The 225801-nt window shown below is 42.5% G+C and overlaps 7 protein-coding genes and 1 non-coding gene across 14 annotated transcripts in view; 3 read left to right on the top strand and 5 right to left on the bottom strand.

Moving 5' to 3' along the window:
• Positions 1–468: 468 nt before the first annotated feature.
• Positions 469–18996, bottom strand: SEC62 (SEC62 homolog, preprotein translocation factor). Of its 3 annotated transcripts, XM_030496468.1 has the most exons (9): positions 18900–18951; positions 18090–18276; positions 10627–10735; positions 10132–10237; positions 7902–8106; positions 6351–6443; positions 3674–3734; positions 2653–2772; positions 469–2059 (listed from the first exon to the last, which is right to left on the bottom strand). In XM_030496468.1, exons 3-9 carry the CDS (start codon positions 10655–10657, stop codon positions 1590–1592), a joined length of 1086 nt encoding a protein of 361 aa, XP_030352328.1. In that variant the 5' UTR covers positions 10658–10735; positions 18090–18276; positions 18900–18951; the 3' UTR covers positions 469–1589. The 3 variants fall into 3 exon arrangements, with proteins under 3 accessions (XP_030352328.1, XP_030352324.1, XP_030352325.1); XM_030496464.1 differs by lacking the exon at positions 18090–18276 and having other exon boundaries at positions 18900–18996; XM_030496465.1 differs by lacking the exon at positions 18900–18951 and having other exon boundaries at positions 18090–18847.
• On the top strand, positions 18715–67354 carry LRRC31 (leucine rich repeat containing 31). Its single transcript, XM_030496462.1, has 13 exons — positions 18715–19496; positions 20758–21108; positions 22964–23093; positions 53485–54029; positions 55701–55958; positions 57215–57364; positions 57805–57972; positions 60446–60613; positions 61490–61657; positions 62419–62586; positions 63251–63418; positions 64564–64731; positions 66635–67354. The coding sequence occupies exons 4-13, from the start codon at positions 53948–53950 to the stop codon at positions 66952–66954; spliced, it is 1818 nt and encodes a 605-aa protein (XP_030352322.1). The 5' UTR covers positions 18715–19496; positions 20758–21108; positions 22964–23093; positions 53485–53947; the 3' UTR covers positions 66955–67354.
• Positions 28052–36784, bottom strand: SAMD7 (sterile alpha motif domain containing 7). Its single transcript, XM_030496463.1, has 8 exons — positions 36682–36784; positions 35850–35976; positions 35568–35704; positions 34385–34463; positions 31356–32035; positions 30221–30342; positions 29340–29450; positions 28052–28413 (listed from the first exon to the last, which is right to left on the bottom strand). Exons 1-8 carry the CDS (start codon positions 36782–36784, stop codon positions 28141–28143), a joined length of 1632 nt encoding a protein of 543 aa, XP_030352323.1. The 3' UTR covers positions 28052–28140.
• Positions 67355–71491: 4137 nt separating the features above from the next.
• LRRIQ4 (leucine rich repeats and IQ motif containing 4) lies at positions 71492–75939 on the bottom strand. Its single transcript, XM_030496215.1, is given in 10 exon segments — positions 71492–71958; positions 71961–72106; positions 72219–72255; positions 72795–72957; positions 74078–74256; positions 74259–74448; positions 74451–74552; positions 74555–74690; positions 74692–74905; positions 75735–75939. Coding segments are annotated over 10 exon segments (1458 nt in total). The 3' UTR covers positions 71492–71872.
• A 988-nt stretch (positions 75940–76927) lies between these two features.
• On the top strand, positions 76928–87065 carry LRRC34 (leucine rich repeat containing 34). 2 transcript variants are annotated; one of them, XM_030494940.1, is made up of 10 exons: positions 76934–77338; positions 78231–78355; positions 78525–78589; positions 79381–79464; positions 81057–81185; positions 82585–82680; positions 84563–84717; positions 84811–84966; positions 86385–86511; positions 86784–87065. In XM_030494940.1, the coding sequence occupies exons 1-10, from the start codon at positions 77160–77162 to the stop codon at positions 86985–86987; spliced, it is 1320 nt and encodes a 439-aa protein (XP_030350800.1). In that variant the 5' UTR covers positions 76934–77159; the 3' UTR covers positions 86988–87065. The 2 variants fall into 2 exon arrangements, with proteins under 2 accessions (XP_030350801.1, XP_030350800.1); XM_030494941.1 differs by lacking the exon at positions 84811–84966 and having other exon boundaries at positions 76928–77338.
• Positions 87066–90581: 3516 nt separating this feature from the next.
• MYNN (myoneurin) lies at positions 90582–103761 on the bottom strand. Of its 4 annotated transcripts, XR_003992661.1 has the most exons (9): positions 103526–103761; positions 102531–102812; positions 99790–100592; positions 97782–97941; positions 97023–97201; positions 96669–96752; positions 96162–96248; positions 95982–96063; positions 94384–94447 (listed from the first exon to the last, which is right to left on the bottom strand). XR_003992661.1 is itself a non-coding variant. In XM_030494936.1 (8 exons), the coding sequence occupies exons 2-8, from the start codon at positions 102794–102796 to the stop codon at positions 94179–94181; spliced, it is 1848 nt and encodes a 615-aa protein (XP_030350796.1). In that variant the 5' UTR covers positions 102797–102812; positions 103526–103761; the 3' UTR covers positions 90582–94178. The 4 variants fall into 4 exon arrangements, 3 of the variants coding, with proteins under 3 accessions (XP_030350796.1, XP_030350797.1, XP_030350799.1); XM_030494936.1 differs by lacking the exon at positions 95982–96063 and having other exon boundaries at positions 90582–94447; XM_030494937.1 differs by lacking the exons at positions 95982–96063; positions 103526–103761 and adding an exon at positions 103435–103452 and having other exon boundaries at positions 90582–94447.
• Positions 103762–104122: 361 nt separating this feature from the next.
• TRNAF-AAA lies at positions 104123–104195 on the bottom strand. Its single transcript has one exon. It is a non-coding gene; the product is annotated as a tRNA-Phe (tRNA).
• A 25878-nt stretch (positions 104196–130073) lies between these two features.
• LOC115611687 (histone-lysine N-methyltransferase MECOM-like) overlaps positions 130074–225801 on the top strand; it is a 154079-nt gene continuing 58351 nt past the window's right edge. Inside the window, exon 1 of the mRNA XM_030494984.1 lies at positions 130074–130233. Within this exon, the coding sequence (XP_030350844.1) occupies positions 130197–130233 (37 nt within the window). The 5' untranslated portion in view covers positions 130074–130196. The remainder of the gene's footprint in view (positions 130234–225801) is intronic.

The raw sequence follows: 225801 nt of genomic DNA, 5'->3' as shown, positions 1-225801 counted from the left end.
GTGATACCACACAAGTATCCAGGAGTCAATCCATTAAGGTAACAGGTCCTTTAATTTTTTGCTATATTAATAAAAAAGTGATCAAATTTATCTCTTTCCTCATGGAGTAAATATTTAAGAAGCAAATACACCAGATCCATGAATTATCGACGCACCCACTATGATGTTTATCTTTGCATAATCTGAAAAAATTAGTATCTTCATCCAAAATGCCGATGCTGGAAGGAAGGGGAACCAATTTAGGGCAGAGGAAAACAGTTCTCCAAGTCAGTCATTAAAATGCCAGGCTTACCCTCATCTTGTCTGAGCAGCTTCGGGAGGCGATCCAATCTATAGTTACTCTTGGAGTCCCCTGGAGGAATGATGCCAAGTCTTCGCTTCCTCAGTGCTTAGTTAACCTGAACATACATCCTCCAAACATCCAGCAGAAAGGGACGCGCAAGAGAAACCGCACAAACTACTCCAAAATATTTATAAACAAATTATTAATGTTCACTTCATATTAGCTTTGAGTTACCTGTGTTTCTGAACAGAGGAATACTCTGCTGCCTCTTCAGTTTAAAAAGTATTCCGGTTCCAGAATAGAGCAAGTTTAACATTAAGGCATACATACAGCTATGTTGTTTGCTTTCATTTAATAAAGATCAATTTACTCATACTCAAATACATGGAATGTTGGCACAAAACTAAAGCTCTTGTGGAACAGCTACCAATCATACACAAATATTCTGTGAGGTCCTCGTGACTTGCATTTCTCCGATAGATACACCACAAAATGGCTTTAATAATACAAACTGAATGCTGGATCAAATCTCTAAATAATAAGTAGCAGTTAAAGTAAATGGTTTGCTTTATTTGTAAATTATGTACAGAATACATTTATTTATTTTTTAATTATGATGGAGCAGGAGAAGGAAAACAAGCCAGGATCTCCAAACCTGGAGAGTTCCTTCACCTGCTGGAGATGACATCTTTCTGTGAACCAGATGTACAAAACCAGTTTGGATTTCCTCAGTTGCTGGCATGCAGTCTGGAGAAAGAGAGAGCACTGCAGCTGAATTCAGCACTACCAGCTTCTACATTTTCAGCCAAATACTTCTACTAAAACTAGTTTTCTCAGGAAAGTTCTCACAATCTTTTGAAAACAAAATCAAGAAGGATATCAAGAAAGCTGTGGGCTAAGATGGGCTTTACCTAACTAGAGATCAAATAGCTAGGAATAATCGAAGATTTGGTCATTCAACTTTTACCTGTTTTACAAAAGCAAGTTTGAGAAGCTAAACTAATCGACCAGTTATGCAAGTACCAGAAAAGTGTTTCTCAGTATGTTTGAGGACAATCTGGGCAATCTATCAATCAATAGAAAACTTGTCAGATTGATAAAACTTCTGTAAATGGATATTAATGATTAACATAGTACCAAATAATCAAGTTAATGGTTAAAAAAATGAAGGAACTAGATATAAAACTGTTTGGTAACATGTATATTTCAGCAAACAAAGACGCTACTGTATGGTCTATGTTTTGGTGATCAGCCAACAAAGAAAATCCAACCATTTGCACATACTTAGTCCCCAAACCACAGTGAGTTATGATTTTTCATGTGAAGGCCTACTTTCGGTCTCTTCCTCCTCTTCCTCCTCTTCACAATCCCCTTCATCTGTTTGCTGTTCCAGTTCCTCTTTTGTGATCATTTCAAAGTCGTTTCCATTTCCACTACTGTGCTGGGACCTGTCATCTTCACGCCTGTCACTGTCAGTGTCTGAATGCCGCTCTCCTCCAGAGCCGTCTGTTCCCGAGTTCCTCGGTCCTTCTGTTTTCCCATCGTCTTCTTCCTTCTTCTCACTGTCTGATTTCTCCTCACTGTCGTATTTTTGCTGCTTTTTGGATTCTGATTTTTCCTCTTTCTTTAAGTCTGCTTTTGGTCCTTTGTATTCATGTGTGTACAGAGGCCTGAAGGAGTCGATGAAGCCCACATCCGCTGTAAGGTTTGGCAGGAACCAGAAGTGATGCCTTCCTCCAGTGATGAGCCAGATGATCAGGAAAAGGATGCAGCGAGCTGTATATAAAAGAAGGGAAACGTTGGGGTTTATTACAAACAAACACAATACACAGCTGTGGTGCAAGAGATGTGCACTACAGGCTGACGCCCACCCCAAGCCACGGACAGGGGTGACCTTAGGAGGAAATCTCTTATTGTGCAACAGCACTGTGGCATCAGTTGTTCTTACCGTGTCTCCCCCACCCCCTTAATTATGAACCTTATCCATGATTTAGCTTTTAATCCCCTCTGCTACAGAGATACAAGCCGAAGAAAGCTTTAAAATCCTGGTTACATCATTTCCACCGCTGAGTATGTTCTTATGTACAGCTCTTGGGTTTGTTCTGCCCTTTTTTAGGTTTTGTTTTTTTATTTTAAGGAGGCAGTACACAGATCTCCACTCTACAGGAACCAAGCAGGTGACAAGCTTGCTTGCTTGCTTTCTGTGGCACAACTCTGACACCCAGCGGCCAGGAGGGAAATCCATAGCAAGGAATCGGTCTGACTAGCTCATCGCCTGTTTCGGACCACGTCCAAGTGGTAGGCTCTGTCTCCCTTGTCTCCGCCCTTTCAGACTTCACCTGCTGACAGTGAGGATGACCAACACTTACCAACGGCAAGAAGAAGAATACTGGCGACGAAACAGCCTGCGCCTACACTGAGGTAATAAACACCAACACGCATTTCCGCTGGCCAGAGCGGGAACAGGGTTGCAGCTATAACAGCAATCACTAAATAGAAAGATAAGAAGAAAAGCATGAGAAGGGCGATTATTTTTTTCATAGTATGTGTACAAAGGTACTAGGCTTACTATTTATTCAAGGTATGGGCTTAGCATAGTATGAGCTACTGACAATAGCCGGAAACTTGCCTACACTCACTGGTTTTTGTACTGGGTAGAGAGACGTTGCATTCAGCAACTCTAAGTCACTCTGCTTAGCCAATAGGGCAAAAGGAGCCCCTCTGAGGAGTGGGCACAAATAAGAAGGGGAGCAAGGAGCTGACTATAACCAGTGCAGCAGGAAAGGGATGCAGGGAGCTGGGTGGAGGTTGTGGTGGCCTCAAGGACCAGTCAAAGCCCACAAGGGATGACATGGGTTCTCGGGAGAGGTGGTTCTTCCACACAGAGGAAGCTGGCAGGAACAGGTCAGGGGGGCTAGACCGGCAGGACACTGAACTGTTAGCTCACTGTCATCAGTGAGCTTAACATCAGCAGTTAACATCAATACTAATTTAGATGAAAAAGAATAAAATTAGGTGATTTGGCTTATCCTACACAAGTTTTAGGGTCAGAAAGGTATCACTCATAGCTTAAAATCATCCCTTTAGCATTTTTCACATTTTTATATAATGCACATTGCCTATTGGACCACTTACTCGTTAGCTTAAAGCAATGCAAATAACCAGCATGCACATCCGTGCAAGATCAGACACTTGTTAAACCATATTTCAGCTTTTACTTTTTACCATGTGCAGCCCTTCAAAATTCATGTAATAGGACCAATATCACATGACACCGAGACTGAAGAGCAAAACTTTGTCTGGGAAAAGATGAACTTCCCCAAGGAGAGATGGGCCTGGGATACTATGCCTACATTTACGATGCCCTCACCAATACCTGCTCTTACTTACCAAGTACAAGTCCCATGGCAAAAGTTTTAAAGTGAACGGGGTCATAGATCCACACATACACCTACAACAGAAATAATCTGGTTTACACTTGGAAAACAAGCTCTGATAAATGATTTCATTTGTTGCCTCATCCAAACACTTACTGCCATGCTGTCGTACTTGGTGCTGAACAGAGGCCCTGCAATCAGTACTGTGTCAGAGCAGAGGAGCAGGGCAGGGGCCCCTGCATCCTAGGAAGGGTTATACTTTGACCAGGATGTGAAACAGGTTTCTGCCAGCAGAAGAGGCGCAAAAGGAGACAGACAGACAAGGGGCTACCTGCCTATGTGCCCGCAGCATTGCCTGAGCTGTGCTGGTTATAACAGGAGCCTCATGGCAGGAAGCCAAAGGCAGGGCAAGGCAGAGCTGGGCAGAGTGTTGGCCGTACTGGAGGCTTCCCATTGGAGGGGAAGAAGGGCAGGAGTTTCTATACTGTGCAAGTGGAAAGCTCAGCCTGGATCTCTCAAAGAATTACTTCATGAAAGAAGTCGTACCCGTATAACTTACAGGTGACATAAAATCCTGGGGAAAACAATCAGACAGAAAAACTGATGGGGAAATGAAAAATTCAGAAATATCACTGAATCAAGGTTTGGTTTCATCTTTCTTTATTCATTAATGTTGTTCAGTGTGAAGTCAAAAAAACTTTTCTGCAAACATAAAACAGAATCATAGAATGGTTTGAGTTGGAAGGGACCTTAAAGATCATCTAGTTCCAACCCCCTGCCACAGCAGGGTCTCACGAGAGCAGAGCAAAGGGGCAGAATCACCTCCCTTGACCTGCTGGCCATGCTCCTTCTAGCTTTGAAGAGATTTCCTTAAGAGGAAAAAAAACAGACTGAAGGTATGGAACAAAGCGACCAGCTGAAACGCCCAATTCAGCTCAAGTCCCATTTGATGGCCTCAGGTAAGTATAATTGCACCCTCTGTTCCACAGCCCACTGTTATCTACATGTCTGCAGTTGCAACACTCAGTACGAAATGTTTGTGCTAGAACTGTGGGCCTGTCTGAATCAGATTTGCTCACCCTTGTTAAAAAAACCCACCAACTTCTTGGTAAAGTGCAGGATCTTCTGAACTAGAAAAACAGGGTGGTTTTTTTTCCTACCAAACTAAACAGTTTGAATCTCAGCTATTAACTATGAAAAGAAGCTGCTAGTCACTAGAAACCAGCAACCCCCACAGCAATGTGTTAACATGAACTAGCAGGAGGATACCTTAGAGGCAGTAATACAGTTTTTCAGTGTGACACGACAAGTATTTAATATTCTACTTCTCACAGGGTGTGAGAGTTAACTATATGCAAGTGTAGCTCTGCTTCTAGTCAGCTGTTCCGTGAGCCCAAACAAACTGCAGCCCCTGACTGGTGACCGGCAGTAAGACAGTGTGTAATAACGTTCAGTGTTCATAAAGTGCAAAATAAGGAAGAAAAGGGAAAAAACAGCTCACCGTACATACACAGGTATTGGCTCAAAATTAGCTCCTATTTTAAAAAAAACTCTTGAGAGTTGCAGTTCTTCAACAATGTCAGGTCATTAATAAACAAAAAGGTAAATGATGTTAAGACAAGGAGTAAATACTGTTGTACTGCAAACGCAGTGCTGCACCCTCACTTTGAATGCCACTCACCATCACAGTTACTCCATGTAAAAGACAACAGTGAGGATCAGAGGGAGGTGTGATTCTGTACGCGGTGGGCTGACATAGAACAAGGCTGGCAGTAAAAGAACTGACTGAGAAGAGCAAAATAAAGATACATAGAGGAAGTACATTTTCAGCACAAATTGTTTATTTAGAGTTCACTGCTGTGTACGTTTTATAACCGTGGTATGCAAGAATCTTCAGGGAAATTCCAGGACAGCGGCACACAGCATCAACACAGAGCACAGTGTAATTTTGCTGAAGACTTACCGCTTATCCCAAACATTAAAAGCACAAAAATTACTCTCTGCATTACAGAGCTGTTAAAGAATTAAGTTCTCTATCTTCCAGGAAAGCAAAGTATGCAGAAGCATTGAGACCACAGTTCCAGCAGTAAAGCCAGGATGAGAACCAAGGAATGCCCAAGGGTCACCCATCTGCTCACATCAGAGTCAGGCAGCCTCTGGGTGGCAGGAATGTTTTTATTTCCCCTCCTGTGACTGAACACCATGCTTCAAAAGGTCTGTCTCTTGTTTAGAAATATTTCAGCAGGACAACGGCCACAGGATAACGTGGGTTGGAAGGTACCTGAGGAGGCCTCCAGCCTGGCCTGCTGTTCAGAGCAGGGTCCACTGCAAGGCCTGCCCAGCTCACTCAGGGTTTTACCGGGTCCGCTCTGGAACGCTGCTGACCACGGAGGCTGCAGAACTGCTCTGGGCAGCCTGTTCCAGCACCCCACTACACCCCGAGGACAAACACTGCACCTCATGGCCACATGCAACACAGTTTCTTTTCGATTTTTTAAGCTACTCGTCTACATTTATCTCCCTCTGACTTCCTTGCAAATATCTAAAAACCTGTGTTTCAAGATCAGCTATCATACTGCCGTTAATTCGTCTTTCTACATGTCAAGAGTTTGCTGAAATCCAGTAAATTAACCTATTATCGGACAATAGTACATTGACACTAAAAGCGAGGAAGTACCCATAAATCTTACCTCATTGCCATCCAAGAAAACTTGGTCTTCATGCGGCTCAAGTTTAAATTTCCTTTTAGTTTCCTTTTTCTTGGGTGTTCCTGGGGTCTCATCCTGAGGACAAGCACAAAATTGAAGTTAAATTGTTAGGAAAGAGAAATCTTATTTTTAGTTAGTGTCTAAGGACTAGACTATGACTTCAGGATTACATTATGCCTTCAAATGCATAGCAAAGCTCCCCAGATAGTAACAGGAAATCTGCACAAAGATCAGGGGACACCACTTCATAATCCCTAACTTTATTAGGATTATTTGTGCTGTATTTACCACAAGGGCATCCTTTCAGAATTGGTTTCTGCCTGATTTATCTCCTAAGTCTCTTTCTGGATCTTGTGCTTCCTCCTCCCTGTCTCCTGCTTCCTTCTCTTTGCTTATTTCTTTGCTTGAAATTAACTTTCTAATTTTTGTCCTGTGGTGGTGTTCAAGTTACTACTCATTGTCTTATATAATCCACTATCAGCTCACTAAATAATGACTTGTTGAAAAATGAACATTGCACTTAATAACATAACTCTCCAGATGACAGGCCATTGCCGGGGTTCATAACTTGCAGCAGCATCATGTTAAAATACCTCACAAGTTAGGTAATGTTATACTGGCTTCTGTGTTTAGACTGCCGGCGATATTGTTTTGTTTGTAATTCTTTTATTAGCCACCTAGCTTTCTTCTGAGGTCCAGATCTTGGTACATGTCGACTATAGCTGTCGCTAAATATGCCCTTATTTCAGTGAGGAGTGTCTGAATGGCAATAAATAACTTTTGAGCGCTTTTGAGCACTATCCTACTAACTCTCACTGGATTCACACCGCTGTATATAGAAGAAAAACAAACACATCCCCATATCAAGTTTCTCCTGCAGATTCCTAACATTTTAATTTAGGAATTCTGTTCTGCTAATAAAATAAATCAGGAATGAAAACAAGAAAAACCACATGAAAATTTATATCATAATGACAGTTTGAACTTTAAAGGAAGTAAATCAGAAGTCTGTGAAAACTAGGCGTTACACAGGTTAGTAACGGAGCTGTCCCACACAAACCTGGACCCCTAGCACAGAGCTATGTACGAGCACCACGTATCAAACACTACATTCCAAACATTCTTATTGCCAAACACTGCAAACTCGGTTTTGTTTCAGGTGTGCAGCTGCACTGCTTTCAGATGTCCAGTCTCACACCTGTGTGTTATTCTATGCTAGAAAGCATCGCTGCCTGCTGCAGCGAAGAGAAGTAGATTTTGATTAAGTCAGCCCACACTGGAAGATGATGAGGTAAAAAAAGGCCCAGCTGAAGCCTGTTTTTTGATGTAGATCAAAATCAGAGCAAGTCTAAAGTAAAAACCAAAACCAAACCAACCACAAACGCAGTGTATTTTAGAGATGGAAACAGGCAAAAAAAAAGAAAAGCTACGTCACATTTTAGAACAACCAACTATACTTCAAGCCCATGTAATCTCACCAGCGACTATATTCCCTGTCACAGGTTTCTATATCCCTTGACAGACAGTACTTACTTTCTTACACTCCTCTTTTTCACCATCCTTCTTCTTTTCTTTCTCCTTCTTATTTTTGTCATCTTTGCCACTTTCCTTCTTGCTCTTTTTCTCCTCTTCTTTCCCAATCTCAGCCTTTCCTTTTTCCTTTTCTTTCTTTGTATCCTTGTCAGGTTTCATCTTCATCACTTTTAATGCTCGATGAAAGAACTGTTTTTTCAGGAGTCTTAAAATGAAAAAAGTTAAATGATACATTTAAGTATGGCTGTGTGATAATGATGTTTTCTCAATTGTGTTATTAGATACCATTCTAGAGTATCTAATATAATCATGAATAACATGACTGAAAGACAGAGGTCACCATCATCTGCTCTGTTTACAACTAAATACACAAAATCTAACTATCCTGGGTCTCACCTCCTACTTCGCTTTTTTGTTCATCTGTTCAAAACTGGGTAAACCTCACACTTTTCTGTGGCAACATTTCGCATAGTTATGAATGAATCTGCAAGATGCAAGACTGTGAAGCCCACCAGGTCAATTTAATTATCTTTCCCACTAATGCAACTTCATCCAATATTTATTTTCAGGTTCATGTCAGTGTATTTCACAGCAAAAATAAGGAAGTGCATGTATGGCTTATTGAGTTCCTTGGCAAGTGGTGCATGATGAATAAAATCACCCTGCTAAAACTGTGGTACATGTGCCAGCATTCCATTCACATCAGCGACAAACATACCTTAGAGCAAGTACACATATGGCCAGTGGGCTCCGGGAAATAGTATGTGCGAGTCTTAAGGTTGTCACCAGCAAATAACGTCCTTGAAAGGATCATAGCCAAATTCAGAATAGGAAGAGCTGTAGTACTACTCTGCACTGAGAGGAAGCAGTGGGGTGTGAAACCCAAGCACACATTTGCACCAAAATCCTGATCAGGTGCATCAAATTGACTTGATTTGTCCTTGCTTTCTTTCATCTCTTGCTGCAGACCAAACCCTTATGTCAGACTGCTGGTTAAACTGAGCAACTCGCTGAAGAGAGAAGTCATTCTACCAATTACACTTATGTGCATCCTGACTGTCAAGCAGAGCTGTTTCAGGTATGTAAAAAAAACTTCCTTCAGACAACTGTTGACATGGCTTCTCTTTCTAGCAACAGAAAATCGCTTGTTTGGGAGAAACTACTTTTCTTCACAGCTGGAAGTTTAGGGGCTCAGGTATTGAGCAGCCCATAGGACAGGTCTTGCCTGCAGGACAACTCTTTGATGTGTGGGAGCTACCTCTGCCTCTGATGGAATATAAAAAGATGGGACTGTGCAAGACCTACTGCTCCAAGCACACAGCCATAGTACAAGCATGGCAAACAGCCCAGTCCTGAAGCAGGACAGACCTTGCCATAACTAGTGATGTTCAGATTGCTTGCTGATTCCCAACTTGCTAACCCTCTAGAGAACTGCCAAAAAGAGCATTATTTCTGTAGCTTATTTGTGAGGAAAACCCCTCAAAAGACAATTTACTGAACTTAGATCAGTATGTAAGTGTACCAGGAGACCTTATGTACTTGAACAGTGTTATGAACTCAGTTGGTAACTTGTTTTAAATACACAACTGATCGATGCAACCGACACAGGATGAAGGAGCAGGATCTGCTATTTGTTCTTTTGTTTAATAGGACAGGTAAAACAAGCAAAAGCCATGACAAGAGAGTTAAGGTACTTGTTTTCAATATGAATAAGAGCCTAAGCAGCCTCTTACACTGAGGGGATTATTTTTGTACTAAGATACTCCTCCATCCCTTCCAAAAGGCAAAGCAAGTAGGCTGTGCTAATATTTAAAACTCTGAAAACAGCTTCAGTGAGTACACTAAGCAGCAGGGACATCTGACCATCTGAGAGGCATAATCTGAACCTCAGGGTCCGGCTTCTACCATGATGGCAGACCAGCTCCACGGGAAGGAGAGATTTGAGAGCTCTGACCCTACTAACTTAAAAGAACTATGAAATTTAGCAAAACTATGTTTTTCATCTTGCTGCCCCACATGCATAATGAAAGCATGAGAGAGTTTCAAGAACAAAGATGAAGAAACAACATTGTTTCAAACACAGTAATAAAAATGCAATCATCATTTTTACAAACAACCCCACATGTTTGAGAATGCAGAAAGTCTAAGTGCAACTGGTTCCTAAATAGCTAAGACAACAGCTTGACAACTATACTCATTAATAAACTTAATGAATGAGACTAGGCCATACCTGTTGCAGTAATCAACTACAGACTCTCGGGTTGTAAACAAAGCCTCTTCTCCTTTCTTTGCCTTTGCCCATTTAGAATCCAGGAGGCAATCCACAGCTTTTGAGGCTAGAGAGGAAAACAATTAAAAATGCATTAAAATTCACAACATTTATTTTAACATTTAGTCTACATTCCTTGAACCACACCAACCAGTCAGTTCTGGTGATGTTCCACATCCTCTCACTCCTTAAGGTACGACTAGCCACTATTCTAAATACATTACTCTTGAAAACTATGCATCTTTAAATCACAGGGTGAAAAGTTTATTGTGTTTACTTCAGGCTGATAAGATTAATTTTATGGCTATCTAATGCCAGGTAACTTTTCAAAACCAAACTGTAAGAGCAGAACTTATTAGATAAAGCACTAATAATAAAAACAAAACACACGCCCCCCTCCAAGTACAAGTACAAAGTTAGAAGAAACTTTCATTCTCCGGTTAAAAGTAACCCTACCAATAAAATAATCAACTCGGTGGCCCATCATGTTGGTGGATTTTGTTGGACAGTTGAAACGTAAGTATTTAGCAACAGCCTTCTCCTCTTTGAATGGCTCACCGACCTCCTACAATGGTAAAAGTCCAAAATTAATACAGTTTTAAACACATGGGAAAAATCACTCATTTGGGCTCAAAAATCAGATATTGCAAAGTCCTCATGGTTTTATGACAATATATAAATAATAAATAAAATGTAAAAGATGTAAAAATAAGTCAAGTCATTTCCGCCAAGAACTTCCTGTCTACATAGAGCAAAAATGCAGGAATTAAGTTAGGTAATCTGAAGGAAACACCTAGAAACTCCTTTAACAGCTGTGTAAAAAGAAGACTCAGAGAGGAGCTCAGAGGTAAGCACTGGGTACATGGAAAGCTGCTTAAGGCTTACAAGCTTGGATGAAAACAGTTGTGAAGCTGAGAACAAAAAACAACAGAGGGAGGAATGAGAATGTATGAAATGACAGCAACATAGGCATACTAACAGAATACAAAGCAGCTTGAATTTCAGGTGAAAGAGGAGAAAACCATGTTGAAAAGGAGCTGAAAGATTTGGCTAGAAAATTCAGTATCACTGCATGAACACAGAATGACTTGAACTTCAGAGTACCATCAAGGAGATTCTGCCAACCTAGAGACAACGAAGCACAGCAGGATGAAGTACACAAACGTCGAAACAGGCATTTTAAGAAAAGGGAGCCCTTAGTCTGCACACATTCATCAACTCTGCACATTTACCAACTTGCAGAGAGGTAGCAGAATTCAAGAACGTGTGAGGCAGAAGGACGGAGACGGACATCTTCAATAATGTAAAATTAAGACCTAATATCGGTAAGCAGGAAAGGAACATTCCTGCATCACAAAATCGTATCTGAAACAAGTGTTTGGCATGTTACACCAAGTCATGAAAACTTCCTCAAACTTCCTCTCCGTAAGACCTCTTTGAAGCAGAAAGGCTGAATTCTCCAAATCCCCCACTACTCGCAGATCAGTAACAGGGAGACACCAAGACATCTTCTCAAACTGGCAGTACCTTTTCTGTACCTATTCTTCTTGGGCTGGCCAAAGAAATAGATTACAGAAGCCACAAAACAGATTGGTGATTTACAGGAACACATGGAATCCGAAGTCTCTATTTAAAGACACAATGTTTCTAAAGGTCAATAAATATATACAACCTCCATCACCGCTTTTAAGATGTTAATGGCAGTAGCACAGGAAGCATGGTAAGTGGAAATGCAAGGTTAAATAGATGTTGTTACACCAGAATAAAAACTTTAGATGGTGAGAGTTGTTTATTTTCAACAATTTGCACACCTAACTTTCAAAATCAACTGGTTAATGAATCATCCTTCTAGAGATTGTTGCTTTCCTATCTGAGGACAATTTTAAAGAGAGTAATACAGACATAAGATATCCAAGAGACTCTGTAGTTTGTTAGTTCTGAGAATTTTTTAAAGTCTAAATTCTTTATTTCTATGCAGAAACATGCTCTCACACTCACTAGTTTGTTTCAAAAACACGTGCCCAAATTAAGTCGGATGATTTTAACAGTCCTCAGAGGGATTACATTAACTCCTCCTCCATGTTCAATCCCTTTTTAATTTTTAAAAACCTGTATAAAACATCAGATAACTCATAGAAAACTATTCGCTAACTGACTGCATGTATGCTCATAATACACACACTGTGGTCCGATGTCCCCTTCCATGGTACAGTTGTACCAGGAATTGGTATCACTGATGATGCTACCAAGTTTGGTACCAAACCAGATGTGGTCTAACAGCAACAGAAGAAGTCAAAATGGCTTAAATCCAGCAAATGATGTTAAGGTACAGTGGAGACTGATGACTACATACAGCAATTCTGTTTCAAAATAGTGCTTTTCAAGTATTTCCTACCAGGAAATTAAAGTTGGAACAACAATGCACAGGGCAAATGTTGTTCTTCATGGCACAGACAGTAAAACAATCAGAGAAGCTACAGATATTCACATAAACGTTAACTCCTCTGCTAGGCTTTTTTTTCTTCTTCTTCCTAAAATATTTATGATTCTGCTCAGTCACGAGCTGTGCTACAGAGGCAGTGGCTGGCACCAGGATTTTTTTACTTTGATTGTTCCTTACTATGTATTGCTTTGTCTTTTTCTGTGGGCTACTTTCATAACATCCCAAACAAAAACTCTGCCCTGTGAGAAAGACTGCCACAGTTTAGTTGAGCTTATTCTGAGAAAGTCTGCTCTGCAATTTAATCCCCATTTTTCATCCTGTTTTCATCCCTTTAATTTGCAGAGCCAGGTTTTTGTTAAAATATTAAAACAGACAACTGACAAAAATTAATAACTACATTTTATCGTAAGATGAAATCAACACAAGCACTGAAAACTTCAGTATCCTAAGCACAACTTTTTTAAGATGCAGCTCAACTGATCTTTATGTTCGGTTGTAAAACTAGCCAAAAGCCAGACACTTTAAGTCTCCTTATACATTTTGAAAAACATTATACAAATAAATCAAGGGGTAGTTCTCAACAAAATATAAAGTTTTACAACAGATCACATGGCCTTAAAAAGCATATGAAAACTTCCTGGTATTTAAAGTTTGCTTTTATAGGAAAACCAGAAAGATTCAAGAAACATCTCAGCAATATATTTCTGGAAGGTTGTAAAAAGTCTTCTCTGTTAAAACTCTGTTTTCCAGTAATAAAAAATAGGCTAGTGTCAAGCTTCCAAATACTTCTGCTCCAGATTTTGTTTTAGACCCTTGCATCTACTTCAATTTTGTATATCAAAAAATGCATGTTGTCACTAGACAGCATGTAAAAGTTAGAGATTTATGATCCCTGATAATTTACGAACTCTGGAAGAATGCCATTAAAAATAAAATCAAACCAAATTTCTTATTTATCTAGACAGAAGAACTCCATCTACAGGCAGGCAGGAAAAGCAGTGCTCAGCCTACCTCCTCAGTATGAATGCACTGGCATTTTCAAATTTTTAAGAATAATTCTCAAGCATTCCTATCAAAATTCTGCCCTATATGAGTTCATAAAATGACGCTGAGATTTTCAAACCCAGGGACCTTTCAGACCCACCGAAGTGAAAGGAAACCGCTAACCAAATGAATTTTTTACTATTATCTCCCAAATTCAAGTATAGCACAGTGCATTCGGAACTTCCTTCAATACACTCATGTAGTTCCCAGTTAATTCAAACTCCAGCTGCGACTGCAGCACCAAAGAAGCTTGTGTATGTTAAAAACAAAACCATCTGAACTGAGCTATTAAAATTAGTGTGCCTGTGAGCTGCCTTCTCCCTCTCGTCTCTACCTTAATATGACTTATTCAGGTTCTCTTACTCCTGGAATCACACAGTGGGTGTCAAAGGGCCAGAGCATATCTGTGGTTCAAAATTTCACTCTTCCACCTGCCCCGCGCCTGCATCACAGTTGCAAGGAGGCAGGTTAGACCCAAGCCAGGACGATTTCTTTCCACAACACTGTAATGGAAACAGGGTTTCTGGAAAACCAGAAGAGAGTAAATGATGACTACTACTAACACGACAAGTTATTTCATGTGCACACGAACACATTACAAGGATTTAGGCTCCTCTGTTTTAAACGGGTCATCAAAATTCTTTGATTTCAATAAAATTAGTATCTAGTTTATTTCGTTGCTCTTACATCTGAGAACTCTGATTTTCAGAACACCATCCCTCACAGAAGACTTCTGAAGCCCAATAGTTTATAGTTTTCAGATAAGGAAAAGAAGAAATTTAAGCACATTTGTCACGCACAGCCTGTTTTTCAAGCTGAGAAGCTACATCAAAAATGACACTATGTCAACCCATGTTCCATTTCTCACACCTCTCTGTATATTATCAGGACACTACAGCTGCATTAGCGTTATCTCCTCCGAAGATGGTCTGAATACATCAAAGCTTGGGCTGAATCACAGGATTATCTTTTTCGTTTCCCTGTTGACTCTCAGGACCGTAGAGCAGAGGATGTTCTGCAGCAGGGGAGTTAAGTACTCAACCTTTCTCATGAAACATTTATACTTTGCCTAAAAGAAATCAAGGCGCAATAGGACAGAGAAAAAGCTCACAAACCAGCATGACTCGATAGATCACTGGGTGGGAGTGAAAAAAACCCCATGCGTTAGGGTCTTAGGACTCCATCTGTGCTATCTTCAGTGACTAATACAGTCTGACTCCTGCACTGATGACCAGTACATGGATTGCCCCAGGTGTCTTAAAAGAGACAGTGGCAGAACCATGCAGAGAAACCAGTTCCTCTGGATTACCATGGCTGTGTCCTAGCCACAAGACATTAATCTTCTTTACAGAAAAAGATTAGTTTTTTCTTTTTTGTCCTACACATATCCTATAAAAATAGAAGTATTTGTTTTCCTCATTCTTTTTCAGCAATCACTAATTTTTTTTGAGCAAAAGCTGTTAACAGAGTTCTTAAACACATGTCAAAGGAGCTATGCACAGTATTTTCAAGCCAGAACACGCCAGCTTCCATCCTCTTCTAACCCTACAGGCCAGTTGTTTAGACTTCTCTTCCCACTTCCCAAAATGTAACTCAGATTTTTAAAACCCAGTGATTCCTGTTTTAATGACAAGCGGGTCTGCTACTTTTAATTCCTATTTTTCTGCATTTTCCCACCCTGAAATGTTTGTTTCTTCCTCCTTATCACCCAATACCACTCACTTTCAAAGAAGTTATTTAGCCATTCTCCTCTGCTATCATCCCACTCAGCTTTACTAGAATTTATGAGAAAATAAAGACAAACGGGCAAGGTGGATTAAGCTCTGCATTACTGGAAAACCACTGCATTGCCATTTCTGAGGATCCTTTCCATAGGCATTCACAAAAAACTGTAGCATAGGAAGCAGCAATGCAGCTGTTTCATTTTCCTTCCTGCAGAGACCAAACCAAGACATGACAGAACTGTAGGCTACAACCAATAATGCTATTTAGTAGATGTCCTTCATCGGGAGGCTCAAAGCTTGAATCCAGTGATTCGAGTGAGGAGGAAAAAAGAAATCAAGAAGGAAAGTACATGCTATCAATGGCAGGTATGCGGCATTGATGCCACCTCAGCCATCAATTTGCAGTGAGACATTGACCTAAGAACTGTTTTCTCTATTCAGAAGAGCAGTTTTTATATGCATTAACATTTCTAGAGTAGAGGACACAGCACTAAGGTGCTGTTCAAGTGCTATTAACTGCAACGCAAAGAGAAACAAAACCTCACCTGGGCAGAACAGAACTGTGCACAATGGAATCTGGCCAATGTAATTAAAACTTAATGCCTACTTAACAGTCAAACTGCAGACCTGCCAACCAAGTGCCACATGTTGCCCAGCTGAAAGCTTCTCAGAGGAAGCAACTGGGAAGATTTTTTCCTTAAGTATTTTGGGATACATATGGAATAATTTTTTTTCCAAGAAATGAAATGGCTTTGATCAGGTTATTGGAGTTAACAGGCATTCAAAGACATCTCCCATCGTTTGAGATGTATCTGTCTAAAGAAAAAATATTAAACTAGCCACTAGACAACATATGTTGTTTTCCTTTTAATAAGCCCTTTGTATACAGCAAGCATTCTTGATTTTTGGAAATTTGAATAATGTGGGAGCCCAGTGGCTTGAGCAAGCTGCACCCTACAGACCAGTCTCTTCTCACCACTGCATATCTGAGGTAATCTCCATGTCAGTTACAGTTAAATTACCGTCACTGTCAGAATGACACTTTGAAAACTTTACCTCTAAAATGTCTCTATTCAAACTTTTGAAGTTACAATTTCTGCAACTTCCATAACTTTCAGCTTGTGGCCAGACAAAGAGTCCAAGCTGTGTAATACAGATTGGGCAATGTGTCTTTCTATGAAAATGCAATCTATAAAACAAATCCTTCCTGTTATCGCTTCCAATGGAGAACACAGTAGGCTTGACACAACTCTGAACTATTTTACGGAGACTTTTTTTCACGTCTCATCTCACGTGCAGGTAGCTGATCTAACTACCATGATTCCTATCTTGACGGCAGACATAAAACCCCCTAAAAATTATTCATAACCCAGGTTCTGTACACATAGTATTTGGTATTGAACTCTATTACATCAGCCTCTTCCACAGCTAAACACATCGACTCCTCGTAAGAACCTTTCTCTTGTCAAATACAGCTGTACTCAGTGACAATTCAGATGTCAGACTTGCATACAGTATGATATTCTCTTTATTAAGCGGTACACATCACCCTAAAATAAGTACACACTTCCAAAGCACTTGCAACAACCACAAATACAAATCACACTTCATTTTAAAAGAAGAAACTTGCAGCATTACCCCGAAACATGATAATCAATACAGTAACTATGCCGATAAAGTTCAAAAAGTTTAAAAAAAAAAATCCCAACCAAAACAAACTACCAAGAAAAATACATGTTGTTTTATTCACCAACCAATTAAGAACACCACTTGGGCATTCAACATTCTTTGTTCACTGTCCTGTCTTTCCACTGTTGTTGACACACACAGGGAAACTACTAAGATGCAATACACATTTATCTGCCCAGTTATATCTCAAATTCAGGCCACAATCTTAAACCGTAAGTGTTAACACCCAGACATCAAATTAATTACTAACATCTGGGAAATACTTATACTGCTAACAGGATGGAAATTAAGTACGTGCTTAAGTGCCTGCAAGACCACTGCCTTGGGTATTGTACAAAACATTGAATTACGTTTAATTTGGGTTTGATGGATCCTTTATTGAGCTGGTTTTGTCTTTGGTAAGGGACAGTCTATGATGAGTATGAAAAGATACTAATTCTGTAATGTTTTATGGTAATTCATTGAATACCTGTTATTGATAAAGCTTGCTTAACCAGATTTTTATTAATTACCCTTTGCATTCCCCCTCCCCCAACCCTGGCTCCAGCAGTTTGAATTAAAGGGGAAAAAGGAACTATGATGTATGGGCACATCTCCGCTTTCTCAGGGGAAGGGAAATGATGAGAAAGGAGAGAGGGCAACCAAGCAGAAACATGACGTATGAAGTGTACATTGTTGAATGGCTTTATGATTTCTCTTGTGAATATTATCTCCACTTAACAGCAAATATATAAATCCCAAACAAACACTATGTAGCCCTAGTGTTAATAATATATAACAGTAACAGCCATGATAGTACCTGATGCTGTAACTGTCCAAAACATGCATCAGAAACTCTGTAAAACTCACTGTTAAAGTTCATATATTGAGAAGTCCAGACTTCCAGGTAAGTGAAAATACCTAAGCCGTCTTCATCTTGCCCTTAAGTGACACCACATAATTATCGCTACATTTTAACAGTCTATTTTTACATGCGGTTGTTTGTTTATGTTTTCTAAAAACAAATTTGTTTTCCTTACCAAATCATTTCCTGGCTGGGCACGTTTGTTTTTAAGATGCTTATACCATCTGCTCCATGCCTTTTTGCTTATGATCGCTGGAACAGGCAGGTGATGTGTCAGCTCTCGGCTAAGGTGGATGCTCGCCTATTTTGAGTGTTGTTATACCACACCAAGCTATTGTTCGACACTGGTAACGGGCGAGATCCTAAGTATAACAGGACCATTAAAAATAGGCAACAGCTCGACATCTCACCCGCTGGTCGTCGAGGAAGACGATGTACTTTTGAGGGCGCAGACCCTCTGAGGACAGGCCCGCCGGTAAGGGGGAGGCCGGGGCGGGCGCGGAGCCGTGCCGTGCCGTGCCGACCGCCCCTCAGCCTCCCGCCGCGCCGGGGCGGCAGTGCCTGCAGCACCCCCGAAACGCTCCTACGGGCGCTCCTCCGCCGCGCAGGGGCTCCAGCTTCCCTCAGTATTTATCAGGATTTATGAATTTGCTAGAAAATTCTGAGAAAAACCTGTCGCCCTGTGCCAGCCCCGGCGTCTACCGAGCGCCGGTGCGGCGTTCCCGGCGCCTGCGGGCTCCCGCTGCCCCGGCGGCGGGCGAGGCGAGGGTGCTTCCCCCACCGCCCGCCACCACCACCTCACAACGGCACGGCGCCGGGGCGGGGAGGCCGCGGAACGGCGAGGGAAGCCCCCCCTTGAGGGGCGGCCGGGCCGGCCGGCACAGCCCAGCCGGCGAGGCCGGGCCGCGCTGAGGACGGAGAGAGGGAGCTGCCGCCCAGGGAAGGGGCGCGGGCCGGGCAGGCAGGGAGGGAGAAGGCCGGCTACCTGGATCCGCTTCCTATGTCTCCGCCGCTCCGCCATGTTGTCCCCGTCTGCTCCGCCGATGACGTGAGCGAGCGCGGGAGGGAGCGGGGGGGGGGGCGGCCTCGCGAGAGGCGGCGGGAGCCGGCGGAGGGGCGGGAAGGGCGCGCGCCCTCGACGCCTCGGCAGGCACAGAAGAGAAGAAGGCGGCGGCGAAAGGGTGTCCGCGCTGCAGCGCGCTGTGCCGGCCCGCAGCGGCCCTGCGCTGGAGCTCCGCTGTGTGGGCTGCCCGGCTCAGAGGCATCGCTGCGGGCCGAGGGGTCGGGTTCCTTTCGGGCTGTCAGCACCCCTGAAGTAGTCTGGTTAATCAGAAGCTCCCCAGGGGGAGATGCTGCGTCTCCGGTGCCAGCGCCTCACCCTCACGTCTAAAGTTCAACTCCTAAATCGGCGTTGGCGCCTCTTGCCGCCCGGTTCCCTCGCAGGCAGCCGGGGCTGCGCGCTGGGGCCTACCCAAGGCGGGAGGCAGTGGTCCGGGCGCAGGATGGACAAGCTGGGGTGTCCGTCTGCGCTCAGAGGTGTCACTTGGGATCTGGAGAGCGAACCCATCCTGCGGGAATAAAGGTGCTCCAGCTCATTGGCAGTAAAAATCTATACGTTTAGTTTTGTTACTCCTAAATAGGAAGTTCGGCCTTAAAGATGCTTGATGCAGCAGGCCTTTGTTAATTTTGACCTGTTTAAACAGACTGGTTGCTCAGACCTCATATACTTACAGAATTAGATTCAGCAAGCAACCTATATACAGTGAAAAGGCCTCTTGTCAGAGGTTGCCCCACATGCTTCTGCTATGAGGTCACTGAAGTTAGCAAAGCATATAATCATTTATCCTGGCTCCATGTTTCCAAACCACACCCTGGCACTTTGGGATGGAAAAGTATGTGCAGTGCTGTATTGTCTTGTCAAGCCCTTTCAAATCTTCTTGTCCCTTCGTGTTCCTGTGATTTTGGAACCTCTCAGATTGAAAAGTAGGTAATTAAAAACATAGAATTGTTTCCAGCAGTATATTTGCCCCGAGTCACCGTGCCATTTTTTGTGGGTTTTTTTTTTCTGGTACGACATCTTTTCCTTTTGAATGTTTTCCTCTTGCTGTTGCTGGGCAGAAAATCTATGCAAGTTACAAATTAAGCTGACAGGCTGCAGAGCGAACGAACTACAAAAGTGTAATTCAAAAGAAAAAATTGCAGGTATAGGGAATTAAAGTTTTTATGGTAACAATAAAACAATGCCTTTTAAAAAGTAGGCAAGCTGCATTTATTAAAAAAAAACATTTTTAAGTTAGCAATCATTTTAACAGTGACTTCATGTACTTAACTTACAGTAACATAAAAGCACATCTGAAACGAGGCTGTCTTGTGGAAGATGTTTTAGCCATCTGTAACTTACAGCTTGCTAATAATACACAATGCCTGCAAGGAGGGTTTTAGCATGGTGCAGCTCAGAGCCCTCTCCTCTCCCTGCGCAGGCACAAGCTGAACTGAAGCTGTGAAACGCCTCCTGTTCTATGGGAGAGGCTGTTCTGAACCATGCTCTTATCTGCTCGCTGCCCTCCTTGTGAAGAGTGCAGCTGCCTCATGATGGGTCTCTTTGCAGATCATCATCCCTCATACCTCTACTTTCAGGCTCTTTTAAGGTCTTACTTTGCATATGCCTTCTATGTCTTAGCATCTACTGCAGATTTATAAACCCACCTTTAATGCTTAGCTCTTAATTTTGCTTTTTTTTTCTTAATTATTTATTTCTCTGCAGTAGATCAGACTGTTTGTTGCCAGAAAAGCACCTTGGATTTCTGCTTAATCTCCTTTTTCTTTTTCTTTTTTTTCCACAGAACTTTTAATTCATCTGAATTTGAGAAACATTAACTTGCATGAGTTCTTCCCAGGACAGCTGGGCATGCAGCAGCAGATCGGTGTGCAGCACAGGGAGCAAACTGATCATTTCCAGCAGATCTGTAAGAAAGGACCAAGGGATGTAAAGTGGGCCAGGGAATGTGCCCTCCAGTGCAAGGCATGGATGGTGAACTTCCTGCCACTATGGAGCACAGAGCCTATCAAGGCTGAATATTACATGGGACAGGTTTGTTTGCAGTCATTGATACAGCAGGAGAACAAGAGAGAAGCAAGTGGCTGAGTCTCAAGAAAGCCAGTGAAAGTGAAGGTTCAAACGGCTTGTATTAAAGGTCAGTGTCTATGTCAACTGTAGGACTGGCTGCAAAAAGAAGCATTTCAGAACCATGCAGGGAAGTCAGCCCCTTAAATACCAACTGCAATTTTGATTAGAGTAGGGTTTCAGAATCATGACCACTTACATTACTGTTGTGAAGGATATTGCATGCAAGTGGAGTGGTTTCCTTTTGCAACTGAAGCCAAACCAACGGCATTTCATTAGCCTCTTTTCCCTCCTCCCTCTCCTCTTTACCCCAAATGTGTGATCTAATATGGCAGTATGGATGCTGGATATTTAGTGCAAAAACCAGCTGGATACATTCATGGAACAAAAATGCATCATGAGCTGTTAAATATAAAATCATCTCTGGTTGTCTGTGAGATAGGTCCCTGGAAGTAGTCTGAAATGGCTGCTTTAGGTATCCTCTCTTGTCTTCTGAGGCAGGACACTGAGTTGGGTGGTGTTCTACTCTTTCTGGTACATATTTTCTTGTAGCCTTATATTCACTTATTCCTGACAAATTATTGTTCTACTGGTAATCTCATTGTTTTGGGCTCAGTGCCAGTCATCCTGGATCCGTAAGAGAGTGTTAATATGCACCAGAAGTGCAAGGCTATATACACATTTGCAATTGAATTACTGACAAGCATGTCACAAACTGTCTCTAGAGTCACACTGCCTTCTGCAATACAGGAATAGAAGTGACACCGGAAGTCTGAGCAAGTCTGTTCTGCTGAACAAACCTTTCATCTGCAAGAAGCTTAACCACTGGCTTCATGGTTAATCCTTCTGACTTTGGGGGAAGTGAGGGGAGAACACAAGTCAAAATTACCTGTTGACAGGCAGGAGGGAAGGCAGGCAGGCAGAAAGAAAAGCGCTTCCATAGAGGAATCCAAGGAAGTCAGACAAATTCCCCAGCAATACATTAGGAGCCATTTCCTAGATCATCTACAGATGGTAGCAGGCTCTGGAGTGACCACCCTTTTCATCCGGTCAGCTTCAGCACTGAATATAAGTTCAAAATATAAGGAATATGGGCCTTGTGCCATACAGCATCACAGGCTTTCAAGGCAGGTTCAGCTAAAATCCACCCACAAATACATTAGTCATAACTCAGAAGCACACTCCAGTGCAGACATATCCTGAGTCACTTCCACCTCAGAAGCTTATAAATATTTAGTTAGCCACTTAGCTTTTAATTTAGCAGAGTGACAAAGGTTCATTAGACAAGTCTCCAGAATTATCTTCTGCAAAGAAGCTTCTTAAGTACTTCCACTCTTGAAAGTTCTTTTCATTTCTATACAAGTCAGAATTATTTGATACATATAACTTAGAAAACCCATAGTTGAACTAAGAATAAATTTCTCCTGATTCTGGTCCTTCTGTAGTTAATTGCATCTATTTCAAATGTCAGCTTTGTTCATTGCAAGAATATATTTTCATTTTATCAATAACTGATGAACCCTAATAAGGACGTGCCTCTCCTGATGTGATCTTAAAGACCACTGTCAGCCTGCTGGTCTAGTGGACCATGCTGGAGTCAGTGGGGATGTACCTGGGCACATAAGAATGTTAAATAGGAAACACATCTGTACATTTTTTGGAAGAGCCAGCTGAGGTTTTGGGTAAAAAAAAAAAAAAAAAAAATGTCTAAAAAGCCTGGCTTGCTTGCTTGTATCTCAGTATTTTTTGGCAGTGGCAGGAGGGGAAGAGAAGAATGGTGATATTTAAGGATAGAGCAGTACGAAAAACAAATTGTTACTTTTTTATAAAATCATAAATTTGTTGTTATGACTACAAGTGTTTGAGTTAAAAATATTTGTTATATAAAAATGTGATCCTTGAGTTTACATCTCTCCAATTAACAGATTCAACCAGAAGCCAGTGGTTGCTTTACAGACCGTCTTTCAATGCAAGTTTACAAACTGCTGGAGTCCCATGAATCTCAGACTGAGCAGCACTCCTCTAACAGAGCTATTCGAACCCTGTAACAGAAAGGTAATGAGAAAACTAGGCTGGCTTGGTGCTTTCTCAGCAGTGCTGCTTCTGTTTGCTGTTTGGGTTGGTTGATTTTTATTGCAATAATTCACATATGCAGATGCTACATTTGTATGTTTTTAAATTTTGATAAAGCAAAACATCTATTCATGTCTTTGCTGTACTATAGGAAAAAATACTGTATTGTTCTCTATGCAACACAGACAATAGGTTTCTCTTTTCTATGGTCTAAGTAAAAGGCTTTGCATCCTCACCAACATGGAAATTGTTGGTTCAAGAAGAACACATGGATAGTAGCAGAACTATTGTCTGTCTGGAAGAATACAGACTTAGGTAAACTTGGCAGTGGGAGTAAGGAAAGGGCTGTGTAAAGGCCAAGTCAACAGAATAATTCTTGTGGCCTCAGTATAGGTGATAGTAGGAACAAAGCCTTCCCGAAGCAAGAAAAGAGCTTTGCACCTACAAAGGCAGAAAGTAACCTCCCCCCAAAAAAGTAAAACAAAACAAAACCAAGCTCTAACCAAACAAAAAAGGAGAGGTGAGGTTTTCTCTTACTATAGAATCATTGCCATATAGCTAGCTATAAAGCAGTAGAGCTATAGCTGTTTACTGCGAAGGGCTCAATCAAAACCAGGCACCACAGGTAGCAGAACCCTGATGAACACCTAGCCTCATAAAGCTGCCTTCTTATTTTCCAGTGAATGATAAAGGGCTTAGATAGGACGTTGATTATGCCTTTACCAGAGCAAGATACCAAAACAAGAGCCGTATCTAGTTTTAGGTGCTTTACTGTAAAATTTCCAGGGTTGGAGGTGACTCAGAACTCTACACAACCAATCAACATTGATTTATGGTGTTTGGAGAGTCTAAAATTTGAGAAGTTTCTCCTTAGTTTAAAAAACAGAGGTGATTTTTAAAAGTGGAGGGAGGTGACTGTTTTTTCTGTTTCATACTCAAAGGATAAATTAACATTCTGAAAACTATTTTGTGGAGGATTCGCAATTGTATAAGGTCTTAGAATGCTAAGTTTTGTAAAGCAGCTGGTGGCACGGATATGAGTCAGTTTTGAATACCATTGCCTTGTGGACCTAGCTGCTGGTTCTTGGTTTTGTGTGCTTGATTAGAATGGCTGCCTGACTTGGACCAGGTGGGAATTCTGCCTAACTGTTGTCTATTTATAGCGGTTTTTAAGAGGTTTTTCACCTGAGGAATTGAGCAGAGAATTATCTGTTCAGGTCTGTATGAATAAGTACTCCACATCATCGTCGTATGCAGCAATCACAAGGTCAGAAACACAGGTTGTGGTTGTGGAAGTTCAAGACGTTTCTTTCTTTTCAGGGCTTTCCTAATTTTGTGAATTGTAGTACAGAACCATTTTGTTATGTTTGCTGTATCTTTTTATTTATGTTGTCTTTAACCTTGGCCCTACTAAAAAAAAAGAAATCGAAGTCCCTGTTCCTAGGAGCCTACACATTTAATGTTGATACAAACAAAATCAGGTACTCCTACAGCATCTCATAAAAACATTCTCTTCTTCATTAACTGCATCACTATGACAGACTAATACAGCAATAGATACCAAGTGAAACATTTCTAATGGTGCCACATGTATTAAAATATATCATCTGCATCCTGTTGTGATTTTAGTGGCATTGTATAAAAAATGAATGCAGTGTTGTCACAGGCACAAGAAAGTCATCAAGCAGTACAGTTCTGCCAGCTCTCTTACGTACTTGTGCTTGCTGGCTACACCCCTTTGCAGCTGGAGTAAGCATTAAAAGTCAAAAAAGAACATGTAGCTGCTGAGAATCAGTAAGGCCTCCATGTTTACATATAAACATAATTCCTGAAAACACATTAAAATCTGAAAATACAGGTCTGTCTACTGATTCGATGTCTGGTTTCAATTTTTAACTTTTTTTTTTTCTCTCTGTAAAGTGTTTGTAGGAGAGGAAACATTCATTACCAGCGGCATTTCCGTCATTCCAAATAGAATTGATTGTGTCCGTTTAGGTAGATCGCTTTCCTTCCTCTTTCACTCTATGGCTGTATGTGGTCCAGGCCTCACTGCATTTTGGCTGCTCCAGCACACACACCCCACCAGTGCAGGAAGCTATGAACTCATTCTGTTTGCCATTTTGGGAAGAAGAGCCCAGCATGTGCGAAGGACCTGTTGTTTCGTTTGGGTTTTTTTTAATTGTAGAAGTAGTACCAGCATGCAAAGTTTGCATCCCAGCTTTCTCTGCTTTTGGCTTTGTTCATGTCTGAGCCATTTTCAAAAGTAGTCACATTCTTCAGGGAATTTCAAGTCAAGCTCCTCTGCTGTTACTTTAATAAAACAGGTTCAGTTTCTTCATCCTTGGTCTTAACAGACCACCTGTACATCAAGTGTGCTGCATTTCCCCTCGGAGGGGTAGCAGGTAACCTCTTGTAGCTTTGCAGCGACATCTCGTGGGCTATTTGACCTGGAAACCTGTCAGAAATGCTCTTCTAGGGTGAAGTCCTCATGTGGGTTAAGTCAAATATTTCATACAGTAAGGAGGTAGGATGCCATTTGAAAACCAGTTCATTGACTGTGTTTAATTAGGTAAGTGGCATTATCAACGTGATCGTCAATTGTACAAAAGAAAAAGAGTTAGAAATCGTTTCAGAGCCAAACAGAAAGCTGTCCCTATCTTTTTTTTTTTTTTACATTTTAACAAACAATTTTACTATATAAAAATATCTTCTTTTCCCCTCATGGTATGTGGACAATCTACATTTAGAAAACCCACAATAGTTAAATCTACTTTAGAAACTTTTTTTCTGGTGCAATTAATCCCAGATGTTCTGTATTAAAATCACAGGTAAAAGCATTTCAAACAGAATATGAGTTTTTACATTGACAATGTGTTTCATCCAAAATCCGAAACGTAAATATTTACATTACCAAATTCAACATAAAACTCTCCAAGCTGCCTTACTAAGTTTTAAAGCCATGAAAAGATGTAGAAAAGGTAATGAAGAGAACTGAGGTTAATACTTGCTGAACTTAATTGAGACAAAGTGAATAGCAAACTAATTGCCAGTCCAGGATTAATCTTGCTGTTGTACTTCTTTTAGACAGTCTATGGATTTATATTGAAACCTCCCAGCTTCAGGTTATAATTTTGCTGGTTTTGAAGACTATTGAGTATTCACTAAATAGTTCCTTATATGAAAAATACCCACAGATGATGCATAAAACATAATCCAAACTCTTGGGAAAGACTCCCATATTTCACCAGATCACAGATGTAAAGGTCAGCACTTCACTTAGGAAGGGATTACTTCAGTGTCTATCTGCAACTTTGGAGTATTTTGCTGTACAGCATCCCACACTTTTGCACTGGGCCTTACTGGATTTCATCAATTAACCCTGAAACTGTACACCCCAGTTACAGTATGTGGAGATAGATGCACAGAGCCCAAAACTGTCATAACTGGTGGCAGTGGCAGTTTTCAGTGGAAGCAGAATCAGGCTCTACTCTTACTACAGACAGACTTTGCTAGTTCAGAAAAGGAGTGCTATAGATATTGGCCCTTCTTCTGAAGGCTGCGAGGTTTGGACAGTATAGTAAGATGAGCATCTTAAGTTGCTGTTGCAAGGATCTAATCATATATTATCTAGTGCACAAATATACCAAAGACATAAAATCATTTGTCTCAGGCTAAAGTAAAAGAACAGGTGCTCAGTCTAAAATATGAGAGTACTCTCCCTCCTTGTATACTTAGACACTCCCCATCTAAACAGCAGAGTACCTCTTGGTTTTTAAGTGCTTGAGGCCACACAAACTAAAGTAAGGGGAGAGAATCTAAAGTAGCAATATACAGCAGAACCACAGTCTATCAACCCTCAATTTACAGAACTTAATTTTATCAAAAATATTTGTGTATCCTTTGGAGTAAAGAAGTGTTCTTGCAAAGAGAAGAGTGGAAGTATAATGACTTCCAAAGCCTAAGTGGAAGACCACTGTATGACCAAGCCCCTAAAGAGGGAACCAAGATAATTCACACAAGAATCACAATAAAATGCTGGGGATTTATCCCTAGCTAAAAACTGTATTTTGAGTTCTTGTTTGCTATGAGGTAATGAATCATCAGTAGCAGAAGTGAGGAGAAACCATATTTTTGCAGAGAAAAGGGAGCTTTCAGGCTAAAATTGATGGCCTCTTCCAAAATGAAGAACACTTGAGTGTTCCACCAAGTGAAGAGTTTTCCACGACTTGCTGACGTGAGCTGAGGGGAAGGGTGAGCTGTGGCAGTGCTTGGCAGGAACTGGATGGCTTTGAGCCTGCTGCCTGAAGGAACGTTACTGTCCCAGTGACTGGTCTTCATGGTGGAGTCTGCTGATGCTTCCTCCTAAACTCATCTCAGCGGTACGGTCACTCACAGAAAGTTCAAACCTCGGTGATAAGAATGCCTCAGAATAGTTAAAATTTCTGTTACACATGGTATTTTCTTGTCCAGGGTTTAATCCATGTTTCTTGTCTATACCCTTCCCAGGCACTTAGAAAGGCTTAGGTCTAGAATAGCAATGGAATTAACTCAAATTGCTGAGTCTAGGGTCTATTTCTCTGTATTTTGCAGGTAATTCCATACTCTCTCAATGAATTCCATATAAATTTCCTGTATAAATTTTGTTGAACAGGAGCAGCAGCAAGCTATATGTGGAAGCTGTAACTTTTCCTTGTAGTTTCTTAGCAGCCTGCAGGAACACACTGTAAGACAGCCAGTGCACTCTGAATCTGTGACAGATTCCAGTGATGACACTGGACTTCAATTAAAAACTAAGTGTACCTGTTAACTGTACTGGTTTCTTCTCAGTGTGTTGCACTTGAAAGTAGTTGCACCAACATGTAGTTGCATTTTGGTAATGCCTTTCAGATACCACACTTCCTCATGCTGCATTTGCAGCTTGCTTCATTCAGCCTCAGTCACACAGATTTCACACTGTAGCTATCTTCTCAAATGCTTTGTAACTAGAGGTTCCTGTGCTATTAAAAATACGTTATGTCCTGGACTTAGCTCAACTTTTCTGGAAAGTGATCATCTGGAAGTCAGCCTGAGATCCAGCTGTGTTGCATGTATTTTCCCTGCTTTCTGAAACGATCTGTTCCACTGCTTGTGAAGTTTCTGGGTCCTGAGAGCCCGGACTGTCCAGCGCATCTCCAGTGCTGTTACAGTGAAGAGGGGAGGTTATGTCAGGAGGCTGATCTGAGGGTTTGCCTGGAGCAGGTGGCAACGGCACGGGCAGAGGAAGATTCATCATGTAGAACACATTGCCCAGACGTTGAGAGACCTTTAGAGATAAAAGCCCAATTGCAGTAATCGCTTCTTGAGACAGTGTTAAAACCATTAAACATAAGGCTGACTTATGTAGCAATGCTAGGGACATGCAGGAGATAACCCGTCTCAAATGGTTATTAGTCATTAGCAAAAGTGAAAAAAAGAAAAAAAATCTCTTCCATTTTCCCTCTTTTGTGTTTTTCTAGGCCTAGGTTCTTGTGGAAGGATAATCTCGGCAATACTCAGCTTGGAAATGGCCCAGTGTGCTGGGCCCGGCAGCAAACTTCTGTTGCTCCCTCTGTGCTGTAGCACCCATGGGGCAGAGGGGAGGGAAACTGCCAGCCAGTAGTGGGGAAGGTGGTTTTAGTGAGAAGAGTGAGAAGGAGCAAGGAGTTAAGGAAAAGAACCGGGCAACAATAGAAACACACAGAGAGTTGATGGTATACTGGATGAAATTAAAAGCCAAAACCTTTAAATGCAGAGGGACAGCCTGTCCCTGAAACATGTATGATTATATTCCCAGAAGGGCTGTAGAAACCTCTACTTGGTATATTTTAAAAGTCAGGTTGGAACAAAAGCATATATGCGTCAGAGCACTTCTTACCTGCTGGGAAGGGGAAAATGGAGTGAAACTGAATTAGTCCATAAAAACCATCTTTTCCATTTCCAACCTCAGCCTAGTCTCCAGTGGTGGTGTATTCTGACTCTACTTCCAGTCTCTCAAGCTGGCAGTCCGAACCTCCCCTAATCCTGCATGCTGTTGTAACACACAGAGAAGCAAAAGCAAACTATGCTGGAGTGATTTTGCTTCTCCTAATATGGTGGTTACCTTATCAGTGAGAAAAAATGTGGTTAGTTTGGAGGAATTTCCTCCTGTTGGCTCCTGACTCTACCATATCTCTGTGACTTGCCATCCTGGCACACATTTAATGATCATACCTGAGAGCGGATTTTTAATGCTGGTCCAAGTTTTAATCCCATTGTATCCAGGAGATGTTCCTCTGTTAGCAGTGGGAGGGTTTCTCCATCAATAGCATGGTCTTTAAATATCTTATGAAATGATAAAACACATCATAGTGTGCTAAAACAGACTTCACTGGTTAGTTTTTATGCTTATTCCTGAGGCACAGGCAATAAAAGGAGGAAATAATAATTTTACTGTTTTGTCTTTGTATTTATCTCCTAGCTGCAGCATGAGGTCTCTTGTTCAGGCATGTGGATATCAGCAGGTTTGCCTGTAGCTTATCTACTTGTTCTTGGCAAGTGGGAACTTTGTAATGTTTCAATGTTACTTAGTTCTTTTTGTTTGTTGTTTTTTTGTGGGTTTTTGTGCAAGCAGCCTGCTACTGGTGAAAGGACAGTGTTGATCTTATTAAGGCTTTACTGGGAATATGCAAGATTTCAACCTCTGTGCTTGCATTTCTAATAATATTTCATTTTTCAAATGGAATGATGCCTGTAAGAACTCAGGGGTGGTGGGTGGGTTATACCAATATCCAAGAATGCGAAATTGCCCTAATCTGCATAAAAATTGTGCAGGGCATGTGGTGTGAAAAAATTAAGATACTTTTCTTATACTACTGTTTTGCTGCTGGTCCTCCTGGTATGTGTCATGACCAGTGAGTCCCAAGTGCGTGTAACCTCAAACCACGGACTGGCTTCCCCTGTAAGAAGTAACTTCATATGCTGAAGCACAATGAAAACTATTACGTTTGTAAGTTTGTGACAACCAGTTAACCTCTAGCATCTACATTTGTTTGATGAGCTTTAAATCTGGACTCTCCTAAAGACCTGAAAATGTGAAGAGTGTTTATAATCACCTGGGCATAATCTGAACAGCCTGGGAGGCTAATGATGAAGTTGTAAACATCATCAACAGTCCACTTGCGAATGTCTTCAGTGGAAGAAATGTCTTCTCCATTCAGGATCAGGCCATGTGCTCCTTTGTGGAGGGAACAAAAATGTTATGTTTCTGGAACTTTGCTGGCAAATCAATAGGAAACAATTGTTAACATGAGAATTTTTACACTTCTCCAGAATCCGATGCATTAACTGCGGCGTGTAGTGACAGATACAGTTTAGTTTACAGTTTAGTGGTGGACTTGGCAGTATTAGGTTTATGGTTGAACTCAACGATCTTAAAGGTCTTTTCCTAAGTGATTCTATGATTCTGTGTTTTTCAGTGATACAGTATGTCTTTGGTAGATCACTCTGGACAAACAGCTCAGCCTGTTCTCATTTTAGGTAATGCAAAGTTTTGCAAGGCACTGGCATATTTAACAAGAGCTGCAAAGCTTTAGAAACAATGATTCTTGCATAGTGGCTGGAGAGGCCTCTGTCTTATGCTCCGTTCTTGAGGAGGTCAAGCCTCAGGGTTAAGTTTGTTCCTAAATGAGTGTAACTTCTAAGGGATTCCTTGTCCTGTTTGACAAACACAGGGATTGTGATTAATATATTGTGTGCTGCCACATTTCTCCCCGATCACCAGATGGAGAAGAAAATGTAACACGCTGAACAGAATTGCGGACAACCTTGAAGTGCAGCTAACTTGACAGCTTAGGGGTGGCAAGTGCGTTGTCCTCAGAGACTGAGATAAATGCAGGATGACATTCTGCAGCCATATAGTGTGTGGCACAGAGCACTGAAACAGTTAGGGGGCTGCTTTGTGACTTTTGCTGTGCAATTGCATTGTCTTGGAAAGAAAAGCACTGCTACCTAGAATGCGGAACCTCCGTTGTGCCAGCAAACAGCAAAGTCTGCAGGATGGGTAAACCACCTTTGCTGACTTGGATTTACCAGGTTATTACTACTTGCTGCATATGAATTCTACATTTAGTTGCCATGACTCTATCATACAAAAACTTTGCTTAGAACAGAGGGAGGAAATGAGAGCAAATCAATAAAATTAAATGATATCAACATGCCACCCTACTGTAACCTGCAGACTTAACAAACCTGAGGGTAGCAATGCGTTGCTTGGTACTGGAAATCCATATGGTAATGCTGAGAATGGGATTGCAGAAGGGTACGTGAACTTGTCATCAAAAGCAGCACAGGAGCTATTAGATTCTTTCTCATTTGTATTGCTGCAGCTGTTGGTTTCAGTAGACATTTCATGAGTAGCAGAGTTTTTTCTCAAGCTTTGTTCGAACTCTTTACAGTTTTTGGCAACTGCAGGTGGCTCAGTCTGGTTTTTGCTTTGTTCATGTTTGTTTGGTATTTCCACCTCTGCTTCTTTCTTGTCTTCTTTATCCTCATCCACTGCAGCTGCAACAGGGTCTGTAGTTTTGTCATCAGCTTGGTTCTTTGTGCCATTGGCACTGCAGTCTGCAGTTTTGTGATTTCCAGCTCTTCTCCCTGGTCGACGTCCCCTCTCCCTTTGCAAAGTGGTGGCTGGAGGGTATGGGCTGGTTGCCATGAGCATAGTGTTGCCATGAATTTCATCAAGGGTGGTACGATGAACATATAAGTCATTGGGGAGATGGCCTTCAGGCAGTTTGTGCCTGCCACGGAAAGCAATGGGACTAGCTGGCATCCCGTGATAAAGGAAAGGTGCTTCCAGGCCCAGTAGTCCTTTCCGATGAGCTTTCTCCATTTCTTTTTGCTGAAAAATAGCACTCATCTCCATTTCCATTCTAAGAGACACACAGAGCACAAGCAGTTAGGGCAGCTCAGTTCCTTCATCACCTCTGTTTTCAGCAGCAGATTAAAACTCAGATAATTAAATAGGCAAGAGTGCTACTTGTCTTCTCTCTCTCCCCTATATTGCTAGGTGTGAGAAAGCACAAACTGCAGATGAATGGCAAACCTGGCTATATTTATTGTGCTGCCAGATACATACAGTAAACTAAAAGGAAGAGAAAATGTACCTTCCATGTGATGCCTGTAGGTAATATTTCAGACAAAATAAAAAAAAAGTGTAATTTGTATATTGGCAATCCAGGCATTATTACAGTGATTGTGCTCACTTGGGATTTGGAAAATTGTTTCCAGGATCATAAGACTGAAGAAAAAAAGTTGTTTACATTACCAATCAAAATTGTACCGAAAACTGCAAAACAGCAGTGGTACTGTAAGTGATAAAGAACTAGAATGACATTATCTGTGGAACCTGTGCATGCATTCAGAGTAAGCTAATGTAAGTCTCTTGAGTAACTCTCCACAGTGCCTGGCATCTGAGCATGGCTGTGGAGTGTGAAAGGGTGAGGTCCTGGTGGTAAGTGGTCAACTGCTTTCCCTTCTGGTGGATAAAGCCAGTGCTCCACGGCCTGTGGCAGCTTCCTGCCCCTGGTATTGTGATTAGGAGGGCTTACCAGTGGGACACAGAGAATACAAGGAGTGGTATGTGCCTCCGTTGTACCAACGTTTGCAGGCATCGTTTTTCTCTGGAGCCAGCCTAGTGAGCAGACAGAAAGCTGTAGCTCCTGCTGTAGCTCTTAACTGCAATGAGGGTAATAGGTCAGAGAGAGTCTGACTTTTAGGAGACTTCTCATTAATGTAAAATTGTCAGGAAAATAGTTTGGTCAAAAGGTATCTATTCAGACTATTGTGACAAAAAGGAGTTAGTTGATCACTGCATAACACTTGGGGCTTTTTCTCTGCCCTCTTTTCATCTTTGCAACAACCTCCATGTTATTATTTTTCTACTTTCAGAGATGCAATGGAAGTGTTTTGTCTATGTACCATGTCCTTGTACATCTTGCTCAATTGTTGTCACTCACACGCAGCTCTTGAGGTGGAGATAAACAGCAAAAAGCTTACATTCTTGACTACTCCTCCAGATAAGATAGTCTGCTCCTAGGACCAGCAGATGGGGGATCACTGAGTATTGGTATGAGGCAGAGTCCCTTGGAGAACAAGGATTTGGGCCCAGGTGCTCAGCAGCACAGCTGCAGCAAGCACAGCAGATTGATTGCCAACACCTGGTTTCTAGGAAGGGTGAAAGGAGCAAGTGCAGCTCTAAAGGTGATGTGTGCTGCAGGAAGCAGCATGAACCTAATGGCAGTTGCCAGGACAGCAAAAGGCTGATATTAGAGGTTATTTTGTGGATTTAGTCTGGGCTTTTTTCTGTTGGGGCTTTCCTGGATTTGGTGGACTGCAAGAAGAGCCTGAACAGGTAGGACTAGCTCTGATGTGGCTGACAGTGTATGTGATGGCCATGCTTGCTGCTAGCTGTTCTACTTGTGTTTCTGAGGAGTTTTGTCATATGACAAGAGCTGTACGAAATGCATTGTTAATGCAGATCTTGTGCTTGAAAGTAATTGAGCTTTGCTCACTGAATATCTCAAAACACTTCTGTCATAATTCTCTGGAGCTGCCTGCTGAGAATTTATCTGTTCTTTGCTCTTAGCGTGTTGGGGCACTGCCACTCAGTTCTGTGCTGAAGCCTAGTGCAGGAATGGTTGAGGTTAGAGTTTGGCTATGGAAATGGTGTGGCTGTGAGGGGGGCAATGCTGGTTACTTAACCAGTTACTGATTACCCTGAAACTGGTACAAATAACTGGACTCTATAGTCACCCCAACATTCAGACTGGTTAAACTAGGAAAGCTGTCCACCCTGGTAGGGTGGAGACATAGCTAATCATGCCAAGGGTCCAGCTGCAAAGGCTTAAAATGTTGTGTGCTGTCACACACAGCTGTAATGTTTGAATTTTTTCTGACTTTTTGTAACTTCAGGTTGTTTGGATCCAGAGTTCAAGGACCAGGGCTGAAGTTTGTAGCTTCTTTGTGTCTTTAATCAAGCTGGGGGGTTTGTTTCTTGTATCATTTCAAGGCTAAAAGCAGAATAGGGGCAAGCAGAAAGTTAAGTAGCTTCATACATTAAGAGGTAATCAAGGGCCCTCTGCTTCCCTGGGTGACTTGGAAAAAGTATCTCAATCACTGTAAATAAAAGCCCACAAAAAGTCTGTGAAATAACAATTTCCAGCTGCCTTTGCTGTCCTAATACTGGCATGTACCTCAGAACAAAGTTTACTATTGATTACCTGGCAATATTTTGCTTTTGAACCAATTCCTGTCTTCTGGCCACAGCTTCCATGGATTCTGGATGCAGAAAGCTATATCCTTAAAGGGACAGAGAGGGGAAAAGAAAAAATCTTTAAAATTCACTTTTTTCTTGAAGCAAATGAACAAACCGCAAAGCAATGCTGAGACTTGAACTGTGTGCTTCACTAGTAAGCTTATATGTCTTCAGGCTAAGTCCTGTTTGTGTTCGTTGCTTTGGAATATGTAGTAAAAACATGAAGTCCAGCATCAGCTGTTTGCAGGATCAGACCTCTAGTTACATATACTTGCCATTATCCATGAAGGAAAGAGGACAGCAGAGTGGCTTTATTTGGTGCCTTATGTCTATGAAGTACATATAGCTGCTCAGAAAATAATAAGCAACAGTTAAGCAAAGCAAACCTGCTCTTCAAAACTATTTTCAGCCTAGGTGCCATGTAATTTTACGTTACACTTCCTCTTCAAGGAACCTCCTATTTGAGATCCACATTAGCGGGGTGGGGAAAGCTGAAGCCAGAAATTCTTGTTTATGGATCTATGTGGCATTGAGAATTTATTCCCTCATCTCAAAGCAGGAGCCTTAAGATATGACCTCTTTGTATAAAGTGATACATGAATTTCTGCACAACGTATGTGCCACAGTTGTGTTGCCGTGCTGTGGTATCAGCCTTCCCCTTAGAGCTGTGCCCTGTAATTTTGGGCCTTTATTAGGAGGACTTGTAGTTGCCCTACATGAGTAAAATGCCATGTTATATTATGATTAAAGAGTATGATCTTCAGTAAGGTAGTCTTAAAGCAGCCAGTGCTCATACATGAGCAAGAGTTAAATGTAGCAAAAAGTGTTGATTGTACTCATGTGTTTAGCTCCAGCCTTCTGTTTGGGTGTGAGGATGCTTGGAAAATACAAAAAGAAAAGAACAAAAATGTGCAAACAATTTTGAAAACACTGTGTTTAACTAAAGTTAAAACGGATGTGTTTAGAGTTAAACTGGCACAGTTTAGAATCTCTGGTAGGCAGACTGCCTCTTCTCAGTGAGACTGTTTTTCCCAAAGAAAACAAACTGTTATTGACACTACCAACAAACCTCTGAAAAACTAGTAGGTGGAGTTTGCTTTCTCATTTACAGGCTATCGCTTTTCAGGGTGCAGACAATGCTTCGTTACCTGGGGGCGGGTAAACCCGGTTGGACAGTATGTTTGGCATGTTTGCGTGCTGTGGGACCGTGGGCCCGAGGTGGGATGCTATATGGATTTGTCTTGGGTCAGCTGATGCCATCATTTCAGCTGAAGGTAACAGATCTCTGAGAGGGGGGGAAAAAATACATTCAGATACGCAATAGACATTGTTTAGTTAAGAATAATCTAACATGTTTATATACTCGAGTGCAGCACATGCACAGTAATTCTTTAACTGCCGTATTACAGCAGGGAAATGTTGCAAAGTACCTGTCAACGAGCCGAGGCTCAAACTGGGAGGGAATCGCCTGCATTCTCGGCTGGCCTGCACCCATCAGCTGAGGGTTTACTGCCATCAGCTGGTTGCGCATGAGCATCTCTTGTCGCTGCCGCAGTTCTGACACAAAGCACATGCAGTTCTGTTGTCAATGTAGTGAATTAGAAAGTAATTCTGTCTGCAGTATAACTGTAGTTGAAAAAATACGGGTGTTTCCTCAAGCATATGAGTTAGCAAATCACACTTTTTTTTTTTTTTTAATAGCAATAACTAAAAAAAGATGTTTCCACTGCCACTGTAACCACTTTAACTAATGTAGATTTATACAATCAAACAGCAGTAAAAATAACAGGATGTGTGCAGCCAAGTGTACAAAAGGTCAATTTACAATTAACAATAATCCATTAACTCTATGCTACAGAAGAGAATAGCCATGAATGTTAATTTCTCTGCTAGAGAGTTTTCGTTTCTAATAGTTTTATTTTTAGAAAAAATTTGTTATCTGGAACCTGCCTTGTCATGAGGCAGCAGCTCTAGAAAAAAGAGCCTGCAGTAGTGAGCAAGAGCATCATAACATCCAGCTATGGCTTTTGAGTTCCTGTGTGACCTTGGCTCCTCTTCCAGATGCTTAGCATCACTTGATCAAATTCTGAATGCCAAGAATCCCCCATGCTAACTTTTAATTACCTTTAAGAGAAATGTTTCTCCAGTTACTCCTAATATACCTTTTAAAGGCACTAAACCTGTTGCTGGCTGTTTCTTATGCAGTGTACAGATATTAGCAATCCTATAAACCAATGTGCAACTAGGTTTCTTCCTGCTTACCTCCTGCTGCCATGCCACTTGCTAACCGGTATAAGTGCTTCTCTTCTAGTGTTCCTTGTTCCCCCAGGATAGACATTTTTCTCATGTGATCTCGTGGAGTCATGCTGCAAGGAGACAGCAGCAGCTTTTCTGTTGTAAAGAACTGAATCAGCAGGCCCAAAGACAAGAATAAAACATTAGAAAAAGTAAGAAACAGAGCAGGTTATGTAAGTTATTTCTCAGATAAGCAGGCAGTCCTTCTGCCAGTCACAGCTGTACCCTTTAGTGCCTGTGGATTATATGGATACCATACAGAAACTTTCTATTTTTGGGACAATGCAAATGTTGCCCTTATTTATGCTGGGTTGTTCAGTATCCTTGGGTCTTACTATGCAAGGAAAGTCAGGATGTTGGGAAAGCCAGCTGCTCAAAAGGATGTAAGTAAGCCAAAGTCTTTTGCCTGCAGCCCCTGGTGTATCCCAGCAGCCCTGAGAACAGTGACAGGTATTGTGCTTAGGAAGGCAGGTATCTTTGGTTTAAATTTTGGAATTGTAATACTTTGTATCCCTGTCTACTGTAAACTAAGTGAAACAGCTGGAAAGAAATAAGCTGTTCTAAATGACATCAGCCCCTTAAGGCTGTGAGGATTAATTATCCATATATGTGCAGGTAAATAAAGCCAGATGAAGGGTAGAAATCTAGACTAAAAACTAATACACTAGAGATGCAGAACTGAATAGCTGTGCTATCATTAAGGTGGATAGCATGGACATTTCTAAGTCTGTCCAGAGAGGAAGGTTATTAGATTACAAGTGATCCTGATACTAGGGGAATGAATAGCCACAGTATACCCTACTCAGGATTTTGGGGGAATGACCTACAGCAGGATTATTTGTGCAGATAGAGGAAATAAGTCCTGTAACACACAGCCTTGATGTTAGAAAGCTATTCTGTGTGGGATGCTTTGAGGGGTTGGCAGAGGGAGCAGGCAAGCTTTGAAGGCAACAGGGAGATCTGTACATTCCTTTCAAATTAGATTTGCACAGCAAATGATTGATTTCAATTTTTTTTCTTCAAATTGAAATTAAAGGGTTGAATTTTCTCCCACATTATCTCTAATGAAATGGATTCTTTCTTCTGAAGCAAGGAAGATGTAACGCTTAAGCGTTCTCATCTTGCAGACGGGGGTTACAGCTCATGAATTCAGCTGGCATATGGTATAGATACGTGAGGGCCACCTTAGGAATGCAGAGAGAAGTACAGACACTACCAAAGACACTGACAAATCCCTGACAGCATCTACCCTCCATTTCAGCTGAGAACTGACAACTGCTGGATTCATGTTAATAACCACTCCACAAAGATGTGATCTCTGAAGCACGAATGGCCAAAATTACCCAGAGCTTTGGATGGTTTGGGTTTTTATGGCTTACTTGCCTGGCTTGCCTTTGGCATGTCATGATGATGCTATTGCAGTAAAATGCCAGCCTTCTCTGAGACCTCTGACTACCTTTTGCGCAGGTCTTTCTTCTGTATTTTCACACTTATGCCAAACTTGCTCACTTTGCAGGCCAGAACATGTTTTCATTTTTATACTATCCTGCCTCTGCTTCTAGGCTTACGAAGTCAATGCCTGTGATTAGTGGCATTGGCATGACAAAATCCAGCTGTGGCACTAGTTGTATCTATGTGACTACCGCAAAGTCAGTGGTATTGTACAAGTACCAGTGAGATCAAACACAGCTTGAGATGTTAACACTGTTATGAGTACAAGTCAGATGCAATTACCAAGCGGTTTGTCTACCTTTAAACCAGCTGCCTAGGATACAGAAATTCCTTAGAAGTAGTAAGCAGGAACAACTAAAATTCCCTTTTTCACAGCCAGTCCTTCTCCAAAACAGAGCTGAACTTTAAAAATTGTTCATTATCCAAAATGTGACGTAAGCCAAGTCCTGCATTTTGTTACCCAAACTATTTATAAATTAGAATAATCATTATATCTCATTCTATTGCCTTTGACCTATGGATGAGTTACAAAACATTTTAAGGGAAAGCTATCAATCTAATTCACATGCTTCAGAAATTTGCCATTTCCTTAGTATGGTGTGGCTACTTGGTCTCAGCCTCCAAGTGAGTTTTCCAAAAGGCAGACAAGTTAGTCATTTCAGCTGTTCTGACTGAGAGTAGAGGCTATGCTTGGACCACACCACTGGTGTTCCCGCAAAATGAAGTTCTTTACATGTGTAAGTGCTGTAAGTGCTAGATTATGTGTTGCCAAGATTCAGGTCTTCCTGAAGCAGATACGCCTGTCAACTCCAAGAACAGCACTGTGTGCTTTGTTCTTGACGTATGTACCTGAACATGTGCTGCTGGGCATGTTTCTGTTTGCCTTTTTTTTTTTTTTTTTTTTTTTTTTTTTTTTAGGATACTTTAGACTTAAAGCGGTTTAGGATGCTGGGTGCTTCGTGAAGAGCATTTGAGCTGCCAAAGTGCTTCTGAGCTGCTAAAGCGTTTTAAAGCTCAGTACTAAAGCAATTTAGTGCTGAACTAAACTTTACAGCAGCTCAAAAAATAGATGGCAACTGGGCTGATGGTACTGGCCATACCATATTGGTCCACTGAGCCATTTAGGTGGTTTGGCTGTGTATTAAATCCTTTAGAAAGCAAAGCTACAATTTAAAAACTTCATGTTAACCACCTTACAGCCTGGCCTTTGGCCTTTGCCTGGTGCACCTGACGAGAGAATATTGAGGTGCAAAGCACCTTATTGTGGGGAAGCTGCCCCTGTGTAGCGAAAAAGACATACAAGTAAAAGATACTTGTCTTTATTAGGCCTACTTATAACTTCTACACTCCACCCTGGAATCACAGCTGTGACTGAAATTATTTCATACAACTTTAAAGTGTAGAATCATGGAAAACCTTGTGAGAAAAGATCTATCTATTCCGACCCAAACCCACCACCTCCACGTGGGATCTCATATACCCTGCCTGTTCTGGCAGACATCTATCAGCAACCGAGCAGCAGTAACTGTGGTTAGAAACCAGTGGCACCAGTATCACTGTGGTGTTCTCTATATACTCTATGCAGTTTCCAAAACAAATCTGGATTTTGTGTTGGATGTGATGCTATACTGTCTGTTGATAGATAGTCTCTCACATAGCCTCCTTTCAGAGCTGAAGCAGCAACTATTTAAGAGGCTTCTTAAAATTTTTCTGTTAAAAAGTGAGGTTATATTTCAAATGCTGGTATTTTCACTTTGACACAGAGAAGATAGAGTATTGAACAAATCATGGAACAATACATCGTGGAAGTTCATTGGTATCATCTTCTACTAAAGCTGTAGCTTACTGCTTCCACTGACCCAGTTTGAATCCTTGCGAGCCAAAAGGAGGGTTTGATTCCTTAATGAGGTTTTCACTGGAGTTGCTTCGTGAAGTCATTCTGTTTTTTTCATTGGTGTGCCAGTCAATCCTGTCTAACTTACCTTGGTTTTCTTCTCAGATACATAAAAATAACTCTGGTATTTGTGGTAAAAATGTTGGGATGTTGTTTCCGCTAGAATTCTAGTCTGTTTTCCCAAGTTGAATGTCAGAATATCAGTGTGGTTTAAATTTAACTTGAAGGGTACGTTTTGTATGTTGGTTATCTGCATTAAGTCACGTATTTCCCTGAGTCTTCTGTTCAGGGAAGTATTGAATTGATCAGGTAGGGTAAATAGTTGTCTTACTAACCTAATATACAGACTTGTATGTCACCCTGCGTCAGGAGATACTGAACTTGATGGGTCTATGTTATTCCACTTGGAAAACCACCTTTTTTGGTTACTTAGCTCGGATTCTGACTTGCAGGCCAGATTTAGGGTGCTTAAGGTTCATATTATTTTCATAACAACTAGTACATTAGAAACCAATATCAGCAAAAAAAAAGATCTCTGAAGGAACAGGGAAAGTATACTTCTGATACATATATTAGCTGGGATTTGCGAGTAGTTCAAAATCTTACATCAGGCTTCATATAAATTCATACACACCAGCTGTCCAGTGTTACATTCATATATGGCTCTTCTCTGATCCTATTGCACAAATCCTGGCTGTACAGCACATTACAGGGATGAAGACAAGTTAATCTCTGCCTTTAGAGTCTTACCCTTAGCAAACCCTACTTGGCAGCAGGCAGAACCACTCACCCAGTACTAATTCTGTCTCAATTTATTAGATGAGAAGGGACAAGACACGAACTTCGTGAACCAGAAGCATTTGCAAATCTAATTGTGCTATATGTGGTTTCAAAATGTCTATATCAGCCTATGTATCTATATTATTAATTGCATTAGCAAAATATAGTCCTGTGTATAATACAGACTTGTTGGAAGGCTTTTTTGGTTTTCTTTTAGTTAAATGCATTAAGATTTCATTAACTAATACTTTTACTTACATCAAACACACAGAATTAGCCTTTTTTAAAAGCAATGCTTAGCATACCTTTGCAGTGGCTCCACAGGCTCTTTGGGAGAAGCTGAGTATTGTTTAAAATGTTCAGGTAAATCTGTGTCAGAGAAATCAGTTAAACATTTAATACGAACATGTATACATGCTTATGAGTGAACTATATGAATAGACCCATACATAGTCTCATTTTCATTTCCATTGGCTCCCTTTTTAGAAAACCTCTCCTGATTACTTGAGAAATTAGATGCTGTTTTAAAAATTAAATATTCTAATATTATGAATAATCTAATGTTATTAACTGTAGTGTCAAGGGGGTTTGCCCTAAATCTGTACTAAGAGTCATAAAGCTAGAGATTGTACTTGTTCAGTCTTGTGGGTTCAAGAACCCACAGTCAGCAAAATAAATGACTTCTGGAAAGCAAGAAAGCAATTATACCAACGTTATGTCATAAGAGGGGAATGAAATATATCTTCTTAATTGGGGTAAGGTACCACTGGAGAGGCTGTAGAGCTAAATTCTAATCCTAGATACGTGGGCACAGACTGCTCAGAGACTGAGATTAGAGTGTAATCCTAAAACTGGATTGAGAATGATATGTTCGTTAAAGAAAGGAAAATAACTATATTTATACTGTGTGTGTCAGCCAGTTGCGTTTGCGTTGCATGCCTTTACACCAACATGAAGACATGGATGTTTCGCCATTTTTGACCTAGCTAATTGGTAAGATGGCAAGCAGCAAGTCACTTCTGTTTTTTTAAAACAGACTGGTCTCAAGAAGAAATCGAGTCAAACCTTCAGGAATAAAGTTAGGTTCATAATAGTTCATCTTGTTCCCACTGGAATGGCTGGGGGAAAGGGGAAGCTGTTATGCCTGTGTGCCACTAAGGCAACGGTCAATGTATAACCAAAGGTGGAGCTGCTGGGCACAAACGCACAGCAAGATGTGAAACAGATGGTGAAGGAAAAAGAAGCAGTCCTGCCATTTGATATGGCATTGGAGACATATAGATACAGGACAGTAAGCAGCTGAGGTGGGAACTGTGCTTAGCACTTCTCCCTCTCAGCTCAGTGCTATACCCAGGACTGGTTTCTGCAGAACCACGCTGCTAATACTATTCGTTTATATTTGTGGCAGCATCCAAAGACTCCAGCTAGGATCACACTGAATGCTTTAACTGTGCCTTTTCAAAAACTAAGTAAAATAACTAAGCAATACCTAATGAAAATAGTGGTTGTAGCAGAGAAGATGTGTGTATGCATATGTACACCACCCTGTGTCCTGACAAACTGGTACATGGAGATAGCTGTTTACAAGGGATGGGTCTCTACTATGTTGGTTATATACACAGAGAGAAAAGCATGATGTAATTTGTTTTCCTTGTGGATTTATTTCATAATTACAGCTGACATGTGAAACGTTATCCTCATGTCTTTGATTCTTCTAGAAGCCTAAAGATTGCAAAATGTAGCCTAAGTGAGATCGGTTAAAGGAAAACTAAATTCTGTATTTTTGTACTTTTTAATAATTTTTACTTTTAAAGCTTAAAAAGTTTGTCGGTTTGTTTTAAATACTGGAAATACGGTTCTTGGGATGGAAAGCTTTCTGACAATTGGAGAGCAAGGCTGGTTTTTGCAAATGAAATGCAGTTGAAGTTTAGTGAGATTTGTGTGTCACTTTAGCATGAAATACTAGTGCAAATGACAGCACTCCCAGTGCCAAAATAAACCAGGTGGTGGGAAGAGGAACGGGTTTGAGGACGGCTACCTAAAGCTATTTTGGTTTAACAACTCACTGGTTAAGAGTTTGAATCTAGAAAACATGTACTGAATCCTCAGTACTTACCCTCTTCAGTAAGGATGTTAAATATTGCAGCAGTATCCCTTGGACTTCTCAAAATCCTTTGACAAAACAGTAAAGTGCACTTGATGTGTCTTATGTCACTAAAGTAAAACCAGATGGTGCGGGTTTTTATCATTAATCGTTTCAGGTTAGCTTTCTTTATTACAAAGCAAAAGACATTACACACTCATCTTAAAAAATACTTGCAGGTATGTTAAAATATATGTCACAGATGTGAGGTACTAAACCCACTCTTATTTTCCAAACTTATATATGAAGTCACAAGTTTTAATACAAACTTCTTCCCCTTGTGAGATTAACATGTGAAATTGCACAGCTGATCCTGTAAACAGCCTCAGAAATTAGCATCTGATCACTCTCAGAACAGACTGAACATTTTCACCTCCACTTTGAAGGATCAGACCATGATAAAACTACTTGAGTTAGGATTGCCCCCCCTCCCCCCTTCTCTCTCCTCCTGTATCTCTGGGGCACCAGGGAGATATGGAAATTCACATATCCTGTAACTGAGGAACTTCGAATTTTAGCTCTGAAGGCAATATAATAGTGCCCAAGCCTTTGTCAGTCTACAATTGATTCCACCCACATATTCAGTTAATAACAAGATGTAAGGAACCCTCATCACGGTATGACAATATTTTTACAAAATGTATCACACTGCATGCATTGGCGTCCCACAAAGCCGCCAGCACTGGGGTTTGTTACAATGGCTGAGCACACCAGCAACATTTTAATTAGGTAAATCTACACCAGACTAAACTAGTCAAATGTATCTATGTGATGATAGCATCAACTGATGCTGATTGCATGCTGTTTCAGGAAATCCACCACCTAGGAAGTATCTGTAAATATTGAGGGTTTTCTATTGTACTTTAAAAAGCTAAATTAGCACAAAGATTAAGCTATGTGTATTTACAACCAGTTAGCTTTTAAGACTACTTTATGGTTAGACAAGCCAGTGAAATATTTGTGCATATATCTTAAACAACTCAATCTGTATTCAAAGTCTTCTAGAAAAATACTGACTATTCAACGACAAGCCTTCCCAAAGTAAAATCCTCCATAGATCTTTAAATGTTTCTAAAATGACCACGTTTATGTCATAAAAAATAGTGTTTGCACCTGAATATGCTGGCTATTTTACCCATGAGAGTACATTTGCTGAGAATTGGAACACAGTTAAACACATACTTTGCTTTTCCTGTATCACCCCTGGCTATTCCTAACTTTACTCTCTGCAATCCAGTGCTGCTCTTAATGAAAAGTACCAAGAAGTCTGCTTTGGTCTGCCCTGTTTCTATCGTGAGATAAGTACTTCCTATCAAAATCAGAAAAATCATACACCTTGTGGTATTGCCTACCTGATATTGCATCACCATTTACATTAAAAACTAGCACACTTAATTTTTATTTCATGTATACTTACATCTGTTGCGAAGACCTTAGTTTGGGTAAAATGAAAACACCATGAACATCCAAGAGTGTGTGCCTTCTCTAAAAGTCTTCCTTTCAAGCTGCTTCAGTAATGTGATTGACAGCTTTTAAAACACATCAAGATTAACATGTCAAAAACTGCCTTAACTAACGCTGACTTTACTTTAAATACAAATTGAACTTATCTTGATTAGCCCTCATCCCTGCTTCTAAGCCCTTCCCACTCTGACATCACAAGCTCTTCTCCAATACCATCCCCTAACCAGGCTGTAAAAACATAACTACAAGAAGAGCACTACACTGATCTGATAAACCTATTTCACATTTAACCTGCTAAGCTGTTGTTAGCTGTTAAGGTGCTTGATGCATTCACTTAAAATCTTACTATTCCAACAAGAAATAGGAGAGAAGGTTAACAATTGCCCAGTTCTCACACAGTGTGTTATTTAGTCATGCTGGTTTTTGGAAAGGGTATACTTCTGACTGTTGGCAAGCCGTTACCCCAGAATTGTGTTATCCGAGAACTGTGTATCTGATTGGATTGGGGGGGAACTAGAAGATGGAAATCCTGTTAAGCATATTGTGAGGCTAACAGAGGGATCAGTTGGTTATACTGCTCAAGCCGGCAATTTACTCTTTAATTCTCACTGTCAGTGAGTGAGCTTTCGGATCGAATGCCTTGTAAGTGGCAAACTTTAGAATGCCAGGCAGTGGTTAGTTTCTTCTAATATCCATGTCAGCTGATGGGATGTCAGGGTTGATGTTTGTTAATCCCTTATTCACCTGCCTAAAGTTCATCAGGTGCTTGCTGCAACAAAAAAAATTGCCCCATGTCCTCTCTCAAATGCTAACACAATGCCTAAACCTGGAGGAAATAGACTCATTCCTATTGAGAATCGCCCTCAGGGCAGTGCTATCGTTAGTAAAGGGGTGCAATTCTGCTACAGTTCAGCCCATCTGTACAGAAAACAAACTTTTTTTTTTAATGTAACACAAAATACATATATAGTACGACAGCTTTGAAATGTGGGATTATTTTTGTATTTTTTAGAACTGTCTGCAACACTAAATATTTCAGTTGTAAATGCTATTGTGGTTATTTCGTTGCTGTCTGGATCTTCTTTATAAACAAGGAAATCACACCCAGAATCATCATTTAAAAAAAACCCCAAAACAACCTAGGTTTTGAAATAATTTTTAGACTTCCTTTAAAAAATATTATTAGATACCAGCTAAAATAACCTGAGGCTAATTTTCATGTGGTTGTCCAAACCTTTGCACGTGCAGGCAGACAGGGCATCGAAGGAACATTCTAGGCTTGAAGATAACTTTCAGCTTGCATTCAGTCCACTCAGTCTGTAACTGGGTACAGAAGCCTGTGACGGGAAATGTAATGGGTAGATACAGTCTGGAAAAAAGTTCCTCTGCTGGGATTTTTCAAGCTTGTCTGGGTGAGGCTGAAGTAAATGCTCTGTAGGCTGTGGGGTTGCTCGTATAAATTACAAGCAAAGTCTTGCATCAGCATCCATTTTTCATCTGATGTTTTAGTCCATGTGAATCACATTTCAGGAAAACCACAAAAAGTTTAGATCAGGAAAAGTTACTTCCTGAGGTAGAAACAAACCCAGCAATATAATAAGGACATATATTTATTTTTACCTCGTTTACCTACTGATGGAAGGTTGGAAAGAGTACACTACTTCGCAAGACCCCTGGTATCTAGCCTTTGGTTTCTGGCATGAAAGCAGGATTGCTGCGTGCTGTAGTGAAGTGTGACAACCACGATTCATAAAGATGCTTTAATGGTCCCTCTTCAGGGAAGATCTAGTTGTTCTTGACTGTTTCACAGAAATACACCAGGCAGGGGTGTATTTCTGGATCATGGACTGGTCTGCGTATCTCTTGGCAGTCCTGATTCTGCCAGTCGTATTCACCAACAGGCAAAAGTAGCAAGGCAGCAAAGGAGGGAGAGAGAGGGACATAGGAATGAGTTATGAATAGAACAAAGTAATATAAAATATGTCAAATTGATTTCGGCCTTGGTCTGTCAACTAGTATCACTGTTGGCTAAGATGGTTTAGGGCAGTGTAGTCCCACTTTATCCCCTTTGCAGAGAGGAATCTGAGAGCGGGGAAGCACTGACACTCAGGGATAACCGTAGCCTGTCAGCTCCCACCCAGTATCTGGTGTTTGTAGCCTGACCTACGGACACCAGGTATACACTAATGCAAAAGATGGAGCTGGAGTCAACACAACCTTGTGTATATTCTTACCCAGACTTATTGCCTGGGGTGACCTTTACAGCAAGCAGTGAAGAAGTCTCAAAACAGAGATTTGACCCATCTGGTATAAGGGTGCCCCAAAAGAGTATCACTTTGTCATAGACCACAAGGAGTTGGAAGAACAGTACCAAAAAATCACCAGAGTTTGGCAGTTTATGTACTATTCCAAAGCTGAACTAAGAACGAGGAGACTCTCTCAATTAATTTAAAAACAAATGTCAACTACTTCCCATCTTTCACAATTCCTGAAGTACCAGAATGGGTTATAAGTGTGGAATCAGCTCCATGTACTAAGGTAGATATAGTCTTATCATTGTTGCTGGACATTTTGTCAGCGCTGATTTGGATCAGAAACATCTTTCTTCCCTTTAGACAAAACCAATGACAGACATGGCTCAACTGATGGGATTTATGGTCTTCAAAAATGAAAGGCAAAATATTACAGTAGACAATTTTATTACCAGTTCAAGAATTACGTTGTTCAACAGAATGCAGTGCTGAAATGGATTCGTGTAAGTAGAGAACCTGCTAAACTAGAGTCTAAGCAGATTTTAATCCAGCGTTTCTAAACACTGTCTGTAATAAGTGGGGAATCTGTGAAAGAGTGGTAATCCTTATTTCTCCTCCTATGCAGTTTGCTGAAGCAAGATACACTTCAGTGGAGACTAATTGCTGTATAATGAAATGAACTGGATTGATACAGAACTTGGTAACTGGCTTATTTACCACAGATCACCCTGTCTTTTCCGAAAATGAAATCTGTGTTCAGACATACCAAATTCTTTAGCTAAACCTCACTTCCTTCCGTGTTTCCCGCAAAAGGTATAAACCAGGAAAGTGCCCACAGGCATAGGCAGGGGAAAGGGTGGTCATGATGGATGGGTTAGGAAGTCTGGGACTGGTAGGCTGGGAATCACAAGAATGAGTTTGAACAAGAAGTGCTGTCCTAGAATCCTGGGATTAGAAACAATCTCCCAACTCTACAGTGACACAGCTGGCTTGGAAACAGACGGGATCTTGCCGTTGGGTTCACTCATAAGAACTTGAAAAATAACCAGAGAAGGGAATGGTCAGAGCTGTGTGTTAGTGTCACTGCAATCACCTCACGTGCTGGGTATGCAGAATGTACTTTAAGCTATAGCACTCCTTGGGAGTTAATTTTTTTCCCAGTCTTTAGTCCTTTGCTTGGTTTGCAGGGTAGGTGCTCTCATTGTAGCAGGACACTCTCAACAGGGAAGTGCCCAACTTCAGAGTTCTGTACTAAATACATACTGACAAGATCGGCAAATACTAATTGGAAAGGTAACAGACTGCAACACAATTGGCCGTTAAGTGGAAAAGAATTATATTTACCAGAGCTCTTGAGAGAAGTTTGAAGAGACTAGGTGAATTACACAGCTGTCTTGTTCCCGGTGGAAATGTGGGAATTAATCAGAGAGAACTGGACCCAAATAAGGACAAAACTGAAGCTACAGTAATTTACTCAGCATGGCTGATCTCAATTCCAAAAGTGAATGAGTGAATCTAAGTGATGAAATATGGCTAACCATTAAGTTATTTTGAAAATTAAATTGACCAAACATTGTGTATTGAAAGACGACTGGATTTTATGTGTCCCTGAATCAAAATCATTGGAAGGGTCTGGATTTAAAACCATACAAATTGCGTTTTCGAAGACCTGTTTTTTTGTTTGGCTAACATAGTGTCAAACAGGACTGAAGTGTTTTGATCAAAACTTCAAACTGGACACATGCTGAAAGAGCAAATCAGTTTGTAAAATGATATTACCATTTCAATGCACGCACACCAGAGGTAGTGAAAGCCGCACTCTTCCATGTTTGTGTCATCTATGGAATTTCAGTTTTTTCACTCTGGATGTGCCTTTTTACAGTAATAATTAACAAAGCAAATGACAACACACGCACACACATATCTCTAATTAAACCATTTTATGGCAGACGTTTCCATATTTGCTTGTTTGGTGTTTTTTTTCTTTTTATTAGCTTATGTATGGATTTAGGGTATTTTTGGATGTGGAAAGGCAAATTACGGTTGCGTTGGTAATTTGTGATTGGTAATCACATTCAAAAAGGAAACTGTTGACTAAATAGTCTTTTTTTTTTTTTTTTTTTTTTTTTTTTTTTTTTTTTTGAACTAACTTTCCAAAGAACACCAAGAAATACAGGGACTCAGATGCCGTCACTTAGAATGATCTTAAAAAGTGTTTTACAACCAGCTTGTATGCATCAGCGTAAACTTGCTCTCCTGGCAACATGTATCCAGGTTGAAGTTCCACAGAATGCAATGGGGAGTTTTGCTGAACTATCCAGACCCGTTGTACCAGATGGCACTGATCCTTTGACTGTGTTGATTTCTAATTAGGTTTCTAGTAATTAATATAGTTTGCAGGCCTTGCATGAACTCTGCAGATTACCTATTCATGTAAATGATTAACTGAAAAGGGATTAATCCTGGCATAAGTTCAACCAAAAAGAATTTTCCAGGATGAAAATCTTCTCTATCAGACCTGTAGATTGTAATAGAGAATGAAACATTAAGTTTGTGTTCGTGTTGTTCATTTTAAAAAACGAGTAACTCAAAATATCAGTGTGTTTAAAATATCTGCATTGTGGCTATAAATATACATTTGCTGTAATAGACTTTTTCATCATGCTTTTTATGGAAATCAATGTATATTAAATATGAGATAGTTGGGAAAATCCTCTTATTGCTATTGCTTTATAGTAGGTAAGGTAAATTCTGGCTTTGTAAAAAAAGCATGTGTTTTAAAATTCTGCAGTTCATGTTTAGCAACTTGTGCTGGTATATGCAAGGTTGAAATTCTTATAGCTTCAATAAATCAGTGGCAACAGGGACTGTCACACACCTCTGCACATGACCAGTTCACCCAGCACATGCACTTGCAAGATGGTCCTGCCAAGTGTGCAGCCCCCTCAGGTCAGGCAGAGCACACCTTTGCATGCTAGCACCAGAGTTTCATAACTTTACTTTTGTTATGTTTTGAAGTGCAAAAATGGAGTGAAATGTCAAAATCTTCCTCAACCTTTTGACCCATGAAAAGCCTCACTGAGTTTAGGGGACTGTTTAAGGGTATTCAAGGTGTGTGTGTGTTTCTGAACCCAAGGTTTCAGCTACTTTTGTATGTTCTCATTGCCTCTTCAACCCCACCCTGTGATCAGTCTATGGTTGTACATAAATATGGAATGAGGGGGGTTGATTTGGCTTTCATAACCCAGTGAAATGTATTTTAAACAGCTGCCTCAGGAACTACCGTAGGCTGATGGCCTGTTAAAATCAGAAGGTCAAATACTTATTTTGTGGGAAATGATGAGAATACTCATGAACCATATTGACTCCTCAGGCACGCACACTGATCTCAGCGTTGGGAAGTCTGAGATGAGTTTGCTCTGGGGAAGTGTCAGTGTTGCACAGTATTTCTGAGAGTATAAGAATATATGGAATGAAGTGTTTATCCAGATGGCAGCACACTGCCAAGCTCTACCTGGAAGCCCAAGCTACATTTCCTAACCTGGGTTCTGCAGAGCACTTCCCACTAGTGAGTGCAGCTGCATCCCTTCATTCATCCTCAGAGAGTGGTCCCTCCAGCCCATCGTGTGTGAAGTCTCTTCTGAAAGTTTTTGTCTGGCCCTAAAGCTGATCCCTGCTGCTCTGTGAATTGCCCAGGTGTAGAGTCAACATCAAATTAGTGGATGACACAGATACCATGGCACTAGCAATGTGCCATCTGTGCCAGCTGAAGGCTGCTCAGCTGTGCAGGCAAGACTGAATTCTGCTGCCTCAGCTGTAGGGGGTCAGAACCGGGTCAGAGTTAGAGAATGAAGGGACAGGACAGAGCAGGAGAAAGAGGATGGAGAGAGCTATGGAGGGTATGGTTTGATGAATGTGGGTGGGAAAGATAAGGGCAGTGAACCTGGTACTGGAACAGGCCACTCACTCTTCCCCTGCCTTCATTTGGCAGCAGCTTCTGGCATGTGTTCTGAGTCAGCACAGCCCCAGAGCAAGTCTCCTGGCACTGGCAAAGACAGCAATGGGGCAGTAAGCATTTTACCACCCCTAGCAATTTCTTGGCCCGTACCACTGCCCACTTCACCTAGGCAGCCTGCAACAAATCAAGCCAAGCAAGAGGCGGCCATGGAGGCTGCTGTGGGCAGTGACAGCCATGCAGAAAGGGGAAACAGAGCAGCCAAGATGCTGCTAAGGAAAGGAAGAAAGAATAACATGGCAGTGATTCAGCCTCCTTCTCCCACAGAGGAGAACAGTGGCTTCACTGGGTGTGAGCAAAGCTGGGGAAGAGAACTGCCTTAGAAGCAAACAAGGGTCACTGCGTTACTACATGCTACAGAATATTAACAATCCCTTCAGATATATATCCAAAATCACTAAATTCTATATAAATATTGGGCCAAGTGCCTCCCTGGTATAACTGTTATAACTATGACAGCAAGGATGGGTTTAGTCCAGTGTGTTTAGATTCTATAGTATTTTAACCAGATGCTTGGGATTTTGTTTTCCTTTAGTGGATAATAAGGGCCATCCAAAACAGAGCTGCTACTTGGCTTGGGCTTCATCGAAAAGGACACTACTAAAGGGAGAGGAAATCCCCAAAATGATACTCAGTGATTAAGTACATAGAATATAGGATTTCAGTGTTTGCAAATCCTTTTTTTCAAATGAACTTGTAGCACTAATCCTCTAATGGCATTATTTCTTTGGAATATATGCCGGATTAAGAAGTCACAATGAGGCAAAGTACAAAAATCCACATTAATCTCTCACCAGTGGATGCTGTGTGGGATGCAACTTCAACTGTTTTGTTCCAAAATTGGTTCTGTTCCTGACCTTGCTGCAGGTCTACACAGAAGGAAGAGTAGATATAAACAAGTGTGACACTGAGCACTTGGCAGATGGTCACAAACCATACAACTGGGTAGAAAGGGGAAAGCGTTTATTGTTTTTAAACTGCGAAAGCTAAGCCTGCCCTGTGCTGTCCGTGACATACTGCAAGAAGCAGATGCACAGGTCCACAAGGCAGGAGCAGGACACATGTTCAGAAGTATGCCATGGAGGAGACAGCAACCAACACAGCAAGGCCCAGTCTAGCAGCTAACGGTAGCATGGCTGATGTATCGCATATTCACAGCGCAGCCTGGGCCTATTGCAAAGTAATGATCATGTTTTCAGCCCAGTGCAGCCACCTCACTCTAGTTATCCTGCTTTGCTTTGGGATAACCCTGCTCTTCCTTCATAGCTGCTGTAAAAAAAAAGGTGAAGATATGCTTTCTAGAAAGAGGAAATTAGGTCCCTGCAAAACTACATTTCCCTTCTCGCCAGATTACAGGGGCACTGTCGTGGTACTATGAGGTATTTTCACTATCATTCAACAGCTTAAAGTGGTGAAAGAATTTCTGAATGGGCAACACATCACCTAACATACTGGTATCAGAGCATCTAAGTTAGTCCAGCCTAGACACTGTAATTGGTGCTTAACATGCTTAGGGATTTCCCCAGTTCCAGGAAGTGGAGATTATCAGATATTCCCATTCCACGTTCTCATTGAACTGCAGCAGGCATTGAGTGTCTTGGGCCGGCAGAGCCTGGCATGTGTTCACAGCATGGGTTGTGAACCGTGGTTGTGGTTCACAGCATGGGTTGCTTCATCTCCGTTTCATCCCTGGCCACTCTGTTGTTAAGCACAAGTAAAGTGGAAAAGAGCTGTCAAATTCAGGGAGTTCCTTACCAACAGAAATGCTTGGGATTTTTGATAGTCTGCATAGCGGAAATGCCAGAAGACATGAAGTGAATTAGCACACAGGGAGGTGATCTTTCCCAGTGGATACAAGTCTGTAGTGAGATGCTAGTTTCAGAAACCGGGACAGGGCAGCCACTCCTGGGTATCAGAAAACCTTAAAACCAACTTGGAGATCCTTTCTGTTTGGGAATAGAAATGTGCCCTCCATTCCTGCAGGGAAAGATGGTTCATCTCAGTACTTTTGTGCATTTTTTCCTACTGTAAATGTTTGCCAGCATAGTACTTACTGCTCGTGGGTGGGAGGATTCTCATATTCTCTTTAAGGTTTTCTTCTCTTAATCTTATCCTGTTGGCTCCTAGCAGCACCCAGTGCTTCATTGCACTCTGAGTCATTTGTACATTGACACACTGAGTCAAGCCTGTCCTCAAGAGCTGTGTCTGCTCAGCTGCTTTCAAAGGAATCATTAGTTTTGTTGACCAGCTTTATCATTCCCCACCAAAAGCATTCCAGTTTGCATATGTCTTTAGTGTATACATATCAGTGGATGGTCCCTTGTATTTAAGGAAGTAAAAATAATATTGCAGCAGGTGCAAAGGTGAGCAGGAAATTATAAGGGAAAGGGAGAGTTTGCCATATGAGAGGAGACTATAAGAGTTTGGGTTGTTTAGCCTACAAAAGCGAAGACCTCATGGATTAAAAAGAATCATCAAAACCAAAGAGATTTAGCATAAATGTCCATGAGTATGTTTAAGCTAGAAATTGTAACATTTGCCATCATGGAAATCAGATTTTAGCACAGACAGACAAAAGGTATAGTGACCAAAAAAGCTATGGTGAAGTATGATGTATGTATACATTGCATGAAATGATTGCATTGTAATGTTGTATGTACTGTTGCCTACAAGTAAATTGTGCCTGATGGTGCAGTATGACCCCTTCTCTCACGTCTCCTGTTACCATAAAATGGAGTGCACTAGTCCTCTCTATTCCTTTTTGTTACAGAACTATTCAACATCCTGCTGACCGCACAGCTTTGCTCAGCCTCCAGCAGTATTTCTGACCAGTATCGACAAAAAGGGTGGGAAAACAAAGAACTTTTCTTCAGGTAGTCTGTAACCTGATCTATAAGGTGACTCAGCCTCTTCGAACAACAGCTGTTTCTGGGACAGGCAGTGGTTAGCGTATAGTGTTAAAGTCTCTGCTGCCACTTCCTGGTTTCCGCCTGGTGAGTGATCTAAACTGCGACATGATCAGAGCATTTAAATGGGCTTCTCAACCCCCCCCAGAAAAGAGAGGCCAGAGAGAGCAGTCTGACATTGAGAGAGTGCAGAGGAATAGAGCCATCGGGAAAGAGCCCACAAACCACTTGTGCAGAGCTGCTGCTATCAAACTGATGAAGACAGAAACTCTTGAAAGAAAACTACATGGAGAGTCCTATTAGGGAAAGAAGTGAGATTTTGTTTGCATGTTGTGGCTCACTTCTCCTGCAAGCCCTGGAAGTACTGAAAAATGTGAGAGATCCTTAAATGTTCCAATGGAAAAGACAGGTATGTTTCTTTGTCTGTTTAAAATAATACTGTTCTACAGCATGAAAACACAGCCAGGGGAACCAGCATTGTTTTACAGCTCAGTAAAGGTGCACGTACAGCTATGTAGACTTGTATAATTTTTTACTTATAAGAACTACAGCTGTGGAAGGTTATTAAGAGCAAGACTTTAAACAACGCATCAGCTTTTTGTAATTTTAAGTGCTCTGCCCTTGAACACTAATATTGTGGCAGATAACTTTCAACACGCTAAGAAAATTTACCTACGTACATCAGTATATATCCCCACATTTATACACACACACACACACACACACACACACACACACACACACACACACACAGAGTAGGTGAATATAAATACTACATTTGCTTTATTTTGACATTTTCCCCCGACCCAACTCTTGCTATAATAACATGAAATTATTTGTGCAAATCGTGGGGTTTCTGATACTTCTTTTTATGTTTCTCTTTTTTGGAAAGTTTATGCCAGTGACATTCTATATAACTGAGTTATTAAAATGAACAAGTTCATGCACTCTGTGAACGACAGCAAATTGTGAAATGAGTTCTCTCTGTGGGTCTGTACTGGGAAAGGGGGAATCTGTGAGCACAGAAATCCAGTCGTGAACTCTGGTGAATCACAGAACTGAGTTCTGAGTACAGATCATCTTCCCTGCAGTCAATGGCACACAGTAGGGCTTGATAAATACCTTTTCCACGTGGCCCTCACAAAGCAGAAGTCAGTGAATGCCTGCTTAGTTTTTATGACTGCTCCATTAAAAGCATGCATGTGTGTGCAAATGCTAGAACTAAAACTAACAAAAGAGCATTAAATTAATGTTTAAAGAAAAAGCAGTTTTAGAATCACTGGATGATGCTCTTATAGTATGAACAGAAATAAGGAAACAATGTATATAAATTATAAAGTCAAACTTAAATATTTATGTTAGGCACTGAAACTGAGGTTGCTATAGTACTGAACAGTTCCAAACAAGCTATCAGGGGGGCTTGTTTTCTTCCAGCAGTGGCACACTCTGAGTGTTCATAGCTATGATATCTGGTTGTTTTCAGCACTATCGCTTCAGCTTTGCTCTGAGGTTAATGGGGTTTTGTTTGCATGTTCCACCCTGAGCTTGGGGGCATGTGACATGATTGAGGCAAGGATGTCCTTGTACTCCCTGTTGCACACCTCCTCCTCCCACCTTCCTGACTGCCTGGCTGGCCTTTGGCATGAAGAATCACTTTGGTGTCAAACTTCACCTGGCATCCCCTAACAACAGGGACATCTCAGCCTTGCTTCTTTAATGTCCCACAAGAGTGTGAACTGAACATGGGGATTCAGTGGCAGGGGAAGCAGCAAGTTTGCCTTTCAGCACTTGGTGGCCAGGTGGGGCGGCCATAGGGGCAGTCTGCACTAACGAGGCAGCAGAGAGTGATACTTGTATCACTGAGAACTGGGGCCACCAAGTCTGCTGTGTTAATACTGAGTATTACCTGTTCCTTTTGAAGGAGGAGTTCAGAGTCTGGTCTACTAAACAGTGCTTTTTTGGTGTTAGCATGGAGGGAACGGTAGGAAATTCTCACTGCATCTTGCCATGGTGAAAGAAGGTAAGCAAGAGTAAACAATACTAAACCTAGTACTTTCTGTGTCTGCTGATCCCCTGAAAGATGGCATGCATAACTGCCAGGATAAGCATGAAGAGGACATCCCAAAGAGTTCCCCATTTGACTTTGTTATAAAACAGTTCCAAAGGAAAAGGTCCTTTCCTGGAAAAAGAAAAGAGCAACCTTCAGCCATGAAAAAATTCTTCAGGGGCTTTAACTTTGGGAAATCTGAAGGCAAGGACAAAAGAGAAATGGAAGAAACAGAAATAAACAACTCTGGAGCTGATGATCACAGTGAGAAGGAAGATCTCTCTGCAGAAGGTAATGCCAGTGCAATAATGAAATACATGTGCATATGTATATATTTTAATTTCATAGAAAATCAGTTGTTTCTCTTGCAAGCCAGAATCCTGTATTTTGCTGTCTACAGTTTATCCTTTAGCCAGGATTTGCTTCTGATCGGAACATTATCAAGGATATACCCTATAATTTGATAGATGCCAAGCAAGGAGTGACATCCATGTTGCTGAGGAGGAATAAAGCTTTTGGGTGACTTCTCTCTTGATCTCCAGTGTGAGAGGTCAATGCGGGAGTCAGCTCATTAGTTACAGAGCTTATGTGGTTTCAAAGCCAAGATTTGAGCAGTAGCTTGGCTTGTTGTATTTGAGATTGGTCTCTGTCCGCCGTGCTGCTAAAGCAATCTGAAGACAACAAGAGCAGATGTTTCCTACCACTTGACATTGGTAAGGGGGAGGGGAAGAGAATGGAAATTCATAATGTATGTGATTTTGGGCACACAAGAATACTCTTTATATCCACACCAGAGAAAATGAGGCTATCTTTAAAAAGGGTCTGGAAGGTGATGCTTAGAACCCCATTGTTTGTCCTAAGAGTTTTCAGTAGGTTTGGAGAAACAGTGAAAGGACGGCTACTGGGAATGGGATTCCTACTTTGTGTAATTTTTTTCTGCTTTTTTCAGTTATAGGCCTTAGATGAAATTACTGATTTGTTAAAGGGTTTATCAATGAACGTAAATGCAATTTTCCTTGCTGTACAACCTGTATGAAAGAAGGTAAGCAAGGGTTGCTTTGCAAAGCCAAGAAAAGCAGGAACTCCTTACACATAAAACGTATAAAAATGAACACAGGCTGTCATGAAGGCAGCAGCGGGTTCACCACACAATTGCAGGGCCACTTGGTGCTACCTTATGAAGGTGTATTGCAGCAGTGTGGCTACAGTGCAGGCATACAGAACATGACTTGTGCATCCAGAGTAGCTACAGTGCTACATGAATTTCCTTGAACTGGGGGTGTGACCATCCAAGGTCATTGACATAAAGGTAGCGTGGAGATGTGCAACAGGAGATTCTTTTCTCACTCTGCATCAGGAGCTTTGTAGTGACCTGATCTATAGTGATCTTATCACTCAGGATATTGGCCCACATTGATCAAAAATAGATCCTGTTTTACTGACAGATTTAGTTCATTTCCTAAAGTCTTTACCTGACAGCCACAGGCAGGTTTTACACACTGTGTTAGTAGCAGAGGTAACCAGGGCCCTATTTCTTTGTTACTCAGATGGACTTTCGCATCTCATTTCTGAAGCAGAGTCACCATCTGGTGACCAGATATTTAACCAGTTCATGCAGAAACTGGGGAAGAAACCCAACAGCAAGAATCTGGATCTAAATAATTGTGCATTAACTGCAGCAGATGTAACAGAGCTGGGTAAATACACATTTTATTCAACTAGTCACTTCATACATTTCTTTAATTCTTATTTGCCTATTCAGTTGTTCACTTTTTTCTATTCCTTTTCTTTTATACAGGCCTGGCTTTATTTAACAATTCATCTGCTGGTCGCAGGTCCCTGAGAAATGTTAATTAATAAATTACATAAATCATGTAAAATATATATATATATATAAAAGTATAAAAATCGTATAAGTCTATGAAGCAGATTAATGTCCTTAACACTCAAACTACAGATAAGAAAACCGAGATACAAATTGTTGTGGCTTTATAATGCTGTATTTGTTGTAGAAAGCATCTTTGTATTCAGATGTGTTAACATCCAGAGTGTAAACAGAATGCAAACAGAATACCCTTGTCTTTTCTTTTCCTTTTTTTCCTTTGTGGTTTTTTTTTTTTTTTTTTTTTTTTTACAGCTTCTTTACTGCCATTTCTCCCAGAGCTGGAAGAGATCAGTCTGTCCTGGAACAGTTGTGTTGGTGGGACTTTGAAAGCTCTCACTGTTCATCTTCATCATGTAAACCTGTTAAAAGTCCTTCGACTTAACAACTGCAGACTCACAGCTGAGGATGTCACCTCCCTAGGTACAGGATTTCATTTACATTCACTTCCAGACAGCTTGGGTCTAACATAATCCATCTCATCTCTTCCTACATCCTACTTTTGCTGCTTCCACAAAGGGCAATGTAAACTCCTGCTGTGAAACAGTAGAAAGAACTTGGGCTTATGAGTCGCTCTGCCAAGTTCATTCCTCAGGGTATGAAGATTTCATATTCAGAAGGGAACAGAATTCAGTCCTGTTTGCGGGAAAGCATGTTTTCAATGCCAATTAGTTTTTTTGTTTTGTTTTTTTGTTTGGTTGTTCTTTTGGATTTTTTTGCTATCTTTGATGTCTAATGATAGACAGAAGAACTGAAACAGAGTCAGTCATAATAGGGTCAGTTTAGGTCTTCATGAGGCAGGACAGATGAGTGCTCATCACAAAAAAATGTTGGTCTTTTGGAGGAGACTTAAAACCAGAAGTGCTGCCTTGAAGCTTTATGACTTGTTTTTGCAGGCCTGGGAGAAACCTATTCCCCTGATTACTTCTTTGCTTGGAGTGCCTGCAGCCCTGCTTTCTGCAAAGCATGAGATTTAAAAGTTTGAAAGGTAGTGTTATACACTCAGGTTCTGATGCTGAGTCGCCTCTGGGCCTGGGGTTTACTGTGGGGTGGGTCTGTGATATGTATCAAAAAGGAGGGCAGACTCAATCAACTGGGAATTCAAAAACTGCGTATTTTGCAATTTCTAAAAACCACTCTGAGTTATAAAGCTGGGGTTTATGTCATTCATATCTAGGCTTTTTCCAGGAAAGGTTCAGCAGTAAAATGATGTATATGGTGGTAGCTCAAAAGTGGGTCATGCTGTCTGCTGGAGAGGAAAACTACATCTCTAATCTCTGCAAAAGCTAGTGAAAATAATTGGTCCATTTTTGATTTATTCCTCCCCCCCCCCCCCCCCAGTTTATTTCATCCTTTTTCAAGCCCTTGAGTTTTATTGGTTACTGGTTATATTTCCACTTCATTTATTCTGCCTGGTTCTTCTGTGCAGTTTCCTTCCCTCTTCTGGCTTGGCCTCTGCTGAGACAGATACAAAACTGATCATAGGACTTGAATTTCCAGTCAAAATGTGATGCCCTTGACATGTGGAATAGCAACACTCAGTTTACGTCGACTTTGCCTGCGATTTTGAAAACAGCATGTGTATTTAGGCCAGTACTGCCTGTTTGACTATGTTCATATCTATCTGTGGAAATGTGGCCACTTGTGGACTCGGTGCATTCTGCATAGAAATCATATAACCATAATATCAGCCTCTCCTGTGTGATCGCTTAGAGCTGTGACTGTGAGAAGTGATAGGAAACCGTTCCTGGAGTTGTAGTCCTTTATTTATCTTCTGGGTGGAAAATGTGTCTGGAATGGTACTCCCCATGTCAAACAGAAATGGGCTATGCTGCAGAGGCAAAACCATTTCTCAGCTGTAGAGCATTGCTAAGTGTTCAAGACTGAGGCAATAATTTTGAATAAATGCAAAACCAGAAAATGAGACATGTCCCTTTCTCTCAAACCTAGATATTCACTTTCAACAACAGAAATAATTATTTTTCTATTATAAAACTTTTGTGAAGAATCAATTTGGAAAACACACAGACGTGTGTTTTATTATTATTAAAATGCAATTCTTAATTGCTAGGTTGATGAGAAGACTTAATATGAAAATTTGTGTATGACACTTTGAAATAGTATTTGTATATGGTCTGATTAGTTGATCTTCTTTGGGAATGAGTTTATGCAAATACACACCTGCCTCCCTCCTCTACAAAGGAAGTTAGGGAGCTGGATTTTGCAGTGGCATGTTAGTATTACAAGGAAGCACTAACCCAGTTCACACTGGGAGGTACGTCAAGATGGGCAAAGGCAAATTTTTCTGAATGTAAGCAAAATCAGTGCCGTCTGCCTCGACATCTTGTGAAAGTTAGTTTGGGTCAAAACCATGCTCATCTTGATTCCTTATGAAATGAGTCAGAAATTCCTGTTAGAAATGAAACTTTCACATTTCAGAATAATTGTGACAGAGCCTTCTTCCATCCCCTCCAAAATGACCTGCGGACACAGTACAGAGTACATTAGAAGTTTGCCAAATAAAATAGAGCAGAACTACACAGGGCAATAAATTCAGACTTGTCACTTGTATCGGTTTCCCTATAGACTAGACTTTCTGGGTCCTGGCACAGGTCTACAATTATGACCAAACAGTCTGATGAGAGTTTGGGAACCTGAATAAATTCCAGGTCTATATGTACTGTGACAATGACTTGTGATCTATATTGCCCCTTAGACAAGGTGACTGTAGTAGCAACAATTCATGGCATATATCAATTTTTGTGGTAAACCATCTGAAATACAATAGTTTGAAAATGAGGTGGCTAACCTTCCTCTTTAATATATTCCAAACCTTTGTTTTCATTATGCACCGGAATTGATACCTAGAATGAATCATCTTAGACTTCTGTTACAGGAGAGGCATTTGAAATTGTTTCTCAACTTGAAGAACTGGATTTATCATGGAACAGTAACATAGGTGGAAAACTATCACTCCTGACAAAAAAAATCCAGAAAGGATGCAAGTTAAAACTTCTGAAAATTACAGACTGTAACCTGACGGGAAAGGATGGAGAATCCCTTGGTACGTGTATCCATCTAGCTGGACTGAGGCTGGCTTCACAGAGACATAACCTGTTTGACTTAGATCATGGCTGTATTGAGCTCAGTATTAATAGAAAGTTAATTTATTTCGGGCTCTGAATTATAACAGTATTTACCACACAGTGTTGTGTTTTAATGCACTTTCTTTCAAGGAAGAAAGTTGTTCTCTCTAATCACATGAGGTACAGTTGAGAAGAAAAATAGCTAGATCTAATCCGCAGTCTGGCTGCCTCAGTGGTCCAGGGTTGCTTGATCCTTTGAGACCATAAGCAAGTCATATATGTCAGAATTTCCAACACTGATTGCTTAAAATTAAGCAGATGAATAGGTAGTTAGCTATGGGATGGGAAAGAAGGCCTGAGCAATGGGAATTTAGGCTGAGTGGGCAACCACTGACCACCCCTCCTCTCTTTCCTCTCACCGTAGCTTAATCCTGTGTGGTCTTTTGATATGATTCTGTGTTTTAAAAGATATTTTCTCCCTAAAGAGAAGCCTCTGTGCTCCCATCTTCACTGTAGGAGATGGCCCTTATGCAACATATAGTCCTATATATTTTCATTATATTTTTTTCTTTCTCGTTGTATTCCTGCTTTTTATTCCCCTGTGTTTTCCTAACTATCCTTGTATTTTTTTCACCTTTGTTTTCAGGCAGATTTTTTCACTGATTTTCTTTATTACTATCCAATCTTTGTTTTGCTGTATTTTTAGGTAGAACAGGAACTTAGTAAGTCTAAACCACACATATAGGCAAACCTGCCTACCTCATCCTGTTTGTCATGGTGCTGTATTTTTCTAGGGTTCATCTGTATATATTCCAGACAATTACCAATTCTGGTTTTCTTTTCTTTTTTCCCAGCTGAAATTCTAAATGTGATCCCAAACCTCGAAGTATTAGATCTCTCTATCAACAAACACATCGGTTGGAGCGTGAAGGTTATTGCTCAGGCTCTGAAGAATGTGCCAGGCTTGAAAGAGTTAAACTTGCACATGTGTGGATTAAAGCAAGACAGCCTCCAGGGCTTAGGTTAGACTTTATGTTCAAAAAGACTTTCATTCTGAATAAATTGTACATCTGAAAACTATTTAAGAAAGGCAATGAGGTGGGATTTTGCTGATGGTTTGGCAGTGTTAGTGGGCAATCATTATTTGCTGTTTGAGGATTGATAAAAGACTACAGAGACTTTCAGCAGGAGCAGCATTTATCTTCCCCGAGCTCAGGCATGTGAAAGTCAGTGGAGAGAGTCACCCTCCACACCATTTATCTGGGACACGTCGTAGGGTAGATTAGTGGCTCTCTGGACATGCTTTCCCAGATAGAACATAGACAAGGCCCAGACGGGCTAGCTAACTTTTAACAAGCTAATCCCTACTCTCAGGGGGAAATCCAAATTCACCATTATCGCTTAATGAGTGTCCAGTGAAGCCATATGAAATGGGCTCATTGTCTGTGCCTCTCCCTAGTGGAAGTTTTACCCAGAAGACAAACCAACTGGCACTAATTAGCACATCTAGTGGTAATTTCAGCAAAAGGCTGAGGATTGAACGGATCTGGGGGATGAGCTGGCCTCACCTTCACCTGCTCTTTCAGAGAAGAATGGAGTTGCAAAGATGGGGAAGCTTTGTGGTATTACTGTATGTCTGCTGTGATTATACACTGAAGCTTAGTTTAAGAGCTTTGCCTGCAATACCTTGTGCAAACTTTGACGTTGAAGTAAATAAATGCTAAAGCCGTGACCTGTGCTATTGTGGCAGCCGGTGACCAGCATGCTCCCTTTTCCATTTCAGATGCTGCTTTACCACACCTTGCAGAGCTAAGAAAATTAGACATATCATGTAACAAAGAGATTGGTGGTGGCTTTAAAGATTCAACAGCTCATTTGGCCAGCTTGAAAAATCTCGAAGTCCTTGATCTCCACCAGTGCTGTGTAACAGAAGAGGACATGACCATTTTGTGTAAGAACATGTTGAGGAAATTCATTAAGAATCTAGGTTTTGACTTCTGAAAATACTCGATGGCGGAAGAGATTCAGCCTAACCTAGTGAGCCAGTTTATTTTTCTGTGTGCATTATCATAACATCTTGACATTGTTTTTTTGCTTTTTAGAACAACAACAACAACAACAAAATCCCATGACTCAAAGCCTATATTGCCTACATCTTATTTTCCATGATAAAAAAGATAATTTGAAAAGCTGCTGCTGAAGCACTGGGAAATATTGACTATTAGTAATAGCAATCATAATTTATTTTTAATTTGTTGACTAACAGAGAATGATAGCATTAATATAAAGGAGTTTCAGTTAGCAGCGAAGACATTTGGAAATAATCCCCATCTCATTTAATGTTAAATTCCCTACGTCACCTAGAAAATTTCAACAGGAAGCTGTGTTATGACAACCTTCCACAAAGGATGTAATACCTCATTTCTTAAACATTCCTGCTGAAAATAACAAGGCTATTTATGGACTAAAACATTACTCACCACAAATTTGGGAGTCAGAATTTGCCTTGACTTTTGGATTGATTTATGAAGAAAATAAATTATATCAGGCAAATATACAACTACATATTTGTTTTGGATTGGTGACTGTCTAATAAAGATTTCATGTTTTCATAGCCCAGGTGATACCTTTACTCTCCAGTCTTCAAGAGCTGAATTTATCCTCGAATAAAAATGTAGGCATCTCATCTGGTCCTCTTCTGGGCAGGCTCAGGTTTTTACCGAAGTTGAAATCTGTGGCCATCAGCAATTGTGGGTTAGACGAAGAGTCATTTTCATCACTAGGTAGGAATTTTTTAAAGAGTGTCTATTCTCTCTCTATCCTTGTGGGATAAGTACTTCATTCTCCTTTGGCTGAACTCCAAAGGTCATGGTTACATTATACCACAGGTCCCAAGTGAAAAAGCCTGTGGTGAAACCAGTGCTTCATGAGACCCGGCTGCAAGGGAAGACCATTGTGTGTCTTCCCCCATTATGCCTAACTGTATGAAGTCCTTTTAGTCCTTTGTCTGATAGCGAGCTTTTGTATACTTCCTAATTTGGGAAGAGAAAGGAAAATATGATTTCATATTATGCTGTAGTTATAGTTTGGTTGTAACACTGCATTTGCAGTTTGATGGGGTAAAGTTCTGACTGAAGGTTTTTCACCTCACTGCCGGTGAAAGTTTCAGTAGTAACTCTGGGATGGAGTTAAGCATGGAGCAGTGGAGCAACTGAAGCAATGGCTGCAGTAGTGGAAAAGATACTGCATAGCTATGAAGAAAAGTCCAGTCTAACACGGGACATGTAAATTCAGCCTCTTTTGCCTACTTATTGCAAATCTCAGTGGATTAGTGGCTACACCGTCCTTTTGATAGGTGTTCCATATGGCACATGAAATCTTAAGTACCTCTAAGAGGGATCTGTTAGTTACCATAAAATGCAGTTACATTTTGTACTGTTTACTAGTGACATTGAAACCTGTAGTAAAACTTGACTGCCTTCAGCAGAAGCAGTAGCAAGCTAAATTGGTCTGAGATCCCTGCAGGAAAAGTACGATATTTATATCATTACAATTATGTAAGAGTGACATCATGGAAATTGGTGTTGTTAAAAGATACAGAGTTCACAGCAAGAATTTGCTGTCTCTAAATTGATATAAAATGGTTTAAAAACAAGCTGTTAAGTTAAATTGGCTTCAGTGGGACAAGGTCAACCCAATAACATAAACAGAAAGACAAGAAACCTCTCCACAGAGTCCTTAAAGATTCTGTAGGCAGGCCCTTGTTATATTCTTTATTTCGACTTTTATTAGGATGAAATAAGTCATTTTCAGCACAAGTAGGCAGCCTGTTAGGAGCCTATTTACAGGTGAATTGTTGGTGAGCTTTCTATTGAAGCTGTGTTGTTTTCTCTCAGTAAGCAGAAGTTGCTGGTCTTAATCTTTTCAGCTGAGGCTGCCCTTCACCTTCCTGAACTGGAGATATTAGACCTTTCCTGGAATAAGTGCGTTGGTGGGAACCTAAAGCTGCTTTTGGGAGCACTAAAGCTTGCAATGGAGATTCAAGTGTTAAGACTGAGCAGCTGTAACTTGGTGGATGAAGATTTGGCACTTCTAAGTACGTATAACATGGTATTTTCTAGCAGTCAAGGAGCCAGGGCATTTAGACCACAATTCAGAAGGGACTTGTTCCATGGGCTGAGCATGTTTTTGCATAAATCAAATGAAAAGCTGGAAAATGAAGCAGTATTTTTTCCAGAAAGGGTTTTCATTTTGCTGAAGGCTAGGTGTCCTGTACATGCGCAGTACAAAAGCTGAAAAGTATAACATGCAAAGAATCTTTTAGTAGTTTTAGGTATTAATACAAAAAGGCAGCACTTGGAAAATGTAGGGTTTGTGTCTGGTTTTTATATCGGGTATTTAAACTGCCTCTGAGGAGTTTTGTTTTGTTTGTTTGCTGGCTTTGTGTTCAGTAATTTATAGAAAATGTATGTGCTGACAGGTAGTAATACAGGCACTACCAGCTCTCAGTCCGTTAGGTGTGTTTCAGGATGTCAAACTATTGTAGGAGAATCAAATCAGAAATACTTTTGCCCACCTCATAGCAGCTGCTGAGAAATACTGGAAAATGGAAACCTGATATGGAATCAATTCTTGGATCTCTTAAAAAACCTGTTTATTTTATAATCATCTTTGTGATTCTGTGGGCCTGACTCATGGGTTTTGAGTGTCTGAGATTGGCAGTAGCTGTGTGGCAGCTGTTAAGGCCCTTTAATCTGAAGGCTGCTGAGATGAAGCCTGAATATTTGTGACTTTATAAACACCACCCTTGATGGGTGTCTCCTTTGCCACTCATACATTAAGGATCCCAGTTCCCTTTAGGGTATATAAGGCCCATTACACTCACACAGTGAGAAGGGACTGTTGTAATCATGCAACCTCATCTCATTTTGCTTTCCTCTTTCTAAATCTTAGAATCATAGAATCATAGAATGGCATGGGTTGGAAGGGGCCTTAATGGTCATCTAGTTCGACCCCCCCCCCAGCCACAAGCAGGGTCACCTTCCACTAGACCAGGTTGCTCAAAGCCCTGCCCAACCTGGCCTTGAACACTTGCGCAGAGATGGGGCATCCAAAACTTCTCTGGGCAACATGTTCCAGTATCTCACCACCCTCATAGTAAAGAATTTCTAATGTCTAATCTAAATCTACCCTCTTTCAGTTTAAAGCCATTCCTTCTTGTCCTATCACTACATGCCCTTGTAAGAAGTTCTTCTCCAGATTTCTTATAGGCCCCCTTTAGCTATTGGAAGACACTTATAAGGTCTCCCCTGAGCACAACTCTCTCAGCCTGTCTCCATAGCAGAGGTGCTCCAGGCCTCTGAGCATCTTCATGGCTCTCTCTGGACTCACTCCACCAGATCGATGTCCCTCTTGTGGTGAGGGCCCCAGAGCTGAACACGGTACTCTGAGGGGGGTCTCATGAGAGCGGAGTAGAGGAGGAAAATCCCCTCCATGGACCTGCTGGTCCTGCTGCTGGTGGTGCAGCCTAGCATACGGTTGACTTTCTGGGTTGCAAGCACACACTGCTGGGTCATGTTGAGCTTCTCATCAACCAACACCCCCAAGTCCCTCTCCTCAGGGCTGCTCTCAATCCAATCTCTGCCCAGCCTGTAGTAGTCTCCCTGTAAAGCCTGTCTGCCTGTTTTAATTAGCACTTCATACAATCTCTTTCCAACCGACTCAAAGGTTTTCAGGTTGCCATACAATTTTAACCCTATACTTCTGTCCCTTTTGAATTGCCTGCTTTTTAAATGTTGTACACTCCTTCAGCTGTGATAAAACAGTTTTTCTGACATCAGCGGCAAGTGATTTAATGTTGCTGAGGAATTGAATCTTGCTGTTTGACTGCTGAAAAGTCTTAAATAATATGGTATTAAAATACTACTCTTCTTACTTATAAGCTTTCAAAGCAATTGCCAGGATGTATAAGTTGTGTTTGTGCCTGTCATTTCTTGCAGCATTGCTGACGCAGGATGGTCACCTAGCCAGATTACAGAAGCTGGATTTGAGTTATAATAACAACATATCTGACAAAGGGTGGGTTATGTTCTGTCAAGGCTTAACAGTATTCAAAGAACTCGCAGAGCTGGATGTCAGTCTTCGCCCATCATCCTGCCGTGACTGTGGGACGTGGTTCAGTGAGTTGTTAGCAGCATTGACAAAGCTACCTGCCTTGGCAGAGCTGGGGATGCAAAGATGGGTCCTTTCAGAATCACAGCGGGAACAACTGGAAAGCTTTAATCAAGACAACAAAAGAAATATTCGTTTTGACTGTTGATGGAGGTTGAAGACCTCCTCTAGAAGGCCTTTCACAAGCAGCACATGAACCAAGTATGATGTGTTTGTGACTTAAAAGACAGCCCAGTTTTTAGTAATCTCTTTTCATAAGAACTCTTGAAATAGTTCCAAAATTATAGAAAACTGTTATTTAACCTTGTGCATGCATAGATTATTCCATTTAATAACATACTCTCTCAGATTCTTTGGGCCATGCTCAAGCTACTAAATCTTTGTGTTGTGAATACTGCAGTGACTACTGTCCAATGAGCAACGATGATTTCAGATGGACACGCTGCAGGTTTGCCAACAGCAGGAAGTGGCTGGGGTGTTTGCTCCTGCAGATGGGTGGGCAGTGTGAATGTGGCCTCATGTAAGTAAATGTCTGAAAATACTTGAAACCTCTATGTTTTAAATTTTAGTTTCTTCTCCCCCAAAACTTTTGCCTCTTTGTGAATCTATAAAATTGTGAGATTTGGAAAGCATCCCAACAACTCAGGATTATATATTAGTCCAGTAAAGAAAATACAGAAGGAGCTGTTCTGCCTCTGCTCAGTCCTTGATGCCATCTCATAGTGTAGATGAGTCCTGCGTACAGAATCAGTGTAAAATCAAGGTAAGAAGCAGTTTATTGGTGTCTTTGCAGGTCTCAGGGGCCAGGGAAATGCTGTGATAGGTTAAATGAGAGAAATGTCCTGCTACCTTAGCAAGGAAGTTTGGATACAGAGCAATCCAAAAGCGTTCTGGGTAAGGCCATGCAAAGACTTCAGGGAACTCCAGGGATGCTTCTTCTCATCCTGAGCAGTTTCACCCTTACCCAGCCTGCACTTTCTGTACAGACCCTTTTATGACATGCAGCACAAAAAACAAAACACCCCCCCCCCCCCAAAAAAAACCCCACCCAAACCCAAAAACAACCAACAAAACCCCCAAACTTCCGCATGTAAGAGTCTGATCTAGAGCATATGAAAGCCAGTGGGAGTTCCCACAGCGCCTTCGTGCTTCCCACATTCAGGATTAATCCATTAACTTTCACAACACCTTGTGACGTAGACAGTGTTCTTATCCTTACCCTAAAAATGAAGGAAATAAGCAAAGTCCATTATTGAAAGCCACAGGGCAGCTTCTAGCTAAGAGCACAGCACCCTGCTCTGTGCCGAAGACTTGTTAGAAAAAGCACCAACCTGGGATGTGTAAGTGGCTCCTCCTTTTTTTATTTGATAATTTATTTGTCATTTTATTGTATTTGCTTAAACAGAGCCAAATTCTGGCACAGTCACTTGTGTCATGGAGCATGTTAACCCACACGTGAGCTCTAAGACTGCAGTGGGATTATTCATTGGAAAGGTATTTTAGGAAGTAAAGTTATTAGATCTGCCCACTGGGTGAGGAGTCTTAGAGAAATCCTGAGGCAGCTTGAGGGATAAAGTACTGCTCAATTAGCTCTGAGTATATCTACATGCTGCAGCAATCTTGTGGAGGAGAGGCAAAGTGGCACTTTCCTAACTTGCTAGGACCCCTCTCGTGCAGATGTAGATCAATATTCATGATCTGCATGACCCTTCCAATGACCCTTCCAACATTGACTTCTGGCTGGTCAGCATTATAACTAGCAGCTGACCATGCTGTGCTGATACCTCTTCATCGTTTAATCCATGATTTCCTCTGAGGGTCTCCATGGACTTCCTGGTTCCAGTTTCAGTTCTATGTGAAAAGTGTGCTTGGCTCCCCCAGCTCTGAGCAACATGAGGTGTACTGGAGTATCTTGGTCAGAGGTAGCAGGGAATTGGTGCAGTGTGGGATCAGTTATCTTCTACAGAGATCCTCAACTTCTGAAGCGAAGCAAAGAGCCCCAGTTTCATACAGGGCTAATGAGAGACTGTCAATCAATGACTTAAGCCAGGAGAGTTATTCTGATGTGGAAGTACCATCATTTCTGTTTAACATCAGGACACCAACCTCTTTCCTTGATCACTTGCTTTTCTATGCCTTTCCTCCTCAAATCTGCCTTTGGGCCAGCTGGGAAATTGATACTTTATCTGCTCTGTGAGAATCTCTGAATCACACCTTTCCCACTTGAACCTCTCTCTCTAATTCAGTAAAGCAGCTGTCCTGTTTAATGTCTGGTATTTGTTGTAATCTTACTGACTGAACTGGACTTCAGCATTGGGATTTCTTGCTTTGTCATAGTTGGGCGCCGCATTCTCAGCTCCAAAGCACAATATGGACTCGCTGCTCGCAACCTCACCACTTGCTGTTCATGATCCCCTTCTCAGTCCTTTGCCTTCTCATGAGTCTGTCACAACTACTGTGCCACTAAAAAGCTTTTATTAAAGCACTTCTATTAAATGTCCTGTCTATCTGCCAGTCTTCCTGGAAATCTCTTTCTTCCAGTGATTTCCTCCTCCGTAGCATCTGAATCATTCTTCTCTCTGTTCCTCTTTGCCTTCATTTAGGGTGAAAAAGTTTTGTAAGACACCTCCAAACAATCAAATCAGCATCAGTTACCTAATAAAATGGAAAATCAAAACCGAGCCATCCCACTTTTCTGCACTCCCAGCTCTCCTGCCAGCAAGCGTATTAATGATATTTCGGTATCCATTGATTCGAGAGCCAAACAGAAATAAGGTCCATACCCTGGGTACAGATGTAGCCGCAGCATTTAGAGAGCACTACCTGGAGGTGGAGCTCTAGGAAGAGCTGGGTCTCGGTGAGCCTTCCTTCACCACATTCTTCCTGATGCCATCACTTTTTCTGAAGCAACTCCTTCAAGGGGAGGGACAGCAGGACTGCAGCTCTGACCAACCAGTTAAACTAAATAGAAAGGTCTGCTCCCACCCACTTGTGTATTTTAAATCACAGTGGCGGATCCCAGTCCTGCTCTGTGCTTTATGTGTGCTGCAAATGAAACTCGGGGAGGTTTAAGGAGTAATCAAGCAATACAGAATAAAAACTAGACAAGGCCATCAAATGTCTAGGACAAACAGCTATCTGTAAAGTGCTGTGGGAAGACATAGCTGCATATAAATTTGGCATGCTAGAATTAAGTAAGAGATGTTTGTCATGGTTCTTTTGAATAACAAAGGTGTTATGACATGGCAGGACCCAGAATCATTGCTGAATATTGCATTCTGCAGACTCCCTGCTTTAAAATAAGCCTGTTGTACACAGGCGTTTTGCAAACTGTCACCAAGCTACCTCAGAGACGAGCTATGACACTAAGGATTTGACAGCTTGCAGTCATTCAAAATACTCTTAAGTAAAGATTGTCAAAACATCAGAGAACAGTTTTGCAGAAGTGTAGAGAGCTTTTTACACCTCTGTAAGACAGGATGGAAAGGCAGGTTCCAGTAGAAATGCATGTGTTCTGACTGCCTGGAATCCTCCTCCATATTTCCAAACAAGGTATTGATCATTTCTGAATGTAAAACTTGTTAAATGAGTGCTAGGTGGGGCCAGAAACATTTCACTCTAGATATGGCTGTACCTCACTGACTAGAAAACACATTTCTAAGAATTGCACGTAAAATACTTTGGGATTCAGAACAAACAACACTTACTTGCACCTACAGATTAATTTCCAGTTCATCAGCTGCCTGTATGCTTTGAGATAACATGCATTCAGAATGAGACATCTCAAGAATATTTCAGAATCTGCTTGATTCAGCTGGAGTCAATGTTGACAAAAACACACACAAAAGCCACTCAAAAAAATCATGTTTTCATTGTAACAGTCACTGATTCAAATGCTTTAATACTGCTTGTCTCCTACTTGCTTATGTTGCTCACATTTGCCTTTCTTGTAAATGGAAAGATCTCTGTGCAGTTTACTGCCCAAATATCTCTTAAGTCCAATCCCCTTCTGGTTCATCAACCCACGTCACAAACTTTGGATCTGACAGTGAGGAACAGTCTGGTTACCTGGAGGAAAAGGGTAAAAGCAAATAGTCGTGTGGAGCAGTATTACTGGTGGATGTTCTTGATGCAAAAAGCCAGGCACATCCTGTTCTCCAAACCCCCTTTTATTCTGTATTAGACTATATTGTTTGCAGCTAAGACAAACTGCCAGTCACCTGGTTTTCTTTTGATCTGTGTTATTTTTTTCAAGAGTAAATTCTTACCAGGGAGGACACTAACACTGTAGTCCTCCAGACCCTTTGCTTAAAGTAGTAAATGGCTATGTCTACACATATTTAAATGCCACTTTTTAGTTCAGAAGAACAGTTTGGGAGAAACAGAGTAGTTCATGAAGAAATTACAGTCATTACAGAAAGACAGGAATAATTTCGGTTCAGAAGAATCAAAGACTGAGGATTTGCCTTTCCTTCCTTCTTGCCCTGTATTTTTTTGGAGCAAATTAATCCCACTGGTGACATAGACTGATAGTCTTTTGGGGAGAAAACCCAAGCAAACAAACATAACCACAAAAAATGTGTTTTGTTCAATGTGTTTGCACAATGAATCTTCAACTGTCTGCAGTCAAAACGCAGTGAGCAAGAGTGAAGATGCAACCTGCACTTAGTTTCATCTTTAAGGAATGCCTTGACTTTGAGGATCTGACTTGGTTTTGGACACACTAACTGGTCCTCTTCCACTGGACAAGGAACTAAGGAAGGCTCCCTTGCAAGCTGTATGGGCTCTTCTGTGCTTGCTGGCTGACCTGGCAGGGCAGTGACAACTTTCTGGTGTGTTTTTGAAGGATACTCAGTGCTGTATTTCCTAATGGTTCCATATATCCTACCTTAACACGATCAGTGATAGAAGTATTGCTCTGCCATAGCTGATGCAAACAATGGTTTTAGATGTTGCATAGAGTGCTCTGTAGGTTATTCTGCAAAGTATCTATTACTAAAAGCACGGCTTTGTACGTATATTGTGGTGACTTTCTTAAAACCCCTACCTTTAACTTCATGGCCTTTTTATGCCTTTTTCCCCCATAAGTATTCCCAGATGGCAGATGTCCCCCGACAGCACACTTCAGTTGGAGGGTCTGCCATAGGGTTGCCATCCCAAGGACCAGCTCCAGCTGCTGAAGACTGTCCAATTCCTCAGGCAGCTGGGACAGGTGATTGTTCTGAATGAGCAGCTTCTGCAAACCTGAACACACAAAAGCAAACAGCTGCAGCACAAAGAATAAATGATGTGGAGCATTCCTGCGTGTTCCCCATAAACAGCACGTGGATGAGGCACAAGCAGTTCAGTCTGTGTGTGCGTAATGAATGTGTGTATCAAACATCTCGCCAGAGCTTTTAAAATTCAAAGTACCTGCTTCCAAGTATGGAAGGATGGGACTCGGGCTCTCCTAGCAAAACATTTACTTCACTAGATGAAGACAATTCACCTGCTAGCCAGGTACCCAAATCCAGCTTTCAGAAGTCCTCCTAATTGGCCCCCAACAGAACTAATGAACTTTACCACACACAGATGCAAGGAGAACTAGGAAAGATGGAAAGACTGGGCTGGGAAGCACCCCCAGAGAAACGGTTCCTTATCACCTCCCTGCAGTCACTGGCGCTGACCCAGTGGGTCTTCTCACATTACAAGGTCTCCTTCAAGCTGAGCTCTGGGAAACATCTTTTTCCCCAGGCCCTGAGGTTGAGGAAGGTCAGTAAGTACACAAGTAAGGTTTATAAACTGAGATACTGTTTGGGTGACTACTAAACACAGACAACATGAATTTCAAACTCTTTTTTATATTATTCTGACAGCCCTGGTCTCATGCTGCACCATGTACCTAAAGAGATTAGGAGAACCTTCAGTCCTGCATTTGGGAGCAGCCAAAGTGCCATGCCACAGCAGACCACAATCTTCCCCCATCTGTCGCTCCTATCTGCTATTTGCTGATGTCTTCTGGCAGGTTTGGGAATTTAATTCCTTTATCTTGTCCCAGGTATAATCCTTCTAATGAGTCCAGGAGAAAGATTTCTTTTGGAAAGATACTGAGTTGGTTTCCAAACAGGCTAAGGTATTTCAAATTTGTCAGTTCTTTCAGCTCCACAGGTACCTAGACGCAGTCATTAAAAAGACACATTATATCAATTAAACAGTAATCTTTGGGATTTTGTTTTTAGGGAAAAATCTCCAAGAAAATGCTGTAGTGCTGCATTACTGTTGATGGATGAACACAGAATATCCTGCTCATTAATATAACATTATACCTCACAGTATGGTGGAAATTTTGGGAAAAAAAAATAAAAAAAAATCCCTGTTGTTTCCTCTGCTGGAAATATTTCTTATGGGGTTAAGTTTGTTTCTTAGCAGAAACGTTACTCTGTTCTTCATTTCCTTTGTATGCACAGTGCAGGGGAAAGTAATTTTAATGAATGAAATCTGAAAGAGATTCTTTTGCATAAATTACTACTTCTGTAAATGTAACCTTCAAGGAGAATATTGCAGAAGTGAAAATCTCCTTGGAAAAGAAGCATTGCATTATATAAAAAGGAAGGTATATTCTGAGCCCTAAAATCAGTATATCCATGAATACTGTCACACTTGTAATAGCACAGATTCAGGGTATATAATTGTTCTTTATCGAATCAATTGCAAATTAATGGTTAATGGTGTTAAAGGCATTAATAATACTACGTCCATTTTTAAATTGCCCTCTACTCTGTTTCAGTTTGTGGTAGAATCATGGAATGGTTTGGGTTGGAAGGGACCTTAAAGATCATCTACTTCCAACCCCCTGCCACAGGCAGGGACACCTTCCACTAGACCAGGTTGCTCAACGCCCCATCCAGCCTGGCCTTGAAAGCTGCCAGGAACGGGGCAGCCACAGCTTCTCTGGGCAACTTGTGCCAGTGTCTCTCTACCCTCATAGTATTGAGTCTAAACAAATGCAGCTGTTACTTTCCAGTGTACACAGAAAAAAAAGACTCAGAACGACTGAAGCAGTCTTGCCAACTGGGATTTCATCTTTACAATTCAACACAAAGGGCAGCGTTTCCACATTCTTGCTTTCTTCTCCCTGCCTGAGTACAGTGATGAGTAACCCAGGCTCAGGTGCATACTAGGTGGTACGTGCTTTCTCGCTGTAGTAAGGTAAGATGGCACTCAGCTGCAATGAAGAACTTAGATTTTGCAAAAGGGAGGTATCAATAAAATATAAATTGAAACAAAGGAACAAATAACTCGTGTATCTGATTGTCATCCAGGGCCAATGCTTCTAGATTTTTTATAGTGCATATTCCTTTAGGAATATCATCAAGGGAGTTATCACTTATATAAACGCGGGAAAGGGACGACCAGCAGCAGATCTGGTGTGGGAACTTCTCCAGGCTGTTAGCAGTCAGAGTACTCTCATTTCAGTGAGATTCTTCAAACCTAGGGGAAGCTTGTGCAGGAGGTTATGAGACAAATCCAGCACAGCAAGCTTCTGGCAATGTTGCAGTGTTGCAGTGTAGGAGGAATGGAGGATAAGTTATTAAGCTAAAAGTAGTTTAACTAGGTTTGTCGTAAAGCCTCCCTCTTCTGGGATGACACTGATTAGATTTTGTACCTTAGATCTATAATTTCTGCATTAGCGATATGACAAAGCTCCTTGGGAAAACTTTAAAGTCTATTTTTCTGGAGGTAAATTTCCTTGATTTTTCTTTTTTCAGGTTTACTATTTCTTTAGGCAGACACTTGAGATGATTGTTAGAAAGGCCAAGCAGTTCAATGTGATAGAGGTATCCACAGATCTGCACAGGAATTTCATGCAAGTTTGTTTTATAGAGCCTGAGCTGACAAAGGGACTACAACTTGCAGCAAGCTACATGAGAGGGGATTGTTACTTAAATCTAAGCTCAGAGGAGATTTCATCTTCCCCACTTCTTTGCATATATCTTGTATGTGATTCTGATCCAAGTAAAGGACCTTCACATGCCCCAGGCAATTTATGTCTCTGGGGATGATTACAATTGGGTTCTTCCCCATGTGCAGCTCTTCCAGATATTCTAGACTCAAGACCCCTGGCAAGATTGTTCACAGTTGGTTGTTCCATAAATCATTATGAAAAAATATCCTGTATATGATGCCTATGGGACAAAGAGCTTCATTCTCTGGCACTTCATTCACTGGTATTTCTTGTGCATCATTCTCAAAACCAACAGAATCAGCTTTGGGACAATGAGTGCCCCCCGCACTGGCATTTTGGCTCTGCTGAGACTCAGCCATCTCTGCTCCATATTTCTAATTTCAGAAGATTAGAAAAATAAAAATCAACAGTACTCATAAACCTTCCTGTGCTAAATAAGTACTGTCAGAATTCAGCATTTAGGGACTGGTTCTAGCCTCAGTTGTACCCCTGCAAAAAGCTGCTTGTGTTCATTGATCAAATCCTGCAGTACATACAGCAGGACCATATCTTTGAGTCCCAGTGTGTGAGAAATACAAGAAATGTCCTGAAAGACTCAGGTCAGACTCAACAGCAAAGCAGAAATTTATTAAACATTTCTGCAAAAACAGGCGCCCCGGTGAGTAGAGCACACCCTGGTTACAAGCTGCTTCCTTTTTATTCCCTACTCCAAGCACAAAGTCCCTCCCTTGTTTCCCTACAGGCTAGGTCCTCCAAGGTTTACAGCCTATCTGGAGCACCTCAGTTACTCACATGAAGTCCTGCCCCTGTTTACATCTCCCACTACTCCACTTTAAGCATCCCTTCCCCTTATTTACACATTCGCTTTTATGGTATAGTTGCCTAACTCATCCCCCCACCCTTGATGAGCTTGGTTTCAAGTATCAAGCCTTGTTCTAGCCGTTTTATCGCTCTGACTACAATGAGTTTCGGCTGAAACTTACCGTCTATGTGCCAGCTTCCTCTTTGTCTTTTATTATCACGTGAGCTATACTTAAAAGGCTGTAAAAGCAACACAGTGGTGTTTCTTACAAGTGCATTCTGAAGTGTCCCAACAGCCAAATTCAGAGGGTGAACTTGTGAAGTCAGGGTTGCTGGATGAAGCAATCTCCTTGAGTCTTGAAGGCCTGTATTTACAAACGCTGACATATTTCTTCAGCTATGCTGATTGTAAAGCTGGAAGAGTCCTACTGGAGAAAAGTGGCACCTCTCCTGTGACAGTGGTTTCTGAGCCAGAGAGATGCCAGTGAACCCGATATTTGACAATCCTCAAAGCTGTACTGTTGCCAATAGCAAAAGAGCAAGAGGTGGGAAGGGAGAGACCTGATGTCTGGATAGAAGAAACGTGTCAGCTGGCATTTAGGGAATGATAAGAGAGAAAACGGAGGCCAAGAGACGGCTGATAGTCATCTCCTGCTCAATACCCTTTTCTCTGCTGCTGTAACCATTCTGGGGGGACATCATGTTTCCAGAGATGGGTGGTTTCCAGGTGCCACCAAGATGAAGAGGAAGAACTGAGCAACCCCCATGGGGGGAGACCCATGCTGGACTTCCCAGTCCAATTCGGATGTTGCACAAGGGTATTTTCTTTTTCATTGGCTCCAACTTCAATACTTTGGTGTGAGCCCCACACGCTGTGGGGCAGGAGAGTATGCAATCCTAGCCCCCTCTCTCCTGCGTACAAGGGCAGTAGTGAAGTCACTAGGAGGATTTATTTGGTGGAAAGGACCAGCACAGATGCCTTTGAAGTGACTGCTAATCCATGCAACCATGGAAATTTTTGCAAAGGCTCCTCGGAGACTGTGGGCATTCGGCTGAGTAAATACTCTGGGGGTGAGTTGACGAAGCTTCCCCCCCTGCAGGGGCTGGGCACCACACATGCGGCCACTCTCCGCTGCGGGGAGGGGAAGGGTGGTGTTGGGGCACCATGCCAGGGTCCTGGGCTGTGTCTGGCTGCCTTTGGCCGCTCCCTCCTGGAGGGCCTCTGACACCCTCCTTGGAAACAGGCTCCATCGCCAAACATTGTTAACCCTGGGGCAGCCTGGCTGGCCCGCGGGGCAGAGCTTGCCTGTGGGCTGGTCACCGTGGGTTGGCGCAGGGAGAGGGCGCAGGTGGTGTTCGCTCAGGTAGGCCTGCGGAGGTCTGGGCCTCGCTGCTTTACAGGGAAGAGAGGTCCTGCCTGTATGAATACTAATTCTGTTAGCTCAGGTTTCTTGGAATGGCTTCAGAAACACAGCCACAAATCCACGGTTTTAGCTTGTGCTTCTCTTGTCTGTTATTCATGCATTGCATACCAGCACTTGTAACCCCTTTCAGACCAAGCCCAGTTTTATTGCTGTGCAGAGCCCAGCACAATAGCGCTTGGGTCCATGGTGATGTTGCTAGGCTGCAATAACGATGCGGTAACGCTTTGTTTTGTTTTCCAGCAGGTCATGTCAGTTCGCCCAGATCTTCACCAGCACTATGTGCAGGTCTGCCAAAATTTGGGCCAACCTGAAAACCCTTTCATTGCTCATGTGCTTCAAGAAGCTGATAAAAATGATGAAACGTAAGGAGATAACAGTGTGTTTCAGATGCTTCTGAAAGTCTTAAACAAGATAGCAGAACAAGGAGTTGAACAGTGAGAAAGTTCATGCAGTTTCAGGCTGAAACACAAATCATATTTAGCATTTACTGCTGAAGTTCTGGTTTGACTCATCTTAACTTCATCTTGGCAGAAGTTTGTAGCTATATATCCCTCTGGGCAGCTTTACAAGCAGTGAAATCAAAAAAGTGAAAAATGTACAGAATGGTGCCTTTGTGTCCCTTAAAGAAGCCAAACCCAGTGTCTAGTCATTCTAACTCCCTTCTTTTTATCTCACTCCTGTTTAAAAAGCCTCAGCTGCATACAGTTAGCTTCCAGCTGGTAATGCTTCCCTAAAATGTCTCTGAATCCTGCCAAGTTATTAACTACCCAAATTCTCTCTCATTATGTGTCTAGATAGGGCTTCCTCTCACGGATGCTCCTGGGGTCAAAGTTAATTATCCTTTGGAGCAAAAACCTGAGAAAATACAGCATGGTGAAATGGTTTGTGTTAGGTTTTGATCCTGAGGGCAGGATAGGGTAAATAAAGGAAAGGGAACGAGTAAATAGGAGACAATGAGGTAACCTCCAGGACAGTCTTTATTTCCATCTGCCTTCCCCTCACCTTGCTTCTTCCTGCTTTCTGTGCATGTGTGCTAAGCAGCTGTCCAGTGTCTTCAGAATATCAAAAAGGACAGGGCTGAAGTACAGCTTGAATCACATTGTTTGCCATGGTATTACCAAAGGTCGCGGCAGCAGGTAACTGCATGCAAACACATCAGCGAGGGCAAGCCTGGATACATTTTTTATCTGGAGAGAGAATTCATTTTTTATAGCACTTTACTTCTCCCTATGTGCTTACATTTTTATGTTGCAGCACATGGACAAAAGGTTTCACATTAAAAATAGCTGGAAATAGTCATCTAGTGCCTGTGCAGAGAGTTACAGATGACAGTCTTCAAGTTCTTGTCTCTGTCTTACACACTGCTGCGTTTGTCACAGGTAAGCTTTTTTAATATGTGTTTAAACATTGCTGTGCTAATATAAGAAAAGTTAAAGCTGTCTGGGTTTTGGCCTTAATTAAGCTTTATTTCTTTTTTTTTTTTTTTTTTTTTAGGGATCAGTTAATTGTAGATATGCATCTGTCACATTCTTCATTCATCTTTTTCAGGTTTGGATCTTAGGTATAATATATTGACTGATGCTGGAGCAAAGATCATGGCAACATTCCTCCAGGTGCCAAAGTGGTGTTCATCTTTCAGCAACTTGTAACTTATTTGGCTATGATAATATTTATACGTGCTGTATTGGAGACAAGAATGCAATTATTTGGCAAAAGTCTAGTATTTTTTAGTTTCACATCCAAATCCATCCTACGAAAATCTCAGATTGTATTCTCTGGGGAGATTTTTCGTTTCTGGTAGAAAACCCTGGGACATTGGTTGAGGTGTCCAGAAGAAAGAACAGTTGAATAAACTGCGGGGCTTTTAGGCTTACGGTTCAGTTCAACAAAGGAGGTAATGGTAGCGTCAAATGTACCAGAGCCTTTGTTTTAGATACTTACCACCTCTGTTAGCCTTTTTGTAGGTCTAAACATAGAAAACTTTAATGCTGCTATTTTGTCATTGTAAGCACTGGAATAGAGATGGAAAATGGTCAGTTGCTATTCGGAGCCTGTGTTCTTGGCGCTCAGGGCGTGCCATGAAGTTTGCAAAATGCCTGAAGGCCTGCATCTGAGCTTGACCACCTGCCTCGTTTGGTCATGCTGAGCACTTGGGTTCATAGGTGGTTTCTGTAAGTGCCCTGAGGACATGTTTTTACATGCTGCATGTTTGGGTTTTTTTTTGCCTTTTCCTCATCATCTGACACACTTTGGCATTCTTTAACTACTTCTCCAAATCAGGGGCTGTCTGAAATGCAGTAAAGGACAGAGGTGTTAAGTACATGTGTGATGCATACCCTCTTTGAAAACTGCAGGTTTGTTCTGGAATAAAGTCTGATTGCTTTCTGATTTGTTTGTTCCTCAGGAAAACTGCTCTCTGCGGTACCTCAACCTGATGTTTAATAATATTGGCACAAGTGGAGCAGAGCTGATAGCGAAAGCACTCCATGTGAGTATTTGCCTGGCAGATTTAAACAATGGTATCTGGTTTGATATTTTTGCTTTTGATGAACTGTACTAGCTGTCCTGCCAACATCAGAGCTGGCTGAAAGGGCCCTCTGTCTTCAGTCCATTCAGTGGTTTGCTGGATCACAGGGACTGCTTGTTTTCCCAAGGCAGACTTCAGAAATCAGATTTCACACCAGAGAAAGTTGCACTGTGCTGCCATTAACACTTAATTATCACAACTATCACAGCTGGATTTTTCTGAGTGAAAAATGTTCTACTGTGGGATATACAGCGCCATCAGTTTCTTCCTTTAAAAGAAAAAAAAAGAATTGCATTATGTTTGCCTGTACCTTGATGTCAATATTTGTCTTGATTCAAGATGTCGGAGACATGTTTTCAAAACTTTGCCTTGCAGCAGCATCATAAAAACAAGTTTGTTATTTTTAGTGTGGTTTCCCAAGGAAATGAGGCTTGTGTGCACAATTTGTTATGTTTGTGAAATGAGACTTCATGTGAGCTCTCTCTTCCTCCTGCACAGTCTTTGAACTCTGAACTGATTTCAGCTAAATTTGAGAGGCCACCAAAGTGCTAAGCTTGTACAGTAGACCTGGGCTTGCAAGCAGCCCCCAAAGCTCTTTGTGCAGCCCCGGCAGCATTTGCTGGGTTTGATGAGCAGGCAGGCGGCAGGACCCCTGGGCTGCATGGGTTCCTGCTGCCACTGGACCAGGCAGGGGGATCCGGGGGCGAAGATGGGGTGTTTTTGAGGGAGGGAGAGGGAAGGAGATGCTGTAGTGAGGTACTGCATCAGGTGAAGGTGTGCTGAGGACATGCGGAAGACATCAAAGCTGTATAAAACCAGGCTTCATTAGTTCTGCTGCTCACAGAACTACTTGGTTTATAATCTCTTCCTCAACCATCATCTCCGGTAATAAGTGATTATGAAGGAATTACAAATACAAACCTACTCTGCATTGCATTTCGGGCTTTAACAGTTGAATGGCTGTTTCATATCCATTGAAATTCTGTGGAAGGTGAGGGGAAAGATGCTGACTTTTCTAGACCTCTGATCAGAACTTTATGTTGCCAGTGAAGTCTCCAGTCCTGCAAAGACTTACACACTGGTTTGACTCTACTAAGTAGTCCTACTGAAGGTGACTGACTTCACTGAGCTTTGACTGGCCATGTGCTTTAAAAGACCATGAAAAATAAAGCAAATTATATTCTTCCTTAAAACACTTACTAGATTTAAATCAGTTTTGATATAATTTGCATTTCAGATGCCAATTCAGGCAGAATTATTTTGGCAGGTTTATTTAGGCAGGATTATTTCTGTGAGTGTGAGATTTGTGAACTTGGGAGAAACAAAAGTTTCCAAATACTCGAGTTTTGCTTCCAGACTCATGCATTTCGTTCCACTGAGGAAAGCCTGAGCCAACTGCTTAGTCAGTGTTACCACTTAAACACAATTCTTCTGGAGGGTTGTTTTGTCTTTGTGTGACAACCAGCAGGATTCACAGGGGGAAGGACAGTGTTGTTTTCAGGCCGTTTCAAAGGCATTGATTTTTTTTTTTTTCTTGTTTTTATTTTGTTTAGGGGAATGAAACTCTTCTGCATATGAGAATGACTGGGAACAAAATAGGAGAGAAAGGTGGGATGTTCTTTTCTTCAATGCTACAAATTAATTCAACCTTGGAGGAGTTGGATCTTGGAGACTGTGATACAGTGAGTAACCCAGTAAAATTACCAGCAATGACCTAAGTCTTTCAAGGGTATTACAAAGGTCCTGTACTGCTTAATTAGGGGGAAATGCCATCTGTTGACATTGATTTTTACATTTCGTGGTAGCAATATAGAATATTGCAGTGTGTACTTGGAAAGCGTGTTGCATACACCTGAGAAGTCATAACTGATGATATATTTGAGCCACTATTTGAATTCCGGGGGAATTCAAGTGCTTGGCTTTCACATTTTCTGAGATTTGTTTCTGCTGTTCATTTTTGTTGTGCTGTCTATGTCTTGTGTAAGTCATGTTGAAGGAAGGACTTCTTATTCCCTGGAGGTTCTTTTCCTTCTGAAGTACGCAGTGCACCTGAAAGTAGCCCAGTCCCATAGCTCTGTTGCTCCTATCAGGCTTCAATCCATAAAGGACATAAACACAACAGTGCTGAATTGAGCAGAAAGGCTGCTCAAAATCAACCCAATTTGATCCTAGATAACCTGCTGCCTCCTGGAGTCAGTGAGCAGGGAGAGTTAGGGGAGGGTAGGAACGGGTCCATGCACTAAACAGGGTGCTTCCTACTCTAGCCAGTAAAAAGCCTGTGGATAGCTTTTAAAAACCTGTATTTGTTTCCTTTAATCACAGAATTTGCCCCTAAGCTAGAAGGGGGAGTACCTCAGAAAGTGTGAAGGGTGTTTCGAATACATAAACAAGGGAAGTGTAGCCAGTGCAGGATTTATTTGAAAGCTTAATGTGTTTATGCTTGGTAGGGAGTTGGTAGAGAGTTGGTTTAAAATGAAATGGCTTTGGTTGTAGACCAGCCTAACTGGAAAGTAGCACAAATATAAATTAGTGAGCAAACTAGAAGGAAATAAATAAAAAAAAAATATAATCCAGGTTGGCATGTATTCTGGACTCACTTCTTTGTACCACATTATTCACATTTACTATGAATTTACCTAGTAGGTAAATGTTAGCTAAGACTTTTACCACAGACCTCAGGGAAAACACACAAGGTAGTTTTGCTTCATAGATTAGGAAAACCAAAATAGAGGATCAATTAAATGGATGAGTACCTTTGAGATTCATTATTCTTGCTTTTTATTTCCTGAGTTGCCAAATTTCCTAGTCATTTGTACTTCTTAGACTAATACCACTCTATTATTCCATAGGGAGTTGGCACTGGTATTATCAGAAAATACATTGTGTGTCTGTAAGCACTTGCCAACTGCATTTGTATCTCTCTAGAGTACATGGAGGCAGAAAGAACAGTACTTCCAATCTGAGCCCATTTGATGTTTTTGATCTTCTGACAATCAATTCTAGGAAGTTGCGATAATTTGGTAGTTTGATCGATACATCAAATAGGTTTTCTCTAAAGAGTTTGTTTATTTTTATTTCCAGGGTGTGCAGTGTCTAATAGCAATAGCAACAGCCCTGAATCAGAACAAATCTGTCAAAGCAATAAACCTAAATCGTCCTTTACTGTTCAGCCAAGAGGTACGTAAGTAGACTGTAGCATTAGCTCAGTCAGAGAGAAGTAAAGTCGGTACTGATGCCCTTATGTACATCTGAACTGCATGGCTCTCTGTGTTTCCTTACAAAGCGAAGTAAATTGTTGCAGAAATATTCTTTTTCTGTGCCAAGTTTTGTGCAGTCACAGGCTGCCCCGGTTTAACTAGAAGGTGAATTGTTAAAAAATTGCTTTATTGGTACATACATATTTGTTAAATCAGGGGCTAATGGAGAGGGCTTGGTACTGGAGAACCAAGTATTCCTTCTGCTGTTACAACGTGGGGAGTTTCATGCATAGTTCAGGAAACGAGGAGAAATGCTGTTTAGCAGGAAATGAGGGGAGGAACAAAAGACTGCTGTTTATCTGGGCAGTGCAATCCCCGCAGCCTAAAGAAGAAAGGCACACTTAAACAATATGCCATAATCACTGGTCTGGGTGGTTGTTTCACTAAGTGAACTCGAAGCACAAATTTAACAAATGAATGAGCCTCATCAGTGTAAAACCTACGACGCATTTGTTAGCTAAAAGGAAGACACAATCCTTCCGGAACAATCGAGCACTGAAAAGAGAATCTACACGCACAAATGCACAGAGCTGTGGGGTTTTTGCTTGCAGGCATGCAGCTGCTGCTCCTGGTTCGTCCTGCTGGTCCTGAAGTCTTGGCTGTAGAGCTGCTTGTGGTGGTGGTTTCACCAAACTGGCAGCAGTTCTCAGGTGTCTGCGCTACGGGCAGTATTCTCCTGATGGCAGGATAATGAAATTAAACTGTTGTGAAGGCCAGATCTTCCTAAATTCCCACAGTTTAAGCAGATTTTAGTTGTTTCTTTTAAACTAAGACAGGGCTTGATCTACCTAACCCTAGTTTTAGAAGTCAATTTAAAATACTGCTATTGAAAATCTAGGCCAGTAGGGGCATGGTCTGCATCTGTGGGAGATTCTACTTGCAACTCTCTAATTTTCTGAGGCCTCTGGGTTGTTCCCTCGTTTTTGGCTCTCAGTATTTACTCATTATTTTCTTAACAAAACACAACTACTTCAAAATGAACTTAGTCTTACAATGACAGAAGGTACTTTTTTTCCTGTAGCAATCCTATTTCTTTCGACGAAATAATAATTAGCATCATAACAAAGTACTTTTAATGTTAGCGAAGACTTACTCAAGCATTCAGTTTAAAAGCAATGACTGGGAGGAAAATTATTTAGACATAATGATTCAAACACTGATGCTTTTGGTATCTGCAGGGATGTACATAGTACTATCGATGTGCACATCTTTCTGGTATTTTATTTATTTATTTCAGTATAATCCTAATATATTGTTTCCCAGTATTGTGTATTGTATTAAAAATAGAACAATAGAACACTACTGATGACCAAATTGACAGGCTGAGAGAGCTGGGCTTGTTCAGAGAAGAGAAAGCTCAGGGGAGACTTTAGAGCAGCTTCCAGTACCTAAAGGGGACCTACAAAGAAATCTGGAGAGGGGCTTTTTACAAGGGCAGGTAGGAATAGGACAATGGGGGCTGGCTTTAAACTGACAGAGGGGAGATTTGGATATTAAGAAGAAGTTCTTCACTGTGAGGGTGGTGAGGCACTGGCACAGGGTGCCCAGAGAAGCTGTGGCTGCCCCATCCCTGGCAGTGTTCAAGGCCAGGTTGGACGGGGCTTGGAAAAACCTGTTGTAGTGGAAGGTGTCCCTGCCCATGGCAGGGCGGTGGAACTAGATGAGCTTTAAGGTCCCTTCCAACCCAAACCATTTGATGGTTCTATGAAATCTTTCTGATAGTTACGCATCTTCCTTTTGCTGAAACAAGACCACATTTTTTCCTAAAGTACAGCTTAATAAAACTCAGCGTATGTTCTTAGGAAGAGACCACAGTTCATCTAGCTCTGATGTTGAAAAATAACTCTTCTCTTGTGGAACTACACTTGTGCAAGCATGAAATGAAAAACTTTGGTGTGGAGCAACTGTGTGAGGCGTTGTATGAAAATTCCAGCCTGAGATACCTTGATCTCGCCTGGTAAGAGTTATTAAGTGACATAGCCCTGACTAATATTAGAAATTCATTTTCTTAGCACCTTTTTTTAAAAATGTGTGCGTCTCTCTCTTTCAGTAATAAAATAACCAGTAATGGTGTAAAATTTTTGGGAAAACTACTAAAATGGAACCAAACCCTGCAAATCCTAGATCTTAATGCAAACCGAATAGAAGATGATGGAGCCATCTACCTGAGTGAGGCCTTGACTTTGTACAACAGGACTCTTCAGGCGTTAGTATTTACACAACTTCCCCAGAATCTGCAGGTGTAAGGAACTTGGGCTTTGCAGTGGCTGAACTGACATCAAAGCTGTGTGCTTTGATGTGGATCAAAATAGAAAAGTCAGGAAGTTCTAAAATTTTTGGTCCCTTTATCCTTCTTGGGGTGAAAAAAACATGACAGACTGGGTGGGATTCCTTTGCTAAGCATAGGTATTTCCTCCTATAAGAGTTGCCCTGAGACCTGTGCTAGAGGTGAGCCACAGGTCCACTTAGAGCCTTGCAGCTGGAGGCGAGGCAGGACATACTAACGCATTTTGTGCAGCACAAGAGGCCTGTGTCTGGTAACTGAATGAGCTAAAGGAGTAAAACACGAGGCCAAGACATGCCATTCAGTCCCACATGCTAATGCCTTGTGTTTGCTTTCCCACACTGCCAGGACTACTCACAACTCATTTTATCTTTCCTTGTACTTCCTTTTTTTTGTCTTGTATCCACTGCTGTGTGGCCTGACATACACCTTTTCTTCTGTTCAGGGATTTTTGGGGCTGATGCTTGGCTCAGTTTTGTAGTGGTTCATCTTACATGTGATTCACAGCTTTTACAGTCATTCTAAGGGGTGTGTGGCTGGGGGGATGCAATTAGATCTTGTTAGTTCTTTTTGCATCTTCAAAAGCATAGGTCCGTGTGGCTCACAACCAAAACCAAGCAGGAGCTGTACAGTGTTCAGAATTTTAAGATAATAAGATTCCATGCAGGGATAAGGCACTATATTTGTTGATTCTTATCTTCCACACTTAAGAAAATCCTCTAAGTTAGCTTCCGGGTGAACCCAAAAGAGCTGTAATCTCTCCATCAGGGTGTATTTTGTAGCCCGCATTAAACCATGCGCCGGCAGGATGTAAAAGCTGATCAAAGGCGTTACCTGAAGCCATTAGTTTTAAGTAGCAGACTGAGGAGGTGACGGCTGCTTGGTGCCTCTGAAAGCCTTCCAGGTTCACTAATATAAAAATAACTGCCACTGCACAAAGATCAAAGCTTAGCCTGGAGAAATGCCAGGGCTTGGGCTTGCAGGCAGCGGAGAGATGAGACCTGGCCACCACGCAGTCAGTCACTGAGACTGAATAACTAAGTAGTGAACAACCTGGCTGCACCAGTCATGGAAATGCATTGGGAAACAGTACAAGTCCATAGTCCAAACCGCCTTTTGCAACTTGGGAAAGATTTTATAGTAGGACTGTCCTTGATACAAATAAATAATTATATTATTAATAACAAATGTAAAATTTCAATATACATATCAGATATATAATAATATGTAATAATAAAATATAAAATAAGAATAAATCATAGTTAAACTCTTAGTTTTAAGCAAGAGATGGAAATTCTGTGGTTTGGCACACATTTGCACAACTGTTTTCTCTGATTTAGGTTGTCAGTAGTAAGCAACAATATAAGTGGCAAAGGGCTTGTAGCTCTTTCAGATGCAATGAAAACAAACACAGAACTTTCCTGTATTTACATCTGGGGGAACAAATTTGATGAAGCCACCTGTATGGTAAGTGCTTGCTTCTGAACTCTTCTAAGAGGGTTGGGGTTTGTCCTAGTTAATGTTTACCATCATTGTGAAAACTACAGCAATTAGTGAACAAGATACTTGATTTACTATGTGGCTTATTTAATTATAATATGGTGGTGCTGTAATGAGACTTACTGGACATAGCATACTGAAATAATCAAGTACTCTCCTGTTGTGTGTTATCTTCTAAAGCCTTCATTGCAATCAAAGGAGAATATTCTGTATCTCATTCTTGGTTTTACTCATTTCAGGCATTTTCAGAATTAATTCAGATGGGCCGCCTGAAGCCTAATTGTACAGACGTGGAGCCATATGAAGTGGATGGGCACGTTTACCTTGCGGAGCTCTCCCATGGCCTGCAGAAGCATTACTACTGGACACCAAGTTATTGGGCGGTGACAAAAAAGGATGCTAATGCCAGTCTGGCAATTGCAGCTGTTTCAGAATACTTGTGAGTGAGGCAGCAGCTTGAAGCATTCTGTATTGCTTGAGCTTTTCCTATCTGGTTTCTAGTAAACAAGATTGTATCAGTATCAGACTTGCTGCATGTTGTTTCTTCAGGGTCTTTAGTCTGGAAAGAATCTAAACCTGCTCAAAATGGCTTTAGAGATAAAATATTGAACCAATGCCTTTAAAATTTGTTGATAAATGACAGCCAATGTATTAAGAGCCTGTTAATATGAAAATGCATTATTCCTGCTGCAATCATTTCTATTGCACACCATCTTCTTTGCCTTACCATGATTAGCTGTAGTTCCAGGGTTCCTGGGTGAGAAATTTAGTGAAATGACATGCTCAGAGAAAAACGTTTTCACCATGGCAGTGCACCAAGAGTGACGCTAGGTATTGCTAACAGTAATGGAGAGTAAACCAGCCACTGCCTAGAGGAATGTGAAGGGTTTAGACTGCGGCAGTGTGGAGGCATGAAGTGGACTCTCAGCAGCTGCACTACTCTGCTCTACTTAGATGACCTTCTCAGACCAGGATTTTGATCAAATGCTTCTTATTTAAAAAAGATGCAGGGGCTGGATCAGAGGAGCTGCAGAGTACCTGAGTGGAGTATCCTGACCACCGGGCTGCTGCAGATGAAGAGCTGCTGTTGCCCTTCCTGGGCTGTGATCTCTGCAGTCAGGTTTCCAGATAGCTGGGAGAGCCCATAGGTAATGTTACTGCATCTCTGCAGGCTGGAGTACAGCCAGGCAAAGACTTACACCCAGGACTGCCACTGGGCAGCAACTTTACTTGACAGCAAATCACATATGCTGCAGAACAAGATTCCTGCTGAAACAGAGAGGTTCAGTTAAATCCGTTTGTTGCTACTGTGCTCTATATACACTCTCCTTTTACTTAGCAATGGTGTGCTTTTGATCTCTTTTCAAGAGAAACTTTTTTTTAAACCAAGTTAAATTAACTTAAGCATTAAGCCACTATAATGCTGGGACTTTACAGCTGGTATTTTGATTAGCTTGCAGCTGTATTTGTTTTTTGTACAAGTGACAAACACCCCCCAAACTTGGTGTGATTTCTTCCTATCTCTTAAAAACTGATTAAGAAGTAGCTATGTGGCAACTCCTATGCATGAATTAGACAACATATGTATAAAGTGGTAGTTAAACATTGTTTAATGGTTTGGGTACAGACTTTGTAGAATTTTGGGAATCACTCAGCTTGTTTCCTTCTTCCACCCACTCTGCTCATACCTGTAGAAGTGACTAGACCTATGCTTCGAAACAGAAAAAGTCACCAAGTAGAACAGCAGAGGTTTGCTCAAAGGCTTTCACTAGTGCATTCTTGTGTGTCTAAATGTGCCTGTTAAAAATAGTGTGAAGTAACAGAATAATCCATGAATATCTGCGCACGCAGGCAAAAGACCTACGAGATCGAAGTATGGGGGGAAAAAGATAAGAAAGTAATTTCAACAATGACACCTAAGCAGCAGTGATGGTCCCATTCTGTTTTACCACAGTGGTAGCATAGAATCAGGGAGATGCATGAATGCCCCTTACCAATCTGCAACGACCAAGGTGGTACTGATAGCTGCTGTACATGGAGGTGTTTTGTTATTCAGTTGGGTATTTTTCATTCTCCAATTACAAATTAGCCAGGCTCCGTTCTTCCAAAAAGCACTTTGTATCATAAGAGGACTTAAGAGGTAAGCCCACGGAGCAGGTGTGTTAGGTACATGTACCTGCACAGGGTCCTCCTAACACGGACTGGTCTTGTTAAGCACAAAGCCCACACAGCACGCCGAAAACCCTGTTCTAGAGAGGAGTTTATCTTTTAACTGTGGTTAAACCGGAAAAACAGAGCAATGAGAACAAAAATTGAGGATACACTGAAAGTGACTGAGAACAAGCTACATGCTATGAAAATTCCCAAGTTTGGTAATACAGTCTTATCTAATTATTTTAGAAGTCGGTGTTTTCCTGAGCATTGCTGCTCCGGAGCACTGCAGGTTACATTCCAACAAAGAGTACTTTCTGTACTGAGACACTGATGATACAATTTCCTGCCAGAAAGGCCACTACAACATTCAGATCAAGGTATATTTTTTCCACACACCTTTCTTTCTCTTGTATTTGTACAAGCATTTGTACTCTCTCTGAACCATTGTTTAATAGCAAGATGCATAAGAGCACTCTGCACTATTGACAATATCCATAAAACTAGCTCACGTTATAGTTTACTTTGATACTCCTTTATAGAAAAGGGCTGCAGAATAATTCCTACTGAATTTTGTATAAACAGCTTCCTGCACACTAGAATAATTATTTATGCAAAACCCTGTATTGCTTAGAGGCCTATGCCAGAGACATTTACTGTCTTCCTTTCTGTGAAAACCAAACCTTGAAATTCTTAAAAGATGTCTCTTGTGTTCTTTGGACTTAGAGAATTTTTAGCCACGTTATTCAGATAAAGTTATTCTAGCAAGCATAATCCTGTTCAGTTAACCACTGCTTCAGCTTCCACAGCTTGTGGAAAGGCAGCATTTTTGCCCCAGTTTAAAAGGAAGGAAAATGACTGATCCAATATACCAGTGGTACAATGCAGGTCCCCTGAGTCCTGCTGTGTGCTCTAGTCACCACACCACCTTCTGTAAAATGAAACAATCTATTAAAAATAAGATACAAATTCTGATAAAGAAATTCACTGAATATCTACTTTAGCATTAAAAGTACATCTTCAAAGCACTCTGTAAGAAAACACCCCCCAGACACCTCAAAACAAGTGGAAAAAAATTAACGTAAGAGTCATTATGCTGGATGGTATTTAGAATAACATTTTTGTTTAATTCAGTTTGAACAGACCCAAAATACCTTCTATGATGAGAATCAGGTGTGTAATGCAGTAATCCCTGCTGTGTTAGTGTGCTGCACCACATGTCCTTCTGACAGGGTGTTTGGTGGTGGTTATGTTAGACTGCTTCCCTCCTCCTTTTGTTGCTACCCCTTTGTTGTGGTTTGAGCCCAGCCGGTAACTCAGAACCACGCAGCCACTTGCTCACTCCCCCTCTTCTCCCCCCCGCCCCCCGCTCCCGGAGGGATGGGGAGGAGAATCGGAAGAATGTAACTCCCACAGGTTGAGATAAGAGCAGTCCCGCAACTAAGGTATAACACAAACCACTACTGCTACCACCAATGATAATAATGATCAGTGAAATAACAAGGGGAGAGGATACAATTGCTCACCACCCGCCGACTGATACCCAGCCCGACCCGAGCAGTGACCTGGGCCTTCCGGGTAACTCCCCCCGGTTTATATACTGGGCATGACGTGCTGTGGTATGGAATACCCCTTTGGCCAGTTTGGGTCAGGTGTCCTGTCTCTGCTTCCTCCCGGCTTCCCCTCCTCCCTGGCAAAGCATGAGACTGAGAAAGTCCTTGGTCGGAATAAACATTACTTAGCAACAACTAAAAACATCGGTGTTATCAGCGTTGTTCCCAGGCTGAAAGTTAAAAAACACAGCACTGCACCAGCTACTAAGGAGAAAAATGACTGCTATAGCTGAACCCAGGGCACCCTTTCAGTTACAAACAGGAGACACCAGGTGAGGGAAAATTACAAAACAAGTTTATTAAAGTCTAACATAAAACACTTCAGGCTAAATATGTACAACTCCCTCCATTCCCAGGGGATTATAAAAATCGAGAGTTGAGCTATATACAAATAACAGAGGAAAAACTGTATATACAGGAAAGATACTTTAAAAATAATTTAACCAAAAAATCAGTTATTAGTCCTTATCTGAACTTCATTCTGCAAGGCTTATCAATGGCTTCTCTGAGGTCACAGCCCTGAAATCCTTAACATGGGACTTGTCCATACTTGAACATTTTTTTGAAACACATGATTTCAGAAAAGTTGTCGCGCTTTGTGGCCACAGATCGGCAAAACTTTGGAGGTTCAGTGTCATACAAAGAGCCATTCTCACATACGTATTTCCAAACAGCCAATTCGGAGATTTCAAGATGCAGATAACCTACTCAGGCGAAACTTGCACCGACTTCAATGCAAAATTGACTGACAGTACTGAAACAACAGTGTGACGAATCATGTCATTTTCTCTAAATTACTGTTAGTGGAATTATTCCAATTCCCTCTTTCCTTTTGCAGGTAGATCTCAAGGAGGAGATGTCTGCCTAAAAAGATTCCATGCCTTCCCCCATTAATCCCTTACAGAAATTATCAATACTGTTACAAACCTTGTGCCTCCAAAATTAACTCAGAATCCTTAATCCTAGGAATTAGATGTGCAGCTGATTTCCATGCATCTATTGGCAAAAGGTACAGCACAGACCTGGTTCTTCAGGCCTAACCTGAACACACCTACAAATAATTTTTATATATATATATATATATATATTTAAAATCTATATTCTAGTAAATGAATACAGTTCATAGATATCATACCTCAGCAGCTGAGATATCTTCATGAAAGATGAGGATAAAAACCAAGACTCTCAGATGGGGACTCAAGAGTGCAGGTAAATTATTGCTCCAAGACAAAACTACAAGCCCGTGTATTCAATTAAGAAAGCTTAAAATTGTTGTCTTGTAAAAAATAATGATTATCTTCTTGTCTATAAAGAAAACTAAATGACTAATAAAGCAAGTGTTACTGCTATAAGTATCTAAACAAATCCTGTATAAATCTAAGCACTGTATTTTTTAAAAAAGTCTGAACTCTAAGAATACAGTAATAAGATATAATTTTAGGAATATAAAAACAGTCCAAACAAACATTGTTATGGAATGCATTTACTATGTAGGAATGTAAATATTTTTAATATATTTTTCTTTTCCAGAGCTAGTTCTCTCTTGTGGTCATTTATCCTGGATATCTTAATCTTCAGATACTTTTCCTCAGGTAACAGCAGCCTATCATTAGTTTATCTTCCAAAGCTGTTTAAATATGAAAGCTGTCAGTTGTATGGTATTGTTCTTTTTCAGTATTTATGTCTATCCCAACGCTTCTGCTCTTAGAGAGCAAAAGTAAAGAGGAACCTTAGGACAAGCTACACAGAGTTTGCTTTTCACACAGAGTCAAGATCCCAATCTTTGAGGTTCTTCAGTTTCAAATGGCAAGGCTAACGAATCCTTTAGGTGCTACATCAACAACAGAAGCTAAAAAAGAAAAAAAGGGGAGGAAAAGGGGAAATGCCAACAAACAGGAAAAAAAATATCAGAGAGCTTTGCCCATTGTCCTTTGCCAGCATTACGAAGGACATCAGCTGTTCAGAAATGCTGTAGTACAGATAAGCAAAGAAAATAAAAGTCAGGCAGGTACGGCAGTAATTGGCTCGAGTGGACAGAGCCAAAGATGCCTGCATTAAGAATGTTCCCAGTGAACATGGCTGTACTCCTTGCTGTCCATGGTGTACTTTATCAGCAGATTTGCTACGTATAAAGCATAAATATGATCAAGAAGCAGAGTTTTAAACATGCCACATACTAAAATGATCAACACAAAGAAGTGAAAAGTCTATTACTTTACAGGTATACAAACATGTAGGAAGAGGAAAAAAAAAAGTTCTATAGTCATGCTCAGGAGTCAAGGGACCATTTGCAGAATATTTAAATGAAATCCTCCAAGAAATTTTTCATGAGTCTGTTTAATTAAGGTGCAGATTAATTATTACTCCATGTAGAACAGTTAAGAGGTATCTCCTGTGCTCTTCTATTTATCAGTGTCTGGACACAAGGCATCAGTGGAAATAAAACGCTAGCACCAAGTAAATAACCAACAACCAACATCTATAAATGCATCGTTGGTACAGTATTATGACTGTTTCCTTACTATTTTGATGATTACTTAAATAATGCTTACATTCTGTTAATGGCACAAACTGGCAAAAAGGAGTATAAAAGAACTCCTTTTGTCAACTAGTGTGTAGCTAATGACCCTAGCAAGACACTAGAAATGTTGCTTTTTAAAAATGTATGTTGCTAGTAATAAAACATACCTTCACGAGGGTCTTGATAGATACCAGTTTTGTGCAGTTATTGTGGACAAGTGACATGAGAGATAAAGCCATACATAAATACTTCAATTAAACCAAATCGGTCATACTCTGACAAAGCCTTGCCTGGAAGAATAGCCATCTGCTCTGTTGTATTCTTCCTTAACGCCCCCTCATGTAGCATTCGCTTCTTCTTTTCACAGTGAAGGACAGGATTTATTTCTTTCCTCTTTTGTACCTAGTCTCTAGCACAAGAAGCAGCACTACTGTAGAAAAAAGGACTGTGAGGCTATAATTCACGCCACACCATTTAAGTCAATGCACCTTTTTGTCTCATCTACAAGATGCATATTCCAACTCTCCTTTTGAGCAAATGTGGTCGTTTGTGCCAAACCCAGCATGTTTTAGGGATGTGAAAAAGAAACCTGGGACAAGATACACCAATACTGGATTCGCTTAAAAGAAAAGAAAAAAAAAAGGTAAAAAGAAAAAAAAAATAAAATCCAACAAGTGACTTGTTGGAAAGAATACCCAATACCCAGCAGGACCCGTGCCATCAGAGCCCCTGACTCACCGCACTTGAGAAAAAAAATAACCCTCCTTTACTTGTCTTGTCAGGAAAATATACACACCACTTTCCCTCTGCTCAGACTTCAACTGACAGGTGTAATTCTTTGGGAGCACTGCATCAGAGCACTAGCCTGCCTTCCAGCATGTACCACTGTATCACTTGGAATGCAGGAGTACAAGCTTGCTAATGCATTTAAATAATGATTTTCCCCTTACACCTCTGGGTGAATATTCCTAAATTATCAAATATGGCTTAAAAAGTCTGCTCTCAAATGACACCGTGACACATCAGATCAGCAGGAACATGGGAGGAGATCTCCAAAATACATCAACATATTTAAGAGAGAATTCTTAAGGCAGGTGTTGCTGGAAAGGAATAATCTCGTGGAAATTGGTGTTAACTGCAAATAGAAATTTGATTGTAGATTAGCACAATTCAACAAAAAATGAGAGACAGCACTGCACAATGGAAATGCCTTACAAGTGTCTTTACACAGAGGGGAAAAAAAGAACAAGTCCAATTGAAAAAGCGTGACTACTTGCTCGATTATGTTCATCTTACCAAACGTGCGCAAGTTCGCTACCAAATTACCTTGTTGCCTCTGTACTGCACTGTCAGTACAACTGCTGCAAGAAAACAAACTGAGGTTCTGAATATCCAGTCACAGCAGATCTTAGTAATGTTTCTGATGAAGGAGACTGACTTCCCGTCACAGGAAGCAGCATCTGATGGTCTTCACTTCCAATGGGAAGAGGAAGTGCTAAAAACATCTCAGAGGGTTTCACATCTATGGACTCCGATAAAGGGCTTTTCTGACTCTGAACGGATTCTTGTTCATTGAAAGAGTTATCAAGTGCATTGGAATCAGGGGGAGTTTCTGATCCTGGGGAAGGAAAAAACAAAAAGAAAGAAATGTTCAAAAGTTCCTGAGCAAATTCCCTTTCAAATGACCATCAAAACAAACACATGGTATGTCAAAGGCTGCCAGGGCAGCTGGGCTATCAGCGCTTCGATGTGCTGCCAAGCCAGAATGAGCTGTAAATACAATGTAAGCACTGAGAACCACAACCTTTGCTGCTTGTAGCATGACAACAAGAGGGATGGTGCATTCCAACTTCATCTCTGCTTAGCATGGTACAGAAGATAACAAATCCTTAACATCACAAAGGAGCTTTGGGAAAAAAAAAATGTCATTATGAAGGCTTCCTTGAGATTTTCCACCCCAGAAAATCTGAGAATCACAGCCACATCCAAGCAGCCTCTTAGTGCGAGACAGCAATGTGTGATAAACTTTTATCCATAAACTTCTTCAGAAGAAAGTTTTTATTAACGCCATTCCAGCCAGACCATTACAGTTTTTATCCAGTCACTTGAGAAAAGGTTTTCTGTTCCTAACTGAAATCACTGTGAACGGATTCCTCACTGCCTTCCCGTTTGAAGGCACTGGCTATTTTGCCTGTCCTCTACCAAAGTGTGCCCTGAAGCCTGTTATTTCAGTGGTGACGCACTCCTGTCTGCCCTCTGTCTCTCCATGAGAGCAGACATGCCTTGCCAACTCTCCCAGCTTACACCCTGAAGCTCTGCCAGGCGCCCTCTCCATGCTCACCACTGCTCTCATCTCACCCTTGCTTCCACTGGCTTCCTGCTGCACTGGGGCCTTTCCTAAATGGGGCTTCTCAAGCTTTTGACATTCAAAGCTACCTCTGCATGTAACTCCCATTTTCCCATCCTCTCCCTCCCAATCCAGATGTACACAGACATCCATTACTCCTTTTTCCTTATGACAGAGCCAAGGGAATTATGGTTAACGCACTTAGGGATGGACAGATAACAAGGTGTATGGAACCAGTGTTGAATGTGGCTGGCTGAATGTCTCTCTGCTTTGCACCATAGGCAAGTAATATATGTCAAATTTCTTCCCAATCAAAATCTTGTCTCTAGAATAGGAATGGAATGTATTTGGGAAGACTTTTTAGAGCAGTATTTGCAGCTGGGAACATTTTGCCAGATGTCTGTTGTCTTGTTTGTTTGCTAATCCAGCTCAGACTTGGATTAACATTGCGTATATAAAAATTCTTTCACCCTTAGAAGAAAAACATTTGTGCCTTCAAGATGTAAAGTAATTCTTGTAACCACTATGCCGCCTTCACCTTGGTCACCGGCCTTGTAAAGACACACTCCTCTGACATGTTCAGAAGAGGTAAACGATTTCCTACAATTCAGACTATGCCTGGAGGTGGAAAGCTCTCACAAGTTACCGGGACAAGAAGGTAAATATTCACGTACAGAAATTCCTGTCAGCAGCAATCCACTTCTATGTTGCTCAACATGTGTTTGTTACAGCAATGCAAATGCTTGAAAATTTGTCTTGAATCTACTTGAAAGCAGGTGCTTTATGCTTTAAAAGGTTTGGGTACCTCTAAAGTGGATGCTTTTGGCTCTAAGGAGAGCTACTATCCAAAAATCATTCCAAAAATCATTTATTTTCTGATTTTGGGCCTGGATGAGCAAAAAAAAAAAAAGAAAAATAGTTATTCATCCCTGAAGACAAGACAATTGATGTTGCTTCTTAATGTTTCCTTGCACAAGGAACTCACCTGTGTGAACTTTAGTTTTGTGCTTCTTAAGATTTTTTATGTCTGTGTAAGAATTCCCACACATTTCACAGATAAATGGTCTTTCACCTGAAAAATAAAAACTAGTTTGGCAGCTGGAACAATCTTCAAATTGAAAACACACACAGTGAGGGATGTAGGACAATGGATTTCAATCTTCTATTTTAAACTACAAATTTGTTATTCTGACCATGTGTCTGTATTCAGAAGAAAACTGTTTCCAGAATAGATTAAAACAACACAAAAAACCCCAAAGGTCAGAAGTAAAGCCATGATCATACATCAACAACTACACCGTTACACAAATCTTAGTCTGAAAAAGGCAATTAAAAAAATGCAAATATTTTCTTTAAATTATATTAAGACAGAGATACATAAATTAAGAAACTGCTACTTTCAAGTACAGCGCAATATGGTGTATTTTAAAGGCAAAAGGGTAAAAGTAGGATATTATTTATAGTGCAGGAAGCAGCCTGTCTGGCAACTGACCTGTATGAGACCGAAAATGTTTATTGAGCTCTCCAGAGGAAATAAAACTTTTTTCACAAATGCCGCAGATATATGGCTTCTCTCCTAAAGGAAACACGAGTAGTTTATTATTTCAATATATAAACCGGGATAGACAAAAAGAACAAATCAGAATAAAACAGAGGGAATGTCTAATGGGACAAAGAGCTCCCTAACTGGAATCAAAGAGAAAAAACATGAGGAAGGAGCTGGATGAAACTCTGGAGGTAACTCCAACCTACAGATTTCCAGGTCATTACCTACACCCAGCCTCTCTGCCAGAAGCACTCCCTTGCCAGGCCTGTTGTGGTGCCACAGGACCCCGTTTCCCCTTACCTGTGTGTTTTCGGGAATGGGTGATGAGAGAACTGGAGACGGCGAAGGCTTTTCCACAGCTGTCACACACGTAGGGCTTCTCCCCTGTGTGGCGACGCACATGGTAGGTGAGCGTGCTGGCCTGAGCGAATCGCTGGCCGCAGCGATCGCACACGTATGGCTTCTCGCCACTGTGCTTCCTGCGAACGAACCAACATGGACATCAGTGATCCTGGGCAGGAAGGAAGCAACACCTGCGACCAACTCACTCTCCTCCATTAGTACTTTACTCCAAAGTTCTGTGAACTACAAAAAAGCATCGGCCCTGCACAGGTGACATGCACCACGAGAACTCGGCATGTTTTGCATGACAGTGTACTGAAAGATAAAATGATGATTCCTAACAAGGAAATAATTCCTGCTCCTGCCAAAAATGCAAAAAGCCTCATGCAGATAGCAGTGAACTGCAAGAACTGTTCCATTCCGCTCTCCACCAAGGAACTCTCCTCTCTGGTGCTTTAAGCAGTTTAAAACAAACCCACATCACTGCCATAAGGATACCAGTGCACAGAATGTCACATTCATAAATCACAAATTGCTTCCCTAAGGAGCATGTACATAGATGCAATATTCTGTTCAGCGACGTGAGAGAAGACCCATGAGAAAAGAAGTAGAAATGACCAAATTATGTGAAAGTGTAACTCTTGCTCACACTGGAGTTAATTATTCTGTTCAAACAAACACATGGATAAGCATTTGCAAGATCTCACTTTTGCCCACCTGGCATGGATCTTCAGATTGCTTGAAGTTGCAAACTGCAGGTTGCACACATCACATTTGTATGGTTTCTCTTCTCCGTGGTGCATCCGACTGTGGAACACTAACTGGCACTTCTGAGCAAAGCCTTTGTCGCAGAGTTCACATTTGTATGGCTTCTCCCCTAGTGAAAAATAAAACCCTTGTGCTCTCTGCATTTACGTAAGAAAGCTTTCCAGCCCACTACCTGACCAAAGCTCAGGTGTCTGTTCTAATACTTCTTACAAAGTAACACCTTGGAACATCCTGTAATCAGTCCACTGAAGTGGAACGTGCCAGGAATACAGCGGATAACAGGCTATTTTTTAACACATTACCTTTTGGGAAGAAAGGTAACACTATTTTTTAATAGCGCAATTTTCCCCACATTATTTTCAGAATGCTACTGCTGCATTTTCATACTTTTTACTGGTTATGTCGATTCATGATTCTGAATATTCAAGATGAACGATCAGGGAATCATCTGCTTTTTCTTGCCTGTGAAACAGCAATGGTCCTCACAGTACAGTCTAGTGCTCCCTAATTTCTCATTGGTATCTGCTATAGAGTGCTGCAGGTACTTCTCTCACTACTCGTGTTCTCTTTGTGCTCAAGAGTCTCACAGAATGGATCACGCAATGCTGCAGAGTCTTAGATGACAGTATAAAAGAGCCTACCCCTGCATTTCTGTGGCAGCACACAATCAAACCAAGAACTCAACTATTCTTCAGTATATTGTGTACACAAAAACTTCAAAAATAAAAGTATTAGACATCTAGCCTGCCATCTAGCAACTGACACCGTGAAATTCCCTACCTACTCAGGCAAAAATTCCCAGTACAATACTCTCAAAAGCAGAAAACGCATCTGACATTCCTACGAGCACACTGGCGCTGGATACTGCTCACAAGCTCCATCTCCCATATGAATCTTTGGTTAGTCACTGACTGACAATATCTGAAATTCCCTCCCTTGGTTACAGAAAGAGCACAGCATTCTCCTGCAGCTGTACCTCAACACATCCTACATCACCTCTTTACATCTTCATGGCTTCCTGGGAAGAGCTCCACTGCTGGCCTCTGCTCAGAGTTTTCCAAAGGGGAAAAAGAGCAAAAGTAAGTAATTTTTTATCTGATTCACTGTTACTTTAGAATTCTCAATGCCAGCCACAGAAGGAAGAAAACTACATAAACCAGGTCCCTCCATTGCTCACTGGGCTAAGCACAGCAGCAATGGCCTGAAGAACAAACTGACCCAGTATCAAGTCTTCCATCTCCAGGGAAGAATACAGGCACAGCACTTCTCCCATACATCTTCCCAGGCTCCAGCAACTTGTTGTTCACACTCTTTGAAAGTCAGACTTGTTGTTTTAATGTTTAAGTGTTCATAATTGATTTCCCTTTGATGCTTTGTTCAGTAGCTCTTAATACAACACAAACTTCTGGGAATTCTTTATTGAATGCAGAGACCATAACACCATCACACATTTCAGCTGCATGTTCTACTAAATAAATGTCCACCTCCCCTACCTTATTTGAAGGCCCTGCAGGAGAAGTTACCTACTTGTCACAAGATTGCATTTTCCCCCCACTTTTGTTATCAAATGTGTATTAGAATTTGAAGTTTTAAAAAAGCAACAGAAATCCTGGTATCAAGTACAATGAGTTTTCCATGCTCTACTGGCACTGGAAAACTGGAGGTTTTGGCACTCCCTCACTCTAAAGAGATAAAGGGCAGCCAGCTCTTCTGAGTCTTTCCAGAAATCAAGATGCTCAGACTAATAAAGTCCCCCCTAACTATTTAAAGCAGAAACTATGATTTTGTACTGAAAAATGCTGCAGCGTTTCATGGTACCAGGATATCAGTAGTGCCTCCATATGTGTACCAGCAGCAGACATAATTTCTAGAGGAAGAAGTCAGACCGCAAAGATCTTTCTAGTCCTGTATTCACAGGTTGTGATTCCAGGTCTCAGAGACAAGGCCAATGGCTTACCTGTGTGAGTCCTTACATGTGTTTTCAACTGATTGCACTGGGTGAACGCCTTCCCACAGAGCTGACACACGTACGGTTTCACTCCTTTGTGTATTCTCATGTGGCGACGGAGGCTACTAGCTTCTGAAAAGACTTTTCCGCAGGTGTTGCACACTGGTTTAGCTTTGGAGTACTTCTGGTCGAGCTCTTCTGCCGTGCTCTCCAGCTGGTAAGCAGACTTTTCACTGGCTACGTTAGACATACAGTGCTCCTTCAGCGTGCAGCTTTGCTGAGGCTTTCCCCGCTTCTGTTTTGCCGCAATAGTCTGAACTAGGATACCCTGCGCTGCCAGCGTTTCGCTTTTCACCACCGATGCCAGCTGTAGCTCAGAGTTATCACTGCCCTGGGCAGCCTGCTCTGTTATCTGAGTGGCCAGCTTATTTGCATCTAAAAACATCTCGATGGATGCATTCTCAGTCACATCATTCTGATATTGTACAGATTTATTCTGTATGCCTTTGGGAGAGCTGAAATTTTTCTTCTGCTTTTTGGTCTGAGGAGATTTCTTTTCCAAAGCTGCTTTCTTTGCCTGTGGTTGAACCAACTCTGCAGAAGCAGTGTCTGCTTTCTCCTGGTTATTGTAATCTCGGAGAGTCAGAAGGCAAGTCTGTTGATTCATTTCAACGTTTCCAGTGATACTAGATGTCTCTGTAGAAGAGGGATTAGCAATAAAAGCAAAGTCCTCCATCTTAATTTTGCATTTAGTGACCACTTCTTCCACTTTGAGATAGTCCGCGGCCTGGTGAATTTCTTTAACATTCCAGCTGCAAGAAAACAAGATTTGGGTGACAATATTCTGGACAAAGCAAACATTTGTTCTGCACCAACTGTTTCAAATACAGGGGGCAGAGCTACAGGAAAGTTACTGTTCGAAAATGCAACTCCGAGAACACATACAGCGAGATCTGATCTCTTGGTGCTGTGAGACCCCAGAACAACAGTTACTCCCGAACTGACAGCCCATCTCTGCACATCCACAGAAGCGAGAATTTTAGTTTCAGTTACATGCCTTTTGTAGAATTTTCAATTAAAAGCCCAATTGTAAGGTAGTGAGGATAGACATGGAGTTGTTGGTCCAAAAAGCTCAGAAACCACAAGGATAAAATATTGGAGAATTAAATGCATAAATTACAACTCTATAATTTGCAAGCGGCACATTCACCTCGGCACTGCTGTGAGGCAGGTATTAATCTTCTTTTATAAAACGATTTGCAAACAGTCTTAATTCTGTGTCAGCTGCACACAGACAATGTTAACACCAAGAAAGTCCTCATTTCCACTACTACACTCTGCTCTTCAGTTTCTGCAACACAGGCCCTGATGGTTTAGAAAAAATTGATCTGGGAAAGGTGGCAGCATGTACCATCAATGCATTTATGGATTTACAACACTTTAAAGAGAGATTCATGGTAAACAACATCATTCTAACCATCTATTACACAGTAAATGATATTAAACAATAAGTAACTAGCCACAGTTGCTCTCTGTTCATGAATACAGCTGTCTCAGTATCTTGCATTATGCTAGTACTGAGTTCAAAGGACACCTTCCCAGTGTCTCTTGTGCACCCACCATCACGGAAGACAACGGAATTTGCAGACAGTTGCAGCAGTTGCCTAAGGGGACACAGGGGAAGAGGACGGGTGCATGTGGGCAGACCTGCAGGCATCATCTTTAGCCAAATAGCTCTGCAATAGCAATAGGTGACAACAGTACTGGCACCTTCCTCTTCCTTCAAAGATTTCAGCTACTTCAGAATGAGTCCAGAAACTCTCCCGCTGTGGTCCCAGACAGACATCAAGAACGCTGCACAATACTGCTCACACTAATCTGCAAAGCATTGGTCGCGAACTTCACCACACAGCTGTGTACACAGCTCTGATGATATTAATGCTTGTAGCCAATTAAAAAAACCCCAAACAAACAACAAAACCAAAACAACAAAAACCCAAACAAAACCAGACCACCCTGCATCTGTGTATTTAAATTAACAACTATGAGATTTCAGACAGGTTTTTAAACCTGCATTTGGCACCAGGCATTGGGAAAGGAGTGAAAATCCTGGACTACATACTTCAAAGTAGTCATTCTTCCCTCATGAGGGGTAATGTCTTTTGTTTGCCAAGAGGAAAGCACTGCAAAGAATCCTTGCTGTACATAAAGCAACACAACAGGCACAAAATCAGTGCAGTAAAGGGGGAAACACTTTTTCTGTGACTCCTTTTGGGCACTGTAATGAAAGATCTTCAGTAACCCATCGTGCAAATTCTAACCAATATAATCTTTTAAAGTGGTGCCTATCCTCACCCATTCCTCAGGCTTTAGCTTCTACCATGTACACAGTTTCTGTGTGTTCTCTGCAAAAATGGACTCCTGTGATCCAGCGTAAGAAAGTAAAACACTTATCCCTTGCCTCTCCTCGTCATCATGCAACATGTTTAATCCCTTCCAATCTGGACAGAGACTGGGAAACTGAAACTAACAATCAGTGAAGCATCAGACAACAAACCTTTGTTTTGGCACTCACATGTCCTGTGTTATTTTAAAACATACAAACAGATGATCTCCAACTTGTAATATTTATCATATTCGCTATCATGTGTTCCTCCAGAAGTTATTACAAAGGAAAAAAAAACCCCAGTACTCCCTTAACACAAAGTTTATTTCCCTGTTCTCTTTCTCTCTTTAGTAGCATATGTTACCTGTCAAGGTTTAAGATTCCTGTATAAATAAATTCCAGGAGTTTCTGGAATCCGTCAGCTTTCACTTGAGTCTGATCCAAAACAACGTTATTGTCAGACGCATCTTTGTAAAACGCGCTGAAGTACTCGCTGAAGGAGGCAAGCACATTTCTGTGTGCTTTGAATTCGAATTCCCCAATAACAACAGTGCAGTCGCAAAGAAAACCAGCTTCTCGCTGCTTGTTCAGTCTCTCTAGAAGGTGCTCACAGTGATGGGAATACTGCATTTTGGTATTTTCTGACCTGGAAAAGCAAAAAAAATTACATTCAAGATTTAACTTTGCTTTCCCCTTAACAGAGTAAGTTAACGATTACGAGTCCGTGTTCGAATCCACTCAGGACTGCTGCAGGGTAACTGGTGTGGTAGTGCTTTTGTATGAGACGTAACGAGACGGGTAGGTCCTTCTCCACTTGGGAAGCTGCTAATTTAGAGACAACGAGAGGGAGAGGGCACAGACGTGTGTACTCCCCTCACGCCCCGGTCAGAGGATTAGCTTGCCTAAGCTTGCGAACTGTCATGTCGAAACTGCGCTCCCAGAAGCTTCCGCAGAACCGAGACATCCGCGGCTCGGCCCGAACCGCGCTCAGGCGGCGGAGGCTGCCGCTCCCCGGGACGCAGCCCCGCTCCTCGCCGCACGGACCGGGGACCAACAGACCCCGGCCGCAACGGGTCCCGAGCGGGCACCGGGGCTCAGAGGGAAGGGCCTCCTCGGCAGCAAGGCAGCGAGCGGGGTGCCGGCGAGCCGCGGCAGCCGCGCCCCCCCGGGCCGGCTTCGCCGCTGGACGGGACGGAGCGCACAGCACCCTCCCGCACGGCGGCCCTCGCCCGGGCCCGGCCCGACACCCCGTGCCCCCCGCGGCTGACCAGGCGCTGTCTGCTCCTGCCGCTGCCCGCCCGACCCGAGGGCCGGTGCGGCGCCGGCGGGACCGCCCCGGACCGTCGGCTCCCCACGCACCTGCGGAGGGAACGGGAAGTGAAGGGAAAGGGCGCCTCTGTCTCAGGCCGCCATGTTCTGATGACGCCGCACCCGCCGCTTCCGGGATGTGACTTCCGGCGTCCCGCTCCTGAGGGGCAGCGGTGGCACCGGCGACGAACTGGGGCACCGGGGCGGGGCCGCGACCCGTCCCGCCGAGGGGAACGGGCAGAGCCGGGCTGGGCTGCGAGCGGCTCCCCGTGAGGGTCGGGGGCGGCTCGGACTACAACTCCCATCATGCAGCACGCCGCGGCAGGGCCCGCCGTTACAGCGGCGAGGAGCAGTGCACGCCGGGAACTGTAGTCGCACCGGGCGGGGCGGGAGGTGTGTAACCTGGGGGCAGGCGCGGGTAGTTAACGCGACTCCCGGGGTGCAGCTCTTCTTCCTGTACCCCGGCTGGGTAAATAGAACGGTTTTGATGTACTTGTTGCTGTTAGCGCAGCGGTGGTGAGGAGCCTTGCCCGTGCGTCCCGCTAATAAGGGTGTTGCAGCGTTTGCGGTCGCGGCGGCTGGGGGCCGGCAGGGACCAGACCCAGCCGTTTTCCAGTGTAAAGAAGTAAAACTAGAGCTTTTTATCGCTGTTTGCGCCCGGTTTCGAACTGGGGACTTTTCGCGTTTTAGGCGAATGTGATAACCACTACACTACGGAAACACCGCTCGCTAACTATTTCCCGGCGGTACTCCTAATGGCACCAGTCACGGCTCCCCCTGCCACCTTCCCCCCGGCCCCTCCCCGCCTCAGCCCGGCTCCCCGCCGGCGCCCGAGGCACAGGGCTCGCCCAGGGACCTGCATCTCCGCAGAACCGCGGCCTGTCCGTGCCGGAGCTCCCCAGACACCCCCCACAGCCTTCCCCTTCCCGCCCGACCCACCGCAGCGCCAGCAGGTCACCCTGAGGTGAGGGGTGCTCCAGGGACGTCGGCCACGGCCCCTTCCACACATCCACCGAGAATAACAGCACCCGTGCAAAAGGAACACCTGAACACCGAGAGCTCTGAGCAACCTGGTCTAGTGGAAGGTGTCCCTGCCCATGGCAGGGGGGTTGGAACAGGATGATCTCGAAAGTCCCTTCCAACCCGAACTCTTCTGGGTTTCCATGCTTGCAACACCTCTCAGGTCCATGTGGGAAAACACTTGTGTGAATGCACTTGTGTTCTCAGCGATCATCACGATCATTAAGTTGTGCAGAACTCTAGTGCCTGAAAACGTCAACACTGCAGCTGCAGCTCTGCCCAGCCGCACATCGCCCCGATGTGATGTAGTAACATCCACTGTGTTCCTGCAAGGTCTTCAGCAGCCCCCAAAGATTAAATGTCAGAAACAGTAAATAAACTAACAACACACAAAATACAAATTAACTAATGAATATGTATTATTATTGATATAATAGTATTTTCAGTTGTAGCTTGACAGCCATAGTTAAAGAAGGAAGGTCCTGTTTAGGTAACATGCTGTAACCTTCCCTGTGGAGCTAGACAGTTTCAGCTCTTGCCTGGCCTGTAAAACGGCCAAACACCCTTCCAGCATTTTTTCAAAACAACACACATAATTTAAATGCACAGGAAGTGCTTTTTCCTGCATTATCCTTTACCTGGGACAGGCCCAGGCAGACCACCTTGACCAAGGGGAGTCCATGGTGTTGCCATGGAGCCGGGGTCCGGTGCCTCTGTGTTTTATTTGATTTCAGTAGGCACCCAAAAGTGCTTGAGACTGTCCCATCCTGGGGAGGGCTGTGGGGAAGAATGCTATGACAACGACCTGAAGATGAAAGGCAGCAAGCAGACAGTGAGTCTGGCTGAGGAACCCCTTAACCCAGTGGTTAACCAAGGAAAAGTGGCCGAGCCTGTCCCTGAGCAGGCTGATGTACCAGCCGTGTGCATCCATCCAGGCTGTGCTCACACTCTGCGCTTCAGGTCTCAGCACAGGCTGCATGCTGGACTCTGGTTATGGTGTTACCCGCAGTGCACCAATCTTTGAAGTCTACTGCTTGCCCCATGGTATTCTCCGGCTTGACCTGGACAGCTATGATCTTACAGAGCACCTAACACTGATTCTGAAAGAAAGCATCACTTCACAGGTCACCACAGCTCAGCAGCTGCTCGTACAAGGCATACAAGAAAAAATATGTTAGGTGTGCCTGAGCTTCGAGAAAGGCATGACTAAGAATCCTGGTGAGGAGGAAAAAACTTACCACATTCCGGTGGCCATGAAATTATGGTTCAGAATTAAAGGTTTCACTGCCCGAAAGCCCTTTTTTACCTTCCTGACGTTGGCATAGAATCACCAGGGATTGGCAAGCTCTGCTCCAATTCTATCATGAACAAATCGTGATGAACAAATCATCATGATGTTGGCATAAGGACTTCACTCCAGTCGTTTCTGGTGGTTTTAGCCTCTTCCCTGGAATTAAAACAAATGCTTAAACAAGGAGATAGTCTGTATGGTTTTAGGTGGTGGTAAGGTGAAAGTCGGTGCTCCTCCTAATAGGAAGTTTTCCTTTTCAACAGAAGGCTCCTCCCTTCTTTAAGTGCCTTCCAGCTGACACAGATTACTGTGACAGAGTACAGTCATGTGCACAGAACACATTTCTAAAACACGTGTGATTTTGCTAGAGATTTTACTTAATACTTCATGGAGAAGAACCTGAGGTGGCAGCTACCTGGAAGCTAGCATCTACGGGGAGCTCAGTGGCCACAGTGTGCCTTTTCAAAGTCCAATAAAAATCATAACGTCTGGCAGAGTTACTTCCTTCTTAGTTGATGAATACACCTTTCCGAATAGGTGTAAAATACGTTTTTAAGGAGGTTGTTTACCAGAACAATGCCATACAGTGTATGTACAACTGACATCAGGAAGACCAAGAGCTCTATGCTATTGCTTTGTAGTCCATTGTACCTGCAAAACTTCTCCATGGAAGCCTTGCTTCTCCGTGGAAGTCTCAGGCTCAAAAAGTGAATGCACAAGTCCAGTTCCGAGGAACAGGACACAGCAGAGGTGAGACAGCCGGTGTCTGAGGTGAGCAGGTACCGTGCAGGGAGAATATGCCTTGCACGAAGAGAGAGCATGGAAGAGATAAATACCCTCTCCAACAGGGCACAGGGGCTGGTTCAGGGTAAGAAGGGGAGTCTCTGGGCTGAGTTCCTCCCCCGGGGGTCCTCGACTGACACCGAAAGGGCACGAACGCGGGCCCGGGCCCTAGATGCAGCCCCCAGAGTCAAGTCCCGGCAATCGCAGGCACCAGCCCCCAGACACCGCCTCCATGCCCTGGGTCCGGCTCCAGGTCCCCGATCCAGACCCAGGCCCAGTTCCCGGGGAAGGGGAGGGGACGGGGTGGAAAGGGGCGGGCGCGGCCAGGAGCGCGCTCCCGGGAGCACGTGGTGCGGCCGGCGGACGAATGGCCCGAGCGTTCCAAACTCCCGCCACTCTCTCCCCCCCGCCCCCTGTCCCCGCCGCAGCCAATGGCGACAGAGGTGGGTGCCCCTCCTGACCAATGGAGGCGCGGCGGGCGTGACCGCGGAGGGTTTAAGAGGCGCGGCGGGGGCGCCGCACGTCGCGTGGCGGGTGGGGAGGCTCCAGCCTCACTAACCCTAATGGCTGCCGCCGCGCTCCCCGCGCCCGTCCGCTGTTTTACTCGCTGACTTTCAGCGGACGGGGGGAGCAGCCCGGGGGGCGGTGGGGGGGAAAGGGGTCTGCCACCAAAAAACGTCAGCGATGGGCCTCCTCAGCCCGGCCCGCCCCGCCCTGGGGTCTCCGTCCCCCCACGCAGCCGGGGGCCTGCCGCGGAGGCTCCCGCCGCCGCACCGTACGGAGGCCGCGGTCGGCCGGTTCGCGCCACTGCCGCCGCGAAGAGTTCGTCTCTGTCAGCCTCGGCGGCGGTCGGGAGCGGGAGGGCGCGTCCCCGCGCCGGGGGCCCCAGCAGAGCAAAACGGGAGCGGCGCCCTCGGGACAACCGCCGCGCTTCCCTCAGCTGTGGGATGCACGGACGGCGCCGCTCCGACACGCGCCGCGGATCCCGGCGGGCTCGCGCTGCGGGCCCCGCCGGTGGGGGCTCGCGGTGGAGGGGGCCAGCGCTCGGCACCGCCAGTACACTCCCATACCCCTCCCATTGTGCCCCTCTGTTGAGGCCGGTCCCCTTCCCCCCCACGCTCCTCCTCGCAGTGAGGCGGCCCGGTCCGGCCCGGCCCCGCTCAGGCCGGCGGGGATCGTGGTCCAGGCGGCCCCGGCGGGGAAAGGGGACCCCGGGGGCGAAGCGAGCTGCCCGGAGGCCCCAGAATGCCAATTCCCTATCGGGATTTGTTTTGCGTCCCGTCCCTCTCGGAGGACGGGCGGTGGGAGGACTGGGCGCACCGCTGGCGATGCCATCTTCTCTGGGGAGAGCCCTGCGGTGGTGGAAACCCAGAAATGTTGAATTTCACGCACCGAGCTTAAGCGTTGTGTTTTATTTTACTCCTCAGGTTTAGAAGTATGGAGCTGTATTTGCAAAGCGACGCAAGCCCCCGGGTACGGGGAGCTGGCGACAAGCATTGTGCTGCAGTGCAGAAGAACGGGTTGTGCGGGCAACAGCGCCGGGGCTTGTCCCCAGCAGCTCCTCCCCGTGCAGAGGCTTCGGCCCTGCCGTGCAGCAAAGGCCCCTGTGGCATGCCCAGCCACAGCACTGCCCCCCTGAAGGAGCAAGGCAGAGAGCCAGTGCTGGCCTGCTCACCACCATGGGAACACGCCGTTCAGTTGCCTCTGCTGGGGTTACTTGCCATAGGCCAGACTTTTTCTGTGCTTCTGCAGCCAGCATCAACCACTTACAGAAGGTTTACCAGAAAGGCCGGCACGCGTGCGTTCGTACACCCACCGCAGGCCTCGCCTCGGCGGGGAGCAGACATGGCCTTAGAAGCTGGGTTTGGCCATGCGGCAGTGCTCACATATTGCCAAGCGTTCAATAATTTCCTGAGCGTTTGACCAGTGCCATCTTGTGGCCTCCTGGGTGGTGTGGGTTTTTTCCATTCTTTGTACAGAGAATGGAGTGCACTTGGGTACTTTATTTTTGCACTTTTGTTCGAAGGAAACCTTCTGTTGCCAGAGTAAGTGGAAGGGGGAGAGTCCGACATCACACGCTTGAAGATGTATAGCTCCTTTCTGGTCATGGAATCTGAATGTCGCGTAATAAACCTGATTTAGCTAAAACTAACACTGGCTCTGCCACTGGTAATGTTCTTTCTCATTTCAAACCAATGTATTTTCATTGTTTTATCTCGTTTCTGAGCAACAGCTTTCACTTAGCATAAAATACTTCATTTCAGTCTTGCAACTAAGCATGCAAAGCCAAGATATTTCATGTGCCTAGTACATTACTTTTTCAAACAAAACTCTCCTTGTCTCTCAAGTCTCATTTCCCTGAGAAAAGTTTTGTTTCCTAAGTATATCTGATTTTGTGGCATTGACGATTTTTCTCCTTTCAGTGTCACTTCTGAAAGAGGCGATAAGCTTAAACTGCCAAGTTTCTGTACGCATGAAAAAGTGTGTGCTCTGCATATCCACATGTCAGAAAAACTGTTTAGAAATGGAGGACTTGATCTACTTTTCTTTCTGTTTATTGATAGTAGGAAGGAAAACTTTGTGCTATGTGGTATTGTCATGGAGACTACAATAAACGTAGCTGTTGCTGCTACAGCTCGCTACTGTTTCTGAACAGCCTGCAGCTGCCTTCTGGCCACAGTGAAACAGTCACATAAAAAATAAAAAAAGCTGCTCTGACTTTTTAGGAATCTGAAGCTCTCAGCAATTTCTTCCCTGAAGAGTTTAAAACCATTTGCAAGTGGCAGCCGCCTTGGTGCGTTGAAGTAATTGTATTTGAAGGCTCTCCTCTAAGCAGAACTCAACTGCCAGCAAGCAGCAGTCACCTGTGAGAGTCAGCAGGTCCACCTAGGTACCATGCTTCAATCACTTGACATGAAGTGGTTTTTCTTCCTTGCAGAGCGTAAGTGCTCTTGTTAACATCTCCAGATTTGTTTGATTTTAAAAATCTGATGGTTGGTTTGAAGCTTGTGTGCACCAAGAATGTTATCCTCAATCTAGCAGTGGCACAAAGTGACACAGAGGGAGGTGATGATGTTTGGGAGAAGAGCGCTTGTGCTCAATAAAATTATGAAAGTGTGTTGTTGAGGTTCATACTCTGGGCTGCCGTTCGGGTGGTTTGGGAATGAGGATTGTGCATGCTGGGTGCCTTGTGGTCGGGTGCCAGATGCTCAGAAATTAACACCAAGTTGTCGGGAGGTTCTGTAACAAATGTTTAGCTGGTGGACTTTGAAGGGTGTTATGCTCACATCTGCTTACGGAGGATGTTTTCGTTGTTTGGCATCAGTCATACGCCATGTGTCATATCAGGTTGTGTACATGGGAAGTGCCTTGGCCAAAGGTGACAAAACGCTGGGATCACCCTGGCAGTACGAAATGACCTCGCTCCGCTCTGCTAATACATGCATGGGGTCGTCTTCCTTTTGCGTGGTCATCTTTGCAGTGTGCTATTTCTAATCAAACCCTAGAGTTTTCTGTCCCTGTGGGAAATTGCTCTCTTTCTGTGGAGAACCTAGGAAAAAAGCCCACAGCACAATGTGGATGAAATCCCTTGGGATGTCCACTAGGCTTGGTGGGGTAGCAGGAGATAATTTCACTGTGCTTCTGCAAATAGCCCTCTTCTGAGGGTATTTTAAGAACTGGCAGGTTTGGGGTCCCTGGCGGGATGAAGGGGATGAGCGTACCTCCCCCATTACTGCATTTTTAAGTGCACATTTCTAAGCGAGAGATCTCAGCTGCAGTTTGTTCCAGCTGTGGCACTATGTGTTGTGCGGAGGTTTTGAGCTGTGTTCTGCTCTTGACTCTACCTTGGTCTCTGCCTTCAATCACCTCTCAGCATTGTTACTCTTCCTGATCTCAACAAGAACATGTTTCCACTCTCTGAAGAACTTGCTGTATATGGCAGCAGCAGTATTTTATCTTACATTGGTTTCGTTAAGCTGTTTCCAGTTTACATTTTAGCTTTCTTGCATTGTTTTAAAAACAGGCTCAATTGTTTGGGTTGTATGTGATGTGCCAGCACACAACAAACCAAAACAAGGAGTATTTAGATTACTTCAAGAGGATTATATGCAAAGATAGGCAAACTGAAGTAAATTAGTATAGATTCACATGTTGGTATGGCTTTGTGTTTAAATTTAAAGTACACTTTGCTATGTGCTTGGAATCACCAACAGAAAAGCTGCAGGTTTCTCACTTACTGAAAGTTCTGCTAAATGTTTCCAAAAGTTGTTTGCAGAGGTGACAGCGCATGCAGACTTTGTAAGAACAGTGCAAGCAGAGTTAAGTTGAACTACCACATCGAGTCTAACAAAACAGTTCAAGCTGACCTTGCTCATGAGACAACAAAAAGTGTCTTAAGGAGAAATAATAATTATCGAAGAGTAAAGAATGGTTTAATTCAAAGGCTGTTTAACCTCCGATAGTTCTGGCAAACATTAATAGAACCCTACCCTAATTCTGTTTGTAGATTGCCTCAACAAGGGGTACTTTCAAAATGTGGTTGGATGTCGTATCTAAGAATATTCATCAGCAAAGGGAATGGAAGAAGCATATAATCTCAATAATTTTTATATAATAATTCAGTGGTAAAGTGAAGTCATGCAATCAAATCTTTGTAAATACTGAGAATATGGACTAAAGATGGTTTAAGCATATTAATAAATTACCGTGCTTTTCTTTGCCCAGGTCCCTGTGTTCAGCTTAACACACCCAAGTGGGGAAGTCATATTGTGCAAAAAAAGTTTCCCCGGGCAATGCTAAACTTCTGATGTGAGAGCCTGGGAGAACAGCTCTGGGTCTTGGTCCCATGCTCAGGGACTTTGACCTGCTCAGTGGGTCAGATCAGGTCCCTCTTCTGTATCGCGTGGCCTTTGCATAGAGAGCTGGGGTGCGGCTTTTACCTTATGCATTTTTAGCTTTCAAGTTGCAGACAAATGTTTGTAACTTGGGTATAATAGTATCTTGAAATTAATCTTTATTAGTTAATATTTTAATTTGTGTGTATTCACCTCTAGCCACAATCATTGGGACAGTCTTACAAACCCTCAAATCCATAAAACCTCCCTCAGTTGTCAGAATGTTTGGCTTCTTGTATAGTTCCCAGTTGTATCAGACATAAAAATGATAATGGTTTAGGAGGAGAAGAGCCTTTTTTCTACCTCTCTTTGGTCAGTCGAATATTGTGTTTCAGAGATTCACAGGGTAAGCTGGTCCCCTGTGCTTGATGGAGTCTTTGTTTTCTGCGCCTTATCTGTGCTCTGGAGGGCTGTTGGATGTACTCTTGCTGTTGATCATCTCTTTTCCAACGGTAGATGGCAATAGTCATTCATGGGTAAAGCGTGAGAGTAGAACTCGGTGCATTACAGGATTTGATGTGCAAGTAAAATCAGTCCTGGGTAGGAGTGTAATTGAAACTGTTCGTAAAAACTTTGTCTTTTTTTCGGGTACGGGTAAACTGCCATTGAATAGAAAACTTTGTGATTTAAATAATTTTTTTTTTTAATAGAAACCAGTTCAAAGCAAAGATTTTCAAAGATGCTATTTAAGTTTCACAGGGAAGTACTATAATGAATTGTCATTCCTACGTAAAAACGTTTTTCGAAATGCATTTTTCAAGTGATTAAGGAATGTTGGTTAACACTAGATTTTTTTTATTCCTTTTCAAGTTTGCCCAAAATGGTAGCAATTTCAGCTTATGTTTGGTTGAGAAACTAATTAAAACATATCTTTACACAAATGAGTTTTATTTCCTATCTATACGCTTTAGGATTCACCTTGACAAATTAGTTTGTCACCTTGGCTGCTTGAAAATAGTGTCAGAGATCAGCATTTGCAGATCTTCGATTTTACTTTTGCCTCTAAAAATGCGTTGTATAATTTGAAACCAGATGTGCAAATGTCACCCGTTCTGGTATTCAGCAGTGTGTTGTAGGATAAATTGCTTTCCACATTTCTTGTTTATTAAAAAAAATTATTGTTTGCTTTTGTGGAATATATACTTTGTTTCCCAAAAGTGAACTTGGGAGTTATGTATGTGGGGAAGGTAATCATCTATAACAAAGTTATAGCCGAGTCACAAGACTTTTGGGAATTTTACAGCTGCAAACCAAAGTTCTCATGCATTATCATGCCATTCTGTTTTGCAATGATAACAAGTTTAAAGGCTAGAATTTCTCTGTTTTTATTGAAAAGATAATCAGACTTTTGTACAGTAATGATGGAATATTGGCAGCTGTGATAGTTTCATAGAAAATGTTTTAGTGCTGCAATTAGTATTTTAATAAGGTTGTTTCTTAGTATTGTATTGTTATTATCTGAATTGTACAGTTGGACAATTCATTGTGCTCTATGGGGGACAAAATAAGGCAGAAAGGATAGAAACTAACTGAAACAAAGTGACAGAGGGGATTTGGTCCCAAGACTGCTACTGACTCCAGATGTGCCCTTCCGAGCTTCTTAGATTCTTCATCTATGAAATGACGATAACGATACTGACCTCCTATTGATGTTGTGGATGAGCAGTGCTAAGCCATACTGTTCCCTAATCCTATTGCCCTGGGCAATAGACCCACAGAGCTGTATTGTTTCTGGAGAGGCCAGGCTCTTCATGCATAAAACTGTCTTCTAGGTTGCAACTTTCAGGATGGGGAAAATTTACCAAGTCCACATGCTTAAACCGTTTCTCTCTGGTTCAGCCTCTGAGCCTCCTAAAGAGCAGAATTCCATCACTTCTTTCATCACTCTAATATTCCTTTAAACAACTGTATCATGGGATCTATTGTACTTAGCTATAGTATGTCTACCGTGTAGCCCATGTTTTTCATCACAGGAAGCAGCTTGAACTGCTTATAACACATGGAGTACACATTTGTCTTGTTTTAGAACAGCTTTATATCGTTCAGCTGGCTTTACAGCCTCTTCTGTGTCTAAAGATAAGTATGTTTAAGTATAATCCTGAAGTTTTAATCTTCTGCATCTTCAGTCCACACTTTAGTTACCATTTCATACTATGCTTCTCCAGGCAGCTTTGAACAACCTTAGCTTGACAATTAAGGGAGTGAGCTGGCAAAACTTCTAGTTTCTCTCTCTTTCCTTTCACTCTCATCTTGTATTCTCTAAGGTACACGTCTTTATCTACATGTTTCCAAGAAGGTGTTCAATTAATAACTCAGATAAGTCAGAGCTGATATGATCTTTTCATGTATTAATTTAACTCTTCCTTTCAAACAGAGTGCCAGAAAATCACTGTTTTCATGTTTTCTCTATTTATTCTGGCTGGATTTTTTTACTGAAGTTGCATGCTGTAGTCCTTTGATTCTGCTCCCAAGAAATTATCAGGGATTACAGTAGTGGCCTTACAGGTAATGGGGGGTTCTCACTGATGTTTTCAATAGCACTTTTCTTCTGTATCAATGTTGGTTTTAGATTGGTTTTATTTATAGCAAAAAGTAAACCCACGGACTTGGCCATACCAGATATAGAAATATTAGGTGTTTTTTTACTCAGTTTCTCATGTGTGTTTGTGGGTTTTTTTCTGACAACAAGAATGATGCAACACAGCTGATGCGTGCAACAAAATTAATTTTTAGTGGAGACAATCACAAGACTTGTTCAAAGGCAGAGGTTCATTTGTCCATTTGTGCTAGTCATTTAGCAGTTACAGAAAGCAGTGTTCTTTCATTAGACATGAATGACAATATGTTTAGTTTCCATCTGTGTCGGTCTTGCAGCAGGTTTAAACTTGTGATAACAGTTAAGCTGAATTGGTATTATAAAAATTCCTCTTGACTCTTGTTGGCAGTTTAAATGCATCTGGTCCCAAGAAGAATCTACATCATTGTCAATGTGAGCTGGGAGATAGATAGAGAAAACCACAGTCACTCTTAGCTAGGACTGGAGATGGGGAGACCCATCTCCACAGAACAGCAGGTTGTTTAGTGAACATGAAATGAATGAATTTCACTGAGAAAATGGGCAACCAAATAGCTAAACCATGAAGTTCTGTACTGAAAAAAAGTCTTTAAAACCCATCTCAGGGAGCCTTTTCTATTTTGTTTATTAGAGGTAAAGATTATTTTTGGTTTTAATATGAAAACAGTATGATGAAATATTTTACAAATTTCTATTCCAATGGCTTATAAATCGGTGTTCTAATTGCATTCAGAGAGAGCAGCAACCATGAATCTGAAGCTATCCAAATGGATGGGAAATCCTGGTAAATGACAAGTGGACTTTTGCTCCTGATTTTCCTTGTGAAAGTGCAAGAACCTTTCCATGAACAATTTGCCTGAACTAAAGGTATAGAACCTACATGTAATGTTATCTAGTACAGAAATTGTTATGCAGTACAGAAAAAAATTACCCATTAATCAGCTTTTCAAAATCATCCATTTTTCTACCAAGTTGATTTATCATTCCCCAGTCAGAGGATGTTCCATACTGATTTTTTCCTTGGGAGTGCCATTTTTAATATAGCAGACTTGTATCAGCAGGACAGAAAGTTGGTTTACATCCAGTGGGAATCATAAACACATGTGGACTAATAGTTAAATTCCTGATTCTGTGATTAATATTGACCATTGTTTTAGTTATCAATCTTTTTCATGGAAATCTTGTAAGTATAAAGTCCAAGTTTGATGTAGGGATACTGTAGTTCTGGAATATTTCCAGCATTTTGCTTCTATTTTCAAGTTTATCTCAGCAGTATACCACTGAAACAGATGACGTGAAGCCGCAGGTCACTTGCTTGCTTGCAAGCCTGCTGTGTCACAGGGCTTGGCTACAGCACGGTAATGTTAAACTCTTTCAAAATACAGTTCAGACTTGTAATATAAGACAGTTCAAATCATGATTTAAGTGGGTTTCTTGACTGTAAGTTCTGGCCAAGTGTTACAGATAGTTCAGGAATACAGTTTAAAGAAAAAACTATTTCAAGAAGGAAGAATACTTAAAAAGGTGAGAGCCTACCTTCTTGAAGCCAAGTCCTGCAACACTTCTGTTTTTTTTTAGTGAGGGCTTCAAGTGTTTTCCATCTTAAGACGTGTGCAAGGTAAAATGTGCCTTTTAAATGAGACCTTTCTAATAAATAAGAGGTATGTAAGTTCATTGGTTGAAGACTTGAGAACCAGATTTGAAATCCAAAGGACATGCAGTTGAATGCTCATTGGTAGAAAGACAGATATTGGGCTGTCTACAGATTCCTAAGGACCATGTACTGCTTGCCAAGGAGATATACATATTGACAGTGTTCCTTAAAGGCATGTTTCAAGGGCAAAATTAAAACATTTCCGTAGGGTGTAGCCATCAATCACCAGAAGGATGTTCTCATACAGCAAGTACAACACAGTATAGCTTTCCAGTGACCTTAACACACCAGCCAACATAGGAGCTGCTATAGTAATTACAGATTACATTAAGTATCAAGTAAAAGCCAACAGCCAACTACTAGGCAAACCTTTTATGCATTATTAAAATCATATCCTTCCCAGAAGAATCAAACTAATAAAATTGAATTCAATAATGCAATCAGTAAAAAGCAGGTTTAAAAAAAAATAATCTCCTTTGCTGATAATGTCCCAAGAAATCCTGTGTTTTATATAATGCCTAATATACATAAGTGTGGAAATAATCCCTCAGGTATATTAACAGTTTCAGTTGCACATTCTCTGAGACTGCCTTGAATTTTACATAATTACATTTTATTAAGAAATAATTGTTATGTATCAAGTGTGCATTGCACTTAAAGATTAAAGACTGTGGTTACCTAATATTTCAGCAATTAAAATATAGACAATCTTAGAAAGTATGAAATTGGAGGGATTTGCTCTTACATACTAAGAGGCTAGTTCTCCTTCCTGAGCAACTGGCTGAGACTGTTTGTTACAGGTGCTGGAAAACAAAAAATAGGGATTTGACATGAAAAAAGGAGGAAGGAAAAAACACTTTGTATGGAAACAGACCAGAGTTCACTGCTAGCATTTCTGATAAATCACTTATCGCTGGATATATCATGTATTGGGTCCCCTTAAAGGAGCCCTAGTGGGCCTGACGTTCAGACCAAAAGTTTCTGAAAACTTGGCATTTTGAGGAATTGTCAGAATAAGATATTTTCTGTCTGGGCCAAGAGAGTATGTTTTGTTATGTAGCAGAACCTGGGTTCCCTGCTTCTGAGAACTGACACCATACAGCAGCTGCTTTTGTGAGGTTATTTGTCAGTCTTTGATTTTTAGAAAAAGGTATATGCTATTCCCATATATCATATACAAAATTTAGAAGAAAGTTAATATTGAACAATATTGTACCACTAGGTGAGTGCTTTGTTTCTGTGAGCCTGAAGGGTCCAAGACCCGGCTGTAAAGCTGTCAGCAAGTGAGTTGAGAATGCACCAAACATCTAGAACATGGCTTGAAGCAGAATGTGGCGCAGGTTCTCTGAGTAGGTGGTAAACCGATTGAAAATAAATAAGACCAGGATAAATCAGTTTCGTGACAATGTATTTTACACAGAGAACATCACAGTTGCAAAAATCTAGCTCTTCAATCATTAGCTGGCACAGTGGTACAAAAGCCCAGCCCCAGCCATGCCTAAATGAGGAATTCCGTGCTTATTTTTCCTTCAGTTCTCCCAAACGGATAAGAAATGTGGCAACTTTTGTGCATCAGGTCACAGCTCTTACCTAAAGCAAGAAGTGCTGCCTGGTCTGTTCCTATTGATGGGCATGAAAATACTGCTTCCAGTAGGACTTAACTCAGAGTTTGTCATTCTTAATTTAGGCAGTTTGTTAGCTACTCTAGATCTGGATGTAGTCTTAGTTATGGCTTTTGAATCAAAGTTGGCCTAATAAATTCTATTTTTACTTTTTAAAAGTCAGATTGCTTATTTAAAAACCAAAGCGTAGGTTCCTATTTTTTTAAAAACAAAACCAAACCTCTCCCCCCTGACCCTAGTCTTTATTGTTTGCTGTCTCAGAAAACTTGCCTGAAGCAGAAAATGGATCAAGGAGTAGCAGTACAGCAGGCCAAAGTCAGCCCCTGTGCCGGTCTGGTGCAAGAGTTGGAGGTGTGCCTACTGAAACTGGGGCTGAATTTGCTCCTCTATCTTCGTTGTGTGAGTAGAGATTCTGTTTCAGTACTTCAGAGGCACCCAAAAAAACTTTGTAATTGATGTTTTCCACTCATGTTCTTTCTCTGGTGGTTCTGTATTTTGGTTGAGTCGTGTTTCCCCAGCTTTCAGATGTATGCTCGAATGCTGGAAAAACTCACTTTCATGCATAATGAAAAAGGAAAAGTTACAGAGGAGGAATTTATTGGCTAGAGTCTCCATTCCTGCTCTATATCTTTCTCCACAAGCTCCCACAGCAAGTGAGCGGTAGAGCCAAGAATAGAACACCACTTCTCTGACACCCAGTCCAGTGCCTTAACCCCTGCCTCCCGTGAGAAATTTTGTTTTGGTTTTCTGTACGGTGCAAAGATAAGATCACACTTTATTTTGGTGCATAAATTGATCTCTAGGGAGAATGAATAAGGTTGGGAAATAGCCAGAGAATAACACAATGTAAATAGTGAAACATAAGGAGGTTATATATATAACTCTATAGCATCTCAGACTGCTGTGTGTCTAGATAGAATTAATTAAAAATTATATGAAGTATTCGAGTTCTTTCCAGTTTGAGCACACAAGGTCTTCTTCAGAGAGAAAGCAGGATTTCTTTTGCTCAGCTGGGTTTTCTTTGAGACCAATCAATGAAGGTGCCTGTAAGGTACAGGTGCTTTTCCACTCTGGCAGTACTTGCTTTGTTGGGATGATAGCAGGTGTTGTGTTGCCTGTTTGGGGACAGCAAATGAATTTGGAAAAAGATGAGTTAGCATGGATTGACAAATGCATTCTAACTGCAAAGCATAGCTGTTATTACAGATTGACTATAATAAGGAGTAGCATGTGTAAACTTAGCATGGGATTGTTAATATGAAACATTTAACTACATGCAGTACTCACAATTGATAAAGAGTGGTTTCTGGAAGTGCTGACTCAGCACCCCTGACTTCTGAAACAGCCACTCCTCTAAGCTTCGTTAAGCAAAGTGTACCCTCTCCAAAATACCCAGCTGTGCCAAACTGACAGGGGAACTCTATCCTTTGGTTCGGTGTCCACCAAACCTTCCATGAGAGGCATGACTGCAGCTGTGCTGTGTTAGTCAGCATCTTTTCAGGATTTCTCCTCCAGAAAGACTGAGTTTTGACGTATCAGGGAGTTATCACCTTGCACTTATTTTCAGCCAACATAAGAACTTCTCTTTTCCTTTCCCAACATGTGAACAAGAGGCAAGTGCTAAGTGCCACAGGTGAAAGCTGTATCCCGCCTCACTTTGAAAAGCATACAGGTTTGAATAATAAATATTTGTGAAAGATTTATTTCCAAAATCTCTTTACACATCATGAATGAGTGTGTATGTATGTGCAGGGAATAGAGATTGCTGTGAAAGGCTAGAAAAGAGATCATGGTAGCTTTCTGTCTGTGTTCTGTAGCCATGCTCATTGCTTTAATGCAGCATTTGCAATTCAAACTGCTGAAATGCATTGGAAAATGACCCTGTGTTATTTTAGGCACCTAGCAGTGAGGATGCACAAACAAGTTGCTGGGGATAAGCATGACCTTACAGCACCACTTCCACTCATGGCAAAACAAAACATTTGCCTTGCTCACCGGCTAGAAATGATTGGGAATTTTTTGGCAGTGCTTAACACTCGGGAACTCTTTATTTCTCACCACTGAAACATTTTGTGGGAACATGCCAGTTTCAGTGAAACTTCTGTAACAAAAAGCTTGTTTTCAGGCTAGAATGTAGAGGGAGTGTGCTCTAACCCTAATCCACCTGTCTGAGAAGAAGGATTTAGCCCCCAAAGTCTTCACATTCCAGGAGAGCCCTAGTTCTGGCTTATGATGTTGTTAGACTGCTCTTTCCCTGTGCTTTTGTAAAAACAAACAACAAACCCCAAACAATAAACAAATCCTACTTCTAAGTTCATCTTGTTGCAATTGGGAAGGCTTTTGAAATTTTGAAATTATTTCTGGGATGGGAAAAATTATTTTTCTTCTCTTTCAACTTTGCACCTCACCACTCCATCATGAATTTTGCATTTGAGATTTTCCTCTTGATGAATGAGCTCTCAGCCATAAAGACTGCTGCAAACTAGGCTCAAGGACTTCCCTGAAAAATGAAAACCAAAAGGCTAAGCCAGAGTTACCTTAGGAAATGTGAGGAAGGAGAAAAATGAGATCTTCACTCTCCTGCTTCTGCTTTAGGGTTTTGTTGTTCATTTTTCAGCCAGAGTCTCCTACTTCAGGTGCTGGCTGCTCTTGCTCAGACAGGAGACGTGGGTAGAGCGTCTCTGTGTTACCAGGGAGGGTCTCCTGGGTTCGGAGCTGCCGTGGGCTGCAGCATCCCCAGGCACTGGCAAGCTCTGATGGCTCTGCTGTAACTGATCCCTTCATGGATGCTGTGCCTGCCACACTAAGGGAAGCCACAGATTGACTTGGCTTATCACCTTCACGGTCTTTGCTGGTTACAACAGTTAGAAATGCCAGCTACACTGTAAAATAAACAAATAGAAATTTCATCTCTTGTTCTTTCTGGAACTGATGTCTATTGTTATTTAATGCTTCCTGCAGTTGTGGCTGTGATTTTTTTTGTTTTGGTCATTATCTGTGTAACAACTGAAAGAGCTGAATTTTGACTTCAGATAAGTGTGAGATGACTACTGTTTGTACTCTGCCTTCTTCCAGGCAGCAGATACCAAAAGGCTGTTCATCTAGGCTGCACAGTTGTCAAAGAACTTGTGGTGATATGTTTACATGATGATGTATCAAAGTGAGAAAATAAATCTTACAAATCACTACTCAGTGTGTGCATCCTCCTCTGGGAAGATGCTGGGGGGAAAAATGGTTGAACATCTGTTTAGAGTGTGCTATTAGACTGTGCATATATTATGGTGATGAGTGCAGAATGAAAGAAACAATATAGAAAAGCAAATGGGAATATTTCAGAAAGTTTTACAAAGATGTTCTGGAAAAGGACTGTTTGGTAGTCAAAGTATCATGACACTGTGCTTGATGGCTTGCATCTAGAACAGTAGGGCTTTAGTATATGTTGTGTTTAAGTGTAATTGAAATCTTTTGGGATTCTATATCTAGCAGAAAGTTCTGAGCAATGGTATCTGTACTTGCGTCCTGAGCACAAGTCTCAACATATAGCATATAAGAGAGTAATTCCTATCTGATGTGGAAGGAATTGAGCACACTCGACTTCTGTCAGCTGTAAGTGCTGTCTGTAGATGCCCTGTATTGATGAAAGGTGTTGGATGATATGGCTTTCATATAAGGCTCCACAAATTGAAATAGCAGTGCTCTAACAAATTCTTCCTTCTAATGTCTCTTAGCAATAGCTGTCAAATCAACTACAAATACAGTTGTATAAAATGTGTCTGTGCATTCCCTCTTTAATACTGATGGGTCCTGTGCAAAAAGTAATTTGAAAATACCTTCCAAAGAGAATAAATGTGGTTTATCTCATCCAGGGTGGAAGCCTTAAACAGATATCCCAGTGAAAGATTGCAGCAGAGCAGGATACTTGCTGGGCACTGGAGGGCAAAGGAAGCAAAAGAAATAACAGTTTTTCTGAATTATTTTTGTGGGTACCTCAAATTTGCTTCTGACAAACTGTTTATTTCACTTTTTTATTTTAAGAAATTGAAAGCATTTTTCATTTCTACACTGTTTTTATTCTGTCTTTGAACTGTGAACCTGATTGTTTTAATTCAGCAGGGACGGGCGGATGGAGTTTTTTGGTTTGGTACAATAAACATGCTCTAACTACCCATCATTTTCGGTTCCCTGCTCTCATAACTCTTGTTCTTTATGTGATGCTATTTGCATCTTAGCTACAGCAGGCATCAAATAAGATGTTTAATTAAAAATGTTAACGGAAGTCCAATTTAAGATCAAAGATGACATGCTATCAGAGATCCAGTACCTTGATACCACAATAATGGGTACCTTAGAAATAGTCAGATGGGTTAGATTAGATAGGAATTTATTTTAGCTTGTTTCCTTTTTCTTAGTACTCATTCTAGAGACTGTGACCTGATGGAAGTTTTAAGAAGAAACAGTAATTTTAAAAGTGAAAAGTAAAAAGCTTTCTGTTTAAACAAATCTGATCAAAAAATGATGGAAGGAGGAAAATGAGACCCTTAGAATATATATGACCAAAAGCATAATAAACATTGACTGGGAGTGTAATCCTGAATGCTAACATAAATTTATTTGTTGTAACAAACATTTAGTCTAATTCGATCTTTGAATGTATTACTGCCAGAAAGAATAGAATTTACAGGCACTAATGTGTTGGTTACTCTTAAAATCCTGCTGTAACTATTGATGCTGATGGTGACTCCCACTGAAAAGACCATTTTAATTATCACTGTCATCCATCTCAGTGAAGTCTCTGCATGTGTATTATTTACAGACCATGCTTTAAACTACTAAATAAGTTGTACACTGAGATGGGAACAAGAGATAATATTATGCTACATTGCCGACAGGGCACAACAACAGGGCGTGAATTTGAGCTCTTGTGAGTTAAGAGCTCGTGATACAACCTTCCGAAGAAAGCAGAGGCCGAGCTAGTTTGCTACATGGCAGTCTGTCTGCACAGCTACTGCTCCCATCTCACAGGATATTAATGACCTCTGAAAAGATGTGAGAACCCTCCACTTCTAATGTAGCCTGCGTTAGTTAATGGAACCAAGTGATGTGGTTTTACCTGTTTACTTTTGTTTTACTTCTGAATTACTTTGATTTTAGATTAAGTAATCTGAATGTCTGTTTGGTGGAGAACAGTTTTTTTTTTTTTTTTCTTTTTTATTCTTTCACACTTAGAAATTATTCTAACAGCTCTTCCGGCTAATAAATCATAACTAGGTTGGTTTCTAATGCGTTTGAGCTACCAGCCAGTATGTGCAGAATGTTATCAGTTTTCATGTGTTACGGATAGGGGAGGTGGAAAAGTGGTTTTAAAATGGTGTTGAGCCACTGCAAAGATTTTCCATTTGCTTCTCAGCCATTGCTGTTGTGCAGTCTTGGGGCTATTGCACTCAAGTGGTAGAGGGTACGCTCTGCCAGGAGGGACACTCTGCAAAGGTTCCTTTGACACCAATGGAACCCAAAAAGCTCTGTACAAAGTGCTGTGATTCCCCCAGACTGCCAAAGGAGCAGCACCACGGCTCCTGCTTACCAACCCCAGCCATCTTTCCCCAAAAAGACTTTAAATGACTTTCCGTTTTTTTTTTTTTTTTTCCTTCTTACCCCAAAGTGGCTTTGGAAACACGTCAGGAATGCAAATAAACGCATAAAAGAGTCAGTCTAATCGGGTGTACAGTTCTCAGAACTTCATCACTCTTCGTTATCTGAAAGACTGCAAATAAGACAGTGAACGCCAGCAGGGCAGAGACGCATTGTCACATTGCAAGTTTCGTGTTAGGAGAGATATTTGTGAATGCTAACAGAAAGCCTAGGATCCAAAATTCAGTATGTGGGTTCGGTCTTGTGAATGAACGCTATTTTTAGAAACTAACTAAATTGAAAAATCCTTAGTTTCCATGCAAATGGACATCTCGTTTAAATTCAGAGGCAAAAAACCCCTGAGGTTAAGTGTTAAGACCCACAACTCAATTTGCATGTTGAGGAATTCAGACTGTAACAGAAGCTTTGTCATGTTAAGGTGAGGTCTTTCCTGTGGCTGTTCAAGTGGGCTCTAAAGACTTTTTAACATGTAGCAGGATATTAAGGGGGGAAGGTCTGACCTACATCCCTTTTTTTCAGACTCACTTCTGCAGGTTTCATCACACTTCCCGTGCCTCGCCCGCGGGATGTTGCTGAGGGCGGGATAGGTGCCCAATTGCCTACACACGATTTCATCAGGAAAGGTATATGATTTATTGCCCTGTAAAGGGTTTTGACATGAAGCCTGTGAAAAGCACTATATAAATGCCAATACAATATAAAACGTCACACAAATACTTTACTCATTAATTCCGACCCTGTGCTTTTGTACTGGGGAGAAATGGGAGTGAAATATGAATGTGTTCCTTATGCTTTAAAGGGAAAAATGGGTTTGTGGATTTGGTAAAGGCTGATGTGTTAACCTGCCTTTGCGGTTCCTTTAAAGACAAGCAGCAAGAAGCCCACTCTCTGCCTGGCTGTGAATGGAAGTAGGTAAAGCACCAACAAAGGGAAACTCCATGTTTGTCCATGATAACAGTCCTTGGTCACGATACTGCTCTCATGACACAAGCAGATGATTTCAGTTCTTTCTCAAAATCTCATTTATTTCAGCGCTGCTAGCTGAAAGCCTTTCTGCCATCACCCCATTACTTTCCACCTCCTTCTCCCCCCCTTCGCCCCCCAATATTTTGTCATGTTATCTTCTTTAAACAGCTTAATAACCACTCCAGCCTTCACGGCATTGGACAGGCCTATTGCAGCCTGTGGCTTCGGTGAAAGAAAACGTCCTTCATGTGTTACTGACCCGGCCGAGCTGAGCAGAGCTCATTCACCATCTGCATTGTGCTGCCCACAGGGGACAGCAGCTCCTCAAAGCCCATGTCTCACCAGTCCTTCCTTCTGGGAAGCCACGGGGGGAGGCCAGGAGGGAAGGGGAACATCACAGCAGAATCCAGAAAACCCAGTTTCACCTTCTGCAAGGATTTTTTAGCCTTGCCTGCTCACTTTGCGTAAGGGGAGCCAGCTTGGCCCTGCTGGGAGAAATGACAACACCCTTGTGCCTAATCAACCAAGGTTTTCCCTCACCAGCTGACCCCTGGCATGGTGGGGCTTCAGGTTTTTTTCAGCCTTCATACATACCTTTAACTATTGTTGAGTACTGAGTAAAATTTACTGCATTCCTTCATTTGGATTTCACATTGCTCTTCAAATTCCTCCCCCCTTCTGTGTTTCTCCGTGATTTTGATTGTTTCTATTTTTGCTTTTAATAGGATGTTCACTTTCTGCTGATCTCTGCTGACATTTTTCCCTTTTGATTTACAGTACTATTAATTCCCCTCTCTTCAATGTTTTGTCTACATTCAGCATGTTTGGTTTTCTCTGGTGGCCTGTAATTACTTCCCCTCCCCCACCCCTTTAATTTTGCCAATTACTTGTCCGCTGATGCTCCTTTAAGAGCAAGACATACTGGGGTAATCTCTTGAGGATATGACTTTTTTGGCCAGAGCTCAGGTTGAGGGTATCGGTTGTACCTCTCTTTGGTCAATGCTCGATGAGTGTTTTGGTTGCGGTTAGTTGATTTGTGAGTCCCCTTGTGCACTCGGGGGGGCGCTGCCACTGTCTGTTGGAAATGGGGACAGTGGCAACCCGAGCCTGCAGTGGGATCTCAAACCAGGGACCTCCAGCTCTTGGGTGTGGTGGAGCTCCTCTCCATTGCAGGTAGGGGGGATAGAGGAATGCTGAGACCAAGGGAGCAGTGCAAAGCAGGCCAGGACGTCTGCAGTGAGGTAGAAAAGCAGATTCAGCTCTCTGGTGCCCCTGTTTACCACACTGACCTCCACTCTGATCTTCCAATCCAGCTTCTAACCTGATAATTCCTCCCAGTTTTTCTTTCAGTCTCACCGTGGTGGAAATCCAAGTCCTTCCTACAGGCAGGATCAAGATCTGCTTCATAGCTGTCATCACATACCGTTTTCATGGGGAAATACTTCTAGCGGAGTACTTTGCAGGCCTTACCGGTATTCTGTTGGTGGCTCTCAAACCAATGAATGCATTTAATTCTCCCCAGCACTTGTGTTTTCGGTGACACCTTCACCAGGGACAGGATAATTCCAGGCCTGTGGATATTTGGAGCCAGCTTTGCTTCGGGAAGACGTCTGAACCGGGCCACAGGTGTGCGTCCCACGAAATCCCACTGTGGACTAATTTTATTCCTGGCTCCTGACAGTTCCCGGCGTGAGGCGTTCACCCGCGCTCTCACCCGGGACTGGCCCGCATGCTGCAGTGTCCCATCACGGCCGCGAGGGGGCGCCGCAGACCGCGGGGAGCCCGCGCAGCGAAGCGCAGGGGCGCGCAGGGGCGCGCAGGGGCCGGGGCGAGCCCCAGCCTTGGCGCCGGCGGCAACCGCGGAGCTCCGCAGGGCACCACGGCTCTTGCTGCGAGCAAAGCCGGCCTCCGCGGGCGCGCAGTCGTTCGCCGCGTATTTCTCTTCAAAGACGGGTCTAGTAGCGTGTCGGGGAGAAAGGGGCGGCCGGGTGGGGGGAGCGGCATTTGCTCCCCCACCTCTAAAGTCGTTTAAAGGCTCCGGCACGGGGCGCAAATAGGGAGGCTTTGTGCAGGCGTGTGAGTGAAGCACCGTGCAAAAGAAAGAAAAAAAGAAAAAAGGAAAAAAAGAAAAACCAAACACCCTCCCCCCCCCCCCAAACCCCAAGTGGTCATACCAGGTTTGTTAAGGAATCCGGTAAGTTATAGGAAGCAAAATTAAATGTCTGGTGCTTACACGACGGCATGTTTTACAAGGGAGAAGGAAACTGTGCAGAAAATGCATGGGCTTTTATTGTTGGTTTTCATTGCCTGTATTGTGGTGGATGCTTTATGCTACGGAGAGCAAGTTTAATTGAACCAGATCGCTGATTTCATATAGCAGGGGGCATGAGGTGGGGGTTTTTTGTTTTGTTTTCGGCGTTAACCGTTTCGGAGACTGGAGGCAGGCAGGACAGGGCTCCGCAGCCTCCGAGTTTCGAGCCAGCAAATAAAAACACATTACATAAACCCAAACACTGAGCCCGGTTATCAAAGCCTCAATCTCTCTCTATTATTTTCCCTTGTACTTGGTGCCCTTTTTCTTTTTCTTTTTCTTTTTTTTTTTTCTTTAATCACATCTGTCGTTCCCAGCCTTTCCCAGGAGTGCTCAGCAAAGCGGACAGCTTCCATGTGACCACCTAGCGCAGGAGGAATTTTCTACTGGGAAACTTGGGAGCGATTTTCTCCTTTCCCTTCCTTTCGAGAGCTCGGAAAAGAAAATGTGCATCTTCCCTGTAATTAAAGTCTCCGCATTTGTCCTCAGACTTCTCGGGTTTATTCAAACTTTTGTGCGTGTGTGTATATCGCCCCCGCCCCCCTTTCCGTGCATTTGTAAAGTAGCCCCATCTAGCAATGATAAATATCCCTGTTGATCACTTGATTGATTACCTCTCGGAAAGGTCACACGGGCTTGCAGTAATTTCCTTTTGCCTAAGGCTCCCTTTTCACTTTTACTCCCGCACGACAGCTCCGAGTATACAGGATCTTTATTTTTTGATTTTTAACCCCTAAAGAGCTCCCCGAAAACAATGCGTTGGTGAGAAGCGGGAGGGGAATCAGCCGGCGGGGCCGCGCTGCCCCAGCCCTCACGGCGCTCTCGGGGCGGGTCGGGGAGGCAGAGCCGCCCTCCCCTGCTCTCCCGCGGGCTCAGAATTCGGATTTAAACAACCAGACAAGCTATTAATTTACCCATGCTACCCAGGGTCCTGAACCCAATTAATTTCTAATAATTACAGCCCAAGGGGGCTGGAGAGATCCCTCTGCCTCCTTCCAGCCTCGCCACTCCGCGGCACCGAGGTCAGCGTATCATAATAAAGTGTATATTTGGAGAGTGATCAGCAGAACAGTGAGTTATTGCAGTGAATGAAAATTGTTTCCATTTTGGCTAATTGAGCCCGTGGCTGAAAGCTGGAGTTCTGAGGCTAAATAAAGAGAACTGTTTCATTTCGAGGGGGACTGGAAATCCCTGCATGGCTTTTCGGTCACCCAGCAAGGAGCTTAATTTCTTAACAGCGAACCTGAAATCAAGCGTTGGGTAAACAGTATTAATAATTGCATTACAATGATTAAATTAATCTTACTGGTAGCTAGGAGAATATAGATTGAGGTTGAATAGCACGATGTAAAGTTCACTGCACAAAGACAATAGCACAACAAATACCTCGATGAAGAATTCCAACTTTTCTCCAAGTAGGCTGCGGGGCTTGTTCGATTATAATGTAAGGAAGGGAAAATTTCCTGTTACGGAGAATGCACTGAAACCTGTGTGTGAAGGGGGGGGCGTTTTGTCTCCCACCCTATGTTAGAAATAGGTTTAATTCCACCCCTCCATCCAGAAAAGAAAAGAGAAGAAAAACAAACAAAACAAAGCAAGCCCCAAAATTTAAATATTTCTTTCCGGCCGCGGATGTGCTGCAAGCGCGCCCACAGCCGCGCAGCCCCGCAGCCCTGCGGCCGGCCGCGTCCTGCCCTGGAGGGAGCGGGGGCTGCCGGTGCGGAGGAGCCTCCTGGCGCAAACGAAACGGATCTCCCGAGGGGCTCGCAGGGACCTTTCGGGCAGGGGGACGAACCGGCGGGCCGCGGCGGGCGGGTGCCTGGGGCGGGCGGCTCGGCACCTGCCGGGATCCCGGGGCCGGCGGGCAGGTGGCCGTGACGGGCGAGCGCGGCCGGGGTCACGGCTGCCCGCCCGGGAAACCCGCATCTGCGCGCCCGGCCCGGCCGCGGGGCTCCCACGCGTGTTCCCAGCAGCGCCGGTCGCGGCCGCCCAGGGGGGAGGACGCGTACCTCTGCCCGGGCGGCGGCTTTGTCGGGGTCTCCGTTTAAACCGGGGAGCGGGGGGAGTTTTGCCAAGTTCACGGTTGTTTTCGGTTCTCCCCCCCAAGCGAACAGGCGCCGTGGGTCGGCGAGGAGAGGTGATATGGGGACACCCCGATGCAGCCCCTCAAGGAGAGGCGCTGTCTGCGAGCGAGGGCTGGGATCTGTAGTGCCAGTTCCCCGAGGGCGGCCCCGGTCCTGCCTCCGCCCGGGACAGCCCGGGCTGCGCAGTCGGAGGGGTGCGGCGGGTCTGCGGCCGGGGGAGGCCAAGCTCCACGCGTGTGCGCGGCCGCGCAGCCCCCTGCCCGCCTGCCCCTCCTGCTCGGGGGGGTGAGGTGCACACTGCCCGGCTGCAGGGGGATGCGGGGTGGGCGAAAGGCAGCTGCTGGGCCCTGAAAAAAATGAGAAACCCGATTTGCCACTTAAATATAACGACGGGCATCAAGGACGGCTCCGCAGAGCGAGTTCAAGTGCTTGCGCCTGTCTGCCGTGCCCCCGCCCCACTGCTCCAGCGCGGGGGGTGTAACCGGTGGGGTGCGGGGGGCGCTGGGCGGGGGGGGCGCTCCGCGGGCGGCCCCGATCCGCAGCACTGGCAGCTGGGGGGGAGTGTGTAATGGGGGGGGAGTGTGAAGGGGGAAGGGGCGATGCTGCGGATTTTATTAAAACAAAAAGTTGAGCAGCGTGTATGTACTGGCGCAGCCCCGAGTCTGAAAGATTGTAATTTTCTTTTATGGTGTCTGGCAGGATTTGCAACAGATATTAATGGGAACATAAATAGCGCATGGAAGGTATTGAACAAAACTGTTTAATGCAAGGAGGTTGTACCAGAGGAAAATCTATATGTAGTTTGGATTGATTCATACCTCGGACACAGCCATCCCCTAAAGGAGCTCCCAATTTCTGCGAGCTCCCTCTTTGATTGGCAAACCCTGTAATTAAAACAGATTAGAGCGGTGGGTTCACTGCTTTAAAAGCGGCTTTTTTTTTTTTTTTTTCCTTTCTTCTGCCCAACTGGTGGCTGCTGAGCCGAGTTCAAGGTGGGGAAAAAGCGTGTGCGCTGGGCAAGGGGGCATACCTAGTAAAACGTGTCATTAAGTTGTGTGTCTCGCTATATACGCAGAGATCTACGCTAGTTGCGGCCGGGTGAGAATAAACCATTTAAACGTTGCGAAGACGCCAGAAGAGCATTAATGTCACACACACATATATAAGTACATAAATGTAAAAAAAAAAAAGGGCAGAAAAAGGTAAAAAAGAAGGAAAAGGTTAAAAAAAAGCAAAAGGTAAAGAAAAATAGAAAAAGGTAAAAAAAGGAAAATAAGTAAAAGGTTTTTTAAAAAAGAAGTAAAAATAAAAGGTAAAAAATACAAAAAAGGATTAAAACAAGGTAAAAAAAAGAAAAAAGAGAAAAAGATAAAAGAAAAAGCGAAAAAATTGAAAAAGGTAAAAAAAAAAAAAATTAAATAAGGTAAAGGAGAAAGGTAAAACACAAGCGGAAGAGGTGAAGGAGAGGTGTCCCCTTCTCGACCCCCAGCCCCTGCCCCGCTCTGTCGGGCCGAGCAGGCAGCGCAGCGCAGCGGCAGCCCCTGGGCCCCTGCCCGCCCGGCCCGGCCCGGCCCGGCCCGGGGCCGCTGTCGGGTCTCCCCCGGCGGTGATGGATCGCTGCAAACTTTTTTTTGGCGGCGCTGAAATGTTGAAGAGCGGGGGGGAGCTGCCCGTGCGCATGTGCGAAGGTGTCCGAACTGACAATGCTGGAGAGATAGCGAGCCGGGATTGAGAGAAAGGGAGAGTGTGTGTGCGGGAGAGGGAGAGGAGAGCGGGAGAGGGGGAGCGAAAAAGGAGGAAAAGCTCCGGGAGGAGAAAAAAAAAAAAGCCCCCCCCCAACCCCACGCCAGCATCGGCCGCGGGACTGGCAGCATGCGATCCAAGGGCCGGGCGAGGAAGCTGGCCGCAAGTAGGTGCAATACCCCTTTCTCTTGGCTTTTCACCCTCCTTCTCTGCCATGTTGCACAGACATGTCTGATGCGGCGCGGAGCTCGCAGGCAACCTGCAGCATCCCCCCCTTCTCCACGGCCCGGCTCGGCTCGGCTCGGCTCGGCCCGGCCCGGCGGGGACCGGGAGGGGGCAGCCGGGGTGGGGGCTGCGGGCAGCCAGCGGGAGATGGGGAAGGAGTTGAGGAGAAGTTCAGTGGCGAGCGCTGGAAGTTGCTGCCGCTGCCGGGGGCTGGAGTGTGTGTGGGGGGGGTGGTCGGGAAAAGGGGGGTGCGAGTGGCTCCGGGCCCTATAGTGGGCGCTGTCGGCTGTCGGCAGGGCCGGGGGGGTGTGGGGGTGTGAGAGTGTGTGTGTGTGTGTGCGTGTGCGCGGAGGGGCAGCGGCAGCCCGCGGGGCAGGCGGCGAGTCCCGGGCGCAGGTAGCCGGCGCGGAGCTACCGGGGACACCACGCCGGCCGCGGGCTTGTGCCAAAAACCACCCCCAAACCGCGCGTGGGAGCGGGCCGTGCGTGGGGCCGCGCGGGGCGGGGGGCACCACGCATGGCCGGGGATGCCCCGCTCGGGAGGGGGGGTGTAGGGGGGGCGGTCGGAGCGGCTCGCAGCGCGCTGGGGTCCCCGCTCCAAGGCGAGGTAAATGCTGTCATTTCAGGCGCTTTTCCAGCACTTTTTATACAGTTTGGCCGCCCGAAGGTCTGTGTTCCGCGAGGCGAGGGCTCGGCCGTCCACACGCAAAGTCCGACTTATTTAATTGTTCTTACTCTCCCCCATCTGTTTCTCCTTTATGAAGGGGAGCTTTACTTTTAACTGCTGCAGTTTTGGGGCTTATGTTTTTATTTTCCTTTTTTTTTTTTATTCTTTTTTCTTTTCTTTTTTTGAATCAACAACAAAACTTCGCCCGCTTTCGCGTCCTATTTTAAAAGCAACTGATGTCTTTATTTTCTCTGACACATCTGGGCAAATTTCATTTGATATCCATGGCGATGGCAACTCACATTCCCGACTGAAAAAAAACAAATGGGCAGGCGAAAAAAGAAAAACAAAACCCAAAAAAGGTCGGATGAAATGTTGCGTAAGTTGCGTGAGGTAAAAAGCAGATTCTTATTTATTCTTTATTTGTGAAGGGGAAAAAATGTAGAGGAGCTTGGAAAAGGGGAAGTGAAAGATGCCTCCGGATCACCATCAGCTTTTCTGTGAACCTCAACAATAACAGCAGCAACCTGCATTTGATGAGGGGATTTTAAAGTGGATAATCCAGCGCCCACAATTTAAAACCAAATATATTGTTAAATCTCCAGGTTGCCATCCCTTCTTTGGAGGTAATTAAGGGGAAAAAATGAGTAATTCTCACACCCCCGACAAAATCCCTCAGGTTTCTTTGCCTCTCCCTTGCTTTTTTCGCTGCGCAGCGACGCAGGGCTGCTGCTGCTCCTGTTCCCGCTCCTGATCTCGCTCCCGCTGCTCCTCCTGCTCCGCGGGCGAGATCCCACCGTCTGCAAAGTTTCTGCTCTGGGCTCTCGCTGCAGCAGCAGCACTTCCCCCCCGCCCCCGACAGATGCGTTGCATTAAATAATCCTTCGGTTACAATCCGCTCATAAAGGAAATCATATTTAAAAAGCCGGGATATTTTTTTCCCTCGTGTGATTCTTTCCCCCCCGAAGAACGTCTCACTTCTACGGCAAGTGAAAGGAGGGTTGGAGGCGACCCCTGTAATTTAGTTGTTCGTGAGGAAAAGTTTTTAGCTTTTCAGTTCTTTCCGGCTGGGTTGGGAAGAGAAAAGAGTTCGTAGCCTTCACCCTCCTCCGTGGAAAACTGTGTAGATCGGGACCAAGTGCACTTCTGGTGTTACGTCGCTTTTACTGCTTCGTGCGTGAAACAAAAATCGGCCCGATGGCGCGGCTATCGCTGATACGCGGGGAAGCTTTTTACTCTTCATTAAGGGAGAATCCCTGAAGCGCGCATGTTCTTGACCTCAGTGTAAAATTGCTGAAAACCAATTTGGAGGCTTTGCCCCCCCAATAAAAAAAAAAAAGAAAAAGAAAAAGAAAAAAACACCCAAAATAAAAGAAGAAACAAGCAAAGCCACGCGGGGAATAGCTAGTGAATTTGTTAAAGGTCAAGCTGTAAAAATAAGAGGAAAAACCACGCTGAAGGCTTTGTCCCCGCCACGCTTTCGGGAGACAGCTGATGGGGTACGGGCCCGGGGGGTGCAGGCCTGGGGTGCTGGCCCGGCCGCCCGCATCGCGCTGCACCTGCGCGGGCATCCCCGCTCCGCGCCGCTCCGCGCCCCGGCCCTGGGGCAGCTGCTTTTCCACTCGGGTGGGTTTGTGCCCGCCTGGTGGAACCGTATCCCCGAATAACCCCCGGGCCGGGGCAGCTCCCAGCCACCCAGCAGCCTCATAAAGAGCCAGGAGGTGATCAGATTAGGGGAACACACGGGAAAAAGGAGGCACTTGTTACTTTTACACTTTATCACCACTTTTTTACAGGCAATTTAGTGCAGCCAAGGTAGATCCAGATCCCTCCAACCATCTGAGATAGTAAAATAACACTTTCCTAAGTTTCAGCAGGTTTCCTGCGCCTGTAATTTGCCTCAGTCTAGTACTTAAAAGGCTTGATTGAAAAACAGAGTTGGCAAGTTTATTTGCCTGTTTAAGGCTCTGTGCGGGAATTTGTTTTCGAGCAGGGAAATGTTTGCCGTGCCCGGGCTCCTGGCCCTCTCTGCGGCGCGGTTTCTTTGCCACCGCTTTACTTTCGCCTCTACCTCCCGCCGCCGGCACCGTGGGTCCGTAACACCCCCGCCGGGGGGCAGCGGGGCGGCTGGCGGCACCGCGCAACCAGCCCCGGGCCACCGACACCGCCTCGGCCCGGCCCGGCCCGGCGGCACCCCCAGTGCGGCGCCGTCCCCAAGTGGCTCCTGCGTGGCGGGTGCGGGCACGGGGGGCTGCGGGGCCGGGCGAGACAATCCCATTATACGCCGGGCACATTTTCACCAGGCTCCTCATTAACCCTTCTCAGCGGGGAGAGCGCGCGTGTGGCTTGTCGTTTCTTTCCTTCTGCTTCCTCTTCCTCTGTTTCTCCCTCCTCTGTTTCTCCCTCCCTCCCTCCCTTCCTTCCTTCCTTCCTTCCTTCCTTCCTTCCTTCCTTCCTTCCTCCCTCCCTCCCTCCCTCCCTCCCTTCCTCCCTCCCTCCCTCCCTCCCTTCCTTCTTGTCTTCCTCCCTCCCTCCCTCCCTTCCTTCTTGTCTTCCTCCCTCCCTTCCTCCCTTCCTTCTTGTCTTCCTCCCTCCCTTCCTCCCTTCCTCCCTCCCTCCCTTCCTCCCTTCCTTCTTCTCTCCCTCTCTCCCTCCCTCCCTCCCTCCCTTCCTTCTTCCCTCCCTTCCTTCCTTCCTTCCTCCCTCCCTCCCTTCCTTCCTCCCTCCCTTCCTCCCTTCCTTCTTGTCTTCCTCCCTCCCTTCCTCCCTTCCTCCCTCCCTCCCTCCCTCCCTTCCTTCTTCTCTCCCTCCCTCCCTCCCTCCCTTCCTTCTTCCCTCCCTCCCTCCCTCCCTCCCTCCCTCCCTCTCTCCCTTCCTCCTTCCTTCCTTCCTTCCTTCCTTCCTTCCTTCCTTCCTTCCTTCCTTCCTTCCTTCCTTCCTTCCTTCCTTCCTTCCTTCCTTCCTTCCTTCCTTCCTTCCTTCCTTCCTTCCTTCCTTCCTCCCTCCCTCCCTCCCTCCCTCCCTCCCTCCCTCTTTTTTTCCCTCTTCTTCTTCCTTCCCTCCTTGCTTCCCTTCCTCTTCTTCTCCCTCTTTCCTCTCTCTCTGTTGCTGTTTCTCTCTGTCTCCCACCATCTCTTACTCGGGGCCAAGAGCCACCACTGAGTTTGGGACCACCTTTGTGCCACTGCGCAGGCGATGCAGCCTGGGGCTGAGGCCAGGGCTGAGCTGCGCAGTGCATCCGGGCTGTTCCCCGGCCACCCTGGGCCAGCCACGGCGCGGGGCAGAGAAAGGACACAAAGGAAAGGGACGGTCCGAAAGGCGAGCTAGTTATTAATACATCCCTGCTTGTAAATGAAATATGTAACCGTTGTTAATTAACGCTGTTTACACGGGGTACAAGAAACTTAAGAAATGTTTCTACAAAGGGGAAGGAACTGTTTACAAAACTCTTTCAAAAGTGTGACATATTGCTGCAGTTCCAGCACTAAAAAGCCAAACACACTTACACGCCTTTGAAGTTGGCTGGCTGAGGCAACATTATTTGACTCAGATTCAGATATTGCTTGTGGGTATAACTAATGGCTTTTACCTAGTTAGTGGGCTGGGAGGGGCAAGGGCCTGGGCGCCATGGCCATTGGGTCCCTCCAGAGAGCTGGGGCTGGATCCCCGCCAGCTCTGTACAATGTCAACATTGAATATTTGAATTCCCAGACTCTATTTAACAACTTTCTAAATAAATAAACTCATTGTGTGTCTGTGTTTAAAATTATTTCACCTCTTTCACGAAAGCTACAGCATCTCATTACACCGGCCTCTCAGGCTGCTTTTCCCCCTTTTCTTTCCAAACAAACATAAATGTAGCTGAGCATGTATTTTTTTCCTTCCCCTGCCTCGTATCTCTCCTTCTCTCCCCTTCTCACTCTCTGTCTTCTTGTGAAGCACGAGTGGAAGCTGCCCGCGCACCCCACAGCGTCCTCAGTGGGACGGCTCTGTGCACCCTTGCTATCTAATCAGAACTAAAACCAAAGCCAGGTTCACCAAGTCAGTTAAATATTAATCATTTCTAAAAGGAGGCCCATGCGAGTGCCATTGCTGCAGCAGTGCCCTGTACATACTCAATCATTTTGGCTGCTGTACCACAGGCAGGCTCCAGGGACAGCTTTCATTGTTGTTGCCGTAAATGGCTATTAGTGTTCATATTCACCTATTCCTGGAGTTATTTAAGTGCACGTAAGTGTGCATGTGTCTGTGCTTATGTATATGTGTGCATATGTGTGCGTTTGTAACATAGCTTTCTGTTTATGCCCCGGAGATACATATATCTCCGTGTGTGTGTGTGTATATGTATATATATATGTATAACATAGTGATATGTGTGTGTGCACATACAGAGAGAAAAGCAAGTAACTACTTGATACCTGCAAGTGCAATTAATGTATGTACTGGTTTAGAGTGGGGTTGTGGGTGTGCATAGGCTCCCGGGGTGCTTGCAGCCTGCACACCTAAGTTTGAACATCTGCATAGGCTCTGAGACATTGTGGGTGTGTATGGAGAACACACAGTTGGTATACAGGAGCCTATATGTTGTTCCCTGGGATGCTTCCCAAAAGCTCTAACTGTGTACTTCTGTGGTGGAAGTATTCATTGTAAAATATTTATTGGCTCCACATGTGAGTAAAGGTGTCTGGCCAGAGAAAGCATTTCTGGCTGTCCTGGGAGCACAGCTCCCTGATAAAGCCACCTAAGTTGCTGAGGAAGAAAGTGGAATGAATTTTCTGACAGGACAGGTACATGGTGCAGGAGGATAAAGGAAAGGATCACTGACTGCTTCAGCCCAGGGTGGATGAGGAAAGGGCAGTGGGAAGCACGCAGAGTTTTATAAATCTCAGGTAAAGAAGCCTTGTCCACGGAAATTGCCTTGCTTTGCAGTAAACCACTTTCTAAACAGATGTACTTTAACTTTGGAAGGGCTTGTTCAGACAGTTAGGTTTCTGACCAAGAATTCGTGTTATTTGTTTATTTAAAATTTAACTAGGTTTGCTGTCGTTTTTGGAGCAACTTGGTGCTCTTTTGCTGTAATTTAATACAATCAGTTTTACATCACTTCAGTCTAGTCAGGCAAGGAGTGGCTTATGAAGAGCAGAAAGAGGTTTAATCCCACATGATTTTCAAACTAACGGGTACATGTGTCATGTTATCCAGTAGAAAGAGCTAGAACTGGACAAATGCAGATTAGAAGTACATTTTATAGTTTAGGTAGTGAAGGTATTTAACCAGTAAAACAATTTACTGAGAGCTGGGTGTATTTCAACATCACTGAAATTCCTTTGTCTTAATTAAAGTTGGCTGTTTTCTAAAAGATATGCGCTAATCCAAACAGGAATTAATTTAGGGAATTCGCATAGTCTGTATTATATAGGGGGGCAGACTATTCTTCCTGGTTTAATAATCTATACACCTAGTTAAAGCAAAGCTGTTTCGTATGGAGACATAAGATGACGGCTGGGATCACAGGAATGCACTTAAAAACTAAATGGCCATTAAAAAACTTGGGTTCAACTCAGACAACGCAGAACCAATGGCTGGCTCAAAATCTTTTCTATCCTTACCACTGCTTATATGTATCACAGGTGTCCCTGGAGCTCTGCTGGGCTCAGGGGTGTCCTGTCCCTGTGTTTAAGAACAAAGGGAAGCATGGGGATTGTGAAGATGGGAAGGAGGAATAGTGTGTACACACTGAGGTTAGGATACAGAGAACGGGGTCTGGGGTTGCAGAGGTTAGGTTGCTGCTCTGGTGGCTTTCCATTGGGTTCTTGCCATGTTTATGTGCAACTGGTTGCTGCTGCAGCTCTTAACACACAGACTAGGAACCAGACAAGACCAATATAGGTCGTAATACGAACCAGTAAGCATGAGAATGCACCTCCAGGCTCCCTTTGCTGCAGGACCTGCTGGAGGGAGTTGTTTGCTGGCACATAAGCTCAGCTAAGTAACAGCGAGGTGGTGAAGGGGATGGAGAAGCTAAAGAGAAGTGCATGTTGTTATGCCCAGGACTTCATCTATTTGCATTGCCATTTTATATGAAAAAAAAGTGCTCAGGGTATAATCATTTGTTGACTTTATGTTCCCTCCCTTTTGTTTGCATTTCCAGGCTATAGCGAAACATTGCCTTCTCCAGTGCTGCTGGAAGAAAAGGCAGCCACAGAGCCGTGTGGGAGGAGGGAAGCTAGCCTGCGATGAACATTGTATTTGGTGCTAAATATGTAACAAAGCGAAAGAAATGTGAGCTAATCCAGCAATAGGAGTTGGGAAGTGAAATACAATTCATTTTATTTCAGGGTTTAATTTTGTGGTCTGTTTCGGTGAAGCATTATCTTTTAAACTAGGATATATGCAATGACATAAAACCCCACTACCTTAAGGGAATGTCAAAGTTTGATCTTCAAATAAAGGAAATTCAAAGTTAAGGCTGAAATGTACCACATGGCCTCCAAGTCCTAGGAACAACAGGAGGCAAGGAAGTAGCTAAAGGTATGGGCTGCACTTTAAAACGAGTCCAGCAACTATGAAGCCGCCAGTGCTTGTTGCAGATACACAGCACGGTTTGAGCTGGGATTTGTAGTGACTAGAGAAAGGCTGGCTCAACAAGATCCACAGTGATCTTGAGTCTTTTTGGAAATCTTGGCTGATCTGTGATGAGCATGAGTTTTACGGTGAAGGGATTACAGGTCTGGGCTTAATTTATGCAATAGAAACACTCTGTCCCCTTCGGCACCGGCAGCTTTTGTTTAGAAAATCTTATCCTGGAGCAAAATTTTGGTTCAGAAAAGAGATATACCCAAGTTACAGCTTTATTCCTTTTCCGAGGAACTGCTCATATGTCTGAATGGGTGCACTACTTTTTAGCCCTGTTTAAACTAAATTTAAATTGCCTGTAAAATAATCTGCAGAATGGAAACTGTCACACAACTGTAGCCCTTGCTCCCTGACCCAAACCCATATTCCATTGCAAAGCAGTGCACTGCTGTTTCATGATTACAATAAGTTAGAAACCAGAAGAGCAAGACTTCTATGAATAGGTTATTTTTGGCAATTGCATCACCAATTATGTATAAAATTTCAAAAAAATATGAGTTCTGCCAGTTTGATCTCTGAGAGGGCTACAGAAAATGAAAGCTTTGAGACTGCTGTAACATCATACTATTTTGTCTATTAGATATCATTAGATTACCAGAATACTGAAACCTTCATATCAACCAATCTAACAAAAATTTCCCAGGTGGTTTAAATTAAAAAATTAGCCATAAATATATTTTGTATAATGCAATTTATTATGGATGTTTATTGTGTGCAGTGGGAAAATGTTTGGTTTCGGATGATCTTACTGTATAACATGTGCCCTACTGAAACTGTTTATACTGCAGCAGCCTGCAAAGGCCCCAGCCTAATTCTGAGACAGGCTGGGCTACACGCTTCGAAAGCCACAGGAAGGCAAAGCCCTTCCCCTGGAAAGCCAAAGGGGCAACAACATCTCGTAGGGGACATGTGCAACAGAAAAACTTGGCAGTGGAGGAAGAGATGAATGGTAGAGAAAACCAGAGGATGGTTCAAGGCAGTGTTGTTTACTAGGCAAAATGGGATTAAAATGATACTAGCTCCCAGCTGGTCCTGTTATACTGGGGTGGGGACTTACCTGTGGCCAAGGAATGTTTTGCCTCCCACATCCCATGTTATTCAAGCTTTCTCTTATTTCAGCCACGTTTGGCGACCGGGGCTCTGTATTCGTACCCTCCTGTGACTCCAGATTTGCCCTTCTGCAGCAGACAGAGGGGATTACCCTAGCTCTAGGGGTCCCTGTGACAGACACATCCACCCTCCATGGGATGCTGTGACAGGGAGCTGATGGCTTCAGAAAAACATCTCCTGCCCCCTCTCCTGTTCTTTTGCACAAAGTCCATATGCTGGCAAGGGTGAAACCGTTCCTCAGTTGAAAAAAAAGTCTCCTCAAATCCTCCCTCCCCCAAGCTCCTTCACACATGTATTAACACCAAACTGGCAAAGCCAATGGAAAAGAATTTTGCATTTTGGCAGCAGAGCTGGCTCAGCGCTTGCTGCAGGCCTTATCCCAAACCCGCCAGAGCTGAAGAGCCTCGTACTGACTTCAGTGGGCTTTGGATCAGGTCTGGACAGGAGGAATCCACTTCCCTTCGTTCTCGGGGGGGGGGTGTGTGGTTATCAGCAGCTTTTGCTCTGTGGTGTGCCCCAACATGCAATGTTGTAACAGATACCTAGATTTACATCAGTGTAAGTGAATTAGGTTGGGCCTATAATCTGGCCTCATTTAAGAGTCATTTTAGCCATTACAATGAAATATGAACGCCGCTGATGGGGGGACTGCGGTGACTTTGCATACTTGTTTCCTGCTGTGCCCCATCCATTCCCTGTGCTCTCCGTCTCTCCCATAGGTCGAGGACTATTGGGGGCTGTGGCGGGCACTCAGGGGGTGTGCAAGGGGTCCAGGACCCCTGGCTTGTACTGCAGGGCTCTGCATCCCAAGGACTGTGCTTCTCCAAATAGCCTGAATTTGTGCCTTCTAAACAAATAGCTTTGCTGTTGAAAGTGCCTGGTGCCTGTAGTACCATTTAATGCCTCCCCATTTCATCTCAGACTTGAAGAAGGTATGTGAGAGACAAGCACTGACTGCTGGGAAAAAATCACCCCAAACATGTCTAAAATGCAGCTTGAGTCACTGGTGTTGCTGATATTTTTGATTTAAAAACCATTTAACATTTCCAGCGTTTGACAGAAATGATTAACCTTTCCCTCCTGAAAACTCTTTGTGATTTGAACTTACTGTGGCACGTTTTATTTACTTGCACCTTGGTGAGGAATTAAGCAATGCTTTTTCGGAGTTTTAATTTTTCCCATTCTCTTTGTGGCTCCCTATAAAGGAAGAAAAGGAAACATGTTGTTTGAAAGAATTTTGAAGTGATGTTTCTATTTTACTTTTTTTAGGCTCTTGATGTATTTTTGGCTGCAGGGACTGGCATGAAGTATTGGTCTAAGAATACATAACATCAAAAAGCAGAGGGATATCAGCTGTATCTGAGTTAACAGCACTACTTTATACTTTTGCTGTCTCGTTGTTACTGTATCATGAGAATGATAATTCACAGTGATAATGAAGACTTGTTAATTGTAAAAGATAAACAGTACTATATATTTGTCCTGATTCTTTCAGTTCATATAGTAAGAAATATCCCAGTAGTCACTGGCTGCCTGTGTAGGAGCTATTAAGCATTTATGCTCCACCTAGATAATTACCATCCTGGAGTTTATGGTACATGGTGTGATGGAAGATACCAGATGGAGCCAAGGTAACTGAGAAATGAAGAAATGATGCACTAGGTCACTTCAGATGATGCAGATCAGAAAGATCTGGCGCAATAAAACCATGCGGTGTCTTTAATATCAGTGACCAGACTCAGGATGAGAGAAAAGGTGACATTATCTGTATTGAACCAATGTCCTGAGTGAAAACAGAACCAAGACTGAGCCAGAAGGGATGGAACAAAGTCAGACCCAGGATGGGGGGATGCAGCAAAGCTTCTCAACTGGTGCTTTCACCATGCTCTGTGTTGAAGGATCAGCCATGGACCAAAACCAAAAGATTTATTTCCAACCTGACATTATTATTTATTATGACTTGAATTAAAGCAGCAACCACAGAACCCAGCCAAGACTGGATGCCTGTTGTGCTGAGCTTTGTGCAAACATGGGCAGTTCACACAGAGCTTAGGCCCTAAGAAATGCAGATTAAACATTGGGCCTGCTGCCCTGTATATGCAATTACAGCATCGTTGGAGGCAGTAATAAAATCCTAGGGAGAAATGGATGCTTTAAGGAAAATCCATGGAGTAGAGACTGTGGAGTGCTAGGCTTTCCACTTACACATGGGTGGATGTGCTTCAGCTTTAATCCCATCAGTCCTCTCCCTCTGCCAGCAAATGGTCCCCCTGGCTCCATTTTAGACAACCCTATTATTTTTGGCTGTGTCTGTAACCTTGGGTGATCAAGCTGCATTAAGCTATGAGTATCCTTGCAGCATCACCCACTTGCTTTCAAAGAAAACAGCTCTGGAGGAAGAGGGCAATACCGGCAGATAATCCAGCCCTATAAAAACCCTGGGTTGTGGTTCCAGCCTGCTTTCCACCTGGGTGCTGCAAGAGGGACTCGAGCAGTGTGGCTGGCAAGTGCCAGCAACCAAAAAGTCCCCCAAGCCTATAAGGTTTATTAAGGTTCTTTTTAAGTCTGTGCCAATAAAAAGGGTCCACGCAACCTCTGAGTGAGGCTTCATAAGCCCTTTTTTATGTTTGGATAATTTAGAGCCAAACCGTCATGGAGTTCACATAGAGAAATACCTCATGGAGCATCACAAACTGCAAAGAAAATATATTGAGGAAAGAGAGGGCTGATAATTTTACGGCTTTCCTTGATGCTAGGCAGTAAAATGGGCTTTATTTAGCAGTTTCTTAACTTCTGATTGCAATTTTGTTACCAATGCAACAGGTTTAGGTGTAGTATTTTGTAAATAGGAAGGAATGTCAGAAGCCAGGGTGCTAGGGCTTTGTGCATAGCACCTGGACCTGCCACAGGAAGCAGTGCCACACACTCCTGGTTTGCCAAATGTTTGATCTTTCGATCAGACCATGAGGTAGGACATGGCAGCAGCACTCAGCTCTGCTGTGAAAAGCTGTAGATTGAGCCCAGCATGGCTGGGTAGCCTGTGGAAGGAATAGTCCTTTTAAAGCCAACTGAATAGTTTGACATGGGCCCAAGGATGAGCAACATACACTTATTTTTGGAGGGTGAAGCATTTTTAAATTGAAATACATTTAAGAGCCCTGATTTTTACAGATGAGGTGATCATCGCAATCTCAAGGCTCACTTTCCAAACCAGAGGATATTAAAATCACTTGTCCCTTAGCTTTTTGACAAAAATATGTGTGTGTAAATCCAGGTCCAGAATTCCTTCAATGGGATTTACAAGATAAACCTCCACTACGTTTGCTCCTCACACAAATATTTATTTTGTACTCTGCATGGTTCATCTTTTAAAAATCTATTTTACAATGTAATAATTCACACTCACTTCTCTTTGGGAAGTCATTTATAGAAGGAAGATTAAATGTGGCTAGCATTAGAGGGAGTACTGCTGATACGTGCAACAACTCAAAATGTTGAGGGAAGTGATTATGGGTATGGGAGAAGATGCCATCTTGACCTTGGCGGTTTGTTTATTAGACACTAAATTATGGACATTTCTTCTTCCAGTTATAGCTGGTCTGAGGACTCAGATATAACCTCAAAAGTCCTTTCTTGGGTTTTAAACAGAATTTAGACATCATTTGTGCTCAGTACTATTCATGCAGCTTGAATGAGAAAAGGGAATGCAGAGACCACTATGGTAAGGGAAAAAAAAAGAAAGAAGAAACCAGAGAAAAAAGGAGTATTCATCCAGATGGCTGTATTTCCTTTTCAAAAGGTTTCCCTTCCTGGTGCCACAGAGCAGAGAGAATGAGAAAATACTTGGTGTCTTCTTACCCACTTTGTTTATGCACCTTGTGCATATGACAAGCGGTAACCATCAAACTTGTCCTGCCAGCCTTCGCTGTTTCACTGGAAGGAAGGGGCACTCTCTTGCTGTCAGGAGAAAAGGTAGCACTGGAAATCAGGTGGAAGCAACCACACTGTAGGCAAGGATGGTTGTGGGAGAGGACTGGGAGATGGGACATGCCTGATGGATTGCCGTCAGACCCCTGAGCAAAAGGAGGCAAACAAATAAGCTCTGTTGACATCTTTCTGTGCAGGAATATTACAGTAATTCAGGACATCTGATTTAAAACTTGATTGGTGTTTTTCAAATACTTAATAGGCCCTGAATATGCTGTTCTCCATGGTTTCCTCTCCCCAGTGCTACACTAGAGTTTGTTTTTTTTTTTTTAATATATATACATACATGATCTCAGAAAGCTAACACAGCTAAATCACCTCTGTGAATCCTGACCTCCTGCTTAGTCTCCTGTTTCAGAGGCTCAGTGTGAACTAAGGTGCTGGGCTCACTCTTCAGGTCCACATATTTCCTCCTGGTTCCTGCTCTGCAGAAATAGCTGTGCTCTGCAGGTCGGTGAAGATCCAGCTGAAGCTCGTGAGGGCTGGAGGGAGCGGTGTTGCTTTAGGCTCCCTGCCTGCAGAGTGACATATCAGAAGTAATAAGTCTGAGCCTGAGCTGATGTCTAACAGCATCGGAGAGTGGGCTGGAAGGCTGAACTTCTGCAAAAATGAAAGCAAGGAATTTAACACCAGTAAAAAAGAGGGTAAGGAAAGAACAAAAAGTAAAGGAAATAAAAGTGATACGGATGGCTAGAAAAACAGCTGTGTCCAAATATTAGCCTCTGCTGCTGTATTTTGACACTGGACTGAATTAATAGAAGTACAAGGCAAATGCACATTAAGTTGGAAGAAAGTATTTAATTGCAGAAATTATCTGGATCGTCTTGATACAGAAAATATTTTGGCAAAAGACATTTTCTGTGTGTTCAAATCTGCCAGTAGCTTGAAGACATCTTCCGCATGAGGCTAGCAAGAGAACGTATGTTTTACTGGTGGGGTTTTCAGCCAAACTCTCTCACTCTTGGAGTTTCTTCTCCATTTCTTCTCCAAGATACCTTTCCCCTGATCGTCAGAGGAGCAGAAGCAGACAGGCCTTTCCCTGGCAGATCAGACGTGGTCTGCCCCCCCATACCTCTTGTCAGCCGCAGGAACCGCACAGATAGAGCTGGCTCAGAGGGCTTTTTTCCCCCCATAGCACATTAAAGTAATGTCGCTAAAGCACATGCTGCTAAACTGGTGTAAAACTGGTGCGAGAACAGAACCCGTTTTGGCAGGGGATGGACTCGATGTGGCTCTGCTGGCTGTTCGCCCTGGGATCCGTCCAGGGTGGGAAGAAAGCAGATACAGGGCAATCTTCACTCTGTCAAGTCCTTCTCTGGCCTCCAATTCTTAGAAGTGGAAAATATTTATGGTTCTTTAGGATAAAGAGTTTTCTCTCCCTTTTGGATTTCTGGATGTTTCTGGGGATTGCATTCTTCCATGAGCATCATTTGTTTCAGAGCATAGGATGACGGTGACACAGCTTGGGCTTTTATTTCTGGGAATAACTTTATAGGCTTGTTTTCATGGCTATATAACAACATTATTTTATCTATCCATCTTTCATCTGCTTCCTGATATACAGAATTACCGAGATTACCCATCAGTCACTCTTGTGTTTTCTAGCCCTTAGTGCCATTATCAGTTTTTAGGATATCTTTCCAGTATTACAGCTGCACCGATCTTGGTAGCTTTCGAAAAATCCTATAATGTCTTTCAAAAACTCTGTTGAGATGTGCAAAACCAGCTGAAGAGAAGCAAGAGATTAGACTTGAGTTATACCATTACTGGCTTCCTGAATGTTCAAGTGAGGAAAGGCAGCTAACTGAGTTGTGGGTTTTTTAAGGAAAGAGAAAAGAAAAAACAAAAGCTGTGTAGAAGAGCAGGGCATCTGCTTTTATAATTATGTGCTAACGAGCTGGGACTGTGAAGCACCTGATGTTGTCCTCTGCAGCTTTTCACGTACTCGGGCTTCCCAGCTGATTTCTTCCTACGGATGCATCAGGATTTCTCAGATTTTCAGAAGCTCACCTGGTGTCTTGGTGGACCTTACATGCCAGATGGCCTAAGCTATGATGGGACATCAGGGGTGGTGCGAGAAGCAGGAGTGGAGATCAGTCCATACAAAGAAAAAAGAGACATTGCAAGGGTACGTCCTTCTTCTCCCAAGCTTCACCTCCATGCAGCTGCTCAGGGAGCTGCTCAGCTGTGTCACATCATGGTGAAATTGGGCCCTTTGTTTTGGGCTTGTTTGCAAGATAATTACTGAATGCGAAGGCTGGCTCTGACCTGGGCTGAAGGCAAGTTTCTTTCTGTCAAATGTTTTGCTGTTTGTCCTGTAGGACACCATGGAAATTATTGTTGGTGCTTTACATCTTGCTCCAGGCACAGTTGTGTATAGAGCTACTATCTCAGGTACTGCTTAGCTGGTGGTGGGTTGGGGTCAGGGATGTAATTTGCCTTTGGCACAGTGTAAAACTGCTGCTTTGCTGCCTCATTTTCCCCTAGTGCTGCCTGCAGTTGAAGGTGGGGGTGTTTCTAACTTTTCAGTGTAACTGTGTACTTAACAGCAGTCTCAAGGTGTCATCCTAGAACTGGTATCAACAAAATGTTATTCCTTCCGGAATTTGGGCAGAAGCTACAAGAAATGGTCTGGTGTTTTCTTGAGAAATACCTAATTTTCCTTTTTTTTTTTTTTTGCAAAGTTTTCACTTCTTTAGTGTTGTGTCTGCTGGCACTGATTTTTTTTCAGTGTTGGTTACAAAATCCCAAAGCAGTAGGAGGTACACATTTTTAATTCTCCTGTGTGCTTTGTTGGAGATCAGCTTGGGGGAACAACAAACCACTCTGTTGCCAGCACAATCTCCCCATCAACTGCTAAAATATTATGGGAATAGGTGTTGGATGCTAGGTCTTCTTTTGCTTTCTGCCACAGCCTTGAGTGCTAGTGCCTCCGTTGTTTCTTTTTCCAGCCCCATGATTCTGCTCTATTCTGTGTACTCCCCTCTCATTGTATAGGAATACAATATTAATCTCTGGCTGCAGGTTTAGATCACCAGGAGTCAGCAGCAGAAGCCAGTGTGTCTCTTTAGCTTCATGCTGCCCTGGTCAGTGGTATGCGGGAAGGGAAATGGGTTTGAGGATGCTTAGCGGCTGTTGCTTGAAAGCTCACAGTGTGCTGTGCACAGGGAGAGAGCTTTGCCTGTTGTGTTTGCAGCAGTGGAAGTGATCGAATTGCACCATCTACTCTGGTTTTGGTTAATATGAATGAAAGATGTGCTAATCCTATAAGAGTGTCTGACAAAATCAGCAGAGGCAGTTCCGCAGAGGCTTTGCTGACCATGGTGGGGTGAGGTGTGTGCTGGAGGCTGTTACTGTTGATGAGCATCCTCTGGAGAGGGCAAGAACTGCTGAAAGGGCTCTCCAGCTGCTTGTGCTGCCCTCAGTGCTGGGCTGGGGGTAATTCCCATGTTGGTGCTAGTGGGGCTAGTGTTTCCCACATGTATGGGAGCCACAGGCTTTGCAGAGCCAGCAGCCACCTCTGGTCTGAGCAATACTAGTAACAGTAACCTGTTGAGCTGTGTAGAGCATGCTAGAGCTGCAGTGGTAGGTGACAACTTCTGTTCCTGATGAGTTGAAGATGGCATTTCTTCCCCTCCATGTGCATATGGAAGGGGACTTAGATGTTTGATGCCCCAGGTGAACAAACAGGTGATGTTAGAGGTGTATTCTAGTGCATGTATGTGAGTGAAAGTGTGTGTTGCTGTGGGCTCTAGCACCTCTTAGCTGGCTTATCTGTAGCTGGAGGTTCAGCATGTGGCAGCCATTTGCTGGACTGGTGAAGTCTGTGAAAAACCTGGAAATTAATTTCTGAGCAGGCTGAGGCATCATTTGCCATTTAAACTTGTAAATCTGTGTTTATCCAGTGCTAACAGATGTAATGTAAATGAGTTCCTGTGCTCTCTGCTGGTTCATTAATGGCACTTGTTTATAAGTGCTTTATGTTAACAGCTATTTGATGGTGCCCATTACTTTTTTTGTAGGTTAATGTTATATAATAAAGCGAATGCTAGCCAAAAGCAATAGTAATATGATAAACAAAAAATCCAAATGCTGGGCGAGAAATGTAATGGAGCAAGGGCTGAACTCTGGTGGGAGTTTGGTTTAATCTCAAGGTTAAAAAATGTTATAATTTGGGTTTAAGTAAATTGGCTCCTTAGTCCCAGAGGTCTTGCTCTTGTACTTCTTGTGCCTCCAAAGCTTCCACTAATGCCGATGGGAGTCTTGGGCGCACAAGAAATGTGGGTTCAGGTACTAAAGTTACAGATTGGCTTGGACCAAAACCCCTAATCCAAATACCTCTGGCTTTTGAAAGCATTTGCCAATTGGATTTGAATCTGGACACAAACATTGTGGCTTGAGCTCATCTGAGCTCACTTACATCTGTGTAAATCTGTAGTATGGCCCTGATCCAGCAAAGCATGTAAATATGTGCTTAATTTGACTTCAAGGGGACTATTGTGCGCTTAAAGCTAAGCAAGTGTTTAAGTGCTTTGCTGGACTGAAGTCCAAATACATGGGAGTCAATGAAATTACACCAAATATTGCAGTGTAAGTGAGATCTGAAATGAACCAAAATGTTTGTGTTTCTACCTGGAAATTAACACCCTGTTCATATCCTATGTATCCTGCATGAACTTTGAATTTTCATCCATCTGCACATAATGTATTCTTCATGGTAACCTGTCCATCCAAAACAGTAAAAAAAAAATATACTTTGAATTTTCCTGCTCTATTACTCATATTTCATGCAATGTGTTCTTATGCCAAGTGTCTGTTTATATATATTTATATATGTTTTTTTTTTTATTGATATTGGCAAGATACAAGAAGAAAAGAAATATTTTATGGTTAAAAGCTTGTAAACAGTTTTATCTGTCACTTAAAACATTTTTTTTTTCCCCCAAGAATTTACCTGACATGGCCAAATTACTTCAACTTATTTTCAGTTTTGCCAGTCTGGCCATTACGAAAAATATTTGTTAAAGATATAGGTTTGTTTTTAGCTGCATATACACATTAAACGTGTTTGCAATGAAGTGACATGTGAATGTGTCTTTACACTTAACTACTAAATGCTACTTTTGTATTTTAAATCCCACATTTAGTGATTGCCATGCTACATAAAGCTGTCAATGAATATTTTCACATGAATACGTTAATACTGGTTAAAAAATTATGTATCGCTTGTTGACTGCTGCAGCTCATTGCAAAGAGAACACAGAAGAGTTAATTGAGCCCAGCCCTGCAAAGGTGGCAGAGGCATAGACTAGAATTGGGAATTAAACTCAAAACAAATACAAGAAATAGCCCTCATGCTTGTGTATGATGACCACAATGCAGACATAAAGAAGTGTAATCTGCAAATGTCTGTGGGTTATTAATGAGGTAATAGAAGCAAAATTAGGTATCAGCAGGGTTTGGCTCTGTTTGAATAAAACTGAGATCTTTTATCTCAAAGTGCTCTAGAAAACACTCATAAGCTGTGATTTGGTGGTCTAGGCTATGCCCTTCTTTGTTATGGGAGTTGACTCATGCCATTTAAACTCACCAGTGTTTTCCACTTAGGGCAACCAGATGTGGGATCAGATGCAGAGGGCGGCTGACTGGGAAAAGGGAAAAGGTTTGCATGGCAGTTTATGAGGAAAAAATGCTTTTCTGTGCTTACTTCTGAATAAAAAGAATATTTTGCACTTCAGCTTCATGCATCTGGAGAGTAGATCCTATTTTCTTGCAAAGCCAGCGTGGGGGAAGCATGTAATGTCAATGCTGAAACCCCTCCATGTCCAATGCTGACTGCTGCAGAAGCTGAGACTGGTTCCCCATTGAGTTCAGCAGCTTCCCTCTGGATTTACTTCAGCCTGGATGAGAGCAGAGCTTGGTCATAGACCTCTGATCAAGGCTCAGTATTTCTTCCATTTAAAAGTAAACTTTCCTCCAAAATAAAGGAAAAATACTCCTTTCATGACTCTCGAAGCTTGAAAGCCAGAGATGCTGCTGATGCATGGCGTAGAGCGATCTGCCCTGCCCCGATCCCTCCTCAGCTCTGTCACTGAAGTAAGTGGCAAAACTCCATTAACTTTAATGATTCAGAATCGACCTTAAATGGGTAAAGTTTCCCTTTAAGAAAAATCACTAAAGGTTTCAATTACACCATAAATGTATTCAGTGGTTGTGAACTGATTCTGGTGTACATAAAGCCAAACCCTGAACTCCTTCTCAAGTAAGTGTCTGGATGAGGTTTGATTGCAAATTCTGCTCTACACAACACCCGAATAACTCCCTGGGAGCTGATGGCATTCCTCCCTATTCTTCTTGCATGGGAAAGCTGAGCCATATGGTGCCCATTGCATCCCGCTTCTGGTCGCCTTGTACAGGAGCTGAGAAGAATGGAGCCTGTCCCTGTGGATCTGCAAAGATCCTTGCAACCTGGAGCAGCACCTGCGGTGTGATGGAGGCTGCACCGGGGGCGGTTTTCGCCCTTCAGCCTTTGAAGAGCTCTGGCATGATGTAATCCAACCCTGTAAGCTGCTGTGGGACCCTTGGGTTGAGAGATGCCCTATAAATCTTGGTTGCTGGTTTTTGTTACCTGCCTGCTCTGTTACATGACTAATGACTTGAAGTAAAAAATGGGTATTGGAGAAATGGGTAATTAACAAAAATATCCTTCTGTGTTTTCTGCTCAGCTTCCGTGACTGGCGTTTTCAAAAGCCAGGCAGATATGATTTGTAGCCTCCCGCTTTCACAAACATGAAGGCAAGGCTGGTTTGAAACATGGCAATCCCTGAATGCTTCCCTAGTTTCCTTCCCTTGTGTTTGATGCAGCCAGGGCTGGTTTTTCAGAGTCACCAGTATCTGCCTTGACATGATGTTTTCGTGCTGCAGTTAAGTTTTTTTGACGAGCATGGGGTGCTTTGAGAGTGGCCTGGTGCAAGTGCATTAGCAAAGTGAGTCCACTATAAAATATTGCTGCATCCAGCTGCCCTGTCAATAGGTCAAGCTATTTGTCTGATCCAGACACGGTGTCTAGCTCTCCTGGCAGTGTCCCTCACTTTGGCATGGGAAAACTTGTTTAGCACTAGGGAAACAATATGTATAAATAGTAATGCTTGAACCTAAACACTCCTGTTGTCTTTATGCACTGGGTGCTGTGTTACTGGTTATTTTATGATAGATTTTCTTTTTCTTCTCCCCCTGCTAAGGACCTGAGTCCCAGCCTGCAGAATAGCTGCTGTTGAGTGGAAGCATTCCTGCTATTTTCCCCTCAATTCAGAGGAAGCAATGCACTTGTTGTGTTACCTTGGTGAATCGAAAGTGGTTTTCACTTCCCTTAATTAAGCCTTCTTTGGAGCTGGCCTCTCCAAGGTGGAGAGCAGAGCACACTCAGGGGCGCTGCTGCTGATTTGAATTCCTAAATTCCTCTCCTTGCAAACTTCAAAGGCAAGTATATTGCTCTGTCTAAGAGGCACCAATTATGTAAACCCTGGGCCACTCAGAATGTTCCGTAATTATTTATTTTCAACGAAAGAGGTTTTAACCCAAACTAGTCAGAAAACTGGCATTTCTCCAGTTATTAAATTCTATTGAAAAAGGTATTAAACAATGGGCTGGGTAACATGGTAGATTAGTGTCCCTTCGTCTTTCTGACCTGGGCATGTGTCAGAGCTGTACTGAGTTGACCAAAATTACTTTGATTTGATGGCCATTAAAGGTCAGGAGCAGAATGGGATCAGATGTCTCGGTTGAGGCTGAAGTACACAGCATTATATATTGATAGTAATTAAGTTGTTTCATTTAATAAGCACCATCAGATTTAAAGGCATTGTTACAGTATCATGGCTGGGAGGAGGGGAAAGGCAGCCGGAATATGGGCTGTGGGGGAGAGGGAAAGAGAAAGGGTTCTGGAATGAGTGAAATACGTCCCTGGAGTAATTTTTTATTTTATAAACTGAATGCAAACCTGATGGAGAACTATGGAAATGAGCAGTCATGCTGGATACATACACACACTCTCTCAATATTCCTATACTGTGGGTAATGAAAAGTGCCTTCAGGGATAGGGTGGCCTTACCATTCATCAGTGCCATAGCCTTAAGTGGGTAATAACTAAGAGCTCCCATATCTAGTGTGTATATAAATTCTAGCTCCTCAGTATATTTGCTGCAGACTGTATTTAATTTATACAATTCCTTAGCTTTAAAGCTGTCAATTGATAACATTCAATCTGTGAGCCTGACTGATAAAAGGGAAGAGAAGAAGTGCTCTCTAGTGGCTAGAGCAGGAGAAGGGTGTGGGGGCAAAAGATCCATGTGGGGAGCAGTCATGCTTCACCTGGGCTTTGTTTCAAGGCCAAACAAATCCCCTTTGCTGTTCTCTTTACCTTTCTGGAATGCAAGCTGGTCCCTCTGCTCGGCAGTTGTTGTGTGTATCTACAGTCAACAGGCAGCCATCTGCCACTTGCCTTCAGTGGTGATGGGAACGACCTCCCTCTGTGCCTCTGACCCTTGTGAGTTTGGGAGATGCAGAGAGTGGTATTTCCCCCACATCCATATTCCAGATATGCATGTAGGATCTGCCACTGTGTTTGGGAGGGCTGGTGCTGGAGCTCACTGGCTTTTGGAAGGAGCAAAATAGGGAAGAAGCCCCCAGTACAGCAAAATAAAGGGAGGCTGGTAAGTGGGGGATCTGTGGAAATTAGCTGTCCTGTGAATGCACAAATGGATGTTGAACTTGGCCAGCATGTGCAAATGCAAGAGCTGACTCTGCCCTTGGACACAGCAGTGATGAGGGATGCAAGTCTCCATGACTGAGTGATGTGCCAGTCACTTGAACGCTATAAAGAGACCTAAGATCTCACACTTTAATAAATTTGGGAAGTTGCAGGGAAAATGGCCAGGCAGTTTGGAATTCAGCTTGTGAATCCAATATAGCACATTTTTCACTGTGTGAAACAAGCCGTTATTAACAGGGAGCTTTGCTCTTGATCCACATTTCAAATGCCCTTGTGTTGGGGAGGGGCTGGTCCAGAGGTTGGCTCAGCTTCCCTTCATTGTAAGACATACTGATTCCTCCCGACCCCAACCTGCTGCTGGGCTTGAAAGGCTTCCCAGCAACCAGATGTCCCACATGGGGTCTCTCTCATGGCGCAGTGACAGCACTCATGGGTGGCTGTAGTCACTGCTGAGACTTGTAGCACTGATGAGACTTGCAGAGGTGCAGCTCTGCAGGCTCTGGTGATTTCCACTGGTCTTGGTGTTGGACCTGGTAAGATGCACAGCAGGTGCTTTGTACCCCAGTTTGGGCTTTCTGGTCTGGAGGCAGCCAAATCACCTGGTGCTGTTGGTGGTTTTGGCCAAGACATTGGGCAGAGATGTTGAGGAGGGCACATCACAGGTGAAGGATGTGGCAGAGTAGGTGCTGGCCAAGGCAGGTCTTCTAGCAGAAGAGCTAGCATATGTTTCCCCTGTTATATGGTTGCACATCTTGCTGATAGAGGGACCAGGAGGTTAACCTGGCTTTCAGGATAATTTCTTCCCCTATATGAGACTTTGAGAAATGTGATGCCTTGCATGTAGAAGCTTTTAAAAAGTAATTTAATATATTGATTGGAAGGGAACAATAATGAGAGTGAACTGGATGCAGACTTTGTAGTTGAAGCATGCAGAGATTGTTGCTTTTATGGAGAAATGTGATAGGATGCTGGTGTGGGCTCATGTGTTTGCTGGTTTGTGTAAGAGGAAAATCATAGAATCATAGAATAATAGAATAGTTAGGGTTGGAAAGGACCTTAAGATCATCTAGTTCCAACCCCCCTGCCATGGGCAGGGACACCTGCCACTAAACCATGTGGCCCAAGGCTCTGTCCAACCTGGCCTTGAACACTGCCAGGGATGGAGCATCCACAACCTCCCTGGGCAACCCATTCCAGCGCTTCACCACCCTCACTGTAAAGAACTTCTTCCTTACGTCTAATCTAAACTTCCCCTGTTTAAGTTTGAACCCATTACCCCTTGTCCTACCACTACAGTCCCTAAGGAAGAGTCCCTCCCCAGCATCCTTATAGGCCCCCTTCAGCTACGGGAAGGCTGCTATGAGGTCTCCATGCAGCCTTCTCTTCTCCAGGCTGAACAGCCCCAACTTTCTCAGCCTGTCTTCATACGGGAGGTGCTCCAGCCCTCTTATCATCCTCATGGCCCTCCTCTGGACTTGCTCCAACAGCTCTATGTCCTTTTTATGTTGAGGACACCAGAACTGTACACAATACTTCAAGTGAGGTCTCACGAGAGCAGAGTAGAGGGGCAGGATCACCTCCTTTGACCTGCTGGTCACGCTTCTCTTGATGCAGCCCAGCATACGGTTGGCTTTCTGGGCTGCAAGCGCACACTGCTGGCTCATGTTAACCTTCTCATCAACCAACACCCCCAAGTCCTTCTCCACAGGGCTGCTCTGAATCTCTTCTCCACCCAACCTGTAGCTGTGCCTGCGATTGCCCTGACCCAGGTGTAGGACCTTACACTTGGCTTGGTTAAACTTCATAAGGTTGGCATCGGCCCACCTCACAAGCATGTCAAGGTCCCTCTGGATGGCATCCCTTCCCTCCAGCGTATCAACCGAACCACACAGCTTGGTGTCGTCAGCAAACTTGCTGAGGGCACACTCAATCCCACTGTCTATGTCGCCAACAAAGATGTTGAACAGGACCGGTCCCAACACCGATCCCTGAGGGACACCACCCGTTACAGGTTTCCAACTGGACATCGAGGCGTTTACCACAACTCTTTGCGTGCGACCATTGAGCCAGTTCTTTATCCACTGAGTGGTCCATCTATCAAATTGATGTCTCTCCAGCTTAGAGACAAGGATGCCGTGCAGGGCAGTGTTGAATGCTTTGCACAAGTCCAGGTAGATGACGTCAACTGCTCTGCCTCTGTCCATCAATTCCCCCTGCCCTGATGGTCAGGATCTCCAACATAAATGATTCTATGATTCTATGACTGTCTTTTCAACCTGGCTTTCAGGATTCACCAGAAACTCCAAATAGTGCCTTGAATTACAGTCTGATAGCATTCTCTTTGATTCTGAGTTGCTGCTCTAAAAGTTGCTCATTTCGCAGGCTGCAGTGTCATAATTAGGTTAAAGGAAGAGGAGTAACTAGTAATGCCTGCAGAAGGAGGGCAAATATTCTTACAATTGCTAAAATAATTGGTTAGGATGGTCTGCATCCAGGTGGTGTTTTTTAAGTTCAGCTGCAGTTTTAAATGGCTGAAGTCTTGATGTTGTTGTTGAATGTGGCCATTGAGCACAGCTCCCACAAAGTTTGTTGGCTTCAGGCAGCTGAGAATGGAAATGATTGCGTGAACCAGGAGTTGTTGGATCCAGCCAAGAGCTGTGCGGGATGAGCAGGAAGTGCAGTGTGGGGCAGGCATTCAGGAAGAGGATGCGAGGAAGAGTGGGCACCTTGTTCCTGGAAAGCTGGTTGTGAGGAAGTGCTCTGGCTGCAGATGGAGGTGGTGAGTGAAGGCAGGGTGCTTGTTTCAAGCGCAGTAGCCTGCAGGACACGAGATGTTTCTAAGCAGAAACATGCTGGCTGGGCTCGATTTGGATTTGCTTTGGGCATTCAGGAATAAAACATTCAGGAATAAAACATATTTTTGGCTTTGCAATGCCCTATCTATGCTTTTCGCTGGAGACACTGTGTTTCTCAGCAAAGCGAAGTTGGCTTTTGTATCCACTGTGTACTTCTACAAACCTCTTACTGCTCCCTTACATCCATGACCCAACCTCTTCAAGCAGTCAATTTTTCAATAACCACTGAGCACCTTATTTGAGCAAACTAACTCCATTAGAAAAGGGTCCAAATGCAATCAATAAATAAGTATTGAGTAGAGATAAATAAACTTGGAATAAGGATTATAATTAACCTGTTGGGGGGAAAGCAAAATGATTTAGCAATGATTGAACATTTGGCAAAGAAATTTTCATCTGGTGCCTGGTTTGCCCACGCTCTTTCAATGGGAGAAGAGTCTCCCGAAAAATGCCTCGAAATGGCCCAAATCACAGCTCAGAGCTTGCAATAGTCCAAGATAGGAAACAAAAACAAGGAACACTTGCCAAAGAAGGACTGCAAGGTCTTGGAAGGCTGTGATGGAAATAAACCTGTTGAAAGCTAAACAAAACCGTGTACCGCCCCAGTACAAAGGAAGGAAGGAAGGTGATCACTGTGAAATACTGCTGCGTGGCATGAAACTGCTATACCCTTCTAAGAACAAGTCTTCCAGTATGTGGGTCAGGAAGCAGCATGTCTTCAGCCTGGATGCATAGAGAAAAACAAAGCAATTGTTCAGTGCTATGTTAATATAGCAGGTGCAGTTTTATTTAAACAAGAGGTAGCTATTGTTTTCTGGAAGTGTGGTGATTTACAGGCTCATAGCTTATCCCTGAGGATCAGGGTGTTAAGTCATGTGGGTGTATGTGTGTTCTAGCCCAGGGTGGCCGTTCTCCTGTCTGCACATCTGAGCCAGGAGGAACTTAAGGGGAAGGGCCCTGTAAGCTCAGGGACATTAAATCAGGAGGGTTTGTTGGAGTGTAATAAGTCAACTACTGAATGTGGGGACCTGGATTTGGGAGTAAAAGGCAGATATGGTCTACAGTCTGTGTTATGGTCTGGGAGGCTTGTACAGGACCTCTTCTGATCTTGATGGGATTTATGGGTGAGGATTTGTAGAAGGAACCTGGCCTTGTAAATTCTGCTTGCCTGGTAAGCCATGGGGTAGAACAGGAATTAACAAATATCTTTGTTCCTGACAATTACTTCAGTGGGGTACCTGCACTGGTGCACGCAGAAGCATCCAAAATGCAATACGTGATTTGAGTGTTGGCAAATATGCTGTGATTTGGCTTCTCCCCTCTCCCTGTCCTTATTGACTTCGCTTTTCTTGAGTTTCATCCTGAGCAGGTGGGCAGCAGGAAAAGCCCCTTGTCCCACAGCAGGGACACTAAGCTACACTGACTGGAGCCTAGTCCACCCCAAGCAGGGAAGCTGAGCTGGTTTCCCTTTCATGGGTCTTCAAACCCACTGCAAGGTGCTCCTGCTGATGCTTGCTGTTGGAGCAATTCTATATCTTTTATCTGAATTGTGAGCTGAAATAGGTCAAAAGGCTAATGTGAAGCCTATCTTTGCATGGCAGTATGTTTTGGGGGTTTTTTTTGGTTTTGTGGTTTTTTTTTTTTGGGTTTTTTTTTGTTTTTTTTTTTTTTTTTTTTTTTTTTTGCGTGGGGAAAAGAAGGTTGGGGGATAACACCAGCACACTGGGCTGGTGGGGAAACCATGTCTGGTCCTGCTTAGCTCCACAGCAGTGTTTTCATTTTAGCTGTACCTCATCTAAATCTCACTACCTTGGTACAGTGTGCAGGTACGAATGCAGCCAAACTCTTCTGCAGCTGGTGGTTATTTATATCTTTTTATTTTCCCTCTTCTGCCTGGAAAGCATCTTTCCAGAACAGATCAGGTTGTTCTCAGAGTTCAAAAATTTTAGACTGGGTTAAGTGATGTATTGCAGCCCCAAAAAGCCTGCTGTATTACTCTAAGAAGAGGGTGGTGGCCGAGAAGAGGATCTCTGCTCGAGTCTTCAATTTTACTGTGCTGTAGAGTGAGAACAACTTCATTGGGATATATGCATTTACACCAAAGTGGCAGCAATGTAAAACTTTTAAACAAAGTAAAAAGTTGTGGTTAATCCACCTACACAGGTTATTTCTGCAGACTTTTTGGAGTTAAAAATATCTTGTTTCCTCTCCTTTTCGCATTGGGATCAAACATGATGTGAGCGTGGTGTTGGCAACACCAGACTTGCCCAGCAGCTGGGTCTGCCCTGAGCAAACAAGCTCTGCCTCCTGCAAGCCATGGCCAAACTCTTGGGGAAATCCCAGCCAGGATGCCATAGGGTTATGCTGGGATGCTTTGGAGAAGGTTGGGCTGCAGCTCGCATCCATGCACAGTGTCCTGTGCTGGCTGGGCTGAGCCCCCGGACCTTTCTCCCTGCCCTATTCCTCACTCGGCTCAGACCCAGGGACTTTGAAGTGGCAGCTTAATGCTGCACTTTCACTTGTGATGATTAATATTGCTCTTAATATTTGTCTGATGGTAACTCCCACCGACGGGCAGGGCAGCACCCTGTTGCGCTGCTCATTGTACAAGCTGTAGTAAATGACTGTCCTTTCCTCAGTGAGCTCACAGGCTAAAATTAAAAATGATTTTGAAATGCAGGGTACTTTCTGAGTAAGTGCTGCTGTTGTTATCTCTGATTTTTTTTTTCCATAAAAACAGAACACTTTTTTACTTTTGCTGAAGAAATCCACGTTATCAGTTTCCTTTCATGCAACAAAACACCCTCCCATTCTTCTTTAATAAACATTAATTGCTTAAAGCTCATTCTGCACTTTGCATGTAGAAAACTGCAGAAATGCCAAGTATCCTTCCTATTTTTTTCCTCCTAGAGGTTCCAATTCACTGAATCCACCAAGCCAAGATAACGCCATCTCGGAGGGCCACTGCTGCTACAAATTTATAGTCTGGGAGCTTATGTTTTTCTAGGCAATTGTCTTCAAACAGACAGTGCATTTCTGCATGTCATTGTCTTAGGGCTGGAGTTTCTTCTGAGAAATGGCCGAGCCTGCCACCGCTGAACCCCTGAGTGACAGAAAGTGCTTTTCGGCTTCTGTTGTACATTTTTTTTTCTTTTTCTCCCCCCCCCCCCCCCCTTCTTTTTTAAGAAGGGTTGGCAGCCTGAGCTATTCTCAAGGATTTGGAAAAGAGCCACAAACAGGAATTATTGAACAATTGCTCTGTGAAACTTAAGATAACAGTTTGTTCCACCACAGTGGAATTGCTTTGTGGTAGAAGGAAATTATCTTTTTAGCTCTTGATTAACGTTATGTGAGAAAAATAAAATTAAAGCCTGATTGTATCTGTGGTTGAATGGAATGCATGTTCGTGCAAGGGAAAGAGGGGACAGATGTTCATGGGTGACACACATAGAGTTGAATGTTCGCAACACCTCGATTGTAGGTGATTCACAGATTATGAATGTTTTTAATGTTTGGAAAATTCATCATTGCTTCTTTATTGTCAATGCGCACTCTGTGCTCAATGCGACTGCAAATTCTAGATCATTAATGAGAGTAAGTGCATACCAGAATTTGCAGGTGGGAAAGCTTTTTTTGGTGCAAATGAATATTCTTGTTATAATCTCATTTTTGGTGCTTTTGTCTGGTTCACAGAAATAAACAGTAACTTGCACCTCTAGTTACTCTACAAAATAGTACATTTACCCATGAGTTTATCACTCATTAAAAGTAAACAATATTGTTGAGAGCACAACTGCATTTTTCACGTACCATCCCAATCCAGCTGCCTTTGAAGTCAATGGGAGTTTTTTTCCCTTGTTGTCAAGGCAAGTTGGATTGGACACTGAGAAGGCATCAGGAGCAGGGCCAGTGTTTGGGATATTGGTGGCAGAGAGGGCTGCACCCATAAAGCAAATTCATTATGAGAGTGTAGGACTCTGGTTCAGCTCATGCTTGCAGCATGGGGGAATGCGTTTAGAGGTGCTCCAAAAGTGCTATACGATTTTTTTTTTTTTCCATGAAAGTCCCATGGGCATGGGTGGGAGTTGCCCTTACACACTGAGAGCATGATCTGTCTGAAATGGGTGCTTTGAAGGAATGAAGTCCAGGGACATGCAGGAAGGTGTTTTACACCGTGCACTCAGGTTTTTTAAGGAACTGTGGCTTGCCCAAAGCCCTGAAGCTCAGCGTTGTGGTTGCATCTTTCTGGCTTCCTGCCCGCTCCAGGAGCCCTACTGCTCCCCGGTGGCAGTGGCTTTGACACCCTGCAATTCAGAGGGAAACTCTGAGGATGCTGAGATCCAAACATGAATTTTCTGGGCAGGCCACATTTCTGCTGTGATCTCCCAGCTTGGTGCCTGTGCTTATCTGTGTTTGAAAGATATGCTGGGAGATCAAAATATGCCCTTTTTGAGGCGATAGGAAAGAGACAAGATGCTGCTTTAATCACGTCTGATAAATTCTCACTTGTAATGAGAGCCCTAATTAAGGGAAATTACCTATTGGAAAAGAGTTAAAAGAGGCCCCCATACTCCTTCCAGCAAACTTAAAGACAAAAGGAAGTTTCTAACAATGGGTCACTGGAGATGCATTTCCGCTCTGCTTTAAAAAACAAGGTACTGTCTAGCTGATGAGCGGTGAAGGCGAGCAACAAGGCTTTGATGAGCCTTCTCCTGCTTCCTGATATTGTGACCCTCTTAACAAACACCGCGGATGAAAATCAGCATGCCTTCAGTATGCTGTAAGTGCAGGCAGGCTATCTGAAGAGATGCCTCACTTGCAGGATATGGTTTAAATCCTGTTTTGAATAAGGTTTACATCCTTGTCACTGAAATAATATTTTTGTACCATAAAAATCAATGTGAAGAGACAGGCAGACAGGTCCACCAATATGTAAACAACCTATCTTTGATGTCACTTCTTGCTGCAAACTTTTTTTTGTCCCAAGGAATGCCCAAGAGTTTAGCTGTTTAATTTTACTTATCTGTTTATGACGCCAGAAGGTGTGCACTGTTCTTCATTTCAAAAAGCTGGGATGGGAGGCCCATAATCTGGACTCTGTTTTGTCCTTATTGCTCTGAAATCAGTTCTTTTGCTTCCACTTGTGTGGTTGGGGAAGTTCTGTTTTTTCAGTCAGCTCTGTGATTAGTGCGAAAACAAGAGGGATTCTCTCTGGATGCAGGGGCCAGGGGGAGGGGGGACTGGAATAAGAAGCTCTAGGTCCAAGAATGTTGGTCTGTGATCATCCGGAATGAGCTTTCCATGTATCATTAATTTCTTCTCAATGGTGCATGCTGGAGTGAGCTGTATGTGGTGCTACAGACATACTTTACATACTGATCTCTCCTTGGGCTGGTTTGCAGTCTCCAATCTCAGCGTGTCTTGCAGGGAGCATCGGTGAGAAGCAACATATTTACTCTCCTTCTAGCGTACAAATTGCAGAACCTGTTTGCAGTAAAGCAACAGAAAGGCTGTATAAGCAGTAAAAATACTAGGGTTTGCTTGCAAATACAGAGTCCCAGTGTCAGTATCAGATGTTAGTGCCTGGACTAGATGACGAAAAGTAGCTGTTTGCAACCCTCCCATCAGGTTTGCTGTATTCAGCACACAGAGCTCTACGCTAGGTCTCTGAGCCCTGAAAACGTTTCAATTGGCATACAAATTTTTCAGCCTGCATTGGTTGCCAATATAAAGGGCATCATTGATAAAACTGTAACTTTGTTCTGTGTTACATCGTACTTGTTTATTTTTTCTTTCATTGAAGCAAATCATCAGCAATTTTCCCCATCAGTAGGATTTTTTGTTTCACAAAACCGCAACCACAACCAGCAGTGGCTTGAGCCATGTTATTTCTTTATTGCTAGGCATTTGAAATCTATTTTTATTACTTGTGATCTGAATATGGCTTAGGCATGTTTAACCACTGCAACTTGCTTCCCAACACCTCTGAGGGATGGGTGTTGCTACTAGCTTTTGTAAAATAAGAGTAAACTGGGGTGCACAGGAACAAAGCCATTTTACTAGAGATCCCAGAGGAACATGGGGGACTGAAACAGGGATACAGCTTGTGGTTTGGCCAGTCGTTGTCCTAACCACAAGCTCCTCTGAGCTCTCCAGAGTGAAACGTGTGTAAGAGGTTGGAGAGATGGGGAGGAATGGGGCATGGGCACTGCTCCAGCTTGGAGCTCCTCAAACGGTTTGCATTGGCATTCCAGGAGCTTTGGAGGGACACTGGCCGTTCAAATTAATAGCACACTTGAGGATTTTCCAGGTACTGCTAGAAAGTTACGTGAGCAAGTTCGTAAATGTAGAACCAGATGTGCTATGTCAGACCACAGGTCTCTCTAGCTCGAGTCCTGTCTCCTGCAGTGGGTGGCCAGAGCAGGGCATAAGGGCAGAGATGTGAGTCATGAGATGTCCCAGAAAACTCCTGTGTTTGGCACCAAAAACTCCCTGGTGTGGAGGTGACAACTGCATACACTGACTAGTCACCAGGAAGCTGCTCTGCAGGCTCATCCATGTGTTTATGTAGCTTTGAGAATAGATAGCTGCAGTTCCAGCTACCTTCTGAAAACATTTGGCTATTGCATGATATGTTGGCATTGGAGTTTATCTTTTAGTTGAAGCATGGAGGAGCTGTGTGGATTATTGGCCATGTTTGTAGGCTGGGAGATGATGAACTTTGCTGATGCAGAGCCCTGTCTCTAATATGTGATAAGGGTATGTGACACCTCACCTGCTGACCTGATACCTGAATTACCCCAAGAGTTGGCCAGTTCAAGAAAAATCCCCTTAAAATATGCTATTGAGCAAACTCCCCTTGAATTTAGGTATTAGTGACACTAGCAAACCACATGGATGCTGGTTGATGGTATTACGACACTCCAGTTTCATTTGATATAATCCAGCTGTGGGCTGTTTGGGGTGGCATCTTGCGCAGGCTTATTTCTAATCACATGGGAACCCGTTGCCTCCAGGCAGGCAGAGCTGATGAGCAGCAAATGCTGCTGCTGTCCTTCTGGTGGCACCCACCGCCTGCCACCAACTCCTTTGCTGTCTTTCGGAGACCACTGTGTGATTGCCCGATCACTGCCTTCTAGCACCTGGAGCATGATGATGCTCCAGCAATCTGTCTCACTGATTGCTGAAATGGAAGAAACATCAGAAGCAGGCATGCTCTGTACAAAAGAGCTCTTATTTAACAACAAAAATTAAAAAACCTCACCTAAATCCTTTGCTTTTCCAGAGCTACTCTCTGCACAGAGGAGGAGCCTGGTACATGTGTGGAAATGTGGGAGGTGTAGGTGTGTGTGGGCAATGTATATTTAGATGGACTTTTGGTCTAATTTGAAAATTGGTTTGTTTCTTACCAGTTGCAAAAAGGAATGAATAACCCAAACAGGAGCGCCCGTGTTACCTTTAATTATGTTTGCAATACATCATGGTGATATGGGGGAGCAGAAAGCCTGTCTGTATCCAGCACATTTACCTTGTAGCATATGGTCCTACAGAAACTGTTTTGATTCAGAGCCCCCAGCAGCATATGGTGAGAAAAATGTTCCTGAAGTCAAATTGTAAGTAGAGGCTGGTCCTGGGCCCCAGAGGACCCCATGTCTCCTGCCAGCCGGCAGGACCAGAGTTGGAGTATGTGTCACTGTTTCACTGATCATGAAGATTTTATATTTGGTTTGGGACACTGGTGCATGAGGTTCTGGATGTAAAAGTCAGAAGAGATATGGTTCCTGTAATGTCTGCAGAGATCCTTGTGTCGATAAGGTCAGCAGCAAGTTAATAGATTTTTATCTTCTCATCACATGAACTTAATATAGTGCAACTGTTGGAGGGGAGGGGAGAAACCTTACTGCCATTATTTTCTGATGCGTTTCAGGGGGTTTTAAAAGATAGCGTGTGTCTTAAAAAACCCTTTTTGCTTAAAGTGAAAATCGATAGTTCAAAAATATTCATAAAAATATACAAATATGAACTGAAGGCTAAATGTTGATAGTAGTAACCATAGCTAAAACTAATTACAGCATGGTGAAGAGAGGTGCATTTCTCCACGGTGGTGATGGAAAGAATAGGAGGGAATAGAGATTTCCTATTCAGTGTTCCCAAAAGCATCAGACCGATTTTACTTAAATGATGCCAAAGCAACATTCAGCTCTGTGCTCCTGCCACACTGAGTAATGCAGAAGCAGAACTGGAGGCTTTACGCTACAAAAATAGCCATAAATGCTACTCAGTGCTGTTATTAAATCAACACATATATGGAAATGAAGACCCTGAGCCTTGGGGCTCTCACAAAAACCTTGAGAAAGGGGGTGACAGTGCTGATAAATGTGGGGGCTGTGCCCAAGATGGGGGTGAAGAGGAATCAGAAGGGAGAACAAGGAGATGGGGAGGTAAAAGATGCCGTAAAGATCTGTCGCCATCAAAATCTGGTGTTGCTCACATTGCAGCCACCACAATGGAAAAGATGGAGGAAAGGGTCTGTGGCAATCGGGGAGGGGGCTGCTTCCACACCACCACTGGAAACCCGGGGCTGAAATATGGTGTCTCTGTCAGGGGCGAAATCCATGGAGGGACACTGTTGGGTCATGCTGACTAGTAGGGCTCAGCGATCAAACGTGTCACACCTGTCTTGGCCACGGGTGCAGGTGTTCTAGGTCAGCTCTCACTGTGGTTATCAATCGCTGACAGTTGACAGTTTAATTTTACACCACAAGTACCTCATTACTTGTGTAGGCACTTGAAGAACATGTGGGCACTGGGTTGGATCAGTGATCAATGACAAAGGTTGCGCAGGGTGCAAGTGGTAGCAGTAAAAGTGAAGGTCTCCGTGCATGAGTTGGCAGTGGTGGGGATACATGACAAGGGGAGTTTAGCTGACAAACAGTCTGTCAGGGTTGGAAGAATGGAGGCTCGCCGGAGAGCTGGCGCTCCATTATAAAATACAGCTCACCATTTAAGAAAGGGGGGGAGGGGGGGGGGAAGGAAAAAGGAAAAAAGGCCCTTGCTTTAAATAAGTGTTTAAACAAATTTAATGCATGTGGGGGACTGTAAATTTTTATTCTACAAGCATTTATTTCATGACATGGAAGCATCCAGGTGTTCAGGAATTTTGTATTAAACTGAAGTGGAGATGCTATTTTACAGAGAGATACATGCGTGCTGCTGCTGGTTTAGGTAGCCCGATGGATGTGGGTTAGGGATGTTCAATATATAACCAAATCTTTCCACATGAGATTCCTCCTTTCCATGTATCAATAGGAGGATTTATGACTAAATCTGCTGCAACAGATTTCTTCAGCCACAGTAGGGCAGAATTTGTTGTTTCAACACACTTAAAAGTGGTGCTTTAATCAATCCCATCCAACTTTCTGTTTTGATGCTTGTTTTCCTTTGTGGAGTTTCTAACATTCTTTTCCAAGTCGAATGTACCCGGCGGATTATGTCACTGGGGTGATGACTGAAAAAAAAGAGACATATGGCATTAGTTTGGTAGAGCTGTGTATCTTGCACTAGGATGTAAATCTTGTTTGCTTGAGAAACCCCACTGAAAGATACTTTGCTCAAGGTATAATGTAGCCGCATTATTGAGTGCGCGTTATAATAATTGATATAGCTGGAACAATATTAATGGAAATAATGTGAATTTTGCCCAAACTGTAGTAAATAAGCAAAAGACTAATAGTCTGCCCTTTGCTGAATTGAACACATCTTAAAAAAAAGATTCTTGATTATTTCTCACGTGCTGATTAGGTGTAGGCTAACTTTGATCATATCACCTATGGTTCCCACTGAAAGGACACGTGCGGAGTGAGTCGCAGTTTTAGAAATTGTTAAAGTGATTGAATAAGCAGCACAGCAAACACACGGCTTTAAAAAATGAGATGCGCACTCTCTGTTGGTGTTATATATTGATTTAATAACATCGCCGGAAAGCCCTTGCAGTGCTAGGTGTGCAGGCAAAGAGGTCTCTCTCCCATTGCTCGCCTATGAAGCTTAAGGCACCTTCGTCTTCACTCTTTGTTTAGTCCCATGGTATTTCTAGTCTCTAGTAAATGATAATGGAAATGGATGGCCCTCATGTTAGGGGTAGAAAAAACTTCTTATAAATCATAGTGAAGGGCCCAAGTCAAAATTATTGATTCAGATATACCTGAAATATTAATTAGCTTTTGAGACAAATCTGGGTTTATTATGAAGTCTGGGATTATTATGGTATTTTTTTCTTATTCAGTGCTTTCTAATATTTATTTTAACTCTAGATGGTAGAAAGGGAAGTTTTAGGGATAAACTGTTCATGCTTCTAATGATAAAATGATCTTTATAAAATGCTAGCAGTATGGGCTGTCATAGGCATCAGACAGATGAGCCTGATTTCAAATTCAAACCAGCCTATCAGTGTTCAAATAGGGAATGAAGATTTTATTTATTTATTTATTTATTTTTCTCCTGTAACTGTGCACAAATAACATTGAGACTTTTCCTTGCCACATCCATGGCTACCTCTTCAGTGAAAGTAACCTCCTGAAAACCTGGAACAGGGCCATCCATGATAAAAGTTCATGTCTGATAGGTAAACTTGGTATATCTTGGTAGCCCAGTAGGTATAGTAACTGTTGATAATCAAACGTGCTTGTTGGGGCTGGACTGACTGCAAATTTCATTTCCTAAAAAGGAATACTCAAGGCAACGTAAAAGCAAGTCTCTGGCTTATGATCCTAAAAAGGTCCTGATGTTGGCTGGAACAATCCCATCAACTTTAGTGGGATGAAGAATGGTCCAGCAGGACTGAGGGCTGTCTTCATACAGTATCCTGCAAGCACACTTTACATTGTCTTGAAATCAATAGGTAGGAACCCTCTCACTGTACATAGATCTGACTAGCCACGTGCTGGAGGTGAAGAGGAGCAGGTCGGCAAACCATTTAAATGTGGTGGCACCACAGATTGGAGGAAATGTGGGCAAAGACAGAAGAACAAGGGGAGCTGGGAGGAGAAAAGAGGAAGAGAGGAACAGCCCTTTCTCTCCCCAGTTAAAAGATAATATTGCAAGGATCCAACATGATACAAAGGTATGGGAGGGTTGTGATGTGGGAATGAAAGAAAAAAATACTTTGAGAGATGGAGGAAGTTCTGGGCTGTGAGCAGGTGTAGACTGGGTCTCTCTTAGGCCAAGTTAGAGAAAATGAACTCTAAAATTTAAATAGCAATTTAATAGTAATTTAATAGTAATTTTAAATAGTAATAATAATAAAAAGGTCTATTCTTATCAGACTTTGGAAATCCCAGTGTTTTCTGGCTGTGTGTGTCCAGCCTGCACATACAGGTACTGGGGGAGTATCCAGTGTGCTTGCCATTGCATAAATAAGAGCAATTTTTGCCAGAAATATACAATATCAGAAAACAAGCACCTAAACTTGTAGTGATCTGTGGTCTATGCAATGCCAATGGCTTCAGAGAGTTTTCACAGTCAGTGGTGGGGGGTGAGTGGGGGACGACACACCCCAACTACCTTGAGTTTTTAAGGAATTATTGGGCTATATGTTTCCCCTTGTGACACCAGTGCAAATCCAGTGCAATCCCACCAAGACTGGAGGTTGCCCCAGCTTTCTGCTGAATGTGGGGCTTGGATTTGGCCAGTGGAGATTGCTTACTTGAGCATGACCTCACAGCAGTTGGTGGTATTCTACGGTGGAGGTTATTGAGAGAAGTTGGCTCAGCTGCTGCGAAGGAAACACAGTGGTCATTTTTCCAAGTGTTACTTTAAATACAGAGGTTTTTCTTTTCACATTTGTTATTGAGAGCTAAGAAGTGGCTGGTCTTTTCTAGCTACATCAAAATACTGCTTTTGTGTTTGTTTTTTATCTCTCTTTATTCTCCTCTACCCCAATGCAGCCACTTCTCCATTTCCTACAAACTTTCTGGATTTAATAGGGACAAATTCTTTGCCCTTTTGCAAGTAGGTTTAGCTTAGTTGACCACTAAGGAGCAGTGCCAGTTGACACCAGTCAAGAAATTGGCCCAGAGTTTTCAAATCTCATGTAAAACGTGGCAGTGATAGGGAGGGACAAACGGCCCCCTTGATCCCCACACCTGCACAGCAGGTACTTATTTTTTGGTTTCTCTTCTGCTGGTTCTCATCCTGCCTCACTGCTGGGGGGTGCGTGTGTGTGGTTTCTCTGTTTTGCATTGCTCCTAAAATGGAGAGATTTAAAATTTTTTGGCAATTAAATAATAAAAAAAGTTTTGAAATGAAGAGTTTCCAGCAGCACTGCTGGGGGCAAAACTCACCCACTTCATCCAGGAGCTTTCCTTGGCAAAGGAGCGCTGGACAGAGTGCGTGGCTTATTTAAAAGCAGAATTTTTTTGAGCAAAATTCACTCATCTTTGCATAGGACTAAATGACTGGGGATGGGTGGTTGCCTGTCTGTGTGTTGTGGCATGGGGTGGTGAGGATGGCTGCCTCTGTTTGCCTTTCCCCTGCTGGGGGCCCATCCCCCTTGGTGGTGGGTCATGGGGGCAGAGGCTGGGAAAACGGGAAGGAGTCAAGGAGCATTGGCTCTCAAACAGGAAAGCACATGCAAAGTCTTCCTCTGCTCTCATTCAAATGAATTGTGTATTTTTCTGCCCATTTGCATAAAATCAGGATTGCTTTCACTGTGATGTTATTAAACATTGTTATAACGAATTGAGCACAGCTCAGGCATGTCATCTTATACCATCTCCTCCATGCAGGGCCATGCAGGCCTCAGCAGCTGTTCCCTGGAGGGAGTGGGTGGCAGTGTGAGAATAATGAGATTGGGATGTTTTTCATGAGTGGGTAGTACAGAAAGGATGCTGCAGGGAGCCTAGGAGGGCAGGTGAGGTTTGGGACCAGGTGGTGTGCAACGTGGGACCTGCCTGATTTGAAAGATACAGACGCTGTGCTGTGATGTTGCTAGTGGGAAAGGAAGGACTAGAAGGTGGGAGGGTGATGGCAAATACCCTGGTGCTGAAACATCCTGATGGTTGGGCAGAAGGTGTTTCCTATTTGCTGTCTTGCTCTTGCCTTGCTGCTAGGATTAATAGGCACATGTTTTGGGTGGAAGAGAACTTGCCGTAAAGATTGCACCTTGCTAATAAGTCCCATGAACAGTAGCATAAGGCTAGATTTATTTGATTTTTCTCCAAAGGCAAGAATAAATGCACTGCCTATCACAAAATACAAAGCAGGAATAATGCTGGAAAGCCAGGTAGGCTTGGGTACAGGGCAGGTGAGGAGATGAGGTCTCAGTCCCACACCAGGACATGGCAATGGGAGCTGCAGCTTAGCACTCTCTTTGCTAGCATGTTAACATTGCTAACATTCAACCAGATTGCAGAAGAAGGTTTAAAAAAATGCTTTTTATTTCCTTACTGGGTAAGTGAGCTGCAGGTCCCTGCAGGGAGGCAAACTGTGCTGTCCCAGGGTGCTTGGCTCTCTGCAGGGGACAGGATGAGGAATGGAGGGAAGCATCAAGTGATGTGCTGGCCGGCACCACAAGCACATCTGCCCACTGCCGCTCTGATGCTCCTCATATTTGGTGGTCTTTAATTTGGCATTACATACTCAGTGCTTGTCTGCAGCTCGTATGATTCAAAGTTCTCCATGGGGTCTAATGTACAAGGCTTGGCCTGTTTTCATTAGGTTTCCCAAGCTCTCCTCCCTTCTCCCCAGTGTCGCTGCACAAAGACACTTTTGTCAGGCGATGTTGGACTCTCCTCAAAATCCAAGCACTTTCAGGAAAGGACTTGGAAGTCTATCTTCTCAGTTTCCATATCCCTTTGCCCCCTGCTCTGGCATTTGGTTTGATTGGTTATAGAGTTCCTTTTTTCCCCCCCTACTTCTTTTTGCAAAGTTGATCTGTCTGCTCCGGAGTCTATCTTGTAAGGGAAAAAAATAGCGTATTGCAGATCATGCAAGCTAGCCCTCTGAATTATTGCACGTTTTAAAGCATTAACTCCTTCAGTCCTCAGCTGGTTGAAGTGCCAGGACCAAAATCATGATAGGAATGTTAAAGCAGTATTATTATATTTTATGTTCGCTGCCACAAGTTTAGTAAGAAATTTAATCCGCCATCTCTTGCTCACTCCTCTCTCTCTCTCTCTCTCTCTCTGTCTCTTGAGAAAGAAAGAAAGGGGGGTAATAAAAGAAAGGGAAGAAAACTGGCACTGAACTTCCATTTGACTTGGCAACTTTTTCACTAATGTGATTTGATATGCTTTACTAGAAAGGGTAACGTGCTAATGTTTCAGAAGAGGCCGATTTTCTATTAGTGAAAGTATGGTATATAAAAGATCAGGCATTGCTATTAAACTCTTCAGTCAATGAATTTATAGCCTATTCTAAGTGGTAATGATATAATGGAATGCAATCTTTTAATATTGGAAAATATGTTTGGTTTGATGTTTCAGGGATTCCAGGAAATACTGCTATTTATATAGCTACATCTGAGCAAAAATTAAAAACAGGAAAAAAAAAAGATTATAAAAAGAAACCCAGCCAGATAGTTTGAAATCAGGTTATCCAAGATGCTTTTGTAATATATTATATGAAAATCATGTTTGATAGTTTCTTTTATCTGTTTCCTTACAATATGCATCATGATTTATGGACCATGAGTACTGAAACCGTAAATAGAGTAGTGGTGTACTATTTTGTTTCGAGCATTTTTAAGACGGTTTTGTAGATTACTTTTTCAGGGGCAGAGGTGGAAATAGTATTTCTGCCTATGGGATATAATTATATTACGATTACTACAGAAGAGGACATAGTTCAGCCCCAATGTTTCAATTAATAATATACTGTCAGCTCTGAGAGATGATATGAAACTCTATTGGATCAAAGATAATCAGCATTGGCTGAGGCTGCTCTCTGTGCTTTAATTTTTCTTCCTTTTTCATGTGTCTGATCGACTCTCTGCAGTTTTTGGAGAATAATATTTTGCTTAAAAGTAAAATATTACGTTCTTGCAAGCCTGATTAGGTTACTTCTAAGGGCAGGAGTTGGTTCCTTGCCTTATCTGAGTAGATGTTAAGCTCCTTCTATTATATTTTAACATCTAACATCTTGTCTATACCTTTTAATTGTTAATGTGGTCAGGTAATAAATTCAGTGTCTTAGGGAACTAGGAATAATTTTCCAAATTTCATTCTCTCTAGCCAGTTGCTGGGAAATAGAGTGCTTTGGTTAATAATGTATTTAAGATATTTGCAAGGTCTCAGTTTAATATTTCTTCTGTATTTACATGAAATTCTCATCAAAAGAGAAAACATAATTAAAATAAATTTAGTTTTTGGGTAGCATTTAGCACTGGTTTGAAATATACCACTAAAAATTATGAAATCATTTTGCAGACGAATAGGAAAACATTATTTGAAATCTGACAAGGTTTATTTGAAATAATGCTTACTTTAAAAAATAACTCCTTTTAGATCTTACAATTCTACACTTCTTACTGAAAAATGGTTTCCCAGTAGCATACATATCCTATATCAATGTAACTAAATTTATATTGTTATAAATTTTTGAGGTTGGATTCTTGAGTTTTGAAATTAAATAACTACAGTTAACTGTATTAAGTGTAGACTTGAATTTGATCAAAAATAAGAAAAACACTTATGACAACCTCTGTAAATGCTTAAATACTTTAGTTGTGCTTGTGAGCATTAAATTGTATTATAAGGAGCCAGCACTGAGTATATATGCTCCTGTGGGACAGCTTTGACTTTTGGGAGATTAAAAAATCGTGCATTAATGAAATTCTGCAAGTTTTTTATTTAATAGATAGTGCTTTTCAGGGTATGCAAAATAATTGGAAGTGGAATGCTATATGCATCTTTACACTCACACCACATAATGTATATAATTACCTGGAGAAACTGCTTAACTTTAATGGGGCGTTTCTTGATCATATAATAGGAAAACTAATAGCTTTAATTAAGATTTATGAAGCAGAGAGGTAATATATTCTGCTAAATTAGGTAACTATTGGTGGGTAGTGTATTTTTAAGCAATTAAGAGCCCAATCCTGCAGCTCTTTGGCTGTGTAAGTCACTGCCAACTCATGCAAGTAGTCCTGCGCCATGTGAGCAAGAGCTGCGGGAACAGGGCCTGTTTTGCAGTCCCTAAGGTATGACAGAAAAGAGCTGCATATATATGCCAGGCTTATGCCTGGTTTTAGACCTGGTTTGGGGTAATTTTTTTCCTATTCCTAATACTTGCTATGTGGTATTCACCAGAACAAAGCAGTTAGCATTCCCCTTGGTGGCTCGTGCAAGTGGTAGGTCAGCTCCAAGGAGCCCTTATCACTACAGAGGGAAGTGCAAGCAAGGCCGTTTTGTGATAAGCTGGAGTGAAGAGCAAGCAGGACAATGTTTCTGTCTGGAAAACTTAACTGAGCATCAGAAGACAGTGCAGAGTGCTCTTGGAAAAGCCACGTTGTGTGCTGCTGCAGTGTGTGTGCTGTGCTGTCAACCTCATGCTAGAAACCACTTCAGATGCGTTCAGAAAATGGGATTGGGTCAGAACTCTTCGTATTTCCATGGTACAAACTTTTTCCACGTGTTGTGTGATGACATTGGCATTTTATTAATTTTTTTAAATGAAACCACAGGTGAATAGCACATTTTGGCTCTGCTCATGGCCAATCCCCATATTCCTTCTGTACCCTTCTGTCTCTGTAGAACTGAAGGAAGAGTAACAGCCATGAGTCCTTTATTTCCAAAGATATTCTCAGTTTAAAATCACACCAGTACCTAAAGGAGGCCTATGAGAAACCTGGAGAGGGACTTTTTACAAGAACATGCAGTGATAGGACAAGAGGAAATGGCTTTAAACTGAGAGGGTAGATTTGGATTAGGCATTAGGAAGAAAGTTCTTTGCTGTGAGGACGGTGAGACACTGGAACAGGTTGCCCAGAGAAGCTGTAGCTGCCCCATGTCTGACAGTGTTCAAGGCCAGGTTGGAAAGGGCTTTGAGCAACCTGGTCTAGTGGAAGGTGTCCCTGCCCATGGCAGGGTGTGCATGTGTGGAACGAAATGATATTGAAGGTCTCTGCCAACCCAAATCATTCTATGATTCTATGACCAATCTTTTTTAAATGGTTGCTTTCCACCCATGACACATGACCAGAAATCGCTGCCTTTCTGAAGTACAAACACCTGATTGACAGAGATCCTGTGAACTGAGCAGGAGGGAGATCTGAATTAGTGAGGGATTGCTTTATTATTTATGAGTGGACCAGACATTTTAATGCACAGTTCAATGCCTGGTAGAAAATGAAAAGTACAGAATTTAGAAACTGCAATCTGTAAGTAGATAGTATTTTTGTTGCTAGCTGATACAGATCTTTCCACTATCTTCTAGAAGACTTCTTTATAGTGGTCTCACATTGCAAAATGGGGAAACAGGGGGCTTGACTAAGACCATGGGTCGGTCACCATTTCTGCTGGATTGTGAATTCTTTTTTTGGGTTTTTTTTTGGTTTTTTTTGGCAAGTGCCCTCTGAAGTCCGTAAGTCCGTGCAAGCCAAGCCAAGTCACTTGGTAATACTTGGGACTACAGCAAAATAGGTTTTAGATTATATTTTTTTCTTTTTTTTAATTTCCTCTTGTGCTCATACTACTTCCCCTTTTAAGCTAGAGAGACTGAGGAGAAACTGAGGAGAAACAACACTGCTAAGGAAATACCTAGTCCTTGAGCTCTAGGATGTGGGAAGAATTGAATATATTTGGCACCTCTCAAATATATTCAGAACCTCTGTCTGTACCACTGCCCTGTGTTTTGCCCAAGTTCCTCAGCTAAATTCTGGTTGCTTCCCTCATGCTCAATGTGCCTCTCTGACAAAAGGAAGAAACCTCCCAAATTTTCCTGTAGGCTGCAAGCTTCAGATGGTGGCACTATAAAGGCCAAACATTTACAGTGAAAGCAACTGTGACAATCCCAATTTCCATTCAAAATACAGTGAGTTTCTAGTACTGCTTGTGAAAAAGCAGTGCGTGAAAACATGGCCTGGAGCACCAGGTCCAGTAATTCATTAAATATGGACTATCTCATGATTTTATGCCCTGCTCCTTCATGGTGTTTTTTTTTTTTTTTTTGGTGTGGTGTGGTTTTTTTGTTTGTTTTTTTTTGTGGTTTTTTTTTTTGTTTTGGTTTGGTTTTTTTTTGGTTCTTTTTTTTTCTTTTTTGTATCCTGCATGTTGGCAGTTTTCAATGGTACTTCTGGGGTCAGAGACACTGGCCCTAAACTCAGCTCATCAGTGCTTTCTCTCCAAGTATGCCATGTTTGAAAGCTCACATATCATTGAGGCAATATTTCTAACGAATTTGGCTTGGGAAACATGTGAGCCCTATACAGAAGAGGAAGGCTGTGGGAAGTACATTTTTAAAAGTACACCCAACCAGATAAATAGACTTTTTAAACCCAAAATAAACAGATAGAGAAAACTCACTTAGGCAAAGGATGCATAAATTATCTTTACCCTGAGGATACAGTAAGTTATTCCCTCTTTACATTCAAAATCTCAATGTTTTCAAAGTCTGGATTTCATGTCTAATCACTAAGAATGCCCTCTTTGACTTCACCCGTGCCTGCAATCGTGCCCTTTCCTGAGAAGGGTCTATTTGTCATGTGGGGAAAGAGGGTTTAATTAACTAGGGAAAATGTACCTAAGGTGGAAACTGTGAGCTCTGGCCATGTTTCCATAAAAAATACATGAAAACATGTATAGATGATTCTAAACTTTTTTTTTATGAAAAGATGTTTTTGGTTCCCCACTTCACTCTTTCAAACCTAAGGGCTTTCTTTTATGTTAGATTCCCATCTGTCTTACCCAGAACAAGCGTGGAATGTGCATTTATCCCTCACAAAAAAAATTACATTTTTCAAATTAACTTTTTTCTCAGTTTCCTTTTCCCTCTGGGAACCCCGCAAATGTCTCTGTAGTGCACTGAAAAGGAGTCAAAGTTTTTAACAGGGAGGAGTCGAGGGGAGGGAAATAAAAAGGCGGACTCGCAGACCCTGTGCTAAAATTCCAAGTATTTCTTTAAAACAAACAAAATTGAAAGAAGCAAAGAGAAACTATCATAGGAAAATGTGTAAGTTATTGGAAGGCTAGGGGAAGCCTAATTTTAATGCCAGCAAAACCCTGAGTTTTATATCAGAGCTTTATTTACTGTTGTGGTCAATTGCATATGATGTCTTACTATGGAAAGTGCAGAGGTCTGCAGCCCCATATACCTTGTCCCTGAGATGCAATGTATGCACAAATTGCATAAGGGATCTTCCTGTAGCTTTTGCTATATTTTCAGGGCAACAAAAGGCCCACAGAAGTTTCTTTTAAGCAAGCCCATGGTTGCGATTTTTGCTCCAGTCAGTAACTTTGGGTCACCAGCAGTCCGATGGAGCTGTCTGTTCATGCACACATTTGTTTCCGTGTGAGTCTTTACATTCTTAGGCCCTTGTAACAATTGTTATTTTCTCTAAGCGTTTACTTGGTATTTAGTTATAGTTTTGCCAGGCAAAGACAAACAATTATTCTGACAGGGCAGTACAGCTGGGTACTAGAAGGCAGGCTGGTATTTGGCCAGTACCCTTGAATTTCCACACTGTCATCTTGTTCCCTTTGACAGAATATGCTCAAAGGTGACTGGTGACTTTGCAGATCCTTTTTTGCTAAGTGAGATGCTGCTTTGAAAAGACACATCTTGTAAAGGGCTGATTTTGCTTCTCTTAAAGTTGGTGGCAAAACTCTTAGAAAGAGGTGAAAAAGAGGACTGGGCTCATGTTGTCCCAGACAAGGTTACAGTCCAGGCTTTTCTACAGAAGTATGTTGTAGGAAATTCTGGTTCTTATCTTCTGAAGGCCATGAATTATTCTTCTCCAAGCTGAAATAAGATGCTGTGGGGACAAAGGGCCAAGGGGTAGCAGAGTGACAGAAATGTCAGGTCCTCTCACAGAGCTATGGAAATGTGTCAACACTTTTGCAGAAGGGATGAGAGAAGCCTTCTTTCTCTTACATGAAAAGGCATGCAGAGGAAAGGAGAAGGGCTGCTGCATTTCTATCATCTATAATCCTCCACTTAACCTATGAATTAGCCCTTGTGTGAGCAAAAAGGAAAGTTCGTGGCTAAACCATAACCCGCCCCCCCCAAGTGGGTACAAGTCTTTCCTTTTCCTGTCCTGAGCACTATATATAATGGGCCCCTTGAATTAAGAAGATATATTAAAAAGAATCCTGGCTGGCTTGCACCATTTTCTTCCTGGCTGTGCACATGTAATGTATGTTCAATGTCCCAGGACCAGCCTTTTCAGAGCTGGTGTCAAGGTGTAAGGTGCAATTTAACCTAGTAATTCTGTAGCCTCTTTAAACTGCTGGCACAAATGTTGGAAGGAGTGGATGTCTAATTACCCGTTTGTACCCAAACTGCAAATTAGGTTTAGCTACAATGTGTGCTGTGGTTCACAGAGAGGGTGAAAATATGTGCAGACTTACCTATAAATGAGCCTGAGCCAGCAAAAACAAAGACAGGGTTCAGAAAGTAGAAAATCCCACAGTGAGTGGGACAATTTGGCCAAGAATCCTCTTTCTGCCGTAGCAGATACCATTTATTTTAAAGGAAAATATGAGATGTTTTGAAATGGACAAGGGTAAGAACTTTCCTGTAGGTTGCCACACAGGGTAAGATTCATCTTTGCTCATTTGAGTTGTCTGAATATTTCGTATCCAGCTTGATGTGGCACTCAAAGCCCCCTTGGCCAGTGGCAGTGGCAAAACCATAGTAAGCTTATCCATCTGGGGTAAGGTCTCCAACATGTTTTTCTCCAGGGACTACAGCAAGAGGCTGGGTGATGGCTTGCTGAGATGCGCCTTCCTTAAAGTGGAGCAAAATGTTCTCTGACCACGAAAGTTGGCAGCCTTAGAGGTACAAATGCCAGAGTTTGTTTTTCGTTCGTTTTGTGTGATGCTGGGGCCTGGAGAAGCACTTGCCATCTGCCAGGTCCCCTTCCTGAGGGTGAGGTGGATGCTGCTTGGGGGCAGATGTGGGCTCTTGGAGTACTTGGGTGTTCGAATCCTCTCATTCCAGGGCTGGGCTGCATCTGCGCTTTAGTCCTGCAAGGGCAGGACTAAAGTAACTCAGCCTGACTAGTGGGGATTTATTAGTGAATCCGTTGAATGAAGACAGCAAAAATGGGCTCTGTGGCTTCTAGTCTCTTGTTATCGCTGCGAGCTGCATATGGAGGATTTCTCATGTGTCTTTTCAACAGCAGCCACTTGGTGCTGGAGGCAGCGAAACATCAGTGTTTACACAGGAAAAAAAGACGATGAAAATGGGATGCATGGCTCTGCCGAGGCTAGCTGTGAGTCCACTTAAACAGAGTGGGGTTTGCTTTGTGAGCAAACTTCCCTCCAAAGACACTACCCTATCTCTGGGCAACATCACCAACAAACCGTTGGACCATCCTTGCCAAGATTCTGTGTAGAAGAATATCACCTTTATCTGAGTCCAGGAATGTCTGTGTCCCAAAGGAGCAGCAGGCATTTAAAAGCGAATAGCCTGTGTTTGACTAGTGCCGGTCTGCAGTCCGGCTGGCCACACCAAGTGACATGCCATTTTTTATTATGTAGAAGGAAATTTTGCAAATATGCCCAAGGGTGAGGCAACATCAATAAGCAGGGAATGAATGCTCTATTACATTCATTTGGTTTCGTAACTTCTTTGTGTCACAGGGGAGCTGCTAAATAAAACAAAGCAAAACAAAATCTCTTGTACTACTGGGCTATATTTTAGTGCACAAAGCTTTGGTGTTGTTCCTAGGGGTGAAGAAACAGCCATGTCCAAACCTGGGAGCCTGAGGTTGAGGTGCGTTACTTAAGCCCTGGTCCTGCAAAGGCTTATGCATGTTCCTAACTTTGCATGTTTTGAGTGCAAATGAGCCTTGGTGTAATGAGACCACTCACAGGTTGCAATCGGAAATGTCTGTAACCTGTTGCAGCTTATTTCTTCCACACGTTCATAACACACACACGTATGTACGCATGTACATGAGTACAATGTGTGTTTGTACTTTTGTGGTGCATATATATACATCCCTCAGCTGAAGGAAAAATGTTGACCTTTGCCTTTCTATTGCCTATCCAAATGTGGCTAAAATAGTATTTTATATAAAATAACTTGATTGTGTGTTTCAACATCAAACAAAGCTCCTGGTGGTGGCTGGCAATTTCTGCAGCAGTGGCCCCTTCTAATCTACGTGGGCTCTAAAACCGTATAATATGAATCCTTTTCCACTAGTGCACTAAAAGGTGTGACTATATCTCCATCATATATTTATTTTTCCTTTATTGTATGCAGTGGAATGCTGGTTTGGTGGTGTTTTTTTTTTTTTTTTTTTTGGCTTTTTTTTTGGAGGGGGTGTTAAAATTATGTGGGAGTATATATATATTAGGGAAAGTTAGGAACTCTATGGACCTGTTGTCATCAAACAGTGGTTTGATGGAAGCTTTTATAGTCATTGTAACAAGTTCTACAGTTCCTGGAAATAAAAAATCATGAATCAGGTACCTCAGAAGTATGGAAGGCTTTTTTCTTCAAGGTTTTGAGTTCCTAAGGTAGCTTGGGTGAGAATTTCTGGTCATGTTGTTCTGCTCTGTCATGTTGTAAGCTGTTGAGTCTAATAGAGAGTTAAAATCCTCAGATATTCATGCGACTCCAAGAGCTGAGGCTTACAGAAAAACATGTATTATCAGCACTGATTCTGAAATTGGAAGAGTCAGTGGCACATCCAGTTGTGCTGTGAATACAGCATGGCTTGTGAGTTTTCAGAATATTTTTGTTATTGTCATTGCAGTATTTTACATCAAAATGGTTTGAGCTGGAAGGGACCTTAAAGATCCGCTAGCTCCAATCCCACCATGGGCAGAGACACTTTCCACTGGACCAGGTTGCTCAAAGCGCCATCCAACCTGGCCTTGAACACTGCCAGGGAAGTATTCTAATATTCTAAGTTGACTACCCAGGGGGTTAGATTCGTGGTGGTTAAAACTTTGACGGTGAAGAATGGGCCACAGTGGTGTGTTTCCAAACATGGCTGCATTTAACGTGGCTGGGATGCTTCATTTGCCCAGCCCACAGGCAAGTCCCACAGCAGGGAACTAAAGGCAAGGCATAGCTTGCAACAGGTATCACTCAGCTGTCACAGCGGATCTGAAAAAAAAAAAAAAAAAGGAAAATTGAAAACAATACTTTTTTTTCTTTTATTATTATTTGAAACTTGCAGCAGAAACACACACTCCTGCCTGTCTCCCTGTTACTTTACATAAAATTGTTATGCATTCTAAGTAGTAGCAGCCTGGGCCTCTTGACCTCACAAGAAGAGCTGTTACTATACATTTAACAAAAACAAGGTATTATGTATTAGCCTACACATTTTGCAATAGCTCCAGCAATCTAGTAACTACAGTCCAATTTGAACCGCGCCTGGAGGCAACAAAAATTGCTCAAAATGGCAGCTAATTTATAGAAGGGAGAGAGGAAATATTTGGGGGTCTATTCCTTCAAGCCATCTGATTCGTATTATTGACTCATTTAGAAAACAGAAAGTGAACAGAGACAAGTTTTTAAGGAGTTTGGTTTCACACAAATGACTTGCAATTGCAGCCCATTATTTTTATACCAAGACTTCATTAGTCATATCCCCGTCAAACCTGCGAGCAAGTGTCAAATGTTTTCAGAAAGCACACAGGACAGGTATGAACTCATCAGCCCGTGGCAAAGGTCGCTCTCATTAAGGAGTCAAAATGAAAACTTTCAGTGTCTCTACACATTGCACAGACGCTCCTGCCCCCCACTTCTGAAACCTGGGGCGAGTGAGCACCTCCTGCTCCCCAGACATTCAAATAAGATCAAGATGACAGCGGCAAGAAAATGAATAGGATTCTTAACTGGCTGTACTTTATAATATGGTACTGATTGGAAACAACCCAAAGTTGTTTGCCATGTCTATAGTACCATTTCCTGAGGTTAAACATAACATCTGAAATGAAGCAATTAAGTCCCTTTAGGAAAAAAAAAAGGGGGAGGGGGGGTAGAGGAGGAGAGAAGGAGAAAAGGGGAGGACGTGGGTCTGCGCGGTGCTGACTCGGCACGTCAGCCATGCTCCGATGAGCAAAAGAAATGTCTGTGCAAACTTCTTCCCACCTGGGAGGTTGGAAGGGAGATAGGAGAGCTGTGACACTGAAGTTGTTCGGGACTGGCTCTCAAGCTGTGCAGTGACAGATGTGTTTTGAGGAATTTTGAGGCACGGAGATAAGAATAACAAAAAGCCATTCACTGAAGCACAGTTACACAGGCTTAGCACAAAGGGGCAAAGAGAAAATGTGTCAATACGCTCCTTATTTGTGGAAGGTTTGCTGTGTTGCTGTAACATGCTGCTTTTTGATCTGTGGGCTGTCGCTAACAGGAGTGAGGGTTGCTATGTTGCCTCTTAGAAGTTATTTGGACCATCCTGGCAATGAAAAAGGATTCCCTTTAGCTGCTTCACTCTGGGACACAACAAAGTCCTTCTGACATAGAAAATGTTGTTTGTCTTAACAGAGGATTTGCTTATTTAAAAATAGTGTCCATGGGTTATTATGTAAAATGGCAGAAATACTTTTAGGAAGGTTTGTTGTGGGGTTTTTTTTAATTTTTTTTTTTTTTTATTTTTATTTTTTAACCTCTCACCTCATGCAGACTTTGATTTGTTTGCTATGCACCAAGCAGGTCCCTGGGCATCTGGAGTTGGGGTCTCCAACATGCCTTAGTCTTGGCTTTTCGAGTTGTGTTTTTCCCTAGTGAGTTGTGACAGCCTTCAGTATGAGAATAACCTCTGCTGCATTCCCTGTCAACTGGGGACAAGAAACCCGACTTCTGTGGGTTAGTGAGCATTTGTAACATTGACTTGTGAAGATTTGGGTGCTATAGTGATTTCCTAATGAAAATTATGGAAGTTGCAAGTTATGTTGCATACAGGAAGATGCATATATGCATAGTTAAATAATTATTTTTGGAAAGCTTGGTGTCTTGTCCCATGTACCAGCACAAACTATGGCATTCATGCAGTATTTATTCACACTTCAGTACATTTGCCTCTCTCTCTACCTTGCTCGTTCATGCCTATGCATGTGTGCTTGAAAAGCTGAAGTGCTTGAAACCCCTCCAGCCTGACAGCTGGGGGCACAGATCTGGGAAGAACACGAACGGTATATTGCTGCCCGATGCCGTGCTGACACCACAGGCTTGGCATGCTCGCTGCTCTTGTGTGGCTCCTGGCAAGCTCCGCTTCTCCCATCTCGCTGCTATGAGGAGTTCTAGCTGAAAGGCCCAGGTTGCTTTCACTCGAACCACTGAAAATGGAGGCGATTGGGAGACACAAAAAAAGTTTTAGCTTGTTTCTGACCGTCATTACAGGAGCCAATGCACAGGGTGAGGCGGGCCTTTGAGCAGCCTCCTCTCCCCTTTGGTTTGGTGTGTAATCTGCTGGGAGGTCCCAGGGGGAGGAAGGGGAAGAGCCATAATTTCTGGATTCAATCATTCTATTGCTGTTTGTCTCAGGCAATCTGCTTTCTCGGTCACCTGGTTCCCCCTCTCTGTAAAGCCCGAACCACTGTGGCCTCCTTATTGGAGTGCTGGGAGATCGCCCTGGATTGGAGCTGCCTGCTGAGCACCCGAGTGCTGCTCTGAGCCGGCAGCTCAGAGAATGCCAACACTTGTCTGCTGATAAGCAATCCCTTGTCTGGACACATTTAACGAAAAGTGTTTTCTGACACCTATTACCCACCCTGGGCTCATACCACGGAGTTATTCCTCCCTGTCCTGAATGCAAGACAGGGGGTCATGAAACTCCCTCCACCAAGTCCATGTGTTTATCTGTGGAGATAACAGCGCTGGGGCTTGCCTGGGTGCCCGTGCCTTCACCTGCCAGCCCCTGGTCAGCCCCCAACCAAGCGGCCCATCCTGAGCGCCAGCCCTGTGATTGATGCACTTGGCCGAGAACTTCCCTCCTGCCAGCTCAGGAAACAGGAGGGCTGGGGAGATAGCGCTCGCCTTTCTTTCACAGTCCCTGCTTCCGAACTCTAATCACCTTCTGCTGTGGGAAAAGAGATGAGATGCTGCCTAAAAAACAGATCATTGTCCGCCTCCTAGATTAATGCAGAGAAAGCAGTATTGTCTGCTGAATGGATAAACCTTCCTCCTGTCACTCAAAACCTAAATTCAACGCTACTTCATTTCTAAGAGGCTTATCTTCCTTGAATAGACCCTTGCAGCTCAAGTAAGAGGCGATGTAATGAAGCGTGTTTTTTTCTTAAGTGAGAAACCTGCTGCAAAGAAGGGGTGAAGCCTGTGCAGCTGTTCTAAAGGGCCTTTGCAGACTCTCAAAATACTTGTCATTTATCTGGTCTTGCATGACAGCAAATGAGAGAAGATCAAGTTCAAAATCTGCCAGTGTGGCTTTCAGGGCTTCTTCATCTGTTAATTAAATAATGGTTGTTAGTGCACAATGCCCTGTGATAAGGGCGGATATGATGCTGAGATGGAAATATGGGTTTGGGGGTTATGAATAAGCAGATGGTCCCCAGGAATTTTCCTGGTTTGACCCCCCAGCGTTGCTTTGGTATGTGGCTAGAGGAATCGGCAGTGAAACAGGTGGCATTAGGCGGATAAATAAATTCATAGAAGCATGCTGAAGTCATTGTAGAATATACCCCTTTTGTGCAGGGTGGCGATTAGTTCAGTGATTCCCACAAACCGACCTTTTTTTTCTAAATTCACATACACCACCATTGCCACTAATAACGACCTGTTTACTTTGCTTTCCTGGAGCCTGCTGCAGTAAATACTTAACCCACACTTTTAACTTGTTTGGGGAAATGTATACTCTAAATTAAGGTTGGTTGCTCAACATCAGAGAGCCAAATCCGGAGGTGTCTACTCAACTTCTGCTCAGTTAAAACTTACACTGATATTAAAGGGCAGCTCTGAGGATTGCTGAGATGAGATGCAAAATCTGACTCTGAATAATTGCTAGTGATACAGGAATTTGTAGTGGGTGTAAGAGGTTAGTTTTTTGGTTTTTATTGCTAACGTATAATTAATTTTCTAGACATTTGCAGTAAAATTTTACCTAAAAGCACTGATCTTGTAAATATCTCTTTCTTTCAACACTGATAGTGTGACCTTTCCAGTCTCACCATCACCGTGTGGACTGTGGCTATCCAGTTTGTGCCTCTCTGGTTAGGGGCTATTTCCTGGCTCCTTCAGAGACACTGAGGTGGATGTGGGTTTACCTCAGCTGTGACCACGTAGGAATTATGTGAGACTGAGTTACCCAGGAGTATATCTGACTCTTCCCTTGAGCTGCTGGTTTTCTTCCTGGGATTACGGTGGGACAAAGGGGAAGACCCAGCATAGTGCATGCAGTGGGGGCAATGCAGGGTCTGCTCATGCCAGAGCTACATGTGGCCAAAGGCATGTCCAGTCTAGCTTGGACAAGAAATTAAAAAGCTTAATAAAGTACTTGAGGAGACTGGCCATCTGCAGGTTGGTGGTTGGCCTGGGGAGGTTTGGCAAGTCCCCAAGTTAAGGAGAAATATAAAGGAAGAGAAATGAGGCACTTGTTGGATGGTGATTTAAAGGTGTTCTTGGGTAGCATGGAGGAAAACTAAAAGCCTTGAGTGCAGATGCCTGTTGTGGAATAGAGAATTTCTAATGCTGAAATGGGTGCTTGAGGTCCCTCAGGGCAGTCAGTGTTCCCAGGATGGGTTCTTGGCACAGCAGGGCCTGGGCCAGTGTGCAGACCAAGAAAGTCAAGGACAAGTGGGGAGTGGCTGGGGAACAGTATATGAAATATATAATAAATACGTTCACACAACAAATCCGCATTAAAGGAAACATCATGCTTGTGAAAGAAAACAATAAAAGTAAGGAAATTTGCAGTTAATGGTGAAACATACCATATGTCCACAAGTGCCTAGGCACACCAGGGCATCCCTGTAACTGCTTTCTTTATGTCAAGGTGTTGAAGAACAGATGGTAGATTTGACCCAAGTTATGGATTTTCAGGCTGCTGCTATGTGTTTTTGTCCTTCGTTGTCATTTTCCTCACATCAGTGTGTCTTCACTGACCTATCCCCACCATGTGCTGAGGCTAATGGTTTTTGAGATGACCTGCAGTTCTGGTTGGCAAAGACTGTTTTTTTTTTTTTTCCAGGTGCCTGAGAGTGGGAGAGCCTTGCTGATGAGCAGTAGTGTCCTGAGCAGATTAGTCAATGCTATTGCTAAATGCGCTGTAACCCTAAAATACAGTACCTGGTCTGGTTGAAGAAAATGTTGTCAGCAAAAATCACAGGTTATTCCTCCAGCCCTACGTCCTGAGAAGCTCTTGACAATGTAATGCTATATTTCCTGGATTAATAGGCATCGATAGCCAAATTCCTTGGACAAGGAAATTAACAAATGCTTTCATCTCTACTTCATTACAGGAATTATTTATGGGGATATTTTGGTACTAGGTGCTGTTTCTGTTAACTGTTTAGGAGCTGGCTGGAAGCTTGGTGTCTGCAGATACTGACCTTTTGCAGATTTTTCCCCCTTAGCTGATGTCTTCGTCAGTAAGGAGACACCTGCATCCGTGCAACTCTGGCGAGCAGAGCGACAACAGCACTTCAGTATTTCCCTTCTTCACCAGCTGGATAGGACCCTGATACAAATCCTGAGAAATGTGCCAAAAGCCTTCAAAGTTCAGGCCAGAGGTGTTTATGCAAGATAAAAAGGGACAATATAGCATCTCTGTACAACTCATCCATTTACACATGACGCTTGCTTCGCGTCTCTGATTAGCTTGTTAGTAAGGAGGCAGGGAAGAAAGTGTAATCAAGTTTTTATGATTCATCATTTCTGTTCCCTGTTTGGAGACAATGTCAGTGCTCTTTGCCAATCATAGAAGGTGCTCTTGAGTGCCTTAGGAGATGCTTTTTTTAAAGAATGCTCTCTGTGTTTCTGAAGGCTGAGCCACATTTCTAAATAATAGGGAAGTCCTGGAAGTTTGTTTTGTGTTGTGTTTTTTTTTCTTTTTCTTTTTTTCTAATTGTATCTGCTAACAATGCTTCTGTGTTTTGCTGCACGTATGCTAAAAGAAAACATGCTTCCAGTTTGTCTGTAATCCTGTTTTTCACCCAGAAGTGTTTGTGCAGAAATAAATTAGAGATGGTACCTGAATATTTTCCCCAATGCAAAAGGCAAATGTAAAGTTTTATTAAGTTGAAAAGGATGCATTCTCTTCTCCTGACCTTGATTTTTTTAGCTATATTCCCTATACCCCTGCTTTAGAAGTATTATTCTTCAGCCCATCCAATTACCATTTCTATCAGCTCTTCTGAAAGATTATGCTTTTTGTGTTCTTCTGTAGATGTCTTTCCAGTGGCTTCACTTGATGAATGTGACAAGTTTTGTGTTTTTCTCCCTCCCCTCATTGAATTGAAAAGTTTTTGATAAATACAGGCCAATAAGTGCCAAGGCAGTGTTTTCAATGGTGCTAAATCTTTCAAGGTTAGGACTTAACCTCCGTTCTCCCTAATTCAACTGCAACCTTCAGTCTGGAGCCAATCAAGAATATCAGATGATACTTAAACAATGAAGGATTTCTGATATTCAGGTACAGCCTCTGTTCAATAGGATTGCAAATTCTTTGTGTGAAGAAAGTCGGTTTTGCTCTAAAGTACTGTCACAAAAAGTGAAATTACCATTTGCTTGGAATGATGCCATTCATCATTGTCAGAATACTAAGCATTGTAAGTAGCTAGGCATCTCCAAATTAATGCCTTGTTTTGCATCAGCTAAATTTCCCAAATCCTTGAGGATGGGTCATACAAAACTCATCTCACCCATTTTAAATTTATCAATCAATATGAGTGCAGTGAAAGGGAGCTTCATTCGGTCTTAGCTATTTTATTTACAGTCTAATTCTAAAAGAAAAGGAAAATAAGATATGAAATAAGTTGGAAATAAGATAAATCTCTCAGTGAAATCACAAGATCTACTCAGTCCTGTAGCAAACCCTCTATAATTCATTTGTAGGTCAGCTCAAGGGATTAGCCATGACGTATTTGAAATTCATTTATTTTTATTTTATTTTGCTGTTTCTTATGCATAAGGGTAATGCTGTCCCCAAGGCTTTTCAGTAGCCCTCAAATCTTGACCAACATTTGCTGTCTCTAAGGCCTAAGCCAAAATTAATTTTCAAATAAACAGCATAAAAATGTATGGAGTTGTATAAATTTGAATACAAAATGCATTTGTTTTTCTTGCTTCCATGCATACATGCATACTGTTGGCTCAGCCAAAAAACACAACATGACACTGAAATTAACGGCCCTATGTACATCATGAAAGTCAAAAAAGTTTCTTAGTTTATTAGAAACACTGTAGTGTGGTTTCCCCTTGCCCCGCTTTCTCCTTGATATTCTCTGCTAGATGTGTGCTGAGAAAGAAATGCATGTTAATTGTGCTTCTCCCTGAGTGCCTTATGAACCCGCATCTCTGCTCCTGAACCACTTGCTGGGTCCTGCATCCCACCTGGGATTTTGATGGGTGTGACTTGACATCTTGAGAAGTGCTGAGATGTTTTCAGTGAAAGTGAAATTAACAGCAACGTGATATCTCTTGCAATTTACTTTATCAGGCACAAGTGGGGAAACTGAAAGCGAGAACAGTGCTTGAGCAGCCTGCAGCAGCAGTGCAAGCTGGGAAGTGCCTCTGGTCCTGGAGTGAGCAGAGAATTGGACCTGAGGGTTAGAAATACTGCTGAGAAGAAAAATCCCAATTCTGGGCTTAACCAAAACAAACAAACAAACCCCCTCAACCAGAACCCATGCTGAGGGATTATAGAGAAATAAGGCAAACATTTTGCTGGTGTTTAAATACGATACAGAGTGGACTGTTCCCTTGGGTTGCCGGTGGCTCCAGCACATCCTGAGAGGTGCCAGAAGCTGCTGCTGCCCCAGGAGCTTGCAACACCTGCAGAATCAGCCCCATAAGAGCTAAAAATAATGCCTCTGTGCTCTTAAATTAAAACAGTGCGTGTTTTTTGGTGTAGTTTTTGAAACCTCATTCCACAAGGGGGCTGCAGGCACGCTGGAAATCTTAGCGGTTGGCAGGCTGGGGAGTACCTGGGAGAAAGGATGCCCGATCCCATGCAGAGGTGCGGGAGTGCAGCCAAGTCTGAAGGGAAATGGTTCCTGAAGTCAGAGCAGTGCCTATGCATGGCTTTTTCTGAAGATGTGACCAGTGGCTCTTTGACAAGGTTAGCTGTGGACAGTGGAGAGCAAGAGGAAAAGCCTGCAGGGGTCTGTTGGGATGCAGAGCTGCATCATGCTTATGCTGCTCCTACCCCAAAGGTCCTCTAGATTAATAGGGTTAGCTGAAATATCCTTTCACCTGTGCTTAATTAAGAGAAGTACAGCTGTCTGAGATATCACTGGTGCATTGCCTGGAACTTCATATCTCAAGCAGCATCAGCTGACCAATAAATAGTTGGTTAATTATTAATTTGCTAAAGATTATGTTTGGAAGGGCTGATCACCTTGAAATGTTGCTTTCTATTATCTTTTTCCAGCCAGGCAATGAAAGATATCAACTTAATGTGACGTGACAAACTACAAACAAGTGTTTGGTTTATTTTTTTTAAGGATTGGCATGTGAGAAAGCTGGGGTCTGTCAGGATCCTTCCAGGGGCTGTTTTTTTCCATACCATGCCTAGCCAGGACCAGCTGTCAGCTTCACGATGCTCTCCTGCCTAGCCTGTTTGAGATATGTATGGATCCTCTGTTTAGCAAATAATTTATATCCTGGGTCAGCCTGGAGTAACTTCAGCACTGGATGATCTTGCACCTTTTTCATATTTTAGTTTCTTTTCTTTCCAGCAATATTAGCTCGTCCTGCTATGCACCAGTACAGAGCCTTTCTGCCCCAAAAGACATCACAGTGCTTTTTGGATTATTTTTGATTTTTATTTAACTCTCCACTGAAATGCTGTTATGTTGGACTTAGGGTTGAAACACTTGGAGACACCTTACCACTGTTTCCCCTCACCCTGCCTCTGCACATCTTCTGGTGCAGCAGGCAGGCATATTGGGGAGCGCTGGCCCTTTCTCAGCCAGGAGCATGTCCTTGATATGGATGGTACGGCCGAGACCTTCTGACCCAGCTCTTCCTGGCTGCTATTTGCAGGTGTGAATTTTCCCTCCAGGCTAAGTGAAAAAGCTGAGGTCAGTTGCTAAATGAATATTGTTCTTCCCATCCAGCATTCAAGAGCATCCCTGTAGCCCTGGTTGAGGCTGAGAGAGGAGCAACTGTGGTCTTTGTTCCAGGCTTGACCTTGGCTGGATATGGAGCATCTTTTCAGCTTTTGGTCTCCTTCCAGATCTCCCTGGTTCAGCTCACCTTCCACCACTTGGCAGATTTTGTTAATTGGGTTGCAAGAAATGAGAGCCGGTGATTGCTCACCTGATGCCCACAGCCCAGTCTTGGGGAAAGCAGTGGTGGGAAGGGGAACATGGGCAGCAGTGGGGAGCTGCCGATGTCCCCTGCAGAACTGTGTAGGCTGGAAGCTGCTCTTAGCAGCCCAAATCTGCTTTCATGCTTGCAGGTCAGAAAGAAAGAAAAGCTGAGGAGAAAAGATAGTTCTACTTGCAAATAAAGATTATTTGATAAAATGCACTTTAATAAATGTGGTAGTCAACATGAATGTTACCATAGATCTCAGAACTGGAAAATGGATTTAAAAATTAGTAACTCCACCCCCAAAAAATAAGAGAAATCTGTTTAAATATGTTTTTTAAAGTGGAAAAAAAGACAAATAGGATCATTATATCACTTGCTATTGATTATCATCTACTCTGTTTAGTATATCTTTTGAGATTTGGCAAAAATTCACTGAGTTTTGGTGTGGAGGTGGTGTTTGGTTAGGGTTTTTTTTTGTTTGTTTTGGTTTGGTTTTTTCTTTTTTTTTTGGTTTGTTTGCTTTTTTTAGCATGTTTGGAGTCTCATCAAGTCCAAATCCCAGAGGAATGCAATGCCTTACTCATAATATACAGTACATACTAGTTGCTTTTTAATTAGTAACGCTTCCTAATTCCTATTTTAGGTGGCATCTGTAGAACAACACAGTACTGCACTTCTGGATGCATACATTGTAGTTGCTGAAAACATGTTTTTGACATGTGAACTATGTGTCTTGCTGTACCAAAACTGTATCAAACCAGACACATCAATAATATGTTTAGCCCTGTAAATGTCTTTCTATTGTGCTCATCACCCTATTATGGCAATTGCTGCTCAGGTGACTTTCATTTCTAGCCAAAGCGTAAAACACCGCATGATGCATGAAATGTGGGATTTGCATACCCATTTTAAGCATTGAATTCAAAAGTATGTTGGTGACTTGTTCCTCGAGGGCCTGTGTGCATAAATGCAGGGTTCTGCAAGGCTTGCTAGAGCAGTGTGGAGGGGCAGTCTGAGTGTCAGATCCTGTGGAAAACCATGGAGAAATACTGTATTTTGGTTTATAGGAGGGAAAGGTGGCACTTGGTTTCCCTGGCCATGCAAGGAAAAAGGCTGGTGGCCGAGAGCTTGCAGCAACATCAGCTCCCTGTTTTATCTAAGCAGGGCATGTGGTTAGATTATAGTTATTCTCCCCTGCTACCTTCTTGGAGAGCAAAACCCCTTTGCCTTCTCTCCCTGCTGATGTGCTGTTGGGGTGACAGGTAGCCGTGGCACCTGGCAGAGGCATCCCTGGTGTCCCAGCCTTGACACTCCTCTGCTCCTGCTCTCCCCAGGCTAACGTACAAAGTCTCTTCTGTTTGCTTCAGTGAAGTGTGTAATTCTCTCCTCTTTCCTACAACTTCACTAAAAGCCTTTTATCCTGTCGTATTTACGCTTCATACTGATAAAGGAAAAGGGTCTTAAAGTCATATATCTGTATCTTGAGTAATTGCTTGTGTTTTATAACACCCAGCTATCTCTGGGAAGTGAGAAATGTTTCAGGGCTTTGATTAAATCTTCTACACATATTTTTCAGGAAACTCTTCCTGTTCACATCAGGTGAGGATCTGACCCACTTCTTTGCTGTGTTTGGGGATGCAGCTAACTCTAAACTTGAGATATATTCTGTTTCTGCTAAGAAAGGGCAGGGGAAGAAAGGCAATTTTGAGGAAAACCTCAAACTTTTGCGTTTATGAGAGTGATTTTAATAACTTTGAGTCCCCTGTGCTAATCCTTTAACAGGAAGGCGGTTTGAGATCTGGCCCAACCTCCTTTCCTTTCATTTGAACCCAAAACACCTGCAACTCTCAGCAGAATAGTCTATGAATCACTGTGTCTGTCATCCACTTATTGTCTTGTCTAGTGCACTCCACGGTGGAACTAATCAACAGCCCTGAATAAGGCATTGCTCCTGAGCTGAATTCCTTAAAGCTCCTGAAGTATTCAGTAAGGAGGAGAAATCTTTTGCTATGATTTGCTCTACATTCCAAATTCATTTATAGAAAGAGAATAGATGATTAACAACGGGTCGAGAGACACAGATTTAGCACTGCTTTGCCCTGACCTGCCCCGAGTTACTCCTTCCACTTCCCAGGCTGCTCTAATAAGATGAGTCCAAGGAGTGGGATGGCAAAAGCTGCGTGAATCCCCTGAACCCAGCTGTCTTAATTTGGTTTATTTGACTTAATGAAGAAATCTGGTTCCTTATTCACAGGTGAATGGAAAAGGTCACTCGCCACTCTGACAAATGGGTTTACCCTGAGCTGTTTGTGGTGGGCTCGCAGATAGTGTGCTTTCCCCTTTTTTCTTCCCCGTGATGAAATGCCAATGTCCCTGCAGCACCTCCTATTGCGGCCATTACCTGTGGTGCCTGGGCTGCGTGCCAAGGGGCACCCTCGGTAGCAACAAAAGCATAATCATTTCCAGTTGGAAAAGACTGAGCTGTAGTAATTTTCCCCTTTGAAAGCTGCTGCAGTGAGGCTCAGGTTAAGCAGGCACTTGTTTGGTCTTGGGACATAGTGCAACAAGGGTAGGAAACCTTATCATCTGTGGCAGCCATCTGGGGAGACTGTGAGGTCCCCAAATATGTTCTTCATCCCCACTGAGCAGTGTCCCGCTGACCTCGGTGGTGGGGTGGCCAGGTGTTTGTAGTTTGCAAATGTCTATTTTGGCTAGGTATGGGTGGTAAATGCCAACAAAATGGGTGCAAAAGGAGTGATTAACATTTCCTAGATGAAAAGCTGGTCTGCAGAGAGGTTCAGAAGAGCAAGGGGTATAAAAGGTGCTTGCAAACTCCTGCCTTGTCAGCCAGGATGGCAATGCAGGCTAGGCTGCTGCAGCAGTGAGCAAGCACAATGGCTCATCCCCGAGGACACCCTGCATCTCCCAGGGCTCTCTTTATGCTGGGCAAGAGCATGCTTTGAGGGTGTGTTGCAGTCTCTTTCCCAACCAGTGCAAGCTTTGGGCTTGCTGACACTAGATGTTGAATTTGGTAGTAAACTGTAGCAATAAAGCCCAGTCTACATCCAGATGAATCTACTGGAAAAAGCCAGCCGAGCAGTCTCACGCAACCCCTGGTTAGTGGCTTACTCCAGGAAATCCGTTTGCAACCAGTACAAAAAGGAAACCATTTCAGAAAGCAGTTAAAGTGCTATATAGGTACTTCCAGCAAAACCATATTTTCTTTCAGGTAGGGCTGAAAATCTTTTGATGTATTTAGAAGAGAGAGAACACTCAGAGCGTGTTCATGTGTGAGATTTTTGGACACGTGAGCTGTGGAAAATAAAACCTTTGAGAAACTGCCTGGGCAGATTGGCAGAAGTACAGCCCATGTGAAGCAGCATTCAATGTCAGCTGAAAATGAAACTCTTCTCCAGGCCCTGGATGCTCACAGACAGCCTTGCTGGCAGCCTTTTGGGGTCGCATTAAAAAAATGAGTTGGGTCAAACCCCAGATATGCTAACTGGGTGTTAAGATGTACCGATTTTCACTTTGCTGGAAAAAATGATGTCTCTCTTACTTTACACTTCTGTTTTGAAATAAAAAAGCAATGTGGGAGTTTGTCCAAAACAGAGATTTCCAATTTAATTTGGCAACTAAATTCTGCTATGTTTGAGTAATCGTTAAAAAGATAAAACTTCGTCTTGCAGGAATGTATTTAGATGTGGAACAACGCAGCAGACAGGTGACTGGCAGGAAGTGAGAGCGGCTGCTCCCACACAGATGCAGACTACTAAATAAGTTTTGAGATCATCGTTCCTGTTCAGGTCTTTTCCTTTGTTTCTTCAGATTATTTTTATGTTGGGGGCAAATAAGAAACAAAGACAAATCTGCAAAATGACGAGCTGGAGTTCATTGCAGCAGGAAAATAAGCCATTCACACCACTTCCCGGTTTGCTGTGAGACGTAAAATCATTCACAACGGTGAATCGTGGCAACTAGAGCTGCTTGAAATTACTGCATTCTGAAGTTAAATTGCTGCTGGCATGCATGGAATAAACAAAGATATTAGTTCAGTTTGTTTGAAAGTAAAAGTTTTCTTTAGCTGTGATTTCACATGTACTTTTGCAGGGCCAAGAGATGATCTTCTTTTCTGACAGACGATATTTAAGAGCACCTCTGTTTTCTTTGGGTAGCTACATAATTGTCATCAGAAAATCCCATCAGGGATGATGAAGAAATACACTCGCTCCCATCTCCAATAGCCACAATGGCAGGATGAAGAACGAGTCGCGTCTCTCCAGCAACTGAAACTGCTGCTGGTGAAGGTGTCTGATTCTTCTCCCTGGCATGAACATGGATTTTGGAAAGAAATCTGCTTCTTCTGCCTCCTGGGTGAAGACATTAATTCATTTCCCTCCCCCCCCCCCCCAAGAGAATCTCCTTAGCTTGAACTTTCAGAGTCAGCAGGGTACCTGTGAGGTTTAGGGATATTAAAGGTACTGTACAGGATCTGAAAGTCACATTTCCATAGTGTAACTTTGGGCAGGTCTTCTTCCCAAAAAAAGCTCCTGAGATTCAGTTATTTGGGCTGACCTAGCAAACTAGGTGGGGGTAAAGCTTTCGGAGCCCAGATTTAATAGCAAATAGGTGCTGCTTCAGCACAGGAGTTCTTGCCCCTCTGGCTCCTCCTGGTCACGTTGTTCCTTGGAGTTTCATACCTTTCTCTGGCTGCCAAGGAGCAGAAACTATTCCTTGCAACACAAACATAGTCTTCTCACTCTGTACTACCAAACTTAGCCTGCATGTACATGGGCACAACATCTGGCAAGACCACCTGCCGTGATGCCTCTTCATGCAAAAGTTGACCATTTCTTCTTGTTCGCAAGACTATCAGGGTGGGATTTATCTCTGTAGGTGTCTACAAGCATGCCTACCTAAGAGCAAATTGTTTAGATTTCCTCTCTAGTTGATGGAGAGCTTGTAGGATTTTGAGGTCATCTTACCTCAAATGACATGTAAAATGAACAGTCCCTTCCAGCGTTCAGTTTTCTGCAGCCTGTGTGAAGCTGATGTGTATATTGTAAATACCCAGAATTAGTGGTGGTGGATCTCGGCGTAGGTTGTGTGCAGACAGCAGAGGGTGCTGGAGTTTTTTTCCTTTCAGAGCACCTCCAAGGTTGCAGGATCATTATAAACTAAAATAAATTGGCTTTCATTCTAATTGCTGAACACACAGAAACCAGGCAGGTACAGCAAGAGAGGAGTTACTGAGCTTGAGTGAAATGGACACCTTCAGAAGTCACATCTTTGCCAAAAATTCTGTTTTTACCAAATCATTAAGTGAAAACAGGGATTATTATGATACAAATCAACAGATTTTATTTTTCTAATGAAATTTCTTATAGGATTTTCCGTATCTTAAAAAAAAAAAAATTTAGAAACTTTTTTCATTGTTGTTTGTTTCAGAGAAGTCAGAGTCCAAAAAAGTTTTCTCTTTCAGAAATAAAACTTGCAGACATCACCAACCTCCAGTAAATTGCCAATATAGACTTTTACAGATCAGAGTAATAGTCTTGTCAGCTGGCACCTTGTAGCAACATCCAGATGTGCACAACTAAAGAGCTTTACCCAGGACTATCAATCTCATGGGCCAGGGCTGGAGGACGGGTTTCCCTGTAAATGTCAGTAGTAAGACTTTCAAGAGCAGGGTTTAAAAGAAGTAAGGGTAGAAAACCAGGCTGTCAGGCTGTAAGACTGAAATAATTCGTTTAAGATCAACAGAGCTGAAGTGAGTTAAATTTCCCAAAGCCAAGCTTTCCCTGTCAGGATATGGATGCACTGGCTGGCTGTAGAATAAGTTTGAAAATCAGACTTCCTTCTCAGGTCCCGTTCAGGCATGCTGTGGATGAGGAGCATGGGGGCTGTGTTTTGGGATGTCGTGTGTGTTGACACGTGTACTGGAGGTGGTGGTGTTAGTGGCAAGGAATGGGAGCATGCGTAGGGCAAAACCCAGTTCACCTTCCAGTTAGCACACTCTTACATCCACCTATGTTTGAAACCACAAATTTCACTCACAGATTACAAGTCCAATGGATGTCAGAGCCAGAATTAAAACTTGGGAGTAACTGGCTTCTAACCTGCTTGTTAATCTGTTAAGTCACACGGTCTCTCTCTTGCTAACTCTTGCTGGTTACCAGGATTGCTTGGCAGCAGCAAGCCCAGGCCGATGTCTAATGCTGGCTCTGTTACCAAATCAGCTTGGTTGCCAGATCAAGGGCATCCAGTCAACAAATGTCTTTATTTTGGATTCTCCTGTTCTCCTGAGACCATTGCTATGAAGAATGACTTCCCTTACCTCATTCACCTTGTTTGCTGTTCCTGACCCAGATAGTGTTATGGCTATTGCATGAGTCAATTGTCCCACGGAGCAGTGGTCCTGCTGTGTTGTTTTCACTAGCATTTGAACCAGATCAGTGGCTGGCATCTGCAAGATGTTTCAGATGAATATAGAAAAGTCTATATTTTAGTCATGTTAAAACTATGACTAAGCTAATAAAAGTCAGGAAATCCAAACTGCAGATTGATAGGTTGTCCTTGGATTGCCTTGCCATGTCTAGGCATAGGATGGTGACACACCCGGGACTGAGCATTGCAGTCTGTGGGGAGATCCACAGGTTCTAGAGCCTGGGCACTGCGCAATGTGCTGAGGATTGAAGAGTAGCTGTAAATAGAGTTAGGACTTCTATGGGTTCATTTCTCTTCTTTTTAAGGTCAATGTTTTTTACTCCAGCAGTTGACGTTATTTTTTGCAAGAAAAAAAAAAAAAGTAAAAAAAAAAAAGTTGCAAAGATATGTGGCTTCCTTCCATCGAAGTACAAGCCTTTCTGGATCTGAAAGTCAGTGTGGTTTCTCCACCTTTGGAAGGTTATGTGCACAGTTGTCTGTGGCCCATGGGTCCTTTTGCACAGCATCTCACAGAAACAGATTCTCAGTGAGGATGCATGATTTCTCAGTTGTCTTTTTCTGTAGCCAACGTAATTTCTTTGTTTTGTTTCCCTCCTCCCCAATATGTGTTTACAGGTGAGAGCTTTCTTTAGGAAATATACTAAAGGAATCTGAAATCTTTCAGCTTGCCTGCAATACAGATTATGAAGGGTAGTAAAGAGTCACAGATTCTTATGCTAGACTCTAGTTTTTATGAGTACTTGGAAACACTTGTCTATGTTTCTTATTAGAACTGGTAAAATTATTCAGATCGAGCTAATTTTCATAATTTCCAAATTTCTGGTTCTCTTCCAAATGTGGTTCTTTAAAATCTTTTTGCTTCTCACATTACCAATGTAAATGGGTAATTCTTTTCTTTTGGCAGTGCTGCACATGCAGCATTCAGTGTTTATAGCTTTCACTGAGAGGGCTGACCCAGTTTTAGGGTGGAATGGCTTGAGGATTTAATGCAAAAAGACTGACAATTAAATAATAGGATCTGATTTTGCAACCCAATGAACAGCAGCAATCCCAGTTTGAGTAATTCGGGGACCTTGTAAGCTCTCCTTTGGGCATGCCATCAGTCCCAGCGGCTCGGCGCTATCTCTCAGGGCGGCTGGGAGTTACAATTGCCCTGCGACTTCCTCCTCTCTCCTCGCAAGGAGAGGATGGGAATTTGCTGAAGGCTTTTATCAGCACTATGCATCTGCCCCCATTCTCACTCAGCAGCTCTCGCCAACGAGTGGGAAAAGTCGGGCCAAAGCGTAATCTGCTCCCAGCTTGCTTCCTGCTGCCCTGCCCCATGGATGGAGGAAGCAGACAAGTGGCCCTGTGTGCTCTCTCTTTGCCAGACCCAAAAGTTCAAGAGGCTCAGGGAGACAGAAGGGAGTTTCTTGCTCCCTTTTGCAAGCGATATTGCATATTTAATGCTGGAATATAGTAAAAGTCTGTAAAGATGAGTTATATAAGACAAAACCTTACGACTTCAAGCTCTTTGGACACCTGCTGAGTGAATTTTGGCTACTTGCTCTGTACAGTCTGATGTGATGTTAATGTGCCATCTGAAGAGTCTTCAGTTAAATGAGATGTCATCTTAAGGTTTCATTTTGTGCTTTTGCTCCATCTGCAGTATGAGTGTACTTGGGGCCACCACTTGATTGATTTCTTTGTCAGTTCAAAAAGCTTTTGCATCAAGAGTTTCTCTTGTGTCTGCAAAAGTTGTTTCTGCTGAAGTATGGAGTGGAAGGGACATTTCTACTTCTGGTGCATGTAATTTTAAACAAGTTTGGTAGAAGCTCCTAGATGTGAAAGACCCGTATGCAAGGCCAGACGATGAGAGTGCAGGGAGCATGCTGGAGTCTGCGTGATCTCCCACAGCTTGCTGGAAGCCACCAGAGAAATGTGGAGCAGAGGCTGTGCTGTTGCAAAGCACCACGAGTTCTCAAGACCTGGGCAGAGGCTGCCTTTTCGCTATTTATCTGCAGCCCTTAATGCAACAGGGTCTTGATCCTCAAATAAAGCCTCAAGGTGCGACTCTGGTATAGACAGTAGGAACATAGCTAGTCTTTTTTGTTCTTGCTGGTGTATGGGTGGGAGAAGACACTGCTTGAGCCAGAAGAGCCATGCTGGTGGGAGCAAGTGTTCGCACATGAGCCCTGTGTTTGCTCAGAATCGTAGACTTTTAAAATATTGCCTGCCCCCCCACCCCCGCCCAAGGCAACATAATTGATGAAATCTTGCTCCCATTTAAATCACAGGAGTTTTGTCATGGACTTTTATGGTGCCAGGATTTCTCTCCATGTGTTTTTTTAGCACCTGAGCTTAGGTAGGTTTCAGGAGAACGCAACCACAATTAGCCCAGTCTTCCTGTGTTGTATCAAGGTCTGGACTTAACAGGGCAGTCGAAAAGCATGGCACATAATGCTTTTCTCCATTAAATACACCCACATTATCTTACATCCCAAGCAGCCCAGATTGTCAGTAGACAATTATGGGGTTTGCTGGGTTTATTTTGATTGGCTTGCTCTCAGTTTTCCATAGTGGTACTCTATTTGTAAAAACAGATCATTAATGATAACAACAGATGACATGTGTCTGAAATATGGGGTGGACGAGGGAGTTAGTTTTTCTTCCTTTTTTTTTTTTTTTCCTGAGTGTCTGCACTTTGACAGCACGTTTGCCAGGCTGTCACTTGGTTGAGAGATCCACAAGATTAGGACCTCATTGTGTGAATGTTTTCACAGCACTTGTTGCTATAAAGGATCTTCACACTTTGGTGGATGAAATCTGGACTCCTAGACACAAACTGTTAAGAAGCAATCATAACAATTAGCTAATGTGTCAACAATTAGCACTTTCCATCAACCAGCGTTGAGTGGAACCTTCTTATCCATACGCAGACAAAAATGCAATGATGTAGTAAAGAAAAGCAGTGAAGTTGGCTGCACTCGTCCCTTGCTGTAGCCAGCAAACTCCCATGGGTATTGTTTACAATGATTATTCTTCCATTATGATGTTATTGCACAGGTCAGGGGTGGTAGCTAGACTGAAAATAAGCTGCTTTTTTTTTTTTTTACCTTTTTTTTTTTTTTTACCTTTTTTTTTTTTTTTTTTTTTACCTTAAACTCTTGGCTGCTTTTACAAAAGCACAACAGAATCAACTGCTGTGAGAAGGTCAGCCAGTAACAGTACTTTAGTGTTTTAGTGTTTAACTGGTAAATATTTCAAAATAGTATTTCTAATATTTTACCATTTGGAAGTTTTTCAATGCATCTCCAGTCCAGTACGACTCAATCAATGTAAGATTTCCATGCTCTCCACTTTACAATGTGGAGTACTTTACAATGGAAAGTGGAATTCTTTACAATGGGTACATTATAGTCTGTTACTGAATCTACCACCGGTTGGTCAGAATTTGTTTTAATATATTTTTATATGATATATCACTGGCAGTAATATAAAAAGCACTGTTTTCTCAAGTACTTCACATATCTCCATATGTGAGTACTGAAAAGAACTGAAGATAGGTCTTCTGACAAGATGTTGCAGCCAGCTTACCCATACGGTAGCTTCTTAGAAGACAATGCATTTGACTGGAAAGAAGATCAGAGTCTTTTCCAAGGAAATGTCTTTTGGGAATGTTTCCTGTAACGCATGAGATCTATAACGGGTTACCGTGAGACTAACATGAAGTATGGCAGTATCAGTGAGGGTTTCTCTGGTTAATTGTGGAGCTGGAGCCATCTTAAAAACAAACAGTATAGTTTCTAAAAGTAACGTGCTGCTTAACTGCAAGCCAAAGCAATTGATTTAAAACAGGGCACAGTGCTCAAGCACAGCCTCATCTGGTACAGCACCCTCATAGCCACAGTTTGGACCATATGTGTGTGTTTAGGAATTGCTTCACAGCTTGATAAACAAGGCATTCCAGTAACCTGAACAAAAAGGTGGAGGTAAAGATGCAAATGAAAAAAGCAGTTCTATAACTTCGCCGATTTCTCTAAGGTCAGCCTGTGCTACTTTACTGTGACAGGGGAAAAAGATGACTCTGTGGTGTAGGGGCAAACGCACCATCTTCCCCCCTCTTCCCAAATCTCCCTGTGACTTTGTGCAAACCTCAGACCTCAGTGTACCTCAGCTGTCACCTTTTAATCCTAATTCTTCTATGTCCACTCCTTCCAGCCTGGGACATTGTGATACTAAACAAATGTTTGAGATTTTTGGAGTGGGGGAGGGGGGGAGTGTAATTACACTAAGGATTATTAATATGGGAAATATGGTCAATAAATGTGAGAGGGTTGAGCAATGCAGGGACATTCTTTACAAATTCTTTAGTAACAGAGTAGGCAGAGTGCCACAGACAAAGAAAATCCTCTGAATTGCAAGTGTGTTCTTATGGCTTTTGCCAAGACGATGACAAAACCCGTTCTTTTTTCTTGCATTAGGACTCCTATTCAATGATACACTTAAGCATGTTCTTAAATTCCGTTGACATTTGAAAGCACTGTTGACTTTAATAGAACTTAAGCACCTGTTCATGGTTAATTGTGTGCTTTCAGGGCTTTTCTTGAAGGAAAAAAATAAACATGGATAGACTTAGGCATGTGCTTAAAGCTAAGCAGTGCTTAAGTGCTTTGCAAAACTGAGGTCTTGGAACAAAGTTTAATCCCCTCGGAAGTCAGAAGGTAGATTTTCCCTACAGTGTGCCTGGTGTAGAGGAACAATTTGCTTAAGTGATAAAATGAAGTAATGAGAAACATCTGAAGGAATATTTGTTTTATTTTTCTTTTTTAACAGCACCCAACCATGGGTGTCAGATGCTGCCAACTGAATTACAAAATGAATTTACAAGCGGATGAAATGGACTGAACCAAAACCTCTTCAAACATTAGCAGCTCTGGCCCCAGATAATAGCACTGGATAATTCTAATTGTACTCTGAAAAATACTCCGTTTCCATGGGCATAACACTAGAGTTTCCCCTGGCCAGTGCAGGGCTTGAACCCTCCAAGTGATGTGGCAATCCTGCCAGGACAAACAACAGCCCTTGAGTAGAATGGGAGAGGAGAAATCTTAGTGTTTTGTGTTTGTGATTTTTTTTTTTCCCTGTTCTCTGACAAAGGACAGCTTTGGTCTAGGCAGTGGTTGATGGTTCAGAAATGGCAGCACCAGAGGTGTTTTTCAGGCTTTTAGCCTGAAATTAAGCAACTAGCTTTTGGGTGATGGTGGGGTTACAGTGCCTTGCTCTCCATGAGAGCTGTCCTGGATGCCTCTTCATTTCCACTACCTGTCTGGGAGGAGAAGACGAGGCTTCTACTCTCTTTCATTCTCTTTATTCATATTATAAGTTCCACCACATCATGGACTGTGTTGCTGGGAGGCGATGTGTTCTGTTTACAGTGCAGTAGCAATTAAAAAAAAAAAAAAAAAAAGGAAAAATAGCCAAATGAATGTTAATGTGAATGTTAATTTGGGGATCAGAATCTTACTTTAAGGTTATAAAATAGTACCTTGGATTTCCTCTCACCATGTACTGAGCACAACAGTGTTTATGCTTTCTTACGGTTGACATCTTGGGCATAGGACACCATCCAAAGGGAATGATCCTAGGTGTGGTCCCACTATGAGAGTAACCTTCAAAGTGTGGACGTGCCACCAGTGTCTTCTTGCAGCAACCAGAAGACAGTGATTTAAACCTTTCTGTTTTCTGTGAATCTCAGCTCTCTGGTGTCATGCAGACAGGCTGAGCAGCTGCAGGCTGGACTGCAGGAACAGTGTTGTGCTTTGTTAGGCAAGGGTGGTGGCTGGTGCAGAGCTGAGGTTGTTGGTCCTGCTCCCATGGCTGGGTTGGATCTTGCAGATGCCGCAAAGATGATAGTGGTGCACCATGCCAGGGCCATTCTGAAAACACAGGTGCCCCAGAGAGTAAGCAGATCCTCCACCAGAGCCTTGGTGATGAGTCTTGCCATATTTGGTGGTTTTCTCAAAGCCCATTTCCTTCAGTATTGTGATTAAGTGACGATGTCGTCTTTTATGAAAGAAAAATAAAAAAAGATTTCCAGCCTTTGTGGTCGCAGAGATAAGCTGGGAAGTGTGAGCCTAAAACATTCCCAAATAAGAAGGAAAAAAATCAGAATCCAGCATGCATTTATAACAACAACAAAAACCCACCAAACTAAAAAAGCAATTAAGCTGTATTCCTTGCTGAGTGAATTTGAATGATGAAGGTTAGCAGCGCTGTCTTGTTCACAGGAGGTGAGGAATGTTTGGTGCAAGTACTCCTGTCTGGGACTCTTTTTGTGATTCAACCTCTCCACCATGAAACTGTGATAAGTTCAGTACAGTTTAAGAGGTTCAGGCAGGATTACAGGGCTGTGGCTGGAGGGATGCATTCCTCGTCTGGCTGTAAGGGTTTTTGGAGAGGATGTACATACATAAGATGGACAGGAGTTTTACCCTCTGTCAGAAATCTGGTAACCAGAGTGAAGTGTTTCACAACAGCTGCCAATTCCTGTCCAAGTTATATTGCAGATTAATAGGAAAATAGAAAACACGGAAATTCTCTTTTCTTCTTATGGAGCTTATTACAAAATGAAACGTATTCATATCGGAGAATGGCAAGGAATCCTTATTACTGCAGAAAGCAGAGTGAAAACAAGGCGAGTCAGGTGCTCCAAATAAGAAAATGTCAGGAAGGCTCTACGTCTCCACTGAGCAGTCTGTGCTATAAATTGTGGCAATGCCACCATTGTGACCTGGAGCCTGGGGGAAGAGAATAGTATAAAAATGATAAATCACAGCCAGAGTTCCAGATCTTAATCAGACAAAGAAAGCTGGTTCCATTATCAGACAGATTTATATAATTGCTTACTATTAACGCTATGTCCTTCCTCCAGTTTCTTTTAGTAGACATGAGGTAAGACCCCAGATAGCAATACTGAGGTCACATCTGTCCTGACGTTGGAAGGGACCAGTGCTCTTCCAGCCTGACCTTCTGCGTCATGCAGGCAATAGTTTCCTTATATTAATACTTGCTTGAACTAGAACATTTCTGTTAGGGAAGCAGCGAATCCTGCTGCTGAGTGAGCACAGCATCTGGTGAACTTTTCTAACCATTATTCTTGGTCGTATTCCTCATTGCAGCGTCTCCAGCTTCCAGCCACTTCTTTCGTTATGCATCCGCTTACTTCAGCTCCATAATCAGACCACTGTCATCTTTTCCCCCCCATCCTCTATATAAGCTAAAGAAACTGCTCCCTATGCTTTTCACTATAAAGACACACTTTCTGATCTGTTAATAATTTTTACTGTTTTTCTTTTGAATCCTCTCTAAGATTTCATATTCTTTCTCAAAGTGGATGTGACAGACTTCATGGCAGTTTTTCAGGAGTGTTTGCATTGGTGCCACCATGGTGGAATCATCGCTGTACCACAGGCAGGTCAATCTGCTGCTGCCTGTCTTTCAGGGGCGCCCAATTCCTCTGCACCCTTGGTGTCTTCCCTACTCGCAGCTCCAAGTTTTGTAGCTTCTACATACTGTTCTAAATATTAGTCAGGCTTTTCTTCATTATCACTGATTCAAAACTCTGTGGTAATGCCAGAAAATGATTCTTGTAGTAGCATTGGGCAATTATAGTTACTTAATGATGATTTCCTATTTGCAGTTGCATTTAAAGTAGCTTTTTATTTGTGTGTGTTTTGTAGCATTCTATTTAATTCCATTATCAGATAAAATATAATCACTTGCTCGTAAAGCCTTCTCCATATCTCAGTCTCTAAAATACCATCCAAAGATTTATGCTGTAATATAAATGCTTAACTATTATCCAGCCAAATCTTTTCAATAGTTTATGTGACTTGAACTACCTTTGTCAGATAAACTTATAATCATATAAAAAAAGATTTCATTTACTTTAATAGAATCTATTATCTTTAAAGACATATTAATTAGCATGAACTATAAATATATTACTTTAATTCCTAAGGAAAAAAACCCTGTTGATTAAGGAAATAATAGTAGTGTAATTTGCCGCCTCTGTTATCAAATCGATCTGTCTTTACCTGACTGCTCCCTCTGGCCCATCACAGCTACCATAACCAGGCTGGGTTTCCTGCAGTCCTCTGAAACTGCACTTTCTTAGAAATCCACATTCCAAATTGTTTGGGTAAGACTATATATAAAAAAAATAATCTGTCTTTCATAGTTTTAATTGAATTCCCTTCTGGGTTATTTTGAAATTGGTTCATCGTTAAGTTTGTGTGTGATATGACATTTTCCCCCAAATATTTTGCAGATGTATCTGAGCACTTCTTTCTTTTGTGCCTTAATTTTGACCACTAACTAGCACCATAATTCAGATCACTTTTGTTCCTACTGTACTTGAGTTTTTCTTGTGTTGTTATTTTCCTATGGCAAATTTCCATAATTTATAGTTTCAAATTAACATTTACGACTGCTAGCTTCCCTCTTTTCTATTATATTTATGTCAGTTCCCACTTCCCCTCTAAATGACACTGTTTTATAGGTTTTCTGTTGTGTTTTTTTTTTTCTTTTTTTTACATTTTCATGGCAACTTACTTTCTCAGCTACAGAATAAGGACTTGTAAACATCTTGTGAAATGTTAGCTGATCCCAAGTATCATTCTCATACTTGTATTTAATTTCTCTTTTTCCACTGAATGGTTTGATAATTGTTTTCAGCTTTGTAAAACCTTCCCTGTAAAAACATCACAGTAAGTGTGTTAACTGGCAGGACTTTTATTCTTATTACACATAATGAATGTAATTAATGTGATTCCATGAGAACTGGGTGTCATCAGCATACTGCTATAATCCAGGTCTCTTTATTTGTCATCACAGTGCATGGATACCAGTTGGAATTGCATTTTCCCGCTCCCCTGTATTAGTTTCTAAATAAATTGGGGTCTTTCTGAATGCATATTTTGTTGCTGAGGCACATGTAGTCAGTCACAGTAAGATCATGTACTTCTACCAGCTCTGTATTTGTTTACACAAAACCACCTTTACAGAAAGATCAGTGTGTTGGGAGTTGTCTCTGCACCATTGTCTCTTTTGTTGGGGGAAAGAAAACCGATGGGGGGAAATTCGTGTCCCTGCGCTGTGAAGCGTGCTGTCCAGACACCTGTATATAACGTGAAACTAAATAGGGGAAATAATAGGGAAATCATTTCTGTTGTCATTTCCATTTGGATCATCCTCATTATCACATTTCAGGGTGACAGGTACAGAAATAATGCATAAAAGTCTCCTTATACAGTGCATTTTGAAAGGCTGCTCCTGTGTTCAAGTAGTTAATCTGAAACAGGCGTAAGATAAGGATTTGAACTATTTGTGTGTGTGTGTCTGTGTGTACAATTGTATGCTTTTATCTACAGAAAATTAAATTCTGCTGTAGTGCCAAATACATTTAAGTGGACTGGGAAAGACTCTTGGGAAGATAGTGGGTCTTTCTGCAGTGATGTTTTCTGGTAATTAAACAGTTTTCTATTTTATAACAGTTAATGAAAATGAGAGTGGTTGGAAGGGTTATTTCTGTCTGTTGCTATTAGATTCTCCAGATTTGCTGACCCTGAATAATTAAATGTTTTTGATCACTCTGTTTATATTACCTAGAACTGAAGTAATTCTGATCTTTCAGCAAACTTGAAGCACAGCATGGAACATACTGAAAGGCGCCAAAAGATGAAACATTTCAGTTTTGTGGTTCACATCTGTCTGTCCTGAGACCAGGAGACCATTATAATACACTTAAAGCATTTAAAAGCTCCTCAAGGTTGAAAGCCCCGATTAGGGCAGTATCTGTTCATGTGTGGGAGCCCTGTCTGCACCAAACCTGGGAGCCAGGAGTCCTTGAGTTCCTTTTCTATGGGAAAAGATGTTAATAATGTTGGTAGTGGGGTAAAAATAAGAGGAAAATGTAATCAGGGAGACCCTGACACTGAAATGAAAATAGCAATGTACACATCCATCAGTTCGTACTGTTTTTACAGAGAGTATAAAATATTTAAACTGAAGCCATTAATCATCCTGCTCCTCCGTTCTAATCCATGGGAACCACAGGAGGTCACCAAATATGCATTTAATATAAAAGAATGAAAAATATTGGAGGGAAAGGTAGCGTAGTCTAAGAGCTAGAAATGTTATGAGCAAAAAGATTTCAAGCTGAAATTTTGCTAAAAATGAAAATATTTTCATAATGTTCTGTTGGAAAATCATTATAGTTTGGGCAGCAATTAAAAATATATTTAGCATTAGTTAATAAATATACCTAAGATATAAATTGGTTTTATTTCTTGATTTTTCTTTTTTTTTTTTTTTTTTTTTTTTTTTTTAAGATACTGCTGAATGGGAGCATTCTCTATTTTGTTTATTTTGATAAAATCCCAACATTGCTCATGGAAAGAAGATGCTTCTTAAAGAAGCCATTGCCAGGTTTGCATTCCAGGTTTCCAACACATAATTTGGTGGATGTTTTAAACCCCTCACACTATGGGTTTTGTGCCCTAGGCTGACATTACCTCCCCATTTCAATAATGAAAGGTGAGAGGGGGGTGAGAGCGAATGCCTTTCCCAACCTTCACCGGATGTTTTGGGTGTTGATGTGGAGAGGAAAGCCACTGTGGCTGAGCTACATCTCTATGATTTATCTAACGTGAGGAAAAGCTGAGATAACTGGGTTTGTTCAGCCTTAAGGAAAGAAGGCTCAGGGGAGACCTTCTCACCGTGTTCCAGTATTTAAAGGGTGGCTATGAAGAAGATGGAGACTCCCTTTTTGCAAAGAGTCATATGGAAAAGAAGAGGGTTAATGGGCGCAAGTTACTCCTGGGGAGATTCTGACTGGAGACAAAAGGAAAAATTTTCACCATAAGAGCAATCAGCCACTGGAATAATCTCCCCAGGGAAGCGGTGGATTCGCTAACACTGGATACTTTTAAGACTCGACTGGACAGGATGCTGGGACATCTAGTTTAAGTCATGCTTTCCCTAAAAAGGTTGGACCAGATGATCGTTGAGATCCCTTCCAACCTGGGATTCTATTACTCTATGGTGCCTGGCTATTTCTTTCTTTCTTTATTTACAGGTACTACGATGGTGCCTTGAGTGAGGGCTTACTGTGCTGGGAGGAAAAATCTCAATGCAGGGAGGGAAGGGATTGCAGAAGCAGACTAGCTGCCCAGACAAAGACTGGAAGGAGCAAATATTTCCATTATCCAGTGGCGGTATCCTACTCCTGCTATAAGTGCTAACGAAAGCCGGCATGTAAAGCAAAAGCACAGAGCACTGCTGTGCCTTATGCTGCCCAGGAATGCAGGGAGAGACAGCAACACGCAGCAGAACTAAGGGTTTCCAAAGCTGCATTCAGCTTTGGCACAGTACAGCCACTGTAGAAGAAGACATTAGGAACAAAAAAAAAAAAAAAAAGCTTGAAGCTTCAAGAACAGGCTGCCAGAATTATTAAGAAAAACATCAAAATGATGCCATTAAAAACAGATGAGGATTCTATAAAGTATTGAAAAGAAAATGTTTAATTATGGGCCTTATGCAAAACCCATCAATGTTGGATTAATATTATAGTGCTGTTGCTGTAGAGGGTTTAAGTAGTCCGTGGTGGAACATTAATCTTTCACTCCTTTAAAAATAATGTTTTCCTTTTGTTGATGACAAATTCCATCTCTTCACCGTTGAAATCATATACCCAGATTAATAGCATCTAACATAATGAAATCAAAAAGCACAGGTAATATGGATTAGTTTAGAAAACAACAACAATGAACAGAAAAAAAAGACCCAAGGGGAAAAAAACCTCACTGGATGAGTGCTTTTGTCAACATCACTGTATTTTTTCCCTGTTGTTAGAGGATGAGGGAGCAGTTTCTGTTCATAGGTATCCTTGTCTGTCTGGGATATTGTGTTGTGGCTGTATATCCATAGTATTTGCAAAAGTGTGTCAAACAGATGATGCTTTACAATTTTTTGGAGTAGGGAAGTCTTTTCTGTCTCAAGTTTCTGGAAGATTGCCCATAGCTGTGCAATCTGAACACCTCTGGCAAAAAGTGCTGCCTTGAATCTGCATCTCCCAGCTCAGTTGGCTGGAACAGCTAGAAAGAGTTTCTCGGATTTTATTTAATAAGCGTATCTGAAGTGTGGAGTTGTTGGTGCAGAGAGGGTTATTTTGGGAAAGCTGGGCTGTAGGGCTGCTTGTTCCACTTCCCATCTCCATGGCAGTGCACTGTTTCCTCCTTCTGTGACGGCTTTGGGCTGTGTCAGGAGGTGCCCTGCCACCATGGGCTGGCCACTGCCCAGCATTCCTCATTGCTGCCAGGATCTGTACCACCTGCCTGCATGGAGAGATTGGTAGTCCAGGCCAGGAGTTTCAGGCAGCCTCCTTCTGCATCAACCAGGTTGAGCATCAGAGGAGATAGCATATTTTTTTTCACATGTGTGGAAATGCTTTTGAATTTGTCCCCAGTGGGGCTGGGCACAGGTGTGAGTGGCTGCTTTGGATGCGAGAAAAACCCAAAGTAAAACTTTTTCCCTCTAGCCTCTGCCATCGTGGTGCCTGGGCTTGGACCTCGTAGGTAAATAAAGCAAGGAGATTTTGTTCCCGTTTATCCTCATCACCTGTTCTCTCTTCAGGGCTGAGTTGTGGCACTTGTCGCATTAACCCATGTGCTGGGATTCACTGCCCTGGCCCTCCATCATGTTTCTTTCCAATGTTTGCAGCTAGCTCTTTGTGCACAAGGCTCTACCTGTGCTGTTTAGTGCTCACTTGCTTTACACAATGAACTGTAGGATCAAAACCCTGTATGCTGTCTTCACTTCATACAACAGGAACGATTTCCCTTCTTCCCTTCCCCCTCCACCAAAAAAAAAAAAGATAAATCTGTGTTATATTGAATCACCAGGTACACCAAAAGCAGGTTCTTATTTTAGCAAAAATATCAATGCTGACTGCCAAGGTAGATTTAAGGTACTCATTACAAAATATTTTGTCCTGGGCTTTAAGAATAATGCACTTTCAGTACAAAGAAATGGTTATTCTGAACATTGGACTTTTTTTAGTTATTTACAATAGGTTTCAAGATTTAGAATTACTGTGAAAGATTTACTTATATTGCAGTTCATGTAAAATTTAAAATCAATAAAGTAAATAAATTTAGCTTGTCTGCCTGAATCGATTTCTTCCTATGCTAACGCAGCCCTGTAATACTGTACTTTCTTATCTCCGATGTCATCCTCTAGTGATAGTTTCAGGGTTGCAATTCTGCTATGTTATCATGTCCTTTGCAACATAGTGTGCCTCTGAGTCACCTGCAACTTCAATATTTCAAACCTGGGTTATGAACGTCGCCTCCCCTCGAATGGGGAGCTGCCAGCTGCTGGGAGCCAGGCTCCCTCCCCTCGGAGGAGCCCCATGCTCTTGCAGTCAGTGGATGGAGAAAGGGAAATATTGCTGCCAAAATAAGGGCAGGTGTCTGGGCTCCGACATGGCAGAGACATGCATGGAAAAGAGCTGAGAGATCCTTTGGCAGGGCATCTTTATCAGGGGGAGAAAGGATTACCCCTTGTTTTTCACACTTTTTCCAAAGAAACCAATCCATGACTTGGGAACAAACAGAGCTGAAAAACAAATGTGGTCATCCAGCTGTTGGGGAGACCCCTGTAATGCTTTTTCATTGAGTTTGTCTTCTACCCTTTTTTTTAATATGGATGTCTTGGTCTGAGGTGCTTTGTAAATGGTTGTAAATGAATTGAAATGTAGGACTGGCTTCTGAGCAGGATAATAGGGCTGTGGCAGTGGGCAACCTGCAGCCCTTGTGTAGGTGGCCTGGTTCCCAGAGATCCATAGCTGCTTTGGAGGACACCTCTTATCTTCCACCTGGGGCAGCACCTTCCAGTGGGGCAATTGGAGCAGACTGTGACTGTAATGAGGTTACATCAACCAACCTACATTTCAAATGTGCAGAATACAGGAAGTGTGGGCAAGCACAAAGGAAGTTTTCTTTAAATGCAACAATGGTGGGTTGTTGTATTTAATCTTCATTTTGTGACCAAATGAAAATGTTACCCCAAAATATATTTAAGGGCTACCAGTATCCTTTGGTGTGAAAATAAATCCTTTAGTTGTTCCCAGTGTGTAATGTGAAATTGCATTCTTGATGTTTTCTGGATCTATGAGTGCTTTATTGCATTGGCAAGTTTGGCTTTCTGATTAAAAAGGGATTATCTGTTGCCAAATTGAGGACAGTTGTTTTAATTTACAAGTTCGATGATTTAAAGTTTAGTCTTGTTCTGCATTGGAACAACCCAAAACGTTGACAAGAAGTTTCTAAAATCAAATTCTGTGGCAATGACAGCATCTGCGCCTGAGCACAGTTTTCAATTCAGTCTGTCTTTCTGATAACTAGGGGGTCATGGATTTCAGAGACTCTTACCTAAAAAGGCTGTCAAAACTCTGATACACCTTTGGATAATGCCCTGACATGGATGAAACTCCATGCTGAAGGAAAACGCTTGTCAGAAATGTTGCGGCCACCTCCAGGTTTAACCCTTTGCAGCCTTATTAGTGCTCCCTGTGGAAGCACAGATGATAACATAAGCTGTGGACCTACGTTGTAATGCTGTCAAGAATTTGACCAGCAGACTAGACACAGCTGTACCATTCAGACGATTTGGAGGAAAACAATCCTTGTAACAATAATAATCTAAAACTGATAAACTTCAAAAATATTGGATGTACTTATTAAAAAAGGAAACACATAAATACAAATGGTTTGATTCTGGGTCTGGCAAAAGAGTAACTGTTTTTATAGCCAGGCAAACACTTTTCTGTTAAGGCAGTACTCTGGTTTCACGTGAAGTGAAATGTTCCTTTTTTATTACTTGCAAATGAAAAGAAAATATCAATCCTGTCTGTCATTGTTGCTGTCAAGTTTAAGATGGAGCACCCTTCCGGAAGCTGCAAGGAAGATGTCTATAAAATGTTTCGTAGACTTTGAAGGAAAAACAAAAAGGAGAACAGAAAACAGAAAAAAAGAGTGCATAGCAATATAACAACAATAATAGTAGGCAGATCTTTTTCTGGTTTAAATTATGATAAATGCAAATGAAACCAGTAATGTTGTGCTGCATTTATACCAGTGCAGCGGCTAAAAGTTTACATACGTCCAAAGCTCATGAATTTAAGCATATTACAAGCTATGTAATCAGTTCTATTTGTTTTCTGACTCATGTCTGGTATACGGAGGCGAAGAGGCTCCAGTTAGAGGAGCAGAGCTGTCCTTCAGGCTGGAGCTGATGGTGAACTTGAAGCATTAAGTTACATAAAGTTGCAGGATTGCTGTTTTGGCTCTGTAGCTGCTGGCAGCTTCTGCAGGTGATTTTGAGCATGATGTTATTCTAGCCCAAATACAATTCATATATAGTGTTGGTCAACTGTAGAGAAAACAAGATGTGCTGGATTGGGTATGTGCATTAATGACTGGGTTTTCCCAGATGCAGAGCTGTACAACTCCTGAGGCTGTTTCTCACTTAAAAAGTTGGCCAACTTGTAGGGATTTGGGCTAATTAAGATGATGTTAAACATAGCTCTGCAGTAACAGCAGCTGACCAACGTGTTGTCTGGAACAAGAAGCATAGAAAGGCTGACTCTCACAAGGCACAGAAGAGACTCTTGTTTTATTAACTGCAAAATCATGTTTGATTGCTTAGTGATGCTTTTCTGGAGCAAAGTAGCCTAATTTTCTGGGGACGGTGGAGTGGGTGCCCACAGAGAGCACTGAAAGTCATCCCCAGGCTTTCATTGACCCTGCTTTTTTCATAGAGTTGTGTTGTCAGAAATATTCAGCAATGGTTAGTCTCCTAAGCAGCTGTGGATAGGCTTGAACAAGTGCTTAATTTTAAAACTACTAAGCATCAAGTCAAAAGACTTGCTGTCCTGATCTGCATTGTTGAAAATCAGACTGCTTCTTCTGGCATCAAGATAAGGCGAAAGAAAATGTCTTTAGTCACCCATTTAGAAATGGTTCAGAAATGCTAGCTCAAACTTCTGAGATAATTTTCCTTTCTACTTTGCCTATTTAGTAAATACATAAATAATTAATACCATATAGGGCCATCTGTAATTCTATTATCTACTTATTTCTCACTGAGGGCATAAGCTGTGTCCCTGCATGGGGTGACAGGTTTATCTCTGCACCCAAGAAGTTGTGAAACTCTGCTGCTCTGTAGGAAAAGCTAGGTCCATGCAAAGCAGAAATGCCTAGGACCAGCCAGGAAGATTTCTGAGAATACATAATTTGTGGTGAGTTTGCAGGCTTTATTTAAATACTCAACTTTTCTACACTTAGATTGTCAAATATTTTAAGCTTATCCACCAAGTCATCCCTTCCACTCCTCTTTTTAATTTTGTAGAATTTAATTTTGAATTTCCTTTTCCTGAATGTGATTATTTGGATTAGTAAGTGTGAGTGTACTGACTTTGGGTTGGATTGCATTTTGGTAGTATTCAGTCCCTGGCTCTGAACCTTTTCAAGTGAGCCACCAAATTTTTACCACAAATTATTAGCAATTGCTGAGAGATAAGAGATACCAAAACAGATACCCATTTGTCCTTGGTTTTGTCATTTATTAATAGAATTGAATGCATAAATTGTTTCTGTTTAAGTAATATTTTTGGGTAACCGAGGGCGGATTCAAAACTGCAATATGGTCCCAAAGAACTCATGGCCATGGCTCTGTGCTGGTCATGGTAAGTTTTGCCATTATCTTGCATTCAAATTTTTTTCACCAAGAACAATGAAACCTGACCCCCAACTCAAAAGTTGGTTTTTGTTTTGTTCTGGTTTGGTTTGGTTTGGTTTTTCCCAAATAATGAAAACAGGCAAGGCCTTCTTCTACCTTGGGCAGGCAGAGGCACTTTCATCATAGATGTTTTCCTGTTCAGATAGAGGATGCTGGGCTGGTTCCCTGATGCTTGGTGCAGTGCCTTTACTCAACTACTGACACAGCAACTTCTGCCCATTGTTTCACAGAGTTCATGAGCGTAATGCTGCAGAAATATGAAGCTATCATGGCAATCACCATTTACTGACTACTATTATGTGGTTAATCCAGTATTTCTGAGTGGGATGATATGATAACAGATGGGGATTTTAATTTTGATGGCTATTAATGTGTGATGTGCACTTTGGGGTGCATTAAGTAGGATGTGGGAATAACTGAAAATAGATAAAGAGATGGGTTAGGCTGATAAGCTCTTATATTGTTAATTTTGTAATATCAAGTATTGATATTGATCCAGTTGCTGGACTCCTGTACACACTCCTTGTTTTAGACAAGATTGGATTCATGTCTGTGCTCATCTTTCTCAAAATGGAGAAAGAAGACCCTGGAGGAGGGATGCGATGTCAAATGGGCAACCTTGGTTTATAGAGATGCCTGGTTTCCTTGCTCCCATATACACAGACTGAGATCTAAATGCCAAATACTCCCAGTGTTTTACCCTTTGGGTCTTATCCGCACTGAACATAAAGAAGTTGCAGTGAACAAAGTATTTGTGCAAACTGTGAAAATGTAAGGTAGGATCCTAGTCTTGGTTAATATATTTGTGTACCTAGAAAGCTATAAAGCTTCCCACAAAAAAGTCTTCCCTCCTGACTTCCCTCCTTCACCTCCTCCCTCCTGAGAGAGCATGAAAGCCCACATCGATAATGCAAGGACAATATGAGAGAGTAAAGCATGGGGACATATGAATTTGGGTCAAGCTTGGCTTGACGCATCTCAGCCCTTGTTTCCCTGTGGCTGGAGGAAACCTGAAGGTTGTCCTCATGCCTCCTGTATGCTCTGGGAAGCAGGATGGATGGTCTTAGTGATGTCTCTGGGAAAAATGGAAGGATTTCTTTTCTGAGCAGCTGTTTCTGCTCTTATAACACAGAGTTTGAGAAAGAAAATACATTTAGAAGTTTGGTTTTTTTAAAAATTATTTCAATCAATTTATTGGTGAGCTCCAGCTGCTGCCATTTCAGGTTGATGATAGCTGTTTTCTGTCCTCCCTTTGTATGTGTACATGTAAGTCCTGTGTGATTGTGGGTATGACCACATCCCTCAGTGCTGCTGAGTTCCTCTTGGGCCAAGGGGCTGAAGTTTAGGTATTTCATATGGCCCCAGTGAGCGTTTTTCTGTGTTATCTCCAAAATCAGCCCCACGCCGCCTACTCCTCCTCGTTTATCAGCCAGAGCACACAGACAGATAACATCCTCGTGACGTGGCCCTGACCTTTGTCAACCTTTGTTAAGGCTCCATCTGAAGTCCGGCTGAGTGTTTGTAAACAGGATGTAATTAAGGCTGGGAATTGACAGCGCCTGATGGGAGGACAATGCGGAGCTGGCGGGACCCGGGCTGTCAGATGTCCGCCCGCATTGTGCTGCTGGTGCCGTCGTGGTAATTGGTGTCCTCTGGCTGAAGGAAGTGCACTCAACTCGGATTAATCTGCTGCAAAGCGGAGGCCATCCCCGTGAGTGCAAGTGTTTCCTCCGATAAACCGCTCCAGCCCCTTGGAGCGGGGCGGAGGGAGCTGTGAGAAAGCTGTGAGAATTGAGACCGTGGTGACAGGTGCCCACCAAAAACTGGGAACAGGAAAGATGTGTGTGGGGAGAAAAGCTGGCAAAGACAAGACGTCTTCACAACTCGCCTTATCAGCTGTGCAAGTGGGAGAGGTTGCAGGTTTATCGTGTTTTGGGGCAGATGGAGCGAGCTCAGGAAGATGAGCATGCAGAAGATAAACGCTGTCTGTGGGGCAGGGCTGGCTGGGAGTTGCAGGAGCAGGCGCCTGTAGCAGAGTTAGAGCAACAGTTTAATCCCAGATTTGACCCTGGACAAAATTTAAAATACACATAAATATATATACATACGTATACATTTATATGCACAAAGTGTATGTATATGCACACACATTTATGCACACAATATACGAAAACTAAACCTCATAACTGAAGCAAAGATACTTTTCTTGGGTTTTTTTTAATTATTATTTTTTTTACTAACATGGTCAGGATTTATAGGTCATTTTTTAGCCCTTAACTGGTCCATAAATAACTGAGAGTAGAACTCACTGAAAGCAAGACTGAAACTGAGTATCCCATTTTGTTTGCCCACTGGTTGGTTATCCATGGATGAGGAAGAAGTTTGACTTTAAAGTGTATTTATTTTTCATTATCTAAACCAAGCAAGTATGTTTCCAAGTATATACCTTTTATTTTCCATTTTTACAAACTGACAAATGTTTGTCCATGTTTACCTTAAAGTTAGATAAATATTAATGGGTGACACTGATTTAAGAAAATGTATAGCATTCTCAGTTTTTTGGCATACATGTGCCTAAAAACATTTTGATAGGTTTTTCTTGTAGGTTTTAAATTATGCCATCAGCTTAAGGATTCTACTGATCGCACTAATACTTCAGGTTTATTCACTTAGAGTTTCATGCAACACACTGGATTCCATATCCATTAAGAATTTAAAAATTGCCATTTTCATATGGGAAATAAAGAGATGCCCATGAACACGAATCAGCGAATATATGAAAAGGCATATGACAAGTTCTGCATTAGATATATAGAGCAGATGCTTTGGAAATTCAAATAACACTATGGTAGTTTCCCAAGATAACATCCTTCACAACATCCAAGCACAAAACATTCATTTAAACCCTGTAATTTAGGGCTGGAGGAGCCAGATCATGCTGCTATTGAAATTGATAGTAAAATTCTTGTTCTACTTTGCTCCAAGGAGTGGTGAACAATAGGAAGGGGATTCCTGATACCCCTAGCCCAAGATCGCTTCTCTGTTGGGAGGAAGATGAGAAGGTGGACACTGTGTTGGGAGAGGCTGTACATCCAAGTAATAGCAACTTTTAGTGGAACTAGGAGAAAAAAAGGGCTCTGGTAACATTTTCCCCCATTTTTTTGGTCTGTCCAAGAAGGAAGCCAAAAAAATGAAAGAAATACTAACCAGAAATCCACCTGTTCTCAGGGGAAAGAAGTGATTCCCAGCAGCCTACAGAGACTAAAAAAAAAATAATTAAATAGATATATATTTCCCTGAGTGTATATGTAAGAAGACAAACGATTTTTTTTTTTTTTTTCCCCCCTCAATATGCGAAGGAAAACAGAAAAATATTCTTTCTTTGGCAGTCTGGAGAGTTATAGTTTACTCAGCTCAGACATATGTCTCAAAGCTCAACCCTAAGTTGACCAGTAGTCCAAAGCTGCTTATAGCTGCAGATAGTGACATTTATTTCCAAATGTTAATGGGAATAAGGTAGAAAAGAACAATAATGCCGGGAGCCCGTCAAATGGAAATACCTTTTTTTCCTATATTAGACTGTACATAGTTGTCAGACATCCATATCCCAGCGCTAGTAAGACAGGCAGGGAGCTTGGCGGTGTTAGAAGGTTTGCCAGGTTTGGTTTTATGTACATGTGTGTCTTGTCTGCAGAGCTCAATATGTAGCAGACCCCTTCACTCAACGGGAGCAAATAAATACAAGAAAGCAAAGGGCTAAGTACAACGCCTCTGGGAGCAGAATAGGGCAGGAGAGAAGGGGAGGATGGACGAAAGCTGCTGAGAGATGCAAACTGGCTCATGGCTAGAGAGAGATGAGGCAAACCAGGGCAAAACGGTTCCACTTAACCTACCTCACCTGCTTAACTAAATAAAACATTACTGCAACATACAGTGGGGTTTCCCCTAAAGATGGCTGTCATTAGATGAAAGAGTCAAAGACAGAAAGTTCTGAAAGAATTAACTCTGAAGTTTGAATATATTTTTGCCACGTAAATACAACGGCCGAAGGAAGAAGGAACAAAATACCCAGCACGGTGAATATAAGGGGTTTCTTTTGGGAGGGAGGATGTGTTGGGTTTTGGTTTTGGTAGCTAAATCATTTTCTTTTTAAATGAAATTCTGTTTGACTGCATGAAATATGAACAGTAATTAAATGCACAGTCTGTGGGCCTTCCATACTTTAAAGCACTTTCTTAAAAAAAAAAACCCCAACATGACTGCTCACCTCAGACAGGCCAATTACCCAAGAATGATGGAGTCAAGAGGAAAGTAGCTAAATTTCTTTGCTTGATTGATCACAACCACAAGCCAGTGATTAGTCCCTGCAGCACCAGCAGGGATGTGGTTGGGACACTCACATTGGAAGACTTCAAATAGTCATTTCCTTGGTTAAAATAAAATCTGACTGCACTAAATAGACAGTTTTTAATCTCAATTGGACATCTGAAGATTTCTCAAGCTGTTGTTGGCTGCGGCAGAAACAAATTTTTCTGCTTTGTTGATTAAACCAGTGGTCTCCACCATTGCTTATCGGCCTGCGACGAGCTGTTCTTTTTAATTAAAAGTGAGCCACCACGAGAGAGCAATTAACAGCTAGTAATTACTGTGCTCTTCAGAACTGCAACATTTTGCCTTTCATTCCAATTATATAATGGACAAGTGGCTTTTTGATCTTCAAATTAGTGAGCTCTTGTACTATTTGTTTTGAGGCAGATTTGGAAGGTTAATGATGGCCTGTGGTGGCACTCTTTCCACTGACTGATGTAAGACAAGAAAAAAAGGGGAAGGAAACAGGAATAGTCTATCAAGAAATGCAAATGCTGCCTTCATGATAATGAACACGAGAAACACAGGCAACTTAATATGCAGGTTATTTAATACGAAGCAAATAAATGCTCGGTTGGTGCTGGCCCATGCTATGGAATTCTTTTTTCTTTTTTTTTTTCCTTTTTTCTTTTTTTTTTTTTACATAAAATAAAAAGTTTAATTAAGCATTTCAATATAGATTCTTTAGAGAGTGACACATAACATTTAACCGTTTGATACTTAATTCTGTTTGCCTTTGATTGTGGCACCTATAGTTAAATGTTGTACAACATTACTGAGGCATTGAACTGTCCCTTAGGACACACGATGCATTGACTTTGTCTAAAATCTTTTAAGTAATAAGTCTTAATATATATAATGGCCACTGTGCCCTTTGAGTACAAGGACCCCTTACCACGCAAGCAGTTGTCTAATTTTAATTAATATTGATTTGCATCTCCTAAATAGAAACTATAATTATTGCTGTTGCTTATGGCTCTATAATAATCCTAGAAGATAGACATGCTGAATATCTTGTGTATATAGGAGTGTGTGTTTTAAAGCAAAGATCAATAATACTGTTATTAGGGCAGATCTCTGCCCTTTTGATTAGAGTTGCTGCAGTTGGCGAAGTGGTGCTGTGCTGACTTACAGCAGTTGTGGTCTTTGCAGTTGATTTTTTTAAGCTGTTGCTCTGCTATTACTTATTTGTGTATGAATACAGATAAGGTTTGCTCTGGTCTCAGCTACCCTGATTTTTTTTAAAAAAGTCAACAACTTTAGTACTTTGATACCTCCTGAGTAGATTAAGAATTTGGCACTTTAGTTTTGCTCTGCACATCTGGATTATGCATATCTGCACAATTTAATAAAAGCATGGACCCTATTTAACAGACAAATTAAAAATGTGAAAAAAATAGGTATTTTCAATGTGAAAAAAGTAGGTATTTTCAGTGTAATGAATAAAACATAAAACTCATTCTATGGTTAGCTGAAACAAGATGATCTGGGTTTAAATTTCTTCACATCCATTGATTTAGCTATTCCTACACTAAACACCAAGTTACCATCTCCTGGTAACTATTATCTAGTTTGTCATCTGCACCATGCCCCTGATTTGATATAGTTCTGCATCTAAAAACATCCTGTGGGATTAATGAAAATGTAGGTGAAAGGAATTGATAAAATCATTGAGATAATTGCTGTGGCTTGGTTTGGGACATTTCTAGTATCTAATTCAGTATAAATATGAACTTGACTGTGGTCTTACGCACATAAGCTCACAAGGCAAAGGCACATATGTTAAATGATGCCAGATCAGGATGTCACCCAATGTGCACAGATATAATTGCCTATGCAGGGTGCAAGGCAGTAGAAAACCAAACCTGAAACACCAGTGTGCTTAGGTGCCACATTAAGTAGGAATAAATGGGTTAAAGATTTCATCATTGGCAGTGCTGCTTTTCACAGCAGTGAAAGAGACTGAGGATTTCTGAATTGTGGCTATTAGCGTCAGAGCTACTTGTTTTTTGAAACCAGGTGATACTTTCCAGGCCTTTGCTCACTTGTGCATTGCCCCTGGATCCTCAGCCTGAGTTCAGCCCAGCTTATCCTGATGGATATTGGCGTAAGAGGAGGATACAGGCATTTGCTTCAGTTATTACAAACTCTTCACCATATATCTATACTCTGGAATCTGAAAGTGAGCCATGGCAGCAGCACTTCCTGTGTGGTTCACCTCCTTAAACAATATATTTTCTCGATCTGCACACGTATGGTAACTGCAATTAATGAGAGTTACACATGCTGGGTAAAAGGAGACTCAACCTTTCCTTCATTTTTACTAGTGAAATACTGGAAATGGAGTGATGGCAGCCAACTAGATTGTGAGGACTCTTGTCAGAAATATGATTAGGAATTTGTTTCCATGTAGCTCATACCATAACAGACATGAGCCTCGAGCCAGAGACAAATAGTAGTTAATATCTAGAGAAGGCAAAGGGTTCTCTGAGATGTTTAAATGAGAATTCCAGAGCAAGATGAAAATTGGTCTCTGAGGGAATAACATTTTCTTTTACTTCATAACTGTGGATAAAAATTCCAAATAGATCATCAGTATGTATATTAAGGGGAGATCACATTCCTGTGATATTGTTGGAAAATTCAGTAGCAATGTATTTTTCATCTTTTGATTTTTCTTTCTCCCTGCAATTTTTTTCTTGGATTTTTGCCATGTAATGCAATAAAATTCACCCATGAGATACAGCAGATTTAAAGTCTGTTGGTGTTCATTACATTATACAGAGTCATATAGAATTTAAGGTCCTATACGTTAGTCTGCTTCTGAATCAACACAAGCAAGTACATCCAAGGTAGAAGAAACAAAACTCTGGATGCCTCTGCTGCAGCTAGAAATACGAGAATAACTCTTCTGGATGTGTATTTATTTTGGAGTCTCAGAAAAACCCAATAGTAGCAGTGATGCTTTATGTGAGGCCTGGAGTGAAAAGATATATATATTCACCAAAAAAAAAAAAAAAAAAGGTGTGATCAATTTAACTTTCATCTTCTCTGCCTTGTCCTATGTTACTATCACATCTCATAGGCTTAACAGAACAAGGCTTTGTGAGGGACTTGAAGGGAATTGAGGTACAAATCATTATATTGCTAAAGAATAAAGTAATATGTTTTTAAATTGTAAATTACAATCTGTAGATTTTAGTAAGAAGAGCTCTACTTGAGTTCAGCTGGCCTGTTCTCCTGTGCAAAATTTTGCCCTTATTTTCTCTAAGGCTTTGTCTGGTCCTATTTGCAAGAGCCAGGCAGCCCTCCTTCTGGTGGCCATCTCCTTCTCAGATATAGCAATACCCGGGTTAAGCCTGGTGTTTCTCAGTATGAAGGTATTTGAAAATTGTTTGCGGAGAGAACTGAAAAATGACAATGTTGTGGCAACATTCCTTCAAGAATCTGATTTTATTCTCAATAGAAACCAAAGAATTTTCTTCCAATGCTTTTGAAAAGTTCAGTCTTTCAAAAGAAAATGAAAAATTATCTTTAAAAAACTGTAGTATCCTTCACATGTTTTCTGATCCACCTTGATTTTTAATAGATGTGTAAAAAAATATTTGCAAAGATCTTCCAGGTAGGTTTCGAGTCCTACCTTTGACAAAATTCTTGTTTTGTATCCTTTCTTTAGAAATCCAATCCCATATTACTAAATTCTATTTTTTTTTTAATTGCATTTTTGCTTAAATTTACTTCACGTTTTGAACATTCTCCCCATAATCAGGTTCCTCCAACTCTCTCCCTGTTACAGGTGTCAAATAAAGAGGGTCTGAGATCTTCATAGTCAATATTGGAAAAACTGTAATGGATTGCTTTTTTTGGATGGAGCTAATAGTTAATAATCCCCACTTAATACTCCTGCCTTGCGGATGTCTCTCCTCCAGTGAGCATCATGTCCTAACCTCTTGTTCTTCCAGTGTATGCATCCATGCTTAATGTGGGGAAACAGGCTTAAACCTGTTAAACTCATGTTAAATGCTCAGAGTTGGCTTTTACAGCTGTCAGCATCCGAAGGTGGGAGAGTATCCTGAAGCCTTCCCAATGCCAGTAGTGATGCAGAGTGTGACCAGGCACGAAGCATTTTGCTGCGTTTAGCTGCATATTTGAAGACTGCAGCTCTGTCTCTCAAAGTTACCTGCTAATGCCATCTCTCTTGGAAGATTGCTTTAAATGTGCCCCAAAACGTGGAGGAGAACACAAGGTGAAAGGGAGTGTGGCCTCCTCTGCTAGATCCAGATTGCTTGAAGAGTTTCTCTTACTTCTGTGAGAAAAATGTCTGAGACAAATCAATTTCCAGCTTTGGGAGCCTTCACTTTTAGCCAACTCAGACACCGTATTCTCAACCAAGATTGTCTTTGGAGCTGGCTGGTGAAAAAAAGTGATGCCAATCTGTTTCGGGAGTATAGAGATAATGTCAGATGGAGAACGTTTGTGCTGCGTCACCATAGCCTTGTTTTCTGTTAGGGGCAGCAGAAGGTTAAAGGAGCCTGTCTGTTTAGAAAAACATGTATTTGGTAAGCCGCAGGAGCTACCTGCGCTAATTGTCCAGGGAGCTGCTGGGTGTCATTCCAGGGCATGGAGAATGGAGACTATGCAGTGGACTGTAAATAAATTGAATTTTTGTATAGTGGCATCTGTTTTTCGTAAGTCTAAATTTTATATAGCATGGTGGCTTTTAAAGCATGCTTTACTTATGTAGTGTACTCCTTTACCTTGCTCTCTTTGAAGTAGAAATAATACCCTGGTTGCCCAGCCTCTTTTCCACTAAGTTAAGGGACTTTTTTGTTTGCATGCTGATCACTTTATTTTGCATTGTTCTAGGGAATATAATGCACATTCCTAGGAAAATACACTTTTTCCAATAGAGGGAGTGTTAGTGCCAGGCAATGCCCTTTCTCACTCACTTTGCATCTCGTAAACCTTCCTATAAGCAAATCAAGTGTGTATTGGTGGTTTGGTGTTATTTGAGCTAGTTTGCTTCCTGCCCAGCTAACTGACTTCTCTGAACCAAGGGACATAGAAAAAGATCAATTTGTTCATAACAGCTGAGTGAGGTGAAAGTTGGTCCTCCCAGAAACCTGCTTCCGGATGGTAGGGCTGAGTCCTTCTCCCTGTCACCCTTCGTATTCATTTGCCTAATCTCTTGCAGACAAAAAAGTAATGTTGGCATCCAGAAGCTCTTAAAAAAAAAAAAGTAAAAAAATAAAGAAAAGAATTCAAACCTCTAATCCCTGTCACCTTCCACTGAGAGGTCTGGAGTTGGTGTGGGGTAGGGAGGAGGAGTGCAGTCTGGCTCTTGGAACAAAACCGATCTAAGTCCCTTGCACATCAGACAAATCCTGGGAAGGCACTGCCCATCCGGGAGCAGCAGCTGGGCTATGAACCAGGGGAGCCCCTCTGCCTCAAGCCCCATGTCACTCAGCTGTTCTCTGGGAAGGTGGGATGCATCAGGGCATCACCCTCTCCAGCCCTGACACTGAAATTTGCACTCTGAGTGCAAGTGAGATCAGGATCTGATCTGAACTTAACCTCTAGCAGCTGCCTTGATTGGGAGTCTACCTTCCGAGCAAGATAGGCAGCTACTGATTAAAATCCAAGTCAGGGGGCAGCAATCCCAAAATTACTGCTTGCCCTTTGGCAGTTGAGAGGGTCTAGAAGTCAAAGTCCCAACCTCTGCAAAGGCTGTGGGAGCAGAGAAGCCTTTGGAGAAGTCCCTGGAGAAGCCAGGGGCACCGCAGCAGCATGGGGAGGCAGTGGAGGGTGAGCAGAGGGGCTGTGAGCCAGGCTGCGTCTGCCTGATGAAAACTCAGGGCTCTACAAAAGTTGTAAATCCAATGTGAATCATGGAAATGGAATTAACTTAAAATTATACTTTCAGGGTGAAATATTAGTGGTTGTAACAGTTTGTTTTTGTCATACGGTCATGAGCTGCTGTGATTTTTAGGAAACTTTTCCTGGTAATTTAGCTTCAGGATATATGGCTATGCCATGATGTCTTTAATGGGGAGATGTAATAGCGTGTGCTGTGGGAACTGTGGGATCAATGCTGAAGCAGGCAGCATGCATTTAAAATATAAAAGGGAGATTTATAATTTTTCTGATGAAACAGAATGATTAAATCAAACAACGAAAAATATGTAAAATTAATTCAGATGGAAAGGATGCATCCTTTTGTGTGTCTCACATCTGTTATTCTGGGATTTCTGCATAAATCTATATGTTTTGGTTCTATTTAGTGCTGTGGGTACTTTGATTAATTTAGCTACATGTTACTGTCATGTTGGACACATTCATCTTCAGTCTTGAAGCATGTACTCCTCAGTCTCTCTATCATTCCACCCCTTCAGGCCTTATTTTCATCACATTTAAGGGAACTCTCCCCTGCCTGTCTTTATCTTGTTAGGCTTTCAGCAGCTTAAGTTGAATCTTCATTCTTTCACTCTTGCTGTCAAACCTCCTTTACCAAGTTATCTCATTTTCCTATTCATAACATCTAACTCATTATATTTAATACTCAGGCACAATTGCATCTGAACATTATGTAGGACTTGCCAGCACAAATACTTGTAAATGAAATCAGACCACCCCTGGAAGGAACAGTGGCCTTGCCTTGCCAGTGTATTTTAAATTGAAAAATGCCCAGGACTAAATCCAGTCCTGGAGTAAGCAGTTGTGACTTAAGTGAAGTCAGTAGAGCTTTGTCTGCTAAGCTGAGATGGATTTGACCCTTCAGTACTGAAAGCTGGAAGGTTAATAACGATCGCATAATCTGATACGAAGCAGAAATTAGTGTCAGAACTGTCCCAGTGGGTGTGTACATCTACAGATGACAAAGACCTTTACAAGGATGGGTAAATAATAATGTTCATATTGCAGACTGGAAAACTGAGGCAGGGAGCTGAGGGACTTGCCCAATCTCAGTAAGTCATCAGTGTTGAGATTATGCCAAAGCCTGTCTTTTTGCAGGAGAAGATACAAGTCTCCTTTTATGGGGGCAGTTTCTGGGTCCTCAACCCCAGGGTTGAAGGCTCTTCCCCATTGGACAGGAGACTGGGTTTTCTCCCAGCTCTTACCTCTGCTTTTGAAGTAATGAAATGGTGCTATAGAGAGGCCTCCTCAGCAGCAGATGCTTTGTGGGAATAAAAAAAAAAAAAAAAGAAAGCAAAAAAAAAGAAAGCGTGTGACTTCTGGGTTAAGCACATTTTTTGTTATATTGCTCTTTGCACCTTTGCAAAGGTTGCAACAGTGGAGGGGACGGGAGCTGCAGAGGCACCACTGGCCATTGCAGGGGCTCATGCTCTGTTTCCTAGGTGGATCCCAACATTTCTGCCTGTTGCAAGAGCTGGATTGGTTTGTGAAAGATGATATATGAATTAGTTCCTTCTGGTAGCACTGGACAAAACTCAGTGACCCAGGAAATGTTTTCCTCCCCTTTATTCCTATAATTGCCTTTTTTTGCTGGCAAGATGACCTTTAAACGCTCCATCCTTTCCCTCCCAAATGTGGAATTTCCTCCTAAAAAATCATTTTGGCTCAAGACCCAAGGCTGGTCAGGCTCAGTACAGGCTAGAAATGGGTTTTGATACAAGACAGCATCATGCCTTTGGCAGTGTCCTGGCCTGGGAGAGCAGTGGTGGAGAATGCTGTGGGCCTGGGGGATCCCTGCCTCCTCCCTGGGGCTGGCCTCACACTTCTCAGTCGCCTCGAAAAGGAGTCGAAGTGTGTTCTCTGTACATTGTTCTATTTTTAGGAGGAGGAAAAGCTATTTTAAGCCACTCTAAAATGTCTTTATGAATCTTTCTGAGCCTTCTGTAGCTAGTTGGTCTCATGGTAATTAAGGCATTTGGCCTTACAAGTGGAAGGATTATGAAAACAGTTTCAGCGATTTCTAGAAATGCTCCAACATATTCCCAAAATAGGATTTTTTTTTTTTTGCATGTGTGTTTGCTTTTGCTTTTTGTTTTTAGAAATGGATGATGCTGATTGAAAACACACTATCTGCCACTTTCACTAGCATGCCATGACCCAGCCCAAGGATGAAAAGCACAACAGTGCATTTCCTAAACATTAATACACACCACTCAGTAGTGCATTATTTTTATTAACTGGAGCAATTAAAATATCTTTGCTTAGCTTTTACTTATCCCTATTGCTGGCAAAAGCCACTGGAAGATTTATATGGGAATTTTTCTTAGATAGATGTAGGAAAAAAACTCTGATTTGGGGCTCAGGGACAATCTGCTACCTGTGGGATCATGGCACTGACATCAGGACAATTAGCCATCATCTCCAAATCTTTCAAAGTGATGACTGATGTTTAATCTCTGCCCCTCCTCCTAGAACCAGGCCAGCTAAACCAAACACTTTCCCTTAAAAATGAACGTTTTCTGTAGTGATGAAGAAATGTTATACTGGATTTGGGATGGTAGCAACCACAGTGTTATGGGATAGGCTGCATTTCAGTGAACATATAAAATAAATGGTATGAGGCAGTGAGAAACAAAAAGTACCACTTCCAGGGCTAGCAAAATAAATGACCTCTCGTGGTCCAAAAGAGATGTCTGAGGCTGTTTGGCCTTAGGCATCACAGGCTGAACAGTTGGTGCGAGCCAGCATCGATGCTGTTAACATTAATATAGAACTGGAAATAATGAGGTTGATGATGGCCCCTATGGCCAACAGTATGCTCTCTGGAACATATTCCTAAATCCTCTGTGATAAAAACAAATAGAGATTTAATAATGTCAGGTGAACATGTAAATGGAATAATGTCTTAATCTTACTACAAGTCCTAGCGCAGTCAATGTAGTCAGTTTAAAACCTGGCAAGTATATAGAACAAAAAAAATATCTTTTTGCAAAAACTACATTTATTAAAATATTTCTAGAACTATTAATATCGTTGACTTGAGGCACAAATACAAGTTAGTGCCTTTGGGTCTGAGTGCCTTAAACATTAAAATTTATTATTATTATTTATTTTTATTAGTTTCATGTGGCAGAAGATTTATAATATTCTAGTTTTTATTAAGTACTTGTGGTTTTCAAAACTGATCGTAATTGTTCCTGGGCAAATCTCAAAAGGGGAAGAGGATTGGTTGGTTTAGTTTTGATTAAACTCTCAGAAGTTTGGGCACTTACCCAAACTATCTCAACCTCCTGCATTTCTAATATGGGTCTGCATATCTTCTGAGGATAAACTTATAAACTTTGACTTTTCTTGTTATCTTTTCCTTTCCTTTTCTTTTGTGAAGATTCCTGTCCTTCTCATGTTTGGGTCAGACACATGGTAGAGTATTTTGGCATATCTGCTTCTGAATATGACCTGGAAAAGGCAGCCAGGAAAAGAATTCTAAAAGTTTGCAGCAAGTAATTAAAAATAAGCTGTCCGTATCCCTTAGCTGTTGACCCTTAAAAACCTGGTTTAGTCCGTAGTTTATGCTATGTAATAATGTCTTACTATAATTATTTGTTAATTCAGATTCTACAGATCAAATCCTGTAACTATATGACAGTTTTAGTTATGGACATGGTAGGATTCTGATGCAGAAAAATCAAAATATTTTTCTTCTTTAATACTACATGAGCAAAATAAGAACTAAGAATCAGAGGGTGGAATAGAGCATTTTCCTGTATAATATTGCCAACTTCCTTAATTTTATCACAAATGTCACGTTACTTGGTACCTCTGTCAGTGTTGTTGCTTCATACATTCCATGGTTGTTAGGATCATAATTTTCATTAAATAAAGAAAGCTTACATTTGGTAAAGTTCTTGAAAGCATCTTTGTGTCTTGAAAGTAAAAGGCAGAAAGATACTAGTGCAGTGCATCTTTTTTTTGTAGGTTTTGCATACACACGGAATGCATGCAATTTATTTGTCTTATGGCTTTCAAAGAAATTTAAAGAAAATTTACAGTATAATTAGGCATATGTGAGTGTGGTTTTTTTTTTTAATTCAGAAGAAATAATGTCTAATATGGGGTTTTGGGCTTTTTATCCCAGTTTGTGAAAGCATCTCTGTTGAAAGCATTTAAGGATGTCAGGATTTAGGCACCTGCTGAAGAAAGTCATTACCATCTAATCATTGGCGCTATCAGGGTTGCCTGGGACCCGCATGAGTACCTGGGGCTGTTGGTGCTGTATATACACACACAGAATGATGTCTGCGTGTGCTGCTCCTGAGCTTGGGTGTTGCACAGTGTCCATGGCTGCACACTTTTTGGTGTGATAGAGGGTGGCTTTGAGCAACTGATCATAATTTCCTTACTCAAACTGTTTCAAACTAGCTGAGTTCTTGGAAGGAACCATGTTGAACTGGAGGGCTTCTCTCATAAGGTTGGTTTGGGTACAAGCAAGCATTGAGAAGGAGAGGTGCTTAGGTGGAGCATTTTTGAAGAGATGGTGTCCATCATGGTCTGGAAAAGCTGGCTTTCTCCCTGATGGAAAAACAGTGTGCTTTCTCCTCTCCTGGAGGGACAAATGAGTCCTCAATACCTGGTACTAACTATCGAGCACAAAATTGGTATTGATCTTTGGTTTGAGAGCTGTGCTTGGCTCTCTGGCTCTGTGTGAGATTTTTGTGGAGCACTGAAGAGACTTTTATTCCTTTCTTCAGCAAGAATAACTTTCTCTATTTCCTCTCAAGCACAGAATTTTGCTGTTATAATCATGCAATTCCACCTGGGTTAAAACTTAAAAGTGTTTCTAATTGGATCCAGGCTAATATCAGGCCAGCGTGCAGTGGTTTTCTACTGTGACTGGGATATTCCACCATCTGCCAAGCAAAAAGGCATACTTTTTGCCTTAAAACCCCTGTGATTTTCACTTGGAAAAAAATGTCTTTTTTTTTTTTTTTTCCTTAAGAAAACCAGAATAATATATGTAATAAAAATATTTTATACAGGGCTGTATTTTGGTAGTTTGTGAATGGTGCTTTGCTAGACCAGTTTCTGGTCACTGGTAGGTTTTGGGGGTGCTAACAGCTCTGTGCACAAACCCACCAGCCGTGTCTGGAGCTCAGAGCTGGAACATGTTAGTAGGCCCTTGACGCCATGGGACTATGGTGTTGGCCCTGCATCGATGTTGCAAAAGAGGGTAAGAGAAACTCATAAGGCTTATGAAACCAGGAGTGGTGGGTGGCAACTATCTCCTATGTGGTACTAGGGTGCTTA

This window comes from Strigops habroptila, chromosome 8 (assembly GCF_004027225.2).
Source record: "Strigops habroptila isolate Jane chromosome 8, bStrHab1.2.pri, whole genome shotgun sequence".
Classification (NCBI taxonomy): Eukaryota; Metazoa; Chordata; class Aves; order Psittaciformes; family Psittacidae; genus Strigops; species Strigops habroptila.
Note: the sequence above shows the minus strand (reverse complement) of the source record. Positions and strands in the feature narration are given on the sequence as shown.

What these genes read in the sequence shown, in the direction of transcription:
- SEC62 (XM_030496464.1), bottom strand. Translation starts at nt 18,935, where the DNA reads ATGGCGGAGCGGCGGAGACATAGGAAGCGGATCCAG. An exon ending in TTTTCTTGGATGGCAATGAG is followed by an intron (nt 3,735 to 6,350) that starts GTAAGATTTATG and finishes TTTCTGTTGTAG; the next exon opens with GTGTATGTGTGGATCTATGA. An exon ending in TATTCTTCTTCTTGCCGTTG is followed by an intron (nt 2,060 to 2,652) that starts GTAAGTGTTGGT and finishes TTTTATATACAG; the next exon opens with CTCGCTGCATCCTTTTCCTG.
- SAMD7 (XM_030496463.1), bottom strand. Translation starts at nt 36,784, where the DNA reads ATGACTCCACGAGATCACATGAGAAAAATGTCTATCCTGGGGGAACAA. An exon ending in CCGGGTTTACCCGCCCCCAG is followed by an intron (nt 34,464 to 35,567) that starts GTAACGAAGCAT and finishes TGTCCCTTTAAG; the next exon opens with GATATAGCTTTCTGCATCCA. An exon ending in CAAAAGCAAAATATTGCCAG is followed by an intron (nt 32,036 to 34,384) that starts GTAATCAATAGT and finishes TGTGTCTCTTAG; the next exon opens with AATGGAAATGGAGATGAGTG.
- LRRC31 (XM_030496462.1), top strand. Translation starts at nt 53,948, where the DNA reads ATGTTGTGGCTCACTTCTCCTGCAAGCCCTGGAAGTACTGAAAAATGT. An exon ending in TGTTCCAATGGAAAAGACAG is followed by an intron (nt 54,030 to 55,700) that starts GTATGTTTCTTT and finishes ATCCCCTGAAAG; the next exon opens with ATGGCATGCATAACTGCCAG. An exon ending in AGAGGACATGACCATTTTGT is followed by an intron (nt 62,587 to 63,250) that starts GTAAGAACATGT and finishes ATGTTTTCATAG; the next exon opens with CCCAGGTGATACCTTTACTC.
- LRRC34 (XM_030494940.1), top strand. Translation starts at nt 77,160, where the DNA reads ATGGTGATGTTGCTAGGCTGCAATAACGATGCGGTAACGCTTTGTTTT. An exon ending in GCTGATAAAAATGATGAAAC is followed by an intron (nt 77,339 to 78,230) that starts GTAAGGAGATAA and finishes TTTATGTTGCAG; the next exon opens with CACATGGACAAAAGGTTTCA. An exon ending in TGATAGCGAAAGCACTCCAT is followed by an intron (nt 79,465 to 81,056) that starts GTGAGTATTTGC and finishes TATTTTGTTTAG; the next exon opens with GGGAATGAAACTCTTCTGCA.
- MYNN (XM_030494936.1), bottom strand. Translation starts at nt 102,796, where the DNA reads ATGCAGTATTCCCATCACTGTGAGCACCTTCTAGAGAGACTGAACAAG. An exon ending in AATCTGAAGATCCATGCCAG is followed by an intron (nt 97,202 to 97,781) that starts GTGGGCAAAAGT and finishes GTTCGTTCGCAG; the next exon opens with GAAGCACAGTGGCGAGAAGC. An exon ending in CAAAACTAAAGTTCACACAG is followed by an intron (nt 94,448 to 96,161) that starts GTGAGTTCCTTG and finishes TTCCTTCCCCAG; the next exon opens with GATCAGAAACTCCCCCTGAT.